General features: G+C 38.7%; 6 protein-coding genes across 13 annotated transcripts; 2 read left to right on the top strand and 4 right to left on the bottom strand.

The window, feature by feature from the left end:
• Positions 1-3301: 3301 nt before the first annotated feature.
• CPO (carboxypeptidase O) lies at positions 3302-17070 on the bottom strand. Its single transcript, XM_074872258.1, has 11 exons — positions 16991-17070; positions 13675-13750; positions 13141-13265; positions 10585-10699; positions 9466-9567; positions 8574-8678; positions 7838-7948; positions 6586-6676; positions 5797-5999; positions 4772-4856; positions 3302-3570 (listed from the first exon to the last, which is right to left on the bottom strand). Exons 1-11 carry the CDS (start codon positions 17068-17070, stop codon positions 3302-3304), a joined length of 1362 nt encoding a protein of 453 aa, XP_074728359.1.
• A 12131-nt stretch (positions 17071-29201) lies between these two features.
• On the bottom strand, positions 29202-41538 carry FASTKD2 (FAST kinase domains 2). The gene is made up of 12 exons (XM_074872953.1): positions 41496-41538; positions 40045-40822; positions 39544-39647; positions 38086-38194; positions 36433-36556; positions 34224-34363; positions 33749-33921; positions 33195-33358; positions 31957-32178; positions 30960-31044; positions 29804-29918; positions 29202-29349 (listed from the first exon to the last, which is right to left on the bottom strand). Exons 2-12 carry the CDS (start codon positions 40726-40728, stop codon positions 29230-29232), a joined length of 2040 nt encoding a protein of 679 aa, XP_074729054.1. The 5' UTR covers positions 40729-40822; positions 41496-41538; the 3' UTR covers positions 29202-29229.
• A 529-nt stretch (positions 41539-42067) lies between these two features.
• On the top strand, positions 42068-51656 carry MDH1B (malate dehydrogenase 1B). 4 transcript variants are annotated; one of them, XM_074872957.1, is made up of 9 exons: positions 42068-42197; positions 43167-43301; positions 43464-43606; positions 44286-44788; positions 45875-46016; positions 46981-47144; positions 48306-48445; positions 49158-49242; positions 50934-51656. In XM_074872957.1, exons 2-9 carry the CDS (start codon positions 43191-43193, stop codon positions 50963-50965), a joined length of 1320 nt encoding a protein of 439 aa, XP_074729058.1. In that variant the 5' UTR covers positions 42068-42197; positions 43167-43190; the 3' UTR covers positions 50966-51656. The 4 variants fall into 4 exon arrangements, with proteins under 4 accessions (XP_074729058.1, XP_074729061.1, XP_074729060.1 ...); XM_074872960.1 differs by having other exon boundaries at positions 48306-48362; XM_074872958.1 differs by having other exon boundaries at positions 42089-42197; positions 43170-43301.
• Positions 51657-56083: 4427 nt separating this feature from the next.
• On the top strand, positions 56084-76312 carry DYTN (dystrotelin). The gene is given in 14 exon segments (XM_074872259.1): positions 56084-56102; positions 58223-58297; positions 59829-60027; positions 62078-62166; positions 62977-63089; positions 63758-63827; positions 64162-64327; positions 65210-65321; positions 67929-68074; positions 69687-69849; positions 71567-71637; positions 73734-73893; positions 75164-75644; positions 76209-76312. Coding segments are annotated over 14 exon segments (1968 nt in total).
• A 5126-nt stretch (positions 76313-81438) lies between these two features.
• Positions 81439-86110, bottom strand: FAM237A (family with sequence similarity 237 member A). The gene is made up of 2 exons (XM_074872260.1): positions 85702-86110; positions 81439-81578 (listed from the first exon to the last, which is right to left on the bottom strand). The coding sequence occupies exons 1-2, from the start codon at positions 86108-86110 to the stop codon at positions 81439-81441; spliced, it is 549 nt and encodes a 182-aa protein (XP_074728361.1).
• A 14674-nt stretch (positions 86111-100784) lies between these two features.
• On the bottom strand, positions 100785-184101 carry ADAM23 (ADAM metallopeptidase domain 23). 5 transcript variants are annotated; one of them, XM_074872961.1, is made up of 27 exons: positions 183871-184101; positions 182537-182763; positions 173504-173580; positions 157577-157640; positions 153446-153528; positions 152654-152717; positions 150479-150551; positions 149876-149949; positions 148893-148958; positions 143302-143373; positions 140041-140207; positions 137953-138037; positions 137111-137201; positions 135438-135486; positions 133177-133276; positions 130471-130542; positions 129625-129711; positions 129390-129470; positions 127411-127461; positions 126865-126928; positions 125130-125235; positions 123595-123714; positions 122448-122616; positions 120688-120799; positions 111377-111467; positions 108115-108169; positions 100785-104040 (listed from the first exon to the last, which is right to left on the bottom strand). In XM_074872961.1, the coding sequence occupies exons 1-27, from the start codon at positions 184037-184039 to the stop codon at positions 103918-103920; spliced, it is 2592 nt and encodes an 863-aa protein (XP_074729062.1). In that variant the 5' UTR covers positions 184040-184101; the 3' UTR covers positions 100785-103917. The 5 variants fall into 5 exon arrangements, with proteins under 5 accessions (XP_074729062.1, XP_074729063.1, XP_074729064.1 ...); XM_074872962.1 differs by lacking the exon at positions 108115-108169; XM_074872963.1 differs by lacking the exons at positions 108115-108169; positions 111377-111467 and adding an exon at positions 117204-117294.
• Positions 184102-204897: the final 20796 nt, after the last annotated feature.

The following is a 204897-nucleotide window of genomic DNA, read 5'->3' on the forward strand; positions in this document are numbered from 1 at the left end:
ACAAGGAAAAGAATCTTCTAGTTTTGCACTATAACTTTCAGTTTTGTATATGTTTGCACATGAGTAAATCGAAAGTCACACTGTTGTTTCAGTAGGATATTGCTGTGCTTCTGCTAACATACAAGAAATCAGAATGCAGCTCTTCCCGTACTTCATAAAGCAAAATCTGGCAAGGGTCAGAGAAAGCAACAAAGGAATGCAGGGAAGATAAATCCATGCAATGGATTCATGAAGTAAGGGGAGTTTCAATAGAAACATCCATACTATGTTTTTCTTGAAAATTTTCCTTTGCAAAACATGGTTGATAAAATACACCTTCTCTGCAGTGATTTTTGTCAACCATACATATCACTTGTCTACAAGTACAAAAGGTACACAGAGAAGTCAGCAAACTGGGAGGGCATGTGAAATATAGAGCCCGTGAAATGTTTGTAAAGATCAATTTGCTGCAGCCTTGGCCTTTTAGTGGTTGTGGCTTGCTTGTGCGATGGTAGTTCCTAAAAGGCACTGTAAGCACTCATTGCAGGACATCTGTTCTGCAACGGCAATGGAGGCAAGGTGCTGCTTCCACGCAACCTTCATTTGTGGTTTCACTGTGCAAAGTCGGTGAGTCATCGCTGACAGATCCAAGGAGCTGTAAGCCCAGGCATGATCAGTGTGCTGACAGCAGCAAACGTTCTTCTAGATAATGTTTATTGCCAAATATCTCATTTTTTTCTGGTGAAGTGTTCCTCTCCGCTTCTATGATTCTTGAATGCTGGGAATGCTGGAGGTAAAATCTTCCCTCATTCCCCTGCCTAGGTGCCATGGGCAGGGTCATCTTCTCCTGCCTGATGGTGGTTATTACAACAAGAGGAGCTAATGAGGGACTGAGCCAGTCAACAGAAACCCGCTAATTAACTTTGGGACACACCTTGTTGTTTCTTGTAGTGGTAAATAATTTTATCAAAATATACTCAAGATCAGCAAAACCAGCTCCCTTCCTCTCTGGCTCTAGGCATACAGGCTGTGCAATGTCTCTGAATCCAATAAAGAGGCCCTGGCCCACAGCATTTTTGTACCAGTGTAGTCATGGGTTAGTTTTGGAAAGTACTTAGTGGCAGCCCAAGCTTGGGTTGGCTTTGGCAAGGTGAGCGTGTGGGCAGTGGTCCCCAGAGGGCACTGCCATCTGCTGCTGGTGGCACTGGGGAGTTTTACTGCCGTTTGCCAGCAAATGGCTACAAAACACTAGTGGTCAGACCCCACTTGCTTAAAAACAGCTCGCAGTCATGGGCCAGATGGACTTGTCTTGTTTCTTACATTTCCAAAGACACAACATACAAATACAAATATAATGACTTACAAATCACATCCTAAACTAAACATAAGTTTGGGGAGTGATGCTCCTGTGGGGAGAAGTGCTAATTAGTGACACCTTCTGCTACAGAGCCCAGCAACAGACGGGTCTTACTGTAAATGAGTGGTTGGTCTGGAAGGACTATGCTCTGGGGAACCTGCAGGAGTTAGACAGATTATCTACACCAATTGGTAATAATCTGTGGACAATGAACAGGAGCTAAGATTTGTCACCTATCCGTACAGACAAAATGACAATAAGATGTGCTTTGGAAAAATGACTGCAAGGGGTTTTGGTGATTTTGTTTGTTTGGGTTTTTTTTTTTTTTAACAGTGTCATGGTCAAGTGATATACATCCTCCTCTTGGCAACACTGGAAGAGAATTGGACAAAAGCATTTTCCAGGTTCTGCAGGGTCCACAGACCCTCTGATATCGTAGGTCACTGAGTCTTGCTGTACTTTATAACTTGAGAACAGTAATATTTCGGTCCTCTTAATGTCTTTTATTTGGCAGAAGCTCTTGATCTGCATTTGCCATCACTAGCCTTCAAGCAGTCAGGAGGGAAAAAAAAACAAACCACTTTCTCTTCCCCAAAGTTGAAAATATTTTGTTGAAAAATGTCTGGTTAGAACACTTTCAATTTTCAAGTGGAATCTTGAAATTTACTAAGAAAATCAGTCATTTCATACAAAATATTTTTTTTTCCCCTGGACTTTTCATTTTCTATCCAGAAAAAAACATTTATCATCTGTAATAGCCAAGACTAGTGGACATATTTCTGGGATGTGGGACTCCTGGATTCAAAAGCAGATACAGTACAGTTTAAAATAGGTCTTCTCTATTTCAGTGAATGTCCTGCACCCTCTGGTGTTGACTGTAACAACAGAGAAGCTCTTTCCTTGGTGTTTCCTTTTGAGTGGCTCAGGCAGAGGGTCCCTGCTCAATGGGTCGAAACGTTTCCTTTCCTCTGGCACTCCACTGAGCTTCCAGCTTTGCAGAGGATCCCAGGCAGATCCCTGCAGGCTACAGGCTCTCCCAGGTGATGGAGAGCCATGCAACTAGGCCCCAGTCTTCCTGCAGAGTCAGCCTCAAAGGAGTAAGGTGGTTCATAAGAAAGGCACCCCTCTGTGAATAGACTTTCTTTACATACCATCTGTAATAAAATCCCTTAGGAGTGTGATTTAAGGAGAATATTTGTCGCCACCAGTCACACAGTTTTGGAAGCTGAGGATGCAAAGAAATCACTCTTTGGTCTGCTCTGTAGGAATAGCTCCTTATCTTCCTTTTCCCTTTTCTATTTGTATTTTTGAAGGATTTGGGCAGTTTCTGTCTTCACTAATCTGACTGCATCTAAGTGACAGGGCCACACCTCTTGTCTGTCCCCACACGCTTGCATCAGCTCAATTCTTCAGCTTGTTTCAGGTGGCTGTTAGTTGCCTGATTATGACCTTTCACCAGCTTTTGAGGCCCTGTATTGTCTGGTAAATCCCAGTGTGGCAGTTTAGGGAAGGATGGTGCATGTCAAGGAAGCTGTCCAATTTTCTGTAGTGGGAATTGCAGACATTTAAGTCTCACAGGTATCCTGATAATGCCAGCAAGACCCAAGAGTCAGTGGAGAGAATTGTGACAGTGCAGGACTGTGACTGACAAGGACTGCATAGGCCCAGGTAAGCTCATGAAAACATTCTCAAGAACCAGGGAGTAATAGTGTTCTTTCCCCATGTGTACTCAAACTGGCTTCTTGCAGAGCCACCAAATGAAGCTTGGGAAATTGTCACAGCTCTTCATCCTTTCCTCCTTCCCTAAAGCACAGCTATCAAAGCCACAAGTGGATGCTTTGTATTTTGTGGGATGAGCCTTTACTGAATACTTGACATTTAGTTTCTCTGCTCATGTAATTTTGTCTTTTCAACAGGACATTGCACTTTGCATGGGAGTCTCTTGCTGGGTTCTCTTAGCCATTTTTAAGAAACAGTCCATGTAAGTACAACACTCAGGCAAAGGCTCAGGCCCAGGCTGCTGGCAGTCAGCATCACAGCCCCACCTGGGAAGTACTTCTGATCAACATAGTCTATAATAGTTGTCACAGCCAGCATAGTCTCCTCACATGTGGGTTGGATCTGGTCAGGGGGTAGAACAAATCCATGAGTACCCTTGTCTCGCAGTTCAAATGTGTAGGAGAAAGGTATGCCAATCATGTGAGCCCAGTCCCGTGAGGAGCCTGAGTTACTGTCTGTGAATTTAAAAATAGAGGGGATGTATATTAAACACTGTTCTTTGAAAATACTTCTTGCTATAGTTAATGCAAGAATCCCTGAACTAAGCAGTAACCATATATCACTGTGGCATGGAGAGAAGAGTTTCTAGATGCTGCAATTCTTAATTATACTAAAAGTCTTCCATGAAGTTTCCCATGCGAAACAATCCTCCGTAAGATGGTATTGTACAATAACAGGAGATGAGTTCCAGGGATTCTGTGTTTTTAACATTTTACTGTGATTAGTGTGGACTACAAGATGGATTACCCATTTGTCCATTCTGGTACTTCATTTCCTACATTCACGCTGCCTGGAATTTCTCTTTATATTTGGTTTTAAGCATAATTTTGGTCAAATCTGAAAAATGTCTGGCTACTCCCTGTATCACTGTTCATCTGCCTCATGGATCTTTTTTCTTATTTATTCAGTATAAGTACAAACAAAATGCAGTCCTAGGTATGAACAAGTTACCTTATACTTACACGGCATTACTCATGCAGTAGGTGACTCATGTGACTCAGGGACTGGCACAGACAGACGCTGTGAATATGCAAAACCGCATGAGTACTGGAGCCAACTATGTACGGTTCTGAGTGACTAGCATGACTTAGTGGTTACTGGGAAAAGATTGGGTTTACCAGGTGGTCTCTAGGGCCCTCTAGTCCTCTATGTAAAGGCTGCTATTTACTATCATCCATGATGGTGTGTTCATGATGTGTCTATCCAGTCTGTGAGGAAGAAGGCTGAAACCAACATATTTCACACAGAACTGCAAGCAGCTGCTGTGTGATAATGTCTGATGAAGTAACTATAGACCTGATTGGGATTTTAATTTTTACTTGACTCCAGTGAAGACAAATAGGAGCCTTGCTGCTGACTTCAGCAGGGTCAGAATGATCTATCACCAATCTCCTTCTGTCCCCTGTGCTATATCTGCGAGGAATTCATGTAGAAACTAGCTTCTGATCAATGCTTCCTTCCTTCCTGCAGTCAGCTTTATAACATACAGTGTTATCTTATATTCAAATGACTGCTGCTTAGATGTTCCACCGAGCCAGGCCATTAAATATTACTCAAAGAGGAAATGCAGCAAAACAATACTTACTGATGCCTGTGACACAAGAATGACACTCTTTGAAAAACAGAGCAATCAAAGGGAAACATAAAGAAACTTACATAAAATTAAAGAGGTTGGTCCTACTTTATAGCTGGTCCCATACTTTCCCATCAGGGCAGCAGCTGCCATCTCCGCAACATGCATCTGTATGTTCAGAACAGGAATAATATTGTCATCAGTGCCAGTACATTTGGCAGTTATTTTAAGTGGACCAAAATTTTTGTCTATTTCAGCTTTTACATATGATCAGCTTTGAGTTTTGATATTATTAGTTCAGGACTTTAGAGAAACCCATTACAAACATTTGGGCAAATTGTTCTTGATTTTTTAAATGCAAATTATGTTAAAATTTTAAAAATTACTCTGCTATAAGGTAAAGAAGATATCTGCCCTGTTGTAAATCTGGAGGACTGTATTTTGAAGAATTAGCATCTATGCTGTATAGCATACTGATACTGACTACAGCAGTGATTGATCTCTTACGCTTGTTATATTGCCATAGACCCTGTATCCCACCATCTCAAGAAACCAAGCCATAGGCAAACTAACTGACTTCTCCAATGACTCCTATGAAGTTGAACTCAAGTCCCTCATGCTCTTGACTTCAGCTACTGGAAAGTTTATAAATACACATGTTAATGAACTCAAATTATAACACTCAGAAACTGAGGGGAGAAGTAACCAAGTAGGTGCCTACTTTGCTCCCACTCTCCTAGTGAGCACATTTGGAATACCCTTTCTGGACACAGTTATGGAAACCATGTGTGTATAATGTGCTGGCATCCTAAAGTGCAGATGCATTCTTGTATGCAGCAAGAACTTGGTGCTCTTCTCCACTTACTTTGCATTGCACTAACCCTATCTGTGATAGTTCAATTTCCCTGATTTAAGATGAAGGATTATGATTAGTTCTGAGGCAAATAAACCTTGCTGATACTGCATGGAGCAGCAGTAACTCTGCATCCAAGCCCCTGAATAAGCCCAGCTCCTCTGAAGGAAAGGCAAGAGGGTAAGTAGAGTTGTGCCACATGCTACTGCCTGTACTTGTTCTGTACAAGTGTAGAAGATGAATGTTTTGTCCTACCAGTTCTTCATTGTTACTTGGAGGTCTAGTTGTGAAACCATACGGAGTGAGGATGTACTGTCCATAGGAGTGAATTGTTAAATAGCACAAAATGTCACTCTTCTTCTTTTTGATAAACTGAGCCACAGCTCTTGTCTCAGGCTCTGATTCTGGTCCAGATCCACAGAAGATTTCACTGCTGCAGTTATAAGAAACACCAATACCTGGAGAGGAATACAAAAAAATTAATTGAAGGAGAGACATATAAATGCCAGTTCAGAGGGAACAGGGAAATTTTCCTTAGAGTGTTAAGGTGTGTGTTTATGTGGACAGGGAGACTAGGCAGCTCAGTGGGACTTTAAGATTTTACTCTGTTGGTAGCAACTAAAATTTGCTCCAAGACTGAAATATTTAACACACATTTACAGTCTGACTGCAACAAAAACACTCAGGTGCCACCACAGTGTACCACCTGCAAGGGAAGCTTTGGAGACTCCTTGAAATTCATGGCAAACACAAATACTGGCTGTTAAGTGACTAACTCCTAACATTGCTGCCTAGAGCTGATGCTTGCTCCTGCAGTGAATTAGAAGTATAGTTTATATAAACAGCAATTTTCTGCTCACAAAAGTAATGCCAGTTGAAAGTCAATGACTTAATATTTTTTCAAACTGGGTTTTTATTTTTACAAATGTCTTGATGACAACAGGATGAGTATTCCTTTCTTTATAGGACTTCATCTTATTTCAGAGACTAGTTATTACTCTTGCTTTACATTTGTGTTGCTGATCTGAAATATTTGGAACTTACTGCCCCAGGAGGAATTGAAGTTTCGGTTCAGATCTGTCCCGTAGCAGGTGCCATTCATATGTGGAGAACGGTTTTTCCTCCACAAACGATCCTAAACAAAAGTAATTTCAGTTACATAACAACTCAGTGATCCATAGGGCCTAGTGATAATACAGTGTAAAGACTCCTTTATTTTAGACCTCTGCATTCTGAGTAACTCTTGCATTATAAGAGTGCAAGTCCATGTGCAAGGGTGATGAAGCTTAGTGACAGAACATTTTATCTACTACAGCAAGGCTGTCATCTTCCACAAGCCTGCATGCACCTTGAAATGAGCCTCCTGAGCTTTAAAGAAAAAAAAAGTATTCTTTTTCTGTAGTACTCAACTGCTTTCATGCAGTGTTGCACTCTTTAAGAAAGACTTGGCATTGTGAGGATACCTCTATGTCCAAGAGACAATAGCTGAACTTATGATTGTTTCAGATTCAAGAAGACGAATGCTTTTTTGTTAGCTAATCTTGCTGCTCCTTGGTTCTCTGCTATACTCACTGTTATGCTTGGTCCTCTGCAGACCTCATGGCACTGCCTGTATGAGCTTTCTGGCTGAATTACCTGTGCATCCAATGTGTGGTATGCCCCAGACCTGCCAGGGAGCAGGCTGGGAGACAGCAGGATCCACATGGCGGTAGGCTGAGCCTGTTGGGCCATGCTGAGGTCCTGCATTAAAAGCCGTTTCAGCTGGACTCAGGAGCGTGGAAGCATGTTGAGAGTTGCTGAAGACCAAGATTTTCCATATCAGAAAAGGATGATTATTTGGGAGGATCCACTTATTTCAAAACCAAATAGCCCAATATTTGACCAATTCTCCTCCCATTCCATGCTGCAAATGTGTGGAGACCTATCTACTAGTTGAGATCTCTCGTGAAGAGTGACTGACTCCTCCAGACATGCTTAACTCTGTCAAGCAAGCCTTGACCTGTTAGCAGGGAAGTAAGTCCATCCCCAGAAACCCAAAAGCAATTGATCCTGTGGCTTTGTCCTTCTCTCTTCCCAAGGCTTATGACATTTGCTAGGAATTTTTAGCCCTGTAATCTCAAGTGACTGCTGATTTACCAGAAGAAACAAAACCTCTTTGCCATGGGAGGATTTGTGTGAGTAATGATTCTGTCACTGTTCTCTGTTTAAATATAATTGCTATGATTGTATCTAAAATTAACAAAACATGCTGGGCACATCTAACTTTCAGTCTAGTTCCTGGATTTTCACTACTTACTTTTTCCCAGGAATAAATGTAGCCATCAATATTGAGTACTGGCAAGATGTAGAGGTCCAAATTCTGCAGAAATCTTCTGATCTTTGGGTCAGATCTGTAATTTTGAAGAATCTGAAAAGAAAAAATACAGAGGACTGAGCAGAGAATCTAGTGGTAATCACTGGAAAGAGCTAGTTTAGAACTATAATCAGGGAATGACTCACTCTGGATGCCACCATGGTACCCAAGATCTACTTTATCTCCAGATATGTTGAGATATCTACCTTTTGCCATTAACAAAGTGACAGTGTATCCAGTTATAGTGTACTTCATAGGGATACAGTCTTGCAGGTATGAAAGCTGCCTGATAGTGTACCTGTGCACCAGGAGCTTTCAGTACATGGGGAATATTGCTATACCATATGTTAGGGTTGCTTTATTCCAGGAGGACTGTGGCTTTGTGATGCAGAGAAGCTTGATTCAAAAGCCACTGTTGGAAATCGAGATTGCTATCAAGTTCAGTGGCTTTGGAATCAGTTCAGGTGGAGAAACAATGCGCTAACAAATGCTGTCCTATATCTCATCTCAAACTGTGATTTGGACTTAGGTCTCCACAGGTATCTATACTATGTACTAATTTTGAAAATCATATTTTAACAGGAAAAGCATAATTCTTGATACCACAACAGAGAAGAGAACTGAAGTATCCAAAGTGATATGGGTTTTTTATTATCCAGTTGGAAAAGTGAGGACTCACTTCTTTCACAAACCACTGGCAGAATGCTGGAGAGATCCATTCTCTGGCATGAATCCCACAGTCCATCCAAATGATCTTTTTGATTTTATCTGATGGTTGACTGATCTGAGAGAGTGTAAAAATGATCATTTGGAAAACTGTTACATTACAATAAAATAGCCTAGAATAATACAGAAAGAAAAGGATGTGCTTTGATATGCCATTGAGCCATCTGAGATTATTATTATTACAGATATCATTATGACAAACTCTCCTTCCTAATAAACCCCATCTCTGTAGTATTGCAGGGCAAGTGTCTGTTGAGCAGGAGTGTCAATAAAACAGTTTCCTTTTCATTTATATTAGTCATTCACAGGACTGGTTGTTCACTTTGAGATTCCTTTTTTTTTGTTTGTTTGGTTTTTGTTTTGAAAGGGAAGCACAAAAAGGCAGGGAATCTAATTTTACTCTGTGATGGGAACAGATTAGACCATAACTAACTCAATTATTAAGACTATGGTTTTTACTAGAGAGTCCAATAAAAAATGTCATGGAATACTCCTAGCAGAAAGGCTATATGCTGTAAAAAGTAATAAAACCAACAAAACAGAACTGTTTATCCTCACACAGAGCTATTGCCAGGCTAGTTTCAGCTTGATTTGTATTTCTAAACAAGACTTCAGTTAAATTTGTTGTTTTCACCGCATAATAGCAATAGCAAGATTATGGTGATAGTATACACGAAAGTTGGCAAATCCTGCCAAATCCTACTGTACTGTAGAGGAATAAAACCATCTCCTGTTATTTCAGTGAATTGAGATGAGCACTGTCTTAGGAAAAATCTGAATGCTGTCTTCTGTGTACTTTTTTGTGAAGATACCTCTTATTCATTTTAAGAAAGTTCCTCCCTTACCCGCAGATAATACATAGTTCGATTCTCAGTTGTCTTTCCCAGGTAGTGCTGAGTCACCAGCTCACTGTTGCTTTTCTGGATTTGAGTCATCCATTGATAAATCTGAAATAGTCACAGAGAATTCTTGGTCCAAAGTGGGAGTTTCCTTCTCTTTCCTGACTCCATTTCCAGATTAAAGTATTTTCTTTTGCTTAGACAAGCAGCTGCAGAGTTTATTTCAATCTGTGATATCACTTAACACTCATGGAAGGACTTTCAATTGCCTCTGAGCAAAGGCATGGTCATATACAACACTGATACTCTATTCTGGATGTCATTCAATGTGACCATCCTATTGGGCATCCTTCTGTTGATTTCACCAGACATGGAGCCACACTATCAAATTTTCAAAGCAGTACTATAGTCTCTTCCCTATCAGTACTGATTTTCCACATCTGAGTTCAGCAGCAGTCATCCCCAATGGGTAGCTCAAACAGAATATACATGAGGATTGACTCTGTTCTCTCACTCTTATTATATGTCTAGGAGGAAGAATACCACCATGCTCTGCCTTTGTCCAGGCTTACCCACTGCTCTGTGAAACATAGCACCAGGAAATCTTCATTACCTACCCTCATGACAATATTCTCCCCTGAAGTGTCAAAAACCTGTCCTTAAATTACTTCTTTCTACAGGTCTCCCTGTGTTCACCTCTTCTTCCTCACTGTGATTCCAGAGACCACAGTAGTCATTGCACTTCAATTTGGCTCAGCATCAAACATACTGGGGCTTAAATTAATCATTACTAGAGATAATGGTAAAGCATAAAAGGGCAGAAAGTTAGCAAACCAAGCAACTGAACCCCAGAATATTATTTCCAAAACAATATGGCTGCTCCATGCAGAGCATTTAGGTTTTGGTCAGGGTGGAATTGAGGATTTAATCAAAATCAATGTTAAATTCATGTTCAGTTCAACCAGGCCAAGATTCTAATCAAAGAGTAAGGATGGATTCTGCAAAGAAGAAAGCCAGAAAGAGCTCCACTGCCTTCAGCTGAGCTTTCTGCAAGCACAGAGTGACTTGCTGTGGCATTTACAAAACAGCAGCAACAATGAAAGCAAGCAGACGTGCGTTCTTTACCTCTTCCATTCGATGATATTGGGTGTAAACGTAACCTTCTGAGACCTGCCTGTGGCTGCTCCTCTCCCTTGGCATGCTCTGATCCACAAGTTCCTGCACGTCAGGTATTAGGACTCTGAGGCGAGGGGAAAGCGGGAGAAATTACTGCAGAACTATCATGCTGGGTACATTGCTTACATCAACAAATGAAAGGATTTAGCCTCTTCTGTTGCGGACTGCCTGGTAAATTCATCACCATCAGCATAATGGTTACTTTCATGTAAGAGAAAGTTCAAAGTACTGAGATTTTCACTGGGTTTTAACAATAAAGTAATAATTTTACCAGATTTTTTTTTTTTTAATATTGACAATTTTTTACCAAAAAAATGTTCAATGTCTTTCTTCACCACTTCTACTTCTGGGTAAAACTCTAAAATACCACCTTTATGGAAAAGGAGGGAAAAGTGAAAAATTTAAGATTAGTGTTTCATTGTATTTTATAGACACATTTTCAATTCGCAGACTTCACGGAAGTATTCATTGCGATTTGCAAAAATCAGAACAAACCCCCTCTTCCCTTCAAAAAGCTCTTCTTGCTTTTTAGCCACAATTTAGTTCAGAAATGGGTATAGCACAGGCGTGATTCCATGATCAAGGGAGTCAATAAAACCTTTTCCTTGGCTTCAGGGGACTTTGGATTATACACTGTGCTTTCACACTGCAATCAGCCCCTTGTAACATTGTTACAAAGCTGTGCTCGTTGTAAAGGCTTGTGGTAAGACAATTGCAAAGGCAGCTTAAACATTGTTGATTTCAAACACTGTAAGTGCTAATAGGCTATTCTGCTGACAGTAGCACTGCTCCGCATTTCTGGAAACTGCACATAAGAAACTTTTAAGAGTAGTTACAGCTGACTTTCACTCTGAGCTTTGATGTTTATTCACATCTGAACTTCAAACTAAAATTCAGGCAGTGCAAATTCCCATGAACTGAAACCACACATGCAAAATGCCTTATCAGAGCTCTGGAGAATTGAAATCCCAGAGTCTGACACAGTCAGAATATTGATGTCCTGATTATAATTTGTCATTTATGTCTCTATCATTATATACCTAACTGTCATGTTACCTTCCTTGCATGTCAAATGCCTTGTAAAAGGTGGTTCCTGCTTTGAATCTGTTATAGAATCTTTAACTCTAACGTTGCCATGCTCATCTCAACCCCTTGGCAATACAAAGCCAAAATTTTGGCTTGACTGTTAAATTACCCACCTCTTTCTTTAGGACCCTATACATATTAAACTGCTAACTTCAGCTTAGTCTTTAAATTTCCACTAGTATCAGTTGAAACCATTAGAAAATGAAGAGCCTTGATATAAGTAAGAGGTTAAATATCTTCTGGAATGGTGTCTAAGTCCTGAACACCTAAATCTGATGCTAGATCATTTGTACTGGCTCCCACCTCATCTCTCTCCATCTCTGGTTGTCAGGGCATCACACTTACTAAAAAGAATTTGTCAGGTAATGTGCAGAATGTCAAGATCAGCTTTAACTCTAAACAGCTTTGAAGTGGCACCAATCCTCCTTTAACTTCTCTTTGATTGGTAAATGTCAGTGTATGTCCATAGGCCATTTGTCACCAGCCCTGAATGACTACAGGATTGTTTATATGAAATATGGCTAGCTACTGGTTATCTGAAAAACTCAGTTCCAAACTGTGTGAGGAATAGCTCTTATTTAATCCCATTTGGCTTTATAAACACCCTCTGTATCAGGATTAGATCTTCTGGATGGAAGTAGAAGCTTGGCAGTTAGTGAAGATGTGTGGCTGGGTTTGTGTGATAAAGCATCATGGGCCATTTGCAGTGCATGGCTCCCAGTTGTGTGCGCAGTAGGGACCTGCTGCAGAGACCTTTGTCACAGGCTGGGATATCTCTGTTTGGCTGGACGGTGCCAGGAAATCCTCACCAGCCTGGGGGGTGGGGGTGGGATGATAGGAATAGGAAACTGCAGCTTTGAAGAAACTCGCTAAATATTCACTTTGAAAGGGCTCTTCTCCAAACCAGAACAGCAACAAAAGATGGGGAAGGGAAAAGGAGAGCTACAGAGACTGCTTCTCTGCTGTGACATTGATTAAACCTTGGGGTTCTCCAAAACAGGGAGGATCCTGTGTTCAAGTATCCATGCTTTCCAAGAGCAAAGCATGCTCCTCTAAGTAGTGGTTTTACCAAGTTTGACTTCCTGACTTTAGGCTAAAAAACTGAGCCATACATCTGAGCACCATCCTCTGCCACTGAGAAGGCAACATCAGGAAAGAAAACAGATTGGGCTGTCTCAAATCCCAGCTCCAAATTCACAGTCCAGGCTAGTTGGAAGGTGAATAAACAGGGCATAGAGGAATGTGCTTTCAAAACTGAAAGGTATATATCTGTGCATTGGGCAGGTCAAGGTAAGTTGGAGGCACTTGGAACAAAGGTTGGATCCTATCATCAGTTCATTGGGAAGGGCTAGGTAATTTTGTGATAGCAAGGAAGATTGTTAGAGCCAGCCTTTCCCAGGAGGAAATTAGAGGTTGTACCTGTAAGAGATCGTATACTGATCTAAGCTGTCTTTCACCTCCTGCACCAGAGGGGCTGGGACCCTTATGTGCAGGTCTTCTCCAGCCCAGATGTCTTCAGGTAGCAGGGGCTTCCACAAATCCAGCTGTGCAGAGGAGAAGAAAGAAATGCACAAATCAAGCTCTGTTTTCAGAATGAGAAAATAAATTTAAGATAGAGTAGCTGCATATCAATAAATGGAAGAAGTTTTCCTTCAAATTCTCCCCTTAACTATTCTCCAGCCATCTGTTCATAGAGCATGTAGCACAGGCTTATTGTTTCCATTGACTCGGGCACCACTGATAAGGAGCAGCACCTTCACGGAGCCATGCAATGAAACTAACATCTTCCCATAAATTTCTTCAGGTAGTGGAAGGGCAATTCCACCCTACACTAAGGAAAAAAAAAGTTAGATAAGCCTTTTTCAAATTTCATTCCTGCCTGAAGTTACATGGAAATCTGTTTTGCCCAAGACCCCACTCTCATTTTGGGCACACATGGTTCTTCTTACTCACCAGTAAAGTGTTGCAAAGATGCTGAAGATGCTGGACTTGCTGAAATGTTTCTGGCACAATGTGCAAAACCTGATCTCTGGAAATTCAGGAGAGAAACAAGATCAGTTTTAATGTCTGTTAAAGTGTCCATGATTTCCTAAGTCAAAAGGAGATATTTTATTATGTAGAATGAAGACAGAGCATGTAACTGAGTGCTGTTCCAACAAAACCATGTCTGAGTGATGAATTCCTGGAATGTTTTAGCTACAAATAGGACTAGGTGAGGTGAGTTTTCTGTTGCTAGAGTGTTAGGTTAACCCTGCTTCCTTGTCAGTGGCAATTCTTTATTCACCATACCAGCTTCACTGAAGCCAAATGCTTGCATGAACCCTGGTGTGTGTTTCTGCCTTTGCAGGACCAGGGCCAAAACAAAATAATTGATAATATATAATAAACTATCTATTTGACAAGATGTCACTTCTTTTTTTCTCCTGTTTGGGAATTAATCAATTATTCCAGATAGACTTGTTGCTTTGCTGATCTCCTTCAGCATTCAGAAACATTAAACAGCCATGATAATTGAACATTGTTAAGAGCTTGAGATGTTCACAAACTACTTGTCATGAGAACAGCAAATTTATTCCACAAATAGTGAATAGTGTGGTCTCCAGAACTGCATATTCTTACTCAATTCACAGGGAGCAAAAATTTCTAGTACAGGATCTGTCATTTTATATTTCTGGAAAAGACACACAGACTCAGTGTCTGAGTATATATTTTCATGAGGTCCCATGAAACTGTCATTTACTACAGGCTTAATCTGAAAAAAATATTGAAAGTTTACAAAGAGCAAATTAAAATAGTTGGAAATGCAGAAAAAGCAAATCTGTATGTTCTCTTAAAAAACCCTTTATAATTATTTCTCTAATTTTTTTTCAGTGACCGTTCAGATCAGCTTTTCAAGACTGATAGCAAGTGTGACATCTCTAATGAAAGGATTTCATAATGAGGAGTGGATTTTGATGACTACATTACGTTACTCAAAGGTGAGATAACAGTTACCCACTACTGATGTGATAGAATGGGGAACCCAAGAAATTTTCGTATTTGTTAGTAACCAGTAACTACTGCTTCACGGTCTCCTTCAGTGACTTCAATGGGCCTTGGAGCCTTTACAGAACAGAAAAAGAACATTTTACATTTTAAAGCTTTTGTAAGAGAAATTCTTGTTACAAAAGCCTTGCATGGCTTTTTATTAAAAAAAAATTATGGTCATCAATATAATATACTCTCATCATCTGAACTGCAACTGCCATCATTTGTGCTTCCATACACAAATGTATAATTATCAACTTAATATACATGCAAATAGTATTCACTATTCATTCACATTATCCACTGAAAAATAGGAGGATTTGGGTTTTTTTATATCTCTTGAAAATATCACCTTTGCTGATAGAGAAACGTAGAACTTGATAGTTAAAATGGGCTGTTTACTACTGGTTCAGGAGATGCTGTTAGCATATAGGACCCTCATCTATGGGGCAAAATGATTACATTTGCATTGCTAACTATTTGGTACAACAGCCATGATATCTTTGTAATAAACCTTGTAGATGCAGGATAAACATCTTTGCTAGGAGAATAAACATCTCAGCTGCAGTTCAGAGTTTATTCTCTCTATATGCCTGGGCTTGCTTTGCTCTTTGTCTATCAGGAAGGGAAACAATATCCTGTAATATCTTTCTATCCTCATTGACATTATGTCTTAATTACACCAAATGAAAGAAATGCCAGACAGTCAGATTGCTGCCAGATGGCCAGCTCTTATTTACTGATAAACCTTTTACAATAGCCAGTGTGGAGACAAATCATTTTTAATAGTAAACTAAGATTAGAAAGCACACACTCATTTATGATTATGGACTAGGATTCTCAGTGGAGAAGTGCAAAGTCAGCCCATGTGACCATGTGAGAACAACAGTTTTTTAAATGCTATAGTTAAGCTTTCTTACCAAATTAAAGGACCGTTCTCAGCACAGGCTGCGTTTCCTTGGATGCTCATAGATCTGATATTTCATTTAAGTTGTTGAACAGAGCAAATGATAACGAAAATCGGCTTTATTAGTCATTTCATCTTTGTGCAGGTGCTGCCCACCCAAAGTCACACTGACCATTTGATTAAGTGTGTTTTTAAATCCCATGCAAGTACTCAACTGGTTCAGACAATTAGACAGCAATTAGAAACAAAAAGCAACACTACATTACCAAGGGTCTGTTGAATTCGGTTCAGTGGAACAGACAGGCTCTGACTGCATCCCTGATACAAATCTAAAGACTAAATATTATCCAAGGGAAATAACACATTTTAAAGAGAGAAGTAGTGACTCTGTATGCCAGGAGAGTTGTTGAACAGATATACTATGAAGGAACTTACCTGAGGTAGGTATTGCTTGGGTTTCTCTGCTTTTTAAAACTATATTCTGGGGATATAATTAGTTTAGAGGCATTCAGCACTGGGCTACTTTATCTGTTTACTTTAGAAAATTACATGTATAAAGTGAGATGTGGATAGCTGTCCTCCACACTATATTTGTGCCCCTACTGCAAATCCAAACTGCTGTAAAGGCAGAGTGACCTTGTGAAGTTGAGGGTAAATGAAACAAAATAGTTTAGATATGCAAACAGTAGAATTTTATATCACTCATTTTCTCACACAGCAGAACTGAGAATGGAGTGTACAGCAAACCTAGACATTTCATACTTTTCAAAAACATTAATCAGTAATAAAAAATGTGATCATTTCATTCTCTGAACACCTTGTGTTGAAGATTGTCTGGACCAACTCCATTAGCTTTTTTTGTTATTGTTACAGATTTCCAACAGCGGTTCAGTATCTGAGCTGCTTTTGAGACACCATCTTTTTCACATAACCTCAGCTGTCTTTTATTAATGGATATAGTTTTGCTCTGCCATCCCCCTCCCCCCCACTTTATACTCAGAAAAGGCATTTTAGTCCTACAGCATCTGATTTCAAAGTTCATTATGAAAGACACTAAGCCAAATGAATTTCAGCTAATAGAAGCAGAGCATCCTGAGGTGCATTTGAGGGGAATTCTGTGTCTCCTACAGTTGCAGCCATATCTTTGTTGACTTGGATTTTGTTCACTCTTTCTTCCTTTACCATCTTTATGTTTTCTTCCCAAATCTTACAAAGCTTACGTCTTGGTAACCCTATCTCCAGGTTTTCAGTTCATAATTGTTATTATTATTCTTACACAGTTCCTGGGAATTTCACTGCATGCGCAATTCTTCATGGTACCCAGTTCACACTCACCTGTGATACTGCAATTTCAAGCTGAGTTTTCCAGGAATTAGCATCCCCAGAGAAAAGATGATCCCAGGAAAAAGCCACATCTTTGTGCAAAGAACCCAGCCCCGACAGTGCAGGACTAGAGAGGAGGACGACAGATCTGGACTGAACACTTTATTTGTACAATTATAATATATAACCAGACTTATCCTGGAAGGGAACTTGCCCTTGTTGAATCATTAACTTCACTTTTAAGTAATTCTACTTTTTCTTAATTCTCCAAGCTCTCTTCCACACCCCAAAACACAAACACATACAAATAGCAACATTGTCACTGATGCACTTCTTCTAAGAAGTAAGAAGATTTTTCTATATGTCACCTTCAAATCTTTGAAAATGTTATGTGACAAAGTTGGTAGTCATTAGAGAAAGTGTTACCTGCAAGGTCCGTGGCAACTACTAAAGTTTAGCTATAAAAATTGTAGGGATGGGAAGAACAAGAGAAAAGTGGTAAAACAAGCTCTATCTTTGCTCTCTTCCTTCCTGTGTTTGTGTCTTTGTGGAGCACTTCTTTGACCTCTTGACTGCAGTTCTGTCTCTTGCCTAGCCAAAAAGAAGACATGAACGAAACAACCAATACTCCTGTAAAAGGGAAAGATGGGGACATCAGAGTCTCATCTAAACCACTTTCAGTTGGACAGATCAGACTCTGACCACAGACTATCAACTTTACACCATCATAAAGAGCGTTTTTGTTATATACTCAAAACAGTGGTCTGGTTACTATCTGAAATATTTGATTTCTTGCTTAGTTCATATATCAAGAGTAAACAGTTGAATTCCTTCCTTAATAGACTACAGTTACACAGTTCTTCAGAAAGAAATTGTTTCACTCAGCTTCTCTCTTGAATTAAAGCTATCCCATGGTGATTTGATGCAGCAAACTGCATGGATTTTGGGTGAAGAGAGTCCTGTAAGTCGATTTGTTTGTGTACACATGCAATGGACATTAACTGTAATTATGGTATCTGTGTAAATATTTCTCAGCAAAGTATGAAGTCCTCTTACTTACATAACAAGGCTGTCATCAAGGAAACAGGCAGCAAAACTGTCCCAGTATAAAAGAGGAACAGCTTAACTCAAATCTGCTCTCACAAAACCAGTCTGCATGCAAGATAATAATATGTTCTTCTCCATATATCACACCATCTCATTCCCATGTTATTGCCACACGCTATAACCTGCTCAACAGCCTGAACCTGAAAATGGTGAATATTTCCCTCCAGCCCACAGTGACTTCCAGAAGAGCTGAAGGAAGTCCAGTTTACAGGATTAGAGGCAGCTCCATTTGTGAGGAATCAGAAAAATAAACTCATGCTGGAAGACCATATTCCAGATTGACACTCAGGACATCTGCTCAGATAATGTTTGCTTTTGCTTCCTTTGTCTCCACTACTGCTGTGAGGTGGACTAATGTTTTGAAGTCTTCTGCAGTGTTGTCTGTGCCCTTTTACCAGAGCTGGCTTTGAACTGGGATTCAATCCCTTGACAGGGACTCAGAATCTAAGAAGAAGAAAAATCGAGGCATAGAGGAAAAAACCAAAAGGCTTCATCTTTTTTTTTTTTTTTTTTTCTCTTGCAAAAGATATGGACAAATGGAGCAAATCATGATACGTGCTAAAATTCAACTCCAGCCCAAATCTTACACCTCCATATTGAAAGCAGAGGTTGTTTATTCTGTGGTGAAAACATTATTTTTATGATGCCAAATAGTTATGAAGACAGATAGGGTCATTTTACTTAATGGGCATAGGATTCAGAAGAAATGACAGTTGCTTGCTAGGTCTTTGATTCAAATTCCTTTGAAGTCCAGTTGATTTTGATGTGCTTTAGATGAAAGTCCTGTGCAAATAATCATGGGCATTTCTCACTGCTTTAAAAAATGGACTTGTTTTGGGACTTCAGCAGAAGATTTGTTCATAAAAGACAATACTTAAGTATGTCCTTAACGTTCAGCTTGCAAGCAGCACTGCTGAATTCAGAATAAGAGCCATTAGCGACATTATTCTGCCACCAATGCAAAAATATCTTGGGACAAACAGTTAACTTCAACAAGCCTATTGCCCTCTTGGGCATAAATAATGTCTCTCTCAGTAATAAAGTCTGTTCTTTGGTCAGGTTCTTACTGGCAGCTGCTTATCTTTCTAGCAAATGTGCAAGGCAGCTTAATCCATTTATTCTCTCCTTGAAAACTGTATGCAGAAAGGCATGGGACATTCCGGGGAGAGGAAAGGTCATAAACATATGGCACAAACATGCCATATGAAACCATGTGGTGTCTTTTCTTCCAAGCAAGTTTACTTTGCAGTTCTCACATACGTTCCTCTTAGAGCTTCAGAGCATTTTTTCAGCATCAGTTTAGCCTCTCAACTGCCCTGTGAGACAAGCAAATATTATTTCCACTACTTAAAAGATTAAGAAAAAAGGGGGAAAAAGTGACTCCCCAAGGTGACATAGGAACACTGCTGCAGAGCCAGGAATAGAATTCAGATCTCCTGACTCCCTGTCTGGTGCTTCCTTAAATATATGACCATCTGCTCTCCTGCTGGAAGTATGGATACTATATGCTGACTCCAACAAGCTGGCTGCTAAGCCTGTTAGTTTATCCTCTTTTTATCCCATACTGATATCATCTCAAGCTAAGCTTTTGGCCTGGAGTCAAAGTGATTTCCAGTGTTTGAATGATTCGACCTGCTTGTTATTGTTTTAACCTTGCACCACACATATGCTCAGCTATTTGTGACTTATCTGCATAGAGTCTGTGTAGCAACAGCCACAAGCTAGAACTGTTTTGTTTAAAGATTCCGTACTGAAGCATACCACATGTTTAAAACAACTATTATATAGTGGTGAGTTTGATCCTGTTAGCTGCCTGCACCCAGATTTCCTACTGAGTTGCATGTAACTTTCAAGGACAAAGAGCTTATTAAAAAGACAAAAAGCTTACACACTTGTGTGTCTCCACAAACAACAGTTCATCATGTTAAGCTTTCCCAGTTCAACAGCTACTGACACTGACTCCACACTGACTCCATCTGAATTAAAAACCAAACTAGGACTAGATGAAATTCAACATGATCATCGTTTTTTTAAATCATCACCTTGATTCTGAGAAAATCACCCTTCAGTAAATCTCCTTCTCTCATTGCTGCAGAAAACTCACAGTGTCCAAGACCAAATCATCACTCAGTACAGTCAATACAGTAGTATGATGACTAATGTGCCTTAAAGCATCATCTTCTGCTCCACTGAAGAAGGTAGGTGGATAATTCAGCCGTTTTACTGAAATGTTCTCTGGTTATCACTGTAGCTTTACTTGGAGGAAGCACACAATGAATTGACAGTTCAGTTTCCCATTGACTTGTCATAGGAGATAGTTTATCCTATAAGTATTGTCTTTTTCTGTGTGTACTAAAAGATATTTCTGTCTTTCTGAGCAATGCTCAAAATATTCCAATTCATTCTACAATATTAAGTATATGGTCTTAGTTCTGTAGCATAGGAATATTCAACAATACGTTGTGTGGTCTGCAACGTGAATCATTGTTCCTCTCAGTATGCCAAGTCTTCAGCTTTCACAGCTTTGTTAGAGAAAGGTTTTTCTGAAATTCTCTGGACTCCATTGTGATTTGACAGTGCTAACTGTTCTCAAACCTCATTAGCTCTAGCAACAGCCCTAGCATAAGTGGGAATATACGGGAAGCTATGCTGAGTTACGACAATTCTCTTCTAGTCATCTTGCTGAGTTTTCCTTTCTCTGAGATTACACTGAAAACACCCCATTAACCTTACATTTGGGATTTTAAAATAAACTTAAACCAGAAGAATTCCAGCCAACATACACTAGATTAGAATGACATCAAAAGCAAACCTTAAGATTCGTTCCATTAGGCCAACCTTAAGTGTCCTGCAGATCATCAAGTGACATAGGATACTTAAGCTTTAGCTTAGTGGAACTAATCTGATGATTGGTGCATGATCTAGTAATTTCAGGAGATACACATTTACAGATACTTTCAAAGATTTCTCCATAGTTTTTACAGCATTTATACACATGCATACTCCCATATTTTAAGCTAAAACTGGAAATATCAGTATGTTGTGTCCGTGTGGTAAATAACACCTGCTTTTTCTCTACAAGTCCCATGATGCAGTTTTTAGACAGCTTTGTTACCAGAGAGGAGCTTCAAGTGCCCATTCAGTAAGCAGTTACTTATGGAAGCGGGCTGAAGCTGGCTGACAAAACCTGTACTGGTTTAATTAGGCTGGCAGACCAACTTCTTCAGACACCATTTTCTTTAACCAGGAAAGGAGAATGTTAGCAAATTGTCTTTCCTTAATAACATGTGGCCTGGGTGGTTATTATTCCTTCATCTGCTAGACAGCAAAATGTCACTGCTAAGGAACCTTGAGCTGATCCTTTAACATACAATCTGATTTCAAGATTATGTTTACACCAGTTACTAAAAGGTAACAAACACTACTGGTTCAGTTCTAGGAGTTAAGGATGATCACCTTTATGAAGAGTTGTGCACAAAATCCTACAGTCCTTATGTAAACACAATTCCTATGGGAAATTTGTCTGCATAAGGATTGTGCAATTTAACTTAAAAAAATTACTAGTCATAGATTTCAGGTGCAATGGTAAATTGCTGAACCCAAAGTCCACCACATACAAGCTGGCTGCAAAATATTGCTCTTGTTAGTTTGATCAGTTTTTAATGTGCTTGAATCCACTGTCAGAAAGACCAGTTAGATTTTCTCACTCAACTTCTCCGGTCCTGAAAACTTTCCCTCATAAGAATACCTTCTGATGACATGATTAGAACTTATGATTTCAAAGGTATTGCTCTGGGGGAAAAGGATTTTCAGAAGTATTTGATCCTATATTGATGTTCTGAGTGGGCAAGAATTAGGCAAGAACCCTTGATTTTGTGAAGAAACAAAATTTCTTGTAAACCTTTAGCTGTCAAAACAATATGTTGTTTGTTTTAATTAGGCCTTTTTAAAGAAGATGTCACATCACATTAAAAGACTATCTTGTATTTTTAAATAAAATAATTAGCTTTGTAAGTAAATAAACTAGTATTATTTTGTTGTTACTAGCAGAACCATAAAGGACAGCACATAAGTCTCTATTATTGCTTAATGGTTAAAATACAAGATTACTGCACTGTATTCTAGAATAACCAACATGATTTTTAATGAGTTTTATTACAAGTACTAAAATATTTTATGATTAGATGTGAATATGCTTGCATATGACTTCTTAGACCCAAGCAATATACACTATATTCACTTTAGCTTAAGTAATTAGCTTTTGCAGCTATAAAACATGTTCATATTAACCTTTGGCCTCCATTCTATCAACAACGATACACATACTTATCTTTCTGTTTAATACCAGCACCACTGAGCATAACAGTATTGCTTGTATGCATGCAGTTATGTATGTACGTCCATGCAAGGTGAATAATACTTCAAAATCCTCAACCAGTGTGAGGATCTGTTAAAAATTGTTGTGATGTCTCTGAGGAATCTCAGTGATTATTAATGAAACAAATAGTACCTGACAAAAGATCTCAAAGCAGATCTTGACTGGGCCAAACACATCCTTTTTACATAACTTATACCCAGTATAATTTCCAGTGTATTTTTGCAAATGAGCCTTAAAGAATTTCTAAGCCAGGTTTGAAGTGTGCTCTGTATGTATGGGTGTGACATGCAGTAGAAACGCTTGTCTGATTTTGTAAAATACCGTTGCTGCTCAGAGTATCGTGGGAAGGGGCTGGGTAATGTAACTTTGAAATGCTTGTTGTGACAGGGCTGGGTGGGTTTGCAGTAAGGCTATTGACATGGCTTGGATTGGTCACAAGTCTTGGGGTTCTTCAGCAAAGGGAGCTGTTTCTTTTACAATTAGCCAAGACTTTGTCCACTCTCATGGCTGAACAGTTACTATTCTTCATACAAGGAGTGGATCTGAAACATCAGCCAACTCTGCCTGGGAGATCTTACAAATCCAAGCAATTCGACATGGGGACATCCCCATTATACAGACAGGGGACACAGACACCTGGCTGAGCTGGGACTGTGCCTCTACTACCAAGCAGGGCATTCCTTTGAGTCATGGCACTGCTGAGATGGGTGCTCCACGGGGACCTCCTGAGTGACTTGCCCATGGGCAGACAGATAAGTGGTAGCAAGCAGGGAGCTAAACTCAGATTCCCCATGTCTCTGTCTAATGCCTTAGTGTGAGATAATCTTACCCTTTGTTCAGAGAGAGTAGTTTTGGTACCTTCATTATCATTCTCTTTTTTCCCGTTCAAATACTGAGTTATTAGATTCAGCAAGTGAGTATCAAACATACCACCAGCAGTGGAAAGTTTGTAAAATTCTCTTTTTATTCTGCATCAGCAGAAATCAAACCAACCTTCATATTCCTCAGTACTACCTTTTGGGGGGAGTACTGTCTACTGAGAAGGAAGTTGTCTTGCTGACATCAGTGAAGCATTCACCATTTTGTACTGTTCCTTGAGCATAGACTGATACAGAGCAAATCTTTAAACACAGGTGCACACACGTATTTTTTTGCATGCTTAACTTTTCAGATCTCCATCATTTTCCTTACATTTATACAGAAGTGACCCAGACTGAAGATTCATTTCGAAGATGGTGTGTCTCTGGGACAAATCGTTCATTGACAAAATGAAGCATATTTTAAAACAACAGAGACAAATGCATCAGCAGTCTTTACCCTCTTCTTGCCTCATACACTGCAGTGTACAAGGAGTTTAGGTTGCCTTTGTATTTTCTGGAGAATTCCCTATGTCAAGGAACTGTCTGTTGTTCTGCTAAAGCTGATCCCAACTGCTAAGCCAGCACAAAGGGCAAGTAACAACCCAGTATTGGTCTTCAGTATGTGTATTTAAAAAGATTAAAAAGTCTTTTATTATGTGACTAACATTTCAGATAACGGGCTCCATGCTTGGTCTCTCCTCTCTCCCTAGCTATCATGTGCAATAACATCTTAACATACAAATACATAATCCCCTCCACAAGCCACTGTATATTTCCTGAATGTTGTCTCATCTGTGTCAGTACACATCAGGAGTTCAGTGACAATTCTCACCATTTACACCAGCCTCTGTGCAGCCAAGAGTCAGATTCACCAGCTGTTCCCTACTGCAGAAGGAGAAAACAGGGCTCACATAACAGTTAAAGTTTTCTTCTTTGAAGTTGTAGAGCCACAGCCTCAGCTGGTGTATATTGCTGTAGTGCCCTGACTTTTAATTTAAACCAGTTGATGAGCCACTCCCCCGTTTTCCACACTCCCCACACACTTCCCCACCTTTCTAAAGGGTGGTCGAGTACAGATGACAGCTTATGTGCAGCAGAATCTGTACCATGAAAATCAAACAGGCAAATACAGAAAATTTAGCAAGTGCCCTTTGTGGATTACACTGATAAGAGTAAACTATGGCACATACTCAGGAATGCCAGAGTGTTCAGTAAATTGCCTCTGTCTGGAGGCATGGATAGAGCCCCTCACCTATAGCAGTGAAAAGAAATTCTCCTGTTTATAAAAATTTGCATCTTGCTACATAAAGCAAGAGCATATCTGGGTTTTGATGGGTGCCATGGCAACAATGTTACTGGAGTAAAGCATAGGAGCATTTTCGGAGAGAGGGAACAAGATGAAACAAAGAGCTCACTGGTTATCTGTGGACACAAGGACCTTTGCTGCAGACCCAAAGACAGATTCTCCTTTTTCTTGTTCCTGGGTGGCTGTTTATAGTTGCCCCCACATTCATACTTTGACTTCATACTGTGGTTGTCCAGAAATAATGAAAAAAGGGAAAAACCTGCTACAACTAGAAGGACAGATCTTAAATGCAGTTTGTATTTCCATTATATTTGCATCACTTAAAAGAGAAGAACAATACAGAACTACTAAAACCATTATGGTTACTAGAAAAGAATAAAACCACAGGATTACATGTTCAGTCAAACCTATGCTTAAGTAGCATAATTGCTTTAAAGGTATGCATGCAGAGAACAACAGATAACCATGGTTCTGCTTTTGTTCTGTAATAACTAATTTCAGCACATTTCGCCTAGGAGAGAATGCTCCACCTTTATTGAGATCTACAAAACACCTGTAATTCTTTTTTAATTCAGATATTCTAGTGTCAGTAAAGAGGTATTGAAACTGGAACCTCATTCATGCAAGCTTATGTGCTCTGGGATTTGAGCAAAGAGAATAGCTTAACATTAACAAATGGCAATATAAAATAATACCTACTGCAACAGCCCGTGAAAAAATAAAGCACTAGAGAGAAGTCTTAGTATTCACTTCAGCAATTGATCAGAGCCACATCTCTAGGTCTCTCCATACAAAGCATTATTCAACCTATGCAGAAACAGTTGCAATACCTGAGAAACAGCCTTTCATACTCTATTTCCAAGCTCCCATTTATTTAGATTCTGATTTCTTAACAAAAATCAAATTCTTACAATGCACTTTTAGTCCCTCTTTCCCAGTCACTTTTGAACATCTTGGCCAATTTGAGAACAAGGTAGAAGTTTCAAAGAGAGTTCATGGATGTTTCTTGTGAATGAGTGGCTGGAATATTTCATACCCTGGGAAGGCTGGAGTTAGTGCGCAAAAGTGGTTTTAGACATAAGCAAATCAAAGCAGGAGAGAGCTACAGGTCATCAGGGTCTGCAAATCCAGCTGCTTATGGAAACAATGTTTTTTCCAAGCACTCACTGTTCTCATTCTGCATTACTTCACAAACTTTGTTTCATTTTTCTTCAGATGGTACTAGTTTATTTTCTGTTCACACAAGAGCCTTCTTCACCCTTGCAGCCCACATCTTCTGCCTTCCTGTTTCTTGCTCTCATTTTAGATCTGTTCACACATCCTGCAATACTTAACATCATCCTTGGGCCAGTGAAGTTTGCTAAATAACTTACATTTGTAAATCCTTCTCACAATGTTTTACTGACTGTGTGATACATGACAATGATCTGAGCTTGTCACCCTTTTGTATGTGGATATCCTTCAGATGACCTGGAGAATTCAAAGGAGGAACAGTATATGCATTATTCTAAAGGAAAAATTTACCAGATAAGCCAGCTTTATCATGGCATTTTACTGTTTTGTAACAAGATTTATGAATCAAAAAAATGTCTAACAGCAAACAGCATGTAAAAACCAGGAATCATAAAAGGCAGTATCTTTTTCTTTGAGATTAGCAGGACAAATACTTAAGTCCAGTATTTCTTAGCTCAGAATGAAGGAAAGATTTGTATAGCTCTACTTTTCAGACTTCTTTGTGGCCCAGGAATAAAATATGCTGCCTTCATACAAGAATCTGGTTGAATATATGATTGGTCTGTGCAGCTGAGTCTGCTGTCTTTAAGTCATAGCTACATAATTACTCCAAGCCCTATACTTGCTTTATCTTCTTTAACAAGCCTTCAATTCATTGAAGATCCTCCCCTCCCTCAGCAATTTAGTTTACTTCATAAATTACCTATTTTCACTTTACGTGGGGTTAAGAACCTTGGCCTTGCTACAGATTGGATACACCCTTGAAATACGTTCAGTGAGTCAAACACCACGGCAAATGTCTGGGTTCCATCCGTTAAGATACAGCCATGGGCTATATGAAATAAGGCCATATTCAGTTTCCTGGTTTCTCACTCCTTGCTCAGAAAAAATTCCCAGCCACTGCACTTACAGTGTTCCAAGTGTGAATAAATGTTAGAAACATAGGTTCCTGAGTCTGCAGGCAGACTGTGAAAATGGTAGAGAAAGGTGCGGCTTGCATCTCCTGTTAGCCTCACTGGCAGGTTGGCTAAAAACATCCGTTAGTATCTGTTTTGCTTAAAAAAGGTGATTTTGCACCTCTTGCATTTAGCAATCCATGCAGTGACAAAACCTGCAATTACAGGTGCAAAATAATTATTGTTGATCTTCATTGAGTCTCTCACTAATTTTAATCAGCATGATTCAGAAGAGAGGAGAATGGTACTCTAAATAAAGATTGTAATGCACAAAACCGGGGATTAGATCTCCCTTACTACATGAACTGGATACCTGAGAAACCTGAAGTTATTTCAGACATTGCCACAGAATAGCTTTTTAGCAGATGTAAAGATTCAAGAAACCCCCAGCTCTCAAGTCTCTCTGGCAGCAGCTACCTACTGCTTGGAACTATGAATCAGTGTAGGTGACATAGTAATGACTTAAATTATTAAGGTAGCATAAAGCAAGATATTTTAATAAGCAAGGTGATCATTATGGCAGACTACTACACTTCCATACTGCTTGTGTAAGTTTCCACCTACTCATAACATGTTTAAAAAAAGAAAGAAGATGGTGATCAATTTAATGTAATGTGCTATGCCATCTTGTGCCCACTGGTGGCTAATTCTGTCCAGGCTGCTGGCACCCAAGAAGACAGTACACTTCCCCGCCTGGCATTTTGTCCCTGAAGAGATGGGACCTACGTACCTGCTGCAGAGGACCTGACTGAAAATGTTGAAGCAGAGGAAGCAGTTCCCCAGCCCAAGCGAGAGCCGCAGCTGACACTACATTAGCTTGGTTTGCAAGGCTTCAGGTTTGAACAGCACCAAAATCTTTCTCAAACACAGCTCTGAGCACTACCCGGCTCTCCAGCACAGAGCATTTCAGACCTTGTCCAGTCTGCTTCACCGATAAATTTGTACAGACAATGCTTTCTTAAAGGAGCAGATCCAAAAAGGGGACACAAGCTTCTGCTCTGGTTGTTAAGTTTTACAATTGCATCAAATCTGTTTTTCTGCACGTGCTGCATTTCAGACTGAAATGCTGAACAGCTCTCTGTTTTTTATGCCAGACTGCTGTGGCAATGCTTCTTTGGTTGCACAGCATTCTTCATAAATGTGCACCATATTCTATCTACATGTTCTGCAAGAAGTTGGGCAGTGAATTTTTTTTAAGCACATTGTTTCTTTTCACCTCTCATGACTGTAATACCTTTTTTATCTCATCATTGTAATACTTTAACCATGTGTCCACACTACTTCAGAAAGACAAAGAACATAGTGCTTGTAGCTTACGAAGTGAAGCAAGGGCACCACCGTTAGGTAGCACACAGTCACTGTAGAAAGTATCGGTGTGTCCCTTCATCCCGGTTGGGCTGTGGCTATGGTACAGCAAAATTGTCGCTGAAGATCCGATTACACCACAGAAACAAGCAAGCGGTTGCTGGCAAATGTGTGTATTTTGAACATTCCGATGCTCTTACTAAGTACTTCAGCAACTGCAGCACAACAAACCGATTTTACCGCTAAATGGTACCATGAACATTAAAGATGTACCAGTTCTCTCTGCTCCTTCAGCTCAAAGGCCAAAGCTGCTTTGAACTTCTAGGACTCTGCCAACATAATCAATTACACCACTACATAACAGGCCAGTGGAGATGCATCACAGCATGTAATGAACAAATCTGAGTATTGCAACACCTCTTTAAGGAGCCACTAATATCAGGAACAGAGAGCAAGAGTCAGTTTATAAACACATGGCAGACCTGTGTTCTTGTAGCAAGAAGTCTCAAAATCTATTACAGTAGCAGTGAAACAAAACGTTCAAAAGCAAAAGCATACAGCTAACAACCATTATTGGCCTGAACTTTGGAAACTGGGCAAGACTGATTTCTTCAGAAACTTTTCACATAACTTTGGATTTTTTAATATACCACTTAGGCTGAGTTCCTGAGTTACTGCTTTACCACCTATAGTTCTGCATAAAGAACACAGGGAATGGTGGGGGGAATCCTGCTCGTGCGTAGTTGTAGGCCAGGTTCCAACAGCACTTGAAATAGTCACTTCCTTTCCCTGACCCTGCTCAAGAGAGAAATTTGACTTGGGGCATGGGTGAGGGGAAGCAAAGTGAAGATAAAATTAAGAAATTTCAAAGGAATAAATGTCAGGATGCTTTTTGGATTAAGTAGTTCCTTCCACTAATGAAAACCCACTCCCACTTCAGAGAAGAAAACCCCCACTATCAGCAGACATTGTTCACTTTACAAACTTTTCTCAATCTGCAATACTTTGGAGTAGGCAGCTGTGTATAAAAGTACTTATCTCTTCCATTAAAACCTTACATTTAATTACACAAGAGAGATCAGGAGACCCAAAACTGTTAGTTTATTTTAATTATTATCCTGCACAGTCACTTCTGAAAAAGAGAAAACATTTTCTGAATAAATTTTTCCTTTCAGAAACTTAACTGCATCTTCATTTGTCATTTCCTGAAACTTCTTTTTCAGGACCTGTAAGAAAGGAAAAGCAAAGGGTACATTAGGTCTATTGTCTTTAGCAAACGACCCTGTCCCACAAACCAAGTGCTCACTGATGGGAAGGCCACAGGGAGTCACTGTATTTTGAAGCTGACTTGAATCATTCATTCTATAAAAACAGGGGAAATAAGCCAAAGCCATGTAGGTTTTTTAGGTAAAAGCAATTCAGTGGCTTGGTTTTTTTTTTTTTCCTGAACTATGATTATATTTATTTCACTGATAATGTTAAGTGGTAGCTTGTCTTTTAGAGTTCCTCTGCCCTTTCTCCCTAGTGACACCACCACTACCTTCTAAGTAGAGATGATACACAAATACCACTCTGGAGAAGGCTCACCATTTCGTACAAGGCCTGTTCTACTGAACAAACATACTCATCACTGTGCTGATAACAGGACCAAAACAGAGAGAATAACAGGACTCTTCTTACCAGAATCACGTGATAGCCCAGTTTATTGAGATGCCGCTTCTTCACTGCCAGCTTCCCTTGGGGCTGCATTGTACCCACACAGAAGGCAGATGGAGGAACAAACAGAAAAGCCAATCTACAAGCAAGAAGAGTAGGGAAGACTCCATTGTACAAATGCAGAATAAGCATTTTTAAGACAATGATTCAATGATTTCCTTTAATACTGCAGAATATACAGCTTTCTGGTAAGCAAAAATATCAGGACTGCACAGATTTCATTATCCTTTTCCTTCTCCAGACTTAAGTAATTTAGACCCTCTCTTCTTCCATGAGCTTCATGCAAGTACCAGCATCTACCCAAATACCTACAGCAGAATTAGGTCCACTTCTCCCACAATGAGAAGGAAACTGATCATTCGAAATTCTACATTATTTTGACAGCTTCTGCATTTACTTTGATCCTTTGCTAATATTCAGAATCAGTTACTTCCTTCCATAAAAACCTGCTTGGAAGGGTGAGGAAAGCTGAATGTCTTGGAAGCCTGACAGTGAGTTTCTATTACACAATTCACTAGCTCTCCTTTTCCCAAAAAGCAAACGATACAAAATACATTGCTGTGCAGTGATCCAGCACACAAATGTTATTATCCAATTCTAGTTAAGTGTTACTTAAATGATATATGTCCCACTTCAGTTACTGAGAGGTCATTCCTCTACAGAAGATTAAATCAATCACCTAAAATGTGGATATGATGATCCTTTTTATTCAAATTATATTTCAGCAGCTGAATTAATTGCTATAACATATCATTGAGATGCACACTTTAGAGACTTAAGAGAATAACTGAATGTTTAATTGGACACACAAATACTTAGAATTTTAAAACCATAATGTAGCAATTTTTTGGAAGGGATTTTAGTAGTACTTCAAAACCTGTATCCGTTACAAGAGTATCAGATTACTGTGACGTTTCCTGCCTCTTTCTCTGAAATGTTAAGTTTTAGCTGGATAAATTGTTGTTCTGAACTGGCATGGCAATTTTTGTATATTTCAGTGAATGCAAATAACAAGTTATCTACTTCGCTTCTGCAAATCACTGAACCAAAGAAGTAACTGGATGGAATACACACAAATAAAACTAGCCTACTAGAAAAACTACACAGTCAAAAAACACACCTTTGAACACTTGAGTCAGCAGGATCATCTGCTGCAGCTATTGGGAGCACTTTCTTTCTTCCTGAATCCATTCTGATTTCAAAATCTGAAAACAAAACAAGACATTTTACACTGCAAGATGTTACAATTAATGTTCTCATTTGAACGTTAATAGTTCAAATTGTTTTCAAATGAACAGTTCATTTGAAAAAGGTAACAGACACCATCACTGCTCTGTTTCTAATTGTTGTTCTCAAGTAATTTATATATTACTGACAGCTGTTCCCTCCCTGCAACCAATATAAACAGCTATAGCTTCCACATCTCCAGAAAAAAAAACCCACATTTGGTTTTGGAAACTGTAGATATAACTTTATGGGAATGAAATCACAGTTTAAAGAAACTAGTCTTGATCGCAGTCTGTCATACCTACTCAGATTTTCCTGTAATCCAATTTCGCATTAGAAATATTTAGGAAGAAAATTATTGCAAATACAGAAAAACTGGTAAGCTGGGAGGCTGGTGAAAAAGTAAGCAACATCAAAATATAAAAGAACCCAAATGTTATGAAACTATCACCTGCCAAAGGTCATATCCCATTTCATAAATAAAAGTAGAACCCAAACTTTAGTTAGAACTTCAAAGAAGAAACAGGCCAGAGAACAAAAGGTGGCTGTTTGGCTTTGTTTCTAATGTGATTTAGTACTAACACGTCAACTCTCTAAAACAGGTGGCCACACTGGATTTATGTACATCTGCTCGTTGATGCTTAACAAAAAGTCCAAAGCAATTTTGAAAATAAGAGCAATCAAAGTTTTAGTAAATTGACTTAAATACTTTAATAGAAGAATCCTAGAAAGTAGATTCACCAATCAAGGACATATTTTGTTAAAATATTGTGTCTTCAAAGTGTTACACTTTTAATCCCTTGCACCCTACGCGGAGTTATTACCACCACATTATTCTGTGGATTATAAATCTACATTTAAAAGAATATGACAGTAATTTGGCTTCATACCAATATGATATTTATATGGCAGCTGAACATTTTGCTGAAACATGTTCTCATCTCCCAGAAGTTCTATCAGTGCCTCCCGAGCCTTTCTGAGAGTAGGAGATACTAGTGAGGAGAAATTCTCAGTCAGCACAAATGCAGGCTTCTTGAAGGAAGGGCTATCAAGTTCCATACATGCTTTCACACAGTGAAGCATTATTTCCTTCTCTTCTTTGTAAAGATCTCCTGAAAAAGGATACCAAAAATATTACATCCAATGTATCATCTCACAGAATTTTTCATTTTATTATCATTTATAGTCTGTTCTGTCAGAGCAAATGAATTTCAATATAGGAATCAAAACCCAATTGTTTTTTCACTGAGTATTATGGGGTATCTTCAACATATTGTTAAATATACACCATCAATTCACTAATTATAAAGTCTACAACTGGGACCTGCCCATTTATCCAGTCCTTCCCCTCTACTGTACACAGTTCTGTGCATGCTATGAGTTATTACAGGAGACTTAGGAGAACATGGAATTAGAGAGCACACATAAAAACTATTTATAAAATCCAGACAAATAGAAGGCTATTTATAAAACAAAGAGGGATATCAGATTTGGCCATGATTTTAAAACTATACCTTAAGAGTACTAAGCTGTGCAAACACTAAGCAGTTACAGCTTTGCAGCTTTCAGGTTCAGTCACAGCAGGTGCAACAGCAAGACACAGTGTTTTACTCTACATTGAATTTCTACTCCACTGAACTACTCTACTGGCTGTAGAGAATTGTAATGTGGAAACGAAATTGTACTACAAAGCATTCCAAGTTCCTCATTGTAACTCAGAGCAGTCAAAAAAACACTTTTACTCATGATTCCAGGAATTAAAGTTGGTTTACAAAGGTTAAGACTTTGTGTGTTTTTAAAAATGCCTGAACATCTGTCGAAGGTAGAACCCCTGGCTCTTACCCATTTCTACCATTTCCACAAATCTCATAGTCACCTCTCTCCAGGTGCACACCTACTATTAAATTGTTGCCACTGTGGGGCCCAAGACAATAAGCCTGATGCCCTAGTGCAGAAACAGATCACTTAGATCACCATCACTATGTTAGCTTTGTCTTGAGGACTTAAAAATTAATATTAATCATGTTTGCATTCTTTAATTTCTAAACTTTTAACACAATTACAACAAGTTATGTACAGAGGCAGACTATCCCTTTTAAAACAATAACATGACAAAGTAAGGCCTGACCTGACAGTAGAAGTTCATCCCTGCTGTCCTTTTGCAGCAGCTCATCAATTGCACGATGAGGAAGATATCCTAAGATGCAAAGTGAATACACTGCCTTCAGAAGTTCTGTGTTGGGAATCTGAGGGAGGTACTTATTCAAGCAGCTATGAAGAGTCTCAAAAAACCTTTTCCAAAAGCAGAAGAAAAGTATCTAAATACACAAATAAGGCTATATAAAATACAGATTTCAAACAAAAATACAAGTTAGAAATCTTTATTATCTTATATAATTTTATGTTGTGCAATCTAACATTAGCTTTTGATTCTTCTTTGAGGATACAGCTACCTATCAACAGATTTAGCAGTCTGGTCAGTCTAGAACCAAGGTCTCCATTTTCAATTACAGAGAAAAATGCCTATGTAGAAAAAGTGTGAAAAGACACAGCAAATTTACCTTACAGATTAATAAAACAGGATTATGGATGCTTTCGCAACTGAAATCAAATACTAGGTGTCATACATAACTCTAAAATGACTACATAACATATTACCAGGCATTCTAAATGAAAACCTACAGGTGCTTCTGGTCTCTGGGAACATAGTTGAGTCGTGAATACACTCGGAGAACAATCAAAAGGTTTTTCAAGTTGAGGAATTCAGGGTCTTCTGTCACCTTCTTGGCAAAAATACCCATCAGCTCACTAGGCTGAAAGCCAAGTGTCTCGAAGGCAGAAAGAAAGAGGATAATCTAAAAGAAAAGATAGTTTTATAAGGTCAAGAAAGCCAGTGAAGTGGATCTTACCTGTTAATTTCATGAAAGGCACTTGTAATGAAAGCAAATCTTTCAAACTGAAACACCTGTTTTATTTCCTGCTTTTTTATTCAGCAGTAAACCAAACATTTTAAACATTTAACTGTATCAACTTCATCAGAGTAGTATTCCTAAAAAATCTGTTCTCCAAAGATCAAACATAAATATGAAGAAAGGTAAGATGGAAAGCACCAGATATTCTACTAGTACCACTATAAATTATTTGGTCTCAAATTCACCTGTCTTTTGTCCCAAAGGCAGAGAGTAGAATTAACATAGTCTGCTAATGCTGAGAACAGTTTTACGTTGCGGTACTGGAGACTGGAACAAGCTTCCAGAACGAGAATTAACTGCCGAAATGGAGCATCGTGGACATTCTCTGTAACAAAAGAGCAAAAAAAAGGACAAATGATACAAAGCAATGGGAACTGTAGGCTGGTGACATTGAGGGAACAGTCTGGCTAAGGGATGGAGAAGGGGGGAAAAAAAAAACAAACAGAGAAGCAACTGTGGAACAGACTGAGACTAGCTAGGCAAAGTCAACTGAGCTAAAACAAATGAAGGAACTGAGAGGTAGAAGAAACCAAACTGGATCAAGCTAGAAGGGACAGGTCAGCAAAACGGGACAAATTAACAAAAGAAGCAAGAAGATTGTGTTCCCAGAACATCTTCTGTTCCAGGATTCCTGATTTTCAGCACCTCCCTGCACTCAGCATGGAAACCCTCAGGCTAGCCCCTTTAGTACTGACATGAAATGCTGTCAAGCACTAAAGCATTAGTGTACACCAAACTGGAAAACATGGAACCATAATGTAACCTCCTGGCATATGAGTGTGATGACAAAGACTGAGTGCCAGACAACAGACTTTCACACAGGACTGCAACTTCATTTGCCACATAAGATGGACCTATTCCTGAGATGAAAAAGATTAAGTACTAAAGAACAAGGCTCTCTCTTGAATGTCCCGCTTTGTGTGCTGCAATGAGGTGCATGCATGTCGTAAGACAGTGACTGCAAGAGAAAAGAGCATAGTTACAGTAGTAGGATCAGCAACCATCAAAACTAGACTTTATCTTTTCCTCTGCCAGAGGAGTCAAGAGGATAGCAGGAAAATAACTGAATTTAACTCCTCTGAGTTGTGCTCAGCATAAAACACTGCTATCTCATTTCTTAAGTGCTGAGTGCTGACAACTGTGATTGAAGCCAATAAGAGCTGTGCATCAAATAAAGTGATTTGTAAAGCTAGGTATTCTTAAAGAAAATGGGCTAAAGGACATATTACTGGACACTTTGACCTTAATCTCATCTACAGAATTGGAAGAGGAGTATCACCAATGGGTTGCTCCCTTGTTGCTGCAAACATTAACTCAGTAAGTATCTATGAAGTAGACAGTGATTACAATTCTGGACAGGTCCCAGATATGGGAGAGGGGGCTACTTTCTTGAGAGCCCCAAAACCAGCACAGGACCTGGAAAACCTGTTGGAGAATTCCTTTGCCCCATGGGCCCCAAAGTGTGCCCCTCCCTCCTATTCCTATTCCATCTCCAGCTTCTGATAGGGGTCATTTCTGTCCAGAAATTAATCAATCTGCCCCCAGAGCATCATTTGCACTACGTCATTATATAAGTCCTGAGAACATGTACTAAAAAAAATCATAAAAAAGTTCCGGGGAGCTGTTCACTCTGTGTGTACCGAGTGTGGTGACAGTCCTACGGGAGAAGCCAGTATGTGTAATTAAAGACCATGTCCTAACACATATGAACAACCAGGCCAAAAAAAGGCTGTACAAGCAGCCCAAACCCTCCTGGTTCATTTATGTTAAGAATGCTGTTTTGCTGCTTTAACCTTTTTTTAGACACAAATTCGTATGTATTTTAATTGTGAATCAATACATACTGACCACATATACTTAAGAAATGTATTGTAAAGGTATGGAGAGAGGTGAAAGCACTAGCTTTCACTTAATTTTTTTATGGGCTGCAGCATGAGGTCAGTTGTTAAGCAACATTCAATAATTAAATCCAGTTAATCAGGGAAACACTATGTTCCCTTTAGTTTATCAACCAATCACACCAAGCCACCAATCCATCCTGTAAGATGTCCACTTCCAATTCAGATTTATTTTAAAAGTTCATCTGAAATCTGTTTTTTCTTGCTAGAATTCAATTCTTTTTCCTAAATTCTGGATACAGAAAAATGCAAAGAAAAATATGTAATTCAGGTGAATGTTTAGAAGGGCACAGACAACAAGAGCTATTTGCTTTCATTATTGATCAGTAATTTTCTGTCTTGCTGCTTGTCAAATGGCTCCACATTACTATAATATCCTGTAAAACAAAGATGTTTCCTGAGTTTTAAAGGAAATCAGAAAAGGGAGATGAGACAATAATTAGGAAGAATTTGGTATAAGGAAGGGAAATTTAATAAACTTTTTTTTTTTTCTTACCCTGGATCTTTTCACTGCAGGCATTCAGGATTGGAATGGAACAATAATTCATTGCAACAAGAGCCAAAACCACACGTAGAGCATTCGGGAAAGTCAGATGGTCTATCTCTTTCAAAACTGCCATCTAAAGTGAATTAGAGTTTGTTAAATCCTTCATTCTTCAGGTATATTATCACTGGTTTCTGGTGAAGGCATTTTCACCAAAACTTTCCCAAATTCCTTAGCCTGTTCACACTTATATGAAAGAAAAGGAGCAGCAAACAACAAAAGCATAAAGTAACTACTCTCAATTTCTTAATACACAATTATAGCAGATCAAGTGTTCTAGAGCCGTGTCACTCTGCAAATTCCCAGCAATTTGCCTTTATATGTTTTTTTTAAAAGAAAGAAGGCTCAGTAAAGCTCATTTCCAAATACTGTGAATATGTATCTTCTACCAACTCTTTAAAAAGTAGCAGAAATTTAATTGGCACAGCTGACTTCTAGTCCTCCAATTACTGTTTTGGGTGTGCGTGAAAGCTGTAAACCTTCAAAGTGATCCAATGGCACACCAAGTGGCGTATCTTTAATACAAACACCCAGCTGCAAATGTGGACTGAGACACAGAAGGTCAGCTCTAATGCCACAAAAGAGACTTAATTTATTGAGGCAGTAAGTAGATTGATATAAATAACAGTAAAAATGAGACTACAAAGTATATTGACTGTTAAAATACAATATTCTTATTGCATCCATATCAAAGGTTAAATACAAAATGTGTCTACAATAGAAATTACATAGTATTAAAAACAGCACCCTGTAGGTTCAGGAAATTAAGAGCTCCCTTCAGTTAACAAGTGGAAATGTTACTTTCCTCTCAGTTCCATATTCCACCACATCTTCAGCCAGTTTCTCATCATCCTGTAAACAGTGGTACCTTGTCCAAGGTTTTACATTTTACTTACATCTAACACATTGCATGAGCCCCCTGCAGTGCTCTGTTCTTGTCCAGTTTCCCATCAGTGATATCTTCCCTCACTTCCTCATGAATGCTATTACTAACCCTGACCTCAGCGCCCTTCAGCTATGTGATGAAACCACCACAGGCCCCGTTTGAAAGGTTTCAAAAGCTGTCTTTAAATCAGGGGATGAAACCCAGTATGCCCTGCCATAAAACCTACAGCCTGCTCCCAACCACTGTATTTCCTAGGGGACCTTTCAGATAGACAGGAAGACAAGGCCATAAGGTAGGTGAGTTCTCCTGGCATCTCACTCCCATCAGTCCTCTAGCCCATACCATTATTAGACACAGCCCCATCATAGATTAGTTTTCTGTCTTCTCGTCTTCCAGCCACAAGCTGGGCATGGGAATCGGGGAACAGCCTGTAACTGCTTCTGTGAAATACCATGTGGCCAACCCAAACAAGAAGTGAGGGCACAGCTATTTTACTGCCTCTATTCTTTTTGTGCCATCTCCATTGCTTTCTGCCCCCTTTCATGGTGGGATATTCCCAAGCTTCCAAATTTATGTTCTTCCTGCAGATATAGCTGGACTAAGATTCATACAGCAAATGCAGTTAACCTTTCTATTTTCTCTTTGAGTGTCCGGAAAGAACTATACACAAGTTATATACAAAGTTATAAACAATGCAATGAGCCTTCAACTAAATTTACCTCTAATTTCTTTTTCAGAAAGACTGGAGCATCTTTTCCCACACATTTCATGAGGTTTTGCAGTATGAAGATGTCTCTGATACTTGGAATGCGCTGCTCCACTAGTAATCTGATGAAGAAACACACACAAGGCCTTGAGCTAGAGAGAGTAACTGATAAGAGCTTTCCTCATTTTAGCAGAAACAGGTAGGTACTCCCATTCTCCCTCACTGATGCACTCCCAAGTTAAAGCTGTAATTCCCCTGCTCCTCTCCCACCTCCCTTTTTGCAAGGCTGGCATAAGGTACATGACATAGCTGCAGCACAGATATTTTGCACATAGAAATAATTATATATGCTTTCTTAATGTTATTCTGATAGATAAGTATTGTTCCTGATACATTAACAGCAGGGGCATCTGACCAGACTGCACGTGTGACTGTGCAGACATGAGTGCTGTTAAGCCTCAAGGAACTGACACCCTTCTGCAGAAAGAAAAAAACAATTGCACATTTTTATCACAGAATCATCTATGTGCAGGCAAGTTCTGAAACAGCTAAGAAACTAAGGGACGGACACTGACAGCAACTTGGTGCAAGTAAGTTAAAAACCAAACAGGCAGTGCTGTGGGCTGCGGAAACAGAAGGGAATATCATAACATGGATCATAAGCACAAGATGAAGGAGTTCTGCATTCCCAGCACCTCCTTTCCTGGCTCAGAGGGAGGTATTGTAATTGTTATGACTGAATCACCCTAAATATACCTGCACGGCTACAAAAATATGAAACATCACTTTCTAAGGCAGTGCACTGCTCTGAAATTCATCCCTGCAGATGCAGCTTCCTGCAAATGGGCAAGAGCTCCAGACATCAAGACACAGAAAGACTTGTAGATGGATCTCTTGCTTTCCACCAACTTAGAACTGTGTACCTGAGCTTCCAGGAGAACTATCACTAACACATCCACCTTCTCAAAGCAGGATCTGACACGGAACCAGAAGTACTGATCCATGGCAAATTTTGTGACAACCTCAGTAAAAACAATCTCATGGGAGTGAGCAGATTGGTTCCCCACATTACTCCCTGGCTGTTAAACAGCATTTTTCATGATAACAAATCAAAATACTTCACAAAGTAAGCCAGTCTCGTAACCTCCCTTCTACACGTGAAAAATACAGAGGCATAGATATGCAAGGTGACTTGATCAAGACCACAGAAAAACCACAGTGGTGGAACTGCAGTCAGAATATGAATCCCCTGCAGAGCAGTCTAGCACCCTATGCCATCAGAAGCCTTTCTCCTTGAAACAGCAAAGACAATGCCAAAAATCACTGTCTTGTACAGCTGTTATCTCATATGATCATTTAAGTCCGAAAACCACAGTGCCTTATATGCACAGACATTCCCTCCATTTCTATAAGACATACATTCAAACAACATTTAAATATGAAGAACATGTGAAAAATGTATTTTTCTCACTGTAATCCAGCTTGAAGAGCGCTCACATTCTTGTCTTTATCCAGCCCTGCTAAAGTAGTTGCCAAAACTGAGAGACATCGGTTATCAAGTAGATTGAGCTTCTCCTGTTAAAGTTTTCACAATGTCAGATTACTTCAGACCAGTAAGTTTCAGAAAAGAAAAACTGACCACTCTTAATCTGTACCTGTCATCTTCCCTTTCCCCCCAGAAATCAATTCATAAGCTTCAATTCTTCAGTGACCTACAAGGTCTCATGTCAGTCAAATTCAGTTGATTTGAAAACAGTAATGATTTTTGAGATTTCTCTCTGTCAAATCTGAAATCAGGCAGCAGTTTCAAAAATGAAGGAAAGTGGAAGTACACACAAATTAATTATGGGAGCCCTGATTCCATGGAACATCAGACTAAGTGAGGGACATAACCCAAATCTCTCTGATGTTGCACAGCCTCCCAGAATTAGCCCCAAGGTTTCAGCCCAAACTTAGGGATTTTGATGCTTACTTGGCACACTCTCACCAAAGTCTGGACTAGGAGAGTGTTCTGAGGAACACCTAGGTTCACCACAGCATGCAGACTGAACACCAGGTCACCCCGCGACATCCTTCTGGATTCCTGCAGCAGCTGCTGACAAAGCTTGGCAAACACTGGGTGCTCAAAGATCAGCTGCTTCTCGTAACGCTGCTGGTCTTCAGACAGGTTTTTGAAGAGCCTCCATACTGTAGTTAAACAGTTTGTGAAATGCTTAATGGAAACTGCAGACTCCGAAGCCAAGTCCAGTGCATCGCAAGGACAGGTACACTTCCGGAGACTATTAAAGAATGGTTCGCTATGATCCATTACAGGCTTCACTTTGGAGCTCCCAGAATCATCCAATTTTTCAAGTTCCAAGGAGCTTTGGGGAGCCTGCTCACTCACCAAAGCCTCCACACCCTTCTCTGGTTCTATTTTAGCACCTGTGCTAAAAACATCTGTCTTTTGAGATAGAAATCGAAGAGAAGATCCACGCAGAGAAGGAAAAACATTTAAAAATAATTTCCTGAAGTTGACATTTTCCAGGGGATCTCTGTATCTGCCAATCCATAAAATGTGTTTTCTTGTTGTGGCTGAAGACTTGGGAATGAGCACAGAATTGCACCTATGTATGCATCTAACAGTATTTAACAAATAACTTATTTTATTATTCATTTTTGCTAATATCTTATGAATAGATTTGAGTAAGGGATCTGATGAAACTCTACCATCGGAAACAGTCCTGGAGAAACTGCGTAAGATCACTTATCTGTAAAAACAATTTAAAATTATGGATTAGTTACCAGACTTTCAATTCCTAAGGTTTCAATCGCCAAACCTATGCACACCTTTTACAGGAAAAAGGAGGAAAAAAAGTAATTGGAAAAATATCCATGGAAAGTTATTTGCAAGGGACTTTTATTGGCTCTCCTATGTCTTAGTCAAACATCTCGACACAAGGCAAACTCATCCTGGGTGTCACCTCTTTTTCCTCTTTGCTGTTTTAACCAAAAACTGTGCCAGGAGGGAGTCTTACTCCTAACTGACGTTTCTCCAAGCAGACACGTCTCCTGACCGGGCTCTGGTGGCTCACGGCCAACCTTCAGCTCCGGTTAACGGAATCCCGCCCGACTGCGACCACATACCGCCTGTCCCGAGGGCACCAGGCGGGGCAAAGCCTCTCGCTTCAGGTTTCGCTTTCTGCAGGCGCCGGGAACGCTGCCCAGAGGGTGATGGTACAGGCGGCGTAACCCCGCGGCCCGGCGCCGAGGGGACAGAGGCCTTCTGGCGGCTCCGCACCGGCTCGGAACACCCGAGCGCAACGGCGGGGGGTCCCGCCGGGCCGGGCCGATACACCCGCTGCCCGCCTCAGCCGCGCCGCGCCGGGCCAGGCCGGGCCGGGCGGGCCGCGCACCAGACCCGCGCCGCCCGGTAACCATTACCTCGCACGCGGCGGCGCCATGACAGCAGGTCCCGCTCTCGGCGGGTCTCGCGAGAGAGACGGCGCGGGCCGAGGGACAAGCGGCCGTGGCGCGCGGCACGTTGCTGTGCAACGGCGACGCGGCGGTTGGAGGGCGCCGCGCGCATGGCCAAGGTGGTGCTGGCAGGTGAGGCGCCGCGCGGGGCGGGTAACGGCTCGTAACGGCCCCTCGGCTCGGCAGCCTGCGTAATCTTCCGCTCTTTTAGTCTCTCTGGAGAGCGGCGGCTGTACGGCACGCTGCCTCCCGCGCTTCCGAGCCAGCCTTCTCCCCTTACCCCGTCGGTGAGGCTTCAGCCTCTCTCTGCTGCTCTCTCCCCGCGCGGGTGGCCTCCTCAGCCCCTTAAATGCTGGCTGAAGAGACCGCTTCACCTCCAAAATTATCCTGACTTGGCTGGCTCATAGGCTTGTCCTGTTGCTTTCTGGGAACTCAGGGGATGCTGGTTACGTAAGACTCTTTTAATTGGAACAATTGAAGAACATTGGGCATGTTAAGCCCTTATCAGTCAATGTCACAAAATCTTCCATGTGTGGTGTTGTCGCTGTGTTCACAGGTAAGGCAAACTGCCCTTACTATGCCAAAGCTGAACTCCTGGCTGACTATCTCCAGGCTAACTTGCCAGACTTCAGGGTTCACAAGATCACTCAGCACCCTGACAAATGAGAGGTAAGGGATTGTCAAGTCATTGGTAGATGCCCCAGTGCTCTACAGAGCAATAAATGTGCTTATTTGTAGTATGTGGCTGTTTTCTTCTGTATTAGAGTTTTGGTATGTGGGTAGAGGTGCTGCAGAAGCAGCTTTGGCTACAAGAACAAGCCAGAGAAAAGGTTTGAATATTGTGAGAAACTAGCATTCTCGTGAGTCTCACCACAGAAGATGGGCACAAAATGTGGGCCAGCCTAAAGCTGTGTTTTGTCAATAAGAAGTTCAAGCTTATTATTTTTTTGTTATGTATAAATGGCTGTTCAGCCTGTAAATCTTTTGCACACTGTAATTTCCTATGCCTTCAGAGTTGTTACTTGTCAAGAGCATTTCTGGCATTCAGGGGCTTTGAATTATAATGGAAGTATGAAATTAAATCTCACATATTTGTTTACGATGTGGATGGCCCTTTCTCAGTACTTTTGCTGTAGACATGTTGCCATGTCTACACTGTAGTCCATCTAAGGAACTGAAAAAACTTCAGTATTGCTTCATGAGATAGACAGTACCATGATGTTTATTACCTCTTATATTTTGCTTGACACGTCAGCCAAGTAACTCCAACAGTTAAGTGAACACCAGTTAACCTCTGCAGCTTACTTACCTTCTGCAGCTAAATAGAAATCCTTAGATTACTCACAGCTTCACAACATTGCTATCTTCAGTACTGTACCACTAAGACAACTGAGTAAAATTACAGCAGTAAAATCAAGCAGAAGTAAGACCTTCTACTCTTTTGTGAGGTATTGCAGTCTATCACCATGCCTTGCTTTGTGTTATTCCCCTATTTTGCACACACTGGTACGTAAGTTGTGAAGCACCTTGTAATTCTGCATTAAGAGGAAATAATAAAAATGTTTATAACTGTAATATTTAAGTGTTATCAAGTGTGAAAAAGTATTAAAACCTTTTTGGCGGGGATGTTTACATTAGCAGTGGCTTCATGACATTTGTGAAATGAATGGATGGGAACACAGACAGTCTCCTATCATTTGGAGAGAACTGTTGGACCGTGGAGGGAAAGGTCTGCTTTTGGGAGGAGTTAATGATTTTCTGGAACATGCTCAGGTAATGAGCTGCCTTTAATACTGTAAACCTGCATTTTACATTTTCTTATAACATTGTTGTTCTTTATTCCTCCTTCAAATGTAAAATAAACCTATCCTTTTTAATGTTACCTTGCTGCGGTTGGGTTGTCATTTGCTTAGAGATCATCCTTTTTGTTCTTAGCACTACTATGGCATCACCTCAATGATGTTGAGTGAGGAAGTGTCAGACATAGCTGAGGAAAACCTGCAGGCGCATATTGAAACTGAAAAAGAGGAGGAAGAGATTAAAAGTCTTATCAGGCCTTTGCAGATCTGGATCACCAGGTGCGAGCAAAAAGAATATCTATGAAGTATCACTCAACTTCAGAAGAATGCACTTTTTTTCTATCATGTATAACACATGTAACCATCTGAAGTCATACACGAATTCCTGTAATTTGCTGATTTGAATTAGGTTCTGCGCCCCCCACTATGAGCATTCAGTTTATAATTTAGAAATTATTTATACTTTTGTTACTTTTTGCACCAGTGTGAGGGATGTGAACAGGCAACATTTAGACCCCAGATCACCTTAGGGAAAAGCAATTATTTACAAAATAAGCTAGGAATTTTGTGGTGCAACTATCTTGCATTAAATGTTTTTGGAAATACTTAAATAAGTAAAGAGTCTCTTGCAGTTCTAGCTTTGGAAATTTCTGTATTTCCAAAGTCCTAAAGGAGCACCTTAAAAAAAAATTGTGGTTCTTTAAAGACACTGATTTTGAAGTGACAGTATGGACTGAAATGTATAGGATGGAAAAAGCCTTCAAATGAAAGGAGGACCAAACTGTTTTAATTTTCAACCTGTTAAAATGACAGAAAGAGCAATGAAGGATCCAGGCTAATGGTCTGTTTAAACATAATCAAATATAAAAGAAAGATCTTTGTGTTTATTTTTGTAATACATCCAAACAAGCGGTGGTTAGTCATTAACTATTATTTTTTTATATCCTTCTCTTATCAGTGCATCAGCTCCAATCTGTTATCAGCTGATCCCTCTGTTGGCAAGTGGAGAAGTGTTTGGGATGACCACAGAAATCAGTATCCATTTGCTTGACACCGACCAGTTTAAGGAAGTTCTTTGCGGTATTGTAATGGAAGCTGAAGACATGGCGTTCCCACTCCTCCGCAGTATTTCAGAGCACACTGAAATAGATGAGGCTTTTATTCAAGCTGATATTATCATTGTTCTTGATGATGTCCTCTTAAACCATGAAGTCCAATCCCTTGAGAACTACATCAGAGAAGTGAGTGAAATTTGTCAAGTGTATGCTCCCCTAATTGAGAAGAATGCCAAGAGTGAGGTCAGAGTAATTTCATCAGGAAAAACCTTTGTAAACCTCAAGGCGATGATGATTATGACGTACGGCCCGTCCATTAAGCCTGCAAATGTCATTGCTGTTGCAACATCCTGGGAAAATGCAGCTAGAGCCATGCTGGCCAGGAAGCTGAATATGAACACGGCAGGTGAATATTTGTGTGTTCTGGTAGCATCTGGGGAATTCAGTGGATGGACACCTTTGAGAGTACATATTTCATTGCAGAACACAGTTGATGGGTGTGCAGATATGCAAGCACAGCAGTGCATCCACTGAATTGCATGGCTGTACAGAATGCCCGGGTGTCACTAGCAGGTGCTACCATTCTCTCTGCTTAACGCTATCTGGATCTGTGCCTGATCCCATGAATGTCAATTCTTTTGCTAACTCCTGGACGCAGCCCTGCCATTCTGGTGTGTATTTCATGCTGGAAATACCCTAAGAAGGACGGAGCTCTCTTGCGGATCAGGATCTAGGACTTCAAGATTGTGTTTGCACTCTGCAGAGCATTGTTATTTTGGAGACACACAAACTAGCTGTGAATAAACATGACAACATACTGCTGTGCAGATAATGAGAGCATAGTAGAACTGTGTTGTAGTATTAGTTCTGAGTTAATTAGCTGACTTTCTCAGGTCAATTGTTATAGCTTGATGGTATTTGCATGATTCTGCACTGCATAGCGAAGGTGTGCTCCAGCAGCCTGCTCAGCATTAGGATTCTTGCAGTGTTACAGGGGTAGGAACTGGTCATCAATGACAAGTCTAGATATTTTGGAGCCTAATAAAATAGAAAATTAAGCTAATAGGCTGAGTCAGCAGGTTATTTGAGAAGTTCCTTTTGCACCGAAGCAGGTACATTTTTCTTTTTTTTTAGATTATTTTTAGCTGTTAGGTATTCTATATTTGCATGTACAGGATTTTAAGAGGAACATTGCTGTATGTTTGCAATATGATTTGTTTTGGTTCTTAACTAAGCATTTACTAGGTTTTGTCTATTATGTACAATAACATGATACAAATTAAAGTTCCCTTTTCAGCTTGTGATGAAGTTTCATATGTTATGGAGAACCTTATTGCACTTTTCAGATCAAACAATTTCTGCTATCAAGAAGGACATTAAATTGAAGAATAATTCATCTTGAAGGGGACTTCTGAAGGTCATCTAGTCCAGCCTACATTGTGAAAGTGTCTGTCTGTCTCTTCATTAATCTGTGTATTTTCCTCTGTTACAGGAGTTAAAGATGTGATTGTTTGGGGCAATATTACTGGCTGCAACTACATTGATTTGTCACATGCAAAACTTTATGGATATGACTGTGCTATTTGGGGCCCAGCTAATTTTCCATGTCCTTTGTTGAACGTGATTTATGATAGGTACAGTACAGATTTATTTTTTTAAAGTAAAACTAAATAACTGCTTTTAATCGATGTTTATCTGAACTGTGTAATAAACATCAAGACATTTGTTTTCGAGATTTGTCTTTATTGACTAGCACAGTACATAAATGAAAACTCAAGTTGAAGTACTCAGCCTGCAGTAGAAGTTGAGTAGTTCCTAGTGCTATACATAGTTCTGACTCTCCTGCCAACTTTGTTTGTAACTATATTTTCCTACGTATTAAGTGTATTTCTCTTCTGTCATGTCCTGAGCAGCCTATAAGAAGTAATGGAAGTCTAGATAGTGATGTAGATGTCTAGCATGCATGAAGAAACTTTGAAATAATATTAAACGTGCATCTACATCTTGAAGTACCTGAATTCATTGGACACATGGCCTGAGCACACTAATGTTGTTAGTTTCCCAAAACAGACAATTTGTTAACATATGTAAAAAGAATACCTGGCAGCTAGATAGCTTCTTGTAGAAAGAAAAGTAGCAGAGAAAGGATGGGTACAGTGAGAGGGCAGCAGATGTGAGCTACACTCAGGCCTGGCTATATGGAGCTCCCACTCTGGTCTAAACCTAGCATTTACTGGACAGCAGACATTTCCTTTGTTCTATATGTGTACTATGCAGAGCACAGGGGGATTATGGTTCATGACTGGGTTCTTACATAAGACAATTACACATATAAATAATAATAATAATAGAGGTTATGACTTGAGTAAATGACTTAACTTTCATAGATAAGTAGTGCTTGCTGTTACCTTTTGAGCCACTTTTTGTTAGACCCTGTTTTTTCTGTCTTTAAATGCCTTGCCTTCAGCAGTGAAGTTTGAATAAGTTTTGACTATTTTCTTCCCCCAAGTTTAGTTCTTGTTTTCCTCTGGAAAACTACTCTTCCTGCAGTCATCTTAGTTTTTTCTTCTTTTTTTTTCCCCCTTTTTTTGTTGGTAGTGAATGGATCCATTCAGCATTTCTATCTGCACAGTGTTCACTGAGTTCCCGGGTCTGTCACAGTGTAGGAATGTTACCTGCTCATGGGGTAGCCACTGTACTGAGACACTGGTATCATGGCTCTCCTCCTGGGGAGATCATTTCTGTGGGAATACTTACTGAAGGTAAATCTACTTCTGCTTCACATGTTCTCTTGTAGCTTTCCCCAGTATGTATAATGTTATTTTTTTAATTGAGATTTTTAATTTAGTAAAAACTTGTAATGCAATTCATGATCTAATGGAAGGCTGAGAATTTGTTTCAGCATAAGAACCTCCAAATCTAAGCAATTTTGCTCTCCAGAGCTTGTGATTTAATACTTGTTACAATCATCTTTTAGGTTAATATTGTCTTGTTGCAGATTGTCTCTTAGTCTTTTAGTTTAAATGCTTTTCTAGTATATGTGTTTTGCTCAAAGACTATAGTTCTTAGAGCCTAAGCTATAAAAGCATGCTCTCCTTGTGTACCTATGTGAACCAATAAACTGAACGTCTCACAACAGCCATTTAACCCTTGTATGAGATAGAAAAAAAAATTTTTTTCCCCTTTTTAAGATGTAAGATTGTTACAGCAGTTATGTTACAGCACAGGAAAGATATGTGCCTGTTGCAGCGGGTCCGGAGGAGGGCCACAAAAATGAACAGAGGGGTGAACACCTCTCCTATGAAGAAATGCTGAGGGAGTTGGAGTTGTTCAGGCTAGAGGAGAGAAGGCTCCAGAGAGACCTTATTGAGGCCTTTCAGTACTTAAAGGGGGCTACAGGAAAGATGGGAAGGGACTCTTTATCAGGGCCTGCTGTGATAGGACAAGGAGTAATGGTTTTAAACTAAAGAGGGTCGTTTTAGACTAGATGTAAGGAAGAAATTTTCTACAATGAGGGTGGTGAAACACTGGAACAGGTTGCCCAGAGAGACTGTGGCTGCCCCCTCCCTGGAAACATTCAAGGCCAGGTTGGACGGGGCTCTGAGCTACCTGGTCTAGTGGAATATGTCCCTGCTCATTGCAGGGGGGTTGGACTAGATGACCTTTAAAGGTCCCTTCTAGCCCAAACTATTCTACAATTCTATGATTCTGTGATTCATGTACATCTAACTATAATACAAAGTTACAGTAAAAGTGGAACTCTTTAGCCTTTGAACTGTACAGTGACAAAGGCAGTCTCCGTTTATACTAAGATCTTACAGTTGCAGACTTTTGCAAGTCTGTAGGACTTAATCTTGACACTGGTAAGGATGTGTTTTTTAATCATAAATAATATGTTTGTTCATTTTTTCCCTCTTCTTCAGGTCAATTTTGTGTTCCTGAAGGAATTGTCTTCTCTATGCCAGTGAGATTCCAGAATGGTAATTGGGAAGTTGTGACAGAATTAGAAATTAATGAAACTACCCAGGAAGTTCTGGGACGCTTAGCCCATGAACTGACTCAGGTGATGATTACTTGTATCTAATAGTATGGCCATTCTGCCACCTATGGGTACATTGCAATATAACTTTGAATACTGAGACCTTTACTCCAAGTGTTAGACGTACAAACTGCACACATGCACTTATGCATGATAAATACCAGGTATTTATAAGTGTAAGGCAGTATTTATATATTGAACACATGACTCTTCTGTTGCCCAAAAAGGAGATGATAAAATAAGTTTACCTATGTAAGTGTAGAATTTGCACCCCAAAGTTCTGCAGGCTTTGTGCAGAACAGAAGTATTAGCTTTAATTTAATGTTTCTGGGTTCTATGCTGCTGTTGTTGATTTTGCTGGTGTGGTATTCAGAGTAGTTCTGTGCCAGGAGACATGTCTTTTGGGATCCTTATGGCTGTGACTCTGCATGAATGAAGGCCAGATTTGACTAGAATTAGGGATTTCCAGAAAATACAGAAGTGGTGAGCAGTAATTTCATCATGAACTTCTTGTCATTTAGCAAGACAAAAAGGATTTAATTTGACTAAATGTTAAAATACTAAAAAAGACTGTTCCCAAACTCTACATTCTAGCTTCAATCAGATGTGGTGATCTTCAGTCATACTAGCAACATGTAAGGATTATTTTATTTTAACATATTTTAAGTGTATGATAGAAATTACAGTGGATGAAAAGAATTAGTGATATTAACACTGCTTTTTTTTTCCCATTCAGGAAAAGCTCATTGCACTAAAGAAAATAAAAGAAATGCATCCATATGGAGCTGACAAAATCACTAGTAAAAATTATTTGCGTCAAGGTGGGTTTTTCTCCCCACAAAAGATGAGATCAAGTTTTTAGTGAGACTTTAAGTAATCGGTTCTTATTTTATGTCCCTTTCATTTAAAATGGATATAAAATCCTTCAGGAAGGAATATCAATAGCAAGTGCTTATCCAATGTATCCTGATCATGCCTGGGTCATAGTGATAGGAAGGGCAAGCCTAAACAGTAGAAATCTTGTTTTGATAAGTTTCTATTGTGTTGTTCACAGATCATGAATATAAAAGCTGAACATAAATAATACATTTAGCATGACACATTTTATCTTAGGTTACTAGTAAATATAAAATCTTTTTAATCCAAGTAACTATTATTAGAAAAGCACTTTCACCATATGTCCTACTATATGTTCTTGAAGCTATTCTTTACTATCTAGAAATAGTGAGTTGAATTTCTAACAGAGAAAAAAATACTGTAAATTGGAACTCAAACTTCTCTTTTTGCTGTTTGTTACAGTACCAAACAGTTCATTCAGTATCTTTAACCTGTAAGCCAGTCAGAAGAAGAAAAGGTTGAGACACCCAAAGACAGTAGGCTAAGAAAAGAGGTATTCCTACTTTCTATAGAGAAGACAATCTTAGTAAGTGGCAACCACATCTGCCACTTCTTCCAATTACAACAGATAAAAGATCTTTTAGAGATCCCTACATTACATAAATTATTAAACCATTTTGCTTTGTTTGTTAATGACACACCAAGTTTATCATGACTTATTTTTTTTAAATGCATAATGACACAAGAAATTTCAACTAAAAATCTATAGAACAACTCCAATATCCCTTCCTAACATTTAAGAGCATGTGGGAAGGCTATAGGCTACATGATACTGCCATGGCAAAACTCCCTGGAATCTACAATCTACTTTTCCTGTGCAGAATAAAAACACCACATCTTCTCCCAAGTCTCTGTGCTGCCTTTCCTACCTATTTTGCTTTTCAAGTTCTCTGTTGTCTTAAGATTATATAAAGGAAAGAAGAATCATTCATCAAAATAAGAACAGATGAACTTTAAAGTGTGTTTTATTTTTGTTTTCTCACTTTTTCATATTCTCAGGTTCAAAAATTCCTGCACTTTCCCACTGTTCTAGCCATTTCTTACTACTTTTAGGTCCTACAGGCCTTTTCCCTAGTTATTTTTCTTTCTCCCTTCCTTCAGTACTTTTATATCAGCACTTACCATACTATGAGCTGTTCTGCATTAAGGGCAGGCTGAAGAATGGGGAAGTCTATTTGGAGCTTGATGCCCAGGGCCTTTAGTGAGCACATAAGCCTTTTGGTTATCTGTGCTTGTTTCTCAGGAAAGGACTACAGACGCAATAAAAATTTTCTTGATAAATGCAGAGTTTAATTACTTCACTAATCATGACCTTGATTAATCCAGACAGGAGATTCCCAATTAGGTAGGAGTGTCCTTCCCCTGTCTGCTCTCTACTTATATGACACTGCTTTTCTGTAGAGCTGTCCCATTCCTCTTGTGGCTACTTTAAACACTAAGCAGAGGGCCTTTCCACTGCTAGCAGCTAACTGCTTAGTTGTGGCCTACTCTTGTGACATTAGTATCGGGTGCAGTACTATTCAATTATTACCAAAGTGCCCTGCTTATCTTCTTGCATGTGTAAGTATTTTAGGAGGTTGGCAAAAATATGTACTGTTTTTGTTTTTTTTTACAGAGATGGAAACCTTGCCTACTGGCTCACTTTAGCCAGAGTTGTCTGGAGGAGAAAATGCTGAAAATTCCCATACTAAAAAAATGTTTCCATTGCTCAAAAGAGCTAAACTACAAAGAAAGGCTAAACATTGTCATAGCTTTTAGAGTATCTTCCTCATCAAAAACCTGGAAATCTGCAGGCAGAAAAATATTTCAAAACTAGTGTGAATATAACATTCTTAATCTGGAGCAAAATTCCTACTGACTTTAATGAGTCAAGAATTTCACTTACATCCAACAACTTTTTTCTTCAGACCAATAAACTGTTTCAAGAACATTGTTTAATGTCTAAAACGTTCATATTATGACAATTTTGAGCAAGATTGTCACATATAGAGTAGCAGTTTCATAACTCCCAATTCTTGTTTCAGATGTCATAAAACACAGTACTTCTATAAGAATATATATTCTTAGGCAAAATTGATTTTTAACACAAAAATTAGGCAAAATTGATTTTTAACACAAATTTAAGTGCATATATCTCCTTAGTGACAAGATCATTTTTGTCTCCATGTTGGTTTTTTTTTTTATTTCATGAGTTTCGACTACTCATACATTTTAAGTCAAACATGCAATTAAGTCCTTGCCTAAACGGGATTATTGAGGAACAACTTTCACTTGCATGTCTTTGGTGTCTTAAAAGATGGAGAATGTGTTAAATGAAATATTATTGTACTTTCTAACTTTTTACCAGAAGTGAGTGTTTAAAGCAAAATAAAGTTTCCTGTTCTTTGAATCAGATACATATAGTTGGGATAAATTCATTATTTCTGTTCAAGTGGAAGTTCAAACTCTGAACAAGTGTATACTGCTTCTTACATGAGGAAACCGAGTTTATCAGTTGTTATCAGCTGATGTGGACAGAATGAGGAGGGGTGTCTCACTGGTCTTAGGAGCTCAGAAAGCTGAGGTGCCACAAGGGAGATGGAAGAGTGTAGTTTCTTATGTGAAATGTATATGGGAGAGGCAACATTTACAGAAACTGAAGATATTGTTACAAGTATCTCCATGGAAAAGTTCACATGAGAGTTGTAGAGGCAGGTGTTGTAAAAAGTCTTGAAGAAAGTGGTTAGGAATCATTCATTTCATGAGGAAGTGGTCTCCAGGGAATTAGTTTCTAGTAGCTTATGCACAGAAAATTGGCTGAGTCTCTGAGGAGCATCTGGAGGCAGATGTCTCAGGAGAGCATAGCAAGGAAGGATGCTACCAGTAGTCTTTACAAATTACCTGGTTTGTTCCATAGCTCCTTCTCCAAAAGAGGAGAGGAAAAGTTAGCTTCTCTAATGTGTATTTACATTTGTTTTTTTTCTATCTGGAATCTGCTTTGGCATTCTTTTACTCTTTGAATTCTTTTATTCAGCCTGTGGAAACAGTAGTTCAAACAGACTGCAATTCAAACACCAATGCTGCACAGCTGTTAATGAGAAGGAAATTAACTGTTTCTGCAATATGTAAGCAGGCTTACCAAACTTCTGAGTCACTACCTGAAAATCACAGACAAAGAGTTTCTTCTCAGAGGTTGGGAGGAGAAAGACAAAACAAGTATCTTGGATGTCTCTTGTATCCAAAATTAATTAGATTTGCCTAGTGGCCTGCAGGGAAATTCAGGTCTTTCCTCATGGAAGCACAGTAGAATGGAAAAGTTTCTTTTCCTAGCTTTTGCTTAGGAGAGAAAGAAAGAACAAAAATAATAGGAAAGCTAAAATTATGGTAACATATTCAAAGTTGGTTACAGTTGTAACACAGTGATTGACTTAGTCATCACTCAGTTTGGGTTTCCTATAAGTAATAAGTAATTTCTGGCACACGTTTTCTCACGAGTTACTGAGTAATGCTATGTATGCAGGATATTCATAGCACTGATGAATCCTACTACCTGGGTGTTAAAGTAACTGTTAAAAAATTTATGAAAAAAGGAATTTAAGATAAATGTATGTGTCTTACAAATGTTATATATATGCTGCATAAACACTAGCATTTGGGTGTCCTGAAGAGTGTGTAAGCTTTCTGGTTGGTCTGAACAATTCTTATTCTAAGACATTACCACTAGGACTTACTATTTTTCCTCTTTGTGTAGTTGCACCAACTGTTTCTTACAGCACACTGTGATTTCTGCATTATTGTGCCAGCTTCCACTTCATTTTCAGTCTCTATAGCAACACTGTTTCTCAGCAACTGGGAGATGCTTAGTAAAGGCCCCTCAATTTAGAAATATTGCACTCCAACCATAAGAAAAAAATTGCTTTGAAACAAAGATCAAAGAAGTTTTATCTTTAATAATTCAGGATACTTATTACTAATTAATTAGTGTTCTCTGTTTTGACTGCTTAGACAATTACCTGATACTTTGATCTGGGCCTTTGCCAGACATTTGTTGTGAACAGCATTCATTTAAAAACAAAACCTTTAGAACCATGTCTTGAAGTCAACTTTTAAGTGCTATAAAACTACTGGACTTCTCTGGCAGTGTTTTCTGACTTCTGGGCCTTTAGTAAGTAGCTGAGAGAAAGGTAAGCACCATTACTGTATTTAAGAGGGAACAATCATTTTGGCCTTTGAACACAACATAGAATGTTTTCACCCTTCACAGGAAACAAACGTAATTGTTTATTTTATACATTTTTAAGATGTTGATCATATGTTGTCTGATTTCAAAAGAAGGAAGGCCTCTGTGATCAAGTCAATCAATCTGTTGGGAGATTTCTGCCTTACTTGATCTGCTTTATCTCTCTGTACTTTAGCTTAATTATGTAGCATGCTTAAAAATGCATTTTGTTTGCTAAAGTACGTATTCTGAGAACCTGTATAGGCAAACAAAATACATATATGTAATCAAACATGTTACTTTTCTTGAATATTCTAATAGGATTCAAGAATAAGGCTACTCTTGTTGGGCACATAAGAATGTTTGTGTTAATGGGATCAGGGTTTATAATTGTAAAAATTTATTTCCTGTACATTTGTAATTAATTTTATAATTCTTCTTTGTTTTGTGGAAGTGTTTTTGATTATTAATAAGAGGCACATGTAGCTGAAAAACAACACTGACTGAAATAATGTATCAATGAGCAGAGTTAGTTCAGATCTGATGGCAGGCAGATACTGCTTCTACTTTCATATTACGTTCATTATAAAGTAGATGTGCTAACACTGAAGTAGATACTGTTTATTTCACCCAAGAACACCTACTACAGTCGAGATCTAGACTCTCCATAGAGTTTTGTATATAAAAATGTAGACCGTACATATGTTAATAATGCCTTTTATAACTTTTGGAGGGAGGGTTCATGCATATGATGTTATGATGTTACACAATGACAGCCAGTTCAGTAAAACACATAAACACATACTTAACTTTGAGACCATGAATACCCTAGTACAAGAGTATAGTGCATTTATCCATATGGGTAATGTAAAGGTTAGACTTTGAGCCATATTGGATAGAGAGCTTGTCATCTTACAGTAAGTATCAAGTACTAATAGATTATGCATGCTGTATAGCTCAGTGAAGTCAGTGGATCTGTTCTTATCTGAGTGAGCAAATTCTAATGAATTCTAACTTAAGTGAGTTTAACTTGAGTATTTTTGCATTTATCCTCTTGCTTTATGTACTTTTTGTGGAAAGAAAAAAAGGAGGAAAACAAAAGGCAAGCTGTAAGTCTATGTTTTAGGTTGCTACATGTAGCTTTCACTAAACACATTTAATGCATTGCTTAGAATCTTCTGATTTCATTGATTTCCCTACACTGACTTTTCTGTCAAGCTATGGAGAGGCATATACTACTGCACCTATTTTAGGAATAATTGTATAAGCCTGTGTAAATGTTGGGCGGAACTGCAGTCCTGCAGAACCCAGGGCTGAGCCCATGATCTAAACCTTAGTAAGGAAGAAAATAGAAGAATAATAAAAAAGAAACATAGTGGTATTTCTTTCAAAGAAGTAATTCAATAAAAACTATGGCTTTGTAGTCTTTAATGAAGAAGTTATTAAAGCAAATCTGTATCCCACCATTTTAAGTATTTATAGGTTATTTAGAGACTGAAACACAAAGTTGCAGCTTTCACCAATTAAAATGGTGAGAAGCATATTTATGGTAGACTCAATAATTATAGATCACTGAATATTTATGCTTCATAATTGGCCAGTATTCTGTCATGTTTATGACAAATGAGCAATGACTCTCACTGGAAAAATGTAATAGAGTGAACATTTGGGTAAGTTCAGATTTAATACCAAATTTAATATCTAAGTTTTAGATAGTATAATTTCTAACTATTTAAATTTTATTTATTCTAGCAAATTTCTTTTTTTTCCCTACAATAAGCCATATATGTAGCCTTTGGAGTCTTGTGTAACTTAGATCTGTTATACCTAGTATTTTTCAACTGTAATATTAACTAAAAGATAGTTACTATACTGAATTCATATTTATATTTTTATGTTTAAAAATATAATGTAGTTTAGAACATTAATGAAATAAATCCTCAGGGGAGACATTCAGTTTCTATTATTATCAGGGGCATAATTACTTTTGCTTTCAGAGTTGTGTGAAGAAGCAGATTCATGGTTATGCTTCCTTTTTCCCTTCCTTCTCAGCTGAGAAAGAAATAATGTCAGCTCAGCTGAAAACTTTAGTTCTGTTTAAAAATTTTAGAACATAGACTTGTGAGCAATTGCAATCAATGAATTTTGAGAAGAGTCTGGTGTAAAAGTATGCCCTCTCTGACCTGAAATTACACACTATGGACTGTGTAGTAATCCCATGTGTAAACACTGGACTCTTCAATAGGGAAAGATCCCATTTCCTGTACTTGAAACTGGTTTGGGGACTCTTTTTCACCTTGATACAATTTTGCAGTTAATAGATAGTTATTACTACTTTATCCTGGGCAGAGAGCGTGCAATTTTCTGGAGATACTCTGCACTTGGCACCAAAACTATTATGTTGTTTTATATAATTCTGTTTAATTTCATTTCTGAAATGCCTCCAGTAAATTGTTCAGATTAAAAGGTTTGATTTGAATGGTTCGATATGTCTCTGTCTAGAAAATGTGGTTTTACACTTTGGTTTGTTTCATTATAGAACGCCTAATGCCATCTGTTCATTTCAAATGGATCCAGACTTGCAGGGTAAGGATTATTCTCATTTTTTCCCAACTTTTCTCAAGAGACATTTCTGTGTCTGTTTGAACAGAAACTACTGAATTGTAATGAAGTCATGCCACTTCCAGAAATCTCTGTGCTGTAGCACATAAATGACAAACTACACAGCAGTGACGTCCTACCTTTATTTTTTGATCTGTTCTGGCACCTTCCTTGCCATTATCATGTTGGCCCATGGAATGGTCAGGCGCACAGGGGCCATGTTCCCTAATTTATAATATATGGTAAGGTTTTTTCACATATTCTTGAATAGGCATGAAGGATGGCCATACACTCCCTTTTTGAGTGCAAAATCTTAGAGGATAGTTCATCTGCTACGTTAACAAGTAGCGCAAAATGTAAAACTAGCAGGTAACCAGCTGGAGATGTCAGGAAACAATACACTCTTTTCTATATGTGTAGGAATTCTTTTGTCAGCTTCTCAGCAAAGGGCATTTATGAATCTTGAGGTGAAATTTGAACCACTGCAGAATGATTACATGCTGGTTTTCTGTCCAAAGGGGAAGCTCCATTCCTATGAGAAATGAAAGAATTTAGCACCCCTAAATAGCCTCTCATAAATAATAATCCTAAAATATTTTATATTTTATTTGGACTTTTTTTTTTTCTTTGTCTACTGTTTTACTTGTGTGATCTCACAAGTTAATTCTGGAACTATGCTTGACAGGCACAGAAGGCCCTAATTTGAGGCCACATTTTGTCTGTAAGGATGGACTTGAAGTGAGTAGCAGATGGCTACTAAAACAGATTCCCTCCACTTAGAAAGTCATCTTGCACATGGGAGGTGTTTGAGTTGGATCATGTGTATGTTTCTAGCATTTGTATTTGAAAATAAGCATTTGGAATTTAATCCACAACCTACTGAAAACTGTAGGAGTCTTTCTGTTACTTTCAAAGAGCTTTGGATCAGTTTACTGAAGAAAGAGAACTGATGATGCATGGAAGTCAAAACTCATTTTTCACATTGTATGACATGCTACACTACATCTCCAAATAATATCAGAAAACGTAGTATGACAAGAGCAGGACTAAACAGATGGTATAGCAGATATTGGCTTATTTCTATATCTTAGGCAGCATCTGGGAACCAGCAGAGCCCATAATTTGCTGACTATTAATATTAGCCTGGTGCATTTGAGGGAAACCATTGCACACAGATTGACTCATTTCCAGACTAAACAGGTAGAGAGTTTTGTGAGTTACCTCTACTCAGTTATGCATATTTGTTGCTTATCTTTGACCTTAATGAACTGTGAGTAACCCTTCCTCTCTGAATTACAGGGAGAAAGAGTCTCTGAGGACAGGAGGATAACTGATAAATCCATTTCTAGTTTCTAAAGCTTTGTGAACAAGCCTTTTTTTTGGTCTTGAAGTTCTAGGTACACGTGTAAAGTATCAGGTATAGATCATGTTCAGAAGTCTTACTTCCCACCCAGGAAAACATCCTTTAGTGATGTGAAAGAAATGAGCTGAAATCATGTAAGGGTATGGGATTTGGTCAAGCAGTTTGAGTGGGATTACTAAGCAGAGATGTCAAAAGCCAATTGCTCTGGTATATTGCTTATCTTCTTCTGCGAGAGTCACAGATGTTGATCTTGACAGAAATTTGTTTAATGCTTGAAACAATATGCGTCCAAAACAATAACCCTGCTGTGCAGACTGATAAACTGTTCCTTGTAGATGAGCATGTCTGATCGAAAACCTGTTTTGCCTGAAGAAATATTTCATTATGATCTTGGCTAAAAGTATGCACAGTGCATATCCTTTTTTTCTGGTCCATGAATAGACTTGATTCCCAAAGAAGCAGGTGTCTCTCTATGTTAAAAATTATTTTTACAACTCATCATGTCACTGGTCATAAGACGACCATTTTCCCCACAAAGCTATTGGAGAAAAAAGAAAATGTTTTAATTTTTTTTCATTTTTTCAAAATTTTCCTTCAGAGTAGTGTGGGTTTTAATCAAGTCCAAATTTGATTATATTAATTATTTTGATTTTTAGCTGAACAATTTGTTTTTCTTTCTTTCCTTTTTTTTTTTTTTTAAATGAACCACTCTATTGTAATGTGTGTTTGTTTTCTTTCACAGAGACTTTCAATGATGTTCAGAGATCTGTCTACAGAATAGCCCTAAAACTACGCTCAGTACAAAGTCTGTGCCAGTGTTAGGAGCTGAAAAGAATCTTGTGCTTTGACAGGGAGAAGAATCTGTAAGAAAATGGTGTTGCTGTCACTTTGACTTATTAGGCTACTTTGCTCTCTCATTTTCCACCTGAGAATCTCAGAATGCATTATGAACACTTAAGAGCTAGATAGTACTTCATATGCAAACTGATTTTTTCCCCCCCTTTTGAATGTCAGTGGAAATACATTAGTAAAATTCCAGAAGCATGGGAGAATCAAATTATTACTACAATCTGCAACACTGCTATGTAGACATCACTGGCAATTATGAATCTTTATCTGTATATTATTATTCTTGTTACATGTCAAATTCTCATGTGTTTCTTAGGAGTTGATTTATTGGAAATAATCATGAATCACTGAAAATGCATTGACAGTCATTAATACTATAAGTATTCATGAGAACAAAATAAAATATGATAGACTGGAAGAACCCTGGCTAGCACTCATTCTCCCCATCTTTGAAGTGAGTGAGAATTCTATGCAAGCAAAGAATTATGGAACAGAATCCTGGTCACCTAGCTTGCTTTGAAATTACTGGATGTAAATTCCATATGGAGCTAAAATGCATGGAAATCTTGAATTTTTCACCTGAAACAGTCTGTTGCTGAAAATGCGCAACAGTGCAAGTGAGGTCTTCTGGGTAGCACAGAATAGATTGCTAGTTTGTTGGCCTTGGCTATATTTTTTCATTTGGGCATGCTCTTCTATTAATGTATTTAGTCTGATCTCAACCCTGATATGGTAAATCTGCCTGGTGCTGTGTGCCACAGCACGAAAGTACCAATTCACACATGGTTTTTATTAGCTCTGTTGCCTAGTCCTCCATGTCTCTTCTAGGCATCTACCCCAGTTACTTGACTTCTCCTTGAACACTGGTGACCAGAATTGCACATGGGTTTCCAGACTGAGATTCACCAGTGTCTCACATTGATATTTTCCCATCTGTGCTGGAAAGACAATAGGTGTCATATTCTAGGTTCTCTGCTTCTTCAGCCATCCACAAACTTGCAATCTACTACAATCTTTCTCTTCTGATGTTAATTCTAATTGATAATGACTCTGGCACTGAATGTGACCTTTAAGAAGCCATAGCTCTCTCTTCCCACTGCATATTAGTTATTCCATAGCACATTTATAATACAGCCTGTTTTCCCCTTTCTTGGCCATAGCAGCCCCCTTCTCTTTGTATTTGTGCATGAGGAGAAAGCTTACATCAAAGCAGAAATTGCTTTCACAGTCTCAGGTGCTATTCCCTTCCTATCTATCCCAAAATCACATCCAGAGAATTTTAGATGAGCTGTTCTATCTTTGTAGCCTCATAAGTTTCTGCTATGGATGCATAAACCCAGCAAGACGTTACCCAGATTATTTTCTTTTTATGTTGCATACTGTTTTAGACTTCATTTTATAGACTTGTCTTAGCTAGGCACTTCTAATAAAAAAATGTTGAGCTTCCATTCATAAAAAGGCAGGGATCCTCATTCATTTTTCCTTTAATTTTCCCACAGTGGATTTGATTGATGTTTCTCTAATTTGGCACATCCTATTAAGTGAATGGAGCCAGAGGGAAAAGCAGATTTCTCTGAAAGTGCAGCAGATCTCTGGAATGCTGACGAAACTGTTCCAAAGGGTGAGATTAGAAAAAACAGGCTAGGTAGATCCAAGAGCTGCTGAATTCACATTGAGCCTGCTAGCTGCCATGTATGACGGGAAGAGGAAGCACAAATGTAAATCCATCATGAAGTACTGCTAGACTAAGTCTGTTTCTACCACTCTTATACCACTTCTGTATGAAACTCCCCTATTCTGATGGTATTTTGCTTGGTACACACCATGGGAGTAGTTCAGCTATGGGAATATGAGGCACAAAGCTTTATCAGAGAAACAGTTGTCACATGTTTCCAAAAATTACCTGGAAGTCCAGATGTCTGCCAGTCCATGCTAAATTTTCTGTGACCAGCCTTTCAAAGAGTAGCTCTTCTTTTGACTGCCAGGGTGTTTTGATACACTCCTGAAAAAGAATTCATATTTGCCTTTGAATGACAGTACCTATGCACAGGTCAAGAATTTGCCAATCACTTTTCATTATTACTTTTTCTCCAGCTTAAAAAGTTCATCAACCAACTATAAAACAAAACTACTGTCTCATAACTAAGCTGATCAGCTAGCTCCTGTGAAGAGCAAATAGTTTATGGGAATAATAAAGAAGCAGCTCACAGAGTGTACTTTTCTCTTGTATTGTTTGTGAATAACGAATTAATTCAGTAAAGGCAGGATTGGTTTGTGTTTGTATCTGATTTAAAAGGCAAAGGCTAAGTTCATTGTAAAATTTATTCACCACAGATGAAATTTATTCCCTTCTACATCAGTGCAAAGTTTTTTTACTGAAAGTGTGTGAGATGTAAGTGGTCTGCAGGACTTTTTTCCTGAATTACTATTCATTAATAATATGATCACTACTGCTTAAGGTCCCATGTTACGAATTTTTTTGTACTTAAAAAAATCAATTAAGGCTAAGAATAAGCTGGTGTATTATGAAACAAAGCTAGAAACATCAAGAGCATTTTGTAATTTGTGTGGACTGTAGGGAAATAATTCAGATCTTAGCAGGACTATCTCAGTCTTTTTTTCTGGTTTCTTAGGACAGTGTATAATTTTCTTTCTGCTGTAATTTCTTTTTAAAAAAAATTCACAAGTTTCTTTCCATGTATATAGGATAGAAAAAGCTTCTTATAATTTTCTTCTAGTTATGTTTTCTCTGTAGAGTGCTGTTCTCCACTATCAACACTGGAATGTACTTCATGACAAGAACACATAAAGGCTTTTCCATGTTTGTGTGGTAGCTTACTTAATAAGCTTACATAAACCATCATAAGGGTTTTTGGTTGTAAACTTTAGCTTTAATGTTGGACTTTTTACTATGAAAGTTCTGGAAAAACTAAATATATAAATTCAGAATCTAGAAACTTTTGACCAACAATTTCCTATGCAGCTCATACTTTAGAGACTATATTGCAGGTTTATGCAGTATGCTCTGTAAAAATGCAGTTTCTCTAAAGACTCTTGAAGACAGTTTTTTGTAACGATATTCTGAACTGCAATACTGGTTTGCAAAAGTGATATCTTAAATATAGAATTCCAGCATTTCCTGATTTATGTTTTCCAATTCACGTCTGCTTTGTCTTCACATAAAGAAACGTTTTTTCATTAGGTGCCTATGTCGCCAACTTGGGTTCTAATTTAATCTATGTTCTTTATGATCTAACGGTCAAAACTAAAGTCCTGCTCCTGCATATATCCTTTTGATTAAATTGAGTTGCATTGAAATTAAAGGGAATCAGCCCAAGAGAAGCTCAGTGCAGGTCTGGGACCACAGTGAAGCTGCCTAACGATATAATACACAAAACAGATTGTAATCCTGCTTTCTCTTCCATATTTGGGAAGACTTTCCACAAAGGAAGGACATAACTTTTTAGGACATGTATTGTAAATGTAAAATTATATTTTACTTGGGATGTGAGGTCTTTGAAGGAGGTGCTGTCTTTTTGTTTTATGATTGCATGGTATCTTGAACTGTTAACTTCGTAGTCAGTGACGAAGGGTCCTAGACATAAAATGTCACTAAACTGTAACATCAGTTATACACATATAAAAGGATATGTGTTTTGAAGTTGTCTTCCAACACAGAGATATTTTTTTCTTTAGAGGTTTCAGTTTTTACATTCTCGGTAAATGTAGTGTAACTTATTTTATTGTGTAGATCTGGAACAGGTTATATCAAAACTAGATCTGCTGCAGCTGCCCTAATTGCCCTTTCAGGAGACACTCTACTGGCTAAATACAGAGGTGGGAAATGTATGATTTGATACGCTGCCCGAAATACTGAACATTGAGAAAAATATCCATTGTAATTTTTTTGCTTTAAAAGAGAATGCAGTTCTGCCATGCAAAAAGTAAATAATGTTGACTGCTTAGTTGTAGAGAAAGGCTAATGCAGAAAAATACTTTTCCATCAATGTCCACAGTCATCTTTGCATAAAGTCTCAGAACAAGTCATAGTAAAGTTTAGGATAAGTATAGCTTATAAATGAAGGACAAGTTCTATTTGCCTAGCAGAAAAGAACAGAAAACCCCTAGTTTTAAATTTCATTGGATTAGAAAACAATTTTATGTATTTGATCCAGATAAAGGTAGCTCAGTGCAATGTTCAGCACAAAGATTTCTGCCTGAATTAAATGTTCAAAATGGAGAACAAATAGACCACAAGTGGCATATTGGCCTCATCCTCTCCTACTACATATTGTGTATTTCCTTCCAAATTACAATTTGGAATTAACAATTTACAATTTAAATAGGGCATATCTTGTATAAACATATTCAAATATTTTTCTTACAGCCATGAAAATGAGCTCATTGTTTCCTTCATCCTTACCTGTCTTAACTGCCACGAATAAGGAATTGCCATAATTTCCTTGCTTCCTTTCTCTTTCCCCTGCCTGTAGGAAGAAAGTATTGTCACAGCAGTCACCAAGTGTCTGTTAGATAGAAAATAAAGGGAACCTTTCTTGAGGGGTTTATTTGATAGGCTGCAATTATCATGTGGGTAGTTTGAGAATAAGTAGCTAGAAGACACCTCAGGCTCTGCCAGGATTCCAGTTTCTTTCCTCTGATTGTTTTCAATCTTCTTCCAGTTTTAGGCTGTCCCTGATGGGAAGGTGGCCTTGATTACTCGTAGTGCTCTGAGAAGCCTACTAACAGACTTAAATCAAGTAATGCTACTGCAGTACTGTTACACAACAGATCTTGTAGGAGTGTACTAATCTAGGAGAAAAAAATACATGGTTGATACATTTTATCTTATTATGGGACTGAAGTCAATAGGGCACTCTGTGGACATAGGGAGCTATGATGCAAAGTAGGTAAAAGAATCAAATTCTGTAGCTTTTCTCGGTTAGAGTAACCACTTGCATCAATGCCCCTGTGCATTCATTTTGCCTGAGCTTACAGGTCCTGGGAACAGCTGCATACAGCTGTTCTAAAGCGACTCCAAACTTCAAATGTCTGTACTCACTAGAATAGCATGCAATTGCAGAAAAATGCCTTAGCATACAGGTATTTCGAGCTGAACTGGCGCTGAAAATGGGATCTGAAAATGATCCCTGAGGTTCAAACCCAGTGTCCTTCAGTATGCTAGTATGGCAACACTGGATGTTGATCCATTTCAGTAAGTGAACTGGAAGCAAATAATTCTGACACATACTGAACTATGAAATTGTATACTGATGGTATGAATATGAACAGGTTTTCTTCTGAACAGTATTTTAAATGGCATTTCTATAGACACTTCACCATCTGTGTGCTGTCACCATCTCAGCAGAGCATGATGGGAACATCTGTTTTTTATTGAGGTGTTTCTGAGCCTTTCTTCTTGATGCAGATCCTAGTCGTTGTGGGAGAAAGCTGCACTCTGTCTTGTGTGGAAATTGCGACTCACAGCTGTTTCTATGGGGTGAGTGAAATTCTGATGTCCTGGGAAAGGATTTTGAATGTTGTTGGTTGATTAAAATTGCAAATGTATCATCATATAACATCCACCAGTATCTACTTTTAAGGGGCCAGACTGATCATCAGTCTCACAGTATAGGAGGACTTTTATCTATAGAAAAGATGCTCAGTAAGATACTACTGAAGACTCTTGCATTTATTCCAAAATCTTTGGAACTCAGTAACACTTTACATTAATGAAAATCTATGCTAGCAGCATCCAATATCAGAACTTTCATTAGGAATTGTAGATTAGACACCAGTTCTTTTCAAGTAAATGGCTGAACTTGAACTTCCGGGTTCTGAACTCAGCAATTGCTGAAGAAAAATCCCTGTCTTGGCTGAGACTGGAGTCTGCTATTCTCCTGTGGCTCCCTACATGTTACAGATTATCAGCCACGGAAGTGTTTTCTCACCAAGCTAGATGTAGAGTCTGCAGAATTTTCCCCATTACAGGCCTCAGGTGCATTAGCAATTACTTGTAGTCTATAGCATCCACATAAATAGTTCTTACCATTATTTGCATACTTTAAGGCCCTAACTGCTGTATTAAGCAACAAACACTGGACATAATCTAATTTAACAAGTAAAATAGGGAAAGAGAGAATCATCACAGGCTAGTGCTCAAGCCTGCATCCTGCTTCTCTTTAGTTCACTAGCACAGACATGATTAAGGAGACTTACTGAAAGTAAACTGGCAATTCAGTGAGTGGTAAAGCCAATTAAACCTGTGTATCTCATTTCTTAGTTCTTTGTACCATAATCAAGTGTATTAACTGGCTAGTTAAGTTATCCATTCTAGCATGTTGTTCACCTAAGTAATGGTATAAAATGGCCTAATAGTATAAAAATAACACTATCCATTACCTACTGACCAGAATGCTCAGAAAAGCATTTTACTGTTACTGTCTTCTCAGCAATAGTAAGCTTGCAGGTTTAGTTTATTGCATTTTTAGGTTTTTGCAAAGTTGCAAATCCTACGTCAATAATGTAGTGATATTAGGGTTCCATGAGAGCTGCAAATAGAGATAAGCTGGTGTATAAGAAGCATATGAAGATGTAACTGCATTCTCAAAAATGGTGCTAGAACAGCTGTTTCTTCCTTGGACTGAATTTTGATGCAGCAAATAAATAACATCAAAATCATTAGTGGGTTCTGGAGAATAGTCCACTGTCATTTGGACTAAATAACTCTTGCTTTCAGAGAATGCTGAGGAAAGTCATTATTCTAACAAAGGTGCTTCACTGCATTTCAGAACCCAGGGATCTGGATTTCCAGTAATCAAGCTCACTTACACTAAGTTCTTACCTGTGGGCAACTTAATTCTTCTGTTTTCCCTTACAGGTATCACTGTCTGAAATGCCTCAGTTTTGACCTTTGCCAAGTCTGCATTTTCACTGGCTATCTCAGCAAACCACATAAGAGGTCACATCCTGTTATGGAACACTGCGTGCAGGTAGACTCCCATTGTACTGATTCATTTCCCCATTTGGGTTCTTCATGTAGGCAAGTAGGCAGTAGACTCTTGAAGTACATTGAGTATGACATTATGTGTATATTAGCCATAATGGTCATGACATATTAGCATTATTAATCTGGGAACAGTGAGTCAGAGAAAGGAAAAAAGGGGACTTCTAACTTTAGAAGGAGTGTTTTGTTCTGAAATGACTGAATAGAGCCATGAAATGTCATAGTGCAAGTCCTCTTCTCAAGCCATTTTATGGCAAGTTTGTCATTTGCAGATCATACTTAAACCTGTGGAAAGGGTCCTCAGTGTGTCCCAGTGTTTCTTCCTCCCAACCCCAGTGCAGACTAATTCATCCTAAAGTTGTACAAACTCCTGCATGAAATTTCCTTTCTTTCAGAGCTTTTCCACTTCATTATAAACCTTTATTGTAGACTCATTTGTCTCTGTCAGTTAGGGACGCAGCACAAAGAGACAGCATAGGTCCAACTAAGCACACCTACCTGGGCTCCATTACAGAGGCAACTTGTGCTTTCATCACACTAGCGGTGAAGTTCAACATGGGAAATTTGTGTTTGGAAGGTCAGCTTCTCCTTTGAGCAGGAGATTCCAGATCTTGCGCACAGCAGCAGACAGGTTTTTTGTGAATATATATAACAGTACCTTCTTCTGCTCCAGTAAATGAGCTGAGAAGCACCCATGAAAGTTTCCCTAGTAAGCTGTACTCCATGGTCTCCCTCCTGAAACCCTGCACTTAACATGAAGGATATCTGGGTAGCCAGTGTCTGCACCAAAACTAAAGAATGTCACACTGCTCTTACAGTCACTCTTTGTCTGGGAGAACATTAAACTGTAGACACTTCATTGCTCTCTTTCTGAAAACTAAACCCTGTTGCTAACACTGTGAGAAACTATACCTGAATGCTCAATATCTGCATTAAAAATAGCAGATAGATGTTCATTCCTCCAAATAGCTTTCCTCATCCTCCATCTGTGAGAAAATAGGAGAATCAAATGGCAACTGATCTCCTCATGTAGACATTTCTAATGGAGACATTAAAATCAGTGTGAAGGGAGAGTGAATGGGAGTCTGTGGATGTGGAAGCACCAGAAGGAAGGGCAGGAGGGATATAACACAGCAGGAGATGATGCAACCTAGATTAGCTGGTCATCAAGATCATAGCACTTCCACACACAGCTTCACAACCAAATCAGGAAAACAAAAGGGAGCCTGAAACAAAGGACAAACTGCCATTTGAAGATGCCATCACAAGAGATGATGATGTGAAGGTAAAGAACTAGACCTATACCTATAAGACACCTAAATACGGAGACAAATGATCACAGTCACTGCCAGCTCCTAAAGGAGCTAAAAGCACATCCAAAAACCAGCACATGGTCACACTAAGAGGAAGCCAGGAGGCTTAAGGAGAACTGGCATCTCTTGTCCTCCATGTCACTGTAAGTCATCATGGCCATACCATGTGTATTCACCTTGGTATGTGAATGCTGGAAAGACTACTTGGACACCTGTATGTTAGTGCTTGTGAGTGAGTGAGTATGAGTGAGTGAAATCAGTTTTGGTTTAAAATTAAGTCCCCTTCCTCTCCTATACTGTCGGACATTGAGCTTTCTCACACTGTTGCTGCAATATTGCAACTGGATCATTGAACATAGGTTTCCTTTATGAAGCCCTACTCTAACACTAACCCTGTAAATTTTCGTGGCCAAAATCTATACCAAAATTTAAAAGATAAGCTACTCACTATGACAGATACCATTTTTATATCCTTTGTGTGGGACATGAAAGAATCAGTAGTAAGCTACTTTTCCCATACCTTCCACTCTTAGCAGATGCTGTCCTTGGCTGGGAAAGTTTTCACATTGTCTTTATCAGGGAGTGGGCTGCTGAACGGGGATTTGAAATATCAGCAGTTTTTCCTTACCGTGCTGACACCTTGTGGTAATGTTATCACCATGTTGAGAAATGACTGGGAGGCGTGCTGTATGTTTTCCTGTTCAGTCTGTCGGGGCTCACCTCATGTTCTGCAGCCATCACTTCCTGGGGCAGAATTGGTTTGTGTCCTCCTATAATACAGGTGCTGAGCTTAGTTGCTGTACTGAGCCTGACACTGCTGTGACAAATGGAAATGTGGCTTTTACTGTATTGTATGAGAGAAGGACATGAGGCACAGAAGGCTGTATCTATTAACACTTCATACGAGTATAAAAGTACTTCTTCCCATTGATCAAGAGGGAACTTAGATACTAGCTGGGCAGACTTATTGTTGTGACTGTGAGCTTAATCACTGTAACTGCCAAAATCCTGCACTAGCCATTTCCAGACTGCCTGAATTTGGCTCAGGCAGAATGTTTTGCTTACCTGACAGAATTAGAACCGCTCTTGCCTGTGGTCCTGCATCATCATCCACTTCAGCTTCCCTTCTAGGGCTCAGACAGCAGCCATGAGCTTCTTCAATTGTTGACCAGGTGGACCTTTGCTTTCTTAAGTCTTGCCTTTGCCTTGGACTGTGTCTACTTCTGGGCAGCATCCATTTGAAAGTTTACTCCCTTCTTTATTATCCCTCATTCCAATAGATGTCAGCAAAGGCGAATGCAAAGCACTTTCTCCACACCATCAGGAACAACTTGTTTCAAGAGCGCTGCAGAAGAAAGGAGGCTCAGAGAAGGAGGGCTCTGGAGGCGGTGGAGGAGCAGCACTTCTCTACTCACAAAAAGATTTTGTGAGTTTCTGTTTCAAATGAGTTTATAACCTCTGAATAATATATCAGGCTGTGGGATATTGCTTGATTATGTCCTTTGACTAAGTGATTTTGTTATGACAGATACCATGTCATGATTTTTCCATTAAAAAGCGAGAGCATAAATGGGAAGTTGCTGCACATTGTTCTGTAGCTTAACCGTGATTACCATGCTGACAACCTAATGACCAGTTGTCTTATAAAATATAACATGTTTGTGTCTTCCTTCCCTCCTTCCTTATGTCATTTCTTTCTCTCCATGCCATTTCTTGTGCTCAGTCTAGGGTCAAGCATTGCAAATATTTTGTACCTGTCACAACTGCATGGGTTTTTAAGCACCTCCTCTGCGACAAATTCATTGGAAATTGACTGTGAATACTTTCCACATCTGACCCACTAACAGTCATTCTACTCATGTCCCACTGAATTGCAGCCCTGTGGGATTACTCACAATAGTGAGTAGCTGATCTCACCATTCCAGTTCTTTCAGATCAGTTCTGGTTTGTGTGCTTTTAGCTAATGTGTAAATTCATTACTGTATTTCCACTGATCACAGTGGTTAATAATGAGCATTGGAGGTCATGTTGTGGTTTTTCCTATAGTTTCTCCTTCCTTGCTCTGAGATTTTGATTGATACTTAGGTGTAGAAACTGAAGGGAATGATTATACGGGATAAGCACAAACGTACAAAGGGTGAGATTCCTTCCTGCTGTATAAAAACCAAACAACTCTCTTGCATCTCACATATTTTCTCCAAATGAGGCTTCAGTGAGACTGAAATAGGGAAAAAAAGGTCACTCCTCTCTAAAAGAATTAATTTCATCCTTGTGCCAAGGAGGAGAAAAGTCTCTTTATAAAACTTGATCGTGCTACACTGCTAGGCAAGTACATTGCTATTAAAAACCAATTTTTTATGTACAGTAAGACCAACGGATGATAGTTACAGTGATTCTGATGGAGAATATTATTTCATTATTTGTTTTTTAGAATGTGGTGAAATGCAAAACATTTTCCATTGCTAATATTTCCCCACTTGTATTCAGCACCAAAAAATATTTCTTAATTTTGAATGTAATTTAATTCTTCTGTAAGCAATTAAGTTTTCTCTGTAATTCTGTGGTGTCTTGCTTACCTAATGCCTGGCTAGCAGTGAGAGAAGAAAGAATTTGGGGCTGCCGTTACAGGTGTCACTGTGGGGCTGACAGGTATCTGGGCTTTTCCTAACATAGAATGGACTGAACAGCAGGATATCTGGCCCTTTGCTATCTTTTTGTAGTTGAATTTCCCAATATATACATCTCTTGGCTAAAGGAAGCAAAAAAGAGAAGCAGCAAATTTCACTGATATACTCATTTAGTAATGAGTGGAAAGAAGAACCTGTTGTTGAGATTTTGTTGAAAGAGTGGAATTTGTTTTCAGGAACTCCATTCTTTCAGCCAAAGTATGCCAGCAGGCACAGCTAAACCATATTTCTTGCTTAGTCAACAGCACAGCTGTCTGTCTACTTACAGTGCCTTTGTTTCATTTTGATCTTTCTGGGTATCAAAACCATATAAGGACTGATCCTTTCTCTTATTTCTCTGTTGATATACAGTCCCCCTGCAGAACTCAATGCTTCACCACTACTTGGCCCTGAAAACCTGTCTTTCCCAGTGGACAGACTGGAATCACCCAGGTTCATATCTAAAAACAGAACTGTAATGCAGAAGAATGAGAATAACAGCAAGACACCAGAGCAAGGCAAGACAAAAGCTCAGGTGAGCAAAATATGAAGCTGTAATAGTGCTAAAGCTGTGAAGAAGACCTACCAAGTTAACTACCTAATTGTCTTCTAATTACCAATGAAAAATAAATGTAATGGGCAGCTTCACCTTTCTGTGAATTTCTCACTTATAGAAAAAAATGTGGAATCTGAAAACTTAGTGAAGCTTGAATTTTATACCCTCCCAAGATTAGTGACTGACTGCTTGACTGCCATGACCTTCAGAAGCATTTATAAGAATATTTGCTCTGTTGGTTTTTTTTCTTTTCAAGTTGTCTTAGAGTAGCACATTAAAGACTGGCTGAGACTGGAGTCCTCTTTCTATTCTGACAGTAAAAAATGCCATCATGTCCTCCTACTGCAAGCAAATGTCAAGGAAGGATGCCTTAATTCTTATTAGGCTCAGGCCATTTTTGTCTCCATGGCAATAGCAAGAGGACAGAATAGGCCCTTCTTAAGGATAAACCCAGAGTAGTGTCCACTCCAACTAAAATAGCTCATGCATAAAAGCTCTCCACTAACCCATTTCCAGGTTCCCTGCATAGAAACAATGCTAGAGGAGGGGGTAGGACAGTGTAGATAAAAATAAGTACATAGCAATTTTTTGTTTCTATATTTATTTGAGAGGTTGGTAGCTCTGCACTTACTCGGAATATAGGGAACACTGGGTTGTGTTCAAACCAGTTTGTGTCATCCACTCATCTTGTTCTTCCCAGAAGCCAAGGGTCCAGTAATTGAGAACTAGCCTCTGTGTGTCAGGTCACTCCTCTGGCTGCTATTCCTGTGCTGCCCTTTGGAAGACCTGTCCTTTAGGACTCTGCTGCCCAGCTTGAGGAATAGTACCAGCCAGCACATATCTGCAGGAGAAGTTGTGGACAGACAGTGCTTAAGCATATAATTTTGATGGCTGGCATTTGTCATTTCAGAAGACAGCAGGATGGGACTTGCATCCCTGTAGTGGGATTCTGTCACATGCATTGCCTCTCTTGTTCATTTTCTCTCTGAGCTGAGAATTCTTTTTGAGCATTTTTATACTGATTTCCAACATCTTATAGTACAGATTATTTCTATGTTGCTTAAAAGATGCAGACTATAAGTCCAATGATAGCTTTTAATAGAATCCATAGAGGACCTGGGGACCCAGCTCTTAGTCTCATGATTTCCTGGCAGCCCTGATTCCAGCCCAGCTTATACCATGGCTCTAAAGCAGCTTACCTAGAAAGTGTTTGTCTCCCTGACTTCTGGGCTACTGTCCCCTGCATGGCCCAGAAACTGCTCCTTCCACCCAAAGACCAGGGCTTTCTCTTCTCTCTTCTATATACAGTCTCTCCCTCCACCTCCTTGTCCCAAAGCAGTTGTGGGACTTGTGAGAGACTATTCCCAAATCAGAATATTCCATTTTGCAGAAATTCCAGGGAATTAGGTTTTTGTTCTAATTTAAAACAAAACAAATTATCATACACTTAGAATTAGTCATGAGACAAAGAATTTGTTCTATAGAGTTAAATTTTGCAGTCCGTTCTAATAGCCATTAGAACTACTTTAATGCACCAGTTGATTGCAGTCAGTTAAATAAAAAAAGTTAATTAGTAAATCTGTAAAATAGGCCAAATCCCAAATTTGCCATGCCTTCTTATAGCAAAATTTGCATAAAAATGAAATGTTACTGCTGATAAAGTCATGAACAGATAATTTTCTCTTTTTTATTATAGGCAGTAGCCTCTTTTGAAGCCGATGTATTAAAAATGCATGAATACATCAAAAGCATTCACAGTGAGAGCAGGTAGGTAAATGCAGTAGTACAATGACTGAAGACTGGTGGGCAATGCAGCTCCAGTGAAGAGCTAGAAGACATTATTTTTCTATACTTTAGAGATTTTGAGATTTAAAAAAGATGGAGGTGAATGATAAAAACTCAGCAACAAAAACTGTAAATAGACATCACTGGGAAAACAATTTCTGGTAAAGCAAAACATTTTGGTTTGCTTTCATCAGCATTTCTGCCATTGTTAGTTTACATTTCTAAAAGTAATTTTTAAGGGAAAAAATGTTCATTCACATAAAAATATCAGAATAGCATACTTTTTTCAAATTTTTCTCTGAATAAGTCTTAAAACAAATTTCAAAATTTGCATTAAGTTTTTAAATCAAAGTAGGATATTTTTCTAAAAAATATGCTGTAAATCAAATAGAGATTACAGGCTTAATGCAGTAACTATTGGTAAAACTTACGTGACTTAGATTATCAGAGAAGTCCCTTTTGATAGTCAAACCTTTGACACGATAAAATATTAATTCCTAAACTACAAATTTCTTGGGTGGTTTGTTGTGGGGGTTGGGGAGGGGGGTGTTGGTGTATGGGCAGCCATGCTTACCTTTTTCTTTCACTTTTGCTTTCCCCTCCTTCATTTTTGTAGTTATATATGAATGTGCTGTAGATATAATCATGTCTGTGACCACTGAAACCAATGGAATGACAGCGAAGTGTAGAATTTGATCCTGAATCTACTCTCTTTATTTCCTTCAATATGTTCAGTTCTCTCTGTTCCTGTTTTGTTTCATTCTAATAAGTCAATGTACAATTGCTGCTCCAAATTCACACAAGGACACTTCAAGACTAAAGCAAAACAATTGCAGTTTCATTGTGTCCATGTCCTTTACCTCACTCTCTGTTCTCACACAGGAAATAAAGAGATATGGCAAAAATCTTCAGCTTTTGTTTAGATTAGCAATAGTTGAGAGGATATCTGAGAAGCCTGCTCCTGAAATACTGCATCACCCTCTGACCCAGAGCTTATCATATAACTGAGTGAATGAATCACATTACTCATAGGAAGCATTTTTTTCTTATTTGTGGACCAACTTCCAGCATTTATGTCACTGTTCACAGAACCAGGCTCTGAGTTAGTTGAAGGTAGTCAGAATTTTACAGTAAAGACCCATTAAATGCTATTACAAGGGACCCCCATAATATTAATTTTAACTTTAAGTGGTCTGACTTGCTGTCCCATTCAGACAAATCTTGCATAATTCCAGTGAAACTGATGGGGTTCTTGTCTGTGAGCCAATGCATACCCAAAAGAACATGAATCAGATGAATTTATGGATGTAACTAAGCAAGGGAGATAACTATTTCAGCTGTGTGGTATGAAGCAGCTGGTTTATTACTGGAGTGTTAACAGGCTTTTATGTCTGTCTCCACCTCAGCCATGGGGACACACAAACTGTGTTTCTACCCTGACTTCTTAGAGAAATCCCAGCTCTTGAACAGAGATATGGGCAGTACTTTTGTCATACTTTGCTCTGAGTAGGTAATTTCTAAATCTCTGGTGTGCATGGGAGGGTGGCACTTCTCATTGCAAAAATGACGGTATCTTTTCAAGGACAAGTGGCCTGTGCAGATACTATTGGTATCATCAAACAAGCTGCATAGAATACCGGGAGCAAGAAGGAACTCAATCAAAGGGGTAGAGGCTGCTTTTACTCCTTTGTTGCCCAGGGGGAAATGATGGGAATCCTTTGCGGGTCAGGGAGTTGCCCTAAGTAGTTTGCTTCTAGACAGGGTGACTGTTGTAATGTCTCTCCTGTTGCAGCCACCTTTGTGGGAAAGGTAAACCCCAAGATGCAAGGCTCAGTCCTGGCCACAGTTCTACTCAGTTCACATCTTTCCTCATCTAGAATACTTCTGTTCTTGCTAATTGCATGGATACAGCCCAGTTCCTGAAACACTGGCCTCTAACCCCAAAGCTGACAAAAATTTCCTGAACTGACAAAGAGGAGAAAGTTTGTGCTACAGTATTTGCTCTTTTCCATGACTGCATATATTTGTGTGTGTGTGTGTGATCTAGCAAAATTTCCATCCTCCTGTGTCCCTGGCAGGTACATGAAGAAGCAGTTCAGCAAATGGAAGGACAAAATGAAATTTCTTCACAACTCTCAGGAAGACAAAAGCTGCAAAATAGAGGCAAAGCTCCAAAGCCTGAGAACAAGCCATGAAAATCTGCAAATGAAGCTGCAGCAAATGAAGCAAGAAGTAAAGGTATAGTGATAAATATACCAAGATTCTTCACAGCTATGGGCAATTACTGAACACTAACTACTACTTTTCCTGCCAACCAGCACTCTTGATACTATTTCGTGCACCTTCCACTTGTCTGCTCAGTCATCTTAGGTTCTTATCTTCAGAAAAAGCAGATAGACTCTTTGCAGCAGGAATTTTCTTGTCATTCTGTATATATTTAGCATCTAGCACAGATATCCATGCCTGGGATGTTTAGACACTACTGCAATGAAAATAATGAGAGAGTATTCCAGTAAGATTGAGAAAATGGTTTCCAAGAGAAATGTTAGATACTGCAGTCTTTTCTTTAGAGAAGAATCCTGTGTGGGCGTTGAATAAATAAAATACTCTTTTGTTATTCCTAATTGCTGTCTTGTACTGGGATGTAATATGGACCTCTTACAGAAAATATTTTATTTCTTTTAAATTGTATTAACTCTTGTTCATTTAAAGTATCTCTGAGGTTCTAAAAAGGCCCTTATTTCACAGGGGATGCTCATGTATTTGTGACCTACAGCGTTTTTGTAGCATTTTCTGCAATACAGTTTTTGGAGTGTTTTTCACGGATGCTCAAACAGAGAAAAGTGCACACTTGGTCAGCTTTATATCACTTGCACATGAAGTCCAGTATGACCTGGCATGTCACACCATCCTGCGTGTATGCTGTGACACTGGCCTGTCCACAACATGCAGGACTGGCTGCACACACACAGTTGAGTGTCCAGTGTATGCACAGTCAGCTCAGTGCATCCCAGTTACACCAGACTCAGCGTTCATGCAATGGACGGTATTTGCCATCATAGTTCTGTCTAGAAAATTCCAAGTACAATTGTGACACTGACAACCAACCTAGTTTTGGAATTTCAAATGTTAACAGGTGTGAGGTATTTGATATGTGTTTAATATACACATATATTTTTCCCTTAGTTTAATTCTTTTAGAACAATTTTCCTGCAAATTTACTCCTGGAACATTATTCCCACTTTTCAATGTCATTAAAGCATATAATGTATTTGGATTGGAATTGTGGAAAAAACAGCCACATAGATTTGTCCAAACTCAAACACAAAGTTGTATTTTATTGCAGAAAAATATTTTATTTGTGAAAAGAGTTGGTTTAGTTTACCATAAATTTAAAAAAATATAAGTATTCTGACCCAAAATTATTTTCCTACCTATTTTAGTACTACCAGCAAACCAAAAAAATCAATTCTTTTCAAATGTATTTTCTGTGTTTTGTCTATTGTAGACAATGTTACAGTCATCAGAGCATCCTTTTGCCCAGTGTCAGAACACGATGCCAAGAAATCCACATGTCCTGCTGGAAACGAAAATGCAGGGTGGATTAAATCCTGCACAAATAAGGCCTGCTTCCAGAACATGTGCAGACTGGAAATCTTTGAATCCCCCCAACCCTGCCAATAGAATGCAGCTTTTACAGACACCTGAGGTTCCCGCCGCAACAGACATTATGTTCTCAGAAGACCCACTGAAGTCAGTGTCCCTGCAGAGCCGCAAACCATTTATGGAACAGTATAAAAAACCAAAAGAGAATCAAAGATATCTGCCTGAATTGACAGAAAACTCCCTCAGTGACATCACGAGGAATAGAGTTCTTACTCCCTCTGCAGTGCAGGTATCACCTCATGAGAAGGAAGTCAGTGAGGAAGTGGAACTGCAGCAGCTAGTGATGAAACTGAAGGATGCATTGTCTCTCCAAGCCCAACTAGGTATAAATTCTCCCAGTTATCTTGACACTGTCTTCTCACCTTCATCCAGTTTACTCTAAACATTGTTCCTAATAATTTAACCCTCAGAGGAAACTCAGGATCTTGCCTTTGCCATTGTAGATGTACTCCAGCTCTATACTGTAAGGCGGAACTTATTCCTGTAAGGTGGAATAGCGCCCCTAAAGTTGGACTAATTTGAAACAGAATGAGTCAAAACGCTTAAGAGGAAATCAGTCTCAGCAGTCAATTAAGGAGCAAGCTTATACTGGTGATGGCACTGGAGGTCTTTTCTGTTGTCATTTCTGTGACACTGTAACTGTGACTCTAGTCCCAGAGAGACTTCCAGCAGTACAAAATCCCTTTGTAAGCAATTGTCTTACTCATCAGAGCTTTGTTCAACGCTCAGGATGCCTCACTTTTGATAATGAGGATGTAATAAGGAAAATGATGGAAAAAGCTGCTGTTTCAACAGAGTTATCTTAAATTAGAGATTTATAAAGAGCTTTTCAGGGCTCTGGCAGCATCCAATCCTCTGAAACACTTAAAATCTGTTCTACTTTTCAGCTCAACAGTCAGCTTTGCAGCAGGAGTTCTTCTCTACAGCTGAACATGTTTGCAGATCCTTTTCTGACCTCATCAATCAAGTAACTTCACCAGCTTGTAAATGATGGAAACTACCATTCACCTTACAGCTTCGTTGAACTATTGAAGGTAAATGATGCCATGTCAGACTCTTTAAAGTGTCTCAGATGTTGCACTGTAATAACCCAGCATAATAGATTTCTGAATTTACTGACTTCATCAGGAACCATAAATAGTGTTGGAGAACAATGTTCCCTTTTCTGTTAGTGGTTTCCAGCTCCTGTGCAGGAGATGTTGGCCCAGCTGATAAAAATCAGCATGTCTTCATTAGTGTTACACTGGCTTTCAAACTGTCCTGCCCAGTCCTCTTTTCTCACTGCTCCCAGTTCTCTTTTCTTACTGCTATGTAAGCAGCAATGGCTTATGTTTCAGGAATATTTTTTTGTATGAGATTTGGCTTGAGTCAATTTGTTTCAGTGATGTATTTTCTATCACATCATTGTTTCTTAGACTAAAGGAAGGATAAGTTCTTAATTGTCAGACTTCTCAATACTTGATATTTACATATTCATATTTTTCCAAACTACTGAATTCATATTTAAAGGAAAAGATGCTTTGAACATTTAAAGGAATTTAATTGCTTTAGAAGAGCCTTTCCCTTATTAACTTATATATTAGTATAGAATGGTTAATAAGAATGTAATGTTTAGTATAGTATGGTTAATCAGAATGTAATTTTACCTGCAGCGCCTAAAATGTGAGAAAAAGTAATTTTTTCTTTGGTTACTAGTACTTTGTCTTTGATGGAACATATCTAAAATTTCAAGAGTATTAAAAATACTTATCAAGCCTATACACACACATACAGGCATATATATGCATGTAAGTAAACATATAAGCTGCCCAGAAGTTTGTAAACAGATAGATGATTGGCTGTAGGTAGCAGGTTGTACTTGCTGAAGTTGATTACAAAGCACCTATTAGGCATCAGCAGGGAAACAGGCTTGACTTGAAGACAGAGGAAGATATCGCACAAAAGAAACATTGCATACTGCTTTGATCCATTCCTAGTACAGTCTAGCTTCATTTCTTATAATGATGGGTCAGTGAAAACCTTAGAAAGAATTTAGATCATTCTTGGGAGAAAAATAATAGACGCTCACTGCTTTCACTGCTTCTTGTTTGCTGCATGGTTCTTATGGCAGTGCGACTCAGTGAGATTCATTGGTATCTCTGTGCTGATAGTGTCATCAAATGCATATTGTTGTAGTGACAGCAGTTCTGAAGGTTGAGATAATGGGTTAAGATACAGCGTGTTAATGATTTGCATGTTATTATCAGATGTCATACTACTTTGGACTGTTAACTATTTGTTAAGTGACAGTGTGAACTAATGGGAAATTTTCCAAGTGTCATTCCTCAGCAGTGCAAATGATTGCCCATTTCTCTCTCTAGCTGTTGATATGACACGGTCAAGTTACTTCCTTGGCATTGTGCTGTATCTCTTGTTGATGACAGCAACAAGGGAAACATTTTTTTCTGCACAGAAGTATTTTAAAGATCTGAGAAATAGAAATGATTCAGTACCACTTCAGAGAAAAATTACAGATTCAGCTATTTACTATCACTGTTCTGCAGGAGATGCATAAAAAATAGTGAATGACTATGTGCATGTGGGCTCAAAACCAATTATGGTTCAAGAAAATTTGCATACTTCTAAGGATTTTAGTTGAATCACTGGAACTATACCAGCTTTCCAAGAGAGAAAATACTAGTTTTTACAGGAATTCTTCTGTGATTACTAAGAAAATAAATTTGGTTTGAGTGAAAGCAAAATATTTTTGGAAGCTTTGGGAGAAAAAGCAGCTAAATTACATATTCTGAAGCTCTGTTTCATGTATAATCAAACAGAGTTTAGACTGATGTGATTGAAAAGGCCAATGAAAAGTGTAGTGCTTAAGAAAAGCTGCTCAGCAGAATGCTTAATTTTCCACAAAGATTTTCCTGGTCTGGTATTTTTCAGAATGAAGATAAAGTGACTGTCTGACTCTTTAAAACGGCTAGAAATCTCATTTTTTGTTGGTAGTACCTCAGCTACCTTCTTGAAAGACCTTACACTGTGATAGTGATAGTAATGAACATTCCTGGTTCTTTCTGCTAGTTTTGGTCACAGGAGGCCTTAATTACACATACTGCACCCAAGAATTACAACAAATAATGGTATGCAACTAGAAGCTAACAAGCAGTTTGTCTTTAGCAAAAGAAGTTGTGAAGAGGTTGAAAAGTAAAGAAACTGAGGGAGGAGGACCCCAGAAAACAAATAATAATGAGGTCACTAGAAAATGGCTATTATCACATAAACAGAATATAGTGTGAGGTAGAAGCTTAGTAGCTTTTGCAATATACCAGTGCCAAGTGGTACAAACAACAATCCAATAAACTTAACTGTTGATTATGGGAAGATATCCATAAGCTTTTGATGAGGCTTTAAATCTCCTTCAGAGTGAGTACATCTGAATTGAAATTGGTTGGAAACAGTGATAGCCAACAAATACTGGTTTGGTCTGACGCTACATACAACAGGTCTGGAGCACAAATTCTTACAAATAGATATTCCTGAACCACCATGAACTCTTAGTTCAGAGAAAGACTCAGGGAAGTGTTTTCCCATGCTAATAAACAGTTGTTTAACTGCCAGGTCCCTATAAGATGAAAGGGACAAAATCCCAAGGTATTTATTTTGTTGTTACTCAGTTCAGCTGACAATGAAGTTAACCAACCTCAGTCAGACATTTTCATCGCATCCTTCTTCTGACACACTCAGACTGAGAAACAGTAAGCCAGTAACAGTATCTGCAAAAAAAATCATAACTCACCCCAAGATCTGCCAGGAAGTTTACAGGGGAGAGTGGTAGGAGACAACATCCTGTCTTTAACCACAGGGACATTTTGAATTATTCCTGTACAGCAAATCTGCTTGCATCTTGTACTCACAACAGTTGCTTTTTCTTAACACAGCCACCCTAGAAAGCCCCAATTTGTAGTGAGTGAATCAATAGCAAACATCAGCATCATCTGATTGTGTTTTCATGCAAATTGTTGAGACCTGGATAAAAGCAAGCAAGACCTAAGTTATAAAATAGAATTGAGCTCTAAGACCTTCAGAGAGAATAAATTGCTGCAGGTAGGAGTTCCTTTAGGAACTTTATCACTTGCAAGTTTACATGTATTTAATTGCATCCCCTTTTTTTATTTCAGCACAATTAATAACACAGAATTTCCAAATGTTCTCCATAGTGTGACCTATACTAGAGATTCTCAGTCTTTCCTCCACATACTAATCCTCTCCTGCCCAGTTCCTCAAAGGCCAAATGATGCTACAGCCTGTTAATTAAGAAGCTTGCTGAAGCAGAGAAGTATTGCAAATTTGTTTAAGCTAAACATCACCTTGGCCCATAGTGGTATTTCACCATTTCTGTTGCTATCTGAAGGGAAGAAGAAAGCTGCCAGCAGCCATTTCCTAGGCAATCCTGTTGTTACAGGTGGAGGTTATTTAAAGTGGAAGCACTAGCCTCTTCCCAAAGAGCCGTGTGAAAGAGTGTCTGAGATAAACAGTTCAGATAATCTGTCTGGTTTAACATTTTCTAGAGCTTGAGAGCATATGGGAACAGGTAACATCTGGTCTACTACAGTACCCATCCTACTTGGCTGAGACATCCAGCCCTTAACATGCTCTTTGTCAGTTGCTGGTCTTAATAGCTGTAGGGACTGTGGGTGAAGATGGCGTCTCTTATGTTAATACAAAATTGTGCACAATGGGGCTTTTAGACATATTAATATAGTTTAGATAATTAACAACGGAAGTACAGGAGTGAACAGATCTGTTGTAACAATGCTCTTGCCTCCTTTACACATGGTAGCAGAGCACTCTCACAGGCTGTGGCTGGAGAGTTGTTGCTGGGGGGTTGTTGCTGAGTACACTAAACTGTGTGTTCCTGTGCTCATCCTGCTTTAGTGTTCCCTCCTCTTTTGAACATTTAAATTGTTACATGCTTAACTTTAAGCATAAATTCAGTGCCGTTGAAGCTCATAGCCTTCTTATAGTTTTTTGTCTGCTTCCTTGAAACTCCACTTAATGGGACTATGTATAAGCTTTATTTTGTTCTGGCCCAGTAACCATTTTAAGATTTCATTTACACATTTTCCTACTTGAACCTATTTCTACAAGTTGAGGCACGCACAGCAAATGAGTTTTACTTTGGGCATTTGAAAAAAAAAAAAAAAAAAAAAAGAGGCAACCAAATATTGCCACATGCTCAAGAAAAGAAACTTGGAATGAGCAACTAAATGTAGTTGCCCTGGAAAGCTGAATTTTGTAGTTCCATTCAGCCAGCCAGTGGAAATACTTCATTTCATCAAAGCATCAAATGTTACCTGCCTAAAGTTATGTTGCATGAGTTTAGGATCAAATTGCCTCTTAATCAATAACAGTCAGAGGAAACTGATTTGTCTACAAAGAACTTGCAATCTAAAAAAGCACAAATTCAAATTATTTATGAGAATTCTTCTGATTAAACACTTTAAGTGAGAATGTGTAACATTTTAAGTGGTGTTTTTAATAACTAAAAATTTAGGGAAAACACTGTAAAAATATAATGTGAAAGCAAACAGAGGAGCTGGTAAAACCTGTTAACTCTTTTGCTAGAAAACTGAAATATTTTTTGAAGGTATTTTTAATATAAAAATATGTACTTTTCTTTAGTAGGATGATGTCTTTCAGCAGTGGTTGCTTTGTACAAATGTACAGCTATGCATACAATTAAACATCACCCTCTCAACTCTAACCCTGCCTTGGAGTCAGTGGAGGTTTTTCGCACTTCCTGTTCTGCTTGTCTATGCCTTATTGTAGGATCAGTTATTTCCTGTTTTGGCACCCAAAAGACAATAGTTTGAATAGGCCACATGCATTACGAAAAGTCTGACATACACACAGATTAAAGTAGGCAACTGCTTATAAATCATGCAGTTTATTAAGGAGACTGTATTAATAGGTAATTAAAAAATCCCACAAGTCCAAGTTTATCAGACATACAGTGCTCATAGTTATAGACCTTCTTCCACCATGTAAATTGACATCAGTGAGGATTAAAATGCAAAAATTAAAGAGAATTAGTTAAAAAAATCTACAAATCAAGATCTTGGACTAAATGTGTCATTTTTTCTTTTTCCCTAGCTCTCCAGTGATTCTTCCAAGTAATGTAGATCTACTCTTATCCATGTGGATATTTGTTAAATCTTCAAATGAGTCTTTCTTCTTCAGAACTGGTGACCTCTGAATATGAGAAAATATCCCTGAAAAGTGACATGAAAATGCATATAAGTAATCAATTTCCAAACAGCAAAGAGCAGCTGAATACTCAGTTTCCCACATCTATGTTTCCTCCATCTTTTGCTGCTGTTGGTCCCCATTTTATCAGCATTGCCCCAAAACCTCTTGTTTTGGCAATAGCCATATCCCTCCATTTACAAGTTGCCTTTTAGTGACAAGTACTTTGATCTTTTCCCCCAGCATGGACCTTTTCCTACAGTATTCCTATAAAACTATTCCACTTGTAAGTAGCAGAGTCAAAGCACTCGAGTCCGCTCACAGTCTTACTGACTCACCAGCTTGCCATCAACCTCCCTGCACAGCAGATGAGATCTCTCCCTCTGTTTAGTAGTGCATTTGTTATTTCCTTGAGGAGCTATGGAACATTTTCTTTACAATGATCTCTAAAAGCCAGCAGATTGGCTTTATTTCTTTTAGACACATTTGTTCTGATAAAGTAACTGGTTAACACAGTACTTGTTTATTTACCATACTTCAAACACATAATACAACTGCCTTTGCACCACTACCCTCCCTAGCCCCCTAGGGATGGGACAGCAAGTTGTGTGTGTCTTAGGCCAGGTGCAAGGGCTGATCTGAGCTCAGTTACCAGCACCTGTGAGGGGGTGTGCACAGCTGTGGCCACTCTGGGTGGAGAGGCAGCAGGGGAACTTCTGGGAGAGGAGAAAAGGGGCAGAAAAGGAATAGAGATGTTTCTGCGTTTGTATTCTTCAAATGTTTATAGTGGGGATGTGCTATGTGGTTTCTTGAGGAGGATCTTCTTGTACAGCTGTTCTTCAGGAAGATTTGCAGTGAGTACAAAAGTTATGCTTTCCCTGTGGTTCTTAAGTCTTATTTTGGTTCATTAAGAGTTGTCACAACTATAATGTATTTAGCTCCAGTGTTGTAATATATTGGAAATGTTTTTATGAAACCTGCTTTTTCATAGTGTTTGGGTTTTGTTAGGAGAAAGGGATGAGTTACTAAAGATGCCTTTGCCAGGTGACTGTAAAGGACTCTCTCTACTTGTCTCAGTTTAAAGCTGATGCTTCTCTGCAGGATATCTAGGGAAGTTGAAATGCTGCTGGATTATTTAGGATGTTAGCTGGATGAAGGCAGTTTGTCAGATAACTCATATACAGCTATTCTGATTTTGTTGTGCTTTTCATGGATTGCGTAGTTTGAAGAGTATCTTCAGACCTGTTAGTAACTACATTCAGGAGCCTGGCAGGACTAGATCAGTTCAGAAAATGGTGTTTGAACCCATAAATCTGGACCTGGGCCACTTCAACTACTGCCTTGGTGTACACCCAGACAGATTTGTTTCATAGGAGGGCGAAGTATGGGAAACTGTGGAAGTGCTTCTTAGATGCAATGAAGTAGCTCTGCTCAGTACTGAGAAGTCTTTACCAAGACCTTCACTGGGTTTTTTCTTAGTAAAGCTCACTTTCTGATACTCAGTTTCCACAATGACTTCATGGGATTTATCCTTTAGTTCTGAAATCTGACACTAGAATAATAACACTTTAACATCAGCATTTCTGTACCAAGGCTAGATCTCTGTCTTGCTTTTCTAATTCAGTTATATCTTTAAGGAACTACAGTGAATGCAGCTTACAGATTGCTCCTGATTTATGATCCTGTTTGCAATTAAAAAAACCACAACCAAATTGAAATTGTGAATATTTAAGAGGAATAAGATGAAAAACTTCAGTGTGGCGCAATAAAGATGTTATCAACAGTTGGAAAAGTAATAGTGTAAAGCAAAAAGTCTTGCTTTATTGTTTAACTTGTAGAACAAGCCTACTGAAAAGGTGTTCATACCCACACCCATGTAGACGTGAAGTACACAAGGTCATTTAAACGCTTTAGTGCTGCTCTTTGGGCTAAGAAAACAGGCTTGTACATCTCTTTACACATAAGAAGTGGTAATTCTATTACTCATCATTCGCTAGGATGTGATTTCTATCTGCAATTATTAACAATTGATTTCTGCTTTCACTGATGAAACCAGGCAGTAGGGTTGAGGGTTACAAAGATTAAAAGACCTGGCTTTGTTAAGAAACTGGGAGACTTAGATGCGAGGTTAGCTCCTCCAAAAAATAAAATTTAGGCTGTCACTGCTATAGGCTGCCTGCTACTGACTGATGTTAATCAATTGTACAGAGAAACCAGATTAACTGATTACAGTTCATAAAAAAGAGGTAAAAGGAAAAGGAGAGGAATCTTTGTCTTAAAGTGTGAATGCTTAGTAGTGCTTAAAATCTCTCAGTATAGGAGTAAACAAAAGTCAGTATTAATCACAAAACCCATAATTTGATTCTTTAAAATACATCAGACTTTTAATCTTGACTGGAACAAAAGGTCTTTGTTTAGGAAAATCACAGTGTGATATAGACGTGAAGAGACAGATGTAAACAAAAGGCTAAGGAGGAATTTAGTGATATTCAAAGCTGCAATCCTGAAAACAAAAATTCATCTGGTGCTTTAGCCTGGTGGGCATGTCAGTTTTTGACAGGACTACTGCCTCATGTGTCTAAAGCTGCATTCTGTTTGCACCCAAAAGTGCATCAGTCTGGTCAGGACTGAGCAACTTGTTGCCTTTGTGATGTCTAAGGCCACTTGGGAACCAGAAAGGAGTTCTGTGTTGCCTGCCATCAGCAGGAATCAAAACAGTAAAGATCTCAGAGCTACATGGTAGCTCAGATTCTTTGCAGAGCAGGATAGGATCCACTCCTTGCTTTTAAAATGCAGATAGTGGTTGTTTGGCTCAGCATTTAGAAAGTGGCCCTGTGTGTGTGAGTTCTTCAGTCTGATTCAAACACAACTCCTATCTCCTAGCCTAATGACTACGATACTGTAGATAATGGGGGTAAGGACCTCTCAATCCTTCCTATCTCAAATCCTATCTTTCAATACACAAAACATTTAAGGTTTAAGGTTTGTGGGCAAGAGCTGGACTATCCAGTGGTATAGTATCCTTGGGGTGGAAGAATCCTGAGTTCAAGTCCCTTGTTTTAGAGACACTCTAATGGACGCCTGGAGAGGTTCTTCACTATTCCATGGACATTCCCTCCAAATATCTTAATAAATAAGACTGATCTAGTAAGTGGAGATAAGGGTCTGAATCCATTCAAGTGGAAAGGCAGTTCTGCCTTCTCCCTGTGGGCCCAATGCACTACACTGGTGGTGGCAGCGGCAGCAGCAGCACTTTCACCCCTCCACCAAGTCATAGCACCTGCCCTTTTCTGAAAGTGGACATTCTCAGAGGAAGAATGTATCTGTTGGTAGCAGGATCAGAACTGAAGCCTTGGAAGGGACTGAGATTTAGGAAAAGCTATGCTGTATCTTCCTGCTGGGAACGGGGAGGCTAAGTGACATACTACCTTTTGCAGATCCTGCTGCAAGGTGCCAGCTCTCACCTTACCATATGTGGAGACACTTTAAGCCTGGGGATTCTGAACGGGGGCTGGGAACCAGGAAATCAGGGATTTCATCATAGGTGGTGGTCTTCCTCCTGAAGCTGTAGCTGTGTCTGAAAGCCTGCATGCATCTGAGTCCTAGGTCTGTTTCCATTGTGTGTTGGGCAAAGCTACCAGTATGGAAATAAGAAGTATCTAGTGGTTGACTACTAGATGGCAAGTAAACATAGCCTTATTCTTCTGCTGAAAGACTGCCACTTTTCCCAGCAGCACCAGTGTGACGCACTCCTGGGGTGGTGCACCTCTTGGAATGAGGAATTCAGAACTAGCCTTTCCATGGCACAATAGTGGTAAAAATGCTGGTGTGGAAGAGTATCTTTGTATGTTCAGTTGCTGAGCTGCCTTCTTTGTTTGAATCCTCCTATGTTTCACTTTCTGCTGCCCTTCCTCCCCTACCAAACTGAAATTTAAAAGCTGCCATTAGATTTCAGGTTATTTGGAGGTCAAATTTTTACTGAGATCACTTTGAACATAAGCACAGCTCAGTACTGGCGTGGGGGGTGGTTGTGCAGCACTGCCTTCTGTTTTTGTACTATTACCACATAACACAATAAGCCTGTATCTCTCTTCTTTCCTACTAGACTCTAGTTATTGCCTATGAGACATGTATTAAAGGAGTAGTAACCTTGGTTTCTCCCTGTGAACTGAGAATGGAGAGTAGCAATCTTCTGTTCAGCTTCTGCTAGCTGCCTTCTCCCTAGGCCATGGGTTCTGGAGAGCACGCAGTCCACATAGATATCCCAGAAGAGCTGAGCCAGGTCCCAGAACAGAGCCCCATGTTTCAAGTTTTCTGATGATTTCAGGAAGATCATGAAGTCCCAAAAGCCACTGACAGAGTCAGAAATGCGAGGCTTCCTCATTTCCAGTAAGACAGCTGAGGAGGATTCCCAACACTGGGGGTCTGCTCGCCCAAGAGCTAGTGGATCAGTTTGGCCGTGGCAGAGGAAAGGTGTCACGCAGAACGCTCCCATGATTAGCAGAGTGCAGGTAAGTCTCATGTTGCAGTGGATTCTTCCTCTGCTCCCAAGGTCCATTGTGTCACTGAAATGTAACAAAACCAAAAGAAGCTGAAAAACTTCTCACTGTTAGATGCAGGAACAAAGCCCTGGTTGGTATCTTAAATGATATGGAAGGCACTTCAGAGGTTGATAATTGTTTCTCTGCTCTTTAAAGAGCTGTGTATGCTTTTTTGCATGTATGAATATAAATACTAGTGGAGTTGCGTTACTCTGTGCAGCAGAAGTGTGTGTTAGAATTTCTTAATCATCCTCAAATCCATATGATATCAAACTCTTATTTGGAACTTCTTCACATTGAAAGTTTTCAGCCTTTCTTGATTTACAGATCCCTATCCTTTTTCAGTAAAAATCCATTCCTTTTTACAGAGAATTTAAGCCTTTAGACAGTCTTGCTTTCCTCAAAATTATATGAGCCCTTTAAAATAGTCTGCAGACTCACAGGGATCTGTGGACAGCAGGTGGAAAACTATTTGTTGAAAGTGTGTTCTAATGAATTAATGGTAGGTTGCAAAATCATCTGTTGAACAGGAGCGTTTTACCTGCTAAAATGCAGAACAGCTCTGAAAAGAAGGTATAGCAAAGCCACAGCAGGGCAGCTGTATTGTACAGCATATATATATATATATGCATACAGAATTGGTTGTGTTGGAAGGGATCTTTAAAGGTGTTCATCCCTCTGATCATTTTTGTGGCCCTCCTCTGGACCTGCTCCAACAGGTCTACATCCTTCCTGTGCTGAGATATATATATTTATATAAAAGTACAGACATTTATTGCAAATCACTGTAAAAATTCGTTAAAATTATGAAAAATCATTAAAATTATTATAAGTAGCAGCTATAGTGGGAGAAATCCTGAGAATTTTAACCTTTTGGGGTCAGAAAGGCACAGCTGTGTCCATGAGATTTCATTTCTAGTACTAATGCTTCTATTGTGCATTTTCTAACATGCTTCTAGTATTTCTAATATTACATTTCTGATACACATTTCTAATGTGTAACAGGTTTGGGGGTTGGTTTTGGTGTAGCTCATGGCATATGGAGAACCTCCCATTTGGGGAAATCTGCAACATCTGAGATCAGCTTTTAGGACAAACAATTCTGTTTAATGTATGTGCTGATGTGTTGAGTATTCATGCTTTTACGTTTTTGGTTTGATTGTTGGAGGGTGTTGGGGCAGGAGAAACCACCTCTTAATAAGCTTAACTTAATAATCAACTAGCTTTTTGTGTAGCTTTTTGAGTGATCGAGAGCACGAGCAGTGTTTCTCTGCTATGTGAAGAAAAGATGAAGGCGGGATGTGTGTGTGCAGACAGATGGTGTGTGAAAGGTAGCCCAGCCACAGCCAGTGTGCAAGACCAGGGAAGGGTAGGATGCTTTGTGGAATGTATTGTAGAGCTAAAGGACTCTTCAGAGATTTCGTTGCTGGCAGTGATATTCTTACCTAGCCCCCTGTTTGACTATATGGTCAGGCTCTGGGAACATTTTGGAGGTATTTGGACTTTACTCTCCAACTGTTTACAGTCGCTTTTTGATCTGAGTTGTGATCTCATGAGGAGAACTGGCTTGACAGCTGTGGATCTGAACCTTGCATTTAATGATTAGAAGAGGGACAGCACTCTCTTCCCACACTCCTCTGCCTAGTGGCATGTCACTTGTGACAGTAGTGGTGGTAATGGGGGCGTCCTTATGCTGCTCCCAAGATCTCCAGAGCATCGTTCTTCTGTACCCTACTGCACAAGGTAGGTTTTGACTGCTTTCTCAGAAGCAAACCCAAAGACATCCTGTGAGTCACTGCTCCATTCTTACTTGTTTGTGCATCAGAGCCTTTCCACTGGGCAGCAGACACCTGTGCATATATGCTGTGCGATATGCACATATCTATCTGTTTACTGACACTTTTTCAAGTGACATAATTAACTTTATCAAGCTTCTAGTTCTCAAAACAATTTAGCAATCTCAGATATGACCATGGAGAGTGGAAAAAAAAAAACAACACAAAAAAACCCACAACAAAACCACCAAAACACCAACAACAGATAGTTCAAACAAAGGAGTAATACTAAAATTGACTTTTAAGGATGGCTCTGTCACTTGCACAGGGGCCATCTGAATTGAACTGGTTGCTTTGCTTTCTCTGTCCCCCAGCCCCTTTGCAAACTAAGTTACAAAACTTAGGGTAGAGACAAGGACAGTGGTTCTGGATTTGTCAGAGGTGTGAGCAAAGGGACTGCCCTGGGCAGGGAGCTGGCAGGGCGTTGGGTGGGTGCCATTAAGGTGTGGTGTGAATGGCATTGGTCAGGGCTGGTAGCCGAGACCACTAGTCATTGTGGTCTGGTCAAACTCAGGCAGCACTTAGCTGTTAGTCTTCTACAAGGTTCAGGATTTTTTTCGATGGCTGAGAGCTGAGGGCATGCTCAGGAAATGTCAGTTTTCATTAATCTCTTACCTGTGCTTGTGGTGAACGCTTCCACTCAATTCCCCCCCTCGCCCTCAGATCTTTAGCTCTTTCTGTCCATAAACTGAAGTGTGTGTGTGCGCTATTTCTTCTAGCTCTCACTTTTGTGACTTTTTTCTTTCTTCTCCCCCCCCTCCTCCTTGCAGTTTAACCCCCCATTCCACTCCCCGTCATGAATAGTGCCTTACGGTAATTGAAAAGTTAATCGGTTCATTCGTTAGCACCATTTTACTTGGTTGGAGCTACCAGTTATGACCAGTCCCTCGACCTTGAAGATGCCGAAGCCGGTCCCACGGGAGCCACCGGTCTGTGCGGAGCGGCCGTGGGCAGCCTCGCGAGTTCCGCGCGGCTTCGCCCCGAGGAGCCGGGCAGCGCCCCCGGTCCCGTCTCGCCCCGCCGCAGCTCCGCGGTCCCGTCACGTCCCGGTCCCGTCCCACCCCGCCCCGCCGCCGCCCGCAGCCCTTACCTCGGCGCTCCGGCGTGCAGGGCGGGCCGGGCAGGGCTGGGCTCTCCGCGACCGCCGCCGCGCTCCTTAAGAAGCCGGAGCCGGCAGCCCCGCTTAGTTTTTACGTCAGGGCTCGGGGAGAAGCCCCCCCCCCGCCGCCCGTGGCCCCGGGCCCCCGGCGCTCCCTCCTTCCCTTTGCGGAGCTGCCCCCGCGGCGAGCGCGTTCCGCTCCTCCGCGCCGCTGAGCTCCTGCCCCGGCGGGGTGCGCAGGGGCGGCCGGTCAGGAACAGACCCGGGCACCGGGCTAAGCTGCAGCCCTCCTGCCTTTGCCCCCTCTCCCGGCGGTGCTGCATCGGGGGGGCCAAGGGTAGAAAGTGGCTCCTCACCTTGGAGCTCGAATTGTCCGGCCCTGGCGCAGTCCCCCGGCATCCCGCTTGCTGTGCTCGGCTGCTGCGGGTCCCTCCACCCCGGAGCAGGTGCCCGTGTGGCACAACTAGAGCTGGTTGCTGGCTACCGCTCAGCACATGCAGCAGCAGGTCCAGCTCGCCTGGGAATTGAAACAGAGCCCCAGAGAAGAGTGGAGTCCCAGAAGAAAGCCAGTAAAGGCATTAGCTGCAGCTCAATTCACACAGCTTTAGGTCAAGGAGAGCTACCTTGGAGGGCTGTGTACCCTCTAAAACAACAGGGCCCTGGCTACATTTTCCCTCGGGAAAGAAGAAAATTATGTGGTCTATTACTGTTGCATTTTCTCTCTGAGATTCTCAGCTGCAACCCCTCTCCACTGCCCCCTCCTTGGAAACTGCAAACCCACTGTACACGTTAGGGAAATAGGCCAAGCTAGGAGGGAAGTGAAAAGAAGCCATTGGTGAAAGGCCCATCAATGGGTACGCGCAGCATGGGGAGGAAAGCCTGAGCTCAGCTCTGCCAGTGTTCACTGTGCGCACTGTAGCCACCCCCTCGCACACATCAAACATACAACTCGAAGAGGTGGGGCTCTGGGAACAGGCTACTAACCAGTGTTTTTAACACCGGCTATTGGAAGCAGTAGGGAGGGTGAGACCATTCTTTTTCTATAACTGGGTGTAGCCCGTAGGCCAAAGTGTGTAGCGCAGTGCTGACTGTCTGAAGCCAGTGCAGCTGCACCAGTCCCTACCCACTGGGCACTAGCCCTTTCTTTTTTTTTTTTTTTTCTTTCCCCAAGACTTTCACTGGCAGCTCCCTTCTGTCTTTGCACTTTGAACCGTAGTCTTTTCTCCATGTGCTTCAGTAGCACCAGGCTTATCTTTGTTGAAGTCAGTGGGGCCGCACTGGTTTATACCAGCTGGAAAGTTGGCTTGAAACACTGATTTTTCTGTTAGCAATCTATATCCTTTTAATTTACATTTTTCTGTGCATCCAGTCCATGTAAATGGAGAAGCATGTGCCTTTCCTAACCCATGATCTTATGATGTGTCTGTGACCAATAAACACTGTTGTTCTTTTCTCCTGTTGTTTTTATTTCCTGTTCTCAGTGAGCAATCCGTGTGAAAGTGTATTTTGTATAAGTAGTGTTACTGTTTAACAAAAGTGAAAGGAACTTTTTGGGGGTGAGAGAACATCTGGCTAGAACCAACGTAGATAACTATATATTGTAGGATTTTGGCAAGCTTGCAAATGTTCCATTTATTTCTCGAGAAGTGTGGGGTTGGGAATGGGGGAATAGTGAGCAACAACTGCTGAAACAGACTTCAGGAGGAACTGAAGAGTGCAACGCCTTGCAAGGAGCCCTTTGCAACATGGCAGGGGGAACCCTCTCGTTGCATTAGGATCTCCAACTTTTCTTCTCTGTGCTATCAAATACAGGCTGTTCCAGTAGACTTCCTTCTCCCTGTTTCTAGGGCTAAAATGATCCTTGAGGCTTTTTTTGAACTCTTCTCTGTAGAAGCTGATTCTGGGCCTCCATGCTTCTCCTAGCCTCTGTGTTTGGGGGTTGAACTGGGTGAGGGAGAGAAGGAAAGTGTGCATGCAAGATGTGGGTGTTGTGATGTAACCTAAAGGCAGCTCCTGGGTAGAAAAGGCTCTGAGGCTGCTCATGTTTATGGTTGACCTGGGTGCGGGAGGCCAGACCAGAGGGGGACTAAGATGCTGTAGGAGTATTTTTTCCTGACGTTGCTGGGTCTGTGGTGCATTGCTCTAAGGACTCTCACCCATGCTGTTAAGTGTAGAGCAAAAGGCTGCAACTGGAAAGGAAAAGGCAAGATGTTTCTTGTGAGTTGATACATTTCCGCCAGTTTGGAACCTTTCTGGATTCATTGTTAAGAAGTGAGTGTATTTAATTGAGTCCCCTTCTGCAGAGCACTTTATCTGGTTTTGGATCAAGAACGACATTGGTTTCATTCCACTCGGCATCCTTCTGGTAGACCCAAGGGTGCTGAACCAGGGGTTCTCAGAGAAATGAGAGTCACTGCTCAAGGGAAATACTGCTACAGATAAAATACTTCCTGGACCCACTACACTCCGTTCCCTCTGAACCAAAGCACTCATATTCTATTTCTGGGAAAGAGGTTTTTGATAATTGGATTCATCACCTCAACCTCCTAGTGGAGAAGAAACATAGAAGGATTGGCCATCTCATTCAGTTCCACATACTCTCCCTCAGTAAAGCTTTCTGTGCCCTTTTTAGGCTATCAATAATCTTTCTCTCATTGCACTGCATGATGTATTCCCCTGACAGCCAATGTTCACATCTTCAGTGGGTCTCCATATCTTGTGAATTAATATAATTCAGATGGGCTGTAGGTCATATCCAGAGTCGTTTGCAAAAGGATATTTTTATCAAGAAAATTTGGTTCTTGAACTCCTAGGTAAGAGAGAGATTTCAGATCATGTAACACTACAGAAATGACGTTATTTCTACCAGAAAAATATCTAAATAAAATATAAGCAAATGTTAAAATGATCAGGCTATAGGAGTAGGGGATGGGAAGAGAGAAAAGTAGGAGGCCATCTCATTGGTATTTGTATTTTGAAAAAGGCATAAACAACTATACGCAGTGTTTCTTCCTTCTTGCATCTGCTTCCTGCAAACTCTCTGATGTAGTTTAACATTAGCAGTTAATAGACAGTGGGTTATGATTGCTTGAGCTAAGTAAGCATTTAAAAATTTTTTTTTTTTAAATTAAATTCAGCACTGAGACTGAGACAGCAGTGTGTGATGGTACATACAGCTTGCCTGTTACTTCCATAAGAAGCCACACCTGGACCCAGTATTAAGCTTTGTAAAATGATCTGCATGATGAAAGAGACCTGTTTAAGCCTTAGTCCAAACAATGCTTTAAAGACACATTCTTAGCTGAAAGTTTGTATCTTGTTGAATTGTGTTCCAAATTATCTCAGCTTTTTGTGAAACCTGGCTAAGTGACAGCAAAGGTAAAACTTGTGATTCTCAGAGGGGGGAAAACCCAAAGGTCTCTTAGTTTTTAAATTCATGTTACATGGCAGAGACTTGATTTTTTCCTCAAATTCCACAAAGTCAAAGTGGGGAATCTAACTCCAATTTATACCTTTTCAAATTCTCTTTTAAGCAGGAGATTAAACTGTGCTTAAAATTGGCTCCCTGACAAATATACCTAAGAGCTTCTTGGAAATGAAATACTTATGCTTGATCCAAAGTCTGTTTGTGGGTATTATTTTTATTAATTTTAAAAATGATATTTAGAGGGCTTTGAGTCAGGACTCTGAGTGGACTCAGAGTTACACTACTGTCTAGTAAAGAACAATGAAAGCCTCTGAATGCAGAGCTCTGTTTGAAAAGTAGAGTATCTGTTTCAAAAAACCTCATTTTAGCTAGGAAATCATAGGATAGTGAGCAGTCTGTATCCTATCAGTAGGAGTCTTATGTTTTATAAGTGGAAAGAAGGGCAAAATTGAACACTCTTCACCAAATGATTTGATCACACCCATACCACCCATCCATGATGGCTTGTATAACTCTTGGTAAGTATTCTATATCAAAACATGGTTTTCTGCACTTCTGATGTCAAGTCTTCTGATTTATTTTTGTTCTGGTGGATTGAATCTGCAGTCACAAAGTGTTTGATGACCCCACAACCAATCCTCTGGATCTATTATCTGTTGAAATGGCCAACAGGAAAGTCAGTGGATGTGATGTGACACTTAACCAGTTTTAACTGGTGGAGAGATGTTTAAACATAGAAGTCTTCAGTGCTATATACTATTGGTGATGACCTGAAACATCTCCATGGAGTTAGCAGACATGGGACAAGCCGGAGACCAGTGTATTTCTGAGCCAGGAGCTGGAGCCCTGTGGACACCCTGGGATGTTTCTGGCTTGTGCTTGAGAAGTGGACTTGAGCCTCTGATGACTTAGGCATGGTTTGTGATGCTCTGCTTCTGCTGTTTCCCTCCACCAGGACATACTTCTGTGCTCTGCTGGATTTCATGGAGTTCAAGAAGTGCTGGTTGAAAACAGTCCTCTGGAGATCTGTAGTTCAAAATTCTGCTTGAAGCAGGTCTATTACCACCACTAGATCAAGTCAGCTGTTCTGGACTCCTGGTGAAATTTTTTTTCCTGCTATCTAGCTTGAGTTTCCTAATTTGTGGTTATTGCCCCCCATATGGCTCTACTAAGAAGAATTTGGCTCTGTTATCTTTGCAGTTATTTGAAGGGAAGTTATCAACATTTTTTAGATCATACCTTATCTGCTTCTTTACCAGGCCCAACAAGCAAAGTTACCTCAACCTGTCTTCATGAAATAGCTGGAGCCTGTCTTGGTTGCCATCTGTTGTTTGGCCCTGTGAGAACATATAACACCACCATTGTCAAAGGGCTTCGGTATCTCACCTAACAGAGCTTGTTAGTGCCTCTGACTTGTCACCTTCTTTGGCTAAACCTCAGCCAGTTATAAGTTGCAATATGCTGGTATTTCTTTCCTGATGCATGCTATATCTAGCCTTTTAAAGTTATAGGCAAGGAAAACAGCAATGTTTTCATCGCTGTTAAGTCCTACCTTTAAACCTGCCTAGAATGTAAAGTCTAATTTCTTGATTAATTTCTAGGCGATTTGAATGCATAGATTTTTGTGACACTTAAGTTTAGAAGACAGCTTGAGTTAGGAGCAAGTGTTTGTGCTATTTGTCTGAAATACCTTTTGGTTTTGGCAGTTGCTACTAACTGGTAATTGCTTGTGTACTCAGAGAAATGTGTGTACAGAACTTCACTGCGAGCTGGTGCTGCTGTTAGTATTTCATGTAAGAAAACCAGACCAAAGCCCATCTAATTTTTTACAGGATTTCTAGTTCTTAATCTCTTCTTGATAAATCTGATGTTAGGTAATTGTGTGGCATGCAAGCCATGCAGTGTTTTGTTTGTTTCCCCACTTGCCATCAAATGGGTCATATTCCTGTTTTCGTTTTCCTACCATGTGACAGATCTCTAGATCTTAGCGCTTAGAAATTTAATTCTTATTGCTAGATCTTCTCATCCTGTTTCAGCAGTGTGTAGGGACCTTGTTTATTAAGGCCTTTTGAATCACCTGTATTTTGGCCTTAGTGTAAATGGGTCGAGTGTGCATTCTTTTATCTCCACAGGTTTCTGCTTCCACTAGAAGGTGTGAGGAACTGCAGTTCCTAATTGTAAGAGATCTGTCTGTCTTTAATAAAGAAGTTTTCCTATCTCTCATTGTCTACTAGCTGTTGTATGTGAGCAATTCTGTCACCAGGGGCATATTTGGGGTGTTTTCCTGAGAGTAATTTTAGGTGCCATTAGTCAGAATTTTGAAGTGACTTCATCATTGACATGGATTTAAATTAATTCGTGAAATAGGTAACATTTCTTGTGGCAAATGTATTTAACACAAGCTTTGAAAGACATTTGGAGCAGGTATTCTACAAGTGCAAACTAAGCAATGTTGGCTACAAAACTAATTATATTTTTGAAAATGTAATTTGGTGACATGTGACACTATAAATGCAAATGACCTTTGTAAAGAATGTGACTGAACCTCCCATATTTCTATCCAGACTGAAACATTCCAAGAAAATAATAAAAAAAGCCCAACTGATTAATGCAGTACATTAAAAGTTAACTGTTTGGGTCCTGTGGGCAGGTTGTCTAACCATTCAGTGCAGTTTTTAGAGAGCTTTTAATTAATGGCATCTAGGATATTTATATCCAGACAACTATTAGTTTTTGAATGAAGGGATTCATTGCCATTTGGGTGCTGCACTGATATCTCCCTGCTCAAGAACAAAATAATTGGTTCTTCCTGAGTTCTCCCCCCTGCCCCCCTTTCCTCAAGTACTCACAGGCAATAAAGAAACCCGTCTCACCTTCAGGCACTCCAGGAAGAAGTGAGAGTCACCCTGGGTATATCACAGTTAAAAGAGCAGTTCAGTGAAACACGCTTTCATAAAACTGCCGTTAACATCTAAGAAAGCAAGCCTATTATGGGATCAATTTCTCCTAGCGTGTTACAGCCAAATCTTCTGGGGAAGAAAAACACTTTCACGATATGACACTTTCACAGTGTGTTCTTTCTTGAAGGTGTGCAGGATTGTCATGCGGTCTCTCCTACCTTTTCTTGCTCTAAGGGTGCTCTTGAGAGAAAAGGGTGTTTGAGTGTGCTTACCTCAGGGCAGCTTCTGTGCCATGCCAGTGGGCCAGCCCTGCCACTCTCACACTTGCCCCTCAGCACAGGCGCTCCCCTGGCAGGCCCCTGCCTGCACATTCGGATCTGAAACTGTTTGGGGAAATAAATCTGAGAAGAAATTGAATGGGGGTGGACAGCAGATTATTTAAGGCCAAGAAATGGGTCAGAGGAGATTTGAAGAGTAACAGGGGTATTCTGTCTCCTGTGAAGTGGATGGACTTGTGGGCTCTTCAGCTTTTCTTAGTTACCTGCTGGTTCTCAGATAAAGCAGATTGTTTGCTGGACTATTGTATGTTCTGCTACTAGTTTTGGCCTACGGCTCCTTGGCACTCATAAAGTACTTGCATCTCACTAAACCAGAGATGGCATGCCTTATACATACACTACTGGTACTGCTGTTGTCAGAGGAAATGGTTGTTTCCATCGAAAATCTGATTAGTAGTGTCAATATGTTGTCATGCATGACTTCTTGGCAGGGAAACCTGCCTTCTTGAATGATTTTTCCAAGTAGTACAGGCTCTGTTATTTAGTATACTTAGACCAAACAAAACCCATACCCATACATTTTCAGTAAGGAACAGTGTGATAGAGGCAGATAGAGCATTGACTATTTTTAAAATTTATTTTTATTCTTTATTTTTTTTAATAGCTCAGACCACTCAGCCTTTGAAACCCCCATTTTTCTTTCACAACTGTACCCTTTGGAACCTATTCTCAAAGGAGATGCTACAAAGTCGATGCTAGCATGGAAAGTCTATACAGAAAGTTTATCTTTAAATCAGAGCTTCTAGAGAGGCTGTAGTTTGATATAACAAGGTCCTTTCTCTCCTGTTCTATTCTTAATTAGGCGTACCTAAAGAGCAGCATATTTCATGAAGAATTATAATTTTTTTGAATGCCTGTGTGCGGGGTTGTCATAAACGTATCAGCCAACCACCTCTACCTAAACCCAGATCTCCCTGGGCTAGGTGCTGAAGGTCACCTTTGAGTAAGACAGTTCCTGTCCTAGGGATCTTTATGTTTGAAGTGAAAAATACCCAGCCAAATCAGAGGAAGGAAAACTGAAGCAAAATATAATGGGACGTGAATCTCTTACCTACCTGTCCAGCCCTCTGATCCAACAGCACGCAGTCAGGATCCTGCTGTGTAAGAGAATTGTTTCTTTCCTCCTATGAATGAGGCCATTTTCAGTCTTGAGTTCAGGGCCTCCTCATTAAACAAAAGAGAACTTAAAATCTTTAATTTCCTGAAGCTTTTCAGTGAATGCTGGAGGGCACTATAATAGTTCCAGTTTCTTAGAACTGCTTTCTCATTACACAAGAATCCTAGTCAAGCATGCATTGACTGTAACTATGTTATTGTTAACAATATCTGTAAGAGTAACTTCATAATGGAGCAAGTCTTGCAATGAGCTATACAGAGTTCAGATGCGCCTGAAAGGAAATAGTGGAAAAATGACTGACTCCAAAGCAAACAGGCTTGCTTGTGCACTTTGCATCCGTCTGATTTCATTGTTGTGCCACCCTGAGAGCAGGGCATGTTGACAGCAGAATAGGTCTGGGGAGGAAATGGATGGTCGGGGTATGTGAAATGCCTACATAAATATATGAATGGGGTATGGAGGCTTAGACTGCGGTCCTTGTATTTTAAAAGTAACTTGAGCCTTCTCTTTGAAAGTGCTGATTGAGACTGCTTAATGCGACCATGAGCACTGCTACAGCAAGTTCTGTACAGTCATTCTCTAATTATACAGTTATTGGTGTGTTTTGGAGCAAACAAGACTGCTATAAATCATGTTTTGGGAAGAGGTCCTTGTTAGGAAGATAAACATCTGTTTACATAAGCTGAAGAGATGAGTGGAAACATACTTTGTGTGGCTGCACTAAGGCTGATATTCAGGCTTTGCCAAACTTATGGTGTAGACAGTTGGAGCTTTAAGTGTCCATAATGCTGCTGCCATGCAGCTCAGCACACTGGCCAGTGGAAAGCAGCGTGAGTGTTGTGCCAGCAAGATCTGGGCTCTTCCTTTGGCTTGACAGCAAACGGTGCTGTTCGGCACAGCTCCCATCACCTTTTTGCAAGGGTCCTTAGGACATTGTCCATGGGGTGTCAAAGCTGCAGGGCCACAGGAAAATCAGCTGCTGCTGCTCCTGCCATTCTCCTCTGTAACCCCCTGGGTGAGGAGACTTCCACTTGGGCCGGTCTTAGCTCAGTAGCTACCTGGGAGGGGAAGAGGGGGTTGTTTCTCTCTCAAGTAAGAAAATGCCTCTGTTACCAGTATTGTGAGTTATTTGGTTGTGCTGCAGCTCCACAAGGCATCCAGGTGCCCTGTCACTTGGATTAGACACTAGATCTGTTCGGTTTTCTAGAATACTAAGTGCTTCTTTCTGGGACCAGTAAAGCTTCCACGTACTGATTAGGAGTGTTTCAGTGTCCTGAGAATCCACAGCATCCTAAGCAATACATCTGTTGAAGAGTCTTCCCTAAAGAGCAGATACGTAGTAGATATTTAAAACCTCAACATTTACAGTCCAAGACCCAATCTATGGAAAACTGTCCTGAATTAACGAGGTCAGTGCTTATTCTGTTCCAAGGCAAATTGTCAAATTTCTATCTCGGATCTAATGTGTGAGGTCAACATGCATAAGGATACTGACTCTTGTTTCCATATAATGGTGAATATGCACAAAATACTTTCAAAGGAGCTGTCGGTTGTTAGCCCAGTGCTTCCTGCAATTGATATGGAAGCAAGTTTAGCACAGCTGCCATGAAGTTACTGTTTCTTAATTTCTCTTAAATTAAAGCTTATGCAAATAGCCCTAGGTTTAAGGTATCTAGATGCTTTTCATTCTTGAGAAGAAACTGGTTGTCATCTTAGCTGGAGATAGGAAACCAGTCAGAAGTCAGTACTTTGCTTGTGTTGTTATTTAGCTGGACACTGTCCGGGTTAGAACCACCGCGTGTTACCAGACTGTAATGTAATGAGTGTGTCATACACCCACACCTTCAGCATCAGTTAAACACAGCTTTATTTTTTTATTAAATTTCTAACTGTTCATGTATCATACATTGACAGATCTCCCCAGCCATCTTTGAATTTGCTTTTGGGACTGTGAAGCAATAGGTTTTCATCTGTGCTATTTGTTGCTTGAATTCCTGCAGATACACAGAGAAGTTCAGAGCCAAGTGCAGGTTATTAAAGTGGTGTGGTGTTGTGCTTATGAAGTCTGAGAACTGGACTCAGACCAGGAGATTTGTTCTGGCTTCTCCCTCTCCACAGTTACATGTCCTGTAACAGTGTGTATCCTACAGAGGACAGTCAGTGCTTCAGACTAACTCCAGCCTTTGCGGGAGACCTACTGGGAGACTGAGGCATTGGTTAGGTCAATGCTGAGAGCAGCAACTTCCCCCTGGGGTTGTACAATGGATGCTGGGCACAGCTGTATCCTGCATGCAAGAGCAGGTGAAAAACATTGTTAGTTCCTTCATGCTTTGAGTTACCAGCTTTGGGGGGGAAATTCTTGTACTGGCTGAGAAAGTGCCACAATAAAGCATGGCCTGTTATATTGGTGGTAAAGATGAGGGGTGTCCTGTGACTTATGACAAAACCAAGCTCCTTCAAATGAAAATTTTAACACAAAATAGACTGACACTTAATTGTTTGGTTTCTACAAATTAGAGCATTCTGAATTATGCTACCTTCAGCAGTTTGTAGTTGCTCAGAAATCACACATGTTAAGTGGATGTCTACGCTGGTCTGACACGGAGCCCTTGTACTTACCTAGAGGCCGTATGTTCTCTTGTGTTGCGTGCTTCCACTAAATAACTTACTCAACAAACCTACAAAAATGTGAAGATGTGCTGCTGTGCTTGCTGAGTTCTGATCAATAAATCTCTGAACTGAATTATAGCATGTATGTGCAGCTTTAAGATGTTTTTGTGACCTTTTGCTTTCAGTAGTATTGGTTTGAGTATCACTACTAAAATTCCTAGTTACTTAATTTTTTTCTTCAAGCTTTCTGAGGGCACTTAAACAGTGTCTGTTGTATTGCTGATGGATGATTCGCATTAATTTTTCAGCTCTTGTGGGCAGGAATCTGTAGTAAGTGCATTTAGAACCAAAGAGGGGTTTTTTTTGGATTTGTACAACATGACTTGTGTTGTGTTGGTTTTGATGTAATAGTAAGTGCCCCAGCAAGATCACTCTTCAGTATTTCATGCTGTAATTTGGAAGTTTTCAAAAACAACTTTAAGAATTTTTCTTGTAAAATCAAAAGCAGGTATGTATCTATCTGTTGCTTTTGTATTCATATACTGCAAAAGGCTTAACTCCTATTTCAGGAATGACTGTCTATGTAACTATAGCCAAAACACTGCACGTTCATATTGAGTTTACAGATAAAACTTCCTATATTCAAATGACAAGAAATAAAAGTGGATGATAGTGGACCCATTAATGACAGTGTTCCCTCACTCTGTAGTTCTAAATGAGAAACATGCTTTCAGACATAACCATGGGAGGTATTAAGACAAAGGTGTATTCTGATTCCCTGTCTGGAGTTGGAGAAAGCAAAAAATTAGTAGTCATTTGTTAACAGTGTCGTGCACACACTTAGTTTTCCCAGGCTGGCTTCACTAGAGTCAGTCTAGCAAAAAACAAAAAGGGAAACTGAGTTTCATTCAGTAATCCATTAAAATGATGACCATATTATTTAAAAAATATTTTGAAGGCTTCATAATAACCAAATAATTACATCATTTTAGACGTTTTGTAATTATAACATTCAGATTTTTGAACTGCAAAATGCTTCCCTCAACTAATGCAGGCATACAGGTCTTGTTCAACTCTGTGAAGCCAGCAGGGTGGGACTAAGGCAGGCCCAGCAACCCTCCTTCTGCATGTCTGCTCAGTCCCAGGGAGAGAGGTGCTGGCCCCACGCACGTCGGGAAGCCTGCATGCAACGTCCTCTCACGCACAGAACCTCACTGCGAGACAGGACAGTTTTAGAGATCTTCAATAAAAGAAAACGCAGTCCCTTGCCACTCCTATAAAGGTGGTGATATCCTGAACACAGAAATAAAATAAAATGGAGAGAATAAATAAGGAAAAAATGATTCAAAATTAAAAACTACTCCATTCCATGTTCATTATGTTTTTAATACTCATCTTGCTAAGATGCAGAACAAGGACTATTGAATTTCCATTCATTAGCAGCCAACAAGATATGAATGAGTATTAAGTTCAAACAAAAACTGATTTATAACATCAAGTTGTGCACTTAAAAAAATAATTACAAATCATTTTTAAAAGGAAGAGCAACAGTGGAAGCAATAATGAATATAAAACATGACTGATTAGGCTTTAAAACATAACTTCAAGTATTCTATGGCATTTTCTCAGACATTTGTCTTGAATTTGTTTGTGCAATACCCATCTTTGCATAGTAAAGAAAAATTGGTTAAACTCCAGCCTTAAGTAATCTGTTTCTTTTAACATGCACCTATAGAGCTGTGAATTTGCCTAGCAGACTTCTCTGTTAGGAGGATCAGATCATGCAGCAAACTGGAAACAGTTATACAGTTAACACAGTTTCTTGTCCAGATGAATAGATAAATAATGGAGCAAATATATAGTGGATGAAATGGAGGCAGTGCTGACCAGGTTGTCTTTTGACGATGCTTTGTGATGAACAAATTAACACTAAACGGGTAGCAGAGCAAAGGCAGGATGTAGAAAATCAAGACCTACCAAAACCAGTTTTTAATTGTCCACCACCACAGAAAGCACTTCAGCCTGTACCTACTCTGAGCTGTGTTTGTCAATTGTGTTCTGTACATGCTGGGCAGAAAGTGAATGTGTTCTTCCACATACAGTGGCTGATGAGTGGAGCATCAATTCAATCAAGAAATCATAATTCCTATGAAACTGCTGGTGTAAATAGAAATTACTCCAGCACCAAACATATGTACAAGGTAGCTGGGGACCACTGTGGTCTGATTTAAAACATCACATCACACACTAACAATGTTGTGAAATGCTTCTCAAAGGTTTATTACACAGGTAGTTTATGTATATCCAGTTGATTTTACTTATTTTAATTTTTGGTAACCACTAGTGTTTCTGTTGTGGGTTACGCTTGCTTTGGAAGCAGAACCCTGACAACGTTGGGGGTTACATTCCCAAGAAAAGTACTTTTAGAGGACAATAATACAGTTGCAAGTATTTTTGGTTTGCCATAAAAGTATTGTCACTAACTTCATTCTGCTTGAAGCCAGGCAGGAATTTTTCAGAATAAAACTTATAATATATACCAATGTTGACTACCTGTGTGCAGCACCTTTAACTCATAACACAGTAAGTGTTAATGTGACTATGTTAAAGCTGTTTAAAAGCATTTAATAATAACTGTCAACCAAAACAACATATTGTAGTTCTCTTGTGAGACTGTTGGACTGAACATTATCATAATAAGAAATATAATTGAAATGAGATTTTGTAAATCACAGGAAATCTGCAGCATTTTCTTAATGTTTTGGCTCTTAAAGCTAACTCAGGAAATGGATCTCCACTGAACAAAGATAAAGTAGTGTAACTGGACTTCTGTTGTTACTAATATCCAACCTTTAAATTAAATCCAAAATTACAAGAGTTTTTAATTCTGATTATCAGATGCAGCAATGAAATTTTCAGGTCACTTCACTTACATAAACTGAATTACCTAAGTTTTAAATCTAGATGAAAAGGATGAGCCAGACTGTACAGCTCTATACTTTAAGGGAGGCCCAAACTAGACATCTTCATACCTTTCTCAAGCCAGATCCACCCAGGCTAGCCTGGTTACGAGGGGTACTGCTGCCCAGCACTTCTCTGCAAAAATCAGTGTTTGTACACAAGGTGTGTCTAAAAGTAATCACAACACACAACCCCCTAAAGCTGGGATTTTGCACACTTTGTGATGGTAACTAACTATCAGTAGTCAAGGATCAAAGTATTAATTTTGCATTACACTTTGAAAAGTGAGATGCATCAAAGAGATACAGGGAGTGAGTTAGAAATGTCAGTCACCTTTGCAAGCCCACTTGGGTGGGTGGGCAGAAGGCAAAAGAATAATAACTCATTCTAAACTTCTAACATTTTGTGAGTATTTTAAGGCTTATTTAAGTTTTTATTTCACAGGATATAGACAGGAAAAAAAAAAAGTACCTATAGTTTAAAAAAAAAGCTTGGCACTTGTGATTCATTTGAGAGGGTGGGTGTCACTTATCTTACATTATATTATGGAAAATCTGTATAACAGCCACAAAAAGTAATCCAGACTTATAGTCAGTACATAGATATGCATTTATACATTTTAATTGTTTTTGGTTTCAAGCATACAAACTTTAGATCACATCTGTTCGGTGTCAGAACTCCCTGCATCTGCATGCTATTAACTGCCTTTTTTGAGCAAGCCCAGAACATCCGCTGTACAACATGCTACAGAAAAAAAGGGGAGCAAAAAAACCCAAAACCAAACCCAACATCAAAAATAGATTTACATAAAGAATAGAACCTTTTTGTATGGAAATCCTTTTCTCTCATTATATATATATTTATATATAATCTGTGAAAATGATACGTCAAAATCTTATTTCCATATTTACACTTTTTTCCTTCTTGGAAGAATTACATCCATCACTTGATAGCTTCCATACCCAACAGACTCCTGGCCCAGGAGATCAAGACAAGGTGGACAGCGAGCTCACAGCACAGAGAACTCTGAAGTCCAGTGGCAGAATGCACTGCGCGACTGGAAAAGCTATCAGAGCCTGGTATCAGCTTCCCAGTGGTTTGCATTTATTGGGCTGCAGATTCTGCCTGGGGTCAGCTTGCTAGCCTGGTTGTTTGTGTGAGCCATGCAGGTTACCCTTTCAAAATTAGCTCCTCATGCCACTGGAGTTTGATAAGAAAAAGGAAGTCATGCGAACTCAAGTGAAGTTAGAGTGCCAGCAGGCTGGGGAAAAAAATCTTCTGCTATTTCATTATTTTGGAACAGTTCTCTTATTGCACTTGGTCTGTGTGTATCCTTTGATTGAGAAAAGGAAAAAAAAACTACCTGATTTTGAAACAGTTTGCTTGTAACACGTGTCAGTTAATGTTAACAAGAGAAAGGTGAATAGAGGAAGTATTTCAAACTTATCTCCAAAAAGGACAGTCTTCTACCACCTCAAATCCTAACATCCCAACATTGTGTTTATAGTTACTGTTTCTCAGGTTCTTCCTTACTGATTTAGTTCCTGTGCAGCAAAGACATCATACCCAAAATCCAGTAGTGCAAGAAGCAGCTTTCTGAATCATATTTCTTCAGATAGGGCCTTGTTGACTTGGATCGAACCTTCGTTTTTTGACATTTCTTCCAGGTTGCATCAAAAGGAGATGAAAAGAGAAAAATGCAAGATATTAGTTAGATATAACAGGAACAAAGCCATGGCCAAGGTCATAGTAAAGTAAAAGGCTCACACTGAGACAGTTTAACAAATAACTTGCAGATTCCTTAAATTGCTACCCCTTGGTTGCATGCTTTCTGTAGCACAGTATCAAGTATGCAGTTTAAAGATCTTGCTGGCATACAGAATTCAATTATTTCTGTAGTAGTTCAAGTGGTGCTCTAAATTTGTAGAAACTTTCAGCCCACAGTAACATGTGTGTCCACTAGGCCAAGGAAGCATGCATATACCTAAAGGGTATGAGTCAGAAGTGCCAGTACTGGAAATACATAAGCACACGGACACTTGAGTGTCCATCTCTGGCTATCCAAGAATTTAGTTTACGTATTCCAGTGTGACAAAGAACTGAGTGCCTCTGTGAGCTCTTACCACACTATTGACCATCACTGCTATGAATCTTGGTAAGGTGCAAAATATAGCAAAGACACTGCATTCGAAGGAGACTGGACAGTTTTGTAAATTGTGTGATTAGAATTTAATGTTAACAGTGGATAAGCAAGCTGGTCAGTGATATCCAGTCTCCTGCGATACTGATATCCTATGTCAAACAGCAAGACATTAGGAAGCGACAACAGAAGTTGGGTGCAACCTCCCCAGTATCTGGCTTTATGTGGGGCATCAAGCAAGGGGCTCATGCATTTAGTTTTAACATTGGGCATACGCACCACTACCGCCACCAAACCGACATGCAAAAAATACAGACCAGGAATTCATAAATTCCCTAAAGCTACATACCAACCCCAGCATTTTCTATTTTCTGCAGCCCTGATAACTACCACCACTGCTACAATATTTATAAATATACAAGGTTTGCCCGGTGGTTTAAGAGACTAACAGATGTATCCAAAGGCAACTTCTCTTTGAGAAGATTGCCAGTAGTTCTTGGGCATCCTTTGTGGTGTTTTTTGTTGTTGTTTTTTTTTTTTTCCTTGGGTACCAGTGCCTACATTTTTGCAAGGTGTATGCTTAAGAACTGCTGGTTTCTGAAAGATCACTGTATTCATCTTTCAATCACTTCCCCTCTAGGAGTACTGTACTAAAGCTCCTTTTGAATTAGGCTGACATTACTTCAATATCTCAACCCATCCTCCTCTGTACTACAGGTAAATTTGAGATGAGCAAATTATTTTTTCAGGCCAACTTGCAGAACTGCATGATAGGAAGTACGAATTTAATATAACTTGGTTAAATGTTAGTTAAAACCTGTTTTGTGTCTGCCTGTCCTGCCACTTTCAATGGAGAGACGACATGTCTGCTTCTCTTCCCCCTCTGCCTCCCCCCTTTAAATACTGTCTAGCATACCTGAGTTCAAACACTACTGATGAGCAACTAATTAGTCAGTCTCCTTAAAACAAATCATCAATGCATGTAAAAAATCCAGATGATGCCACTTGTCCTTCTACTCTAGAGAAAGTACCATATTCCAGTTTGCTCAAAGACGACAAGTCATTAAAACATAGGCTGAATTACATTCTGTTACCTGAGCTTATTTTGATTAAAGAAATGGATTTTTTGAGTCTTAGAACATGGTACAGAGGACAGATGCTATGCTAGCTTCCCAGTACAACTCCTGTATCAAAACACTTTTGACTTTTATCCTATCAAATCTTTTCTAACCTGACCTCCACCAGTGTAGTATTCCAGTAAGGACCATTTGGTTGTATGACAGCTCAGCCAGCTCCCATGCCACAGGAAAAGTCTGCTGTGCTCTCACCATCCATTCTGTGATCTGTCCAAACCACGTATTTACTCATTTCCTAGTTTTATCCAGCAGAAATACACACTTCAAGGAATAAGATACTAAGCAAACCACTGCCTTTCTTAGGGTATTCTGCTAACAGTGCTGTATGAGAAAGAAACATGTGAAGAACTAAAACAACATTTACCATAAGAGTCTGAACTAGTCTCTGAAATACAGTACATCAGGTACAGTGTCAATATGAGCACATAGTACCCATGTGCAAAGCATTAACAAAAGCCTGCCACATCTCTGTGCTGCGATCGCAGCACTTCAGAGATAGGCAGTCAGGTGTTATCCTGCAGCAATTGGAATTCTATTCCGATTCCTTGACCTGCTTTAATGACTTCATCCCAAATTACCAACCATTTCAATACTAAAATGAAGGTGGTAGTCTTACTTAAATCAGCAAATAGAACAAGTCTCTCTCTTTCCCAAGAAAATTACAATAAAAATAAAGGAAACTGGGTGAGTATCAGGTCCTGGATACTTGCACCTCTTTAGCTATGTACTACAGTAGTACAAGGTTCCTTTCAGTATGCTTCAGTAAAGCAGTAATGCAGGGGACAGAAGAGGCCTCTGTGGAAGGACACACAGGAGAATGACGCTGTTTCCTAGTTCTTTGTTGGTTTATGTAGAAGATTTTAGAACATTAACTTCTTTTTTGCACTTAATGTCTCTTTAAATAACTAGGGTCAGCCTTTCAGTCTGTAATTCAGCCAGAAAAAGTGTCTCTAACAAGAATAAAACTATAGGTGAATCCAAATCAAAAAAGCACACCATGCTACAGCACGTCACTGCCTCTCTAATATGGTCATCCTTACAATCGAAAAATATTTCAGAAAAGAAGAACTGGTTTCAAAAAAGCCTGGATGTATATAAGAAATACCCTGCTGCAATCCTCCGCTTTTTTTTTCTTTTTTGGCAACTAATTAGGAATGTGGTTACATAGTACATTACTTGCAAATCTGTGCCTTTGTGATCACATAACTACAAAGCTTTACTTCAGTATTTAAAGATTTATCCCAAACGAGTACTTTAACCACTTCAAATAGCTAATGTTTGCACAGGCATTCATAAAGCATGGTTCAAATGCTGGAGAAGAGCTTGAATAAATGACCTTTTGCTACAAAACTGATTCAAATTAACAAAATGAGGGACTAAAAGTAGCATCTTAAAATAAGACCTTGACCTGTCATTTTTTTTAGTAGTTTGGAAAAAAAGTGATAAAATATCTTACACTGGATTCTAATGCTGATGTTTGTGTAGTGATGACTCTACTGAAGTCCACAATACATGCTTTACGGAAATGCTGGTAAGGGACCAAAACCTCCTTTCTCACAAAGTCGCCATTAGCATTCCACTGCCTTATAGTGCAGAAACTTTTGGGGTCTAAATGCATCTGCACAGACCAGTTAAACTTGGCATCTGTTGTATGTGGGTGAATCTCTGGTCCAGCCATTAATCTTCCATTAAAGAGACAGAAAACCCTGCAGCTCTTCAGCTAAGAAACCATTGCTCGAAATAGAATTGTGCATACAATCAACTCTTCTCTGTCAGCCACTTTTCATGTGCATTTCCACATCACTTTTACTAGCATTGCATCTTAGCAGTGTTGCTTTATTACCAAAAATTGCTTTAATACTGTTAAAGTCAGCAACAAAAGCATTTAACTGGCTTATTTTACTGCAGTAACTTTGCAAAAATAAGTGAATATATGCTAAAGTATAGGCCCCTGAGACTGTGACTGCAGCCACTGCACAGAGCTACTCCTCTAATAGTAAAATTGTTCTTCTTATATTAACTCTGCACGTTGCAATCTTGCACATGAAAATTTTAGGAATGCCGTACTTTTGTACATTACCCATCAGAGTTGAGGTAGAAATACGTAGGACTCCCTTAGTGCAGTCTAAACACCAACAGCTTTAGAAGTACTGTGCAAGGCTCAACTGAAGTAAAATCTACTTAACAAGGTTTCCACCCACAGCCTTTAAGCCACCTGAAATGTGTAACGAGGTTCTATGCCTCCTAAAATTGTCAGTTAACTTTTTTCTTTCGTATTCTATCCACACATTAACTTGATTAGAATAATTAACCCAAGATTCACTCTTGAAACTGGAAGTTATGTTTTGTTTTGCTTTGTTCCTCCAAACTTGCATCAAGCCTTCTTTTACACTTCCCCTCCAACCCCACCACCCCACCACCTCAGTTCATGAACAAAGTTTGCTTAGTTGCAGCTTACGTTTGATATGGACTTGACACCACAGTACCGTATGTTCATATGAACATCTGATAACCTGTGAAACAGAAATCACATCTCCCAGTTTGTAAAGCATTAGCTACCTTCTCTCACATTTGCAGAGACTAAACATATCACTTGCTTAAAAAGGAAAAGTCAAAATCCTCTTTATTATCCTCATCTGTCCCTCCAGATATATCCGAAGCAAAGTATCAGAGGGTCTACATGTGCTAGCCCTCTTTTGTATACAAGCTGAAAAGCCTTTTCAGTTCCCCTCTGACCCCCAGAAGAAACATGCACTTCAAGCTGTGAGCTAGGCCAGGCCAGTGTACTTGAGGTTCTGCTACAGAACAAACATTTGTATCTTGCTCTTTTGAGAATAAGAGCTTCAGGAGACATTTCCAATACATTTCTCTGTAGGGATAACAAACTCCTGCATTTGGGCAAATGAATGACACCAGGATGCAAAGCTGAACACTTGTGAGAGTAGTTTGAGAGATGTGGAACAGAAAGGAGAAATAAACAATTGATTAAATACAGTATTGTTTCAGACAGGGATTCCTCTAGAGATGTGTGTTCATGCATGTTCTGGAGTGTAGGTGTCCCTAGTCAGCAGCCAGACTGCTCTAGAGCTGCTAGCAGGCACTGCAGCACTGATGCAAAAGAGCACAGGTTGTTACAGCACAAGACAGCTTAAAAAGATTCAGAGGAAGAAACTGCCCGAACCTTTTATATTTTAATGACTTGTACTATGTTTTTGACAAATTACTTTCTGCAATACAAATGCATCATCTAGGGATGAGCACTCTGTGTCTGGAAAGTATATGAATTGCTAAGTAACAAACATGTCTCCTGACAGCAGAAAACTGGTCCAAAAGTATAATCCAACATTTATTTTTTCTAACGAAATCTAGCTTGGTTAATTCCTATGGGAACTTGTAATATTAGTGTTTCTAATATTGTTGCTTTAAATGTGTGTGCATTGTTGTTCTGAATAAATCAAAAATTTTAACAGAAATATTAACACAAGCCTTGGAGAAAATTTGGCTGTATTTATTTAAAAATCTAACCGCAGTGAAGTGCAGGGGAAAAAAACCCTCAGTTCTGCAACTAACTGAAATTTTAATGTATTGTTTATATGCTTTATTTAGACTAAAAGACAACTCTCTCCTATAATTCTGCATCTAGTAGGATATGGCAGAAAAAACATAAATGTACTTGTATCAGTTAACGCTATAGAATATGTCCAAGTATTAAAGAGAGTCTGTAAAAAAGCATTATTCCCAGACTAGGCCTTTACACAAAAGAAATCTTTCAATCCATCAGACGAAAAGAATGCCAATTCCTTCCTGTGTTAACACCACATGCGAATCCATGTCTATCACTGCATATTCTAAAATACACACCTCATTTGAATTTCTACCTTTTAACATAGATTTGATGAAACAACGTAACAAATCAAAAATGCATACATACTAAATTATTCTACTGTTTATAAATATGGAAAATACAAATCTCAGCCATAGGAGACACAATGCAAAAGATAATAGGACTGTATCAAAACTACATTGTTTTTAAGTGACTACAGGGCAGCTCTAAATACTGGAGGCTAACCTAGGGGTATTTATTGTACAAATAAGTGGATTTCATTTATTTAACTAAGAAGCAGCTGTAAGAAAACAACAACAAAAAAAATACAGCAGGTCATGGTAAGTCTATCAGCAGGAATTAAAAAGGCTTATGAAGATGATACACCCATGCTTAAAGACTGATGTTTTGATACATTTTGTATTTAAACTTTTCTTCCTAAAGCAGATGTGGAGCACTGGCTCCCACCGCTGATGCACGCAGCACTGCAGCGCTTGCCAGTGTCAAGGGGAAGTGCTACTTCCCTCAGAACAAGCATTTAGAGAAAAATGACTGCGGCCGGTGCTGGGTCTTTCTGAAAACACTGCTGGTGGCAGGCAGTGCAACAGAAAGGAGTAACTGCCTTATCCAGAAGAAAGGGCAAAGCCTGTTTTCTGTTTTCAGCAGGGCTGAAAGATTTAGAAATATTTTGCTTCTATAATCATGTCTCATGCCAGGAGACACTATGAAAATATAACAGTCTAAACCAGAAGTAAACAAACATTTTCCAGTGACCTTTGAAAGTGAATTAACAGATAAATATGACCTGATCACTATATGCTACTTTGATAGCTGCCTTAATCAATTAGGGAATAGATTTTTTTTTTTCTTCTCAACTCAGAAATGAAATATTAATATAGGCCATATAAAATATTATTTGAACTATTATAAAATAACTGATTGAGAAATTAGGGTTTATTGTTGTATCATGGCTTAGTCTTGATTCATGTTATTGAAAAGAAATACAAACTTGAATACCATGAGAAATTACTTGTTCTTGTGCTTAAAACTTCCGTGAATTATTAGGTTATAAACATTGATTCTAGATTTAGATTCTTTTTACCAAATACGGACCATACATGTAGGCAGACTTGACACTACAAAAAAGGCAAGAATTAAATACCTTTGTGCAAGACTCTCTCTTTGCTTTAACAGCCCCAGGCAGAATGACTGGTATGTTTCTCTTCATAGTTATAAAAAACACATTGAACTAGAATTGGGTGAGAAATGTTTTCATCTTGCAAGAGACAGTTCAAGATTTCAAAGTGTTCTCTCTAAACCTGATTTTTTAAAAAAAATTTTGAATTGGTAATTAAAAAAAAAAATCAGTAACCACAAACAAAAGTTAGCTCTGGTACTTCTGAGTCAACTGTGTCAACACATTCATTACTGCAAACTACTCTGCTACTGCCACCACTTACCATTTACACATGAAGTCTTTAATTATGAAACAGTTTATCAGTTTGAAAGTACTACTGCATTCAAAATAAGCACTCCTCAAGACATGTACCTTTTGGGGCTTTTAACCACTGTAGTCAACTTATGAGAACAATGCTACTAATTGGAGGTGAGAAAAAGACCTTGCTCCCTAAGTGTTAGGGTGAACTCATGAAAGTTACATTCATTCTTTTGCTGTTCTTCAACTTTGCACCCTGATGACATCTGCTAGTTTCAAATCCATTTCTTCCTCTTGTTCAGTGCAGGTGTAATTCTCTTTAAAGCAGTTTGATATAGTTTGGGGCGGGGGCAAGGGGAGTTTTAACTTAGAAATCTTGTAGCAGGAACTCAAAATTTAGTGATATAAGCAAGAAATAGAAATGCCATAGCCACTGAAGAGAAGACATGCGGCATTGCTTACTTAAAGCCCCATCCTGTCCCCCCAAGGACAATAGCTGCTACCAGGATGGCACCAGCGATGGAGCCTATTATAAGATTGGTGGCACTAGGACCTGTGATAAAGGATTATGGTAAGACAGACATAAGAACCAACCACTTTATTCACATTAAGTGAAGCAACTGAAGGGTAGTCAAACAATTCAAGGAGTACAGACAGCACACACAAGGTGATGTCTCTAGATGATTTTGGCAAGCCCAACTTACTCTGCTTTAACAGTAAGAATGAACAAAGCTGTTGGTCTCTGCATTGTGCTATGCTGACGTCTACCATAGATAAAAATCTAGTATTAGACAGTAAATTCCATTGTGACTTACTCCATTATCTAGTGAATGAACTGTCAGCTGAGGACACGAAGATATTTATGAATAAGTCCCTAACTTAAAGGAAAAACTATGAATGCTGTTTTGTGACTGCAGCAAATGAGAAAGAAAAAAAAATAAATCAAAAAGCCTAACTTTTTTCATGGAGATCCTGAAAGGTGGTAGATATTTTAATTTGAGCAGAAAGCATCTAGCACCACTTGCTAATCAGAGTTCAGACTCCCTACAGTTACGTCAATGCTACCTTTACAGACAATTGTTTGACAAAAGCAAAGGATTATATAATAAGGAATAAAAATTGAAATAAAAGCTGTATTCCCATTAAGCTTTCCAAACATCAAAGCATCTCTTCATCATCCTCAAGAAACTACTTAACTACAAAGTGGGGAAGGGTGGAGCAGGAAAAAAGAGCAACAAAAGAAGCAGCACAAAATATGTTTGTGCAATTTTCTGAAGAGGGCAAGAGAACACCTAAATAATATACTCATAATTGACCCTTAAGTGCTCTATTTACACAGGGTGGAGGAAAACTGACAATAGGTCTGTACAATAACTTCCTATTGAGCAGTCTTTGATGTAAAGCTAATTGCATCTAAGCTCAAGGCAAAATGAGACCAACCCAATAGTTCTTTTGCAGCATATTGCACACTTTCTGTTTAAACATTTACATATTCAGGAATAGCCTTCAAAAACAGTTCTTACCTCCCATACCAGTCTCCCCAAACCAACACTTCTACACAGCAACCGAAATTTTCCTATTTTAAATGTTCTGAAACTGAGTTTGGAAAAATGACAGCTAACAAGGAAGAAGAAGGAGCAGCCAGAGATCAGCAAAGGAAAGAGCAAGGGCAGCTGCAACAACTGAACATTTTAAGCTGTTAGGTCGGTATCACAAAACCTTCTGCCTAGTCCCAGATGCTACTTACTACAGTAAGGATGTGTCCTAAATTTTAAAACTTACTGCAGTGACCTAACTTCATTGCATCCATTACACATTTCCCATATCAGTGCTTCTGGAGATCAGATTAGCTAAAAGAAAACGAAGTTTTAAAAATTGCTTCCTGCAATTCCTACACAAAGAGTATTCAGGAATATGAGTAAAAGACTTGGGCTGAAACAGAAATATAGTGAGCTTTACAGATATGAGCAGTGCACAAATTTGACAACAATAATTAAAAGGTAATTCTTCACAATTTGGAAGAACATATCTTATTTGGACTTACCTTTAAAGTCACACCTGGCTCAAATCAACAGGAGTGAGCATGGTGGGGGGTACACAAATGCCATTCCATAGGCATTATATTCCCAATAAAGGCTTGCTTTCAACAGCAGCCTGAGGAGCTACTGACTCAGATCTACGGCTTACTCTGGATTTTATCAAATGATTGCACACAACAAAAGACTGAAAACACAGCAACTAATTTATCTGTAATAAATTTTAGAAGCCTTGAAAAATTCTAAAGCTGATTTCTTTCTAGCCACAGAATGCTATCTTCCCACAAAAGAGGTACAATGATTAACACAGTCATAACTTTGATAAGGAAGTACCAAATGGCCACTCTTCTACATCTGTCTTACTGTGTTCCCTGGTTATTAAATGTTTGGTGAAAAAAAATAAAAATCTGTTCCATAGTGCACATCCATTCAACAAACAGCAGGTTTGTTCTTTCAATACAGGAAATCCAATATTGGTTTTATTTACTATAAACATAGAAGAATTCAATCAAAATTTAAACAGAAGAGAATCATATACAAAACAATTAGGTTCAGTTAATAGAGAAGTTACTAAAATTGTGTTAAGTATAAAGGGGTCCTGATAAAAACTTTTAGGATCTGACCCAATTTTACAGAGTATCAGTGATTAAAGAAGTGATGTTCATTTTTAACACAAACCCCCTGCTGAAAAATAAATGCCTGTGAGAATTAGGCTATCTGCCAGAGAGAGCCTAAGAGCGGAGTAAATGATAGACGGCTGTGGATAAAGGCATGTCCATTCCTCTGGAATAATTTTAAAACTGCTTCACAGCATGCTGGGAGTGGCTGTTCCTACAAAGGCAGAGGAACAGCTATTTTTCCTAGTCAAGAAACTGAAAGGGCTACATTCAAGGTAAAATTTCACTGATAATCAACAAGACTGTAATCTCATTTCTGACTTCAATATAAAAACAAAGTTGGTGGAATACTTATGATTACTAAACAGCAACCATTTGTTTACCAGAACAGAGTCCTCCAGTTAATGAATTCCAGTTTTGAAATACAGATTTAAGAGGATTATTGGTAAGCTGTTTTAAAGACCATAACAGACTGTGCACATAAAAGTACTTACAATGGGACTACTTTTACATGTTATACTTTATGGATGTATGCCTTATGTTTTATTAAGCATTATCAAGGACATTGTATTTAATAAATCAGAATTTTGCTACCAGTATGAAGCGCACTTTGCATCAGCTCACTTTAATTAGTGACATTATGAAGAAAAATATAAATCAGTATGTTTCAGCTAAATGAGGTTCTCTAGTCCCTGGACTCAGATGCTTGACATAATGTGGTGGTTTGACCTTGGCTAAATGCCAGGTACCCACCAAGTCGCTCTATCACTCCCCCCCCCCCCCTTTTTTTTCTCAACAGGGCAAAGAGGGGAAAGAAAATAAGATAGGAAAAAAACCCCAACCCTTGTGGGTAAAACAAAAGCAGTTTTAATACAAGCAAAGCGAAGCAAAGGTCCGCTCGCGGAAGCAAAAAGAAAACAGATTTATTCTCTACTTCCCATTAACAGGCGATGTCGGGCCTTCTCAGGAAGCAGGGCTCCAATACGCGTAGTGGCTGCCTCGGAGGACCAAAGGTGACCCCCACCCCCTTCCTCCTTTCTCCCAGCTTTATACTGAGCAGACGTCATATGGTCTGGAATATCCCTTCGGTCAGTTGGGGTCAGCTGTCCTGGTTGTGTCCCCTCCCAAGATCTCGCCCACCCCATCCCACTGGGGGGGAAAATGTCAGAAAGAGCCTTGGTGCTGTGTAAGCACTACTCAGCAGTAGCCACAACACCAGTGTGCTATCAACACCCTGCCAGCTCCCAACATAAAACACAGCACCATGAGGGCTGCTACATGGGAAAACCAATTCCGGCTCAGCCAGACCCAGTACACATAAATACAAGCAAACAAAGTATGAAGAAGGTTTTAACCACCACCATACTGTGGGGTCATTTTCCATCCAGACTATCACAAGATGCAACACTTCTGGTATACTTGATCCTTCCATCACATTACTGCTGTAACCTGCAGGCACAGATTTGTGAGGAGGAAGCTCCTGCAACTAGCTGGAGCGTAACTGCCTGGCACACCACCCCTTCCCGCAAGGCGCTATCTGCTTTGGTGTGGCTATTGTATCATCCCTAGTCATCTTTTAGGACCCTGATATGAATCCTACTGAATTAAACTGCGTTAAAACAGAACACACCTTTAATTTCAGTGAACTTCAGACTATTCCCTAAATCTTCATCATCATCAGACAGATTCTGCAAGAATTAATATACATTCCTTTGAAACTCTGCTAGTTGTAGAAGAGGCAAGTTACTGCAGACTGTCCTGCAAGTAACAACACACTGTGGTGGTCTGACATTTTCTCTTCTTGCCTGTCACTTTGCCAGCCAAATCCTCTAGCTTAAGTTATCAAAGCTAAGTATCCACTTTAGGATGAAATCTGGAAAAAAAAGACTGCCATTTTGTCCCCCGTGATTACTAAAACAAATTCATAAAGCATTAAGAAACTAGAGTTATTTCAGCACTTTGAAGAAAAGTTTGCAATTTGCAAGTAAAGTGGCAAAGGAGGAGGAAGAAGGGCAGGACCTGGCGTCAGGTTATGATGAACACAACCTCCCCTGCAGCCATGGTGGTAACAGCCACCAGGGCCTGAAGGGCATTAGGACATAGAAGCTATTTGTGTTCCCCATGTGCTTTCTTTAAACCAAGCAGCACAAAGTAGCAGCGGCTTGCCTTGAATGTGAATTTTTATCTGAAGAAATCAGAGGACAGAGAAAAGACTGATGGGATCCAGGAAACAAGAGTGGATAGAAACAAAAATGAGTCAGGTAGTGAGTGATAAGAGGAGAAGAAAGATTAAGAAAAGCTGGAATTAGAGCAGAAGGATACAGGATCAAGAGCAAATGGTCAGGGATGTTGGTCAGACCTGAGTGGATTGAGACAGCAGGTAAGGGAAGCTAAAAACAGAAGGGTACAAGGCAGAATTGAAAGCAGAGGGTTCTCAACTGTAGGTAAATAAATATTCTGTTCCAGAATCTGGGTTCCTAACCTCTACAACCCTCAGAGTCTTCAGTTTTTAGCAAACAGCTGTAAAACACAGATGTGATCTTTCTCAAGCAGATGATCTATTACCCTCTTCCTTCTATTTGTTTTTCTATTAGCTGTCCTCTGTGAGTGCAAAGGTCTCTACTCTTCTGAGAATCTAAGAGGAGTTTCATGTAACAGTCCAGGTCAGCAAAAGCTAAAAGGGTTGTATCTAGAGCTGCAAACTCAGACACACAAAATGCTGCCTACCAGAAGACTGCCTATGCAGCCTTAATTAGAACTGTACCTGAATGCTTTTTCACAGAGCCTGATTAGGAATCACAAACTGGTTATGATTCCCCCTTCAGAGAGATGGCACTGTCACACAACAGAGGTAATATATAGTATTAGAAACACAGTGAAGTTTGAAATCTCAGAAGAGTAGAACAACACCATTTATTCTGTAGTTTGAACAGTGAATGCAGAATGAAGAGAGTTCTTATATGGGCGTTTTATACGTGCATATATACATATATATACACACATAAAAATCACAGCCACTGTTAAAATTGAGGTAGTGGGCTAACACTTAAGATTACAGTTTCCTAAAACTATGAAAAGACAGTAAAAATTGCTCATACATATTTTTTACATATGAATTCTATACTTCAGCATTCTACTGCCTTGAGGTAACAGAATCCTAGCAACAGAACATTCAGAAGCTTTACTGTAAAACTAGATGTCTATACTCTTATCATCAGCTTTTATCTTTCTAGCTAAATCATGTGGCCTATTATTAGACTGAAAGCCCCACAGATTGTAACAATTTCTGATTTTATGAAACACGTTACTCAGTCTATTTTGCAAAATAATCACAAACTTCCATTTTCTCCCATTATTATTATAATTTGGTGTAATGGAAACATTTAGACATTTAATTTTACTGTGACAATGTAAAAATTCACAAACTTATTGTTTTTATGCCCCACATTATCCCAGACAGGAGAAGGTTCAACACTGCATGAGCAAACCACATGACACAGACACAGTCAAATCACATGACAAATACAGTCACCACATGACAAAGCTAACAGGGTAATACACAGAGGGCTTGGGTGCATACGGTTACCTCACACACTAGGCACCAAACATAAAACTCAAACTAAGAAAAATGCTTACTCTATTCCCCACCCTGTGCCTCCAAAAATCACCCCCAAGGCCAGAATGGTCCCTGCCACTGCACCTATTAGCCTGTTAGTGGCCATGCTCACTGTGTGGAGGGAAAAGGGAAGATTTTTTAAGGAAATGATCACATATATGTCTGAAATGAAAACATGAAATAATTCCTCAAAGGAATATGTTACGCTATAACCCAAATTCAAAACTCCTAACAAACCTTTATGTACCAAATGCTGTAGCTTTAAAAACTTTGAAATTAGCTATATTTGGTTTTCTTTGAATGCTTACAAACATTTCAATGAGAAGTTTCCCTGTAAATTTAAGACTATTCCTTTTAGCTTGTGGTTCTATTATTTACTTTAAAAGGGAACAACCTACTGCTTGTTTAAAACAGCCAAAATGTAAATAAATCGCCAATAAGAAAAATTCCTTTTGATCACCAGAAACTTACTGTATCCATAATATAACTAAGCAAATGAAAACTGTCTGGAAAGAGTTCGAAGGCAGGAAAAGAAAAAAAACCAACTTTTTAATTCATTCCTTTACTAGTTAGTAGTATTTTCCTTTGTTACTGCATTTATCAACAGGACACTCTATTTATCTGTATGACCTAAAGACAGATAACAGTATTTAAAAGGAAAAACCTACCCTGGAAATGTGCTTCAGGTAACACCCTGGAATTTCCATATATTCGGATAGTCTCTCTTAAGACATCGAGGCCTTATTTTTCATTTTTTAAGGGAACCCTTTTGATAGATTCACCGAGTCTTAATAGACCACAAAGAAGCAGCTGAATTCCCTGTCTAATGGGAACTTTTCCAAGGGACAAAAACTTTATATATAGTCTTCATGCTGAATAAAGTCTGTTTTGAAATGGTTTCATAATTTTTTCCTGTTTCATAAATATACACAAACACACACACACACACACTTGAGACATAAGTTTTATATTAGAAAAACAAATACACACTATTCCACTAGTCAAACAAAGGCCTAATTCTGCAAATGAAATTGCAAAGGAAGAATCTTGCATGCATATGGAGTCCTACTGATTTAAAAACTACTAGCCAAGATTCTAAAATAATTAAAAGTTTCTGCAGTAGCCAAAAACTATCAGCAAGAACTCTGTCTTCCCAAAACTGCTAGCCTGCTGTGTAGGTCTGCTAGTGCAGGATACAATAGGTTGCTGAGTTTAGAGTAATTCAAGACTCATGTATTAATACCAACATAATAAAGGACCACTAATTTTTTTAATCCTGCAGTATGGAACCAAAAGCAATTGATGGATGATGGAAAGATCTGAAAAGTGCAGCAGGAGTTGCAGTCAACTGTCAATTATAATAATAATATATAAATAAAGAGCAATACTTTCTAGCTATACATGCTCTAATTGTAGTAAGAAAAATGCTTGGATTTACGGTGTAAAAAATCTTAAATCTATTAGGTGAATTTTCACATCATGAATGTTCTGCTTCTGAAATGTAACAAAACTCAAATTTAGAGCTAAGGAAAAACAAGTATTTTGGTTTCTGCCTCAGCCCTGTAAACTGGCGTATGACTTGGGAAGTACTGGTAATAGGGGGAAAAAACTTCACGGAAACTAGTACATTGGATCTTCACAATACAGAAAACTACTTCTGTAATCTTCTGACATCTTCTCACAAAGGGATTCCTCTATTAACACACCAAAAGAGATGAATGTAGCTGTCAGCAGTCAGGCTCCCAAATTAATTTCTAGGTGCCTCAACATCAATAAATTACTGTAACAACATAAGTAAAAATAATCCATCTTTTGAAATCATTGAGCCACCTTGTACGAAAACATAATCTGCCTTATTGCAGAGGACTCCACTGAATAATGCAGTCTAAACTTTATGTCTGTACCTACTGGCAGAAATCCATGAAGATACTATTCCTTTAAGACTTTTACCCAGAATATTTCAGCATCGATGTATTAATTTTCATAAAGGTAATTCCATTCTGAATTTGGTGAGTTAATTTGAATTAGAAAAATCTAACCAAGATAAGTGTACCTTCTGTGCTGCCTTTCCTATAGACCTTTTTACAGAGGAGGGAATTATTTCTTACCTACAGGATTTGGAAATAAGCAATATAAGATTCATGTACTGTGTGTCACAACTGTAAATACTGCTCTCCTCATCCACACACAAAGAGAAGTAATCAGCCCTATAGTGCTGTTCTCCACTATTTTTTTTAAGACTTTGTAAGCAGCGTTCCAGAGTTAGGAAGGTTTTTATGGGAAATGGAACGACAAGCAGCTTTGTAAGACAGGGTACAAACCAGGCAGCTCTACACTGAACAGTGGTGGGGTTTAGGAGCCCAGGAAGCACCTGCACAGATTCCCTAATGCAAATCTGGACTGTTCTAGAGAGCCTCCTTCACAACGGTAACTTGTTTTAATCTCTTCAACAGTTCTTGGTAAAGGTGTACTAGAACCATTCTGCTAAGGGGCAAAAGAATAAGGCACACAAGAGAGAAGCAGAGCCATTCTGGAGGGACATACCAAAATCCTGTCCTCCCTTGAAACCTTGGATATTTTAAAGAGTAATCAAATTAGAGTCTGAGTTCTAAGGATTACATTTTTAAACAACTTTTATCTTCTTTTCATCAGCCTTGCATAAGGCACAGAAGGACCTGGAACTGGGACATAGCAGAAAAACTTTTGTCTGGGTTTCTCAGTTGTTTGTTGGGAACTTTATCTGTAAATGCATAACACTGGATAAATATAGTCTGATGCTGGACAATGTCCTGATGACAGGAAAGACATATAAAAGTTGCACAGCACAATCCAAAGACATTCTTTGGCAGAGAAGTCAGACAGAATCTCAAGTGCTTTTCTTCCTCTTTGAAAAACTTTTTTAATGAATTATTTCCTCATTAGGAATTTATACTTCATATGCACTTGAAATACCTATTAAATACATAAGAGTAAGCAATAATAGTCGGTAAGAATAATGTAAGTCCTTAAAAATCTTAATTTATTTCTTCTTCCTCCCATTGAAATATGATTTCAAAGAATCAAAGTGTTTTTCACAGGACATTCCACTTTCCCTTTTTTTATGCCACAGCTCTTTGAATTAGTTGAGAACAACTAAAGGAACTGGAAATCTCTAGTAAAACATAAATACTGAATTATCATATAAATATAAGAGCTACACTTAGACTCCAATCACAGAGAAAATGATTGTAAAAAATAGAGAATATGGGACAAAAGAAAAACTAGGAAGTACATACCATCACCTACTGAAATCTTCCCCAAATTTAGGTTAGAAAAATAAAAAAGTTTCATCAATTCTTAAAACAGAAACACCTACTTCATCTACACAAAGCAGAATTTTACTACATGGGTCTAAGCAGGACTGCACAATATTACTCTCTTTCTATATGCTAATTCAACTACCACGTATCAACAGAAAAATATCATAAATACTTGAAAGAACATCAAAACTGAAATCGCACAAACCCTTGGGTCCTTCATCCTTCTTGCTACCAGTATCCCTGATAGGATCATCAATACTGCAGTCTGTTCCAGCCCAGGAGAAATTACAAATGCAAGTGGCTTCATTACTACAAACCTGGAAAAGAAAATAAGTTGCAGCAGTTGGTTTTTAACTACATTTTATTAGGTTTGCTTAACATGCGATTAGGTATTTAATTTAGAGTATAAAACTTGTCCATTTATATATTGTAACAATAGCCCTGAGTGTTCAGAATGAGTATAATATCATAAAATGAGTATAAAATCAATAACCTGAAAGCTTGCTTTAACCCTCTAAATACACTCAGATGCTAGGAAAAGCAGAAGTGTTCCCGTAGTTCCATCACCATTTGCACTACACACCTGCACAGGATTTAAAAAATAACAGAAACTCTCATCCAAAAAACCCTCTATCTAGACTAGTTAGATCTTCGCTAACCATCTAGACCTTGAGCCTGGATGTCCAGAAAGAATACAAGCATTTGCATTTAAAATGTTCAAGAGATGGTCATGCTTTATAACCTCTCATTTACAGCTTCCTCCCATGTAGAAAAAATAGTATGGTTTTCATCACTGGTTTTGTCATCATTTCATCATTTTTTTCTAAGCAGCAATGAGGAGTGCTTGCTTATCTTCCAGAAAGAGGAAATAGTTCTAATTTCTAATAATCAGCTAATAATGTCTTTTGGACACTAGAACATAATGTCAAAAAAAACCAGACAATAACCTACACACTAATGATTACAAGTAGTACGTGTGATTTTTTTAATTTAACTTTTATCTCACTCTGCTTCTTAAAGTATTCACTGAAGAATCTTATCTGGGAAGCTGAACATAAACACATCTTACGGCAGGTTTGATCAACTGAAGTATTGTTTTAAAATTATGAGTCGAAATCATGCAAAGCAAACCAAAAAAGGTAACATAGTTCTCTCACCACTCATGCCACTCTCCAAAAGTACCAAGACTGCTTCTAGATCTCCCAGATCCTTTGCACACAAATTTTAAAATTTTTCATCTTGATTTTGAACCTAGTCCTTTTATTTGAAGCACTGAAATTCACCCTCAATTACATATACCAAGAAGAAAAAACAAACAACTTCTTGTATAAAGTCTAGCCCCATAGGCAAGTGTCTGTCCACTGAATTCCACAGTGGAAAGGTTTTATCAGTACTTTATCAGTATCAGTTAAGACGTGGAAAAGTGAATCTGTTCAGGAAAACATACCTAATATCTTAGACAAATGGACTTATGGGTAGAATAACAATATAATGTGCCTAAATGTAAAATGATGCACTTTGCATCTGTTCAAGAAGAATGTATCATCTCTGTTGAGGTCCAACAGTTTAGAATTTTAATTATTGAAGTAATGAGGTATAACTCCATGAACAGAGGACCAACTTAAGGTGTTAGTATGCATGAAAAAGTTGAACTGAAGATGGCAAGTAGCTTGAAATATGGGTAGTACATTACAAAAGTTTACAATTACTAATGTCAAAGCTCTTTCTTGCTAGTAAGGAAAACAACACTTTGGATATAATTGCAGAACTAATTTGACAACTGCTTTCTAAAATTTTATCTATGCTTCACAGAATGGCAGTCTTCCCCTGAATCTAACATTAGTGTTTTCAGATCAACAGGTCTTCGGAACACTCTCAAGTAGAGAATTCCATAGGGTACATTAAGGTCAGATATAGCAGAGATAGCTGGAGAAGCTTAGCTGCTAACTCGCAGTACAGACTCACCCCATGACCAGAACAGACTTTTCCATTAGAACCAATGGGACAGCTGCTTATGTTCAAGGACTGAATTGGCAGGCACTTTTTGTCCAGACACATCATGTGAGGTCCACATGGAGCTCCATCCTCCACATAACCTACATCTGTATCATCATCTAAAAGAACATGAGCACCACTAGGAGAAATAAGTTTTAAGACACTATTAGTATTTTGACTGGAGTCTTCTGAAAATATTAAACATGTTAGTATAGATACAAAAGCCTCATACCTTTCTCTCATTCAAGCATACAGACAGATTGAACAAAATTACAAAGTTTTTATGTCTGTCCACAGCACTGACAAGGTGTTCCAGCTGTCAGACTAAAAAGAAGTCTAGATAATGGCTTAAATACTCAAAATGGACCCCTTGGGCATTGGGGGGGGGTGGGGGGTGGGGTGGTGTTTAACAGCCTTTAGTGGGCCATACTTTTTTCTTTTTTTAAAATTTTTTTCCAAATGCTGTGAAATACTATTGCTAGAAAAAAGTTAAAAAAACTAACTTCCCATGTGATGACGTTCAAATAAAAATACTAGTAGAGTAACAGAAGAGTTAAGAATCATTGTTCAATCAGGGCCTAACGATGTAAGAGAGTATTCTTAGCATCACAGCAATATTACCAATGTCTTTAAAATACAAATCCAATATTGTGCACAGTAGACTAAAACCCATTTACCTGCCCTTTAAACTGAACTGCAGCTTAACATCTTATCCTGCAACAACTCTTCAGTTTCCTCCCTCTAAGCCTTCACTTCCCTACAGCTATTTCTCTGAGAATATAATACTCAAAAACATTATGCTTAATCTATGGGTCTTCGGCAATTAGACTCTCCTGCCCCACTCCCCCAAAAATGTAATGCTGGGCGTTAAAATCTGAAGTTCTGCTACTGGAGAGATCAAACAGAGTAATCAGGAGCATAATGCACATTTCACCCTCTTTAAATGTGGAATATTGGCCTTTTTTTTTTTTAAATAAAAATAAATACCACTCAGAATAATGATTTTGCTGTAAGATCTTAATTACCTAAAAATCATACAATTTTACATTTATGTTTATCTTAATTCAATTAGGTTTGACAAAGAAAAATCATATTGGAACACTGCATTATCTTTTACCTGCAGTCCACTATTCGTCCTTGATGATAAAAAGAATTTGGAATAATTTCTCCTTGAACTTGACCAACTCGTGGAACTCTAGTAAGATTAGTACAGAGCAAAAAGCCACAGAAAACATCACTGTAAAATGCAAACATAAATCAAAAAGTTACTGGAATAATATTAAGTAAATTTACAAAAAAGAAAGACTGGCAATGATGCTGCTGACCACATTAAGTAATATATTACTATAAACTGCATGATAGACTTTCAGAGTACAAGTCTGGAAATAAAATATTATTTGATATAAATGACAAGATGCAGAAACAAGTAATCGTTCATTCTAATGCACCAGTGAATGTTCACATCAACAAAAAAATTTACTTATGCTCTAAACACAATACAGTACAATTAAGAGGAACCAAATTGTACAAAGCTTTGTCATATCAGTCTATACTACATCTCCCTCTCTCTAGCAGCTTAGACATCATACGTTAATATGAAGTTTGAACTTTTAATTGTATATTATTTCCCTGGCAGGACAACAGAACCATAATAACAATTGTTAGCATGCAGTGTGTATGCCTGAATTTTGGTAAAGAATCTGCTTTATTTGATGTTATATGTGCAGTCTTCAATAGAAGGATATCAGCTTGAAACTTCCATTTCTTACTCTAATTATCCTAAGTCATAGAAGCAACTGGATGAATGCTGGAAATTGTATTTGTTCAAATCGCAAAAAATTTAAATGGCCCTTCACCTAGACCATTTTTCTGCATCTCTCTACTGACCAAGAAAAGCTTTTATATAAATGAGGTTTTAAATACACATATCAGAACACCACTATTCTCATCTAAATATAAAAAAATCCATTAAACAACTTCTTTGCTTATGATCCTATGTTAAAAGTGAATCATGTAATCAAAACAAAAATGCCACTTGACAAGTACCAGGTAGTCAAAGAAGGAAAACACCATTCCAAGACTGAATTTTTTGCATGTATACTTTAAAACTACAAAACAGAAAGTAAATTAGGAGAAATTTAAGTCTATCTACTAATGATCATTAACTTGAAAAGTAAATTTAATCAAGTATTCATCTAGTAATGATCACATGCAAATGGATCAGTCATCTTCTCTACAGCATCCAAATGTCTAATAGTCCTCTCTGGTCAAAATAAAGGTTGGAACAAACTTGAAGTAGCATAATCTGGTATGAATCCCAGAGCAAGAGAAAATAGTGTGTGTATTTGCAGCCTAATTTATCCCTACCAAGTCTGAGGTATTTGTGTATTAAGAATTTGTGAATTTTTGCTGCCTTGTCCTCCAGCTCCTCTGAATTAAAAAATCTGGAATCTTTTACAAGCATATTGCTGAGCCACCCATGTATTTGTCAGAATGAGCTATGGAACTTTTTTTCAAGATGCAAACCTTGTGAGTGAAAGAAGATTCAAAACAATGCAAAACAAACTGCTGAAACATTTATGAAAACTTAGACAGTATTAAACCAGTACTAATCTATTTAAATACAAATAATCTCTACCAATCTGAACTTACTGTTTGCTACACTGAATCCATCTGTCTCCATCCTTTCCACAGTTTCCTTTTTTTGTGCCTTCTGTATTAAGCTTTTCATAACAAAATTTGTCAGATCCTGAAGACTCTGTTGATGAAGCAAGGAAAAAGGAATGTACTTTCCAGTGGCCACATTAGACCTTTGAAAACCTGCATCATTTATTCCAGTAGTTCTCTGTATTTTTTTAACAGAAACCAGAAAACTAAACACGTGTGTACACAGATAGTATTTTCCAATGACTACAGTAGGAACCTAGCAGACTTTACTGAAATACCTACAGATGGTTTTTCTAAAATAATGCTCAGTGTTCAAAATTTGCTCTGAACTTTTAAAAAAGCAATCTTCACAGTGTCTATATTGTCTTCTGCATTTGACTTCATCAGTGCTCTAATTTTGTTGACTTCATAACAGTTGCCCATAGATTTAAACTCGTTGTTTGCACTGCAATTAGTCCTAATCTGTATTTCAGGATATCAAAGATTTCATACATGGCATATACCATAATCATGCGTTCTGACATCAACTCAGTGTTTATTTTATTTTATATTTTAGGAGTTCACAGAGAAAACAAGGTTGAACAGTCAGAGTGTAATTTCTACTGCTTGTTAGGTGTAGAAATCCGAACTAATAGGTTTAAAACCACAACTATTTACTAACAAGCCCATTTGTTTTTTCTAAAAATCAATTTAAAAAAGAAAATCACAACAATACAGAGGAAGATAAAACATTAAAGGTAAATAGTTTCAGTAAAATCACTTGTACAGAAGGCAACCCAAATATTTTAAAATATAGGTGTTTAAGATATAAAGAAATTAGTTAACAAAAACATCTATTGCCTTTGATGTTATCAGTAATTGTGAGGTGGCAACATAAAGCTCAAAAAGGCATCAGAAGACACAGGAAATGTTGTCTCCATCCAATTTTACACTTATATAGCCACTTTTGTATTGTACAAGACAAACAATAAATGTTAAAACTATATCCCTCCTCTCCCATCTTCCCTAGAATGGAATGATTCTTCTGCCTCAAATAGGCAGTGTCAGCAGTAGCAGTTATGATTAGACAAAATGCACAAGAAAACATTAAGTGCTAGAGTACAAGACATCCTGATGGTTGTTCTCTGCTGAAGTGTCTCGAAGTCATTACACAGAGCATTTATGCCCCTCAGCTGCAAGCAAAATCCACTGCAACTGCAATTCTATTTTACTCAACACCTCTGGGCTTAAATTCACACCGTGTATTCAAATTCACACCAATGTACTAATTCTCCTGACTTGCAGGATGGTATAGCATAGAGAGGCAAGGTGTAGAAGCTTTAGCAGGAACCACTGCTAGGATAATGGAACTGACAACTGTCATTAAAAAACCCAAAACCACCTGTTTTGAACTATACCAAAAAAATCCTCAAACCTAGTTTTGCCCCCCAGTAACAGTAACTCAAAGTTGCCAACATTTTGTATGTTTTCTCACCTAATTCCACCAGAGTCCAGCATTTGCTGCCTTACCTATGTCTGCAACCACAGAACATCAGAACAATCTGTCATCACTCCCAAACTCGAAATTTCACTTGGCAATCAAGCCAGTTTCTCATGGCAGTCTACTGAGCAGAAAACTTTAACTTACAGTGGCAAGAACAAAAAATAAAAATACTAAAAATACAAAACAAAGGCAGGAATGAACCAGAAATAAAATACATTTAAGGTAAAGTCAACCTACTAGATCCCCAGATATATTTGCACTGATTATCTCTTGTCTTGCATTCACCATTATAGCAACGACCCTAAACAAAACACAACATGTTAGTAATGAGAACTGAACACTATTTAATTTCCTTCCCCTCCCCCAACAAATGTCTCATTTTGATTCTTCACACACATTCAGATGTGTAATAGTTTTCATGAATTTGGGTAGATGGAGTGCACATTTTGGCCCAGACTCTCCAAGTCAGTTGGTGTCTTAATATGTACTGACATTTCAGCAGCTGCTTTATACTTCTTATTTACATAGTTGTAAAGAACTTATTAACATGGAGTGTAATAAAAGATCTACATGTAAAATGTGAAGATACCAGGCAGATTTTACTCAAAGTAGAACTTTTTACTATTCATAGAGTGCATACAACACAAGCAACATTGATGTCCAAAAGACAAAATTTATGAAGAAATATGGAAGACAAGATTAGAAAGAAAAAAAAAACCAACCAAACTTGTGTTTGGTTGATTTCTATTTGCTGATGTGCAGGAATTTTAAAGCACTGCATACCTGATTAGAATCACAGGCATACCCATCCTGCTTATGAAGATTTGGTGGACACTGAAAAAAATGAAGATTTTTTTCTTTAATGTGTACTGTAATAATACATCAAAGGATCACATCTAGAATTTTCCCAGTTTTATAAGACAATTGCACAACATACAAAAGGGATAGATAGCATCATTAGTGCAGGAATCTTTATAGCTACAAATTCAAACGTAAAAATGAACATCTTGAGGCATGAAATACAAGGTTGGATTCTAACTTTCTGCATATTCCAAGTAGAAATTAAGGAGGTGAGGCAAAATGAAAAACAAATGTGTTCAGTAACAGGATATTTGGTAGCTAATACTGGGGCCATGTTTGCAACACTGCCTCTGCATTCATTCCAGTTCCACTAAGAAAGTAAGCAAGCATCTAGTCGTAGACTACCAGTCTATTGGTTACAAAGCTGTGGATTTTTTTATGATGTTAATTGTCATGTTCTCTTGGCATTGGAAACTTTTTTGGAATGAACAAGTCATTAGGTTCAGAAGCCACAGATTACTAAAGCTAGGAGAAGACCATTCTCAAAGCTTTTTCTCATCAAAATGAGACCTGTGAGGATCTGGAAAGGGTATGTTGTGGCAATGTACCATATTAGCCAGTACTTTGAGGGCAGCCCTTCTAGCTTAAGAAAGCCCTCCTCCCTCCCATTAAGAATGCTCCATCTACAGAAGACTTACAATAAAATCTTAACAATAGCTACTTATCTGTAAGTGTGGATGTCTCAGATGACAATATAAAAAGAGGTTACTGTTAATTTATTGGCATCTATAATTACAGTCAATGCCCAGAGAGAGACATATGATCTATCCTGAATCTTATTTCTTCAAAGCTAAGAACTTGATGCAGTAGATGACTGCAGCACTTATGAAATTCTTATATAACCTTGAAGCTAAATACTCAATATTGATAAGGAGCATTTATCACCTTAAGTGTCAAAGTTGCTGTGAAAATGGAAGATGTACAGAATGTTGACTATTTAAAAGAACTCAAGTTAAAACAACCTTTTGGTTGCTGTTTATTCCTGTATTTTCAGAAATGCACAAGATCCACAACTTCTAAAATTATCATACATGTGCACACTCTTAAAAAAACATAACATTTTATACAAGTCTTATGAGGAGCAGCTGAGGGAACTGGGGTTGTTCAGCCTGGAGAAAAGGAGGCTGAGGGGAGACCTTATCACTCTCTTCAGCTAACTGAAAGAAGGTTGTAGTGAGGTGGCTGTTGGTCTCTTCTCTCAAGTAGCAAGTGATAGGACAAGAGGAAACAGCCTCAAGTTGTGCCAGGGGAGGTTTAGATTGGGTATTAGGAAAAATTTCTTCACCAAAAGGGTTATCAAGTACTGGAACAGGCTGCCCAGGGAAGGGGTGGAGTCACCATCCCTGGAGGTATTTAAAAGACCTGTAGATGTGGTGCTTAGGGACGTGGCTTAGTGGTGGACTTGGCGTGTTATATTCATGGTTGGACTTGTTGATCTTACGGGTCTTTTCCAACCTAAATTATTCTGATTCTATACTCAGTTGTAATTTTCTACATTTACATTTTAAACATATTTACATTTTTATGTCATAAAATCTCATTGTTATTACCTTTGAATCCATTCACATTTGCAGTATATACTTAGTACTTACACTATAGACCAGGCAAATAGTAAAGGAGCACAAATACTATACAGATACACAAAACCCCACAAGTTTTAAAAAACAAATAAACCTACAGAAGTCATATTTTTAGTCCACTTAGATTAATATTTTTCTTTGAGTTTATGGTAGCTTATTCTTTGTTTAAAAAATATTGTTAGGATTAAAAAATAACCCCCACAGTTATTTTGGGTATATGAGTGTGCAGCTTGTTAATCCAGATTGTCCTCTTAAATTGATATAAAAATGAGTGCAAACAAACATCTATACTGTAAGTAGAGAAAGCTTCTGCATACATACCTGGCCAGAATCTCCAGTGCAGAACTCTCCAATATCACATTCGTTCACTGCATATCGACAGTCATAGCCGCGTGGGAAAAACTATAAAATGAAGAAAATAGTTCAGAACTGTGATTATGTCTACATAAGATGTTCCTTTTTATTCTACATAAAACGCACTTTGAACTATAACAGGCTGCACATGACTTCCATGGACAACTGAAAAGAACAATAGATATACTGCAGCAACACTCACAAGACATGATGTATTACAGCAGGGTCCATCACTACAGTGAGCTCCATTAGAAAGGGAGCACTTCTTACAACAGTCCGCATAGCATTCCTGGAGAAAATATGAAGCGAAATTTTTAGTTTTCCATTTTCAGTAAGTTTTTTTCTTCACAATCTTACCAACACACTGCTACGTACCAGCAGACAAAAGATTCAGTTCAGCACTAATGGCTTGAAATTATCAGCTGGAAGAATCCTTTGCTCAAATACTAAACTAAAGGGAAAACAGTGACATATATGTTATAACAATAAGGGGATTCACACCTTCTGAAGCCTCTTCACAAGTGTGGAATAATAGCCTGTGCGAAATGCATGCTGCTTAGTCAAACTGCATTCAATGCAGAAAAAAGATTAAGAAAACTAATTATGGGTGCAATTATATTGAAATACTAGAACTAGGACTCAAATCTATAGGGCAGCTTTCTGCAAAACATTACTGGACTATTTTATACAATAAAGAAGAAAGCAACAGCACCTAACTCCAAAGCACAGATACGGAGTCTACCACTCCAGGCACACTATAAAGGAAAAGTAAAAGGGTAAGCGTTTCTACAGGGCAATTCAAAAATTGCTGGGAAATGGCTACATCTTGTCATTAGTATAACAGGAACTGCTCCAAGGACACTCTCTTGTCTTTGCACTCATTCTCACTTGAAAAAAAACATTTTAACAGAGTCCATTAATGAATTTGTTCCCTAATAGACAAAACAAATTCATTTCCATAACGCTTCATCCTCCCTCACCAATCACATAATTTATCTTAATATATTTTGTAAGAAAGACTTGTGGAGTAATATATAACTCTACTTGCCATTCGGAAACCGCAATCACATTCTTCTCCTGCTTCTACATATCCATTTCCACACTCAGTGGTTTCAAAAAGCTGAAAGCAAAAAAGCACACCCCCCCAGTAAGAATAAAACTAGTATCAAATTACTTTTCTGTCACACACTGCCCATTTCCACAATGCTACAAAAACACAGTCTCACAGAGAATTTATATACAATGGGGAAGGCAACAAGTTTGTCAAGTGCTGCTAGTCAGAACTGTTCAGCCATAAAAGATGCACAGCTAAATCACTTCAATGTTAGCTCTTTAGGAGAAAATTATGATAAAGAAAGAAACAATAAAATAATACTCAAAGGGATAACATTTGAACGTCATTCCTATTCTATGGACTCCCATTTCTCTGAAAATCCTTTCAAGAAACCAGTCAGGAATATGATCTCTGGGATCTACTCAGGTACCCATACTTATTCATGCAATTAGCTAGTGTCTGTTCCAGTGTAACATGTTTGTGCATGAAAATAAACATTAAGAAACACTTCCAAAAGAAAGTTCTACGCGCCTTAATGGTAAATTAGAATAACACAACCACATATAGATAGTGCTGAACAGTTAATCCTATGACCAGACATATACAATAAATTCCACAGTCCAGGACGATACAGATTCTATACTGATTTCACATATATATCATAGTTTTGATTAAAGGTGATTTAAGATATTTTTCAGTCTGTCACAGAAATAATTTTCCAAAAACCTTGTCTGTTTTCAATATAATAATTCTGCTTTAAAATCCTGTAAGAATATTAGGAATCTCTAATTTAACTGGGATATTAGCAACAGAAACACATTCATCAATAGAACATGGTTGAAATGAGAAGTTAAAAGTTAGCAAGTTAAAATGAGAACAGATAAATCTACAGCTAGGTAAGGGTGAAAGATGCAAATAAACATGTTCTTTCTGCATGGGCTTAGTGTCAGTACAACTGTTGCAGATCATCAAGATATGAAACATAACATACACAAAACAAATTATTTATAAACTTGGATAGAATTCTTCTTCAGTACTTGGGCAGGGGAGGGGGCAGGGAGGAATCACAATGCCTAATCAAAAAGAAAGAAAACATTTTCCTTTTGTTGCATAAACCACATAGGTAATCAGTAACACCTACAATTTTGAGCGCCAGAAGCAAAACTACACTGAAGCAATACCCATATGTACTCTTCTTCACTAGCAATGTCAACACAAATCAGAAAACCGAAATGTCTTTTTTTTTTCTTCTCTATAAGCCACTGTTACTACTGAACTTCAGTGGAAACAGCAAGATGTCTTATTCTGAACCTGAAATTCGGTTCTCCATGAAACAGACCTCGTTATCTGACCTGAACGTTATCAGATCGTTATCAGAGAAATGCGAGAAATTAACAGAACACACGCAAATTTCCTACGGCATTAATGAGGAACCATCAAATGTTCATATACGTGTCATGGCATAACTAAAATGTTATAATTAAAAATGACATCATGGTGACTGTTTAACACAACTACGTTTTATTTACCTAAAAATTAAATACACCATTTTGTACCTTACCTCCCAATCTCCAAATAAGAGGATTCAAAATATGGTATGATTTTTTTTTCCCCCCAAAGTACTTTTAACTTCAAAGCTGTGAAACACTGACACAGGTAACATGTAAGGATAATTCAACTATTCTCCTGGGAGCATTTTCATGGACGTAAACCAGATTCTGTATACAGTCAATTTGACAATTTGTTCAAATTACCTTGCTAGACAACCATCATAAAAAAAATGAAGCTGTGCTTTTCGTTCTCCCTGCTTACTCTTTTCTGTAAGAATTCTTACATGCTTATTCTATACACAAAGATTGCTACCCTGGGAAAAGATTAAAAAACACTAACAAGCAAAATTTTTTTAGTTAATTGTGCAAAGTTGTGGTCTACCAAAGGATACAGCACAGTAAACAAAACAGCCTAATAGTCTCATGTGGTACTAAAATCTACAAGGACAGCAAGTTTGACACCACGATTAAATAGAATATTAATACCCTAGATTGATCTTACTTTGCAAAAAGAGCCACATAGAATATTTTTATACTACTCAGCTTTGGAAGGATGTCATGCTAATATTGCCTTAGAAAAAATTATGACCTTGATAAGTTTTTAGGTGAAAAAAGCAACGGATGGTACAAGGAAACAGTTACAAATTACAGAGTTTGCTAGATGTACATCTAACATGAAATTAAATTAAGTTTGAGAACAACCACAAGCTGCTACTGTCTGTATTGTAAGCTATTAATTTCTAATTCCTAGCCTGGTAATTGGCGTTCTTTTTAACAACCTCAGGCAAGAAGTCCAAGAATTGAGAGTACGTGGAGCATGCACTACAACCTCACTTCTGGATTTATTTTGCACTATATCCAGCTTAATAAATAGTGCATTTATGCAGAATGGGGATGTATCTAGCTGTGAAAAATCAGCTGCAGTATTTGTCATTATTTGAGCATGAAGAATTGATGGAAAACAAGTTGCATTCCTCTTAAGACTATTTTTAAATGTTATGGGAAAAAGCAGTCAGCTAATTACAAGCAACCTGAAGAAAATACGCACATAGACATTTGAATAAATATGAAAACAGTTGGGTGTTAGTGAAATTATTACATTTTCATTATAGTGTTTAGCAGAGGTGCTGACTAACAATATATTTATTACCTTTGTTGGCCTGTTGAAAAGACAGGCACCTCCCCCACGAAGTAAAAATTCTTTGTATTCTGCAATGCTGCATTTGGAGAATTTCCTGGAATGATATACCCTAAAATGGCAAAGAATTAGCTCAGTAAATGCCTTGAAACACCAACAGTTACTGGAAGGGGGTGGAGGTGTCAAAACATTTTTTTAATACTGTAAATCCCAGTTTCTTACAACCACTGTGTGCAATAGTGTATCAGCTCAGTCTTACTCTCAAACAATAAAATCAGAACAAAAGAAGAAGGTTTTAAACATTTTGCATTTTTATATTTCTATTATATGGATCTACACTATATGAAACTAGTCTTCTAATCTTAATAAGGTGAAACCACAGTATCATAATAGCTGCTATGCACCCTCTCAATTGCATGCATAATCCCATGTTCTCTCGGGTTTGTCTTCCCTGCAGCTTCAGTTTAAAAAATGGATTACATTCCAATCCCTGATTTCATGCCAGGGTTTTTAAAACTGTTCAATTCATCTGATCCTGTTAATAAGGTTAAGTTTTGAAGTAAAAGTACTTGTAGCCATAAGAACAACTTTATAGGCTCAGACTAAAAATCCACTTCACCCAAATCCCATCTCTGATTTTGCCCCTGAGAACATGCCCAGGGAAAAGCAGAGAACAGAGCACTATACTACTACTTGCAGAATATTCTTCCAGCTTCCAACAATTTTCAGCTCAATGACTTTCTCGGGAGGCCTTATTTTGTCTTATTTAATCTTCATTGTATTTTCTCCCATGAATTTGCCCAAAATATTTAGCATCTACAGGATGCTATAGAAAGAAGTTTCACAGTTTAATTACAGACTGGTAGAAGAACAATTTCATTCTGGTTTTTCTGTTACCTATTTGCTAGTCTCACTTCATGTCTCCCTAGTTCTTACCCTGGAAGAAACAGTAATCATTTGCTACGTTGTTCGTGATGTTACAGACTTTTCTCATATTTCCTCATCTCCATCTTTTTCCCAGCCTGATGAAAACATACTTCTATTAGTCATTTCTCACACAGAAACTGTCTGATATTTTTACTTGTCATGTTACAAGATCTGGGAATGAGAACTATTCACACTATTAAAGATGGAAGTAATCATGCCATAAAGGAGGTTCTCCATTCCTTTCCTAGCAGCTCACTGCTACTGAGCTGACATTTCCCCACTGAATTATTCTATATATAAAAAATGTCTTCTGGCACTGATGGAGTTAAGTGAAAAGGCTTTACACTGTCGCTAACTATTCACTCATTTCATTAGTCAGTCCTTTTTCAGCTTCTGGGTGACTATCATCTGCTCCTGCCATTTTTTTTACTGTTACCTTATCTACAGAAGAGGTTTGTCCCACAACCTCTTCTACTGGTATTTCCATCGAGACTGATACTTTGATGAGTTCACCATAGGAAGGAAGCTAGTATTTTTCCTGATTAATGCCTTACTTCAGATTCCAGAAGTAAACTTACTGAATAATTTTCTGTTCCATTCATGTGGTGACTGACAATTACAAGTCTACAGGAAAGCCACACAGTAATTCTACTGAAGAACCAATTTCCAAATACCATATGAAGAAACTAAGCTCCTTCTGTCTTATTTATAACTAATTTTCTCCATGATTTTTGCAGTCAAGCTTCCACCTCTGGCAGTGTGTGAGGGTAGGGGGCAGTGAGACCTGATTTCCTCCAATACAGATGTGCTTCCCCCTCAGACTTCACTGACCATTTAGCCAAGGATTAAGAGCACTTGCTGAAAGCTTCAGGTTTCTACTTTTATTCACTGGAACAGAAGCAGAGAGATCTGTTCACCCAAAATTAGAATTTTGAAGGAATTGGGGGAAACATAATTAAAATTTAGGAGGAAAATATAACTTATTAATACTATATTGTAACACCGCTTAAGCTGCATGTAAAAAGTATAACTTGATTTATTTAACGAGAAATATACATTCTTTACTTTCCAATCATTTTAAGTATAGCAAAGCACTAGTGAATACACTGCACTGCACTTCAAAATACAAGATTTATGAGTAACTTTGTAAAATGTGAATAGCAAAGGGAATGAATTGATGAAAATTGAAATCATTGTTCTGTATGTTTGGGTTGTTCCAACTGCTTCTAGTTTTCCATTTATTGGTACTAAAACACATGGACAAAACCCAATACATAAATATTTATGTCATAATGCAAACCGTGAACTCATTCCAGAGGCCTCAATTACTGATAGTTATGACATACCCTGTTTCCTCCATGATGCAACCACCCCAGGATTCAGTGCAGTCACACTCTTCTCAGACAAGACCAAAATACAACAGAAAAGGAAAACAGTTATAAACATGCTTACAATAAATATAAAGTACTCACTATAAAAATGGATCTTGACTAATTATACAAAGGTTAGATGGTTGCTTGGTTGTACAGATTCTAGCCCTAAAAAGGAAACCAGCCAACTTGAAGAAATACTAATATACTTAATATAAACGCAGTACTTTCAAATTACCATATGTGCATGTTCTTAGACTCAACACAAAGTTTCAGGCAGTACAGAAAGCTAAAAATAGCTGGCAATGTTCTTCCCTACATGTTCTTAAAACAGGCAGTACAAGGGTATGTACAGTACACATGATACTGATGATAAAAAATGTTCATATTTCCTCCTCCCTAAAATGCGTACAGAACACCCTGAAGGAGAATTGTTACTGGACAGGCCACATCTTTTCCCTTTGGCATAGAATTGTTAATAGTAATATGTGAATCAGCCAATCAAACATTCATTAGAAAAAGTAGTTGAGTGAAAATGGATTTACAGCTTACTTACAGCTATAGCATGTAAGTCAACAGTGACCAAATTTATAAATAAAAACAAAATATCAACATCTTATGGTTGGTAAAACAGAAGTTACAAACTACCATAAAAATTATCTACCAAAGAAGTAATATTTTCAAGGAAGGTTGTGTATTCTAGTTACTACTGCAAATCCATATTGTTTCTCCGCAGAAAATATTCACAGATTATTTATATGGTTATTTCTGCTCTATCCAGGTCTTTCATTAATCTTTCTCTATAAAGCGTATCCAAATAAGGAAACTAAGCTATCGTTTTAAAAACCTCTATCTTACAGTTAAATTAGATTCTGATTTTCAAATTATATCAACTCTGTTTTACCTTTAGTCAAAAAACAATATAGAAAATATTTTAGCAATTTGCAAGTTTACACAATTCAAAGGCAGTGCTTTACAAAACAACATTCCCTAAACTTTTCCACATTGTTTCCTAATTCACAGATTTCTGAAGTGATTCCAAAATGAAGTCAGTATTATCATTGACATTTTTAAAGAAGAAACAGAGAGAAGGTAGCCAAATTGCTTACGAGATGTGAGTGGAAAGACCCAACAATTTTCTTTAGCCCCAAAAAGGGCTTTTGCAGCAGCCTTTGTACCTACACTCTACATGTGTTAAGGCCACGACAGTCTGATCTTTTCTGGCTGTGAAGCAGCAAGGTAACAAGTTGAGCAAATGTCACTCTGGACTAGGTTACAGCTTCTTGCTGTTTCTTCAATTATAAATCAGGTATTTTTGTACTTTAAGAAGTCAGTGATAGTTCTATAGGAATTACAGATTTCATTATGATAGATAAAGAGCTCTGAGTTAAATTAATAGTATTTTTACCATTATACCTTTGAATGTTGGTCATGAATCTAAGCTCCTGACTCAGGACATTGCTGACATCATTGCAAAATCGGTGGTTCTCATTTAGGTTAAACTCAGATTTTGGTGCATATATTTACAAAAGCAGCAATTCTTGTTCTACAGTTAGAGCAAGTTTTGTATTTGTTTCAAATATTACAAAAGAAGAGTTTATATATTTAGCTAAGGAGGACAAAAGAAGACTCCATGTCCATGTACGTACTCGGTTTCCTAGCAGCTGGCTCCCATTGTATTCCAAGGTTCTGAGCAAGACTTTGTGCTAGTTCCTGTGCCATGGACAAAGGGAGGGCATACTGCATTTCAAGAGGAGCACAATTAAAAATAAAGTTATTGTAATGAACACTACATCGTCTCATTCTGACTTACCACATACCTACTACGTCAGTAATTCTGTACAGCCAATCACAATTCTTTGTGCATATAAGGAAAATAAACACAATGAGGTAAATAACAGAAAAAATTTTCCTCTCTTAACCTGAGGGAATCCCTGTCTGCTGGTTAACCTACAGAAAGGAGTCTGTTTGATATATATGTAATACAGTTTTGTATAGTATGATTAACCCATGTTTAAACAGGAGATTTTCATTATCAATTTAACACTGCACTGAGGAAAAATAAAAATAATTTTAAAATCAATACACAGAGGCCAAATTTTTCTAGTTTTAATCTTAAAGATCAGTAAGAATTACTTGTCATCAGCACCTCAGAAGATTGAGCCTCTTACAGTGAGAAGACCCAAAAGGATGTTCAGTGATGTATTTCAAACACTCCTGTCAGATTTTTGGGTCTAGGTTTCTGTCAAATATACTAAAAGCCAATTTAAGATCTTATTAAGAGAATAATGCAGACAGGAGGAATGCTTTTTAAAAAGAAAAGCACAGTGAGCAGTAGTTTCACAATGACAGAAGAAGGCTGGCTGCAAGAATCCTAACTTTTTAATATGTAAGTTATCTTTAAAGCCCTGAAGACTGAAACATATGAACTCTGAGGTTATAATGTATAGTTTCTGCTTTATTTCACTTTAGTTGTGAAAAAAAAAATTACCTCATTCACTCCTACTCCTCTGGTCACAGAGCAAACCCCTCCAAAGTAACTTAAGCTGCTCCTTTTGTAATAAAATGTCACATTCCTTACAAAGAAAGAAAGAAAATGTAACACATTGACACTGGGCACCAAGAATCTATTGAAAGCTGACACTTTCACACATACTATGATACACTGCATGCACATCAATCCTCATCTAGCATCAAAAGCAACTGCAAGTTTACAAACAGAACACTGACATCAAAAGAGTCGATTAGATACAACTTTAGGCAAAAATACTATTTTTATCTTGTACAGTCAGAATCAGTCCCAACCCACAAACACACCAAGCAGAGAAAGCTAGAGTATCAGCTGCCTAAGAAAATACAATGATAACATTTCCTTTAAAAAACATAACAATATATGCCAATTTATAATCTGTCAGGAAGTAATTCTGTACTGAAGTGTATCAGTGTTGAGAATCTTTTTTAATTATGCTTCAACTCCAAATGAAAAGACTGAGTAGTATACCTAAAGGGAAAGTAATTTAATACTGCTTTTTAACCCTGCCTCATTTCATTTACTATTAATGAGCCCCAAATAACTTAGTTAAGTTAATGTAATCTGGAAGATATGAATTATTCTATAAAATGCCTATAAACGATTATGAATGATACCTATTTTAACTTCACAGGCATAATAATAAATCTACACAGCCTTCAGCATGCATAGCAAATGCCCCTAATCTTTGAAAATGAAATCCTTTTACAACAGCAAATCAGTGTCCCTTTTGTTTTTTGAAATGACAGGATACTCCAGAGAGGTATATATTTTTTTTTTTCAGAATATTCTGACAGTGATCAGAACTTTCAAACTGCAGCTTAACTATACTAAATACTTAAAGCTAGATGCTTTACAATAGACAGAACCATAGTAAGAGCTGAGGTTGGCAGGCACTTCTGGAAATAGTCTAGTTCAATCCCCCTTGTTCCAAGAAGGCTCAGCTGGAGCAGGCTGCTGAGGGCCATATTCCATTGGCTTCTGAGTATCTCCAAGCATGAACACTCCACAGCCTCTCTGGGCAACCTGTTTCAGCATCTAACCACCTTCACAGAAAAAGTTTTTTTCCCTGTGCTTAAATAGAATTTCCTGTATTTCAGTTTGTATTTGGTACCTTTCACTGTGCACTACTGACAAGATCCTGTTTGCCCACTGGCAGACTCACCAGCATGTGACATAACACATGCATAGAAGTAATTAGGAGTGCACATCAGCAGAACTTTACATGTGTTATGAAAAATGCAATTAGCATTGTGTTGCAATGCCTGTATTGAGGCAATACAGCTACAACAGAGGCTGGAGGAAATTCTTCATCCCCTATTTTTATCTTCCTCCACAGAAGATGAATGATAGGAGAATCACATGGAAGACACTTGTCACTCCGTCCTCATAGTATGTCATGCTGCTGGGAGAATGCTTAAGATCTTTACACTGCACAGGGGAACACGCTCTTCCTTCTCTTTGCTTAGAATGCCATGAAGTAAAACATACACTGTTGCCCAAGGTGGTGGTTGTGCCTAATGATGCAAGTGAATTTCTTCTCAAGATGTATTGTGCCTCAAGAGAACAATTCATTACAGCTCTAAACGAGGAGACCTTCCATTAACAAATCATCACTGCAGCCACATGGGTGAATAAATGTAGTAACTGGAATGCTCTTGTGGCAACACATAATACTGTCAGCTCTGCCCTCTCCTGCTCTTTACTGGGAAAGCAGTACATTACACACCTGATTAGCAAAACTAGGTGTCCTTAAGGGCTCATCAGAAGACACTTCAAATATGTGACACTGTCTCCAGGTTGGTTGCAAAGACATTAAAATTTCATTATAGATATATATCAACATGACCATGGTATATACGACACCTATTAAAAACAGACTAACGTGTTAAAAAACAGATTAAGCTTCCTAAGGAAGACAGCTGTTGATTGATTTAGTGACTACCAAGGAAAAAAGTAAGCAAGCAAGACGAGACAGGAAGACAAAAGCAGTAGACAGAAAAGTATATAAAACTGTAATAGTCTAAACAATTGTGTAATGGTACATACGAGAGCAGGTGCACAGCATCAGCATGCTGTTTGATGTAGTGCTGTCGATATTTGGAGAAATCGTGAAGCATCTGCAGAGGGTCAGGGTGAATATGAATACGATCTCTGTCTGTCCAAGTTTCCACAGCAACAAGAACCACCCTGGTGTTCAGCTGTTCCTTGTATATCTGAGGGCAGAGACAGGACAGGCACAGGAGTAGAACACTGGGTCAAACATACACAGTTAGCCAGTAAGAGTAAAGCGGAAGGACAAGAGGGATAAAGCAGGAGGGAAACATGGGGAAACAGTTAGTTGGTAGTGTCTTGGATTTCCTAGAAGTTAATATTCTGACCAACTTAAATTGTATGTTTTAGAGGACAAGAAAAACTTGCCGCTCTTTTTTTTGAGCTACTCCCTTTTCTTTAATATTCTCATGTCAAATAATTTCACCACTGAGTTTGCAGAAAATCAGTACAAAAATCAGCAAAGAAGAAATGTAAAAAAGAAATGTACACTAGGGGATCTCAAAGAAAAAGAAAAGAAAGATCTCAAAGACAAGAAACAGCCAAAGCCAATTCTTAAATCAAGATTAAATGATTTCTCAGTTCTCCGATATATCCCAAATTTAATTCACATAATGCCTGATTTTCATTTATAGTATGATCACTTAATGCTACTCAAGTAATGTGAGAGAATTAAGTAAGAATATTAGTTTTTCTGTTAATTTTAATGTCACTGTAGCAACAGACAAGGAAACAATCAGGCCATAATAATTACAAAACAGCTTTAAAATATCCATTTTAACTTTGTGCATGATATTGATTTTGAAATAAAACTGCTGCTCTCTAGGTTCAGATCATAAAATGCTAAATTTTATTAACTAAGGTAATTCAGAACTTGCAGATTGACAAAAGATGCATTCCTTATCCGCAACAGACAGTCTGCCCATCAAAAGTCTTACATGGGACACTAAGAACTAATCATACTTAGTTATGATCTTAAAGCAATGGATAATTAATATATTGGCTGCCTAATGCATAGAATACACAAAAGGCAAGTTATTTGGTCACTTCCATGAGGCATATTACATATATGCTTTATTATTATCTTTTTGCCAAATTATACCTACAATACACAACTTGAATTGCAAATATCCTCCTGCATTTATGATAAATATTTATATGGAATAAGCTAGCACTGACTAGCATGCCAGTGTTTTGTACCAAGGCAGCATTATCCTTATAAAAAAGTCAATGTATAATATTCAGTTTAGGAAAAAATGCAATAAATAAGAGCAAGCAAGAGAGAGCAATCAGTTAAGCTCAATTTTGTCCCCTAACTTTAAAGGAAAAAACAGAGTATTAATATGCTTCAATCTGAGGGAGACAGGTTGAGGACATACACAGAGAATGGTTAATGACATGAGAAAAATCAGTAAAATTAAACCCCAGAAATTACATATGGGTGGATCAATGTAGACTTTACTTGTGTTTGCTGAGAGGAAAACCGTATTTCCTCAAGCAAATGGGAAGGAAGGAAAAAATGGAAGAGGGGGCAGAGAACCTGGAAGCCTCTGAAAACCATTATCGTTTTCCCAATATTAGTAAGAAATACAGCCCACTCTATGAACACACAGGAATAACAAGGCAGAAATTCCTTCTCCTTTTCATGTTTCCTTTAAAGAAAAGGCCATTAAGATGTCATTTTGCAAGATCTCTATGAGGGGACTGAATTCTACACTAGAGAGAAGCTGAATGTTTCTGTATACAGACATACAGCAAATAAAAATGGAAAAACAGAAGGAACAGTCAGAGAAAGTGTCCTGGTTTAACCGGGATAGGGTTAAGTTTCCCCAGCAGTGGGGGGGAGCTCTAGCCGGGTTATTCAGATACCATGCGGATGTCACATCCTGGCAGGTCACATTTTCCTGGCGGGAGCGCGGTGCACTCGTGGTTTTGTACATCGTGCTTCAAACTGCTGTATTTGGTAGCTATTTTGCTCTGTTCATTGCTATCACTATTACTGTTATTGTTATTGCTGTTGTTGGTTGTGTTGCTATTGCACTGTTGTATTAAACCTTTCCTTATTTCAGTCTTGGGGCTTTGTATTTCACTCCCTTTGTGGGGGAGGGGCAGCGGCCGCGTGGTCTCAGACCCCGGCAGAGGCTAAACCATCACAGAAAGGAAAGATAAACAACTTTTGTTAAGATGCAGAAGAAATACAAAGAAATAATGACCAGATGGGAAAGAAGTGAAGATACCACCCTTTCTTTGGGAATATCCAATATAAATTGCAGAAATATTATTTCAATTATTTATATTTTTATCTGCTCCAGTAACTTTTCTTCAGACTACTGGCATTTTCAGACCATTACACAAAATTATTCCAAAACACTTCCAGTATTTCATGTATTATAAATATAGTCACCTAAATTTTCAATATACATAATACTTTATATGCAAGACACTAAGAACAAATACTGTACTGCTTCCTCCAAACTAAATGAACTGTTGACAGTGTTTTGCACTGAATCATATCACACAGTTCTATTGGTATTAATAATGTCACATGGAAAGGGGACTTAAAGAGTCAGAATTTTACTAGCTTTGTATTCATCACTACTAGAGAATCTATTCTATTTTCACTACAAACACAGCTCTGAAATGTGTGTGCTCACTACATGTATATCAAATAGAGAAAAAAAAAAATTTACCACAAATCTTACTTTCAGTTTATATGCTCTATGTGAAATTGTTCTAAATTTAGTCACAGATACAAGTATGGTATCTGCGTTGGTGCCACTCATTTACAATGTACTACAATGGTATTTTGTTTGGTTTTAGGCTATAAATAGATTTATAAAGGAGAATTTTTATTCACACTCTCTTTTTCTTCCAATAGATATGTGTATCCTTTGTGAACTATACTTGCAGATTCAACCACTTGTGGTTAGATTTGCTTCACAAATCTAAACTCGATTAAATCTCATTATTAAGCAGTGACAAGATACTGAAAGCTCCTTCAAGTTTGAAACCCCCCCTGCCAAGAGCAAACTCCGGCAGTGGCAAGCTTTGAGAAAAACGCCAAGGATATTTTGGTGGTTTCTTACACATTCACCCCAGGCTATTCTTCTGCAGAGGAACTGGAAATTAGTTTTAAAATATAATTTTTATAGCTTCTCTTTTTTTTTATCCTGATATCTGCTAATGTTACCTTCTTAAATACAGTACTAAACTAACAAAGTCAGTGATACAGCTTTCAGAAGAAACATTGATACTTACAGCATCTACAAGGTTTACCACAGACTTTGCAAAATTGTTTGTGTATGCATTTGAAGAACGGTGCTTTTTGAACTAAAAGGAGAAGAAAAAGTAGAACACAGTGAGAACTTAAATATTTATTACTAATTCTTTATTTTTATAGCAAGAAAGGAAAATTAATATTTTAAGAAAGTGTGAGGGAAAACTCAAAAAGCTTTTCAGATCACAGTCTATATCTCACATTCAAGAATCCCTGGAAGATAAAGGGAGCCATGTATGCTAGACAGCCTCTCACATCTATAAAAGGAGCATTTAGCCACAAGTAATACCCTAGTTAGAATCAGAGTTCAAATGTTCGATACAAAATTACAGGTAAACATGAACATAAACATGAGCTCAAAATTGAGAGAATGTTGTACCCATGGTTGTTAAAACCGTGCTTAACCTGACGAGGTAAATGTCAGGCCATACTAGCCACATTCCATGATTATAATTATGACACATGAAGAGGAAGCACTTACCACTTGTCCCATGTACAGCTCTTTGCAAAAGCATTCTTTCTCTACTATAGTACAAGACTTTTATGACAAGTAGCATTAGTTATACCAAAAGGCAAAAAGGAAGTGGGAGTGCATAGTAAAAGTAAGTATGAGTTTGAATGTGGAAAGAGTTAAGCTGAATATCTTAAGTTTCAACTTCAATTTTTTTCCATTTCTATAGCCTTAGATGAGCTGTATTATAAGTTCTGCCTTCTAATTTCTATGTATGTGATTAAAATTATTTCATGTCTTTCCTCATTCTGCCCACAAGTCCCCTCTGTTCCAAGTCAAATTTTCCAAAGGTGCTGCTATGGTATCTGAACATGAATCCATGACTTTCAAAAAAACCTGTAAAATTATAAACCAAAATGGCATTGCTCAATATGATTTGCAGGCAGGAAAAATAAGTCTTCAAGATTTCACAGAAAAGGAACACAAAATTGCATAGAACAAAGAAGGCAAGAAGTCTTCATTAAAAAACTCTTACTAATTTCAACTACTGGTTAAAAAGCAACAAATCTCAACACTTCATAAGCAAATGTTATCAAGTTCCATGAAAGTGTCAGCTATTCCCACTCCGAAACACAGTACCCAAAAAGAGGCGTTGAAACAAGAGGGTATGACTCTTCTCTGAGCCAGAGTAGCTACTCTCATCAAGTAAGTTAAATGATAACTACCTTCTCAAAGTAGAATTACAAAACAGACAAATCCTGTTTTCAAGAATTATACTTGGTGCAAAGGTGAATGTAAAACTGGAAGACAGACATACATGCTTTTAAAATTAAATAATCTGTTTCTCAAATTGAAAGTCAGATGAGTGACACACCCACCCACACCATATTATTAGATAACAAATTTTCCATCCCTTTAAATTCCAGTTATTTTTGCACAAGCAATCTAGTTTTATATGGACAAAATGCCATAGAAATAACAAAAAGTTCATCAAACTTGTTGATGACACACATTCATCTGACTGCAGGAAGATAGATTTTTTACATAAGCAGTTATTCGCTGTTAAGTTCCACAATGCTTCAGCACATTCACGGCAGGTTTTAATACCAAAAGATCCTGCAACATAGGTTTGCAGAGACCCCCATCCCCTATAACTATTCTCAAAACAAAGCACTTTCAGCTACAGTGCTAGTAGGTGCTTAGTATGTACACTGAGAAGAGTATCCATATTATGAGACTCTGCTCCCTAGTTAACCATGATACTAGAACGAAATAATGGGGAGGGGGGAAGGGTGGCTTTTTTTGTTTGTTTTGAGCCAATCCCAAACTTTCTTATAAGTGGAAAGATATAAGTAATATGCTTTGGAAAACGTTCTGCATTTTCGTGAAAGTATTTAAATACCAAAATCAACAGCAATGTACACCATAATGTGTTTAAACACAGCTCCTAAAACAGAAACTATGCTAAGTCAGTAAAAAGTGTAACATAACAGCCTAAATAAATACGTTTAGCTGTGTCTTTAGTGTTACAGGAAAGGAAAATTTTGTGAAAATACACAGTATTAACGACTTAACACCACAGTGGCCAAAGAGGTTCAAGATACTTCTTCCAACATAGAACCTTGATACAAGAGAAATATGCCCTCTACTGGTAAGCAGAAAATCTTGAAAGTACCTTTAGTGAGTTCCTGGATCAGCTTTTAACTTGTAATTGTGAACACTTCCTTAAGTATGTTCATTTTACTCCTTGAAAATAATTATTATTTGCTTCTGAGTCACTGACAACTCTGAAGCAAAAAATCTAAACTTCTAACAAATAAAGCCTTGAAAGGCTTTGAAAACAACAGTTAGTGTCTGTAACAAGTGTAGTGAACAAGATGGTTGTCCTTCAAGCATGTCTGTAATACGAGAGGCCAGAGGAAACAGACAGACATATAAATATTATCTCTTCATAAGGAACACCAACCACAAACCTCAAACAAGACAACAAAATGTCTGTAACTTCAGTTACTGTGCCCTACCCCTAAACAGCTAACACATGAGTGCTCTTAGAACTGAGTTTCCTACCAGGTGGCTTACAAGTGAAAACAGTTGAAGAAAATTCTGTTCTACGCTTTCCACCCATTCAAATTCCCCCCACATTGCTGAATTGACACAGATTAAGTATAGGTTATTTTTGCCCAGACTATTTCTATGATTTATTAAACAGATTACGGAAGGTTGTACTATCTGTCTATTCAGCACTGAAACAAACACAAAATACTGCATCCTGTGCTGATTCCCAGCCTCATGAGCTGGGAGACGGGGAAGGGAAGCAGAATGAGGTCATCACAATTAAAGAGGAAGTGGTCAGAGACCTGCTACACCACTTGGATGCACACAAGTCTGTGGGACTGGATGGGTTACACCCAAGGGCGCTGAAAGAGTTGGCAGATGTGCTCGCTGAGCCGCCTTCCATGATTTACCTGAAGTCATGGCTAACTGGGGAGGTCCCATTGGACTTGAGGGTGGCAAATGTAACACCCATCTACAGGAGAGGCAGAAAGGAGGATCTGGGAAACTATAAACCTGTCAGTCTGACCTCGGTGCCAGGGAAGGTCATGGAGCCGATCATCTTGAATGCCATTACAAGTCATATAATGGACAACCAGGGGATCAGGCCTAGTCAGCATGGGTTTATGAAAGGCAGGTCCTGCCTGACAAACCTGATCTCCTTCTATGACAGGATGACCCAACTTATTGGATGAGGGAAAGGCTGTCGATATTGTCTACCTGGATTTTCGAAAAGCATTTGACACAGTTCCCCATGGAATTCTCATAGAAAACTGGCTGCTCATGGCCTGGAGGAGCATACGGTCTGCTGGATCAAGCACTGGCTGGATGAACGGTCCCAAAGAGTGGTGGTCAATGGAGTTAAATCCAGCTGGCGGCCGGTCACAAGTGGTGTTCCTGGGGGCTCGAGGCTGGGACCATTTCTGTTTAACATCTTTATTGATGATCTTGATAAGGACATAGAGTGTATCATCAGTAAGTTCACAGATGACACCAAGTTAAGCGGGAGTGTCGATCTGCATGAAGATAGGGAGGCTCTACAGAGAGACTTGGACAGATTGGATCAGTGGGCCAATGTTAACGGGATGAGCTTCAACAAGGCCAAGTGGCAGGTCCTGCACTTGGGCCACAACAACCCCATGCATCGCTACAGGCTTGGGGAGGTGTGGCTGGAGAGCTGTCTGGAAGAAAAGGACCTGGGGGTTCTAATTGGCAAGCAGCTGAACATGAGCCAACAGTGTGCCCAGGTGGCCAAGAAAGCCAACAGCATCCTGGCTTGTATTAGAAATAGTGTGACCAGCAGAAGTAGGGAGGTGACAGTCCCCCTGCACTCTGCACTGGTGAGGCCACACCTGGAGTATTGTGTCCAGTTTTGGGCACCTCAATATGAGAGAGAGATTGAGGTGCTGGAGCGAGTGCAGAGGAGGGCAACGAAGCTGGTGAAGGACCTGGAGAATAAATCTTATGAGGAGCGATTGAAGGAGCTGGGACTGTTCAGTTTGAGGAAGAGAAGGCTAAGGGGAGACCTCATCACTCTCTACAACTACCTGAAAGGACATTGTAGAGAGGTTGGTGCTGGTCTCTTCTCACAGGTAATTAGTGATAGAACAAGAGGGAATGGCTTTAAACTGCCACAGGGGAGGTTTAGACTGGACATTGGGAAAAAATTTTTCACAGAAAGAGTGGTCAGACAGTGGAATAGGCTGCCCAGGGAGGTGGTGGAGTCACCATCCCTGGATGTGTTTAAGGGTCGTTTAGATGAGATGCTGGGGGATATGGTGTAGGGGAGAACTTTGTAGAGTAGGGCTGATGGTTGGACTCGATAATCCCAAGGGTCTTTTCCAACCTGAAAGATTCTGTGATATCTGCTATTTCTGGGTCTTGAAAATCATCCTTCCATGTTGACAAAAGAGCCCCCAACAACATAAAGCATTGGGAAAACATGCAGTAGAGCGAGAGAAGGAGCTCTTACAGAAACTTACAAGTTTATTTTCTTTGCACATAAAATAAGCAGAAACTGTTTTATCAACAGAATTTGATTTTAAAAAAGTCTTGCTCACGCAGAAGCAGTCATATTAAAAGCTGATGATCCTTATTTGCCTCTTAGTCAATGAACAGATGAGAAAGCTGAGACAAGGGCTCAGAACAAGGCACAATCAAGTTGTTTTTAGAGTAACTTGCTGTAGGTTGCAGTATATTCTTCATTACTAGAAAACTTGTAAACCTACACTATTTTTCCATAACAGATATGCTCTACTTAAAACGTAGCTATTGGACTCAAATTTGTGATGCTTTTCAAAAAGGGTCTATAAAACAGTTGTTTAAGTTTATAAAACTTATTACTCCCCAGGCTCCTCTTTCCTGATTTTTCACAAGGGTAACACATGGACACTTTGATAGGCTTACTTGGCATAATTAGTGAAAGCAGTAACATTTAAATAACAAGTATCACTTGGTCTGATTTTTTCCAGTCAAGACAAAAAGGAAAAAAAAAGGGGGCGCTTTTTTTTTTTTTTTAAAAATCAAATGACAAACACTTTCTGAGTCAAACAAACAACTTATCTTGCACTTCATTATGAATCCTGTTTTGTAAGTATGGAAGAGCCAGGAAGAACAATCAGATAGCTTTGCCTATATGCTTTGCTGCATTAAAACTTCAGCTAGTAAAACTAAACTCAAAGTAACAAGTTCCGACCTCTTTCCTTATTACTTTAAGGATAGGATGGAATTTTAGAATGTTTAGTGTGTTTGTTCTGGACATAAATGTTTTGTTGCTTTACTTTGGTGGTTATGGGCATATTAAATTATCTATATGATACCAAAGTGTTTCAGACATATTTTGAATATATAATTGCTGTAGAAAATCTTAGGTAACATTAAGCATTATTAAGTATTATGGCCTATACTGTGTCTTACAATACAAATACTATGTAACAGCTGCTGATACTGTAATAACAGCTGCTGATAAATGAAATATTTGACCCAAAAGTACCTGCTGCAGCACAGCAATGTACATCAACCTACAAATTATAATCAAAAGGAAGATTACCACTGAATTGATATACTTACCATTTTATGGTCATTGACTATCATGAGCTCCAGATATTTCATTTCTTCAAAGATACCACGAGATACCTGATGGATTAAAGAAGTTCTCTGAGAAATCATGAAAATGTAGTTATTTTCAAAAATAACTGCAGCTGATTTAATAGGATTACCCATAAATATTACATAGTGTAAACCTGTAAAAACTGGGTCAGACGTTCAACTATGGTAAATAATCATAGCTCCAGTAACTTAGTAAGTTATGATAGACACTGGCTGAGAATCTGAGTCACATCACTGAGGATGTTTAGAGTCTATTCTTTTTGGTTCAGCACAGAAGCCACCACTGCTTCCCCCCTCTGTTATTTTCACAAAGGAAAAAAATCTCAAACACTAAAATCTCTTGGTCTACTGTACTATTCATTACAGATTTAATAAGGAAGGAAGTTACTAAAAACAGATGCGCCCTCAAAAAATACGTTGTGGATTGTGCAACTCAGTGATTAAATATAGATTAATCTTCTTTAACTGAATTATTCCCCTAACTGACAACTATGCACGTGCAGATCATGAGGACTGTCCACTTCTCTCAATAACCCCGTTCTGGGTGTCCTCATTTGGATTTTTAATTTAATCATGCTACTTAATGAGCCAAATGAAAATAAAGTCAGATATCTACAAAGTAGCAAGAATTCATTTAAAATTATTCTTTATTTTCAAGCAGACTCAAAACTTAAAATTCTAAACTCATTTTCACTACTGAACTTCCATTCAATTGATATATAGTATTGGTGTCACTTTAGAAAGATTATCCACTTTTCTCCAAATAGTCTATATTTTTAAAATAATCATCTTGTTTTATCATTTGATAATTGTATTATGTGACAATATTAAGCTACCAAAATACTTGTTTTCTAAAGCTTATGTTGTCTCAACATTAAAAAATGTGGAAATTAATGGTTTTGTTTTTATGAATGGTCTTAACTCAGGGTCACACTTCTACTCACTGCTCTCTTTCTTCTCTTTCTCCTCAGCCACTGTAGTTCAGACAGAAAGGGCCATTCAGAACTAGATTCAGTCTCTGTACAAATTACAATTTAAGAATTTCATGGCATTATTTTAAACTACTTATGTACACTTTCCAAGCCTAAAGTAGATTAAGATCACCAAAATTAGAAGAGCTTTTGATATTGAAAAGTTCATTTTTTAAAATACACAAATGTAAAATATCTCATATGAAAACTCAAGTCATTTAGAAATCTGAAGTTAGAATTAAAGCATGCAAGGGGAGGTAAAGAGATTGCAACTTGGACTTAGAATATATGTTTTCTTCTATCTCGTGTCCTCAATAGTATTAATATCACTGATTAAATGATTTGCAGAAGAAAGCTAAATACAGGTCTTCACGGATGGAAATCTTTCAGCTGCTTTTTAACAACTCTAAATTCCATTACAATAATTGTGAAAAGTTAGGTTAGTACCTATTTTTCAAGTTTTTCTAAATAATCAGCTATTTTATATAGACTGTTAGCCTAATATTCAAATTTTTCAAATTATATATACAATTATTTCCAATGTTGAAAAACTCCTAACATAAGCAAAAAACATACCAAGGTCCTGCAACTGCTTGGAGGCTTGTGTTCCATAAGTTCTTTGGATGATATGTGGCCTGCTTTTACTTTCCTGTTAAGAAAAATATGTCACATTTTCTTCTAATTAATAATGTCAAGCAAAAAGTGAGGCACTTCCTTCAGTATGTATCACTTTTATTATTTTTCCATAAAATGCAATTTAGCATAGTACTAATCTGAAGCAATCTATTTGCAATCCTGAGCAAATCATGGAGTCTCGCTGCTTCAACACGTTTACTGGCCTATAAAACCAAAATATCACAGATGTCTTTGAGATTACTTGAGAAAAGTCCTTTAAAAGCCTTAGTGTTAGAGAACACAGACCATTTATTCCAATAAATCAAGTTAGAGAGTATATATATAGTTGAATCTTCCTCCCACAGATGAAAAGCAACTGTTACTATTTATGACAAAATCATACCTTTCTAATTGCAGCAAAATGCAAGAAAATAATCAATACACTATCTTTAAGAGGATTATTTCACCCTGTTTTATTGGTGTATACAGCACTTAAAATGGAGAAGACTTTTAATGCATATTCTCTTTAGAAGTCTGTCATGCCCCAAATTATTGCATTTTGGTATCAGCTCTAGCAAACATCTATCTTTTCTTCCATAATACCTCCTCTGCAGAACCTGCCAAATCAAGCAATTCTTTTCAAAGGGTAGGATGCTACTGTTCTTTAACTTCCGTAAGAAATACATAACACACTGAAGGAAAATACTGCATATTTTTGCTCTTAGGTTGGTTCGGGGTTGGGCGGGGGGGGGGGTGGAATTTTATATACTATCTGCTACAGTTAAGATTAAACAAGCTGAATAAACTACACGCTCAAGGCTGTGTTCAAGATATTTACCTCACACAGTACAACCAAAAAAATGAGCATTCTGTAGTTGTGTTATTTTGATCTTCAGTAGTTTTGAGAAAAATATTAATCTCATCTGTTGTCTTATTACTTAGAATTCCACTTCAATCCTCAACAGAGTTGGCAGATGGTCTCTTTTATAACTAGAACTTTTGCTCTACTTCCAAGTTTTACTGAAATATCACAGAGAGAGATATCCTGGTTTCCTTTGTCCACCCAAGCAAGAAAACATCTTAGTCAAATTCTCCTCTGCTTACTATATGTATACTGTTGTATAAATATAATCTCCATGGATTTACTTTATCTGTGCTGTCAGTTTTCAGCCTTACAACCTTTGTATGTGCTCCATGAAAATGCATTACATAACTTAACACATAGCATGTAATATTGTTCCTGAGGAGAATGAGAAATCTTTTGGGATGTAGTATTTTCCCGTGTCTCTACAGTTTAATTTACAGCCCAATAATTGACCATCCAAATGATACTGATTCCTCTGAATGTTGATCCAGTTTTTTTGAGTGTCAAGACTCAAAGATTTTGCAGATCTTTCCTTGGACTGTAAGTTCAGCTTTACAGTCATTAAAACGTACCATTTCTACAGCATTACATTATTTTTCATATACTGGTAAGTACCAGAGTGAGACAAGCTTGAGAGCTGTGATACAGCGTCTGGAATATACCCTACAGACCTTAAGAATTCTCTGTCTCAATCTCACAGAATCATTTCACTGAAAATCACTCAAATCTCTGAACCATTCAAGAGGTAGAAATCTACCTGGTTTTACTACTGTCTGTGAAATTGAGTCAGTTTTATTAACAGCTAAAATTTTAGGAACAGCTGTATTATAACACTTAACATCAAGTACAAAAATAATAACACGGTAGGTCAAGAGCAATCTGACCCAGTTATTTAGAGAAGAATGAATAAATGTCGTCCAGAGATCCCTTCTACAAATTTATAAATCCTTTAGTTCAAGTACTAGAGCAAACTAATAAACGCTTTTTGACAGTCTGTAATCATCTGCTATGGAAACAGTCTTATTAGTCCACTCCCAACATCTAGATGATCAACAGTAACTCAGAGAAGAAAGATTTTTAAAAAAGCAGATAAAAATCTTAGGTAATTCACACTTAAGACATTTCTTGCCTTAAATTCCAATCAAGTGTTTTAGAATACTTATGAAAGCATGAGAGAGGTCACTCATTTATTGATTTATTCTAATACTTTTATTTGCTATTCCTTCGCTATTCCACTCTTTCCCAAACCAAATAAATTAAAGTAAACTTACTGCACTGTGGATCAGATCCATCGGTTCTATCAAGTACAAATAAGTACTATCTTCAAACATGCCACTGGAATATGGAGAAAAATAACTGATATTTAGAATTACCTGGCAATTAATTTGACTCCAAGATATGGTTTTTGACAAGACAAAACCAAATTTAGGGCTGAAAAACTGATCAATATTAAAATAAATTCCATATATGTTCAATACTACCACATGTGGCTAAAGCTAAGAAATTTCTTTTATGAGATCAGGCACATTTTAATGAACTACTCACTGAATGTAATGGCAATGTAATGATAAAGCACCAAAAAGAGTAAAGATTTGACCTTATAAAGAGGAAGCCCTAAGACACACATCAGAATGCCGAATATAAACAACAGCCAAGTTGCACTTAACAGTAACTAATCCTAAGGACTAACTTCTTAGATTTTTTTCTCCTTGTACAATCTAACAAAAAGATCATTTTTTCTATTGGCTGACACAATCATACACGTATACTGAACATGCAAACTGCTAAAGTACAATTCTCATTTATCCTTTAGCATAATAAGTCATCTGGTGAAATATTTATTCGGACTTACCATATTCAAAGATTTCATGAGACAGCATCAAAAGACTAATCCCAATGATACTGAAAAAAATGCTAGCAGTTTGGCATAGCTGATCCTAGCATTTCAAAACATCAAAAATCTTTAGGCCTGTAGAGTTTCAGTCCCTCACATATTAAGAGATAATATTCAAGAGTAATAATTAGTTAATAGCCTTGCTTGAAAAATGTGAACGTGCACTTACTGAAGTCCATTACAAGTTGAAAGAGCAACTTTGGAATCCTTGATACCTCTGATATTTCCATGGTAGTAACAATGCTCTCCACCCTAATAACGTTTAAAAACAAACAAATAATCACACACACACAAAATCACCCTGATTTAATGTCTGTTGCTTAAAAGCAGTCATTACTAAAGTAAATACCAATGACTAGCCCTAATTGCTTATAGGGGGAAAAACTGTGCCCAGTAAATTCTAATTTATATAAGTCTTCAAGCCATAACATGGGGTATTCTTTTGTTGAAGTCACAGCATTCTTGATTTTTTTAAGTGCATTTCTTTGCTGTAAATTGATTCTGTAAAAATCTTATGTAATGCAAGTTACATGAGCACTTAACTGTTTCTTGATGCCTTCCAGGTCTGTTAAAATTACAAGTGATACAGTGTTCATCAATCTCCTGGCATGTATTTGGCATAGATCTGGATTCTACTCATTTTGTCTCACTAAAAATTTATCAATTAAAATGTTACATCATTAGACTGTAGGTACTAATATCACTAATGATGAATGAGCCAGAAAGTGAATTCAGTTTAGCAACAGTAAAGTGTACAGTTGCATTTTAACTGTACATTATCAAATGGGTACTAAAAGTTAACTCTTGATTTTAATTGCATAAAATTCCAAATAGATGCAAAATCCAAATTATTCAAAAAAAGGCAGGATTGTTGTGTTTCTCTAAGCAAGTCAGCAATTATGTTTTATACAAGGTCCTGCCTTTTATTTAAAAAACAGTAACATTTAAATTACCTACAAGTGTGTTTAAATGTTAGAGACTCTCAAAAAAAAAAAAATTAGGCAAACTACAGCCAAAACTGTGATCTAAAACGTCAGTTCTCACAGGCCCCAATGATATGGAGTAAGGGAGACTCTGCTGAATGTTGCAAGGTTTGAACTGTCAACTGATGCAGGAATTAGGCTGAATAGAATTAGTGCAAAATGTGCTACAAAATGGTCATGCAATGAAGCTCTGTGTATAGTCTTCCACTTCTCCACAAGAATGTAAGGGAAGTTGCAATATATGTGTATATAGGGGGGGGAACAGGACAAAGCAGGAGACCAAAATACCACAGAGAAGAATTGGTACATATTAAATCTTAAAGTTCTGATCCAGAAAAGCCTTCCTCAGATGCCAACTAACCTCTAGTGAATGCTACATGCTTTCCTCTGAATTAAAAGTGCAGGTTCTCTGTACCTGCCTGGTTTTCATCACAGAATGAGTTAAATTGAGCTCTCCTCTCCTGAAACAAGTAAGCTCTTGTCTAAGCTCTCCTTAAAGTGGGCGGTGAACTTCAAGCATGCTCAGAACACATCTGAGTGACAAGATGGATACTCACAAAATAAAGAGTTAAGAGCAGCTTTCCTTTCAAAACATTGACCATTACATGCCAATGCCCCTCTCTGGCTAATAACTACAGCGCTAAACCCAGGTTTCCCAACTGCTGACCAATTTCCCAGGTCACCTTGAGGAGAGCCAACTCACATCTCCCCACCTTCTAAAAGTGTGCTCTATTGCCAAAGCTACTGGCTACTTTGTGTCAAAGCACCCTACATGAATCAAACTAAAGCAGACTCACTTTGTCGAAAACGCAAAGATTTATAAAGTCAGAAAGAGCAAACATGATTCTGTACCCCAGAGGCTAGGAAGCTTCTAGAAGGGGGTCTTAATGGCAGACTTGGACAGCAGAATTACTAATCCCCAAAATTCCAAAAATCACTGAGGAATAAATTGATTAGACTGTTAGAGGCTTACAGAACTACTTATCATGACTAAGGGTAAAATAAACTGGCTTCATAGGAATGTTTCAACTGAGTAAACAAGAAGTGTATTTTTATTTTCTCTGAACAGAAACAAAGCATCAAGAGCAACATTAACAGACTGTTCAAGCCATGAATGTTTAGAAAGAAACCAAGAAATATGAAGCATTAAAATATCTAAAGCATTACTTTGTCTTTTCTAAAGAAAAAGGACTAGTAAATTTAGATGCTCTTAAATGCCAGAAATTCTGCTGCTATGTGTCAGTAAAGCTAACATAAGGAAAAGTGAATTATACTAATTTACCTCATTTAAGTAGTTGGTCTTTAATATCTATCAACAATAACCCCAGTTAAACTAAAGATAAAGAGTATTAGCAAAAAGTTTTATTAAAAATCCTTAAGTGTGGTTGTCTCACACATTGTTTGGAAAAAGTACCATTCATCATCAAAATATTCTTAATTCTGGTGTCATGTGTCATCTGAATTTCAGCAAGCATATTGGACCCATTCTTTCTGCAATTATAACAACTCAAGGAAGTACCAAAAATGTAAATGCTTTTTGTTTAAGTATGTACAGCATTATTTCCATTTTGCATCTTATTTAATGAGTTATTCAGATTCTGAATGAAATTCCTAAGACTACTGTGCATAATTAAATCAAAGTACTACACAGAAAGCAATCACTACATTTACCTTTCCATCAGTGAGAATGCATAAGCCATGCTTTTTAACAAGTAAATCATAATTATCTTTCTCACACAAGTAGTTTTTCAAGAAGTTTTTAGAAGACAATCATCTGTATATAGAAATTGGTGTTTGTTCTTCAGTATTTTTCACTCTTGTAATGAACTACCCCTTTCTAGAAAATACAATACTTTTCATCAAGATCTCCCTTCTTTACATCCACATCAGGAAACCAAACAATCTTTTACTTACTGCGATCTAAAAAGTATTATAAAATACTGCAAAAGACCACTATATAGTCCTTATTTGCTTTCCTACACAAATTGTGTGTATATCTTCTGAACTTATAATGAAGCCTTTTACAGATTAATGTGACCTCAGGAGCTCTATTATTTCTTCTAAATAAATCAATTCAGAAAACATCCCCTAGGAAGTCTGGATCAAGTTACTGCAGCATGCAAAGGTAGCCCATTTGCTGAGTCTAAAGTTCTCATATAATTTTCCAGTCAGATTCATGATTCAGCAACCGCAGTGCTCAATGCTAGCGCTGCAGCTGACAATTGCATGAACTTGTCCACATGCCAGAGGGAACTCTTTTCTTGCATCATTTAGCATTTTTGCCTATTCTGCAGAGTACTGAGTCTTAATGAAACAACTTCCTTAGTATGTTGCATGAAACTGTTTTTCTTCTTCAGTGGAAGAAACAGTATATTGCAATAATTATGTTGCAGTGCAATTGTTTAATTTTGCCCTAATCTGTGATACATTGTTTTATTTGAAATTTTCTATAACAAGGGCAAAATAATAAACTAGACATCTAAGACTTGGACAAAGAGCAGTCCCAGCTTGCTCAAGGTATAAACTTGAATGCTTACTGTCTTCCACTCTTATTTAGAGACATATTTCACATGTAATAAGCTCATAACGAATATTCCAGCATTCATACCAAATATGAAAAAAGTCATTCCCTGAAAATGTAGTTTATAACCTTTCTAGGAAGCTACCAGTCCTCATTTTGTTACTACAACAAACAAAAAGACTGATTTGGTTCCCTTAGTCAGGGTTGAACTGTCTTCCATAACTCTAATCTCTTTGTCTTTGGATCAATAGCCTACGGCACCAAATTCAATTTGGGAGCTAGTTTGACAATTTTAATTAACTGGATGTCAAGCAATATGCTGGTTTTGTAATAACCTCTGGAGTTAAGTCTTTCATTTTCTGTTTCACAACTTACCATTCTTGCAAAGAAAAGTCACTGCAAGTTTTCTGGGTTTGTCTGAATGTCTTACACTACCATTATCCCTCCCCTTTGCACTAAGCACACATGAATAATTAATGAAGACTGTGCTGATGGTGGCTTCAACCCCTCCACCTCCTACATTTTACAAGATGTAATTGTTTTGGCAGTATCTGGATCATCCTCACTACTACCACCTTCCACTGCGTACCCCTCAACCTGACACACAGCTTTCTTTTTTTGTACAATTTGTCTTGTATTACTGAGGTATCTTTACAAGATGAGATCACAGTTACCTTGCATGTGTGGAAAAAGGCTTCTGGTGTTTCTAAGTCTTGCAAAACTTCATTTTTTTTAACATTTTATTGGCATTGTTCCCTCAGAAGGACCATTCTGACACATTTTAAGACCACAATACCTTAGAAAACTTTGGTTTTCCATCTTCATAGTGAATCTCCACATAATTGGAAGATAACAAGTCACTGTCAAAGAAAGGAAAAATCAAGATGAGAGAAATCTGAATAATCTTTCTATTGCTATGGGTAGGTTTGGGGTTTTTTGTTAGAATTTTCAAACCATTTTTTCTTTCCTTGTAAATTAGCTTAAAAAAATCAAGCACCTTATGTCCAGTGAATTGTTTGCTAGTACACTAGAAGTCAAGACTGTGTTACAGAAGGGAGAATTTAATTCTTTAATCTAATCCCCTGTATTTTAGCTTTACAATTAGATCATCAATTTTTTAAATATGCAAAAAAAATCCCATGGCTTTAGAACTTTGTTTACTGCCAGTTAACTAGTACTGACAAAATGTATATTTAGTTCATTGTTGTTTTCAAATAAGTTTTATATTTTAAAAGTTAAACAGAGTATATGTAAGGCTGAACAAATACATACATGATTGTTCTGAAGACAAGAGTATATACTTTACCTGTACCTCACCTTCACAACTGCAAATACTCAATTTCTGCCAAAACCCGTGATGTTCTTAAAAAAAAAAAAAAAAACTAACAAAAAAACCTCCATAATACCCCTTTTCTTCCTTTCACTTTGCCTTCTCAGATTCTTTCCTCACTCTTATTTTTTTCCTAACTCTGGCGAGACAAATATCTGAAGTATAAAAATTTCGTGTTTTTTTAAATAAGATTAGCTAGCCTGTTCATATCCTGGGATAACTTCAATGCCCCATTCACCTCTCACCCCATTATAATCAGGGTTGCAGCACAACAGCCTAGGGAGAGCAAAGCAGTTAAATATGTTAACTGGCCCCATCATATATGCAAGATAAGGATTTTACTTAATGTGATCCAGAATTCTCAGCATTTTTCAAGCCTCTAAGAGCCTGTACCCTCCCAAATAACAAAATCATTAAAGGGCCCGATAGTGGTACATATATCAAAACAAAAATATTATTGCCATGAATAAAAATCATCATAATTATGGAAGCTTGGTCTGACAAAATAGCTCTGATGGGAATTCACGGCTAACAATAACTTATGATAATGGGTATCTCAAACTCAGATTATGCTATTAGCAATCCTGATAACACTTCAACTCTGGGACTACTGGCTCATAAAATCAATTCTTCATGCCGCATTTATCAGGCACTACACTTATCAGAGAAGATCCTGAAGAAGTCAGTTACCAGCGGTTCTCTTACAAGTCTTTTTTCATGGAACTGAGAGACCACATTATGGGCACTCTGTGCCTGCAAAACCAACACTAATAGCCATGAATAATTACTGAAGTCTCATTGTTTGTCTTAACCTTCATTTTGACAACAATATTTAATAGATATATTTTAAGAGTGCAGATTTAAAAATAAATTCAGTTGCATAAAATCGTTTTAACTTTCTCTATTTCTATCATAGTAAGCTATAAATTTTCTGCAAGAGAATACAAATGCTTTATAAATAGTGTAAGCACTTGACTACACCACTCTACAATTTGTCTACAACATTCACTTCTCCAGTACGGCAAGGTTTGAAGCTTCTGACGAGGTTTATGTATACAAAGCAATTAAACTTTATAGTGTTGACAATGTCCTTTTCTTCTTTCCATTTTTCATACTTATTATGAAACAGAAGGACTGCTACCCTTAGTACTTACTGGGATGCTAGAGGTAACTGACACAAGTAGGAAATGGAACATTCTGATTAGATATAACTTTAAAAAAATCACTGAGGGTGGTTAAACGCTGGAACTATGCTCAACTTGAAAGGGCCTTGGCCAGATTCAGATTTTTACAGATATATCTGCTTGAATTCACAGACACCATTTGGTTTCCTCAAACCAATTCCAGGTTCAGCATTTATCTACCCATTTCCAAATCACGCTCACACTCTCACACCCCATTTTTTCCCCTCTTCTAGTAACCTCACATGACTCATCTCAGAACTGCTTTCAGTACTGCTTTCAGTACTATCTAATGCTTTTGGCATCTTGTAAGACATGCAAGTCTTACAATAGGTGATTGCCCACTGTCTACTGACTCACAACTAACTGTAGTTTAATTACAGCATTTGTCTCTTAGATTTATCCCATTTCATGGGACATAAGAGCTGCTCAAAAATGTCTTTAGTCTACCCTTTAAAGGATCTTTCCAGAGTTCAGTGCTCTTTCCTTGGATTTTGGTTGAACTTCTGTTGTAACCTAGTTGTTTCCTCCATCTGTCAACCTTTTCCATTCGTTAGCTTCTCATTACTTCCAACTGCAAAGGGATTCCTGATTCAGGTATTAAATACAGTGCCCTACATGATAGGATATCTAACATGACATGCTTATGATGGAATACTCCTACATATATGTTACAAGCATAAAGCAAGGATGCATCAGACAGCAGCTTTTCCAGTAGACTCTACACTTCTCTCATCGCTGACCTTCCAATGCTACTGTCCTGGGGGATCTGCTGGATACAAGGCACATCGATGAAATTCTCCATCTGAACAAATTCCCTCTAAAGAAAATTGAGGCCTGCTATTCACAATACACTTCCCAAATGCCATGCTGTAAATAAAACGCACTTTTAATTTGTGTTACATTTGTCAAAAGGGTGGTTCACAGTATCTACCACCTAGAAGTTGAAGTAGAAAATCTATTATAAGGCTACTGTCTTTCACAAACCTGTTCTCATACTACACTGTAACAGGGTATTTAACACTAGTTTCTGATGATTACTGCATTCTTAAGCTTGTCACACATAACTACCAATCTACAGCAAGGGCATTTTTTTCTTAACATTTCCCACAGGGCAGCAAGAATTTTGAACTTTCCACTGAAAAAAAACCAGTCAGCTTCTCCTTAAACTGTATGCCTTTACTTTCGTAGGTACCTGATTTTTGCTGGGTACCTTGTATCTGTCTACACTAGCAAACATCCTAAAGAACACTTTACTTCAAATCATCCAGAAATCCCTCAATGTATACTGCTAATCTGAGAAAACCATTATCTTATTTAGGGGAAGGGGGGGGGGGGGGGAGTAATGGAAGGGGGACAGTATGTTTGCAGGCATTTTCCAACATGGCTCTGCTGGTACACACAATCAGTTGCTTCTGTAATAAAGCTAATCTCAGTCCTGTTCTCTATATTCATAGCAAAATCAGTACAAACACATGCACAACTGTGCTTATAAATGGTTAGTATTGAAATGTGATATTGCAGAGAATAGTCTAGGATTGAAAAATTCAGCAAAAATGTTCCACTACTGCTGCTGCAAAAAAAAAGACAGAATTTGGGTAAGGGAGTTTGTTCTATATTTTGCTAAAGCTCCAGGAATAACAGCAGCTGTAAAAGTAAGTGTAGAACTGCTACTGCAAATTTTCCCTACCAAAAATTTTACCTGTTCTTAATGGTGACAAAATTGACAAGACAGGAGAAATTATTTAAGAAAAAAAAAAACTTAACCAAAATAACTTTCAAACATTTTTTCCAACATGAAAGATAGATACACAGAAGAACACTGAAATTTCACCAGTAGGTGTGATGGGATCCCTTATGCAAGTGGCATCAAAAAGAAAGGCCTGGAATACACTGATTAAGAGCTCATGTAGAAGTGTAAGTGCCTGAGGAATGTGAGATACAGAACTCATGCATAAAGTAGCGGTCTCCACATCACAAAACTCTTCTGCCTTTGTTATCATTTACAGAATGCCTAAATTTACCTCTAAAACACAGTCCTGAATTTTAGAAAATACATTTGTGCCTCATCTACACTGGACTATGTTTTGTCACCTTTCAAATGATCCATTTACATTTTGATTGAGCAGAAATGCATCCAGTACAGCAAATTTTTCAGTATTATGAGCATCAGAAACAGTGCAAGCTTTAACTGAAACAACTGTGTAAGTCATGATCACATCTGACAATAGCATACTTAGACTAGTGACACATTAGTATGATGCCTTAGAATGAACACATCAAATTGCAACATGCTGAATGAACTCATGAAAAAAAATATTTTAGTCTGCTGTGTCTTTTTCTATAGTTCCTCCCACTCTGGTTTGTTTGCCTTAAGTAATTGATTTTATTAAGCTGTCCTGCATCACCAGCTCATCTATCTGAGTTACACTGAGAGATGCAAAATAAGCAGCAAAGGGATATGCCGTTGCTGCCTTTGAAAACACAGGCCAGCTGTTAAAGCAAGCAGCAGATGCTTTCTGAAGAACTCACATCCACTTCCCTGGCACATACTTCACTCCTGCTGTTTTCATTAGCAGGAGAGCTGCAGTGTGAAAAGTGGCTTACCTCAGCTTGCATCTAACTATCCTGATGAAAAGAATTGATTTGGGTAGGTAAAGGCTATGAAATGACTAAAAGGTATCTCATACACAAGTAAGCAAGTTAGCTCCCAGGAACACGGTACGCAGCCTGTGGAAAACTGAACTACAACTGAATTACCTTTCTTGCATGCTTCTTAATTTATCTTTATACCAACCTACTACCAAGCAATTGGGTTTTTTTAAGTATTCTGAAATGATTCAAGCTCAGTACCAGTGTGAACAACCTAGTTTAATTTCTTAACAGAACACCCATTGGGTTTTGTCCATTTGACAGATATAGTTTAGTAGTACATAAAGATGTGAAAAACAAATTAAGACCTCACTATGGCATTTTGTTAGATCATCAAGACACTGTCACATAACGGAATGGCCATCTATAGCCTTGTTTCTATTACCAGTTTCAATTATGTTCACAAGCTTTGCTGAATCAACTGTTCTTACAGAAATTTATTATGAAGTTTCTGGTATGTATTTACAGTAGTCTTTACTTGGCTGTTGTCTTTGAAGCTGCTCTGACAAGAGTGTCTCCAAGGAATAAATATACTGCAAATATTCATTGTTATTTTTTAAAACACAGCAACATTTCACTACTTTTTCTTGTATTATCTTGAAGGAGCTTAAAAACCAATACATGATACTGTGGATCAAGCATCTGTATTTACAAGCAATTAAAAAACAACTGATAATGCAGGTGTATAGGTTAACTTTTTTGTAACTATGGAATCAAAGAAAGTCCTCACTTCTGCTATTGATATCATAATGATTTTGTAACAGTAAACAGTACATTCTTGCTTTTGTTGTTTGTTTTTGTTTGGCTGGTCTTTCAGGTAGAGAAAACGATGACCTGACAACAAATTTATTAAACTGAAATTACCTAGGTGGTATTTTAGGTATTTTTAAGGAGGTCCTCAAATGGGGAAATATCTTCAAAAAAGACTGACAGGAAAGCATGTTCTGAAATCATATAGAATGGCACAGAAAGTGCTCCAGATTTTCTGGCTCAGTCTGCCTCCCTCAGTGCAAGAGGCCCTGAGTCAGTTCAAGGGCCTTTGATCCTTCCTCTAGTTATGTCCTGAAGCCCTCCATCTGAGAATGGAGCATGCTCTATTTTAATGGCTACTTCAGCAAGCATTTTGAAAGTAGGAGCTTGAAGAGTTCTTCAGAATATTAAGAACAGTATGTTGCTCAGTTTCCACTATGTCTTCCTTAACCACAGCACTGAAGATGATACCACTTTAAAAAGTGCTATGTAAAATGATACGAAGAAATGAACAGCTAGACAATATTACAGAAGATGTAACTACTGTGTCATGGAAAGTACCTCAATGTAATTTACTATGACAGAACATTCCTAGAAGAGCAATTGACAAAATAAAACATTTCATTTAAACAACTGTTCAAGTTCATTCAATACTGCATTTTAATTGATCCCTTTCTTCCATCACCAGCTTGGAAAACAGGTAATTTTGAATTATCAGTAAGAATTTCATTAACTTGTAGTGTAAGCTTGAGGGCTGCAGTCTGTCTCTGTTTTGTCAATGGTAACCATATTTGTCAAAGCTTCCTTCATTTAAAGCAAGGTTTTTCACACACAAAAGACACTTGGGTTTCTTCTCCTCTTAAAGTATTTACTGAATGCTCCACACGTTCTGATACTTTGTGCCTAATGATAACACCTATTTAAACCAACTCTTACTATGAAAGAAAAATCCAACCAGATGTGGGCGTGGTTTTTAAAATTATTTTACTTCTAATGATAAAACTAGCAAAATAAGTTTATTTATACTTATAAAGAGCTGACTTCACCACCTTCAGATTAGATTAACAACTATAACAGAATCATAGACCCATTTTGGTACTCTAGAAAACTACAGGTGGTTCCCTTAATCATAGAACGGGGTTGGAAGGGACAGAATCATCAGGGTTGGAAAAGACCTTGAAGATCATCTAGTCCAACCATTAACCTAACACGATTCTCAACTACACCATATCCATCAGTGCTGTGTCAACCCGATTCTTAAACATCTCCAGGGATGGGGACTCCACCACTGCCCTGGGAGGCCCATTCTAACGCCTAACAACCCATTCTGTAAAGAAATGCTTCCTAATATCCAGTCTAAACCTTCCCTGGTGCAACTTGAACCCATTCCCTCTTGTCCTATTGCTTGTCACCAGGAGAATGCTGTGGGAAATGGTGTCAAAAGCCTTACTAAAGTCAAGGTAGACAACATCCACAGCCTTTCCCTCATCCAATAATCAGGTTGTCCTGTCATAGGAGGAGATCAGATTTGTCAAGCAGGACCTGCCTTTCATAAACCCATGCTGACTGGGCCTGATCACCTGGTTGTCCTGCATGTGTTGTGTGATGGTACTCAGGATGAGCTGCTCCATCAGCTTCCCGGGCACCGAAGTCAAGCTGACAGGCCTGTAATTTCCCGGATCATCCTTCCGACCCTTCTTATATATGGGTGTCACATTGGCCAATTTCCAATCTGTTGGGACCTCCCCAGTCAGCCAGGACTGCTGGTAAATGATGGAAAGCAGCTTGGCAAGCACCCCAGCCAGCTCCTTCAGCACCCTCGGGTGTATCCCATCCGGTCCCATAGACTTGTGTATGTCTATGTGATGCAGTAGGTCACTGACTATCTCCTCCTGGAATGTGGGGGGGTCGTTCTCCCAGTCTCTGTCTTCTGGCTGAGGAGGCTGGATTCCCTCAGTACAACTAGTCTTGTTATTAAAGACTGAGGCAAAGAAGGCATTAAGCACCTCAGCCTTTTCCTCATCACTTGTTACCATGTTTCCTCCCACATCTAGCAGGGGATGGAGGCTCTCCCTGGTCTTTCTTTTGCTGTTGACATACTTATAGAAACATTTCTTGTTATCCTTGATTGCTGAAGCCAGATTAATTTCTAGCTGGGCTTTAGACCTCCTGATTTCCACCCTGCATAGCTTCACAGCATCTTTGTAATCACTGTGAGTGGCTAGCCCCTTCTTCCAGAGGCCATAAACTCTCCTTTTCTCCCCGAGTTGCAGTCAAAGCTCCCTGTTTAGACAGGGTGGTCTTCTCTGGCACTGGCTTCTCTTACAGCACCTGGGGACAGCCTGCTCCTATGCCATTAAGACTTTCTTCTTAAAGAGTGTCCAGCCTTCCTGTACCCCTATACCCTTCAGGACCATCTCGCAAGGGATTCTGTCAAGCAGGTGCCTAAACAAGACCAAGTCAGCCCTTTGGAAGTCCAGGATATCAGTTCTGCTGCCCCCTCTCCTGGCCTCTCTAAGAATAGAGAACTCTATTATTTCATGATTGCTGTGCCCAAGTCAGCCTCCAACCACCTCATCATCCACCAGTCCTTCTCTGTTCACAAAGAGGAGGTCCAGCAGGGCACCTTCTCTGGTCGGTTCACTCACAAGCTGTGTCAGGAAGTTATCTGCCACACATTCCAGGAATCTCCAGGACTGGTCCCACTCTGCTGTGAGGTATTTCCAGCAGATGTCTGGGAAGTTAAAGTCTCCCACAAGAACAAGGGCAAGCGATCGTGAGATTTCTCCTAAGTGCCTACAGAGTATTTCATCCACCTCTCTGTCCTGGTTGGGTGGCCTATAGGAGACCCCTACTACATCATCTGCCCTGTTGGCCTTCCCCCTGATTCTAACACAAAGGACCTTAAAGATCATCTAGTTCCAACCCCCCTGCCATGGGCAAGGACACCTCCCACTAGACCAGGTTGCTCAAAGCCCCGTCCAACCTGGCCTTGGACACTTCCAGGGAGGGGGCTGCCACAGCTTCTATGGGCAACCTCTTCCAGTGTCTCACCACCCTCAAAGGAAAGAATTTCTTCCTTATATCGAATCTAAATCTACCCTCTTTCAGTTTAAAACCATTACCCCTCGTCCTATACCTACACTCCCTGATGCAGAGTCCCTCCCCATCTTTCCTGTAGCCCCCTTTAAGTACTGGAAGGCTGCTATAGGGTCTCCCCAGATCCCTCTCTTCTCCAGACTGAACAATCCCAACTCTCTCAGCTTGTCCTCATAGGGGAGGTGCTCCAGCCCCCGATCATCCTTATCACTTCCTCCAGACCTGCTCGAGCAGGTCCGTGTCCTTCTTATGTTGGGTGCCTCAAAGCTGGACACAGCACTGCAGGTGGGGTCTCATGAGAGCAGAGCAGAGGGGGAGAACCCCATCCCTCAACCTGCTGGCCACATTTCTCTTGATGCAGCCCAGGATACGATTGGCAATCCATGCTTCCATGTTGAACTACTGCACAACTTTAGCTCTGTCATTGAATCAAGTTAAACTCAGTGATATAGGCTCTTAGGAGCTACTTTGATGAACTTAATCACATGTCAAGTATACACAAGCTTTATATAAGCTCCAAATGCAAAGATTTCAGTCTGACTATAACGGAATCTGAGATCCCAGTAGTTCACTTCAGCATAAAGACCTCACTACTGACAAGACTGGATCCTCTCAGAAACAGACTGAAAAAATCTACTAGATTAGAAAGATAACAGTTCTTCACCATTGCCACATTTCAGTGGTTACATGTGAGCAAGGAGTAAGAACATAACCTAAGAAAGGATGCATCAAGTCAGACAACTGCTTAGTATGTTGTTTGACAGCAAATACACACATGTAGCAACTTTTCAGGGAGTCTTCTCAGCACCCAGTGATCTGTAACACCAGGATTTCATAAACCAGAATTAGTATAATTGTTTTCAATGGCCCACAGGAGATTTCTTTTCTGTAAATTCTTCTAATCCTTTAAGTCCTGTAAATAGTTTAATATGCACAATTTACTGTGACAAGATTTTAATTTTAATTTTTTGTTGTGAGAAGCACCTTCTTTCAAACCTCCTCCTTTATTTGATATCTGTAGTTGTTACACGGGAGGAGGCAATAAACATCCTCATCCTGCCACACAGAATTTTATAGCATTGTCATATTGCCCCAGATGTGTATTTGCCTTGCCCTGAGCTTGTAGACCCTAACAATCCACCAAACCAATGGCTGCAGTCACAACTCAGTTGACATTCAAAACCCTGTTCAGAAGTGAGATCCACGCTTAATTAATCCAGAATCAGGAGTGCACAGAATAAAGTCTTTTCATTCCAGAAGCAAGTGGTTTGACAAGAGGGCTAACATACACAACATCAATGTCTGCATTTTAAAAGACAAACAGCATGTTCTCTTAGGTTTTTGGGTTCATGGTTTTTGTTTGGTTGGTTTGGGGGTGTCTTTTTTTTTTTTTTTTTTTACAATTCTTTAAGATGCCTCTTCCCAGAGGCTCCCAAATCTCATGCAAGAACATACTGCCCAATAGCTCTTACATCACCACCAAAAAAAGTGGAATTTCAAACAAATTAGCCTATGCTGAGTTTTTTACAGTTTTGTCGAAATAAGCTCTGCTGTCAATTATTTTATTGATAGCCATTTTATGAGGCCCAACTCTACTCATGCATTGCACAGCAGGAATAGGGACATTATTTAATTACTACAGGGGAATCCAAAACTCGAGTGCTTGAAAGTCAGAGACTGCAACATTAATTTCTACAGCTACAGTTGTAAGTTCTCCCCTATAAAACATACACAGAAACAGACACACATACACACTTTATTTTATAAATATTTGCTAAAGAGAAGGAGATAAGATGAAGAAAATAAGATCAAAAAGAAGAAAAAATATTAAAAGGACTGATCTGGAAAGTTCTAGGAGGAATGAAAGAAGCAGATGACAAGGAGCTAGAAATACTACTGAGAAATATTTGAGACACTGAGCTAAGATTGAAAGCCCTTGGTCAATGGCAGGATTGGCGCTGCCTCCTACTGTACACTCCTGGAAGAGTAAATGAGTAAAACACTAGACAATGCATTGGTGAACAAATGCACATGCATATATATATAGTATTATAAAATATACCTTTTTATTATAAGCTTAGCGACAGGATGGAAAGTAATACCTGAAGAGAATTGTACTAAACACTTAAAATTACAGAAACAAAACACTAAGAGAAGACAGAATAACTGAAATACTGCTTATAATTAATACTTCTAATTTAGAGCTGAACACAGTAATTGAGAAGGAAGCTGCTTCACACCATCAGGTTTTTATAATGTTTAAAATGACAAAAGAAAGCTTTTTTCACACATTAGTATGTCTTGAGAAATATAGAGAGGTTTTAGTATCTGTGTCTAAGTCTTTTTGCATACAAAATGCCCACTGAGGCAAATTATAACTTTTAATACGTTGCCTCCAGTTCTGGGAGTGGCAAATGAGGCAGTAAAGCTCTGTCATCTACAGCTGAGACACTCAAGACTGCACTTACAGGAGTACCACACATTGTTGAAAAATCCTAACACTGAGTTCTTTGCATCTCATCTGTAACAAATTTTAAAAAGCAGACTAGAGTTAAACTTGCCACAGTAATATTATCACATTTAATTTACACAGCTTGTGTATCTTGTAGGACCCATTTAGTACTCTAAATGTTTAAGCTTTTATTTAAGAAAATGTTATAAATATTTCAAGTTTCCTTCTGGAAAACTGTGACTAGTCTTCCCATTCCCACTAAAAAAAGAACTTTTTTGAGAAAAAAACAAGAATCAAAGAGATTCTCAAATAATGCAGTTACAGCAATGTAATCTCCTCTGGGACTACTCTCAGGTTAAATTCAGCCCTAAAGAAACATACACCACAAAGACTGCACAACAATTATAAGCTTGAAACTGATGGATAAAATTGGCTGTAATATGTTGGCTGTAATGTTGCACTTCACATAACAGAGTTGTAATATTTTAATATGTCAAATATTTAAGTCATGTTACACTCAAACAGGGAGGTGGGTTCAGTTTATGCCAAAGATACCAGATTTTTTTCATATGATCTCTTCATTGAAAAGAAGGGTGGATTTCTACAGGGAAAAGAAAGAAAAGCTGAAAAACACAAGCCATTTTAGGTAATTTTTTTTTCCCTTCCCCAAAAATCCTAAATTTTGAGTGAGGTTTTCAGTAGGAAGGGAGAGAGGTTTTTGTCTTTGGTTTTTACCTTCTGTTTCTGTCCAGCTGAAGTACCTAATTCCCCATTCCTTGTATGTGCCTCAGCCACCACAGTCCAAGTGGGGCAAGGCTCTAGCACGGCCCCAGCACCCCAGTGCTGGAGGAGACTCCTTTACTCAGAGACTGGTGCAACTGCCAGACAATACAGTCAACTTCCCTCATCACAAAAAAACCAGCAAGTAGACATTTTAAATTCACTGCTTTTGGTAGTACTGCTCTGTAATGTGTTCTAGTACTACACCAGAACATAAAGACAGCCAGCTTTAAACAGGATATAAGAGTTACCTGCAGAAACACTTGTCCTTCAACAGAACAGCAACTTAAAAGCCTTATGTTGGTGAAAGAGATCATTAAAAAGTAATTTGTTAGCATCTCAGAGACATTTGTTTATATATATAATACAAAAATTAAAAAATAAAAAATTGTTCAGATATAGTAGGATCATAGATTACTCAAATACATTGTTACAATAACTGAATTTATAGTATTGTTTGAGTACAGAAATACGCATTTACTGAAATTAATGAACACTTTTAAAGGCCTTTTATATAAATTGGGTTTTAAGACAATGCCACATGTTGCATAGGTAATTTATCGAGTTTGGACAGACAATCATAGCTGAATACAAAAAGTTTAACTTTTCAAATGGCATTAATCGATACCCCACTAGTACCCTATAATCTTTCTTTTTTGTACTAAGAGCATTAACTAAAAACATTATTCAATCCATTACAGATTAGAAAAAGTATTACTTTTTGCATCAAATTATTTCCATAAACCACGTATCTGCAATTATTATGCATTGTCATAAATGACATCACATTGACAGCCTGAAATTGGTCATTTAAGTGTACTGAGGAGCAAGATATCTGAAACTTCAGAGTAGCCACCTTGTTAGAGAGTTCAAAACTAATCCTTTTTCCTGAGTTGTCTTGTCAGAAAAAGCTGCCAGCAATGACTTGTAGGATAACAAATTATGTGTCATCTGTTTTAACACCTGTAGGCCTTGTGCAACTGAAAATTTGATTACCCATTCAAACTCCATACAAATCTTACATTTGAATTGTCTCTGCACACTGGATTTGACTAGACATTAGTAATACCAGTATGACAACTAAAATTCATTCTAATCCAACATAGTAGCAAAAGGTAGCATTTTGCTGAACACATAAGTGTAACTGAGATCCAAGAATGGGTCTTATTCAAATCATTGTCTATGGGTATTGACAATTTATGATGTTACAAGTTTTATGACTTCTGGTTTTACAGTCTTATGTCAGGTCAAAAAGTAGGACAGGTTTTTGAAGTAATTCTATCTGGTTCTGCTCCAGAAAGTAGAGTCAAATGTTTATGAGTCAAAAAACACTTAGGAAGCTAGAAAAAGACCTCATGTATAAATAGGCAAATGGTAGGGATACCAGTAAGGCACCTGAACACCCTTCACCTTACACAGAGCCAGTAAGAAAATTCTGCCCAAGAGCAGAACTTCACACAAGGTGTGCAGCAAGTGATCTCCCTCTCTCTGTTGAAGTGAAAGACACTATATTTCTTGATAACTGATAAAACAACCACAGTTGGAAAAAGTAAGTACTTTTACTTTCTTTATGGACCATTTATTGTTATAAACAAGCAAGGACAAACAGCAGGGCTGGACAATGGGTAAGAATGCAAGGTGTGCTGGTTTTGGCTGGGATAGAGTTAATTTTCTTCATAGTAACTAGTATGGGGCTGTGTTTTGGATTTGTGCTGAAAACAGTGTTGATAACACAGAGATGTTTTAGTTACTGCTGAGCAGTGCTTACACAGGGTCAAGGCCTCTTCTGCCTCTCACCCCACCCCACCAGCGAGCAGGCTGGGGGTGCACAAGAAGTTGGGAGGGGACACAGTCAACCCCAACTGACCCAAGGGTTATCCCAGACTGTATGGCGTCATGCTCAGCATATACAGCTGGGGGAAGGAGGAGGAAGGGAGGCAGGTTCAGAGCAGTAGCATTTGTCTTCCCAAGTAACTGGAATCCTGCTTTCCTGGAGATGACTGAACACATGCCTGCCAATGGGAAACGGTGAATGAATTCCCTGATTTGCTTTGCTTGCATGTGCGGCTTTTGCTTTACCTATTAAACTGTCTTTATGGGGAATGTAAGGCTATCGGGTTCGTGAGGGTATTTGGTTAACAGCCATTCAGCATAAGAGATTAGGACAGGAAAAGCAACCAACAGCCAGACACACAAACCCTAATGAACAAGAAATGAGTTCTGGTCTTTGTTATTATCTCTGTAAGGTCACTGACTGATGGGCCATGGAAGGAGCCACTCTGGCACAGACTTGAAGAGGTTCAACCAGAACTTTAGAATGGACAAGAAGTGGTAAACAATGTCATCATGGGTCTCCTGGGAAAGAACAAACTAATTACAGGATGTCTGCTTGTGAAAACGTGCAAACATTTTTATGGGACATCCAGGAAAGTGCCAAAGGTAGGGAAGGTGAATCGGAATGGCACGTGTGGGAAAATGGAGACGAAGTTGCTTAAAAAAAAAAAAAAAAAAAAAAAAAAAGAGTCATTGGTGTAAGATGCAAGTCAGTAGGTTTGTTTGGTCCAGCCCTGCACCTGATCACTGCAGTATGCCCAATGTTTCTACTGAGTCCTGCTTGTAATATCTTCTATGTGACTTTGCTCTCTATTCTGCATAGGTGTGATGTGCAAGCAGTGTCAAAGGTAAAGAAAACTTCAGAGTCAGTCAACAACTATGAGGAGACCTGTATCTGGAAAGACCTAAGGTCTAAGCCGGTGACCAGGTGAGAGACCTCAGGCCTAGACATGCACGTTTGATGAACCTGAAGTCTGTGTTAATATTTTAGTCTGTGAATGTGGGCATGTTGTGAATCAGGACAGGGCTGGAGCAGGTATTTCACAGCAAACTTCCAATTCCCATCAGCTGGAGAAGAACTTTATCAGGCTGTTTGTATTCTTGTTCACCTGAGTACTGTTTGCATTTATATGTGATGCCAGTAAAGGCAATGTTTCTTCTGTGATGGTCTGTGTGACCAGCCATATCCCATGTATAGTCCCATCTTGGGAATGTGTTGCTATCAGTCTTGCTACTGGCTGGACACACAACCAGGAACAGTGGCAGCAGACCAAGAGGAGAAATTCCCTGTAGCTTAGAGGCCACTAGATATAGGTTCCCTTCACAAATGTGGCATGATTATACCACTGGAATTACTTTACATGGGTCCAACCCTGACCCTCATAAAACACCATAGTCTTGCACTACAGTACAGCTCTTCCAGAAGCTAGAGAACACCCAGTTATCTTCAAGGCTTCTTTCTCCTTCCATTTTGTGTGCCATCCCCTGCCTTCATACTAACTCATCTTTTACCAGCCACTCAAGACTTTGTGTCACACTTTAAAAGATGGAACTGCAAGAGCAATCTAACTTCAAAATCATGCATGGATGAAGGAAGATTTTCCAGTTCACCTTTGCAGCAAATCATCTGATAACTAGTAGCCAAGCAGCAAAATATGGGAATATAACAGTTCAGCAAATTTTATAAAGCCATAGCTTTCTGTTTTAAAAAGCTATTAGATTTAATAAGCTTGTATTTTTCTCCCTAATGAAATTTTTATTACATGACAGTTAAGACCAAAATAAGACTTCATACAGAACTCAAGACCAGAGGAACGCGTTTTTTTTAAACCAGTATGCAATTGTTTCTGTAAATTTGTTTCTCCTTTAAGTGTGCTGAAAGGCTCAAGGGCAGCAGAAGGGGCAAATGCACTTTTAAGCGATATTGTAGATATTTTACCTGTCCAGTATTTAGTACTGATTTTATACTTCTACCTTATTCTTAAACTTTCTCAGTGTAAACCTTCAGTGGCAGAAAATCCTTCATTACAATTTTTAGAAAGAATACATAACTCCATACCTTCAGCTGAGGTTATAAATAGATGCAAACAACTAAACTGTCATTGACCTGTATTACAAGTCAGATCTTCTAAGACCTGATGATTGTGTAAAATTGTCTTTCTGGTAGATGGACTCTAGCTGCACCTTTCAGTACAGCCAAACTGTTAGGATTCCCACCTCATTAGAAACTTCATGATTATAGTGACAATAGCATGTTTTCCAGATCATTAAAGATGAGGCATTCATACAAGTATTTACAATATTCCTACACACCAACTTGAGCAACTAACATCCGCGTGACAGTTCATCAATAAGTAAAAAAATGCACAAGAAAATCCACACCTTTCAAGCACTACTGGTACTGAAATCTCTCTATTTATCATCATCTATTTTATCATGAATGACAAAATTTTAAAGGTATGTATGTTATGGGTGTCAGCAAGGGTAACACCTTGCTTAAAAAAGGCTGAATGTTATTTTGTATTATTAAACTTGGATAACAGCATATTTTTCTGCAGATCTTGGGATTTCATGTGCCCTGACCCTGTACCATAAGTTAAAGACAATAACAGCAGGAAAGAAAGAAACCTCAAATTGTGCACTTACTTATTCAATGTGAGGTCAAGGATGAATTTGGAACCAAAGGCCTCAATCTGGAAGCTTGCCTGGGCCAGATGTACAGCCTGTAAATATGAACACACAGGAGTACTATACAGTTCTGCAGAACATTTAAAGTTGTCAAAAGAATCATTAAGTTTTCTATGCAACAAATGTGAAAACACCTGTGAAAAACAAAGTTACGGAAAACATGCTTATTTTCATGAATCCCATACACATATGAAAAGTTCTGCCCTTGTACCAAATTCTGATTCAAAAGATTTGCCTTTTTAGAGGGTAAAGACAAGGAAGCAAACGGTACCTGAAAAGCACACTTTCGAATACACACTCATTCCTCACAAAAACAAGGAGGAGGGAAAAAAAAAAAGATTCACATAAATGTCTGTATTTTGCCATAACCAGATGGCTCTCTAACAAAAGCATCAGTAATGCAGTATACTGTTCTTTCAATTATGTTACTGCATTCATTCACTTTAAAGGCCTGAAATAATTAAAGCATTTGTAATACAGGCCTTCAAATAAGAAATCACGGCAAGGCTTGTATTACATGTTATGAAAGACTCCTTCAAAGTAATCCCTTCACAATTAAAGGCTTTGTACTTGGCATTGTAGCCAAACCAGTGTACAGAAGACTGATGCTGCTCAACATACAACCACCAAAAGAACATTAGCTTGTCTTGCATAGGGAGTGAACTTTAACTTTCAGGATATTCCATTTTTGTCAGATATATAAATGTATTATTTATTCTTTTCTATACTGTTGTAACTGAAGCCAAAGACATTTAAAACATGATCATCTCTTTTCTAGAAAAATAAGGGGAAGATAAGATTAGTCCAAGAATTTCTTTTTGTGAAGACACTGGTCCAGCAGGGTAGAAGAAATTAGATCTGAATTTCAGAAAACCTCTTCCCTAATAATGTCCTAATCAAATTATGCTTACTTATACACTAATTTGATACCACATTAATAATTACATAATGTTGGAATATTACAACTAAGTCCTTTAATCGAAAAACAAAAAAAAAATACTATTTTTTATTAAACATCACAATGAATCTTCAGGTACATCACAAAAACTACATAAAGTTCTAGCTAGTTTACGGCATAACTTAAATAATATAAAAGTTAGCTTTTACGGCCTACAAGGCCTACAATTTTGTTCTCCTTTGGAAATTTTTCCACACAGGATAAATTCTTTCTGTTCCTCTTCCATTCTTGCACTACACAGAGCAGCACTGATTTTCATCTTATTTCTCAGAGGTATGCATCATCTTTCATAAAAGCCCTCAATATAATTTTTAAAAACTATTTCTAAAAGTTGCCATAGTGACTAAAATCAGCTGTGATGTTTCCTATGTTAGTTTATTATTCTTTGCCCCCAGAAATATCATTTCCCTTTCAACAGGTTCGCAGAGCTTTGTTGTCAAGCTTCTTTAAAAGAAGTGCGTAGTTACAAAATATTTTAAATATCTTTAAACAATCTCTTACCGAAAGCCTGGTTTTTGTTTATTAAAAAACTACAATAACTTTAAATAAGAATTTTAAAAATAATATTCCCAGGTGATAGCTAAAATAATATGGAAGCAAACCAGTATCAAGCTTTCTCTCTGTAACATCTTTTGGTAAATGAATAGTAACAGTTGTATCACCAGTTCACCAATTCACTGAGATAACACTGGCCTGACAAACTGAGTTTACAGCTGCTCTGTAAACCAGAGTGAAATAGTCTAAGTATAAAAACAAACAGTTGACTCAATGGAGAGAATCTCCTAGTAGCATGCATGCCTAGCAGGAGAGGCTTTTCAGACCCTGCTCCACTTTTCTGCACATTGAAACCAAAGAACAAGTGTCACAAGGAGCTTTTCAAGCACCTGTTTGTGACAAAAACCTCATTATGTTTTCAACATGCACATGTACTAATATAAAAATTTTAAAAAGCATGAAAATTTATTAAAGGAAAAGGGTTACAATTGGTTTTATCCCATAAAGATTCCACTTAAGAGTTACAGGAGCTACTGTTTCGAGTCTCCTTTACATGTAACATTTACCTAAAATTATGTGTCTTCATATATATGCCACAAACAAGACTTGAATGTTAACTATCTGGAAAGTTTAAAAAAACATGTACTATTCCATTAAGATCATTCTGAAACATAAGAAATGAAAACTACAGAATTTCTTAAAGTACCTAGTTTTTATTATGCTTTATATATATATATAAATATATATATATTTTCAAAATATCTCCTGCTTGAAGATAAACATGGTAATTTTGAGTATATTGCATTTTTACATACAAACGATGAAGACTGAGTCTTTTCTTTAAGATTATCATTTACAGATCTATGACGTAACATTCCCGACAAGTAACATGGCAAAAAGTGACTGCCCAATCAGGATTTACTCAGTGTAATATATCATTAACGATGATTACAAGTCATTTTAGAAACAATACTACCAGTGATCCCAAATGCTATACTTACCCAAGTTGAGCAAAAAAGTAACATCAAAAGGGACTATATACTTTTTCCATGGTAAGTTTAGAAATAAAAATAACATTCTTTCCTTTCAGTTTGATACAAATGCAGCATTTCTTCCACTTCTCCTAAAAGACTACGCATTGCTTAAAATGTGTATTCTTTGAAACACTTTTTAGAAAGCAGCATGAAGGCTAAATAATAATCTGCTAAAGAGATACCCAAGTATTTTGTTTCCCACTTTAGATTGTTTGTTTTTGTCACTACTGTTGTTCTGACTGCAAATTCCAAACCAACTAAATAAGCCAAACTCTAGAATATCTTTTCTTTCAAGAAGATTCAAGCTACTTAACTGATTAAGAAAATGCTTAAGTTTGATGGATGACATACCACCTCAAATAATAAAACACACTTTAAAGCAATCATGGCGTACTGAAACATGCCAAAATCCTGAAACTTCAGCACAACACATTGAAAGAGAATGAAAGGGCTCAAACAAATGATTTTCTGACAATTATTAAGACTAAACTGTGACGCGATGTATGAAAGCTTTGCTTGGGTTTTGCTTCATTTGTTTCTCAAGGACTCCTGACTTCTCAACTGTTTCCTTAGGTCTCTTTTGTCTGTTTAGGTATTAAAATGCTCGTTAGGCTCCATACGTAAATCACAGATAACAGACTCAAGGCCTTCAGTGGACACTTGGGCAACTCCTAGAATGAGATAAGGGGGGCTCAGAGACCCTATTATAGGGAAACTGATTCTGCTGATTTAGGAGGGAGACACCTGGACTTTACTTCACAGCGCATGTTCTGGAAAGAGGGTCAACTAGCGAACACTGTGAAGAAGACTACTTACTTCCTCCCTCGACCACCAAAGACCCTCACCCTATTTTCACTACACATGCCCAGACTATGTAAATGAATTCTGGGAACTCATTATCATAAGACACCCCTTTCCTTAGGAAATCTAATTAATATGTATAATTTGTGTGTATGTAAACTGATGTCCCTTGCTAATTCTTGGGAGCCCTTATGGTGGAGAATCCCCAGGGCGACCCCAGCGCTGCTAATAAAGAATACCTGCTTAACAGTTATATTGGATTCTGACTGTTGAGTTAATTTCTTTGTTTCAACATAAATGTACTAAAAATGTACCAAAAATGTACCTGTATAAAAAACCAAACAACCCTGGATAGCCTCAAGATCAAGAACTCCCATCAAGGGCTACTGAATTCAAAAGACAAATTCTGATTCCCAGAAAATCCTGAGCCACAAATTGCTGGAGTCTGGGAGATCAGTCCAGGAAATCTCACTCTGTGACTGTTCTGTGTTCCTATATCCCTTCATAGGCATCCGCTACTGATCGCTCTCAGGGACAGCTAGGCGGACGTCTACTCTGTTTTGTCCAACCAAGCCCGTTCAATGATACATACAGATATGATCTCCAAATTACAAACTCATTGCTTTTAGAAATCTATTTTTGCATGTAGCTCTGCTGACTAAATTAATAGCCAAAAGCTGCCTTTCTCATTTCAGTAGCTGAGCAAGGAGTTTCATCACTCCCATTTTGTAATTAGAAACTTAAGTCAGATTTAGATGGATTTGGTCACAGCAGCATGTAAAAACTCATGCTTAAAACATACACGATTTCAGAAAAGTTCCTGTTGATGACTCGTTTCTGGTCTTTAGTGACTAACAATAGAGAGGTTGGTTTGACGCACTTGAACCTCAAGCCTTGAAGACTGTTCTTTGAAAGAATGGTTGTCAGCATGTGAGCCTTACCTCTGAAAGCAATCCTACTGTTGCTTTTTTAACCCCAAGGGCCAGAACCCACCCTTCTCTCACAGCACGACAATACTTCGATAACCATCTGTAAGTGACACTGGCCTCTAAAATCCTATCCCTCTCAGGGTTTTATTCACAAGACTCTACGAAGTAGTGCATCCATATCTTGGACCACTTTCCTGCAGTACCCAGCTTCCCACAAATGCTAGAAAACCTATAAACTTCTTTTTCTGCCGGAACAAGGCCTAACAAGTACAAGCTTTGTACTACCTAACACTTAGGAACTAAAACCTTTTGTAGGTTATCACTTGAAACTCATGAGAGGACCCACATTTCAGCTAGGGAACCAAGATGTAGATCTACTTGAGGAGAAACTGGCATACGGAAAATGGCCTTCTACTCCCAGAAACCAAAGGAGGTAGGAAGACCAATTTCAATCCTCCTGTCAGTATCCACTGGAGACACAGAGTCCAAATAAGACTTTTGCATTAATATAAATTCAATTTCAAATAGAAAAAAAAGACTACACAAAATCATCCATTTCAAGTAGTGTAAATTGAAGCTGCACCACAGAAAGTTCTGAAAAAAAACCCTTGCAAAGCCAGCTTCTCCACAGTCTTAAACTCATACACATAAACCACATGAAGTTCATTCATTATTTTGATCAGTTTTGCTTACATGGGGATTCAGAGTTAAGACCTGGCCTAATATAGGGAAGGGAAGACAATAATTAATGCATAGGATTTTTATCTGGATTTTTAGTAAGAATTCACATGATGCCACCGCTTGAGAGATTAACCATGATGTTTCAACTTTTACAGAACAGGCCTGTTTTTTTCTTCAGTACCACCTCCTTTGCACTAGCTGAGATAGTTATTTTCCTGTCATCTTCAGGATGTTTCACCTCTCAACTTTCATATGCTACAAACCAAAGTTGCATAAAGGACTAAGACAGCACTGTATCTCAACCTTTAAAGCAGGGCAACATAGCAGAAAACATAACATTCTGCTTGGCAGGAATATTTTCTTTATTTAAACAACAAACAGCTGAGCTGAACAGAAGCACCTGGAGTTTTTATGCCAAGAAAAATAGCCCAAAATGAATACAGTTGGGAGGTGGGGGAATGGAACTGTCTTCACAGTCAGACGACTTATCACACTTTGTTTTTTACAGTCATTAGCGTCTGTAAAAGTTTTCTTAATAGCTCCCTCCTCCCCAAAATTACACTAACAGCTTAGAATTATGCATGAAGACACTGCTTCTTTACAATTTCTGAGAGCTCAATTCAGTGATCTAAAAACACTTAGAAAGCAGTCTTCCTTCATATGCACCTAGTTCAAGCTATTTTCCACCCAAAATTTGTTAAGGTTGCTCTGAGCTGTGTTTCTCTGGCAACACTATTATCTTGAGATCACATCTCGTGTTGAAAGATTTTTCCCTCTGCTGGCCACCACAAGGACTTGCTCCTAACCTTTTGTGACAAGTTGTGTCCCAAGCAGTCTTCCCACTAGCTCCTAACATCCTTGTATATGCAGTCTGCAAAAATGAATCAAAACCTTCATCTGGTTCAATAAAGAGGTTACCAGTTCATTCAAAACACCACCTCCATCTGCAGAAGTTTAGAAAGACAGAGTAGCAGAACACAGATGACTCAGACCCCTTCAGTAAGTTTAAGGATTCTTGTGAGCTGCTTCAGTGCTTTTCTAAACAGATGCTCATTTTTGAGTATTTCACACTAAAAATAACTTCAGAACTCAATACCAGCTAGACTTGACTATGAGGAAACAGGTATACAGACTTTAGAGGCTTCAAGCACCAAGTATTTAAAAATATGGGTTTTTTGGAGCACAAAGAGAAAATAGATTACACACTAGAACTCTGTCTACCTTGGAAATACACCACTTGGTCAAAACTATGGTGAACATACCTTTTTTTCAACATTAAGAAAAAACTTCTTAGAAGAATGAATGAGAAAGGTTCTACCAACAGATTAGATTACATACACCCTCTCATTATGATGGTGTTTCACCAGATTCAAAAGGCGATACAGAGGATCAGTGCCAAGAAAGCAATTTATTATTTAAATTTTTGATTCTCTGGTACACTGTTTTCTCCTCCAGCTCCTCACTTCTACATACATTTCAGGAAGAAGGCTGCAGACCCTTACTTTTAGGAAGATACTTTAAAAAATATTTTAATCATTTTACGCAATTATATTTCTCTAGCTTTACCTCTTTCTTCTCACGTGCACACAATTTCCTCTACTCTTCCCCTCTCCTTACAGTGACTCATCATTTCTGAGGTATTCAGGCCTAGTCCCACAAACTATCCATATGGTTAATATTCTTCTGACCACTATAATGAAGTTCCACAGAAAGGGGTCTACTGAAAAATATCCATAGTTAGGCAGTATATTCCACATCGTATGTCTATAAATGCTATATTAAGGCTGACAATAAAATACAGGTTAAAGGATGTATGGTTCCAAGAACAGTAAAAAAGAAAAAAAAAAAAAGTATTTTTCTTCCTCAGCTGTCCACTGTGTATGTACATAAGGTCATCATATTTGTTTTTACTTTTTTCACATGCTAAAAATCAATCCTAAGCATGTATTTCTTTCTTTACCTAACTATAAAGGTATTTTGGTTATTTCTTTTTATTACCAATGTGGGAGACAGCAAAATCTCACAAGTGGGATTTATTACAATATAGCATTTATTTTAATTATTGGAAAGGATAAAAGCAAGTACTAAAAAATTCCACCACCGCCCCACCACACCCCCCTCCACCCCGCAAAAAAATCAAAAGCCTCATGTATCTTTCACAATCCAATTGCATTCCATTTTCTTCATGGATTCTTTTCCTTTTACATCCCAGGCAGACTCCCCCCCCCCCCCCCCCCCAATTATTGCTCTACAGAGACAATTATAGTGAATGTTAAACAGAACAAAATAACAAAAATATTTGTTATTATATTATTGGTAAAACAGATGGAAGGGCAAAGAAATTACTTCATGCAAGGAAAGACACAAGATGCAAGTTGGGGGGAGCCCTTTATGGTGCTCTGGAAGCAAGACATGCAAAAATTAATGCAGACAAGGAACGTAATCCACCCCTTCCTTCAATTAAATGGATCAAAGCAATAGAAGTTTCATGCCAGAATAATGAAGTCAACATAATATCACCCTCCATGAAGCCCCAAGCTTAAAGAACCCTTCTGTGGGAAAAACTGCAGTGTTAGCATTCCCTACACTTAAAAGGGATACAGTGAGTAGAAAGGAGATCCACTTTACACAATACTCAGCAGCAAGCATACCCAAGGAAATCAATACCAATTCTGTCAGCACTGATCTCTGCAGAGCTTTATGCCAACAGGTAGATGAAAGGTAGGGCATAGGAAGGGTAGGCAACAGCAGCAATGCTCTTGTGGGCAATGCTGTGTAAGTAAAGAGATTGGCAGACATTCTCCTCTGTGGATTCCCAAGAAAAAAACTCACGTAGATACATGGAGGAAGCACCATTCCCAAAGGCAAGTCTGCAAGCATTTGCAAACCCCTTTCTTTCCACATCCCTCTTCAAGGAGGTGAGCAGAGAGTGGTCTCACTTTAAAGGGGCATTAGTTCTGAATGTAGATTTCTCTTAAGCAGCTCCAGTTTCCAACAACCAGTTTTTCTGTGCCATCCATAACACATAGGTGTATTTAGATGCATCCAGTAGCATATACTGGTATCCAAGTTCGATAAGCAAGGAAGAAACCTTTCTTCCCACTAAAACAGCAAAACTATACAACTATCTCACCTTTTTTTCAAAGATTACACAGTGCCTCCATATTAATTCCACATCTGAAATGGCACATAATATCAACAAAAGCATGTATAATGCATAATAAATTCACTTCCCAAAATTTCAAAAGAAATGCAATTCAACAGGAACTCCATTATAGCCAACTCCTTCTGTAATATCGTACACACTGATCTGCTTTGCTGTGTCTCTTCCCTACCATGGCAATCTCTTCCTATACAAACCATCCTTACCTTCACTTTAGCTTTTTAACCTGTGGGAATAAATTAATGCTTTAAATCAAAATCTGTAGAAGTAGAATGGAATAATTTTAAAGGGTGTCTAGTGAGTGATATAGTTTAGAATAGGTTTACTTCTTTACCAAGTTATTTCACAAAACCAAAGTTTGTTCAGTCCCATGCAATTTCATAAAAAAAATGTACTATTTGCCTCTGTACAGAATGAAATCTTGTCATTAAAAACGAAAAATGCAGGTATTATTTGACAAAAACTGGTAACACTTTACAGCGGTCTTCACTGGTCATACACTGGCAGGAAACCAATACTGCACTTATTTGGTAGTGCGTGATACACTCAAAGCCAAGTAAGGTCAGGATTCTAAAGAAACTCCCTATGCAGACATTTCTGCAGTGTAGAGCTATTTCAGAAAAAGCATTTTGTTGATGATGGTATAAGTCAAGACACTGAAATCTACACTTATCAGACAAGTCAACTTTGCATAATTCCCTTTTGGTTTATCAGCTTCTGAACCATTCTGAAATTCAAAATAATTATTTTTAAATTAACACAAGGGAAATTACATTCCTGTTTAATTACATGTCCTCCTTTAATTGCTAAAAATGGTGGTAAGGACCACCATTAAGTCTCAAAGATATACAGAACAAAACATTCAAATACAGTTCCACATCACATATTACCATTTTGAAAATCCTGCAGATGAGCCTCTTTTTACCCTACCTGGTCATGTTTCTGCTGGTGCCTTGCCCTTGTATCCAGGATATGGTAAGGCGTTTCAGAGTCTCTGTTGATGTAATAGATTAGTCTTGAAGGCAGTGTGATTTCTTTCTGGACTGCATTGCTGTAGCCGTTATTTTTACTGTTACTGCTTTTATTCTGTTGAAATGTATTCTCTTCATCTGCCAGTACTCCCTCTATACCGCCTGCCGTTTCATTCCAATGCAGGTCTGAGGAAGAAAGACATGCCAGCCATGAATTAGATGGCAGAATGTGTTTATTTCCATTAAAAAAGCTACATATTTAACTTGCAGTATTCTAACATTTCATGCATCACCCAAGTAAACAAAAAGATAGCTTACTCATTGAGCTAGATCTGATTCATTTTTTCACACGTAAAATGGTTTCAGAAATAACATTATTTATTTAAATGCATATACATTTTCATATGCAGTCATGGATTATAAATATTTTAATGCCTCTCAACCTCCAAGAGGAAAAAAAACCCAGCTTAATGGATATGTAGTTACACCCTCCCTGATAGTCAAGTTCTCTTCTCTCTCAAAGATGTACACACACACAAAAAAAGACCCCAAATATATATCTACAAAAGGCTAAGAATATCTCGATGTTCTTAAGACAAACTGAATTCAAAAGCTAAGAATACTCTCGATGTTAAGACAAATTGAATTCAGAGGAAGTTTTCTACCTCTCCCAACTTTTGACAAGAGCCCTTTTCTTCAGTGGTGGCTTTTCAGATGAAATCCTGTACCCTTCCTTATTAAAATTTCAAGATACAGTCAATCGACAAGCAATGTAACAGTAACAGCAATAAGATGATGCACAAACCGGCTACATTCAGCATTCCACATGTCACCTATATGCAATCAGAAGGAAACAAAAAAAGCACACGCAAAAATCCAACCCCAAGCAAACAAATTAGCTTCCCAGTCAGATCCCCGTACACATGCCTCCTAACACACACAAAAACCACCTAAACCTTTTTTCGTCGCATACCTCACCAGCGTATTTCTACGCACACCATCCTCTATCTAAAGCACTGCAGCACTGGCTTCAGGAGACCAGAGGGCGAAACCTCACATTTCTTTTTCGTAAGCAAGCGAGCCAAGGAAAGATTTTCTGAGCCCCGTTTTTCTACACGCCGAAACAGACGCGTACGCAACGCTGGAAAAGGTGGAGGAAGAAATCGTTCTGGGGAAATGGATGTTACCGGGGTTTATCACCCCGGGCGGAGGCAGGGGGCCGGGGGAGGACGGGGACCGAGGAGCAGCAGACGCCCCACACGCACCAACACACACACGACCCGCCATACCCACCGGCGGCCGCTGCAGCCGCGCGGGCCCGGGGGCAGGAGGAGCTATGGAGGAGCAGGAGCAGCGAGACGAGGCGGCCGAGGAGCGTCAGGAGCGCGGGGCGGCAGGCGGCAGCGGGGAAGCGGCGGCCGCAGCGAGGCCGCCGCAGCGAGATGCTGCCGGGCGGCTTCATGGCTCATAGCGCCCCGGGGCAGGGCGGGGCGGGGCTGGGGGCGGCTGGCCGCGGGGCAGCGCGGCGCCCTCAGCGCCGCTGGGCTGTGCCCGCGGGGCCGTGCCCGCGGGGCCGGGGGAGGGCGGGGGGGGGGGGGGCCCGGGCGGAGGCAGGCGGCTCTCGGCGGCGGCACCCGCCCGTCTGGCTCCTCTCGCCGCCGTTAACGGGAGGCCGCTACCTCCGCGCGAGGGCGGGCGGGAAGCGGCGCGCGCGCACCTTCCCCTTCACACCACACCGCCCCCCCCCCACCCGCCGCCTCCACCCGCCAACCCCGCGGCGGGCGCACGCGCGCCGACCTCGTCCCACGGCGCGCGGGTGGGACGGGGCGGGGCGGGGCCGCGCGGCCGCTGTCCGCTGTGCTGCCGCCGGAGCGGGCGGACACGGCCCCCGGACACTGCCCTCCGCCCCGCGGTGCGCACCGGGGCAGGGCGGGGCAGGCCGCGTCCCCCTCGCGTCACGGGTCACGGCGCGCCCTAAGCAGCCCGGGGGTCGCCGCCCTCCGGCAGCGGGCGGGCGGCAGCTGCAGCCCCGGCACCGCTGTCGGCTCCAGCGGCCCCGAGGAGCTTCGTCTTGCACCTGGGGCGGGCAGGGCGGGGGGATGTAATTTCCCGCTCGGGGCGAGGCACAGTTTGGAAACGTTCAGATTAGTTTAACTTCACGGAAAGTGAAACGACGTTGAAAACTGGCAGCCCAGAGCAAGGCTGGGAAGAGGCTTTGGGGGGAAGAAGAGGAAGCCGCGGCTCACTTTGCTCCCAGGGAAGCTGCGCGCGTGCACAGAGAGGGCAAAGGAGCCATTTCACAACTTGGCAGGCGACATACGCCGCCCTTGACCCATTGCCATTCCCATGGACCCTCTTCTCCTCCAGCTCCAGGGGTTTGTGTGGAGCTTCAGGCTCCCCTCCGCTGCCTCCCAACGCCTCCTGCCAACAGCTTTGTTCCTTGCATCTCCCCCCTTGTTCTCTTCTTTGGTCCCTGGTCCCCATTCATCCTTACTGAGTGTAGCCAAGGTGCAACGAAGTGGTTGGGGAGGTGAGAACCATTGTAACCAAAAGAGTGCGCGTACACTGACACAGAAAATGGAAGAGTGTACAATAAACAAAGAGGAACAGCACAGGAAGGTGCATCATCAGACTGGGACCTGGTGTAAATCCTCTCTGGCATGCCGTGTTCAGCAGCGGATGGTCTGGACCACAAACAGAGAGAAGTATTAGTGCGTTTCTGTCCAGTGACTAGTATCTCTCATACTTCAGTCCAGCATGCCTAGGGTGAACCACCAATATGAAGAGTATTTGCAAAGATAAAAATAACTTCAAAGAGATACAAGAAGATCAACCTGCTGCTTTGTATTCATTCCATGGCTTCAGGAGTCAGAAAAACCTGGAAGCTGAGTTCAGAGACAAGTTTAGATATTGAGCTCTTAGTGCGCATTTTGCCCAGCAGATTTCTAATCCCCAAGAGTAGATATGTTTTATTCTGGAGCAGGTCTCACTGCTGAGGAAATAAAGATGTTTCTGCTTTTTGAATGGATATTGCTTTTTATTTGTCAGCCTATTCCTTCTAATATGTGTCTGGGTACCACATGGATTTCCAGAAAGATAGGAATTTTCTCTGCTTCACATACTTGTCTTTAGATTCCAGCCTGATCTCATTATCATTGTTAATTTAGAAAAATATAAGCAGTTTTACAAATTGTTACCATGCAGACTATTGTATAGCAGTAGTGTTATTACTTTTATTTAAAAATCAATTCTGGATTCTCATGCTGGTCAAATGGGTGCTACTTCTGGAAGCTCAAAATCTAAGCATGTAATGGCAGGCAAACAAATAGAAGACACAGACCCACGGGATGAACAAGTGTAAAAAATAACAGAAAATGTGCCTTAGGATTTCTCTGTTGCCTGGGTCTAGGGAAAAAGCTGTACCAGTTTTCTGTATAAAATGGTCTTTCTTGATACTCACATTCCCCCGGACACTTTCCATGCAGCCTGCCTAGCCCAGCTGTTCCTCATCATTAGAAATCACTAGAATATTTCAGCCAACAGCAGCTCCTGTTTCTCCCCATAAACATATAAACAGATCAAAGGAACAGTTATGCCAGCTCATCTAGAACTAAAATAAATAAACACAATTTTAAAAAAAAATATTTTAGGAGCAAACAACAAAAGAGTAAAATGACCTTGCAATTAAAAACAATAAAATCCAGGAACTAACTTTCACCACACAACAAAAAAGCAAGTCTAGCAACAATGAATGCTAGAAATGCCTGCTCTCTGAAATGATCTGTTCTTATTTTTGCTGTCCAGATTTTGAGGGGAGAAAATAATGACTGATTCTTTCTACAAAGGTTGTCTCGGGCAAAGATTTTCTAAAGTTTTTTTAACTCGTACAAGTCTGCAGCAGAAATAATCACCTGAATAATCACCTGAAGCAGACATGCCTAGTCTCCCAGTCCCTGATGGATGTATAACTAAAGCTGTGTTTCATAAACCTGCTACAAACCTTCAGATGGTCATGTGCAGTTCACAAGAGTGTAATCAGCTCAAGATGAAGTACCCCACTAGGAATGACAGCTGACTTTTTTTTTAAACCTGCTTTCATCTTTGAAAGACACTGTGAAATAATCCCAGATAGACTGCACTGCAGATGTCTGAAAACAAAATACCAGAAGTGTGGATTATTGTAGCAGCATCTGTACCAAATGAAGGAAGTTGAAACGTCTAACTCAGACGCACATGGGAAACTGCTGATAGCTGGTGCTTCAAGACTGGCTAGGGAGCAAACGAATACTATGCAAGGTATATACATACTTTCAATCTGGGTGATAAATAAACTTTAAATCACATCTCCAGATGATTGCCCAGAGCTTTTCAATTCCTTCCTCCTTTATCGGGATAGGGGTCAGTGAGCACATGGGATGAAATTTGGTGACTCTACAATTCAAATAAAAAAAGGTTTCAGATGCAAAACTGCTGATCGTACTCTTGGCTGTTCATATTGACAGCCAGTCAGGAAATGTTAGTCCAGGCTCCGTTAACCCGGTGGAAAATATACAACCTTCCAACACAATCAAATACCTTTTCTGATACTGCCTGAAAAAAAGAAAGAAGTCAGTGTATCACTTGATTTGCGAAAGTGTCTATATAGAGTATGTTTTTAAAGAACTTACAAAGGCATAAATAATATTGATCTTGCTGAGTTAGCACAATATAATATTGATCTTGATCAGTAAGACTGTGTCTTACCAGGAAAATAAAATTTCTGGATTTCAACAGTCGTTTCTTATCTAACACTTATTTCAAGAATCCAGTTAGGTCCTGTAACAAATGATCAGATGGGATATTCCTGGATATACCTTACAAACTGTTTACCGTTTTAATAGAAAGAGGAATATTTCTATTGCAGAGGGAATATGAAGGAGAGAAGTTCAGGAGATGTTAAAATGGATGACTAACTTACCAAAAAGTCCTTGCAAGGATGCCATAAGAACACTGACTATCAAGTTTAAAATACTGATGATTGTTAGAGAAGAGGAAACCACAATATCAAATATTCAGTTTACCAGGAGATAAGCATAGGAAGACTAGCATAGTTACTTTGGTAATAACAAGTGATACCAATTGGGCAGCCCAAGACTGCTCTTGGGTGATGAAGGGTATAATGCTATAGGGAACAGGCAGCACAGACAGCAGAGTAGATGCAGCCATTGCCAAACTCTGCTATGAAGGAAGTGCAGTAGTCAAGTATGATTATGATTTGTTCATATTACTGTAGCACTAGCAGGCTCAGCCATAGGCCAGGGTCCTGCTGTGCTCTATGCTGTACGGACACAGGACAAAATGACAGACCCGTTAGAGAAATTTCCTTTTGATTTGCAATAGCAAATAACCCAGTCAGTGCGGTAAATAAACAGAAGAAATAGAACAGTTCTAAGAGGGGTACACCAAGCACACTGCAGGTCTAAAAAGTGGTAATTACACAGGGGACATTGAACAACAATACAATCTCATTAGCTGGCACATAACTAATCCACACAGCCTATAATTTGCATGCAAAAGAAGGTGGTAGCCTTTCTCTGTTTCTCAACAAGGTTTTAACAGCTAAGACAAAACCTTACTGAAACTTCATGCCACTCGTATTTCCTTCCTTTATATCATATGCAGTGTAAGTATAGATAATTTATACTTAGAAGAAACCCGGTAATTGCAATGAACAATGCATTGCATTAGTATAACTTTTCTTTAATCATACACATGTGAATACTCACTGATTCTCTGTGTTCAGCTATTCTCAAAGAGCTCCTCAGCCATTAGTGTGAAAGACAGTATTTCTATATGAAGAGCTGTTACAAAATATTTTTATGATGTGACCATCTCTTGCTACATATCCCACCACCTAATTGCCCAACACCAACCCAGCATTTACTTAGAAAAATAAGTACTTTTCATTTATTCTGTTTATTTTAGCTTCTTTAAATACTTTTTAGCAACGGGGGGGGGGGGGGGGGGGGGAAGCATAAGTGTTGCAGTAATGCAACAAACACATAAGAGAGATTTGGGAAACAGAGACTGGCTCTAGATTCTTCTGAAGCAAGCATTGCTTTCCAAACTGTAGATCTAACAGAACAGAGTTTCTATTGCTCTTCACTTTTCCACCGTCTTTATTTGAACCTCATATGCTTCAGAGGAAGAGCTTTCTCCTGTTACTTAGTAGCTCAACAAAGGGGAAAGCTCAACCAGCTTTCCCCTCAATGTACAGTAGTGGAACAACATACAACATTGGGCACAACACTATTTTAAACACAGTGATACTATAAAATAGAATACAGTAAAAATGCCACTTTTCTGTCAGAACTGTCACTCATTTACCAAGATCTGCATGCACATCATCATTAACTACTCTCACCAGTGGTACTACACAAATAAACTCTTTTGCAAGTACCGTATGTTCCAGCACTTCAGGTTAGAATATACACAGTAATTAGGATATACTTGCCAGCCCCCTCCCCTCAACACTGTGAAATGTTAATGCTAAGGTCAAGAGAAGAAAGAAAGAAAAATGGTAAAAAGAATATGTCTTACCAACCTTCAGCAAGGGAGGGAAGGGAACACAGCTGTGCTGCTAATTACAAACGAGTCAGAAGGTTTATTAATTGCAGTTCAATTTGTATCCAGGTGAAACTTAGCATCAGTAATCTACTTCTGATTGCAGGAAAAATTTATTTTGAATAAGATACACCAGACTAATTTCAGCGTTAACTCACTGTGTACTCTTGTATAATTAACTAAGCTTTCATAGCCAAAGGATTTTACAAGTTGTTTAATAGGATTCCTCAGCAATGTTTAAACAACTGCATGTAAGTCGTTGTACACAAGATACTGCAGTGGGGTATTTTTGCCATCAGTGGAAATAATATGATACTAAAAGCTCCAATTATTCACTATATTGTCCAATTAATAAGAGACAGAGCAGCAGCAGAAACATCCTGGTCAATGAGACTACCTACAACACATTTGTCAGCGGTTCTGATACGGATATACTTAGCAAGTAAAACATATGCCACCAGCAGGAAAAAAAAAATACTGCTCTTCTAATAAACAAGCACTTCTAACTGTGGCTGTGACATCAGCCTGCTCCTTGCTAGCTTGTTTCACTCTTGTGAGTTAAAATGTAAAAACAGCATCAAGAAAGTAAGATGGGGTGGCAGGGGAAATCTTACTTAAATATGTACTTTGATTTATATTTCCTCTAGACTAAATACATGGGAGTTCACATCCCAAGGACTTGCCGCAGCTGATCAAATACTTCCAAGTGGTAGCTTCTAAAAAAGCCAGATTGCAGCTATTCCAGTGCAACTTTGCAAAGGGGAGAGAAAATATCGCTCTTTCCCTGACCCACTTGCACATGCACAGTGGAGAGAAGAACTGCAAGTGATCTCTTGAGTCATCAAGTCCAGCCCCTAGCTACCACTGGCTAGTCCATCACAGAGATACTTTCATATATTGCATTTAAAAGGAATTGGGGTTTTTGCCCTTCTACTACTACTGGAAGACTGTTCCAGAAGCTCATTGTTAGAATCACTAAGTAAATCCTCCTACTTCCCAGCCTAAATTTATTCATGCCTAACAGAAACCCATTTGTCCCTGTGCCAACACTAGCATTAATAGCTCATTCCCCCTGCTGGTAGAAATGACCAGACTTTCGATGCTTACAGCATCTAAGCCCAAGTGATAGGTGAAAATTTCATGAGACTGTAATTGAAAACATTAAGGATGTTATCTTCAGCACAGAGATGCCCCAAATAGCAAGGACTGCATTGGGAAGCAGAAGGAACATGACTATGCCAGTACAACACATGCTTGAGCTACTAAACCTCACTGGGTAAAGGAACTTATTAGGTGCAGCTACTACTACTTGGAATCTGGTTCACTGGGCATGGACATGCAGCATTTAAAGGTTGCTTTTCTTACGTTCACCCAAAAATAAAAATAAAAAAATGCCTTCCTCCAATAATTTGCAGGTGCTGAGGCTGCTGCTCAGGTAAGACTTCTACATAGTTACATTCAGCAGAGACACCTGTGCTGCTGCTGCTGCCATCACTGCTGTCATCCTATGCTATAAAAGGTAGGGAAAATGCTGAGAAGCAGCAATGTTAGTCAGATGGGGAAATCCTGGTGTTTCCATAAAATGCAGCTCTACAAAATAGGGGGAAAAAAATAGAAACTGCTATATGCAATTAGGTGTCCTGCCTTTTCTCCATAGACAAAATTGGACCAGTTTCCATGCTCCTTCCCTAATTAGGCATAGTGATGAATCAGACATGAAACACACTATCACGGAAGATTCCTATTTGAGGAGGCATCTCAGATTTGGCACTGATTCCTCTAGAGAGCCTAAAACATTTAACCATCATTCCTCTAAAGTGATGGTCTGAATTTTTAAGAAAAATCAGTGCAAAATATCAGCAAAATGTTGCACTGAAGTCCTAGGGTGTTCCCATCACATTTGAATTACTAAAATATTTTTTTTTCACATAAATAACTTTCAGGGTTGGATGTGGATCAGAGATTGGTGAGTTATCATCCCCCCCACCAAAGACTTTCTAATTTAATTTCCTTACAAGTTTGATATACAACCAAAAAAAGTCCTCTTTCAGCTTCTCCCCACCAATCAGTCTGAACCTATGGATTCCCAGATTTTAAAGAGGTCAGTCACAGATTTGGTGATTCTCATGACCCATCTGCCAAAGACAGCATCTGGTAATGTCAACATAGTTGTTAACACTGCATCAAAATTATGCACAGATCCTAGTCAATGCTTTGCATAATTTCTGCTGTTAATTCTTTGAGCAGATTCTTGCTTCCTAAGGAAGCTCCAGTAAAATTTCAATCTCCCAGAGCACAGAAAGAATCACAGCCCAATATTTTACTAGTTTACCAGACTCAAACTACCAGTGCCATAATGCAGCAAATACTTTGGGGGGGATTACTACTTCTGCTTTGTCAGCTTGGTACAAAAGCAAAAAAAGACCCAAACAGTCTTTCCCGATGTAGTATGCGCCCCTCTGTCTACTTGATAATTCTCTGGACAAAAATCTCAGCCAGAAATCTCTAGAGCACAAAAAAAACCCCAAGTCCTCACAACCATGGAAGTGGATAGTCCTCTCTTGCACCACAGGAGCCACACACAGCCTGACCATGTGGATTGTCATGTCGAGAACCCATACTGGGGGGATGTGAAATTATGCCCTTTACCCCGCTGCTTCCATTCTTCCTCTCACCCACAGGAACTCACACTTAGTCACCCTTCAAAGATCTTATTATTTCTCTATATGCATATGTTCCCAGTGATTTTCTGAAGCTGCTTATCCCGATTAGTTAACTATAAGTTGAAACACACATTATTATTTGTCATTACTATGGAAATATAGCATTTTTTTTTAAGACTTCCTTGGCAATTATTTTGTCCAGTATGGAGTATCTTTGTAGCATACATGATTGAAAAAGCACTAGTTTTCCTATACTACCCTCCGTCAAGAACATGTTTATTATTCAAAACCCATACTTCAAAAATAACTTTTTCTATTATTACTTACAAAACTGCTTCTTACAGGGAATTAATTTGCTTTCTTTCTTAAATTCCATGCATATCTTAGGGCTCCAACTTTAACCATCTTCCAGTTTCTCATCCTCTTCATTCTGCTTTTTATATGTGGACACTAGAAGCCCCATAAATAAAGAAGGAGGTCGCTTCCTTTCTCAAGATTGTTGCCTTGAGAAACCAAAGGCTTCAAATGCATAATTTGAAGCCAAAATGCAATAATTCAATTTGCCAAAATGCCAAAATGCATAATTCAAATGCCAAAACTATTTCTTGCTGCAAAAGAGCTAAAGTGACATGGCAAAGTTGTCTGTATGCATACATGGGCTAGCACCTGCTTGAAGTGAGACGTCACCAAAAGCAGTTCACACGTCCAATTAAGGTTTGGTTGCACCAAGGACACAGTTAAAGAATTATATATCACAGTTAAAGAATTTCACATATATATATATATATCACAGTTAAAGAATTTCACGTAAATATTAAGAAAACCATAGAAATGCATTATCTTGCAGCAGAACATATTTGCTTATTGCAAGCAACTCCAGAAAACTAGCTGTTCATACTTGTAGGTAGAGTCCCCATCCCTGGAGCTGTTAAGAGTCGACATAGTGCTTAGGGACATGGTGTAGTTGGGGACTGTCAGTGTTAGGTTAATGGTTGGACTAGATCATCTTCAAGGTCTTTTCCAACCTAGATGATTCTGTGATTCTGTAGCTGAAGGAGACCAGTTTGCTGATAATCAAAGCATTGGAAGCATCAAGTGCCTGAACAAGAATCAAAATGAAAAGAAATCTCACCTCTGATTAAATTGGGTTTCAGACCAAGCCCTCTTCCCGTAACAAATGCACACACAAAACTTGAATCATGGGGCTGCAAAATAAAGAATTTAGTCACAGAAACTTGAATTATTCTTAATTTTTATTACTGTCCTCATGTGCCAATACTGTGTGTGGAGCTTAGACTGTAAAAAAATTTCTTAAATACACAAATACACTTCAAATGGTAGAGCCTGGTGGACTGAAGCATTAAACAGCAGAGGAACATGACCAAAGGTACAAAGCAGATCAACTGCAAAATCCAAAGGAGAGCCTGACCTCTGCAGGCCAAAGGCAATTCAAGGCCCTTCCCACTGGACAGTGTTCTCCTGCCTTTGTTTTTTTTATACTATTTTAGCCCCATCCCAAAGTTTATATTACTCTCCAACACAGCTGCATAATCAATGAAACTTCCATTTACCAAAGAGATCCTGCTGAGCACCAAATGTCTTTTTCCTCACTCTGTCTATAGATAAATTGACTTTTCTTGTGGAAGAGAAAACTGCTTCGAACAGCCACAACCATCCATTGATTTGTGGCTGTTTAAGCAATGCAACAGTCTTTCACAACTTTATACCACCTACAATCTTTATGGGGGAAAATAACAATAGCTGAATGGATATGGACAAGGAGCATCACTGTAATAAAAAAAAGAAAAAAATGCTTAGAATGAAAGCAATGTAATCAGAGTTATATCATCTCTTTTGCATTATTTTGCCAAGTAACAACCACAAGAAACCCATGCAATTCTATTTCTGCTTCAGGAAGGTTGGCCTCTCAACAGTACAGTTCAAAATGTCAGCCTGTTTCATGACAGCTAAAGACCGACCCTATTTTCTTGACTACATTTGTTTTAAAACTTGACTTTCCCACTCTGCACTGCAGTGCAGCACCCAGACCAGTGTAAAATAGCACTGGTTACCACCTAGGAGATACCATGCTTGAAACCTCTCCCTGGTTTCCAAGTATATTTAGTAATTTCTAGTGCGAGAGCAGCCCTCACAGATGTGGGCATACAGTAACAGTCCTCACTCTAGGCTTAGATAAGCACATGAATAGGTTTAAAGTGACATTTAAATCCTGGTTTCTGGAACCCTTTTTGGTCCCAGACATAGGTGTAAAGGCAACGAGTTGAGGAGCCAAAACTAGAATCTGTACTGGAAGCACTAATGTGCTTACCCAGTCAGGGTATAAACTGTTATTTGCCTTATATGAGCTGTCATGCAGCTGAACTGCAAAGCTCAGATTTAAAATATTCATGATCATCCTAGCAAACTGGTTCCCCCCCCCCCTTTGGAGAGACCAATGAAGAAACGGTCTTCATTGTAACTGTTTTACAGAGGGAACATCTTTCACTGGGCTGCCAAGCCTGAGTCATCCCTACAGACTCTTTTTTATAAGCATGCACATAGGACTGACAGCTGATCACAAGCTATCTCCTAACTTTCATAAAGATCTTATAGGTTTTAAAGCAACCTAGTAAAATTAAGACATAGTAACCTTTTCTTTATAGTGGCAAACATTAATAAAATTCTCAGTTGCTGTCATTATGAAGAGGGAAGACTTTTTTTATTCATAAAACTAGGTCACCGAGGAAATAATGTACTCGCACAGCAGGGGAACACTCTGAGTGTGCAGACAGAATACTTCCCAGCTTGGTATCATGGTTTGGACTGCCTCATTTGCCGTTCAGCTGCTCTCACTGCAGTTCTGGTGCTGGCCCTCACAGGGCCCCCAGCAGCAGTGATGCAGGCCAGGAGCGATGGATCTTGAGAGCTTCTCCACCAGTATTGCCGTGAGTGGAAATGGGACCTTCTAGTGGCAAGAGTAAAAGAGTCAGCACAGAAACCTTAACGTGGTATGTTAGAGTATTAAGATGATAAATAGCAGGTGGTAACAACTTTAACTTCTAAAAAGCACAGGTATTGGGTAAATAATAACCTTCCCTTTGTGATTATTTTTGGCTGATGCCACCATATTAGCCAGAATGGGTCAGTATTGCCCTGTGGGCAGGGAGATCCTCCCAGCTGGCTTACTGCTGCAAAGGAGCTTGAAGGAGTTCACAACTGCTGTCTCTCCAGAGCCCGGGTCACCATGTAGCATCCACCTTCTGGGGACAGGCTTGGGCAGGGATGGGGGGGGCTTATTTGGTAAGACTCATCTTGGCAGAGTAAGTCCCTGGGTAAAAGGCTCCAAGGATGCACAGGGGAAAAAAACCTGCAGCGTTTGGGCCTGATGGCCTTTGCTGGAAATACAAAGACAAGGAGGCCCCCAGGTGACTGGCTCCCTCCCAAACAGCTCAGAAGACTCCCCACCATACACTCACAGGTAGGTATGTGTGTCAGCCACCAAGTTCCTTCTCCATCCCCACTGCCATCTCCAGGGTCTTTGGAGGAAACCTCGCTGCTGAGTGAAGATGCTCATCAGCATCTCCAAATTCCCCAGCTCCCTGCTGCCAGCCAGATCGAGCACCACCAGCCCCCACAGCAGACTTGCTGTTGCAGCCAGGTCACCTTTTACGCTCACTGCCGTGCTGAGTGGCAGGGCAGGGACAGAGGAGGACTCGGTGGCTGTAGCAATTGGGTAAGGGCAGCCAGGTCTCTGAGGGTGCCAGGGCAAGCGCCGTATCCTTTTGTCTTTCCCATCGTGTCACTGTTGGAACTGAGGCACCTTTGAAAGAGGACTTTGGGTCAGTGTTAGGGGTGCCTCCCCTCTTTGAACAGCTCTGGAAGTACGGGAGCTCTGAGTTGCTTTCATGGTGGAGCGACTCAGGTTTCATTGAGTGATTTTCCTGTGTCAGGCAAGAGGCCTCTTTCTATCTCCTCTGCCACTATGCTACACTGTCACTTCAATGGAACTGCAAATAATGAAAGAAGCAGCAGCAAATGCTCATCGGGTGATCCTCATACCACGTTGTTCACAGGCCTCAGATGGCTGTGTTAGGAGGAGACACAGAGAGATCCTTTGCTGCCTCCCCTGAAAATTGACTCTGTTTTGATGGAAGCAGCTGTAATCTCTTCCCACTTATCCTGCCAAGCCCGACATTCACCCAGCACAAATCCCTGGTGGGATGTGAATTAGACTGACAGCAAGCCCCATTACTTTTCCAACTGACATTTGGAGATAGTAGAGATTTCTTACTTTTTTTTTTTTTTCATTTTTACAGTAAAGATGTCCTCAAGGAATTTACATGGAAATCTTTCCATTAGCTTCCCCAGCAGACATTTCTGACCCAATATAAAAGGCACCTGAATATCTAGAAGGCTCTCTGCTCAAGGCACATAGCAATTAGCATAACTTGTGCCAGAAAGGAGAGGATTAGACTCTACCCAGCCATCTGCTGAATATGCCTTGCCAATGTCAGAAGAGCATTTTGCTATATAAACTGCACAAAGCTTATATCCATATTCAATTTTGAAATTTAGTAATTTTCCATTGAAAATAAAATCTGGGTTTGTGTAGTGTAAAAAGGAGAAGTGAAAATGCACCACAGTATAACAAGACACAGAGAGTGATGTTGAATCTTTAACTTTGGGCACGGTGACACTAGAAGAAAAAAATGGCCATGTAATTAATACAAGTTCACAGAGATTTCACAAATCACCTTCATGACATCCATACTTGCTCAACAAATACATGATTAACCAGCTGAATAGGGAAATTGGAAAGGCATGTGAGATTTAAAACAGAGACTTTGAAATCCATTTGGAGAAGGTAATGTTGTAGGGCCTAGGAGGAAGAGATACCCATGTTCTCTCAACTCTCATTTGTTACACCATCCTTCACCAAAGTATTTTCAGTTACAACAACAGATAAGTTGTACTCTGCAGAAAGGTAATTCAATTTTCTGCTGGATTTTGATATATTCTTGCATTATGTTTCATTGCAGCCTGGAGCAAAACAGACATGTTTTGTTTTCAATTGCCTACCAAGGAGGATAGAGCTCCAGCTCTGGATGAGCCCATGTCTCTCTTCTCCAGAAGCTGAGCTGCTCTGAAGCTGACAGACATCATTAGAGAGACTTTTGCATGCCTGAGCCCATTCCACATGGATTTGGAATTGCTAGGTAGCAGGTACATTGGTATCCTCCAGGTAAATCATGGAGAGCTTGGGAGTAAGGACTTCCAAATCCACAGCAATCCACGAGCTATACTCCCACAGGTGGACCTTCCTCCTGTCAGGCCTGTAAGCAAAATAGGACCTCAGCACTTCTCTACCTGCAGTCCCTAATGCAAATAACAGGAGAAGCAGAAGAGAGAGCAGGTGACATACAGCCTACTGCCAACCATTGTTATGTCAAGGCAGAAAATGCTTACCAGTAAATTAAGCCTTCAATACCAGCTTTCCCCTTGCTTCAATATTCACAGCCTACTACCTGGACCCTGACATATGATAAAAACTTACCAAGAGCTGCTGAGCAGCCTCAGCATCCACTGATTGCAGAAGCAGAACATAAAACACACTGTAAGGATCAAACCTGGATGGAGCTTTATGCCTGAAAAGAATTTTTTCTCTAATTTTTGTAATTCCTTTAAAATCCATACAACAGCTCTGTTACACTTCATGAGCCTTGTCACAAGTACAAGCCTTCATGTTGACACATTTTAAAAATAACCAGTGAGTAAGATCCTGTTCTCATTTCTATAAAAACTCCCCTACTGATGATAAAAACTGGTTAATAATTTAACAAAGTAATCTGAGTGTTCTAAAAGCGGCACAGAGCCGTTTATTTTTAAAGAAAGTGCTTAGTTATAGGAGATTAATCTGCAAGAGAGGACTATTATTTAATAAAGAAAACACTTCCAAAATAATTTGCATAGGCTCCTAGCATCACCTACCTATGTGTAACTAACGGCTATTTGTCCCTCCTGTTGCCTGCTCTCATGTTTAGAGAATGGCTCCATGGAGAAAAGGCTGGCTACTTACAGGCTAAAATATTACCCCATAGGAGGTTAACGCAGTTTGGCCTATATAATCAAGATCTAAACTCCACCACTTCACCCAGGCCCCAAAAAAGTCATAAGAAAAGTTGGGCCCCTGCAATACAGTTTATTGATTTGAAAATTAGAAATAATTGGAGGGTTTGTGTTTCTTTTGTTGATTCTGGAAGGTTGCTTATCCCTACATTATCAAGGATCTCCATTTATGTTGATTGCCTTTGTTACTGATATTCGTTTCAGGTTACCTAGGGTCTGATCCTCATAAATATCTGTCAAAGACTTGGACCAACATCCAGGCCATTCACACCTCTAAAAGTTAGTCTGTGTATGTCTTGATTTGAAACTGAAGGTGAAAACTAGTCAGCATGTTTAAAATATTTCTCTTAAGCATGTTACCTCACTTTTCCAACCTTTAAAACAAGCTTAATACCAGTTTACCATTAAGAAATATTTTCAAGAATAACAACTAATGGAAACTATGAAAAATGGAAAAAATAAATATGCATTTTCTTTATTTGGTTAGTGCATCCTCACATCCTTCACATTTCATCTTGCAGGTAAAGGTATAAAAATATTTTTAAATGTTTTATGACTGATATCTATATTCCAAAATTTTAATAATTTAAGAGGTTCATTTTGTTTAATATATTGTTTTTATTCTTCAGACAGGTTAAATTTTATAACCAAATCTATGAATATGGAATACTGAGCTTCTGGATAGCTGAAAGTGAAGCCTGGAAAAAAAAAATATACAGTTCCAAGGCATTTTCTAATTTGGTTTATAAATAGATGGCTTTGACACACCACTCACAAAAACAAAGCTATAGTTAGCTTGCCTGAGGCAGCTGTGCAGCTGGGAGAAGAACGTACACTGGCAGCCTAGCTGTGCAGTCGCCTGTGCTGTGATATATGCTATCAAAACACCAGTTAAGAACACAGGAAGAATTAGCATTTTGGCTTGAGGCAGAGTGATAGGAAGCAGTCTTTGATTTTATGTTATCCAACATGTAGGCCACCGAAGAAAAGCAAGCTAAATAGATTCTTAATTGGAAGCAGCAGGTAAGAAACTAATGCAACTAACCTTCTTAGGTGTTTTGGTACAAGGCAGGTAGACTCATATGAAAATTAGTATTTTCTGTAGTTGTAAAGCTTTTTCACTATTGATAGCCGTATAGAAAATAACTCATATATTTAAGTCAAAGGAATGGCACAAATTCTCTCAGATTATGACTAGTGGAACAGATAGTCCATAGAATGGCACATCCTGTCTGGGGCCTGATCCAGGCTCATGTCTGCCACTGGAGGTTTTTGCATTGACACCTGCTGATTTCAGCCCAACCATGCAGATGCATATTTTGCTATACCTGCAGCATTCTGGCTCTGAATCAGCACAAAACATTAAAGATTTCAGTTGAACCTCAGAAGTAGTCCACTTGAGCTGACAGAAGCTTGCTGGTTATCTCTTAGGTGATTTGGGCTCTACTTACTGGATTCATGCTCTATTGTCCTCCATTGAGTGGACCAGCTATAGCAATTCTAATGTTTATTTTGTATTTATTAAAATTAATGTATTTGAACTGCAAAACCAGGATCCACATCCAAACTTTCCAAAATCTCAGTTACTTCAACATAATGATTTGTTTCAGATTCATCTTTCAATTAAACACTTTCTAGCTGACAAATAAGCCCAGTGCATGCACAAACATGCAAATAAAACCTTGATATCACACAGAAAAAGGCCTTTATGAATGCTGTAAAGGTCTTTCATGCTATATGCAACCTTTTTTTTAATCAAGAACAGTGTCTCCTGCTCATTTACTTAATACTTCTGCCAATGTTAATTTTCAGTGTAGTAGACATATGTATTTTGCAATCACAAGAGAAAAATTCTACGTGCATTAAGTGACATAATACCAAGAGGCTGAAAAAGAGCAGGTATCCTCCCACACACTGCTTACAAAATGATCTCTAGACATCTGAAATGCTACGTGACCTTCACTTACTTCAAGGGCATTAAGTTTAAACATTTACTTTAAATAAAGATAAAGCCCACAATCTTGCCTCACATAAGCATCCACACTTAGCATAAAAATACTACCAGAATTCATCATTTAGAAACAAAATTTTCCTTCCTTGTAAGTACAAACTTGAGACGGTGATATAAGTGATAGTCATCTTTACTTCTAAGTGTTAGCAACATGAAAATGGAAGTTAAAAACAAGAGTCAACTTCTGCTTGAATTTCACCACTCAGTCCTTTCAAAGCCACTAACCTGAGCATTTTGACTGTCAAGACATTGATAAAAGTGCAGTGCAGTTCTTTAAAACACTGCTGCAGAAAAAGAAAGGAGAAAAAAAAAAACCAACAACACAAACCCACCACAACTTAAACACTTTATATAAAATTTCCGGAGGAGTCTGAGTGACTTGCAAGCTCATGTCTTCCTCTACTCTTCAGTTATAATTCAAGAATTTAGTAAGGTTCATACAAACCGATGACAATGGAGCTCAGATTCACAATTCTTTGCCCTTATAAACTTGAGAGAAATGAGTACATTTACAAAGAAAAAATACAGCACTATCATCCTATCCAAGATGGACTAGGAGAAAGAACTTAAACTGATGATAGAGACGTGCCACAGTATTCAAGCAAAAAGAAAATTAAAACAAAATGCTGTCCTAAAGATAAATCTAAGAATAAAAGAAGGGACAAACAATGTGAGCTCACACACTGGGAATGCTTGTAACTTCAGCTCTCTGATATAAATTTATCAAGTTTTTGTTCACAGCAAATTTAGAAGAGACCACAATAGCAAAATGCACTGATCTGTCTGATATTACTGACTTAGCTGTTCTATAACATTTTTATTCTACATACCTATGTTTTGCAGAGTAGACATCACTGATGCTTAAGAAATGAGATAAAAATATAAAAATTCCACTTAATGCAGCCTGGGTTTTTGCACACCACCACTAGCCTGCTTTAGAAAAAGCAACGGCAGCACAAGTCAGCAGAAGAAGGCTGTTTTAACTCCTGTTCCCCCCAGCCCTTCTCATCAAAAGCTATTTAACCTAATCATCAGCAGTGGGAAACCAAACACAAGCTCCTTACAAACACAGGCAAGAGAGACCATATAAAAGAAACAAGGAAAATCAACAATAAAAAACCTCACAGTCTAAACACATCCAAAATAAATAAGCCACAGCAAGTTATCCCAAATACTACATTTGGAAATACTTATTAAATCAAATTAATACTAAGCCAGTTAGAACAAAATATTGGATACAAAATAAACCAATACAAAAGTCTCAAGCAACAGCAAATGGAGGTAAAAGCAAATAGGAAAAAAGCCATCAAAAGAACATATATAAGAACTGTACAGACTTGTAACAAATTTATAATTGTAACAAACAACTATGAAGTTTTAGATTTACAGTCAGCAAACCCATATAATTTGAAATATTCAAAAGAGAACCAAGGAAAAACCTTCAATTGGAAAAAAAAAACCAAACAAATCCAACCACTAATTCCTGTAGGATAAAAAGAAGGGAAGGTTAAGCCTTAGGAAGTTGGTTTAGAGGACTCATTCTGCCACAGAAGCCAGGTCAACCACAGGAAAACCAAAGCCTGTGCAAGTCCTCATTGGCATGGCTGTTTGTCACAGCCACCTTCTCCTTTATGGGCTGGGCTCCCCGCTTGAAGAAAAATCTCCCCTGGCACAGCTGGGCAAGGGTTTCAGTGCCAGCTCTTCCCCACAGCCACTGCAGACTGTGCCCGCGGCCCAGGGGATGTAGAGCCCAAGCAGCGGTCCAGCTGCTGGCGGGCAAACAGGCTCTTCTCAGCAGTGCACGGTGAAAGGACAAGAGGTACTGAGCACAACTGAAACACAGAAACTCCATTTAAACATAGAGATAACCTTTTTAACTGTGAGGGTGGTCAGATGCTAGAACAGGTTGCCCTGAGAGGCTGTGGAACGTCCATGTTTAGAGATACTCAAAATCTCACAGGATGTGGCCCTGAGCAGCCTGCTCCAGCTGAGCCTGTGGGGGTTGGACTAGATGGTCTCCAGAGGTGCCTGCCAAACTCAGCCCTTATTGCAGTTCTCAGAGCTTAGAGGAGACAGTGGCAACACAAGGCTTGTCAAAATACAACTGTCAGATTTTTGTTGTTTCCCCACACACCCACTAGAATGTGAGTCTCCTGTGGGAAAAATTGGTTGAAAATGGACTTTCAACCCATTCTTTTCTGTGAATTAAAGAATTTTGTTTTCCAACATACTCTAGAGTTAAATGAAAGAAAGGAAATTAAGAGGAGTTGACCCACTGGCTGCACTAGGGAGCTTGAAAAGGATGTGGTAGGCAATAAAACAAGACACAAGGACTAGAGACAGATGGGTGTGGATGCTTGGCTCCCTTTCACAGCTTCCATGATAAGGCAGAGATGCCTTCATAGACATAGGCAATAACTACATAATTACATAAAACTATATTCCTGATACAGCCAAATGACACTCATCACACCCTACTCTGAGAAAATAAAGATGGAGAATTCTGCATTGCAGATGAATTCTTATTTTAAAATGGAGGAGTGTGAGGGAGAAAAAAAGAAATTTGTTAAGCACAGAAAAAGTGAACAGTCTCTGTAAAGTTGGAAAAAAATATGTAAAATACAATTTCATTAGTGCTCTCTTTTAAGCTCTAAAAAGAAAAAAATATTGTGCTTACCAATGCATTTCACAAAAACCATTGGACACTAATGTCTAAAATAAGAAGACTATAGAAGAAAATTCTTGATAATATTGAACATTTAAGAGTTCTTTACATCCACAAAAATGCTGTATGACCATAAACTAATTGTGGTAGGTGAAAATATGCTGACTTTGACTCCAACATTATCCTGACCCCAGATTCAATCAAAACTACAGTGTGTTGGCAGTAACTCAGGAAATGACAATTTGCTAGAACAGTCTGGAAAATTAAAGCATCAGACACATTTAGAAATCCATAAAATATGTTACCAAAAAGTCAGTATGTTTTTTTAATTGTATGCAGATTGAGTCTAATGCCATTAAAATGAAAAGCACAAGTGTTTCTGTCATCATTTGGGCAACTGATCAATTAGTCATCATTAGATCAGAATTTTAACAGAGCTCCTTTTGGTGCATGGAGGAATCTGCTGGTAGCCACATACTACCTTACAACTTTTCTCTTTAGTCTTCAGGATGAAGCATGTGCACAATCTTTGTTATAATCATTTTTCCCCTTTTAGCAGTAACTGAAAGGATAAAAACAAGCAGCAGCAAAGAGAAATATTATCCATGTATTAAGCAATAAAAGTAACATACCAGAAAAAAGTATGAGGGAATCTGAGCTGAACCACCAAAGGAAGTAGATGGATTTTGACAACTGTTTGAAAAGGTTCAGACAAAACAGAGATAAATACTTTTAAAAGAACCAAAACTGAATATTCATTGGTCTAGTTCCAATCTATCCTACATCTTTAAGTCTTACTCCTCACTTCTACCTCCCTCTTCATCTTAAAACTTTGGTGTAATAAAAAGCAAGTCATGCACATGCATTACATCCACAAGGAGTGCAACATGTACGTTGACAACTACACCTACCTGCTTCACTGTTAATTCATACAGCACAATTTCTAGGCCAGCAGACAGTGTCTAAGCTCCCTGCATGAGCTAGCGAGAGTGTATTTTGATTCTACAATTTGCCTGTACAATATTAATAAAGACCAAGTAAACTATAACCAACATTTTCAGTTGCACCAGCATCAACATTAACGCAATATGACACAGCCAATATGAAAAGCTGACCAGCTTTAGTACACTAAAGTACGTTTTTATTTGAAGGTGTGAGAGATTTAAAAACCTGTTACAAATGCTAATATTTGTTAAGAAATGTTTTTCAGTTTTCCTTAAGGAAGGAACACTGACAAAGAAAAAGCCTGGGTTTAGAATCAGTGATACTGTTAAATAATGTAAGCTGTAATAATGATCTGTGTTCATACAGTTCATCAAAAACAATGCTTCTGCACTTCAAGGAAATCATTATGACTTCCAAGACCACAGAAACACAATAATTTTATGCATCAAACCACTAATGACTCCAATGAATCCAAAGCCAACTAAACCCATGTTATTAATTTCATCATAACTCTAGAATATTTCAACTTGAACTGGACCTCCATTATACACTCTATAAGCATATCATTAATTGCATCTTTCACGAGAAATATAAGCAATCACCAGACTTAATTTGATTACAATATCATGTTCGTAATTAAATATTTAGATGGTTGAATAATATGTTGTGTCTTTAATGAATTATTATTTGACAGCACAGTAACAACTTCATTCAGCCAACTACATAATACATAGCTATCTTCAAGTATGGGTTGAAAACTGCAAAGCATGTCCTGAAATTTTATGACACGTCAAGGCCTCAAGAAACAATATACCTACACCTTGCAGCCATTTATTGATCCAAACTGACACCTCCGTGTGCATTTCTCCTGCAAAAGATCATGCTGGTTTAAAGAGGCAGTGTTACAAACAGCAAATAGTAAGTTTAAAGAACAAGGTATTCTACACAGAGTATTCTACAGTTCAAGATATTCTAGTATCCCATTTACCAGAAAATCTCTTAAATGTAGTTTTGCACACAGCTTTGAAGACCATTCTGCACACATTGTAAGATCATAATCAGGATTGATTTGGTCTATGATTACAGAGAAGCCAAACCATTTTGCATAAAGTAGAAAGCTACTTAACATTATGACACTTCCAGCCACTGCCCTCATTTATTAAGTGCACATTCTGAAAAAACTGTTCACAAGTCAGTTCTGCAGGAATCAGTCTTGCCATGCGGTTGGTGCTTCTTGGTTTCCTGCTGCCAAAATGCACTTAGACATCCACAACACATCCAATGCTTTTTCAGTGCCATTCTAGGAT

This window comes from Strix uralensis, chromosome 6, assembly GCF_047716275.1.
Source record: "Strix uralensis isolate ZFMK-TIS-50842 chromosome 6, bStrUra1, whole genome shotgun sequence".
In the NCBI taxonomy this organism is placed as follows: domain Eukaryota; kingdom Metazoa; phylum Chordata; class Aves; order Strigiformes; family Strigidae; genus Strix; species Strix uralensis.

Coding starts and splice junctions, on each gene's coding strand:
- CPO (XM_074872258.1), bottom strand. CDS start 17,070: ATGTGGCTTTTTCCTGGGATCATCTTTTCTCTGGGGATGCTAATTCCT. Junction 13,266..13,674: donor ATCTTTGCAACACTTTACTG/GTGAGTAAGAAG, acceptor TCCTCTGCACAG/CTGGATTTGTGGAAGCCCCT. Junction 8,679..9,465: donor GAACTATGTATTATCTGCGG/GTAAGGGAGGAA, acceptor ACACTCTCTCAG/ATCAGTCAACCATCAGATAA.
- ADAM23 (XM_074872961.1), bottom strand. CDS start 184,039: ATGAAGCCGCCCGGCAGCATCTCGCTGCGGCGGCCTCGCTGCGGCCGC. Junction 149,950..150,478: donor CAAGCAGTTGCAGGACCTTG/GTATGTTTTTTG, acceptor TAATTTGTACAG/AGACTGAATCTAGTTCTGAA. Junction 111,468..120,687: donor GAAGGATGAAGGACCCAAGG/GTTTGTGCGATT, acceptor CCTTTATCACAG/GTCCTAGTGCCACCAATCTT.
- FASTKD2 (XM_074872953.1), bottom strand. CDS start 40,728: ATGAATAATAAAATAAGTTATTTGTTAAATACTGTTAGATGCATACAT. Junction 33,359..33,748: donor CCCAGAGACCAGAAGCACCT/GTAGGTTTTCAT, acceptor CTTTTGGAAAAG/GTTTTTTGAGACTCTTCATA. Junction 29,350..29,803: donor TGGGCTATCACGTGATTCTG/GTAAGAAGAGTC, acceptor CCTTTCTTACAG/GTCCTGAAAAAGAAGTTTCA.
- FAM237A (XM_074872260.1), bottom strand. CDS start 86,110: ATGGACCTTGGGAGCAGAGGAAGAATCCACTGCAACATGAGACTTACC. Junction 81,579..85,701: donor GTTCACAGGGAGAAACCAAG/GTTACTACTCCT, acceptor GTCACTTTTCAG/GGATATTTTCTCATATTCAG.
- MDH1B (XM_074872957.1), top strand. CDS start 43,191: ATGAATGGATGGGAACACAGACAGTCTCCTATCATTTGGAGAGAACTG. Junction 44,789..45,874: donor GCTGAATATGAACACGGCAG/GTGAATATTTGT, acceptor CCTCTGTTACAG/GAGTTAAAGATGTGATTGTT. Junction 48,446..49,157: donor TAGCCCATGAACTGACTCAG/GTGATGATTACT, acceptor TTTCCCATTCAG/GAAAAGCTCATTGCACTAAA.